Source organism: Cucumis melo, chromosome 7, assembly GCF_025177605.1.
Source record: "Cucumis melo cultivar AY chromosome 7, USDA_Cmelo_AY_1.0, whole genome shotgun sequence".
NCBI classification, from domain to species: Eukaryota; Viridiplantae; Streptophyta; class Magnoliopsida; order Cucurbitales; family Cucurbitaceae; genus Cucumis; species Cucumis melo.
The window spans coordinates 26,330,352-26,608,748 of record NC_066863.1 but is presented as its reverse complement, the minus strand read 5'-3'; the positions used below and the strand labels follow the sequence as shown (position 1 = coordinate 26,608,748).

Here is a 278,397-nt window from a genome sequence, read left to right as displayed (position 1 = left end):
TCTTCCGAAAGATGCATTATTACACTAATAAAAGATTCACAAACGTAATTCTCAAACGTAATTCTAAAAAGATTACTCCTTAAACTATCATTATTAATTCATTCAAATTACACTGAAACGAACTTAACTCAATAGTAGTGACCTGGTCAAAATTTCAATCTAAGTTCCAAATGATATTGTTCAAACAAAAACTAGATAATATGATACAAGTAAAAGATTTATAATTGATTCAATTATCAGTTCAAAATTTTGGTTGCGTTACATCATATTTCTAATTATGCCCTATCGTTGAAGTTGAAGTGATGCCCATAAAACATGACAAAAAGCACAACCAAAGGAATTATATATTGCACTTTCAAAAGGGCAAAGAATCTTAAATAATTGGTTATTTGCATCGTTGCTTCTCCATTATAGAACTCATCCTTCATGAAATCCCCGATGATACTGAATCAATTTAGAGTTCAAATTTGAAAATCAACATTAAAATCACCCAACCTGGATGAAACACGAAGATCGAAAACGAACCAACTACTCCCAACCATAATCAATCGATATTTATATTGACCAAACCGACAAAATCAACCCAGATAGATCGGGTTGGTCTGTTACTTCGGTTTCGAACTTGAACCCCTAAAAAACAACAATGGAATTTCTTTGATTTGTTTAACACCGATTTGCAGCTGGGAAATCTCATACCAAGCAAAATTGGGTGCATGAGACCAAATCTTTTGTATTCTAATTTCATTCTCTGGGAGTTTCCAAATCCAAAGTACACGATATCTCTACATTTTATAAAAAGAAACAATGATAATAAAAATAAATAAATAGACAAAACGGTCCTGTAGCATAGAAATACAACACATAAGACAATGGCAGTGAACAAATACCTTTTCTTTTCACCAATAATCTTGATTTTCAGAGTGGAAATGAATAAATTTGGATTCCTTAGATCAGCTTTTAGGATCTGCAGCTTCACTATGTATTCTTTCAAGAATAATGTTACAACTGTTCATGGAATTTGCATCAAGTAGACCGTGGTTCCACAACTTGATCATAAACAATCTCCAGCACCTGCCAATTACCCCACAAAAGTATGTTCAAACATAAAAGATCACGTCAATGCATCAACGGGTTTGTCAGATATAGAGTTTAAATGAAAACAGGATTTAAGTATCTCAAATTATTCTCCATTTCATACAATAACAGAGGAGGATGTTGTTATAGGATTCACACAATGTCATATGCTCGTATAATAATTTAGTTAGTTGATGGGATTGTGCAATGCACAACATTCTCCTAGCAGGACAGGAGAAAAGGCAGTATGGTAACATCTCTACGCACAGTAACCTTCGTGAATCAGTATTCATGTTCATAAAGGATTTTTTGTATGGAAAGATTGAGAAAGAAGTTGAAGAATTTGTGGTTCACAACACCATAAAGAGATGAGAAACTACCATAGTAGAGCCGGAGTTTTGACAAGGTTTGGTCCATGTAATTGTGAAAATGCCTCACAAGCCCAGGGGATATGGCCATCCGCCAGCACCCTATAAACGGATAACATCATGTTCAGATAACACCATGTTTGAAAATTAGTCAAACAACAGTACTATATATCCACGTATAGCACATAGATCCACCATAGTTCTTAAATATTCCTAGAAAAAAAAACATGAAAAATTATATGTTGCAAGCCTCCTTTCAAATTTTAATGTAGATCTGGAGTCTGAACCTTACTTTTTTTTTTATCTTTTTTAGAAGAAAAGAGACCTCTTCATTGTCAAATGAAAAGAGACTAATGCTCATAGTACAATATTAAGAAACAAGAACAAAACACAAACGCCAACCAAATCCAAAACAGCCAACAAGGACAACCAACAAAATGAAACCAAAAAAAAAAAAAAAAGACAGAAATGAAACAAACATAACAACACATGCAGAAAAAAAAACAAAATAAAAATAACGATAGTAACTGTTATTTTTATTTAAAAATAAAAATATCCTGACAATAAAAGCCGAGAAAAGTGTCCATTGAATTAATCACCTTTGCTTCCTGACAAATGAATTCCACATATGCATCATCCGCTTCTCATCCCTGGTTACGTCGACAAAATCATCGAGCATCTACATGATTGCAAAATCAATTTATGTTTTCTACATATGACTAGGACAAGGAATCAAAATCCATTTTATAATCTCTCCAGAAAGTCAGGAAGAGATCAATGGCAGGGGTCTTGTGAAATTAAAACGGATTTTACTTCTAAAATCAAGCAAGACGACAATAAATGATCCCCCAAAACCGAAAACAACAAAACACACAGGACTACTGCTTCAGACGATCACATTGTCACCCTTGCACTATTGGCCTTGCCCTTCTCCACAACTCCCTCCATATTGACCCACAGCCGGTCTCGAGTTAATTTCAACACGTCCATATAATCTCGACTATCCATTACCAATGAATTAAGGAAACATAAAACACAGCATAAAGGACTTCCCAGGAAAATGTAAGAATCTAGACCATGTACAAATACCCTTGACATCTAGTGTAATACTATCATTGAGTAAAACACTACTAGAATAAAAGAAAGTAATAAAAAAGAGGACCACATGAGAGAGAATCACACCATTACAAGGTAACAAACCCCTCTTAGCTATCAGATATCATCAAAACTTCAAACCTTACCCTCCTATCTTCTAGATCTGCAACATCATCATCAACTTCATCTTCGCTATCTCGATCAGATAACACTTGTTCCAATGCCATCGGCTTCAAGTAGGTCATTAAATATTGGAAAAAAACATAATTAGACAACAAAGACTCAGATATGCATTGAACAATATAACAAAACAAAAGATCTAAAAGAAAAGAATTCCAAATGATTACAACAACACATGACATGCTAACTCATAGAATTAGCAGTACCTACCTCTGCAAGAATCCCATCGACTCATGACTTACTTAAGGAGACTGCAAAAAGTACCAAACTTTTCCGAAACAAGCCAAAATTTACCGAACTAGACAGTAAAGAATGTTATGTAGATATTAAAATCTGGAGATAGGTTATCTAAGGCCTAGATCTGTAATATAACATAGTACCATAAGGTACAATAAATAAAAGAGTGCTAAGGAATTTTTTGTGATTAAAGAATATTGAACAAGTCGTCATGCCAGTCATACCCAGGTGGCATGTGCAATAATGAACAGGACAAAGCTTATAATCCAGAGAAGGTCCGATAGTTCCAATCACTCATCCTCCATTTGAATGGTAGCTTACACTGACACTTGGTTTGCAAGAGGCTAAAATTGCTAAATCATTAGTCAACACAAAGGCCAATGGGTTATGGGTCCTGATACATCTCACCATCCTATGGGATCCAGTAATGCAAAAAATAAGTATGTTGCACTAAAGCCCATCTATTAACCACATTATTCTTAGGAAACCCTTCACTTCTTAAATTCTTCACTATCACCTTATTTCTACTATAAATAACATAAAATAAAATAAATTTGATATTTTTCTTCATATGCGTTTAAAAAAGGGGGAATGCACTGCTTCTTGCTTCAAAAGCAGCTACACACAGAGAACTAGAAATGAATATCTCATGGGTAACCGATTGAACCAAGTGGATAAGATGAACTCTTTCTTATTTTGTTCCCATAATCCTTAGTTTTAGCATATTCAGCCGTGTCTTATTAGCTCAGTAGCCAAGCACCCGGCCCAATAGCACTTGTTCTATGGTCAGCCCTCATTCAAGCATTTTTGGGATACTTTGAGGCAAAAGAAATGATCGCATTTTCAGAGGTACTTTCCCGCTAGATTGTTTTGTGGATAGAATTTTTCTCCAGCATTTTTTCGGTGTAAATATCAACATGTTTATATAAAGATCTAGCTTATTTAATATCAAATTTGGGAGCTCTTTTGTAACGCACCAAGAGGAGTTGTCCTTTGTTTCTTATTCCACAAAAACACGCACACACGCAAGAACAACAAGGATGGATCGCCCAAGCCATGCTAGCACAGAAGACTTCTATTCGAACCCCACAGTCTGACCAAACTTCTCCTCAGATGAAAGGATTGAGGTGAACTCCAATGCAAGTTCAACTTCATTTTTATAATTTCACCGAGCAAACTTGACCATAATAGTCGCTAAAGGATTCAAGAATAAAGTATTTAAGATAAAATAAGGAATAGGCTTCAGATATTCTCTAGGATAATTTCTAGAATTTTTTAAGCGTATCTATCATCAGAATCACAGGTACGAACTAACAAAGGATTGCAAAAAGTGGAGGGAGAAAGTAACACAAAAGACAGATGAACAAATACTTCCCATCTATATGCACCATGAAAATTTTATAGATCGATAAAAAATTAAAAAGGGAATTCACCTGAGCTCTGTGAGAATGAAAGAACTGTCTCTTCCTTAAGAGGGTACAGCTAAAAAACAAAGATAAAAATCATATCAAAGTTGATATCTTATAACTACAGAACAAGTTCTAACAAAATAAGCTAATCAAAATAGTTGTTCTAAACAGAAGTACAATCAATTCCAATCATCAACAACTTCATGGGATAATAATGCTCTTAATAAGCAACAGAAATTGATGTCAGAACTCATGAGAATAAGGGCTGATCAAGAGCAACCTAAATGTCAAGCCAAAAATAAAACTAGAAAGGAAATGGATCAATTATCCTACTTTAAGAGTCATTCAAGCATCTCTACTCAAAGGTCGAGATCTATTATACTACAAATTTTTGTTTCCAGCCAGTATCTCCACTAGGGGATTACTTCTCTTGAGTCATAAGTTCCAATTAATAGTTTACAACACCCAAGGCCCAAGACTTGGAATTCAAATGCAGCAATTGATGGCTCGGGCATTCCCTTGCGACCCGGCTATGTCATCTTTGCTTGTCTTGAATGATCCTTTTTGTTCTTGGGCATACAGAGCAAAGAATTAGCATAATATGGGATGGTTGTACCAATCAGTAAAACTTCTTACTAGCAGGATCTAATGTTTTAACAAAACTGAGTACTATAAATAATAGCATCTCTAACATTGTTCTAGATAGAACAATCCATTCAATCACGTTCATGCACAACACGAGCAATCCCCATGAAGTTCGGTCATCAACAAGTGGCTCCATGATTTTTTTGTCTTGAATGTTTCTAAGAGTGAAAATTGTCCCTAAAAACGAACACCAATCCCTCAGCATGCTTTGTTCTCATTCACATGCTTCCTAGAAAAATTCTCAGGTCACCCAACGTAAGATTGCTCTAAGCTAAGCATGCTTAACTATGAAGTTTTTATGATTGAGCTAGCAAAAAAAGGTTACACTTTGTTGGTATAGGTAGTAACCTAAGTCTTTCTTAACCATACTTTCATATCCTTAAGATTCCTCTCATAAGAATGTGACTCGGTTAATTCATGTCCGCTCCTAAACTCAGGTCATTACATGGTTTTACTGCATTCATTAACAAGATTTTACTACCTTCAAAGAAGATGCACAAAACTAAAAAATCGAGCTAGAGGGTCTATCCCCCACCCACTAATCTTTGGCAAGAAATTGAGCTTGATAAAGAAAGATGAAATATAACAAGAGCACACCCCCCCTCCCCATCTCACAAGGTGGCATTAAACCTCATGACCTCGGGCTCTGATACCTTCTTCACCCAATCTCTCTCGACCTCTTTAAAACCTCTATCATTTCTCTCAATCCAAAAACCCAATAGAACGAAAAGAAACTCGATAAAATAAGTAAATTCCAAATCATTTTAAAATTATACATTCGATTTCATTTCGCAAGATTTCCTCGTTGAATCAAAGTTTAACCTCCCCGTTATATTTCTCTTTATCAACTCTTATCCCCTGGCCGAGTCAAATTTTTGCCTTGATGTGGAGGATGAAAATTTTCAAGGTGAAATTTTTTGTCTAACTGGTTTCCCCATGGTAGGGTTCACCTTTGACACGTTGTCAAGGAAGATGCCTAATTTGATGAGGTCATGGTGTTGCATTTTGTGTAAAATGATTATTAAGTACCTTGATTATATCCTTTGGGGACTAGGCCCATGTTTGTGTTGACTTGTTTGTTTTGATAAGTTTGTGATAGACCACTAATAATTCATCAAATACAGGAGAAGAGAAAAGAATAAGGCGGTGAAGGAGAGTAACTGAAGGGGGGACCATTGGGTAGAGGGAAGATTATAAATAAAAATAAAGGGAGGGAAAGTTAGCTTTTCTGGTAAAATCATTTCTGTTGTATCCTTGAGAGATAGGGTGGCAGATTTGGAGAGTCTTCTTCATCAGATTGAAAGTATCATTCAATTCGATTTTCCTTTCATTGTAATCCCTACATTATTATCATCAATAAAGATTTGAATTCATCTTCATTGTGAATCTGTGTTGGAGATTGGGTTCCAATAATTTGGTATTCATTTGGCTACACATAGTGGTTGTATAGAGATGATCGAGAAGTTCCTCACTCACACTCCCTTTGAGGAAAGGAGTGTTTTTCTTTTCTTTCCGTTTCTTTTTTCTTTTCTCTTTGATTTTGTGGGGTCAAGGAGAGAGGCATAATAGAATCTTTAGAGAGAAGAAGCTTAATCCTTCTGACATTTTGCCCCTCGCTGGATTATATGTTTCTTTGGGGGTCTCTGTTACAAAGTCTTTTTGTAATTATTCTCTTAGTTTAATATTTCTTCATCGGAGACATTTTTTTAGGGGAAAAAAGGTTGTAGGTTATGAAATTTCAACTAAAGTGCACCGGCTAAAAGGGAAGTGATAGTCTATGATGCTTTCACACAATAGAAACTCAACATGAATTCATATGAATCCTAATAGAACTTGCATAAAGACAAAATATCTACAGTGGCAGAAAGAAACATGTAAAGCATACTGTCTCGGGTCTGCACGTTCAATCGATAATTTTCTTGTCTTGGCAAATTGAAGCATAGTTGGTGCGACATTGTGCCCTGATATTGATTGTACGCAGTCAGGATCATAGGATGAATGCAGAGTGGTACTTAAAAAACCTGCAATATTAATGCTATATGTGACATAATCTAGAAACATTAAAACGTGGATACCAGCATTCGATGGTGGCATTCTCACCTGATATTTGAGCCTTTTCACCTTTGCTAGATTGAGCATCTGAAACAAGAAGGTGGTTGCTCAATAATGATATCTGTACAAGAAGGAACTACATAAAATCAAGTGCCAGAGGCGGCCAAGCTAAGAAACTCCCTCCAAAGCCCTTTTTCAATATCATTGGCATCTAAACCAATACAATATATTTCAGACTTGAGATAGAATTGTCAGAGGGTACTATTCGAAAAAAGATCTCAACGACAGTTTCAAACAAAAAGAATTAAGCAATTTATCCTGCCAAGAGAACATCCATTTAGGTATGTGTAAATCTGGTCTCACCATCCTCAAATCAGAACCTTAAAGGAGTTAGATACAAAAGTCAAGGCTCAGGTTTAGTGAGCTCCAAAGATGCATATATATTAGGCTAAGCTCCAGAACATTCTCCATATCTATGTACATCATTTCAATAATACAACTGAACTATAAAAGTTGCATTAATACTGTTGAGCATTCTAACTTTTTTAAAAATACCCTTACTACTAAGTAGGTGGATGGAAAACATTTATCCTTACCCCATCATTTCCCTCTTCTCTTCTCTCTCTCTTCTCTCTCTCATCTGCTTCAAACTATGGTCTAACACTTATACTTCCAATGATTTAACAAAACAAAAATCAACAACGTCAAACTTGTTCCTCATCTAGTTCATTTCCTGATAAGCTCATTGATATAATTCTCACGATTACCTGCATCTCCCCGTTCAACATAGTAATTCCTCTTCTTTTCCAATCCACCAAAGGTGCCTTCAACTTAAATGCCCATAGGAAGTTATTTGTCTCTTTAAAATGAGGTCCGACAGTCATGATCAAGTGCAGATATCTTCCACACAGATAATGCCGTATTTACCCAAAGCCTGCTCCACAATGGAGTTGTCAGTTAATGCTACTCTACGCTTGTTTAGCTTTCCATAACCCCAGTCTCTTAAACTACTTCCATTCTTTTCCAATTTCACTTCCAAAACCCTCGTTCTTATTTCCCTCATGGACTGTAGTCTGGGCTATTCTGGTCCTGTGGTTTGTGAAGATGTGAAGTATTATTAAATTTAGAACTTGGTATACGAATTTGATACCATGGAATGATGAACTAGGTTGTTTTACATGCGAGAACTATATGTTAATAATCTTATTTGTTGGGTATCATGCTAGTGTTGTGTTATCTATAGTCAATGAGATCAACTCACGTTTGTTAGCATGTGAAATTTGAAGTCATTTTTCATTGAAATTTTTGTGTCCGTGGGAAAATAATTTTTTTTATGATGAAACACCGCCTTTAATTGAGAAAAAATGAAAGAATACAAGGGCATACAAAAAAACCCCAGTCCAAAGAAGCAACCCCATTAAAAGAAAGGGAACCAAATAAGTAAAACGTTTCCTATAAAATAATTATAAAATCTCTTTGAAATCAAAGCCCAAAGAGACACCTGAAACCTAACCAAAGATGAAATCTCACCATGTGTCCTCTCCCTAGGGAGAGGACACCCAATCATTCCTCACCCCCCAAATGTCTCACATAATCGCACACACCCAGGCAAACTATCAATCTAATCAGATCTTAAAGTATCTTTTATAAATGGTACACGTTCTGCACATGCATCGACTAATTTTAAATGCAATCTGGAGCCTCTCAATACAGCAGAGGGATTTGGAACTGAAATTGGAAGAGGGGAAGAAGGGATAGCTTTAGAGATTGGAGAATCGAAGAAGAAGATTAAGAGGGTATTCAAGAAGAGAGGGAAAAAATGAAAAAATAGAGAGTTCTAGGCAATGGATTGTAAAAAATGAGAGAGGAAAGTCGGGAAATGGAAGAGGGAAAGAGTTTGATAAACTTTTTCTATCCACATACTAAACGGCAAGCGTATTTTTATTTGTTGAAAGGATGGGGCCATTAATAGGACTTTTTTAAGTTTAAGGGTATTATTGAAATGAGGTACAAAATTCAATAGTATTTTCTATTATTTAGCCTACAAAAAGAATTATTTTCTCTGAATTAAGGTTTTAATAACAGGAAGCAAGGAACTATTTATTGAAACGATGAAAGTAAACAAAAGAGAGTAGCTCAAGAGCCAAGTAAAAACGATAAAACAAAATGTGTGCGGAGTTTCGAGAGGAAGTTACAAAGGTGGCAATCTCCGAAGTTTTTTTCTAAGAAATCCTTGGACAGCCCTGATTACTTCTAACAAAATTTCCTTAAACTATAAACTATCAGCAAAACTCAAGGACGGAGCATCCCCTACCAGGAGACGCTTCAAACAAACGATTTTCCTACCATTTGAAAGACATGGTTGACTAGGGTGATCACTGCTTTTGCATATGAAGATGGCTATTAGGGTAGACAGGATTAAAAGCCAAACCAACTAAGGGAATGTAAAGAGGATTCTGTGCTCCATCACAGAAAGTTTTCTCTTGATGGTAATAGTGTGATTGCAACAAAAATTAAAGACAAGGTAAGTAGGTCATATAACCCACCTTCAATTGGTACAAATAATTGCCAAATCAATTTTACAAAATCGAATATGATGGCTCTGTTAGAATACTTTCTAACAAGAATCGATATTTCAGATATTGAGAAATATATTGAGAGTTAACGAAGAACTACAATATGATCCCAGTTTATGGTACTTGGGACCCCTCTGTTGAGAATACTACTCAAGACCTAACTATTCAGAAACTCCCTCTTTCTTCACTCACCAACCTCCTATTTTGTAACCACTACTCATAGTAACCGCCTAATTATCTAATTACCCGTATACCCCTAACCCTATACTAATCTTGGTATCTAACACTACCCCGCCCTTCAAAGCACCTTGTCCTCAAGTGCTTACAAACATGATCACAAAATTGGGCAACTTTTTTTTCTCTATTAACAATCCCCAGCAGTCTGCTCTTCAATGTTGGAAAAGAAATCCTTCCCTTCAGCTTTGGAAAGCTCTTGGCTCCAATTAGTTCCATTGACTTCAGCCCATAGTCCAGAATCATCTTCCTTCAGCCCATAAAGCAGCCCAATATTCTTGAATCTTCCCTTTTCCAAACACGTCGCCATAGTTAACCCTTTGCATATCCCCAGGTGTTTAATATTCAACCTCTTCTTCTTAATGTGCTAGGCCCATAATCAAATTGTTGTGCCAAACTCCTGTTATTTTGGGCAGCACACCTTTACCCTCCTTAAAAACAGCCATGATCTTCCAACAGTAAAAACCCATAATCAAGCCCAAAATCATATCATTACCGGTTTCATTCCCTAGACCCACCTACAGGCACATTTTTCTTCCCTTCCATTTTTGGAACTCACCATCCTCTTCATCTACAAAATGCTGGGCCTCCAATGTTTTATTTTGAATTATTAAACTGCCAATTCACCAAAAGCTTAAACTCATGGTTGAAGGCAGATTTTAATTATATATCACTAACACTCCCTCTCACTTGTGGGCTTGAAATATTTGAAAGGCCCAACAAGTGGAAATCAATTTTACCTCACTTGTGGGCTGAAATATTTTGAAAGACCCAACAAGTGGAAATTAATTTTAAATGGGGAGGAAACGACAATGCAGGGGCTTGAACACAGGACCTCCTGCTCTGATACCATATTAAACTGCCAATTCACCCAAAAGCTTAAGCTGGTGGTTGAAGGCATATTTTAATTATATATCACCAACAAGAATAAGCTGAAACCCATTCGAAATGGTAAAACCCAAGACTTTAGTGTTTGTTTTTTTGCCCTAACCCTGTTCCGTATAAATTTCTGCCATGTAATTGACTCCATCTCCTGCTTCTCCCACCGGTTTCATTCCCCAGAAGATGCAGAACTCCTCGCCATCCTAACCATTGAACTGCCAACGTCTTCTTTCTCCATCACAACCAGCCATCTTCTGCTTCTTTGAGCAACAACTTTTTCTTCACTCGAGTCTTCATTTCAGACCTCACAAGCAATTGTCGTCGACCTTCCTCTATAGTTTCTTCTCAGCCACTTTTCACCAACCCATTCATCATCTCAGTTGTTGTCACGCTTGGTTTTCTTTTTCATCATATGACAATGCTTGTCTCTTCGTCCACCCAAACTTCAATAAGATCTCGATCTCTCTTCAAATAGTAGAGGCAGTTGAAGAGAGATTGAGATCTTATTGAAGTTGGAGGGACGAAGAGAAGCATTTTCACATGATGAAAAATAGAGGAAGAAAGTTATAAAGAAATATCTAACACCAGCAGAGGAAAAATATCCAAGTTTATGGAACTTGAGAAAAACATCCGCAAATTTGGATCCTATTTTGTAAAGAAGACAATGCTCAGCGGAGAAAAACCAAGCGAGGGTGGAGGGCTCCCAGGTAGTTCCTTTTCATCATGTGAACATGTTTATGGAACTTGAGATCCCACTCTTGAGAATACTACTCAAGACCTAACTACTCAACAACTCCCCCTTTCTTCACTCACCAACCTCCTATCCATAACCACTACTCTTAGTAACCACCTAATTATCTAATTACCCTTATACTCCCTAACCCTATACTAATTTTGGTATCTAACAGGCTCCACCAAGACAGCAATCCAAAAAATTACAGCCCCACAGTCAACCAAAAATAGTGGTACACAGAATAAGCCTACAAATCTCAAAAAGTAGTACAGAAGAAAATATCACGGAGCAGAAAAAATAGTGAAGAAGCACATACCATCCGCCTTGTCTGAATATTCAGACTCTACAACAAAAGGATGTATGTGCTTTGCACTTTGAACTGCGCTCTTAGCTTTTTTGCGTCTGAGAGGCCTTGAGCTGAAAAAACATATTAGACGATAAAAGTTGCTCATTAACATCAAGAGGTTAAGCATCATAACTTACAAATTTATAATGATATCTAAAATTTCAGAGTGCACATGACTTACCAGAAGAAGAATGTTTGCTGCTTTGGATCAATGCCATCTGCGATGATCTGATAGAAAATCAACTACTGTCATTGCCAAGCCAACACCCAAATAACTAGACCTCACTAAATACTAAAGCACCTTCTTTCACACAGTACATTATTTCTTAATCTGAAAGACTGAAACATTCCTCCTGTTATAAAGGTACTCTGTGTCCTTCCAACAATATGTAAGGCTACCTATTATCCGTCAGTATAGGAGGAGGGGCAATAACATAATTAAGGGGGGAAGTTAGTTATGCATGAAAGTGAGGAACGTAAATATTATGTAATGACAAGGGGACCACGAGAGAGGTTAAAGGGTATTTTGGGGAAGGAAGGGTGGTCTAAGTAGCTGAGGTTGTACTCCCATTTTCTTTTAGCTGGGAATTAGTCTGAGACTCTCACAGTGAGAGAGGTTTGTAGCCTTAGGGCTTTTCTTCATATCAATAAGAATTTGTATTGTAAGGGAAACCTTACACAATAGAATACAACTCTTGGGTATTTAGCATCAGATTCAGTTCTATGTGCCTTCTTTGTTAATGAGGAAACAGAAATTTCATTGATAGGATTCAGTTAATGTATTATCCACCGTAAAGATAGAAGTTTTTACTTGAGACAGCAAATACACATTCTTGCACAACATTGTAACCTTACTTTTCCAAATTATCTCAAATCAAGGATTGTAAATGTAGACCACTCTAAAGAAAATGAAGAAAGAAGTAAACAAATCCCGGACCAATAGATGTTATATCGAAGAACTGACGTATGCATGTTGGTAAGAGTACTCAAATAATACATCTGAAACTGTTCCTACCTCAGACCTCCAAACATCAGTCTTCATGGAAACATTTACAGCTTGATACTCTTCGGTTACCTACCAAAAATTGATCAAATCAATGTTTGCGCACCCACAAATAGATGATTAAAAACCATTTGATATTCAAGAAAGTTACTGACCCAAAATTCAAAGTTGAAGAGATCGTGTAATGATAACAAGTGACATCTCAAGCCCTGTAAAAGAGATAGAATGATTTCTTTAACATTTCACATTCACAAGTTTTTTAACATTTTACATTCAAAAAAACTTTAACATTTTACATTCACCAACATGGTTCAGCTATGTACAACCTCAGATTCATAAAAAGAGACAATATTACCTTAAAGCTCGCACATTTGACCAAGCAAAATGGACAGGAAAAGTCTTCAGTTACTGCAAGTAAAAACTCAACGTGAATAAATCAGAGTCAAAACGAGCAACATAAACAGAGGATAGAAAGGAAACAAGTGGTGACAGGCAGAGAAGAAAGAGAATTTTTTTTCTAAAAAAAAGCATCACTAATGGAAGAAATGGTAGTCTATCATTAATTGAAGGAAAATCACAAAAATAAACAGAACAATAATAAGTCACCCCCATAAGTGATAAAAGAAAGTTTCAAGATAATTTTCCAACCCCCTCCCCCCATATCAAAATAAAATAAAAGCACCCAATGTAACGAGAAAATAAAACAAAGCCATCCATTTTGATAAGGCTAACTTGGTACCTGATCATTGGAGGGGGAAAAAACAAAAAATCAGACAATTGTAAGCAAGGGAAATACCACACCTTCAGTTTTCTGCAATCTGTTGTTGTAGTATCTATAATTGAAAATAACATTTCCTGCCCTCAACCTGTAACATAAAAAACAAGAAAGCAAATGTAATGCATACATTATTCCATAAACATACAACCATTTTGAATTATGATTTGATCAGAAGCAAATAAACAATTTTTGGACTAATATTGCAACAGCAAATTTTGTGACATACAAACTAAACTAATTTCCTGATAACCAGAGACAGATATTACAAAGACCCATGTATTTGTTCTCTTTATTATTTTTTTATTTATTTATTTTATATCCGCCAATGTCTAGACCAAATTACAGTCACGTCGACTAATCTTACGAGACAAATCGTCTAACCCTACCACATTTAGGTGTTAAGGAAACTTGTAGGAAATTAATTTTTAGGTAGGTGGCCACCTAAGAAACACCAACCCTCCTAAGATGGCAAAGTATCAATGTCGAGCACGTTTCCGACACCGACATGCCAGTTGGCATGTTGATTTTTTTTTTTAATTTTGAAAACAGCTCCGACACGGGTGGAGAAAAAAAACCATAGAAACAGCCCGTTATCCGGCCCAATGGCAATAATTATTAGGTTTCTTTTTTTCAATTATTAGGTTTCTTCACGCTCTCTTCGATTCTCCCCTCCAGGCCACCAACCCTTCTCTACCCTTGTTATGTTTTATGGCTCTAAACTTGTTATTTCGATGTTTTTAATTGAAATCCTTGTTATATAATATGTTTAAATGCATGACATATATTTAACTTTTTTACTTAAAAATTGATGTGTCTCCGACGTGTCGTGTCCTACTTTTTTGAAAAATGGTGTGTCAACGTGTCGGTGTCGTCGTGTCGCGTATTAGTATGTGTGCTTTCTAGGTGGTAACCGTGGATTAAACTCATGACCTCTTAGTTAGTTATTGAGACTATGTCTCCTTTTTTACCATTAGTCTCACCCATGATGGTTAAGACCAATGCATTCAATCATTAAACTCTCGACTAAATTCCTAGGTGAATTGCTTAGTTGTTGCAGAGGACACTACATTGTGCAGAAAAGTAGGGGTAAATGAACTTGGACAACTCAACATTCCTGATGAAATTTTTAGTTCAATTAGGAGTTCAGTTCTATTTTACTCCCAGATAAATTGTTAGTTTTTTTTAGGAGTTTATATTAGGAGTCTTTAGTGTCTTGAAATCCAAATTTGATAGGGTCCCAAATTCTGATTGGAATTCTAGGTTTGCGTTTTATATATATATATATATACACATACATACATATAATACAAGAGCATCCAAAAAGGCAACCCACGAAAAGAACCCCACTAAAGAAAGGGTTTCCAGCCAGGTAAAATATTTCATATAGAGTATAACTCAAGGACACAGATGTACAACCTATAAACAGATCCTGTTCAAGTAAGGTCATAAAATATTTCCTGTAGTGTAATTACAGAAAGCCTTCGAAGTTGAAGCCCAAAGAGAAACATGAGACCTCACCAAGAACCAAACCTGACAAGGGTCCCTTTCCACACCCCTAAACACTTTATTGATTCAATGGAGGTAATTCTAAGTCTGCATTTAAATCCAATGGGGTTCCAGATAACTTCAGTCTATTTGTTCCAAATTTTTAGTTCGATTTTCCATACAGATAGCCAAAAGATCTGAATGGATCAATAGTGGTGAAACACCCTTCGTCCTCTTTTTGAACCCCAAGAATTTGATACCTTAAGAAACCCCAAGTAACACACTCGGAGGCATAAAAGATAATGACTACTGTCATTGGATTTTGTGGAGTGCCCATTTGCCCATTCTTTGCGGAACAAATGCTTGAATTTGTTTGGGTTATGTTCAGCTCTTGATAGAGAATGTTGCATCATGATTGATGCAGTGCACCTGTGCTCGTAAATCTATAATTCCAAATCATGTTCCTGTTTCTGGAATTTAGTCACGAATTCAAGTGTCTTTTAAGAAAAATAAAATTTATGGCAAAAAAATGGTAAGGCCACAATTCTAGAAAACTAAAAACAAAATTGTTATCAAACAGCCTTAAATTACAATGATGTTCAAAATAAATTGACTGATTGATTTTTTATATTAAAAAAGGAAGAAGGAGGAGGAGGAGGAGAAGGAGAAAAATAACAAACAGAGAGAAAGGGTATTACCGAATCATATGAGATAGTGATGAGGAAGGTATTTCGTTGTACGTGTATGAATCATATGGAGATTTATCCCTAGAACCAAGCTCTTCTGCAGATATTGTGACCTGTACTTGATGTGCTGTATGCTTTTGAGACCCAAAAATTAAAAAGGAAATAAAGAAAAAGAAAAGCAAAGATAAGTGAAGCGCTAAAAGATGAAAGAAAATGATACTTGATATCATGAGTAGAATAAATTAGAATTGAAGTCAAAACAGACCATAGAATCAGAATTATATGGAATTTGAAATCCTACACACTTCTCTCCATCGACGCAACTTGTCTGCAAGACATAAGATAAAAACTAATAACATAGCAAGTAGTGAATACGAGATTTTAGTGTTATCACCAGCTAGAAGTAAGTAAGCAGCAAGCAATGAAATGATATAAGAATAGTTTTTAATGGAAAAAGAAAAAACAAACAAACAGACATTTGATCAAACCTTCACAACACAAGAGCGCATGTCAACGGTTGACATTATCTCAGCCCTCTGTCCAAGACCAAAATTTGATGAATTCTGCCATGAAATGTAAAGTGATTCCAGAGGTATCTTGCCCCATAAGCAGTAACCTGCAACCGTACCTCCAAATAAAAGCAATTGTAAAATTTCAAACCCTTGCACACATCTACAAATTCATTGTATATTTTTTTATAAGAAGCAGGTATATTCAATAAACAAAAAGGAAGGGCCAAAAGGCAAGGGATGAGAGGGCCCTCCGCAAGAAGAACTAACATATAAGGGCCTTCCAATAGTTGAAAATCATAGAAATGGTATAATTACAAAAGTGTTTGGTGTAATTGGTACTCCACCAAGAAGCTGTGTGTTGAATCACAGTCCAAAAAGAATCAAAAGAATTATATTTATCATCAACAATTCTACTATCTCTCATTCCAAATGTTCCATAGAAGAGATCGATTAGCGCATCTCCACAGGATGTTACCCTTTGGACAAAAAGCTTTGCTATTAACCCCATCAAGCATCCAACTATCAATCTTGCTAGGAAGACAGAAATCCAAATTGAAAATTCTGAACCAGAAAGACCAGTCTTTCATTACAAATTCCCAGTGCAAAAATAATCGGTCCAAAGTCTCCTCGTTTTTAAAGCAAAGGCAGCACATAGATGGATTAAGAGTGGCATAATGAAGCTTTCTTTGGAGCTTATCATGAGTATTAAGGCTTCTATAAGCTAGGGACCAGAATTTAACCTTTTTTTGGGACTTTAATCTTCCAAATAGTGCACACCAAGGTAAAGGTGATAGTGGGAGATCTTTTGGTTAAGCTAAGAAAGGTAGACTTCATAGTGAAAATTCCAGAAGCACTGAGCTTCCATTCAAGACTATCGCGCTCACCATTCAGACCCCACCAATGAAGAATTTCCAGAATAAAAGCCACATTCAAATTCACTGTCCGACACATTTCTTCTGAGACCTGAATTCCAGGACTGGCTGACGGTACACCAACAATCAGCAACAAAAGCATCCTTATCCAAAGATGATGAAAAAATATCCAGGAATTTTTGTGAAAGGGGTTCAGCCTTGCACCAGCTATCCTTACAAAATCTAATGTTTTTCCCATCTCCCAACATAAAAGCTGTGAAATTAAAGAACATTACCCTATGCTTCGAAATACCAGCCCACAGTTTATAAGACCTTCCCTTATTCGACAAAGTTTATAAGACCTTCCCTTATTCGACAACTTGGTAGGCCACCCATTCGGCTCCAAGTCATAAATCGCCACAATTATATGCCTCCACAGAGCGTTGTCTTCTTTACAAAACCTCCACAGCCCTTTCGTGAGGAAAGCATTTTTTTTTTTTTTACGAAACGACCCAATTCCAAGACCACCATAACAGATCGGGTAACCAGCTTACAAGACACCCCATTCCAGACAAAATCCCTGACCGTTTTTCCTTCCTATTAATGACACCAACCGAGGCTTGCATAAGAGAGAAAAGATAGCAAGGAAGTTTATTCAAAACCGGCTGATCAAGGGTCAATCTACCACCTTCGGAGAGGGAAATACTTATCCATTTATCGACTTCAAATCTGAACCACTCATCAAGAGAATTCCAAACATCCTTAACATTGCAGGCCCCACCAATAGAGAAGCCTAAGTAGGTGAAAGGGAGGGAATCCACTTTGCATCCAAACTTCTAGCAAAGACATCCAGCTCCACACCGGCAAGGTTAATACCTAAGATAGAGGTTTTGGCCACATTAATGGACAAACCCCACAAGAAATAAGTTAACCACAGTCCACCAAACCTCCAAGTTTCCACCACCCTAAGAAGAAAAGAGAAATGTATCCTACGCATACTGAAGGTGAGTTAATTCAAAGGGCAAGTTCCCAAAGGACTGGAGAACCTTTTGATGGTCCTCTTCTCATTGCAGTAGTGAACAAGGCTACTTAGAGTGTCTCCTACGATCATGAAGAGAAAAGGGGCAAGCAGATCTCCCTGATGAATACCCTTTTTTTTGGCTATGATCTTTCCCCATGGTCTACCATTAACAATTATCGAAAAATTAGTCGACAACAAACAGCCCCAAATCCATCTCCTCCACCTTTTACCAAAACCTTTAAGTTTCAAAGCCATATCAAGAAAAGACCAGTAGACCCAGTCATAGGCTTTCTCAAGGTCAAGTTTCAAGAGGGCTCCTTTGCTGCCTTTTAAAAGCCATTCATCCACGGCCTCCGAGGCAGTCAAGATAGCATCAAGAATTTGCCTTCCTTCCACAAAGGTCATCTGAGTGTCGCTAATTATAGAAGGAAGGACCTTTTCAAGTCTCGTTGCAAGCACCTTAGAAATGATTTTATGAGGAGAAATTATAAGACTAATGGGTCTTAAATCACTAACAGGCTCTTTTATTTTTGGGAATAAGAAAAACATACTTGTTTTCTTTTTGGGAGGCCCCCGATCATTCGCAAGAAAGCAAGAGAGCAATTCAGCTAGGTAAGGGCGTTTGAGGTTATGGGGAACATTGGGTGGTTATATATTTCGGCAAAGGAAATTCTGTGGGGACGACAATGGGAAGTTCAAAGAAGGTTTATAACAGAAGAGATGGGAGTGGAGAAATTTGGCTACAAGGCTGAAGCTAGGAAAGAATTAAAGGCTCTCTCGAATGTGCTTCGCTATTTTATGCTTTCTGTGCTTGTGCATTTTCTACTGTTCCAAGACCATCATTGCCACTTGGACTATAGTGTTCTAATTTCGGAATCGTACATATCAGGAAGGCTAATATTCCCATCTATTTTGGATATAGTTCGGCTTTTTTGTTTAAAGAAGATATAGAAGCCTAACATTTTTTTCTTCTTTTCTTCTTTCTTTTTTCTTTTTTTTCTGTTTCCTTTTTATTTTTAATAAGACAAACTCATATACCTAAACTTGAAAGATCTCTGCCTTGAAAAATATTTCCTTGATTAGAAACAGGATTCCGATTAAGATTAGAGAGATGAAACTGGGGACCACAGCGAATTTTTTAGAATATTTGGAACGGCTTGTATCAAATAAAGTTAAGACCATCATGTGGGGTATTTTTTAACAGCATGAACTCTCATCATAAAGTTCAAGGAAAAGAAAACCTAGAGGCACCTCTCCCCAAGTTGATGTACTTCATGCGAGATCAATGGACAAACTCAGAGCACTGTTTCATTGCTGCTCGATGGCTTCTAGGTTTTGTTTATCCCTTTCCAATGTCTTCAGCTGGCGTAGTATCTTTCCCAGTAATTCCATTAGCCTTCTATATAATTGTTTTGATGTTCATCTCTTCAATGCTGAAGCTAACTTATAAGGATATATCTTATTAGAGCTTTCTTTGGACTTTCAAATTGGAAAGAGACTACAGAACTTTCCTGGAAGCCGAGAGGTTGTTCCTTGCTGTGTGGGAAAATGAAATATATTGCTTTTTTTGGTTTTTGATTATCCAAACAGTCTTGCGACCAAGGGTAATCCCGTATTCTGTGGTTCCAATAGTTCCTCATCACAAAAGTAAAAGCACTTTAAAAGCAAAGAACATACCAAAAGGTTCTTAAGTATCACTTGTGGCAAGGGTAGCATCCCATTTTTATCGTACTCCTTTTTTATATAACTCATTACCAAATTATTTCAACTTTGAGCCCAATAAGAGCCAAAATTTTAGTGCTACCAACAACAATGGATTATATTTTGACATACCAAAATCAAAATAAGATGTGAAGTCATATTGGACAGTAAATTTCATAAAAAAAAAAAGCAACTCAATGGAGGATAAGGTCATAAGGCATACCAGGAACAGATCTCATGTATAAAGGCCCGTCAACTGAATCTACTCCAGACAAAGTATTTGCAGATCCAACTGCAAGAAGTTATAGACCAAATATAAAAAAATTCATTGTATAAACATGGCCACCAGTAAAAAGTAAAATGTGCAGACCTACCACAGCTGACAAATAATATAGCAAGTGAACCAGATTTTGCCTCCACAGCTAGCTTGTTAATTTCAGGAAGGATGAAATTAGCTATAACTTGAGAACTGCATTCCACTCTGTTAATGCCAGTTAAGAGGCAAGCTCGATTGAAGCGATATACACCAGAGAACTATTGGATTAAAAAAGGAATGAAGGAAATTTATAATTAGATACCATAAAAATATAAAACAAACAATAAGATGCACAGTAAGCACACATTCAAAATTCAGGATACCACCTAATAATCAATTTGCAGTCAATGATCAAACAGAGCTGAAATTACCTCAGCAACTGCAATGTCAGAGACTAATCTTCCCAAGATGACATACATAGGAAACAGACTCTGTGTCTGGCCACCTACACTTGAAGTCCTAGAGATTGAAATAGTCATCTGGATCCTAAAGATTCAAGAGATTCAGCACATAATAAATTCAAGACTCAGAATCTGTTCTAAAAAAAATAAAACAAGCACCGGTAATGAAAGAGAAAGAACGTAATTGACAAGAGACAGCCAACAACAGAGGCATTGTGCTTCAAGTGGAAAACCAGCACACCAATCTAAAGAAGGGAGCAAGAAAGACTTCGTGCTAAAATGAATTTTAAACAACGTTCTTCAATGATTTTTGTTCTAAAAAATAAAGCAAAGCCATTAACTACAGCAATTCTAACTTGCCCAACAAAAAAGTCCAAATCTTTTCTTTTTGTGAGGTTTCTCACTCAGACAATTGTCTCCCCTCACTAAAGCCACAACCTAAACAACCCTTACAAGATCCCTCATTCCTTTAATTATCTTAATCTGATACTTCAAAAAACTAAATCTTTAGCATACCAATATTCTTTTTTTTTTTCTCTTCTTTTTTTTTTTTTTTTTTTTTTTTGACATGTGCACCAAACATAACCAAAAAAATATATCAGTGAACACAAAAATAGTGAAAATGATATCCAAGGGACTAAATGATATTGGCCTAACCAGTGCTAAATCTTCCAATGGTTGATGTAGACAACTTTTAGAAATAGAGACAAAATTAACGGCAATTACCTTCTTTTGTGTTTTGTCTCTATTTTGTACCTCAAACATCTTTGAAGAAAGAGTGGCTACATACGAACAAAAAATAAATATTAGTACAAAATGGGCAAAACAATGTAAGTATGCCAATCAAAAGTTATTTTCAGTCAAAAATTTACTTGAGATAAATGAACATGAGACAGATGGAAACACCATTTAAAACTATCTGAACTTTCCATATTGATGGCAAGTTGTTCTTTCAGGTATTGCCACATTATATCCATCATCAATTAACTATTAATTCCATTTGGGGAGAGGAAAGAAAATAGCTAAGAAGTTACATTTCTAATAGCACGGCACTGAAGAATGTTATAGAGTTCAACTGGCTTGCAGTAAAGTAAGAGGCTCTCTTCTGCAGCAATTTCCTCTTCTTCAGATAGATGAACACGAGATTCTACACGGCACATCTGATCTGCGTTTCTGGAACAGCTGGGAGAGCAACAAAAGATTACTAACAAGCAAGCAACAGTGACAAGGTTGGAACAAGAAGAAAGAAGAAGAACAATAGCAGCCACATAAAAAGGTACACAGCCAGAAATCATGGAGAGATGCGAAATTCACACATCTTTCTAAAGCATATAAAACTTAGGCACTGCAGATTCTTTTCCCAAAATTACAACCCTCCCTGACACAATAACTTCTTACACTAGTTCTCCCATATGTGTTAGTGCTTGTACCAGCAAGGAACTATGATTTGAAGCTACGCGGTACATCCGGCCATAAGAAGTTCTAACTTTTACAGCTCATCTGAATTTCGAAGAAGTCAAAATATTTCTCAAATGGTATATCCTTCAAAAAAAAAAATCAAAGCTACAAACAAATCTTTCTTCATTTACATTTCATTAGAGAACTCAAGTTGAAATAATTAGGGGGAAAAAATAGCACATACGAAGTTTCACGAGCCACGAGAGGTATGCCAGGCATTCTTCTCCAGCAATTCCAATTACAATCTCATGGCAACTATAGACTCATAAGGCTTGACGCCCCCAACACATGCCCTTTAAGCTTTTACGCATCAGCGACAGAACACTGCAACATTTTAAACGATAAAAAGAAGAAAAGACAAAGACAAATCCTCAACACTAATTCAAAATATCACTACGCAAAAAACAAACAAAACAAGAACCCCCATATTCGCTTCGCCACTGATTTCCACAAATTTGAGCTCGGATAAACTGATGTGAGCTTCCAAAGCTCAGGCATTTAGAGTGTAGGAGCTTCGATTTAACAAAACGGGGAAAACCCAGTTCTAAAACAATTTTATAAGTTCGAGGTTTGAGGAAGAACACGTTTGAACAGCAAAATCAAAATTACAGACGTAGAATTAAGCTGAAGGTAGAAATGGAGGTGCAAAAATGGGTAGAACGAGTGGAAAATGTTCGAAGTTAAACATCGACGTAGTTCCATTGATAGTAAAAGCTTACCTACTGAAGCTCAGAGTTGTCGATGTTGGTCCTTTGTCGGATAAGCAAAGAGAGTGAAGGAAGGAATCGGCGATTGCAACGAAAGAAATGGATTAAAGTTAGACACTACATTCGCGAAACTGGGCGAAGTAACATTTTGCTTTAATTGCAAGAAAACCCTCGCAGTTTTCGTTTTATGCCAACTAACCCTAATTCCTTTTTGTTATTAAAAATTATTGAATCATAGAGACTTAATGAATTTTGACCCTACGATAATTTTTATTTTATTTACATATTCTCGACGGGCAAAGGAATCAAAGTCACCAAAATTACAACTCTAACTCAAGAAACCATATTCCAAAGTAACTTCGATCGTCTTTCGCCTTTCGAATGGAAAGATTTTAAGGATTTGAAAATATAAGCAAAACATAAAAGAAAAATTACTAAATTAGAAGTTTGTTAGATCCTACTTCAAGTCCTCGTATCACTTACAAGATAGTTATAGTCAAATAAACATAGACCATCTACCATCGATAGTTGGTGTGGTGGCTAACGACACACGACTTAGATAACAATTTGTGTCAAATATAATAATGTGGAGTTTCAAAGTGTACAACGAACAACATGTCGCATAAAAATAGGGGTAAATCCATATTACTTAACTAGTGCTCATCTTCAAACACACGAACATCATGGCTTTGAACTTTAAGCTTAAAGTACTCGTGCAATTAAGGGCAACTCAACTACAATTGGTGTAATATCGAAGAAAATGAAATCAGTAGTTTAAACTTACTCTAAACAACTAATAAAGGAACATAGTTTGATCGATGAATAATAGGAGAAAAACATAATAGTGCAAACAAATGGTTGATGAATTCAAAATACTGAAACAACGTTGTTTATCCTAGCACTTAAAAAATATCTTTAAATTTTTAATAAATTTATAAAAAAAAATGACAAAATAGGTAAAATATTTACTTTCCCCGGTGAAATCAAGAAAGGTTCGTTTTTTGTTATTTATTTATTTTTTTTTTTTTTACCAAATGTGGAGCATTTTGATTTTTTATTAATGTTAAAAAGAAGTCCAATTTCTCACTCTTGGGTGCATTAGACATTAAAGTGGTATTTTAAACATTGATTTCTTTTTAAAAAAAAAAATGAAATTGTAATTGAACTTTTAATTAAATAAAAAACATTTGTTCTCTCGTAAAACAATTAAACTTCACGAGTTTTTAATATTTATAAGATCAGTTAGACATTTTAGGGCATTAAAATTGTTAGATATTTTACAGAGAGTAATAAAATTTGAAAGCTCATGGACTTATTAATCACATTTGAAAAGTTTATGGTACAAATTTACTGTTTAATTTAAACTTCTTACAGATGTGTCGAAGAGATCATTGTTCATTTGATATATGTGTGTGTACATTATGACCAAAATTTACATTGTTTAAATCTTCTAAATATAATTTTGAATGCATTGATATATGATATTTGTATCCAATCAAACTGTCAACGAATCAACTATGATCGACTTAATATTGTTCAAATCGACCTCAATCGTAAAGGAGTACTAGTCGATAGGTTGGTTCAGTTCGATTTTTGTCGATCTATTTGGTTTAGCTTTACCCTTTTTGAATTATTCTTTTATTTGAATTTCTCCCAAACTAATGCTGACTAGACCCTTCCTATTATATCTAGTCGACCAACTTCAATTTTTGTCGATGACTCAAATTTTCACTCTAGTGATGTGTTTTTCATTCAAAAACAATGGCAAATTAATGAGATCTTAATGCTTAATTCTATTACAATATGGAATTTATATCGAACTATAAACAATTAGAATAGACAACTAATCCAAACCAAATACATTTAATTTCATTGCAATATTATTTTTGTCAAATTACAAACAATTAGAATAAACAACTAAACTACCAATGCAAATTGGTGTCCATATTTGAAAACGACCCGAGATGAATGATGTATATATATATATATAAACAAAATAAATAAGAATTCAAACAACAAACTCGATCGTTGCTAAATAAATATTTTACATCACTTAGAACAAGCTCGTTTGGCAGATGCAAATGTATATACAAAGGGAGAATTATTGTAAATTGTAAACTTGTTAAAAAATATACATAACATATAACAATATTTCACAATCTATCAATGATAGACGCTAATAGACTTCTATCAGTGTCTATCAACGTTACTGACATATAATAATAGAAGTTTATGAGCGGTAAATTTAAAATTTTACTATATTTTATAAATAGTTTGATTTAGTTTGTTATACGATGCTCCAACAACCATTGGTAAAAAAAAAACGAAATAGCTCTCAAATTTGAATGATGAGTTTATATATTTTGTAAACAATATTGACGTGAGTGAGTCATATTGTATTTTAAAAACTAATGTCTCTATCTTTAATATACTCTTTGTATTTTAAAATTATATGTAACTGTTAGTACAATGTTTGTTTTTTAATTTGAGAATTTATAGATGGCGAAAGAATTCGCTTTTCGCGATGGATAACATACATTCTAACCAGTTGAGTTAATTAAAATCTCATTAATCGTAAAATTTGTAAAATACACGATAGTAAAAAAGTGAACTCGACTTTTTAAATATTGTTCATGTGTCATGTCATTTTCATAACCGTTCTTCTTATATGGTAACACATTCAATTTGTTTCCTAAAACTCGCCTTTATCGAATAACAAGAGTAAAAGTTTCGTGATATCCATAGTTGTCAAGTTCGAAAACCAGATTTAAAACGTAAGTTTGGCAATGTTAGCTGTAAAGACATTTCGCTAATTCAGTAAATACCAAATACGTGTTTATGAGCATTAACTTTACAACCATAATTTTGTCCATAGGCAAGATTGTTTTCCACTACGACTTAGATTACATACATGCAAACGTCATAAGGGTAGATTTTTACATCTTTTAGAAATATTTTTTGAATATCTAGTACTAGTTTTAATCCACACATTTTAGTATATGATTTTGAACTTGACCTAGCTAGGACATGCTCATGAAATGAAAGTCTTTAATTTTTTTTCTTTATAAACTTGTATTAATACAACAAATTATTTATTTGTAAAAATAAAATAATCACTTTTGCTAAAAAAAAAAAGGTTTGGTTTGAATATAGATGGAAAAAACAGTATGTTTTTGTTATTTTACATAAATACACACACCAACATGAAATGGCAAAAAAAAAAAAAAAAAAAAAAATCCAACTTGATGACAATTAATTTCTGTTTAATCAAAATTAGTTTTATTTAGTTTAATGTTAATTTATTTCTTAATTAGCGAAGACAACATTCTCTTAAGCAAAACTACAATGATGATTAGAGATATTTTAGTTCCCTCTTCTATATTTGATTTTTTTTCTTAAATATGAGATTAATTAATAACTATTATTTTTGTAAAAAAGTAGTTTTTTTTAACAAAAATAAAGAATACGTCTTTCTAAGAAAAGTTTCACAACCAAAAAAATAATAATAAATTTAAAATTTTATGTTTTTATAAATTGAAATAGTTAAAATATTTAATTATGCAATATTATAATTTTCTAAAAATAAATTATTTTTATAATTTGCGTTATTATTTTGATTTCTTGTATCAAACATGAATGAACAATTGACTTCTTAGAAAACCATATAGTTTATATTTATATTTATTTTTGTTTTTTTAAAAAAAAGAAGATCCAATGGAAAACTACAACTCTTATTATCATACTCTCCAAAGGAAAGTAATTAATTATACATATATTGACGAATGTGAAAATTAAACTTTTAAATAGAAATTTCATAATAAAGGAATTTCTAAAGAACACTTAAAAAAATAAATTAATAATTTTATTTTGTTTATGAATCTAAATAATTATTTCTAATAAAATTACTTAAATATTTACAAAATACAGCATATTTTCAAATTTTATAAACGATAAACATCGATAAACTAATTGATCATCGAATGTTAAAATGTCAAATGGATATATAGTAAATTTGTGAATTTCCATCTCACTTGAATTAGAAAAAGGAAAAAAAACAGAAACTAAAAGTGGATAAAACTCATGTACTAAACAAGATTTTATTTGAAAATGAGGTGTTTTTGAGGATAGGATTATCAATATCCAAATAGAGGATAGAGATACGATTAAAATTTAAATTAAAAAACAGATAAAATTTTGGAAAAAATTAATGGATTCACAGATATTTGACGTAAATATCACCTTTCAAATATGGAAAGTTGAACTTTGACCATTTTTATTTTCCGTTTTACTCTTCAAAAAAAAAAATCACTTTTCCATTGGTTATTTTCCAAGAAAATTCAATAAGAAAAAAAAAAAAACTCAATTAAATATCAAAATAAACAAAACAAGAGAAAATTGCAAAACCATCCCTATGATTAATACTAATGACAACTACGTCTCAAACGGTCAAATATCAAACCTTCAAATTTGTAGTCAGGTTAAAATTGATTCTTTGAATTTAAAAGATGTTTAGTTGTGATTTTAAAATTATTAAAAATCATTGTGAAACAAAGAAAATTGATTCAATTCTAAAAAAATTGCAATTTTCATATTATATCAAACTCGATTTTTAACTATTTTAAAAACACTCCGTACATATCTTTATGATAATCATGGAAACTGGATTTCGAGAGGATAAAAATTAAACAGATCATTTTTAAAATTATAAAAGTTTGATAAATTATTTAATATTTATACTAATAAAATCACTAAAAACAAAATTTATTAAGTAAGAAATATTTTGTCAATTTTCTATATTTTTACAAATTTTTAAATTAAATTGTGAGGATATAAGTTTAAGGAATTAGTTTTGAGGTAGAATGGCAAAAACCATAATCTGAGGGTAATTCTTGCAAACTTAATTTCCTTTCCCAATTCACATGAACGTTCAAAATAAGGCAGGAACAAGTACCCAAAAAACTCCAGAAACGTGTAGGATTCTGATTGGTTAAGAAGGACGAAAAGTCACCGACGTTAGAAGAATATATTTTAGGAAGGGGTAAAACGGTAATTAAATGTAGGGAAAATTGGAGGAAATGGTAATATCACCACGTGGTAATGTAGTAAATGGAAACCGAGAGCCTATTTATACGCAAAGACAAACAAAATTCATTTCACAAACAAAAAAGAAAATAATTAGAAGAGAGAGAGGAAAAAAAAGAAATAGAAAAAAAAAAAAGATTATAGATAGAGAGAAGAGAAAGAGAGAGAGAGTTGCGGTTTGGTTAATCAATCGATGAACAAATTGCTTCCGATTCAAATTCTCTTTCTCTTTCTCTGACATTTTTGATCGAGAAAGGTAAAAGGAAGAAGAAGAAAAAAAAAATTAATTCCAGTTTTTTTTAGGGTTTTAATTTTTGTTTTGTTTTGTTTGTTTGGTTTCTCGGGAAAAAAAAATGGTGAGGGAATCGCCGAGAAAATGTTCGCATTGCGGATTAAACGGACATAATTCGCGAACATGTGGTAATTTTTCGAAAGGGAATAATAATTATTATTATTGTGTGAAGTTATTTGGAGTTAATTTAATGGAAAATAGAGATGAATCTATGAGGAAGAGTTTGAGTATGGGGAATTTGAATCTTCACTCATCATGCAATAATGTTCTTGATCTTAATAACAATACCACCGCCGTCAATAATGTTACCGGTGATAATGCCGCCTCCGCCGATGACTCTGGGTATCTCTCCGATGGCCTTATTCATAATAAGAGACGCAAAGCCGCTCATGAGAGGAAGAAAGGTTCGTAATAAACCCAATTTTCCTTTTTATTATTTTTTTTTTTTTCCCGTAGAGATTAATTAATCATTAATTATCGATAATTGTGGTTTACCAATTTATTGTTAGAGAAATTATCTTATTTTCAATGAACTGTATATTTGTTTTTTCTCTTTTTTTAATTCGAGGATTGTCAATGAAAATATGACGTTTGAAATGATAATCAATGATTAACTTATTGTGTTGCATTGGTAACTTTGTTTTAAGAGAATCATGCACAACTTAATTGTTAAAGTACTAATAATCACTTTTCAAAATAGGTTTATATCTTTAATCCAAATATGAACCGTTTGGATTAAGAATTGAGTTTTGTGCAACATGCATGACGACTCAATTGAAAAAACAATTATATATATTTCTTCCAATGTACTCTGTGAATTAATAGAGATATCTTAATTACTAAGTCAAATTCATACATTTATTTTCAAAATCAAATTTAAACATGCTTTCTTTGAAACCTTCAAAATTAAAATCGTTCACAAGTTTATGCACCTAAATCATTAAAAAACGTAACCAATAATTTTGATGATATATACATACGCATGTTTGCATATGTTAAATGATATAAATATTTCATTTATGCAGGAAAGCCATGGAGTGAGGAAGAACATAGAACATTTCTGATAGGTTTGAAGAAGTTAGGGAAAGGGGATTGGAGAGGAATTTCAAAGAATTATGTGACAACAAGAACACCAACTCAAGTAGCAAGTCATGCCCAAAAGTACTTCTTGAGGAAGATGAATGCAAATGATAAGAAGAAACGGAGAGCCAGTCTTTTTGACATACCTGAAATCAAAGTAACAATTTTAATTTATTCCTTTTTTTTTTTTTTCATTTATAGCATAATACTTCTCTTAATCAAACTGATTTTTAATTTAAATTTTCTTTTTATTATTAATGTTTTTTAAACACAGAATAATTATTCTCGAGATTGCCAGGCTTCTAGTGAACTTCCATCTCAAATTTTGCTGTCCAAGAACAATAGTTTGGACAACCAACCCCAGGTAAAATTTTTTTCTAGTAATTTAATTTTTAAGGCATGTTTAGTACTATTTTATTTTTCTGGTTTCATATTTGTTTAGTCCAACTAATTATGTGTTTGGGTTTATTCTTAGATTTTATGCAATCTATAAGTTTTAGAAAATAATATATATACAAATACGCTTTTAGTGTAATTTTCAATTTTGAATTTGAAATTTTAAAATTAAGAATTATATTTAAAATTAAAAACCTTAACCATTAGAGTATTTTAGGGATATATAAACTCAATTCTTTTTTATTGAATTAAAATACTTATTTTATATGATATTACAAAATAGTAACTAGAAAAATCAATCATTTTATATTCGACCTAATACTTGGTAAATAAGTACTATAGAAAAATACTTAAAACAATGATTTGATTACTAATTTTGCAACCAAACACATATCCATGATTATATGAAATAGATAGATACAGACATGTAGAAATTTAAATTTTAAAAAATTGTAAATATAACAAAAACATGTTAAGTTTATTTTTACAATTTTTTTTTTCAAAGATGTTAGCTACACTATATTATTATCTCTAAATAAAACATAATTTTCAAAAACCAAATCGTCTTTTAAACTTTAACTTTTACTTTCGTAAATATGAATAAGAGTGTGTTGGTTGTTTGTTGTAGGTGAATAATTTACAAACACAACTTGTAAATCGATTCCCTCATCTCTGTTTGGATACTCCTCATTTCATTCCTCCGCAAACTAATGGATCATCTTCACCATCGTCGATTCCTTTCGTGGTAACAACTACATCTCTTTAATTTTAAACCTCTCATTTCAATTTTTAATTTTTGTGACTTCTTTAGATCTTTTCACTTCTTTTATTTGTTCGATAATTACTTCGTTTCTCTTGTTTATCAATTCCATCATTCATAAATAATTGTTTGATTTCTTAAAATAAAAATATAAGTGATAAAACAATAAAATTAGATGGTTTGAATTTTTCGTACTTGCATATAACAATAATAAAAACATAATAATATGGTTTAAGCTTTAGTTCTTAAAATTTTTATTTGATAATTATTTGGTTTTTAGTTTTAGAATTTTGAAAATAAAATTTATATAAATACTAGTTCCTCCCGCTATCATGTTTCTATATTTTTTAATGGGATAGTTGCAAATGTAGCAATTATATTCAAAATAATTAAGTATATAGCAACATTTTAAAAAAATTGTAAATATAGCAAAATTTGTCAAAATCTATCAATGATAGGAGTCTATCACCAATAGACCATGTAGCAAATGTTGGTCTATCACTAATAAACCATAGAAGTCTATCAACGATAGAAGTCTATCACCGATAGATTTTGCTATATTTGCAATTTTTTTAAAATGTTGCTAGATAGTTAATAATTATTCTAACGATTGTTATCAATTCTAATTACCTTTTTTAATCTATGTTTTAAAACTGATTTAGAATTTCGTAGTGTTTTTTGAACATATATGAAAACTCATTAAATTGAACAATTAATTAGATTAAAACAAGAATAAAATTTAAAATCAAATAAAATCATTAATCAAACAGGACATAGATAACTTAATTTTTATGTCTCTCGTCCTTGGGTATTGGTGAAATAAACATTTTCTTTAGATCAAAGGAAAAGTGAACCATGCATGAACACATGCATAATGTAAATCGTAAAGCATTTCAATAAATTAATACGATGGTAGGATGATGATCCAAATTTAAAATACGGATGTCAATATATATTTCTAAAAAGTTATACCTTTTTCGACCTTTTGGCTGCAAAGTTACGATTTTTTTTAATAAATATTTCACGATTTTTAAAATAAGTTGACATGTTTATTGCTTATTTTTAATGTTTTACGGTATTTTATACGACACAACATAGAAATGTATGCCTCTTCATCATGTCAAGATTGAATCCTATATGCCTATATAACATGTAAATGAAGTTCTATACCATGGTTGAGATTGAATCATCAACTAACCTTTGATAAAAATCATTATTTATTGAGCTACGTTTCCAATACCTGATTTGTAAATTAAGAAAAAAAGTGCAAATATTGTACTACTCACGACGAAGAGCACATTATAGGGCTAAAAATCATATTTACACGAATATTTTGAAAGATATAGTAAAGTTAGTAAATATAGCTCCCTGTTCGTTGATAAACTCCTCTTAGATACATAATTTATCGCCCATAAATTTCAAAAATTCAATCTAAATTTTGTTACGTCTACAAACATTTTGCATTGTGCTATATTTTGCTAATTATACTTCAAAACGTAATTGTTATAGTTGCAACTACCCGTTTTTATGATATTAATTAACATAATGTATTGATTTTTACCTCGAGTATAGGTGGGAGTTTCCCCCAAGAACAATATTCCATTGGTGAACACTGGAAGATCATCAAGAGGAAGTCCAAATGCAGCAATGGTTGCACATCCATCTGGGATTCCTCCTTCCCCAAGATCTTCACCAACAAGAACTTTATTGATGCAGCAGCCAGCTGCTTCTGCCCTAGCCATGGCTGCTGCAGCCTCTAGTGCTTTTGATCAATCAGATGCCCTTGAGCTCAAAATTGGCCTTCCTCAATCTCCACAGCCCAAAAATTTGTCTTCTCAAACTTCTGGTGCCATTAGGGTTATATGAGAAAAAAGGAAAAAAGAAGAGTTGTGGTATGGTCGATCGTATTTGTTTTCTAAGAAGGTTAATTAATTTAGAAGAAGTTTTAAATTTGCCCTTTTCTCATATCCCTTTTACCTCTATGTAATAGGGTAATAAAATTTTCTTCATGTATAACCATCTTTCAATAGACCAATATACAATGGATAATCTGTTTGGTAATCATTTTTCGACATTCGTAAGTTTCTAAACTAATTTACAATATTTAGGTGTTAAGAAGATTCGTTAGAAATTAGTTTCTAAGTAGATGATTACTATGATAATTAAAAATAATCTTTTTGGTGAGAGGTTTTTTTATATAAAGTTTTGGGTTTGAGCATTTTTTCTCTGTGTTACGAGTCTTACAACATTTATCTATATATATATATATATATATAACTTGATTTGATGCGAGAGGTAAATTGATAATTTGAAGGTTAAAATTGTACATTTGGTTTTAGTCTTAATAGTTTTAAATGTAAGAATTTAGTCTCATGTTTTGATGAAACCTCAAAAAACAGATCATATTGTTTAATAAAATCTCATAAATAGTTTGCCCCACATAGACCACTTACCGTGGTTTGACAAAACTATAGGGGCTATGACTAGATTCTACCCAAAAATCATGGATATTAAATTATAACTTTCTCCGAACTATAGATACCAAAGTTACAATTTAACCTAATTTTAATTTTTACTTGGATTTTTATAGAAATATTTACTTGATCACACACTTATTTGCAGTGACCTTTTTTTCAATGGAAAAAAACTTGGGTGCAACCGAGAGTTAAAAACTTCTATGAAATGAATCCTTTTGAAAACAAATTATTAAATTTTTGTTTCCATACATAGCGAAAGAGAAAGCATGGACTTTAAGTGCAAGCTAGACCTATCTTTTTTATTTTATTTTTAGTATATTGAATTGGAATTTTGGAGCTACATATTGGATAAACCTCATGTTGTTAACAATTTTTTTTTTTTAATATAAGGTAAAAAGGTTGGCTTGGTGAATTCAATTAAAAAAAATTAGAAAAAATATGTGATTAAACCCTTGGACAGATATTGAGATAGACTTGCTAAAAATTGGAATGTTATCAAATATAATAAAATGAATAATAATATTTATAACTATGACAAAATATCATAGTGATAAATATCGATAGACTATTGTCATCTAGATGCGTATATAAGTGTCTATCATCAATAGACTTAATATTTTGTGATATTTGAAAATATTTTCAACAACTTTATCGTTTAAAACTATTTATGTTAGAACTTATGTCATCAAACTCGTACTTTATAGTTTAAAATCACATTCTATTAAGTAAGGATGTTATTAAGAAATTATTAATGAAATTGAATACTATAATTTTGAATATAATAAACTAAAGTTTCGAGATTATTTCAAGTAAATTTGAATTTTATGAAAAGTCAAACTTTGACCGGTTATATATTCGAATGCGTTTTGAATTTTGAAAAATGAATGCAGATTCGAGATGTCGAAATTAGTCAAGATGGAAAAAATGGTTAAAAATAAAAATGTTGACTTTTGACTTGGACTTGAATGGTTAAATGACCATTTAACTCTTTGATTAAAGTTAGTGGATTATGTGGAGTTAGTGGACTATGTGGAGGTTCATGGTGATGACTTAAGAACTAAAGAAATGTTAGGTGTTGGCTTTGGTGGGTTTAGACATTTAATAGTTGCATGCAATTAATATATTTAAAGGTTACTTTTTCAAAAGAAAAAAAATTCTTTTGGCAACTTTTAGTTTATTATTTCTAAAAATTAAAAAGAAACTCACAAAAATTGTTTTCTCTCAACTCTAAGTCCAACCTCTAAATTTCATCTCTCTCAAATCCTGCACTCATCAAGTTCCACAACCCGCTTCTAGTGGAAAGAATAGTGGATTAACACTAGAATTGTGTTTAGGTGGAGATTGACGTGGTACGAGAGCTTCAAAGATCATTAAACATAATTACAATAGTAATGCATGTTAATTTTCTGCTGCTCATGTCTACTGTTTCCATCATTTCCTACCAGATTTACGTTTTTTCCATGTAAATTTAATTTAAATCACATTTTGATCTTAAAGCCTTAACATATATTTCTACACCCAATCAAATCTTCTATTAACACATCTATTTGTCATGGATTCACTTTGCAGAGCATGTTGATATTAAAAACTTGATTTCTCATTTAAAGGAAAGATTTAAAAAAACGTCTTAGAAGGAACTACAATGCAAAGTTTCTCTATGGAGAACTCAATTGAAGTACATATAATTTGACAGTACGTGGCGTGCCCTTAAGGTGGAGAGCATTTTAGGATTTATCGTAGTTATGTTCTCCATCCTCTAAGCCTTCTTCACTCCAAACACACAAACACCCTCTAACTCACGGATCACAAATGGCTAAGTCTCAGTCAGTGTTTCCCAACCCCCTCGATCAAGCACATTCATTTAGACCTCTATTAAAATACTAAACCATACAAGTTTTCGGTTTACGACAACCATGCTCTATTTAACAGGAAGTCTATGCCTTCAAAGCCATTGAACTATAAAATGACCCATGAACACCAAAAAAGGAGACAAATACGAGCATTCTTACGCTCTACTATTCGCCGTCTAAAGATCAGAAACACAATGGATTCAGTCATTTCGAATACAAATATTAATGAGGCAAATAACCTGAGAGATGACTTTGAACTATACTTTTTGAAAGTTCGCTACACATAAACTCAAAACAAGTATTGGAAAAGAAAAAGAAAAAAGGAACACTACTGCTTCAGTAATACAGAAAGGTGTAGAGTAATAGTTCAAGGTCTACTTGAAATGAATGGGATATCAGATATACTTTATAGAGAAAGAGATTCAAATGCAACTTTGATATTTGCGCATAATGCATACAGAATATAAGAAAGAACCAACTAAGAGGAGCAGCATCCACCCTTCTGGTTAACGGGTTGTCCCTGTAGCTGCACCGTCGGTGGCCTCGCATTGTTTGCAGGCTGACTTGCCATCCTGTAAACCCAGGCAAGAAAATTGGTAATTAGGGAAATATCAGTCATCGACATCATAAGCATTTTTGCATACTAGCACACACAGATGGGGGAAGATATACCTATTTTTAATGTCAGCAGTCATGGCCATAAATGCCTGCTCTACATTGGTAGCATCTTTTGCACTTGTCTCCATAAATGGGATCCCGACCTCATCAGCAAAAGCCTACGGAAAACGTCAAAAGAAATTTCGCTCAGCTTCTCATACCTCCGAGGCTTTCAGCACCAATTCTGTCAACAAATGAACAATAGCAGACTATATAACTTTTACCTTTGCTGATTCGTAGGACACTGCTCTATTTGGGAGGTCACACTTATTGCCAACTAGAAGCTTGTTTACGTTTTCACTTGCATAACGGTCAATTTCGTTTAACCATTGCTTGACATTTTCAAAACTTTCCTGGTCTGTGACATCATAAACAATCTTGAACCAACAAGAGAAACAAACTCAGAGTTTTGTGACTAGAGAAAATTTGCTATACTGAGTTAGAGTACATAAAGCTTACAATTATGCCATGTGCCCCACGGTAGTAGCTACTAGTGATGGTCCTAAAACGCTCCTGTCCTGCAGTATCCCACTGAATACTCCAATAATCAGGTAAGAGAACTTACAGATTTGTTAACTTTATCAATAAGAAAGCATATTCATAGAGTAAGAGAGTTTCTCACGATTTGAAGTTTAATGGTCTTTCCATCCTGTTCCACAGTGCGTATTTTCTAGAACATCAAAATCTTTGAGTGATCAGTGCACATGTACATCAGAAAAAATAGAACCGGGTTGAAGTTCTAGGATCATTAAAAAAGCTTACAAAATCAACTCCAATGGTACTAATGTAACTATCCAGGTATGAGTCATCCTGTATATAAGATACAAAAGCAACTAATTAGTTCAGTTTATTATTGATGAAATTTCAAGAAAAAACAACTTTCACAATTTTTGGCAAAATGGAAGAATAAGACAGCAATTTCTTCAGTATCACTACAGTGAATGAGAAATAAATATTAGATACTGAAAAATATTGATTACATGCGATGCCGCTGATACTACAAATGTGTCAAATTGTCAACAGTGATTCCTAACTCTCCATCCTCCATTTGAAAAGAGCTTTTGAAACATTCCAATTCAGACATACATTTCATTTGCTTCGGATTGCTTTGAAGCAACAGGTTTTAAATTGATAGATAACAAGCCAAACATCACGTGTCTACATTCAATAATTCTCAATGTAAGAATCTAGAGGTAGTGGAAAGTAGAATTTAGAGGAGATTAAGTGCCTTATAATGAATGGAAAAAGTGGTAAAATAAGTTGAAATATTTACGGCTTCACGTTGTCACTTCCCTGCTCCAATTCCATCGAATTTAGAGAAAGAAAACAATGAAGGTTATTATTATTATATCTTTTTTAATGAAAAGCAATGAAGGTTATTTGCACATAGACAACTTTATTGATCACCCTTGAGATCAATGAAAGTGAAAGAAAGCATATAAGCTAAGAATTGTAAATGTAGAACTGAAAATGGAACAGTTATGAAACTTACAGCAAATCTCAACAGAAGACATGATTTCCCAACTCCAGAGTCTCCAATAAGCAAGAGTTTGAACAAATAGTCACTACCAGAGAAAACCAGATCGAAAGATTATTAAATAAAAGAAGAAAGAAAAAATCATGAACGTTAAGGCCCATTTGATAACCATCTGTTTTTTTTTTTAAAAAAAAAAATTAACTCATAAACAGTATGTCTGGTTTCTTTGTTTTGTTATTAATTTTATAAACAATTTCAAAACCCGAGTTTTAAAAACTAAATATAGTAATTTTCAAACCAAATGCTCATCAAAGGAGGCCTAAAAAGTCAATTACTTCACACGAAGGGATGTTAGATCAACAACAACAATCAAAAAATACTCATAAACATCCACAGGCTGCAAAGTAAATTTATCCGGGTAACTATTTTGCACGTACTTAGACAGCCAATAAAATTAAAGAAATCAATATACATACACACATAGTTGCAGAATTGAAGGCGATTATTTAAACAAAACATTATACTGCCCTAATTTTATAAATCATCGACTTGAAGAACTAAATGTCAAAGCAAGCAGTGGTCCAAACTCGACGAATAACATTCATAATTAAAATTCTTGAAGGCACTTAGTTGTAAAAAACAATAATAGGTCTGACAAAGTTAATCATATCATCGAGAAACCATAACTTTTCTAAAAATCCTTTTATTATTTCAAAATACAATGCCCAATGCCCTCGAATCCGAGAGAACAAAAATCCATATCAATAGACAAAACAAAGGGAGAGAAAAAAAAAAAAAAGGAAAATAATGCCCAATCCATGTAGGGGGAAAATTTTTCATAGATCATCTCAATTCCAACAAATTTAGCGAAACAAACTGGTTGAAAAACCAACAAACCATTAATTAATTTAAGAAAAAACCAAAAGGACCGCGAAATCGCCCCTTCTTCCTTGGCTGTGAATCGAAGGCTTTGAATTAGAATTGCCAATCAATCCAAAACCAATCAGATTCATCAACCTCAACAACAATTAAAAATATATACAAGAGAATCACAGATCCAAACAAATGAAAAATAAAAATTGAAACCAAAAAGAAGAAGAAGAAGAAGAAGATTATCAGGAACGGGCATTGCTTGAAAACGATTCGATCGATAAAGCGACTTACTACTCGGGATTCATGATTGTTGGCGAAATGTTGATCTAGAATGGGGTTGGGGGGAGCTCAACCGGAGTTGAACCGGTCAAGAGAATTCAGACCGGCGGACGATCCACAGGGCGAGAACGAGAGAGATGAAGGAGGAAGAGAGTAAAGAAGTGAAATATAGGGAGAAGGAAGATGGAAATAAAAGATTGCAAAACTGACGGAAGAACGAGGGAAATTTTATAAAATCACGTTTTTCACCACTGAATTTATTGAAATTGCATATTTGTTCTCGAATTTCGAATATATTCCATAATAAATTACTAAACGCATTCCCCATTATGACGATGATAATAATAACAACAAAAACATCATCATTTATACATTATTATCTTTGGTATCCAAATCTATATTTACTCTAAATATTTTTAACACTTCTGTTCTTAACGATCATTTTTTATTTCAGTTTTTATATGTCTAATTGATAGATTATAATTTTCATATTTTTGATAAACCTTAAATCTAATTCCTAAAAATAAATTTTTTTATTGAAATTGATATAATATCAACAATAATAATGAAAAAAAAACCTAAAAGTTGCGTTTAATCTGTGATCTAAAAATTATTTTAAAAAATAAATAATTTAGTAAAAAACAGAATACAAATTCTTATTTTTCCTTTCAATTTAAAAATTTGAAAATTGAATTTAAAATTCAAAATTTGTGTTTGAATTTGAATTTAAAAATACAATAATGTATCCATGTTCTTAATTTCTAAAAACAAATAAAACAAGTTTTCGAAAATGTGTTATTTTTTGTGTAGTTTTTTTTAAATTGTTTTTAAAAACTAGTATACCAAATATGTTTTAATATTTTTTTGTAATTTTTGTTTTTGAAAATGTAAAAATAAATAAACTAAACACAGTCCGTGTATTATATTTTCAAAATTCTACTATTTGAAAAAAGACTATAATATTTTTTACTTGAGAGAAAAAGGTCAATAAGAAATAAATATAGAAGACTAAATTTAAGATTTAAAAAAAATTTAATATTGAAATATGACTAATAAAAAATATATATACAGTAAAATAGAATAAATTTTAAAGTAAGATAATTTAACCATATTTTGACGTCAGTTTTATTTATTTGTTTATTTTTGCTAATTGAAGATGAGTCGGCAAACATGACTTTATAACAAAAGGTAAGTGAAGAGGTTTGAAGTTTGAATAAAGCCAATTTAATGTTTTTACTTCTACGTTTTAATTCCTTTCTCATATGTAAATTATATTGTAGTTTTAATTCAAAATGGACTCATTGGTTTATTTCTAAGAATGTGATTTTTAGGAATTATTATTTGATAAAATATATTTTGAAGATTTTGAAGATTTAGAATTTAAGAAAAGCCCTAATCTATCTATTAATTTTTTTGGAAATTTTAAATATAAGAAATTATTTATAAAATATAACAATTTCTTTTTATGTTTTATAATTTTGATATAAATAATTTTCAATAATTTTGTTATTTACAATAATTTTTTTAATATTTTTTTAATATTTCTCTTATATTTATTTGTTTATTTATTTTATTTATAAAAAATAACGTTGATTTTTCTCGCATCTAAGAAGCAATCACCGCCCTGACCATACCACCGGCTTCTTTCTCCTCCCTCACTCCCTGCGCCAGCCATCTCGGCCGTTTGCCGCACTACGTCATCGGACAACTCTGTCATTGCCGGTTGCCTGCACGCCTCCGCAGGATCTTTCTCTATTTCTCCGTGGTCACCATCACGGTGAAGACTAGAATTCTTTACAAGGTCAGAAGATTAAAAGACTATGTGGTCTCAAACCTACAAGAAGCTAGAATTGATTGGTTGTGTTTTTTTTTTCTAAAAAAAAACTGTTTGAATTTGTTTTCAGGTTAAAGACATGAAAGACCAACCTGAGTTATTGATACTGTATGCAACTCAAACTGGCAATGCACAAGATGCAGCGGAGAGGCTAGGCCGAGAAGCTGAGCATCGAGGTTGTGTTGTGAGGCTTCTTTCAATGGATGAATACGATGCTGTAAGTTTTCATTTTTATGTTATCCCATTTGTTTTGTCTCTAACAAGATATCGGAATCATGAAATCATAGCCAATTACATGTGCATTTGTTGTTCAAGTGTGGTAAGAAAGTATAATCTCCTCAAATCTTTATTTGTTCACAAAAATTGAAATCATTTTCGTTTAATTTTGTGTACCATTTTATACAACTTTCTTTGTTATATTTTTCTCACATAGGCACAGTCACAAAATATAAAACATTCAAATCAGAAATTTGACGGAGAATTGCTATAAACAAGTTGAATAGGATTTTCAGAATAATTATTGCTACAATTGAGTACTCAAAGTCTATTATTCTCAATATAATGAGTTCGAAATGAAAATTAAATGAACTTTGGGAATATTTTTTTTTTCTTCTGAAAATGCACTTAATTAGCCTCAGGAAGCCCAAGAGAGCCAAAGTCCCCCATCTTCAGGACAGCCACTTATAACACTTATCGGGAGTGAATGTTAAGGGATTGATAGTCGAATTAGTTTCAACTTGTAGGGATACTTAGTTTTCTTCTGGATACCGCATCTACTCTTTTCCTTCTTGTTCTGGTTTAATTCCTTTAAGAACATTAATCCCTCTTTCACTATACTAGGAATTGTCTAGTGTTTGATATAAGCTTATGCATCTAATTGATTTTATACCTTTGTTCAAGGCAATACTTTGCCTGGTCTGGTAATTTTCTTTTTACCATCTTGGTGTGTAAAAGTAATCTGCACTCATTTATTTGTATTTAACATATCAGAGTCATTTACCTCATGAAGATGGTATAATTTTCGTCGTCTCTACCACTGGCCAGGGTGAAACACCAGATTCCATGAGGGTTAGTGAGTTTTTATTTTTTGGGTACAGAAGACATTCTTTCTATTATTTTGTGATACCTTTTATTTTCTGTCCTGTTTTGTTCTTTTTTTTTCCTGTATCAGGTCTTTTGGAAGTTCCTTCTACAAAGAAGTTTAGATCAGTACTGGCTCAAAGGAGTACCTTATGCTGTATTTGGTCTAGGTGATTCCAGTTATCAAAAATATAATGTAATATTTCTTCTGCTTTGCTTTGGAAGTACTTTTCACATTTTTTCTGCACTAGGAAGTTTATTTCACATATGCATCTCAGACATGCTAGGCCTGGAGTCGATGACTAGAAGTTGATTGCATTATGAGTTTGAGGTATTACATGCTAAGGACCTGCTATTGTATGCTACAGTTTGTTGCAAAAAAGCTCGACAAAAGACTCTCTGATTTGGGAGCAACAGCTATTCTCGAAAGAGGCTTAGGTGATGATCAACACCATTCTGGGTAGGCTTCCTTTAATACTAATTTAGTTGAATGATTCTTACTCCTTAGAAAAGCTATTTCTGCTTCTTACTGTTTCATGATCGACCTTCCCCTTAAGAAAATCCAGTCACGATTCTCAAAGCAATTTTAAGTTCCATTTGAAATTGGTTTGATTTTTGGTGACATCATTTACAACTATAATTGCTTGAATGTCTTTTATGTCTTCCTAAGCTAGCGTTTTCCAAAGATAGGAGGTTAAGTGAACTGAAAGGTCAATGCTCTATGACAGGTATGAAGCTGCTCTAGATCCTTGGATGTTATCATTGTGGAGCTCCTTGAATGATATTAATCCAATGTTTTTTTTGAAGGGCACTGATTTTGTGTTTTCTAATGACACAATAATTGATCAACCAAGCGTTCAAGTTGCATATTACAATATGGGGAAGTTGGATTCACCATTAACCTCAGGTTCGCTTGTTTCTTGAATATTCTCAATTGAGGATGGAATGGAATTACAGTCGTTTTTTTATTAAAAGCTCAACTTTTTACCAAAAGAAATAAATGCAATGCAATGGAATGACAAAGGATGAAGGTGTTTTTTCTACTGGTCCTCTAAATGGAGATTTCAAATGTTTACCTTTAGTGGAATTGAATCCAAAGTAAAGAGATCAAAATGGTATTTTACCCTTTGTTTTGAGTCACACAATTTATTGACCAATTGACATTCCAGACATTCCTTGTGTCTCTCAGATTTGAAGTGCACGGAGATACAAATTGAGAGAGCTCGCTTGATGTCCCCTGGAAAATTTTCTCATGGCAAGAAAAAACCTGATTGCTTTCTTAAAATGGTATTAAACCTTTAATCGAGCATATTGTTTCACCTCAAATTCTGATATCACTCAATATACATTGATTTTGTTGTATATGGTTGTGATACAAGTGCGATTGGGTCCAATCATGGGACGGAAGCTTTGATAGACCCCTTTGGTTTACATTGTTATAGAAACCTCTCCCTCTGTTATGCGTTTCTTTATCTATAGCATTTTTCTTCTCTTAAGCATTGTTTTATTTCTGATTGTCTTGCTTGGTTGGGGAGCTCAATTTCTTTTTTGTTCAGCTTTCCTTCGTCAGCCGTCACTAACTGATAGGGAAATGATAGAGGTTGTCTCTCTCATGACTTTGATTGGCGAGTTTGACCTTAGGCTTTGGATGATGAATGCTCTTGTTTGGTGCTCAACTCGCTTGAAGAAAAGAATGCTAGATTGATTCTGATCATCAGGAGGGGTCTTTTTGCATGCATTGTCTTTGTTAGCAAGAAATGAGGCACGGGTGGAGCAAATGCCCCATTTGACAGAAGTAGTACTAGAGACCACATTGCTCAACAGATTAGATGCTGACATTCAAGTGGAAGTGTTGTGCTTTGAACCCCAGGGCTGGGTGCAAATGGTGAATGCAGCCTGGGGGGGCTTGGAAGACATAATAAGGGGGACCTCATTACAGACAAGCCCCCTGAGAACTAATTGACTAATAGACTCTTATTGATAAGCTCTGAACTAATTGAATAACAAGAATTAACAGCATGTGAAACTAAAATACAATATTACCCTAGATCACATTACTTCACAAAGGGCTTAGGGGTGAATTGTTGAACTGATTGACTCAGTATAACTTGACATTAAAAGAATATGACTTGTACTTTTTAAATACTGCTGTATGATTCACTTTTTGTTGCAAAGAATGTTATATCTCAGTTATGGGGAGTAGAAATTTTTATTTTTATCCTGAGAGTTGTGACCAATATTTCCAAATTCTCAATCTGTTTTTCATGTAGATAAAAAATCAGTGCCTGAGTAAAGTAGGCTCTGGAAAGGATGTGCGCCACTTTGAATTTGAATTTGTTTCTTCGGTAAGTTGGTAATTCCCACTTTTTTGTTACTCATTATTATTATCTTTTTTTTGCTGTTTTCATAATATGTTGCAATGACTGCATTTTGAACTAATTTTAGGTAATAGAATATGAAGTTGGTGATGTTCTTGAGGTTCTTCCTAGTCAGAGCTCAGCTGCAGTAAATGCTTTCATACAACGTTGCAATTTGGACCCTGAATCATTTATCACGGTAAGAGTTTGGTTTATCATTTCGTAAATTCTTGAATAATCTTATTTCAGATCTTAGTAAATACTTCTCAAGGCTTCTTTTGTCATTGTGTGTTATGCACATGTGCCTAATATATTAATTAGTTATATTTCATCACTCTCAATTGAGTATGAACGAAGTTCACATAATTTTTTAATCACCCTTTGTACACATCTCTTTCTCGCTCCATTTTTTAGTGATTACAATCATTAATTTCTTATACCCTAAGGAAATAGCATTATGTAATTTCTCACGGCACTAATTGCTCCTTTTGTAATTTCATACCATCAATGAAATTATGATTGAATGTTTCTCATAAAAAAAAAATGCTATTTTGTTGATCTATTCCAGAATTTTCTTCCTTAGTCTTAGTAAGTCTTGAAGGATTTATTTATTTGTTCTTTTATTCATATAACGAGTTCAACAATCTTTAAAGTTCATCTTCATATGAAGCTGTTGCTGTACTAAATCTTCTCCGTACCAATTAACATTTTTTATTTCAGGTTTCTCCTAGAAATAGGCGCAAACAGGATCCTATTCTAGCTGCCGAAATGGGACCTGTCAAATTGAAAACTTTCATTGAACTGACGATGGATATTTCGTCTGCTTCTCCTAGACGCTATTTTTTTGAGGCAAGTCCTTTGAGCCTTTTTTATTCTTTTTCCTTCTCTCATTTTGTTTTTATTGATGACTACTGTTTAGTATTGTTTAACGGAGAAGAGAGTTAAACAGAATGATATTTTTGTTACTCGCGCATTTTGCATGGATCAATACAATAGAGACAGGAGTTAACGGTAAAGAGACTAAATGTGGCTACCAATTTCAAGATTGAGACAGAAAATAATAGTGTCCAAGATTTGCATTCAAGTTAATTATGTTATTTGCACTTGTGTGTGTGTTTTCTCCTTTTAATTCCTGTTTAAACTTAATCTTTTAGGTTATGAGTTACTATGCAACAGCTCCACACGAAAAGGAAAGACTTCAATATTTTGCCTCACCTGAAGGAAGAGACGATTTATATCAGTATAACCAAAAGGAACGAAGAAGCGTCCTTGAGGTAATTTCAAATATTTAAATAAATGCATGCTGCAATCATTGTTATAACTTAAAAGCTTTGATAGGAAAATCAATTTGATAGTCATTTTGCTATTACAGTCCCAAAATATTTTCTGTAGCTTAAAATATACCAAATCGAGAGTTAGAAAGTGAAACTATCCCATTTTCTGACATGACAGGTATTAGAAGATTTCCCTTCTGTCAAAATGCCATTTGATTGGTTGGTGCAGTTGGTTCCTCCATTGAAAACAAGATCATTCTCCATATCCTCTTCCGCTTTAGCTCACCCAAATCAGGTGCACTTAACTGTAAATGTAGTATCTTGGATGACACCATATAAACGGAAACGATCGGGCCTCTGCTCAAGTTGGCTTGCTGGACTTGATCCTGAACAATGTACGTGGAATAGAACTTCTCATCCATTATTGTAGCGCTTATTTTGATTTACTTGATATATTTTGATGTGTTTGATACAGGCGTTCATGTCCCGGTGTGGTTCCACAAGGGTTCGCTTCCTGCTCCGGCCCCATCTCTTCCCTTGATTCTTGTTGGACCCGGAACAGGTTGTGCACCCTTTAGAGGATTTGTAGAGGAAAGGTCCATAGAGAATACCTCTATGGCAACTGCTCCAGTTTTGTTCTTCTTTGGTTGTCGAAATGAGGACAACGACTTCCTATACCGAGATTTCTGGTTATCACATTCGGAAAATCACGGAGTACTATCAGAGGAAAAGGGTGGGGGCTTTTACGTCGCATTTTCCAGAGATCAACCACGGAAGGTTTACGTCCAACACAAGATGCTAGAACAGAGTGAAAAGATATGGAACTTGCTTAGGGAGGGTGCTGCTGTATACGTTGCAGGGTCATCGACAAAAATGCCTGCAGATGTATGGTCAACGTTTGAGGAAATTATATCGAAAGAAACTCAGCTTCCACGGGAATCTGCTGTAAGATGGCTAAGGGCATTGGAGAAGGCAGGTAAATACCATGTCGAAGCATGGTCTTGACCTTACTTGTCTATTGGTTGATAGCTGATAATTCAACTTGGAAGAGAAGGAAAGAAACTTGACAAGAAAAGGGATAATCAGATACCCATTCTTCAATTTGGGTTAAACGCTTTAGACTCTTATGTTGTATATTTAGTGAAAAAAAGAAAGAAAGAAAGAAAGAAAACGAATAATCAGTGCCAGTTTTTAGGTTATTGGTTTATTATTTTCATTATAGACTATGCTTTTCATTGAAAGAAAAAGGAGATGTTTGTGAACAATTTTTAGGTTGATTCATCCCAATTCACATATATTGGATATTGTTATCACGAAAAAAAGCGATATTTGGAAGTTATGTGTAGTGCTTTAGTTTTCTCGAGGAGATTTCGATGCTCTCTTTTACATGATAATACTAATGAAGCTAAAATCAAAATCCTTTAAAAAAAAAAAAAACTACCATCAAATTTATGAAAAATATGGTAAAAGATTTGTCTCACACACCCTAGAGTTTTGGACCAATTAGTTGAGTGGATATAAATGTCCATGGGAGAAATGTTTGATAAGCACTCGATCTGGCATCTAAAGCACAAAGAACTTTAACATCGGTAAAATTACACATAATTATGGCGAGAATTAGAAAAATGTGATTAAATATCTTCATTTAATGATTCTAAAGGAAAATAGTAAACTATCTTTAGATGAGAATTATGACTTTATTGTATGCTTAGCATTGGTGAATTTAACATAAATTTAGGGATTTGAGCTCCTTTCAATTTTATGCTCTTTATATTACATATATATATAGATAGATAAAATTTAAAACTATACCAATTCTAAAAATTAGTCAAATGATAAAACTATCTCTTTTAACCCTTTCTAGACCTAGGTTTAAACCTACTCCTTGTGTACTTAGTTGAACTTGAGAGGCCTACAAACTTTCTTTAGGTTTAGGTTTGTATCTTAACAATTAGAATAGGCAAAATCTAGTAGCTAGAACTATAAGCATGTAAATTTTACATATAAGAGGATAACCTCATCAGATTGAGCAACTAAGAGTTGTTTGATAAGATATGTGTTTGTCAAACAATTTGCATTATCTTTTTTTCTTTCATCAAAGAAAAATAATTTTGGACTATATACTCCAAACAGTATAAATATTGAAAATAACATTTTTGTATTTTTCAGTACAATCAAATTTTGAATTTTCAAATTTAAAATATAGAAGGTTAAAATATCATTTTGGTCTCCATACTTTAGAGTTTATTCAGTTTTACTTTCATTTTTTAAACTAGTTTTAATTCTAAAAAAAACTCAAATGTAAGACGAACAATGCTAACTTTCACTTCTTCTATTTGATTATTTGAGCTGTGAGAAATATATGAATTATAAGAAACCAAAATCAACAACAAGTAAAAGAAAAGAACAAAAAAAAAAAAAGAAAAAAAAGAAAGAATTGTGGCTGCTGGGATTCGAGCCCAGGTCTCCACGGCCACAACGTGGAATTCTCACCACTAAACTACAGCCACATGATTGATTGGGAAACTTGTTTTAGTTAATAAAATACGTACTTAGGTTGTTTTATACAAACACATTGTTATAGAATTTGAAGCCTTTGTCTTATGTCATGAATCATTTTTATTTTTTTATGAAGATAGCACTACCACTAATGGAAGGAGCATATGGGGCTGATTTTACTTTTTGCAAGTGCTGGTTTTCCATTAGGCTAATTGAGCTAACTATAGTATGAGTTTGATAGGATAAGATTGATGAAAAGAAAAAATATATATTTTTTTAAATCATTTTTGTTTAAATCCTTTTTGATAAAACTGTTTAAAACGATGAGAGTATTTAAAAACAATTTTGTATAATTGCTAAATACTGATATTGAGGCATGCGTACAACTCAAAGGACAACTTGTTTGACATTACAACAATCAAAACTTACAAAATACATGTAACTCTCTTATTTTTGTTAATCACGTAACTCTTATTTTGACCATTAGACTAACTCAATTTTCTTCATTACTATATTATTGTCAATTTCTAGTCTCGTAGGGAAGAATCAACAAAGTTAGAAAAAAAATTAAAAACAATTTTGATCATTAAAGGTTTGTTTGGTAAATGATTTCGTGTTTTAAAGCACTCCAAAACATGAGTTTAATAATTTCGAGCATACAAAGTTTTAACATTTTTAAAATTATTGAAGAAAGACCTAAGATCAATTTTGATTAAATAAAAGTATGTTTTATAGAGATTTGATTTTGAATATCACAAAAAATATTTTTAACAATTACTCAAAAAAAAAATGCTAACATCAAACAAGGTCACAATTTTCACATAATAAGGAAGAAGAAATGTTAGATAAGTTGATAGTATATATCAATATCAATAGAAAATACAACAATTTAATTAAGACAAACCATATATGAATCTAATCATCAATATAACCCAAATCAGATCAGATCACATTGATATACGAAGAAGCAAATCTTCTTCAAAAGGCAAATTATACAATAACCACAAGCAGAAGTATACAAGTGATGTTCATTACCGTCTAAAAGCATTGGCTTCAATTTCAGATTTACCCTGTGAATAATATGTCCTACGGCGAATACTCTCCTCGATCGTTGAGCTTCCTCCCTTCTCTGCACCGTACATGCGTTTCTGAGCCGTGTCCAAGAAATTTCGGCTCGAGGGCACTGCATTTTGTTTGGCTTCCAGTGCATCATCCTCAGCTGCCTTCTTCAAACGCTTCCATCGTTGCTCTTCATGTAACTCAGCATCTTGCTGCATTTCACGCAGTCTAGCAGCACGCTCTTCCTCTGAAAGCTTTGTGGTAGGTCTGCGATGCCTGTGGCGAGACTCGTTAGGAGTTTCAGAAGCATGGGATTCATAGTATCTTGGTTCCCCCACTCTTCTGCTGTCCTTATCATTGTTAGCATGAGAATCTCTGTCTCTGTCTCTCTTTGATCTGTCATGATGTCTATCTGCTGCAGAATCACGAGGATTGCTTTTGGATGTCTTTCGATCTGACTGATCATAGCTCGTTCGTGCAGCATATTTTGACCCTCTATCACGATCCCTCTCGTTCTTAGAATCTGCTTTGCTTCTTCTATCTTCTGAATGAGAATGGCCATCATGTCTTGAACTCTTGTCATGATCGTGTTTCCTTCTCTGCCTTTCAGGGCTGGCATCTTCAGAATCATAATCTCTTTCTGGAGAAGAATCTTTATGGCGCTTAGACTTACTATGGCGGTGCTTCTTCCGTTCTCTCTTGTCATCAGGATTTTTATCCTTGTGTTTTTCCACTTCAACCTATGGTTATATTTGAAAAGATAATTTTAAAAAACAAACCCTCAAATCTATTCTTCAAATCAAACAAGAGAGAGCTTTCAACATAATACGATAGTGAATTAAAGAGAGATTCAATCACAGCTCAACAAGAACATTCTTTAACATGGCAGTTCGTCACTTGTCATAGAAATTCTTTAACACAAGCTTCAACTTTTGCCACGAGTGACTAGAAGATATAAGAAAGAAACTTTCTGATCAAAGATTCATCTTTAGCTCCTACCAAAAGGGTGAGAGAAATGCAGAGAAATCCATCACATCAACTCAAAAGGATAACTTAGAATTTAGATAGGCCACCAGATTTCTCAACCACAAAGTAAAGTGTCCATGAACAAACTAACAGTTGAAGTTCAGAAAATCTCTCTACAAAATAATGAAAGGAAGAAAGATGTTTCCAAAAAATTTCCACAGCCCATGTTATAACAATAAAACTTGCTAAGTTTAAAGGGGATAAAGCCATATGAGGAGATTAAAAAACACTTACAGTTTTGCGAATCATAGCCATCTGAATAGGATTGTTTTTTACACGAGCAAGAGCTTGTTGCTCACGCTGTCGGATGATGAGCAAAGGATCAGAATGGAGTTTCCTCCATGCATCATTGGCAGAATGAGGTTTATCCTCAAACAGAGCTCCAGGGGCAGCGGCTTCCTGCATAAACAACACAAGAATCCAACAAACATCATAATTGAGCAATACAAAGAGATAGCCAAAGCACACAAATCAACCAAAAACCGCAACAGTACCTTGGAACTAGATGGTTCAGTGGCAGCCGCTGCAGTAGACGAACTAGGTAGGGTTTCAAGGCTTTTAAATCCATCGGAACTGCTAGCTTTCCCAACTGCCAAACCCGATTCATAAAGAAAATCCAATCTCTCCTGCTTCCTGCATATTGGTCAAATCAATCAAACTAATTAAACCCTAACCATCGCCTTGGCACAAACCCTAATCTACGAAGGTTTCAATCCTCATAAAAATCGAATCAGACTTTGAAATTCACAGAACACGAATCAAACAAAAAGATAGAAGATGAAACGTACGGAACGAGGCCAGCTTGTTCTTGAAGAAGACGAAACTCCTGGCGTTCTTTCTCCTCCAGGATCTGTTTGCGGAGCTCGTCCAACTTCTTCTGCTCGGCCTCATGCTTTTGCTCCGCCTTCCATACGTTCTCTATGTTCCGGAGACTGCCAGTGTGCCATCCTTTTTTGTTCAAGAACTTCAACGCCATGTCTGTAGCAGAGCTTCAGATTAGGGATCGGATGATGGAATTTCAGCAACCGGCGGTGTGGTTTTGTGCGGAAGAATTCGATTTTCAAATCTAAAAACAAAAATATGATACAATATTTTTTCTTCTAATTTAAATTTTAAACAATGGCTTAAAATTAAAATGTGATTAATATTATATTTATAAATCTTTTGAGGTAAATAGTAAAAAAAATCAATATTTTACTAAATATTTACTCTTTATATAAAAATCTAATCTAATAAATATTGTATTTTAATGATTTTATTATAAATAGTTCATTAATTTTTTCTTTTTTTTTTTTAAGAAAATACTAATCTTACAACTAATTTTATTTATAATTTAATATTAGTTCATTAATACAACTAATTTACGAAGGTTAATAATTTATTTATGAACATAACATGTTTAAAAGTGGTATGTTTCTCGCTTTTGCTGTTGAAGTTGTCCATTTTTCTAAATGTTCAAGAATTTGTAATTTAACTAGACACTCGCTGGCTAGGTTGACTATTTTCGATGTTTTGCTTACTTTTTTGGATAATAGTGGGCCTTTTTCGTCGTGTGGATGTTGGAGTGTGGGTTTTTAGGGGATATACATAATGTTTTCTCTTCTGTTCTTGATGAGAGGTTGTAATCTATTGTTGTTGTTGCATTTTTATTATTTAAAAGAAATCGTATATTTATTATTTTGTGATAGTGTTTAATTTAAAAAAACAAGAGAAATCGTAAAAAATAAAAAGTGCAATGGATTTTATTTTTTAATAGTTCTTTCAGAAAAAATCCTTTAAAACAAATTATTCATTATATAACTTTAGTTTAAAAAATGGATAATAGAGATTATAACATGATATATTCATAGGTTCAATCCACTTTCATCTTTATTTAATATACACACACGTACGTATGCATTTTAAAATTTAAAATTCAAAATTTGAATACATTATAAACATAAAATCATTGTTTTAGGTATATTTAAGTGAAGACACATAATTTAAAATCGTTTTTAATTCAAATTGCAAACCAAACCTATTTTAAACAACTCTATCAACGTTAATAATATTTTTTTTTTCTATTAACACTTCATTATTAAAAAAGAAAAACTTTACTATTAACACTCTTGAGAAAGTAGTTATAAAATAAATTGATGTGTGTACGTACTACTATCAAAGTTCTAGAGAGATCCACATAGGTCTTTTTATTTTGTTAGGAAGAGACCTACAAAGCTCGTCGATATCTATTAACCATAGGTTAGTATGTCAAGACAATGATAACATTGTTGAGAGTGAATTATTTTGATTTTCATACTTGTTGTGAAAAGTAACTTAAAACCAATTAGCCGCCTTACTATGTGTTTGTTACATCGAACATGGATAACTAGTAAAATCAATGATACTGCTACTAGAATGTTATATTTTCTTTTACTTAAATGCAAAACAAAAAACTCGTTCAATACAGTTTAATTTACTACCTATCTAAATGTGTTTTCAAGGTTAGTATGATAAGAATACATAGAAAACAACGATTAAAGAAATTAATGCAAAAGAGAACATTTGAACTTTAGTCTATCGAGGATGATGAAAGAAACATGTTCATACCATCGTATTAGATTAGATAGTCATCAAATGACTTTGTTTTTAGAACTAATATAATTAGAAAGAGAATAAAGTTTAGGGGGCTCAAATCCTCGAGGTTACAATAGATTTAACGTCGTATAAATGTTGTAGTTTTGGAAGTTGAGGTATGATGAGGTTCTGAAGAGTGGGACAAAGGTCGATTTAAAGTTGGGGGAGTTTCCTCCTTTTGGGTACTCTCAATCTCTCCCTCAAGTGTCAGCCCCACTATTGTGCTCCTCATTGTTCCTCCTCTCATCTCCACATCTACTTCTGTCCATAAAAAAAAAAAAAAGTAAGAAAGAAAAAGCAACAAAAACAATCTAAGAGAACATTCCCTCCAATAATTCTTTTGAGAAATAATTGCAATAAATGGCTAAGATTTCATTTATCAGCTACGTTTTTAGTCTCAAGGTTTCTGAGTTTTGAACCTGAACATTTTTAGGCTCTAAGTTTATAATAATAGACCTATTTAGTTTTTGAGTTTTCAAAATGTATCTTTTTCAAATTTTACTTACAAGTATTTTAGGTTTGATTTTTTAAAAACAATTGTACGGTATTTAGAAATGATTTTAGAGAGGAGGTTAATTTTAGAAGTAATTCTAAAAAGTCTATTAAAACTAAGTGACCAAACGCATCATCGTATCTCAATATTTATTAATGTTTTTGTTATTCAATTGAAAATGAAAAAGATAGTATATGGTCTATCCAATTTTCATGTCTAAGTTACTTGTAGACATATAATACAAAATTATAAACTTAAAAATTATCCAATAATCCTTTTCGTTGTTTTGTTATAAACATATATATTTTTTTATTTTGTTATTTCGTTATCATATATTCCTTAATAGTTAATACATTTTCCATTTTTTTAGTTTACATTTAACTTTAACCTAATCTTCAAAAGGAAAAAAAAAAAAACACATTTTTATTAAACTTTTTAGTTTTAAAAAATTAGCTTAAAATTTGAAAACGTTTTACAACAATAAGTATGTAATCAAACAAATAAATTTCTTTTATAAATTTACTTACCTTCCTGAAAATTCAAATTTCCAAAAGAGAAAAAAAAAACATCAAACACGATTTTGGAACTAACTCGATACAAACTCTAACATTTAAAAATAAAATAACAATTTAAATATACAAATAACAATTTACAAATATAACAAAATTTTAAATAATTTTATAATTTAAGACAATTATAAAACTTAAATTTATTTATACTATAATCTTAGATTTTATTATTAAAAAAAGAAATTGTAAAGAATAGAATATTTGACAAAATATTTATATTTTATAGAAAAATTTAATTGTAATTTTTTTGTTATTATTTTTTAATAGTTTTGTTGTGTGTAAATAGTTTTATCAAAATTTTCTATTTTTAAAAAAACTTCTAAATGAGTTATTTACGATAAACTTCGAAAAATTAGATCACGTTATTCATTTTTTCTGCTATATATTAAAGATGTGAGAGGATTATCTGTTTTAAATTTCTACTTTATTTGCAATTTAAAAAATATAGTGACACGAACATTGTTATCCTGTTTGCACTGTTGGTATTTTATATATTTTGGTGTTTTTGGGAGAGTTGGAATATATTACACATTTATTCACTTAATTTTCAAGTCATTATTTATTTCTGTGTTATCGGAACTGAAAGTGATGAATTAGTTATTGGATTAAATAATTAAGTTTGAGTTACAAAAATGAGGAAATTTCCTTTCAATTTTCAAGAGAATCAATCATCAATGGCGGGAACAAAAGATTCGAAGAAGCACAATTCGAAAAGATTTACCTTCGTTTCTACCATTACGAATCTTCAGTTTCACTTACCTGGATTGGAGAAGAACCACAGAACAATGCCGCAGATTAGCAAAACGAACGGAATCACATGAACAGCATTTTCCGCAAACTTCACTCGCGCTTTCTCTCGCTTCACCATTTCCGTCACCGGATCGTTCATTGGAAGCTCATTATTCCCCTGATCAAACGACGACGATAGTCGCAATGACTGCCCTGGCTTCGAGGACGGGGCCGAATGCGAGTAGTATTCGTCGGAGAATCGGTTCCAGCTCGCTGATCGGTACATTTTCTTTTTCTGTAAAATTCTCTTTCTCAATGAGGAGATCTGAGGAACAATGGAAGAGGCTGAGGAGTTGATTGTGTGTTGGTGCGTGAGATGTGGTGGTAACTGCAGGGAGAAATTTTTGCCGAAGCAAGAAGAATCGGCTTTTGATTTGCAACTAATCTGTTTGATATATGGCTTGGCTGGAATGAAGAACGTGCACTTCAATTGGTAAATTAACTTGACTTTTCTCTAATCTAACTTTGTATAATTTTTGCATTCATTTACTCATAAAAGAACTATATCAAATCTACACATGTACTGCATTGAGAAGAAATATATGAACACATGTACTGCATTGAGAAGAAATATATGAGAAACATATGGATTGGATTAACTGTTTTTTCGCTTGAGTAAGACTACAAATAGGAGCGAGAGTTGAATGCATGTTTTCATTCGATTGCACTAATAATATAAATTAAGAATATGTTTGAAATGACTTTTAAGTACGTACAAATAATAATTTCTTATTTCTCTTGAAATATTTTAAATACTTAATTATATATTCATTTCGAACATGTTCTAAAGATTTGAATTTGTTCATATAATTTACTTTGTTTGTTCTAGTTAAGTTCAACCATTGATCATTGAGAATATAATAATGGATATGTCTTTTTCACTAAGCTATATTTAGATGGTCATTTATACCTTTTGTTAGACCAAACTTACATTATTTATATTTTTTTATTTCTATAAAGATATTTGTTTTTTTGTTCTTTCAATTTTATTTTTTATTTTTTTGATTTATGTCTTATTTGAGTTGAAGTATATGACATTACATCCTAAGGATAGATGCACATTTACCATCCAAAAATGTTTAGCGTAGATGTCTAACTATTCAAATTATATTTAAATCGATGCCATTTCACACATCCCATTAAGTACACCTTAACATTTTCTACAACAACAATATTTATTTGATATGAAATTAAAAATAGAATAGAAGGAATTGAATAAATCACGTGCAAATGCATGTGAAAAATACACTAGTATTTATATATCATTAAGAAAGAGAGCAAACATTCCTTGCAACATGCGGGGTGAAAACAGAAGCATTAAAAGAAACATCTAACCCTTGAGACAATCCCACTACAAATTTCAGACCCCCATAAAAAGACAGCTTTGTTTGTTGGGCAAACACAATAAAAGGTAGGAAAAGATGTCCAATCCTATCCAACACAATGGCTAAAGTGAAACATTACTATTTCTTTTTCTTTTTCTCTTTTGTCTTAATTTCTACCATATGCAATCTAATTTTATTTTAAATGACTATATATCATCATCTTCATAATAAGATAAACTAATTTCAAACATTAGTCGAAAACCTGAATACTAATCCTGGATCTTAAGTGTGTTAATGAAGCTATTTCCTTCTGCAAGATCATTGCTGGAGAGAAATTTGAGAAAATCATTGAAGCTGCTCTCTTTATACTTTTTAGGATTTTGTTCATTCACAAGTTCTTCCGCAGGTTTCATTTTCTCGTCCATTCCCAAGCTATGCAGACTTGTGATGGAGATTCTTGTTCTCTCTGAATTGACAGTTGCTCTGTGGACAACTCCTTTGTAAAGGCCATTGCTAAGAACTTCCACATGATCGCCCACATGGACCTGCAAAGCACCATCAATCTTTTGGACCATCTTCCATGTCCCATCAGCTGGGTCCATGATTTCAAGGCCTTGGCTGTTTTGAAGAACTGTGGTTATGCAACTGTAGTCTGTATGTGGTGGCAACCCGAGTGCGACTCCTGGCTGTGGACATGGGGGATAGCAATTTACTGCCACTACTTGGACTCCTTCAGCCATTTTGCTGCTGAGGTATGTTGGACTTAAATTCAAGCTTTCAGTTATTGCTTCCATTATCTCTAGGCTCACTTTTCTCACCTCCTTGGTGTATTGTCCCATCTTTTCCCTGAAACGGTTGTACATATATATATATAGTGTGTGTATAAATATACACATACATACATATAATCACAAGGACATATTTCTGAAGAAAATATGCACCTAGGTTCTTATAAGATTTCAACTTATATGTGAATTTTCTTATAGCTTAAGATTAAATAATAGTTTTTTTTTTTTTTTTGGGGGGGGACAGGGGAGGGAGGGGGTCAGTGATATATATTTTTATTTTTTTAGAATATTCGTTGATATTGATATTTTCATTGGAGACGTCGATATTTTTTGTTCGTATGTGCATTCCAGCTCTTGTCTGCAAGTAAAGATTGCTTTAATAAATTGTCATGCTTTGATTGTCATTTAATGGTGTCCGTTAGGACTCCTAATATTTACGGTTCATTGAAGAAGAATCCCTCAATATTTTTTGCGGCGTATGCATTAAAAGAATTCTAACTGTTAGACCATATTAAACGTTAGCATAAACTAGAAAAGCAACATTGGTTAGCTGGAAATCTGGTTCAAAGGCGGCAGCATTTGAATAGCGGTGCTTTCTTTTGGCGGTTCAATAGTTTCATTGTATCTTCGAGTTAAATTTCCTTGAACCGCCTTCTATTGTAGTACTAAATTTTCATATGGTAATCAGGAAGCGAAATAAGTTGGGGAGGAAAATTAAAATATTTGGTTACCTATAATTACGTGGATTGGTGGGCCAGGAGTCTATCCAATCTTCCAATGGATGAGCATAGTGTTTGAGGAATACTCTCCAAAACTTTATTTTATCAATTCCATCTTTCAGGCTTGTCCCATACCTGACTGCTTTGCAAACATCATCTGATTTATATTTCATCTTCTCCGTTAGTGGTAAGTTGAAGAATTCGTTAGCTTGGCTAAGTGCTTCCTCCATCACTGTTTCAGTGATTCCATGATTGATTATCTGAAGAAAAAAAAAAAGATCTAATTAGTTAAGAGAGCTGACTGATCATATAAATCTTTCCAGTTTCCTAGATCAATACGAAGAATTGAACCAACTAAAATTAGTATTAACAATGCCTAAAAGATAACGGTGCATAGGTAGGTCGGTTTGCTTGAAACTTACTTGAAAGAAGCCTAGGCTAATGCAAGCTTTTCTGAGCTCTTCCATCGCAAGGGACCTTTGAACTGAGTCATTTGATCTTAGAGAAGCCATGTCAATGATAGGAACAATGGCAATCTCAGGCGACAAACTCGGGCGGTGTGGGGCAGGAATCACATAAGCATTAGGGACATAGCTTAAACCTTTCTCTTGTGCAGTCTTTCCTGTAGGAAATGTGCCTGAGCCCTCACCATTTAAACCCATTGTTATAAGAGAATGAGTTTTGAAAGAAGTAGGAGAAAAGAAGAAGAATAATGTGGTTTGTGATCACCTAGTTGGGTTTATATAGAAATCATTGCATCTGTTGTTGCTTTGAATGCAGACCAAAAAGGATATTCATTGAAAAGGAGGTCTTCGAAGGTTTGAGCTAAAAACCAAAATATTACTTTTAGCATAAATTGTGTCTACTTGATGCATAGAACCAAAAACAAAAGGGATGGTAGTAATTCTCTTCCTTTAGTCTGTCTATTCACATTTTAATGTTGATTTAAAAATCATAGAATAAAAGATAAAATTTGGTATTGCTGACTCTTTCCTTGGACTACATGGGTATTCATTTAATAGGAGAGAAGTTTAATTTAACCCTTTAATGATGTGCAACAAGGGTTTTAAAGACAATTTTACTTTTTCAAGGTCTCCCTTTAGTTTTTCTGGATATGCTACAAGGGGTTTGGGTCAAGGAGTGGAATAGTAGGGAGTTATAAAGTTTGGAAAGTTGTCAACCCTTAATATCTATAGTTGAAAATGTATAAAATTGATATTTTTTAGTGGTAGGATTCATAAACTTTTCGAATCAAACAAATAGTATAACTCCATACTTCTTTACTCCTACTTCCAAGATCCTTAGAAGCCAAACACACCCAGGAAATTCTTTAGGAGGATTTTCATGTAATCTATGCATAAAAGACGAGTTTCAAATTTATATCCAATTGTTATTATTATGCAAACTAACAAGTATTATGTGGTGCATTATTACACCTTTATTGAATTTTTTTTTTTCTAAAAAATTAGGTTTGACTTTTGAAGGTTGATTTTGTTGTTGGGTTTATACTTTTCATAATTTGACTTTAGGGTACTTATAGAGAAAAGAAAAATTAAACTCATCCAACCAAAAGAAATGTCCACAATGAATTATAAAAATGAAAAATAAAAAAACTATGTTAAGAAGAAAGAAAAAGTATTAATTGAGAAAAAAGTTTGTAAATTGTAAGGGTGGAGTCAAAATATTTAATGACATTGGTAAGTATTTTAGTAATATATGGGAATGAAAACAGAAGAACAATATTGAGAGCGATAGGGAAGTTCGGAATTGTGGTTAAAGATATTAGAGTTAAAGGGAAACATTAACTGAGAACAATTATGTCATAATAATAATATAAGCTGTAAATCTGGGAAGGCACCACTAAGAAAAGAAGCAAGTTGAGAGTAAAAAGAGGAAGGGGAGAGAGAAATAAAGAATTATTAATATGTATATGTATATGTATATGTATATGTAACGCGTAAAAGAAACGGATTTTGATAGGGTGTATGTAAGTTATGTTAAAGCCGAGTCTTTGTGCACCTTGATGCTTGTGTCCAGGTGCGCCTCCAACTATCACCTCTCTTATATTTTCATTTTCTATGTATATGTTTATTGTGGGGGTTGAGAACTGAGAAGTTTCCTTCTTCTACTATATATGTTTATGATTATGAATGTCTTACGGTTAGATCACTGAATTGGTACTTGTGATTTTATTTTGAATTTTTTTGATTTTTCTTTGATTTAATGTGGTCTTCATTGTTGGTGGCATATATTCCATTTTCTTTACCTATTAGTAATTTACAGCTTTTTTCTCTTTAATTTAATACAGCTCACCAAATAAGAACCATTAGTTCATTTTTGTTCTTTTTAAGAAAATGCATTAGTTCGTTGTTTCTTTTAGTACAGGGGCGAGGATTTTAATTATATTATTTCATTGTTATTTAAATAAAAAATAAGTTATGTATTATTTGTGGTGTTTGGTTGGGAAATTTTGTGGGACTAAATTTGTTGTGTGATTTTTGGTTCAAGATGGTTTGATTGTCGAGGGTTCACGTGTAGCTGTAAAAGTAGGATCTTAAACATGTTTAGTTCTTGTTCTTTGTATACATTTCAATGCTTAAGTTAGTACTATACAAGAATGATGTTGAGTCGGGTAGGGTGATATTGCTCGCCTCTTATTGCTAGAGGCGTTCTTCTATTTATACCTTAGTGGTGTCTTATACTGCTCTAATTTCATAGGTGAGTTTTGTTGGTGTTAGCATGGACAATGACTAGATCAATCTTTTAGCTTGGGTTACAATTGAAGTTTACTACCTCTTTGGAGGTTTCTCCTCGGCTCAACTATTAAGCTTTAGGAATTGCCTTTTTCTTTTAGCAACATTCTATTAGGTCACGTGATCAATGCCACTTTGCTTGGTCGATATAACTTAATTGATAATATGTAAGTCCTAAAAGTAAGATTACTTTCTTCTTTTCATTGACACATAGGGTTCATCTTCTCCGGTAGACTTATTTGATTAATTTTGCTTTCATTTTGATCATCATTATTACTAGTATTACTGTTTTATTGTTATTGAAATTGGAATTCTAAAAGAATCTATAAAAAGAAAAGCAATTATCAATATTTGTTTATTTACTTACAAAGCATCTTTAACTAATATAAGTCTTCTCGAATTCTCTCGATTCGAATCAATTAATGTAAGAAGAGAATTGTCCCTCCGGTACTATAATAAATAAGGTGCCGTAAGAAGATATTTTTGTCGAGATGAACACACAAGGTTGCAATAAATGTATTTTTAGATAAGAGACATTTTCATTGAATAAACGAAATAAGGAGAAATCTCTAAATCATATAAAAAGTGATTACAGTAAATTACCAATTGAGAAATAAGATACAAAAGATTGGGAAACTAATACAAAGCTATAGAACCAAAACCACAAAATTTTCAAAAGCAAAAGTATAGAACAATGGATAAGCAAGGATTTGGAACTTCACACCTTTGGCACATGGGACACTAGGCTAGGATGGAGAGACGTTGAAGACGATCAACAATAGTAATTCTCTCAAAAACTACTCAAATAGTAGATGGCTTAATTGTACTCACCAAATGATGTGACATAAGAGATTTCATCGAAAACGATGAATAAAGGTAAATAATCTAAACCTATGAATCAAAAGAGGCAAAACCCAAGAGAAAACAACAATTGAGATAAAGAGATACATTCAACATTTTCAACATCATTAGATTAATTACAATGAGGACACAAATCCGATGTCTTATGATCTTCACAATCTACACATCAACCATTTTGTCACGAAAACAGCAAGTCGAAACAAACTTGGAAAGAGTTTGCAATAAATATGTTAATAGATTTTTATTGAAAGATTATTTGATGAATCAAGTTGAAAAAAGTATTCTCATTTCTGTTTAATTTACATATATTCACATTCTTTAATTGAAAAAGTTATTAGATTAATTTATGATGTAAAACTAGCCACAATGTATGATGCTTTGAAATTATTTTAGCATCCAATAATTACATTAATATTCTAGGATAAAATTAAAAGATCAACTACTACAAGCAAAGGAAATACCTTTTTATTGATATATAAATTATACACCCCAAATATTTAAAGACTAAATAATTAATTCCATTTAGTTAATCATTATATGTGAATAATACATTTCACAAAACTTACTTTATTTATATCTTTGAGTGGTTTCTGGTCTATTTGGATTGACTTAAGAAAAAATTATTTTTTAATAAACTAATTTTTTTGTAAAATTATTTAAAATATATTTAAAAAACTATTTTGAGTGGCTTTCAAACATTCTAATTTTTTTCAAAATACTTTATTTTTTTGAATTAAACACGTTGAAAATGTAATTCAAATACACTATAACTTACCAAATAGGTCAATTAATATTATTAATATGATGTCAGACCTATACTAAACCACTATAATAAAAATAAATAATAAGTAAAAGAAAAGAAAACCCTAAAAATAAAAACACACGAAAACAACCAAAAAGTATATATTATTTTATGTTCCCTAATATATATTATTTTACAAAATAATATATATTATTTCTAAATCTTATCCAACCAAACAATCTTCTTTATGAAAAAGAACTCTTTGTTCACATTGCCTCCATGGACTTGGACATGTTTCTTACAGAAAATTCAAAATGATATTATGCAGAAGAAAAAGAGAAGAAAGGGAAAAGATCAGAAAGTAAAAGTGGAAGTCTTTGCTTTGAATATTCATTGGCTTCACTGCAATGCCCTAATTTCTGCTGTTCTCTTCCCCCTTCCATTTTGACCTTACTTCATTGAATCTTTAACATTAAGTCTGGCACTGAAAACTTTGCTATAATTATTTAATATTATAAATATACATACTCACAAACACGGATTCATCTATGACGAATTATTAAATCATATACTCTTTTATATTAATAATTAGAGTTGACATATCAATAAATATGAATCTGTGTTAATTTATGTATACGGAAAAGTTACAAATAGGTGTACATACATGCAAAGTATTTAGTAAGTACGAACACTCTTTCAAATACTATAATATTAAACCGCTCAATGTTGTTACATCATGAGTTTGCTTTCGTCTGTATTACTATATAGTGCTTGAATTATGCTTATTTGTTCAATCTGAATACTTATCTAATTTATTGTGAATATGATATATATCCACATGAAAAGTAATAAAACCATTGCTCGTATGAGGTATTTAAAATGGCTCTTATATCAACACGTAGAGTTGACACATGTCATTGATGAATATATGTATCTGTATAATTTATGTATACAATTAATTCTACACACATACAAAGCATTTTGATGACGAACTCTTTTAAATATTGTTGTTAGATCGTAGGTTAATTTTGTCTATATTATAATCGATTCAAATGATTGTACACTAACAAATAGTATGTACATATTTATTATGTTGTTCAATTAGTGTACATGTATATGCACACATGAAAAAGTTAATAAAATACCATTTTGATTCATAAACAAAAAATACATCCATCTTTCTATAGCCTTTTGAGTTCTCTATTTTTGCTATATTCGGTGCTTTCCATATATTTCTCAATTTATGTGTTCATAAAATATCTATTGCTTTTAAGAATTTGAAATAAAAATTAGTTTCTTTCAACCAAAATTTTGTTTTTGGTTTTTTATTTTTAACATTTATGATGAATTTTTTCTAACTTTTTAATTAAAAAGCTCGTGAACATGGCCATTTTTTTTTAAATATGTTTGGTTTGTCCTTCCAACCTTTTCATCGACTTTTTCTTTTTCTTTTTTTCAAACGGTTATTTAGTTCAAGACGGTAAAAATATAAAATTTCGATTTTATTTTATTTTTTTTCAAATTGTTATTTGATTGTTCAAGATTGTGTACTAAATATAGAACATCTACCCAAATCTAAACGATCGCTCAATCTAAACGATTGCGTATTAGAAAATTTTTGCAAGAAAATAAACGATTATTAGTCATATCTAATTGATTGTGTACCAAAAGAATTTTGATTAAAATCGTCTAGCCAAATCTAAATCATGTAGCTAAATTTAAATGAATAAATCTAAACGATCGTGTACTAAACAATAGCTAAATCTAAACAATGATGTACCAAATATATTAAGCGTTGTCAATGAGACATTTTTGGTATTTTTCATTTTGGGTTTGTGCGTTTTTCTCGTTTTCGAAATTGTTACTGTAAATATTTTGCCGTATTATTATACTTCGGGGGTTTTCTAATTTTTCAATTATAATTTTCACAAACTTAATTTAAAAAAAAAAATTACTTTATCAAATCTAAAAAAATTGTTCTCGAAAACTTTTTATATTTTTTAATTAGTTTAGAAAACGTGAATGGTTTTTTTTTAAAAAAAGATGATTATTAAAACCTATAAATACTTTTATGAGAGGAGACAGTGTTTGTTCAAAGTCCAAACTCATAAAATATTAAATTTATTTCATTTATTTATAAATTAGTTTTATGTTTTATAATTTGACCACTCATATTTTATGGATAATAAACAAAAATAAGAAAAGAAAAAAAAAAAAGAAAACTGACCAAATGGAGAAATTAAAAGTAGAATATTGATAATAAACAAACAAATATATAACAATTTTTTTTTTTTAAATATGTGGATGGGGTGTGGAAAAATTCAGCACCAACACTATAGTCCATAGGACAAACTTTATATTAGGCCATAACTAAAATTGGTTTGTTGAAGAAAAAAGCTGAAAATTTGAAGAAAATTTGAGAAAAGTAATACAATTTGAAACTCAATATGTAAGAAAAAAACCACGGACTAACAAAATTTAAAACGTTAAACCTAGTTACCATATTGAAACTTAAAATTCAAACTAAAAACGTCGAGAAAAATTAATAGAGAAAAAAATTAAATAAAAAAATCAATTTCTTTTTAATTTTTCATTAAATTCAGGTAAAAAATAGAACAAAACATTTAGAGGAATTGTTGTTTTAATATAAAATGTAAATATGTCGTCAATTTTTCTATTTTTGAAACAAAAACCTTTTATTTAGAGAAATTGTTAAAAATAGCAAATTTGACAAAATATCTACAACATATAGCAAAATCTTAAATTTTATCAACAATATATTAATATGCTCCTATCATTGCATTTATAGACAATGATAGAAGTCTATTAGTTTCTATCATTGATAGAATTCAAAATTTTGCTATAGCTTATACATATTTTAATTTATTTTACTATTTTTGAAAATGTCCATTTTAATTTTATTTAACTATATATCAAAAATTCTTTAAAAATTTTCAAAAAATGAAAAACATAAATAAAAAAAATGCAATTCTTATTGTATTAAAAAAGAATGGTTGAAAAAAGTTTCAAAATAAAAATAATAATCACAAAAACAAATTATAAAAAGTTAAAAAGAAACAACGTCAAATGCGTTTGATATTGCACCATAATTAAATACGAACATATGAACTCATACAGAACAATTATACACCCTTAAATATAGATATTTGAAATCTCTCGAAAGTTGCTTCCTAAACATATAATTTTCAAACCAATGTTAACAACAATTGCATCGTTAATATTTAGACAAAACTCGATAGGTTGTCCTTATAAATTCTTTTATCATTTGTTTGTTTATGTAGTTGTAGTAGTAATCTGAAAATTAATTTCCCTTCCCTTTAGAAAGATAATGAATAAAATAGCAATAAAAACAACAATAATATTCTGCTAATTATTTTTTTCTTTTTTTCTTTTTGGCTTTATTGTGAATTAATTTAGTTAAATTTATATTGTGAAATTATTTTATTGGATAAATTTTAGAGAACATTATTTTTAAACACAAAATATTCCACAATTATTTTTAAATTTTATAACTTTCTATTTAATTACCTCTTAAACTTAATAAAATTTTAATAGCTTTTGCAATTATCAATTTTACAACAAATATATTACTCACCAATTCTACATCTTTTAAAACTAAATTTTATGTTTAACAAATTCGACCCTCTTATAATAAAAAAAAAAATTAAATTAAAATACTAAATAATTATTAAACACAAAATTGAGAGTTCAACGATCTATTTGACATTTTTAAAATATCAAAAGATCTATGTTATATAATATTACGAGAAAGTTAATACACTAAACTTGTAAGTTAAAATGACCTTAATATTCATTAATGTCGTGAGACTGAATTAAATAATGGTAAAATATGTTAAGCTAATATATAGATCTATCAGCGAAGATTAAAAGAAGAGCAAAGTACGAAAAAATCACTCATAAAGTTTACTGGTAGTTGAAATTGAAATTTTTAAAATAAAAAATTAAGCCCTCGAACTTATCCAAATTTCAAAATTGAACCTTTAAACTTACGTAATTATTTAAATTGATATGATTATGTAAGTTTGAAGATTCAATTTTCATCATTTGTGGTCTAATTTTTACGATTATTGTAAACTTGAGGATCTAATTTTAATAATTTAGGAACTCAGTTATTATTATTGAAAGTTTGAAGGTGTAATTGGAACTGCACAATTTTTTAGATGTGTTTTTGAAAGTTACCATAAAAAAACATCATCTAACTATTGATATCTTACGATCCACCGATAACTCTGAAAACATGGATTCGCAAGATAATATGACACCAAAGGAGAGGGTTCCCCAAGAAATATCAACCAAGACAGTAAAAGCTAATTAAAAGGAAAAGGACAAATATCAATATATACAATTATATTTTAGAAGTTGGATCGATTAAAACCTTCAACTAATAACTACATCCGTTTAATTTCTTTTCTTTTGTAAGTGTTTCGATTCACATCATTAAAATTTAATCGATCGATATCATGTGAAACTTCCAATCTTGTTTTTACAAAATGGATTAGTAGAGTAAGCGCATGAACAATTTTCAAAGAAAATTTTCTCTTTAAGACTATGAGTCTAATTTAATCTCGTTCCAAAGAGATCAAACTCTAATTTAATTTTGTACAAGTCTTCGATGATGTTTTTTCAAAAGAAACACAATAAAGAGAGTAAATCGATGCATTTACAAAAATTCATAGTTTAAATTGAATTAATTATACAACTCCTAGAATTTATAATCTTAAATCAATATTTTTCTTGAAAATAATAACAATTTGGTTTTTAGTTTTCAAAATTTTTAATTTACGTTAATTTGCTCCTAATTTATCTATTATATGTTCCATTTATCATTAAAAAGAGAAAACAATTGAATTCCTAAGGATAATTCAACATAAAAACTCATGGATGAAAATTATGTTCATAAATTTATTTTTATAAAAAAAATTCAAACAATTAAATTTATCTATAGATAAAAAGTCTCCTTCCAAATATAACAATGATTACATCTATTAATATCAAAATATTATTAACTAAGGTTTGACGTTTTGTTATATTTATAAATATTTATAGGATTATCGATCTAAAAATATATTGTCCATAATATATATATAATTTTATTTAGAAATGAAAGAAAAAAGAAGGGAAGAAAAAGGAAAGAAAAAGAAGTTCCCTCGAAATGGCAATGGCAATTTACAAGAATTTCTTGAAGAGATTGATCCCTTGAGGAACAAGATTTTATATTCCAACACGTCTTCGTCTCACAATGCTCAAAAACTTAGCCTTACCCTTTTCTTCTTCTTCTTCTTCTTCTTCAACTCTTCCTTCTCTGTTCCTTCCCATTTCCTCCTTTCTCTCAAAACCCACTCCTAATTTCTCCAAACCCTTCTTCCAATCCAATTTTTCAATCAAACCCATCTCTCCTTTCCCCAAAACCCACCGACCCATTTCTTCAAAACCCCCTTCCATGAATCTCTTGAACAAGCTTGGTTTTGGCTCCAAACCCTCGCCGGAGTTGTCCGCCATTGCTCAAGGTCCCGACGATGACATTCCCGCCCCTGGCCAGCAGTTTGCCCAATTTGGGGCTGGTTGTTTTTGGGGCGTCGAATTGGGGTTTCAGAGAGTGCCCGGTGTGACCAAAACGGAGGTCGGGTACACTCAAGGGCATGTTCATAATCCTTCGTATGAAGATGTTTGTACGGGGCAGACCTATCACTCTGAGGTTGTTCGGGTTCAGTATGATCCTAAAGAATGCAGTTATGAGTCTCTGCTTGATGCTTTTTGGGCTCGACATGATCCCACTACTGTTAATCGCCAGGTTAGTTGGTTTTCTTCCTTTTTTTTTAAACCAATTTTTATGATGTGTTATGGTTCTTGCCTCGATTCTGGGTTAGCCTTTGTTTGGGTAGTTTCTTTCGGAATTTTTGAAGTTATTATATTGAAATTTCGCTATCTTTTTTAGAATTGAAACTTGGATGTTTACCAATATCATATTTGAGTTCAATTTCTCTGTCGTGGATTGTTTGTGACTTGGACTGGTCAATCCTCATGTGTTATTTGGTTCAGGACTCGGGAGGAAAGCAAAGCTTATCCATGTTTATGAAATATATAATAGTAACGTAGAGGAAAAATAGTCACTGAGTTAGAAATTCATGAAGGGATGTTTTGTTTCTGTTTATGCCTTGTTACCTACAGTATTGTACTTTCATGGCCATACCGAAAGTTGCGAATTTTTGCTTTGCTACACATGAATGGCTCATGTATTGATATAGTGTTTCCTGGCTTTGAATAATGTGAATGGAGATGAAGGATGGCCATTTTAATAAGTATTTACACATGAGTATATGATTAAGAAATGTTAAGCACCCGCCCGTGGGGGAGAAGAGTCGTTTTCTTTGGCTTGCAGGTGTATGTGCTATTTTGTGGGTTTTGTAGGTTAGGCGGAATAGTAGGGTTTTAGAGGTGTGGAGATGGATCCTGGTGAGGTTTGGTCCCTTGTTTGTTATTATGTTTCTTTGTGGGCTTGGATTTAAAAGGTTTTTTTTTTGTAAGTATTCTGTAGGAGTTATTTTGCATAGTTTGTGTCCCTTTTTATAGTAGGGTGCGTCTTTCTTTTTATGGGTTGGTTTTTTATTTGCCTTATATTATTTCATTTTTTTCCTCAATGAAAGTGGTTATTCTCATAAAAAAAAAGAAGAAAAAAAAAAAAAAAAAAGAACAGAAGAAAATGTTAAGCTTACATAAAGTAGGATGTTTGGCCGTCGTAAGCAGATGCATGCTCAGAGTATCGACTATCGAGTGAAATAAAAACTGTTGATTGTCACCTACATTGGATATGCTAGTCTATGCCTCCATTGCCACACTCGTGTTACATTGTGCTTCTTCAATTGGAACATAAGTTTTGATTGGAGAAATGAAATTGGCAAAGGAGTAACCTCTTAATTTCAATAGAGGGTACTTTGATCTTATATTAACTTTCTCATTCATGTCTGTTTTGGTTTTAAGATTTAAGGGTAGAGCATTTGATGATGGAGTTTTGATGAGGTTGAGAATTTAACTGAGCAGAATGTTACCTCTTTGACTGAGTGGCTGTAGCATTTTTCCTTGAAACATTTTGAGGGTTGTGAATTTATCTGAGAAGATTGTTGCTATTTTGATCGATTGGCTGTAGTATTTTTCCATTGAACTTTTCGAGGGTCGACAATTTAACTAGGAAGAATGTTTTGTTTTTTGACTGAGTGTCTACAGCATTTTTTTTTTGGAATTGATACTTCTTGAAATATACAATTGTTTTTACCAATTGAAAAAAAAAAGTTTCTCTAGTGGTAAAAAAAGGAGACATAGTCTCAATAATTAATGAAGAGTTCATTGGTTCAATTCATGGTGGCCACCTATCTAAGAATTAATTTCTTACGAGTTTTCTTAAACACATAAATGTGATAGGTTCATGCTGTTGTCCCAAAAAATAAAATAAATAAAATAAATAAAAAACGAAATGATTTTTTTAGTAAGGGCATCATTCCAATGGTCGAAGCTCCTATGTGTTTTGAAGGGCACTTCCCTGAATCTTTAGGAAGCTATTTCTCAATGTTTGCTTGTTTTATCATTTATGTAATTATCAGTTGGGGATGCGGCTAGTGTTATTTTAGGATAGTTGATTTGCATGGTTTCCTTCTGTTGCGTTTTCATCTGTTTATTGGGGGTAGGGGTCAAATGTGAAATTCTATACTTTTTCCAAAGGTTTCCCAATTTAGGTCTTGGTCAGAGACTTGTAGTGATGTGTTCATACTGCACGCCCACACACAGAGAGACACATGTGCATGTACACACGGGGGGTGGAGGGGCTTTGTTTCTCATCTGAATGTGATTCTAAAATGGTTAAGACCACTTTTGACATTTTTAAATTCATTCTAAAGCATGCTTTTAATCATATTCTTTTATGATTGGAGATATGAAAGTTTCCAACCTTTTGAATCAGTGATTTCAGGGGATATGGACCCATATTGATTAGCATCACAAATTACTTGCTAATCTTCTTCCAACCAATTGAGGGGAAGAAGTATTTTTCAAGGATTACAATAAGGCTAAATATATATATATATATATATATATATATATTTTGTTTCTTCTCTTTTAAAGACCAATCTTGCAGTTTGTGCTACTTATTTATTTCTTGTACAAAAAGATATATCATACATGATGTTTAGCACCGTCATTGTTTTGCATTTGAGTCTTTTCTGTTCATCCCCTTCCCTAAATGCAAGTAATCGTAATCATAATCTTTTGGATTGACAGGGAAATGATGTGGGAACACAATACAGATCTGGCATATACTTCTACACTCCTGAACAAGAGAAAGCTGCTCGAGAATCAATGGAACGCCACCAGAAGACATTGAACAGAAAGATTGTGACTGAGATTCTTCCTGCCAAGAAGTTCTACCGAGCGGAGGAATATCATCAACAATATCTTGAGAAAGGAGGTCGATTCGGCTTCAAGCAATCTGCTGCTAAAGGCTGTAACGACCCAATTCGCTGCTATGGTTAGTTAAGTCATTAGCTGGTAATGTTGGTTTCAAGCTTCGACATTATAGTATTCTATATGCAATTATGACTAGATTAGACAAGCTCTATCAGACATACTTGTAATAAGAATTCGAATGTGTGTATCTATCTGTAATTGGTTTGGCTTTATCAATAAATGAATACATATTTGCAACTTACAAGGATGCTTTCCCTCAATTTCTTGGTCAAAAAATCTTGTGGAATCTATATGGGTTGGTTCATAGTAGTGCTGGTTCTAGTTTTTTGGTCTTGAAAGTCCGGGTTTAGTCTGTTGAAAGTTAAGTTATTGTTCTTAGAGAGTGGCAATCAATTCTTATTAAATTTAGGAAAAATTGCAATAATCACCATGGGTAGTTGTAATTACATCCTCGTAGTTTTGAAGTTTTGAGTCCTCAAACTTGTACAAGTGTTAAAATTAGATCATCAAACTTATAATAGCGATAATAGTTCTCTAAATTGATCCTCCTTATTTGAGAGTTCAATTTTCTTTTTATTATTTGGAGATCTAATTTAAACATTTGCAAATTTGAAGGTTCAATGTTTTACAATTTGTGGGTGTAATTATCCCATCATATTTTAGGGGTGGATTTTACAAATTGTTCCTAGATTTATTAAAGTATGGGTAAAATAACAAAATGGATAATGAATTTTTGTAAATAGTTTATTTTACTAGCTTTCCCTCTCTCTAATTTTAGCAATATGGAATATGGAGCTTTAAACCTTCGACCTTAATGGAAGAAGTATTTGTCATTGTTGTTAGAAGTTTCTCCATGTTTAGTATAGTAGTATGAAGTAGAAATTCAGAAATAGTATCATTGTTTCATAAGAAGCAAATACGAGTATCTTTTGAGACATTGTTATTGATATCTGCAATTGTTTATTGAACCACTTGCTTCTTATTCTTCAATCATTGGAGGTTTTGTATTTGCTTTATGTTGAAATAGGGTGAAACAGTCAAATATTTTATGACAGTGACAAAAGAATTGTGACAAAGAAAGTATCTGTAAGATGTTTGGTGTGTCAAAATACCCACCACTTAAATGAAGCCAAATTAGTTGTTGTGATGTACACAAGGAAAACTTTAGTCCATATGTTTTCTTTCCCCTTTTTAATTCTTCTGACATGTCCTTTTTTGTTCTTTGGAAATGAAATTGTTTTTGTCTGACTTTAAGCTTTACAGATAAAATTTTTTGTCCTTGATTTTTTAATAAAAAGTAACAATTTAGTGCTTAGATTGTAGTCGTTCACGATTTAGTTATATACTTTCAACAGTTTTGTAACACTATTTAATCCATATCATAAACGATATTAGTACAATTTAGTGAATTTTCTTACACGAGTAGATTGGTAAATCGATCAAATATCAAATTTTATTTATAAAATATAAAGATAAAGTTGTTTCGTAATAAAAGTTGCTTAATTTTTACATTTTTTTTTGTGGTAGGGATTAGTGTTACTTGTTACATTTCAAGAATTCAACTTTTACTCGTCCCTATACTTCTTAGTACAAAAGTAAAATAAAAAATCCTCCTAGTTCTTGTCCTAAAAAGGATTTTCCACCCATTCGACTTAGACCACGTGTGCGGGATAAAGTAAGATCTCTAATATTATAGAATAAGTTCAACAATATTACCTTTATTTGTTAAAAGTTTTATTTGGTGGTGATAAAAATATTGTTCTTATTTCATCGAAACGGCTTGAGCACTTAATTAAGTTTATATTGGTTATTATTTGTCACCATCTTGATTATACTGTACTTGGTTAAAAGTTACACGTGTTACTTTTACCAATATGTTAAAGGTTCAAAACTCTCGTTCTTATATATGTGATATTGTATTATATTATGAATGTCACTCTCAATCAAACATTTTCTTTTGTACAACAATTGGAGAAAGGAGATTCAAACCACATACTCGATGATTACTAATGCACTCTAATATCAGTTGATCTAAGCTTTGATTGACAACAAACGTTTGAAAGTATCCAACGAAACTCTCTTAGCAATACAATCATATCGTCCCTACTACCAATAGTAAAAAGAAAAGAAAAAAAAATACAACAACCCAGTAATTAAAAGCAATAATTACATCCAAATTCAAGTTAGAATTTATCCTCCCTGCATTTCAAGTCTTTTTTCTTTATCCCGAGACAAATCATAATTAATTAGGTATTTTTAGGTGGATTTTGTACCAATAATCGGTGCATTCATGAGATTATCATAACATTTTCATCAAAAGGTTAGAGTTGTTGTCTCACAATTAATGTTTTACTAAGAAAGAAGAAGTATAATAATTAAATTTATAATATGACCTAAATTACTATACATACACACACACACACACACACACACACATATATATGAAAGGATTTAAGAGGAAGAACTGTCGGTGAACAATTAAGTGGAAAAAAATGGAATAAAAAAAAATTGACCAACTATATAATTTAAAATTTTTAATTTTTATGGAATGAAATATTATTATTGAAAATTTGAAAGTAATAGATACATAGGGTAGGGACTTAGAGGGCATCCCCCACACCTTTCCAACATGTGAAGCACAAGTATCGCGGCCGACACGTTGTCGGTTCACTTCCCCTCTTTTCTAATTGTCGCCCTCCACCTATTTCTTTTCCTGATTTTCCTTTTCTCTTTTGAACAAAATTGAGTGCTTTTCAAACACTATACTTTCAAAAGAGGGAGACAACCACCTAGAATTCGATGTTAGGAATTTTATTTTTAATTATTAGTAGGAAAAAAAACATGATTATAATGTTGATGAAAAATTTCATGAATATGTTAGTGTTGTCATATTACTAGAATTATAACAAGAGAAATATATACAATAGTATGCTAACCAAAATATCGAAATATCCTTTCGGTTTTTGTATTACGAGGGTTGTTTAATTTTAGTATTATTACTTTCAATTCTCAACTTCCTAATTTAAAACCTATTATCTTTTACGATTTTCCTTTTAATTATAATAAATCTTAATTTTTAAGTCTTTTAACCTTAATTTTATTAAAATTAATTAAAAAATTTGATAAATTATTTATATTTCATAGAACAAAATTATTAAAAAGATAAAATTTAATAAATTTGATTTTTTCATGAATAGTGAATATTTTATTTCTTTTACGATTAAATTTAAATCATTAATTTTAGTGAAATTAAAAAAAAAAAAAAAAAGAAATTCTATATATCATTGGGAAGAGCAAGAGCAGGTGGCAGTATAAGAGCCGTGCGATTGAGGTAAAGCATGAGATGACCATTCGTGGGCAGTCATGTCAGGGGAACAATCATTCATTGTTCCATTCCCAACCATCCATTTTCTTTTCCTTTATCTTCCAATTTCGTTCTTATATTTTAATTTTACCAAAAAAAAAGAAAACCACAAAAGGAAAAATCACTTTTCATGAAAAAAGAAAAGGAGAAAGATAAAAGTGTTCCATCCCAATTCAAAACTAGATTTGAAAATGAAAAACTTTGGTTAAATTAAATTAGTTTTAGGTTGATTTTGGTAAAATAACCAAATCTTAATGCATACACAACAAAATTACATTTATAGATAACTCAACAAAAATTACAGACAACACATAATTAACCATACGAGAATTAAGATATTAGATGACATCAATGAAAACCTTAACTCGTTAGGATAACAACATTTCATAACCAAGAGTCAAATTCAAGTAAAAGTAAAGAAATTTCTCCTTAATCAAAGAGTTTAAAAATACCTTTAAACATGACAATGACTTCGACAAGCTTTGCGCATCCATCACTGTGATCATCTTTATGGTTTTGTTTTTATAAGTTATTTATGTTTTGAATAAAACTTATGTTTCTTTTATTAGCAGCGTGACTCTCAATATAAATTGTTTGTTTATTAATTAGTTTAATTACATTGTTGTATCAAACAAAAAATAAACTCAACTTTGTTGAGATTAAACCAAGTGAAAGGGCACATTTGGTTTTTCCATGTCTTTAAGAAAGTAAGAAATTAGGGTATGGTTTGGGCAAATCAATCACCTTTTACCAAACTCTACACTTAATTATCTCAATTGATCGTAAATAATAAACAACCTATTATAGAATTATTAAAAATTTTCTTAAGGGAAAAAACGAGAGATTTAAGCCACTAACCTTTTAATTAGAAGTATATATCTTAACAAGTACAATACTAATATGTTAAAATTGTATATTACAATAAAATTGATCTATAGAACAATACAAAACACTTAATTTTATTTTAAATTTTATCATCCTTATTAGTTTCAAACGTAATTGAATATATAACTTTTCATTTATATAAAAAAAGAAATTGACACAAACATATAAGACATTTACTTTTGCTAACCGACAGAGAGATATGTCCTCAATCTTATCTCACATAAATTGTTAGCTCTATGACAAGTGGATACTTAAAGTTAAGCGAAAAGGGATACAGGGGTCTTGTCCCCACTTATTATTTTGTGCGTGTGATTTTTATCGAGGACCCTCATTTGAAAAGTATGTTACTATATATAGTTGCCAAACAATAAAAGGATGCTAAAATGAACATAATTTAACTAATATCAACTATGTTCTATCAACTACGACGCTATAAGAGGATGAACGACGTTTTTTACGAATGAAGTAAATAGAATATATTTAGTAGTGAGAAGGTGGGTTATGCTTTCACCTTTGCTTGTTAGAATAAAAGAAAATGGAGTGATTGGGACACTATAACAAATACTAAAATATTTATAGCACCAATTTTTTCTTTTCTTTTAAAAAATTTATTTTATGATTTAAGAAGAAAAAAGTGATTTTAGAAGAAAGAAAATCCACTAAATTTCTTGATAGAGTGATGTAGATCTAAAGCATATTAAGCAATGTGACATTGCTTCTTAGCTTGGCAAAAATACAGCCTGTAATTTCTTACTTATTATCTCTCTCTCTCTCTCTCTCTTGTTTTGTTTTTCTCTCAATGAATAATGATTATACTTTCAATCATTTGTATTTTATTTCATTAATTACTATAATATTTGTTTTGTTAAAAAGAATTGACTTGATATATAATTAAAACTCATTTTTCAATGGTACGTCTTAATAGAAGTTCGGTTATTTTTTTCTTTTCAAATTTCACGGTCGATCTCTACTACAAATGATTAGAAAGAAGACTACTCCAAAGAGTTCTACAAACAATGTGCTAACGACTCGAAGATAAAAACATATTAGGGCTATTTTGGACAATTCCTCCATTAAAGCAAAGAAAAGAATAAAAAGAAAGAGAGAGTTATTATTTGATCTCCACACCCACAACCAAAATAAAAATGAGAGTGAAAGCACTTTTGAAATAGGTGAAGATGGATTCAGTGGGAGAAAAAGAAGAAATGGTTGGGATTCCCAAAGTCATAAACTATCTATCCTCTGTTCTACAGAGAGTTTCGGAGTCCAATGATCAAGAAGACAGGATGATGAATAATGGTACCAAAAGGAATAATTATTCAGGGTTTGATGGAATATCAAGACCAAGCATTTCCATACAAAGTTATTTGGAGAGGATTTTTAAGTATGCAAATTGTAGCCCAAGTTGCTTTGTTGTTGCTTATGTTTATCTTCATCGCTTTCTTCACAATCATCATCCTTCCAATTTTCACATTGATTCCTTCAATGTTCATAGACTTCTCATTACAAGTGTTCTTGTTTCTGCCAAGTTCTTCGATGATTTGTGAGTATATATAGTTCCCTTCATCTTCTTCCTCTTCTTCTTCTTCGTCTTTCATTTCGGTTTGAGATCTCGTCTTACCATTCTTCTTCTTCTTCTTCTTCTTTCTGCCAACTTTCCTCATTGTCCTGTTCTTATTCTTTCTTTAAATCTATCACGTCTGAATGTTTGTTAATTTATTCCATGAAATCTTGAAGTAGATGAAGTAATTTTTTTGTTTTCAGGTATTACAACAATGCGTACTATGCAAAAGTTGGTGGAATAAGCACCATGGAAATGAACCTTCTTGAATTGGATTTCTTATTTGGTTTGAGATTCCAACTAAATGTGTCACCAAACACATTTCACATTTACTGCTCTTATCTCCAATCAGAAATGCTATTAACAACGCAACCCAAACTCCAAATCCAAACACCTATAAAACAACTTCACTCTTTCACTGAAGATCAAGACGCTTCCCTTCAAAAGCAGTTGACGGTTTGAGCGACGATCTTCGAAATCACTTTTGTTATTTTTAAAAGGGGTTGTTTTTAAATATAAGAAAATGAGTTAAAAATATTTACAAACGTAAGAAAACGTGTTTGTTATATTTTATAAATATTTTCAATATGTTGGTCGTTTTAAAACAACTTCCCTTTTTAAAATCACTATAAACATGTTTTTGTTTAGTTTTACATTTTCAAATTCGATTTTCAAATCATCTAATTTGTTTTGAAGGATTAAAAGCATGTTTTATAGTAATTTTGAATAAAAGTGCTTTTAATCATTTTAAACTACGATTCAAACCTATCGTAAATTATTAGAAAGTGATCGTAATTGTAATAGGAAGTTTCTTCTTCTTTCTAATTTTTTTTTTCTTTTGGGTGAGTTATGAAAGTTATTAGGGGCAAATGTGGGATTTCGTTTCAAAGTTTTTTTTTTTTTGGGCCAAAAGAAGAATGAAAAGTTTATTCCCTAAATGGGTTTTTGATTTTATTACCCAAATTTGCTTTCCTTCTTGTTGTTGGACATTTTTGCCCCTTCTATGTGTATTTGTGTAGAGTTGTATTTTGATGATTTGGAAGATGTTATGAATTATGATTTGTAAGTATAGATATTGTAAGTTGTTTTGATTTAGTCAAATAAATAATTTAAATGTTTGTAAAAGTTCAATGAATTTAAATTTTCTTTTCTTTTGAATTAGATAAATAATTTTAACAATATAAAATTATAAACACCGACAATATTTTCTCTCAAATTCTCAAATTCTGATTACGGTACATAAAGTTATTTATTTTTTCGATTCTAATAATTATTTCACGAATTAAGATAATATATTATTTAAGCTATGTTTAAAGATGGAGGTAAATGTATAAACCAAATTAAATTACTAGACTTCATTTGCAAATATACTCCAAATTCATTTTAATAATATTTTGAGAAAAATGAAAAAGGAAAAAAAAAAAAAAAAACTATTTGTCTTCAAAATTTATTTATTTATTTTGAGGAGAAAGAAAAAGGCAATAATAGCCCATGTTAATGAGGAGTGATTTTATTTGGGCTTAGGGCTCCATTAACCATGGCCCAGTTGACATTGGGCCACTTGGGCTGGTTTGTTGGGTCCATTTTCCAGTATATTTGAATAAAAAATAAAGAAAATTAAATTTTAATATGAAAACTTTCAAAAAATGTAACAAAATAAACAAATATATATATATATATATATATTTTTAAAAAATATTGTAAAATTTCATATTTTATCACTTACCGACGCTATAGATTTTTATTAGTAAATATGGATGACAATGATAGAAACTAATAAAAGTGTATCGATATCTATCTTTAATATAACTTAAATTTTTTCCATATTTCGTAAACGTTTCAATAATTTTGTCATTTACATGATTCTCCTCTTAATTACATCTAATTAACTATCTATTAAATTTTTAGATTTTTACCTCAAAAGCCTTTGGTTAAAGTGGTTTTAGTTCTAATTTTGGACCAATATAATCTTTTAAACCATTGTTTCAAAACTTTATAAATATTTAATTCTTTCTTTACTAACGTCATTTTCTAATTAGGACTTTTTGTCTTTGTTACGTATTAATTTTGGTTAACATTAATATTCATTAAACACAAACACATGATGTTTCAAATTAACGTTTATTTTTTTTCTTTTTTATAAATATACACGACATTTACTATTTGTTTTTCTTAATATAGTTAAAAATATAATGAAATATATGTTAATATGCAGTACGTATAAATTTTGGTGTACGTACAAGACAATATACGATAAAATCGTCTTGTTAATCTACCATCAAACAAACCCTTATTTATTTTTTTGAAACTTCAAATATATCTAATATATTGTGTTGTCTTTGTCAAATATATTTATGTAGGTTTTTTAAAATAATATCATTTTAGAAAGTTACTAATGTTATTACGTTCATCTTTTGGTATTATTATTATTATCATCCAACGCGACTAAAATTTAGACAATTGAATAATTGGGTCTATTTATTTAGATTATATACGTGAGAAAAAACCCTTGAAATTATTTTGAACTTTTCTCGTAAATCCATCGAATTAGTTCTTTTAGTACGATGGAAAAGAGAAAATATCGGTTGACCTTATGAGATTAACCAACCTGAAATAGCTTCTATCACCTACCCATGAATTTACAATCCAAATACCAATAATATTGGTCGATATTCATTTGAGTTGTCTAAGTCAAGCATAGTTTCAACAACCATACGTTAGTGTGTGAATAATTATAAAGTTTGCTGTTTGAATTCTCGAAATAAAATACCTTATAAGTTGTGTATGTATTACGACCTCTAAGAGCATAAATGCACGTTAATGATCCATTTAAATCAACTATATGATTATATTAAATATTTTTTTCGAGTCAACAAAGTAGAATCCATAATGAATTGGTATCTCATCAATTTGTTGTCATTTTACGGTTGTCAAAGTAGTTTGTGAAACCATTAACCCCAAAAGGTTAATTAATTAATCTAACTTGTTGATAAATATGTGTTATATTATGATTTACATTAACCCCAAAAGGGCAAAAAAAAAAAAAAATTATACTGAAATACACAAATTATCCCTACTCACATAATTAATAGTTTCTAAAATACACGAATTCATTAAACAGAGAAATAAATTGTCATTAGTTACATCGATTTATTTTAGTAATTAACAAATGAAAAGATGAGAAATGGAAAATTGGAAAATATATTTTAGTCTCATTATAAAGCTATAAAATACTACACACTATAATATATGATTATAAGGCTGAAGGCTGACTCTCATATATATATGGGCAAACTTTAAACAAAGCTTACAAACCATATATATTATAGTTATAAGCTAGCTAGGGCTAACCATATATATATATATATATTCTCACATTTTTATCATCATATATAACTACAGTTTATAACATATATTCATTCACATACATTTTTTCTACCCTTGCCTGTTTTTGTCCCTCGTAGTCGTAGGCGATCGATACTCGTCACCACTCGGACCGCCATATCCCCCACCGCCACCGCCACCGCCAGAGTTACCGTAGCCACTTCCAGACCCATATCCGCCACCATGAGCACCACCACTCCCACTTCCATACCCATATCCGGACCCGGACCCAGATCCCGATCCAAATCCATATCCATAACCTTTTCCAAACCCAGTTGGGGAGCGGCCCGAACCGGAACCGAAACCCCATCCGCTCCCAGGGCTTGAACCCCAACCCCAATTGTAGTCCCAATTAGGGGCATGGCCAGAGCCATAGGCCCCAGTGGGGTTCCCATTCCCACCACCTCCTCCATTAGGTGAACCCCAAGACATGTCAGGGAAGTTGAGTAGTTTCCGGGGAGTAGCGGCGCCGCTGACGGTGGAGGAAGATGTGAGTACAAAGAGAAGAAAGAAGAGAGATGAGAGATGAAATTTAGATGGTTGTTTCATATTTTTAGTGAGCTTTCTTTTATGCTAAGAGAGAGAGAGAGAAAGAGAGAGAAAGAGAGAGATTTGAAATTATTATTAATTGGTTGAAGGATAGAAGTTGTGTTGTGTAGTGATCATTAAAGTGGGTTTTATAGTGGGGGAGTAGTGTTGGTGGGTTTCATCTTCTTATGAACATGGTTAATTAATTCTTTAATTTAAAATAAAATAAAATAAATAAATATTAAACCTGTGACGACATACTTTTCAACTTTACTAATATTATTAATTATTATACATAGTTTATATTATATAATCATTAGTTATCTATTCTTTCCCCTTGTGAGGTGCACTTACCCCACAAAAACACCAAAACTCCACATAAAAAAGTGATTAGGGAAACAAATTGAAATCCCTATTACGCCGTTACACCATTATAAAGATGCCAAAACAACAAAATAATTTAATTAGGAAAAAAAAAATTATATCAATCAAATCAAGTTGGTCTGATTCATTTATTTGGATAATATATGTAATTAAGTCGGTTTTATAAAATTATTAAATAATCGATTATTTCAAGTTAATCTATAGTTTCGATTTATTGTTTGATACACTTTTTATCGTGAGTAATAAAATATTGATAGATATAAATGAGTTAGAAATAAATATGAAAAGTAATAAAATATCTAAATAAACCCAAACAAACAACTATTCTAAAATAGAATCAAACACTACTTTGACATATCTCTTTTATAATTCTATAGTATATTCATGATAGACCAGCTAGGTGCTAGAAAATAAGCATGCATGCAAACAAATTTAATTTTTTGATAGAAAATAAAGTCAAATATTTCACTTCTATGTTTTATTAATTTGATATATTAATAATAAATTGAATAATACAACGAGGAAGAAAACATCACCAACATAAATCATACGAGAGTTTAAAATATTACCAGGTTTTTAACATATAATATTTCTACATTGATGGATCACAACGATAGATGTTTAAGTGAATATAGAACGTTGTCGTTATCTTTACAATTAATTAACTTAAGTTTGTCATATATGTAAGTGCTTCCTTGTCGAAAGCTAGTTTTTTCGGTTTGCCTTTTTTCTCTTTCCAAAAATGGCTTCGTTACTTATATATATATAATGTATTAATCAAGTTGTATGTGGTGATAAGGTCAATTTTTATGGAAAAAAATATCTATATAGTGGAGGTTTGAGTAAGGTTGACGTAATAAGAACCTTTTCTTTTTTGTCTAAATGTGTTATGTGAACCAAAATCTATTTTATTATGATTAGGTTGTATTATATTTCATGTACCAAAAGTTCAAAAGAAAAAGGAGAAAAATGGAAATGCCACACTATATATATATGTGTGTGTATATATATATTTGTATATATATATATATGTGTATATATATATATATCTCTGAAAAGTGATAGTTAATTAAATTATATTCTCTTTCAACAAATATATGTTATGGTGCAATAGAGATCTTTCTTTCAAAAACTATTCGACTGCAACCATAGCCTTAAATCTAATCGCTATTTGTAATTAATTTCTCGAGCTTCACTCTAGCCCTTGTTCTTCTATCAATAAATTTGTAGCGGTTTGTTCGGTCTTAGGCTTCTTTGTGAAGACCTAGGTTTTTGACTCTCGCTGTTTCTTTTAGAAAAAAGAAATATATGTTATGGAATCTGTGGATTTCAAATTAAAATTAATAGAATTGATAAAAGATGATTAAAAAAAAGAGCAATAAACGAAAATAGTAATTGAGAAATCAAAATGAGATATATAAAGTGAGAAGGGAGAGCAAGAATTCAAAACATTAATGACGTAGATAAATAGTTATAAAAACCCTAGATTTTGCTTTCCCATTTTAGATGAGAAGATGATATGATCATCATTTCCATTTTAAGCTTTTCATATTTTTCTTTTTAATCTTCTAAATACATACAAATTAAAAGATATTTTATGCTTTTTAATTATGTGTTTGGTTTATAGTTTGAGTTTTATACATTCTTTTCCTTTAGATATCCTATTTTGATTCGCTTTCAAATTTTATAATAAAAGCGTATTGCCACAAACTCACCTAGTTTAATTATTCCTTGTTCCCAAATCATTAAAGTAAGTGCGATATAATTATGTAATTATCGAACTTTTTTATACAACGGTATGAATAAAGAGATTTGTGTTTGACTTTAGATTTCAAACTGCAATCAATAAAGTTGATATCGTATTGACTTTAAATTATGTGCATTTAACATTCTTATTTGTTGAGAAATGATTATGTTTTGTCGTTAAATATATTACAATTTGGAGTGCATTATCGTATAAGGTAAAAGTAGAGAGTTGATTAAAAAAGGACCCGGTTCACAAAATAAAGAAGAAAAACGTGAAGATATGAGTCAATGAGATCATCATAACATTCAAAAGAAAAACTTGTAATAATTTTGGTCGGATAAACTTTAAACACTACTTTAGAAAATAGGATTGTTTATTATATTATTACTTTTTAAAATTCACAAATTCTGAAAATTTTAAAATTAAAGAATTTTAGATTTTTATGTTTTAGCACTTTTTTCATAATTGAAATGGTACCTCAAATTTTTTCTTAAGTTATTAAAAAATGTAAAGAAAAAAAAGACAAATATAAATTTTAAAAACTAAAATCTAAAAGCAAAATAGTAATCATATATTCTTAATGATAATAACATTCCAATGTCCAAACATTTTTCTTTTATTTCTGCTCTCTAAGATGCAATTGAAAAAAGTCGGATATTTGACTTTAAAGTCAATAATGCATGGATTTCTATTCGTTGAGATATATTTATTTCATCATCGATAATACTTTTATAACAATTTTACCATTTAACATAATCGTCATTTTATAAAATGCATCTCTTTTTTTTCTTTAATAATGTTTCTAACTTCGGACTGAATGACTTTTGAACGATCTCTCTGTGAGCAAGAAATTTGTGAAATATTTTAGAGATATTAAGTTAACACCTCAATTTCAGTTAACCGACTAAAAAAAAAGGGGTGGTGGTGGGCACCTTTGGACTTTAACAGCCCATTAAAGAAAAGCCACGTGGACAAAAGATGAAATAGAATTGGACCGTGACGGAATTTATTAGGACTTCTTTTGTGGGAAGATAATTTGAGGCGTGAAGTGCTGAGTGGAAAAAGAAAGATAACGACTTTGACTTCCACGTTCTTTGGTTGGACGGTTGTGATTATCTTTTGATATTCAAACTCACACCTTTACTCTCTTGCCACGTGTACTCCACTATTTATTATTATCATTAGATTCACAATTTGTTTATTTTATACCATTTGGATTACACGAAGATCGTTACGTTTATATTTATCGAGTATCTTTATCTTTTTTTTATAGTTGTATTTATTATAACTTTTTTAAATAAGAAGTCGCTAACTCTAGTACTACGATGATGAGTACATGCACCATCGTTTCAACGTTTTTTTTATTAATTAAAATTATAATATTTTAAGAAAATGATAAATTTTTGTTTAATTATAGTTTTCGGTTTAATTTTTATTTGATTTTTAGCGATTCAGACATTATACTTTTTCTTTATAAGTTTTGCTTCTAATCTCAATTCAGTCCTTCAACTGTCGAAACATTAGTATTTTATTGTTGAGGTTTAAGTTTTTGTTTCAATTTGCTTTTAAGGTTTCAAGATTTATAATTTTAAAATAATTATAAAGTGAAATTAATTTATTTTATTAGAAACGGAATAGGGTGGAACGTTTTTTTATAATTATTTTAAGTTAATTAATAAACATTAACAAATGAAAAATCTAAGTTAAGATCATAAAAATCTTCAAACTTAGAGATGCAATTGAAAAAGCTCCTCATTTAATAATAATTAGTTCATTAAGGTATGATAGATACGTAAGAGATAGTTGGGTAATGTTTATCAAAATTGTTCAATCATTCATGTTAAGTTGATATGTTAATTAATTATATTAATTTAGGGGGTTTAGTAGAAAAGTATTTTAGTCCACCGAGAAAATTAATAAAACCAATTTCCAAAGAGTAACAGTTGGAGAGAAACAATTAGTTAAAATAAGAGAAATATGAAGAAAAATTGCATTAAAAAAAAGAGAGAAATTAAAGAGAAAAAAAGGATGATGGCATAGAAATGATGGAAGAGAATTTTGGTCGATATTTCTATGGGATTAGATAAACTGGTAGAGGTGAATTTCACTCGTTTTTTTTTTCAATTCCTGACCTAACAAATCTCTCACCATTACTAGCCCATCAAACGTACAGAAAAGTTAGGGAAATACTCATGAGTGATGTTTTTTCGTCCGTGTCCGTGTCCGTGTCCATGTCCATTTCTTTCTTTCAATCTTTGCAAAATTACTATTCTCCCCTATCTTTTGTTTGGTAAATATCATTGTTTATATAGAATCTAAACCAAATACTCCTCTATATAAACCCTCAATGACACAATACATCGACACAAACGCAAAAAAATTAATTATTTCCTTCTCATATATCTACTTTACAAATCAAATTTTTTCATAACATGACTTACATTGCAAAACTCTTTATTCTTATTTTTCTTTTAGCTATGACTTTCTCATCCACAATAAAAGCAAGTCAAGATGATCCATATGCACACAACAAAAATTCACCTTCACCAATACTCAAGCTGGTAAGAACATCACAAAGTATAAATAGATACGTGTGTGTGTTATTTTATATTTAACTAAACATATAATGTAAACTTGTAAAGTACCTAAATAACTTTTCTTTTTTTAAAAAAAAAAAAAAAGTTTTAATTATAATCAACAACATGGATACAAGGTTTGAAACACAATAATGAAATTTGTAAGATATTTTTTTTTTCTTTCTAAACACTATTCTATTGTAATTTAACTTTATTTGAAAAAGGGAAAAGGTTTGCCTTTTGACTTATTTGGAATGCCCACTAGATTATGTAATGATGAGTTCAACATGTTTTTAGCTTTGATATTTCTCATGTTGTTGGGGACAAATTGTTCTTTTTTTATAGATAATTTGTGGGAGAAAATAATTAAATCTCATTAAATCTCTCTCTCTTAAAAAAAAGAAAATATGACCCTATCGGATTTTTAAAAGAATAAATTATTTTAGAACAATAATGATAAGGATTAAAATCGAAGCTCCATTAATAAAAGAGAGATCGAAAATCCATGTCGATTACTTTAGAATTAGACTCATAGTTTTATGTTAATAATTATTTCAATATACACATGAAAATGAATATTTACGAATTAACTGATTATGTCAACGTCAATCTGAATATCTAACTAATACGATTAATGTTTGGTTGTCCGACTTTATAAGTTGGCATTGAACAAGTCAACTTCAAATAAAAATTAAACTGAATAAAGTGTTTATCAAATAACTTCATCTTACAACTCTACACTCGAACACAAATTTCTCACATTAACTTTCAAACCGGAGAATAAAACCACTGTCAAAATATTTCAACTACGTAAAAAATTATTACAAGTACATAAAAGTTTCTCCTCGACCCAATAACAACAAACTCTCTCCAAACATGCATTATATCACTCAGACAACTAAGCTAGTATCAGACTTAAAATGCTTCAAATTGTGATGATTTGAAACTGACGACATAGACTCTTTTTACAATGCTAGAAGTCTACCACTTCCTTAAACATTACAGATGCTTGACAATTAGTCTGTCCTTAATTTTTTGAAACACAATGTAATTATATGATCTGAACTAGAAATGTCAACTAGCTATGAAAATAAAGGTATAAATCTGATAACCATCCAGGATTGTTTTAGATATGGGAATCCCAAATCTTACCTATTCACATCAACATGAAAGATAATATCATATTATAACAAAATATCTTGTTACACAAAGGCAAAAGGAATAATAGAGCACTAGAAATGTTGAGAATCTAGGGCACAATATTTGCAATTATGGCCAGAGAAAACACATGCCCAAGTCTTGAGTGCCCAATTCAGTTGGTCCCAACTCCCAATTTCCAAGAAATATCTATATGTATGTATGTATGTATGTATGTATTATATAATGTAATGTGATGTTTTTTTAAGGGCTAAATCCATGTGGTGTGGGTGTCCTCTAAATTCATCCACTTGACCCATTTTCCCAAACCCATTAAGTGGGGCCATTACCCTCTATGGCAATTTGCAAATTGAGCACATAATAATTTTGAGCCTTCTTTTTTATTAATGGGCCCAATTCATTTGCATTTCAAACAATAACTTGAGTTCCATTATGGCCCAAATCCATGTGCAACACTATCCTAACTATATATTCTCTTCAATTCTTATGTACATACATGCATAAATATCTTCTTTTTCGTCTCCTATGATTCTTTAGGTCTTTGCGTTTCAAAATGTTAAATTTAACTTTTATTTAAGACAAGTGGAGATAATGGAAATTCGAACCTCTGACTTTAATAATATATATATATGTCATATCTAGTGCGTAAGAGTTGAAATCAGAGTAATATAAATTAGCTTTTACTATTGTGTCGTGATATATCATTTTATAAAAAACGTTTTTTTTTTTGTTAATTTATCTTATGGGCATAAGTGTAGCCATGAAGTCTATAGGAAAAACGTGGGGAACAACAATTTATGATTTTAACCTTTTATGTTTTTTTAGTTCATTAGCTTGAGTGAGATTAATTATGGGTCAAAGGTTTTAATAAATTTCTAATAATCATTAATGTATAGATTTTTTTTTTCTTTTTTGAGAGAGACATTAATTGAAGCTTTTGCAAGTCCATTCCAAATGTTAATAGTACCACTCACAAAAAGGTAAAAGCTTTTGAATTCTCACATTAGACCAAATGTTGTTCAACTAAGAGGCTACATGTCATTTAATAAACATTTCAAATAAATAAATTAAACAGTGGTATGTTTCTTCAATGCCATTACCCTCCTTTTAATTGATTTTTGTTTTTATATACCGTTAAAATTTGATCTTTTGAGCTCAAGAAAAAAAATACATATATCAATTATCGTTAAAACTAATGTTTATTATATGTATTGGGCTTAAATGTAACACTACCGGTTGTTCATGTTGCTTCTTTGATTTTACCGATCTTTTAAATATTTTCATTCTCTCTAAACTAGTTAATTATGAAAGAAAGGGGAGATGATTAAAAAAAAAAAAAGAGTCTAATTTATAGAAATAAAATATACATATATAGAGAGAAAGAGAGAGAAAAAGAAAGAGTTAATTAAATGCCCTTTTGGTTATCTTGTTGATTAGGGCTATTAATTAATTTTCATTTTGGTTGTTTTTGCCATGAAGATTGCCATTGCTTGTCATAGAAGGTGGCTTCTTCAGCTATATTTCTTAAGTTCTCAACATCTTCACTTTGCCTAAACAGCAACACACCAATGACAGTTAAGAAAAGAGCTGTTTTGCATATGAAATTCCCACTTTGTCCAACTATTCCAATTCCTGTTAATGCATCCACTCCATACCCCATGAAGAACCCTATCATGGCTGCCCTACCTTAATCATCATCATCAACAAACAAACACATATATATTAAATGACTGAGAACATATATCAATTCAAAACGTTAGTTTAATTTAGTGGATCATAAGACACTTATCTAATTGTTATTTGTTTTTCAATCATATATATACCATTAAGTAGTTCGGCTTGTGGAAGGTAGGACTTGGTGAGCCATACCCACCAAGGTATAATGGAGCTTCTAAAGAGCACAGGTTCTTCATTTGTAGCTGCTTCTGGATGTAATTCAAGAAACTTCCTCCTCTTTGCTTCTACATATGTACAATTTATAACATTAATCCAAACTTCCTAATTCACTTCATCAATACTCGGTGAGATATACAACAATAGATACAGCTCGAGAGATTTGTTAAATTCTCTTCAAAAGATGTCTCAATTTTATATAAATATAGCGTTAAATTTCTCATGTAAAGACTAAATCATTTGAAATTCACCTTCAATAACTAATTAATTAGAGATATTTACTTTCCGAAACTCAAAATTATACCCTCTACCAAAATGAGATGCACTCACCTTCAACGATGACACCTTCCCAGTCCATCTTACCATTCTTTACAAACATATTGAGATCCCAAGTTCCATTTTTCCATCTCTTATCAGTGAATCTTTCACCATTGTTATTCCAATCATCATTATCTTCCTCTACCTTAACCACAGCTGATGATGCAACATTTCCACGATGATGATGCTGCTGCTGCGCAGCGCCATCGTCTCGGTTCCCGACATCAAGAGTACTAATTACCTTTGGTGTTGGGTTTTTCGTCATTGAGGAATAGGCAGGTTTAGCTAGATGAGCATGTTGTTGTTTTTTCTTCATGGAGACATGATTTGGATTGGCTGCTCTTGGCAATGAGGCAGAGATAGCAATTGAAGCCATATTGTTGCTGTTGAGATTTCTAAGCTTTTATTTATTTATTTATTTATTTATTTCCATTTATCTCATTTTATTTCTTAGTTTTCTTTTTTGGTGTCAATCTTTTTACGGATTGAAATAGTTAACAAAGAGAGAAAGGAAGTTGCCCATGCTGTGAAAATGAGAAAAAGCTTATCTTGTCATAAAGCCCATGTTTGCATTGCAGGTGATTTTATGGGCATTTGCCTCATCCCATGTCTTTCATACCAATAGTTTGATAATAACCAAAACACCTAAGGTTACCTTTTTCTTGATTTTGTATATTGGTTATGAAATAGGAATTAAGTGGAACTGAGAAACTAATCCAATTCGAGGTGAGAGTTGTTTTGCAATCGAGAAATTTGTTTCTACAAGAGCAAGAACAAGTGGTCTATTAAGGTTAGAAAAACAATTTTGGTTCCTAAACTTTCGTAAAAAAAAGAATTTAATCTTGAGCTTTGGTTTGGTTGGTAACGTGTACTTAATTTGTAACATATTTAGTCATTTAACCCTATATTTTACAATAGGTAATGAATTTCTTATTATTAAGATTTAATAAAAATATTTAGACATTTAAATCAATAATTTGGTTATATAATAAACGATAAAGATTAAGCATTTATATAATAAAAGTCTGACATTTAATTATGGGAGTAAATTGTTTCTAAAAGTTTAATTAAATTGTTACCAACTAAAGTTGAGTGACTATATTTTTTACTTCTATAGAAATTTAGTGAACAAAAGTGTTTTTTAGTCTTTTATTAATTACAAATCAAGTTATTTTAGATTAAGGTACCATTTTCTTCTTTGAAGGTCGAAAGTTCGAGTTTTTCATTTGTTAAATAGTTACATGCATTGAGAGTTTGAAAGGAATTGAAGAAAGGTACGAAGATTAAGTGAATCACTAATGAGAATTATTAAATTTTCATTGCTAGAATAATAATGTAACTATAGAATAGAGACATTGTACAAACTACAATCAAAGTTTCAACAACTTATGCTAATCCATCCTCCTCCTATGTATGCTTCATAAGTTGAAGAAAATCAAATAGAACAAAATGCCAAATAAAAGTTAAAATTCCATCTTGAATTGCTTTCTTCCATGGTGACAAATAAGATTCTCCAGCATATGGAAATCATCAATCTATAAATTAAGCTTCCCAACCTCTAAGAAGTGTGGCACGTGCGACACGGTTTACACCCAACGTGAAAGCGCCCATCCGCAGGTTGCAATCATGGGTCTTGCACATGTTCTTTATGTTATGAAATGCTCTAGTCATGTACCTTTGAAGTTCATTGTTTACTTTGTCTTCATCCCACATGAAACCTTGAATGTTCTACAGATTCAAATACAATAATGATATGTTAGTTAAACGTTTTTAGTTTTCTATTTTTGAAAATCATGATTGTTTACTTTCAATCTTCTGGCAAGTTTTACGCGTTTCTTAAAAATACATTTGAATTATAAGTTTTTTAAACTATTGTTAAAATTCCATCGTTGAAAATGTTTTCAAATAGTAGGTAATAGAGCCATAGAGTTAATAAGCTTAATTTTCAAAAACAGAAAACTATTTGGAAAAACAAGTTTTGTTACCTGAACCCACTCGAAGTAGCTTACGGTGACTCCACCGGAGTTCGCATATATATCGGGTAGAATTACGACTCCCTTCTTAGATAGGATCTGCAACAATGGAGAATAAGAGATCAGAAACTAATCTTTGCTGGTTTATGACTTCCCCCATTTGTCACTTTTTTTTTACCTCATCTGCCTCGGGATCTGTGGGGTGATTTGCTGCCTCAACTATGAACTTGGCTTTCACTGAACCAGCATTTTCCCTACAAAAGATCAATGACACATTCATAACTATATAGGTATGAACATTTTAAGATCAATGTTTAAGGATCATCTTTCATGAGATTTTATTAGAAAGAAGAACAGAACAAACCTGTTTAGGACTCCACCTAAGGCACAAGGGATAAGGACATCGCAATCGTGTACAAGTAGCTCATTTGCATCCATACCGTCCGCACCTTGAAAGTTCACTAGGCTTCCAGTACTTTCTTTATGCTTGTAAAGTTCTGGAATGTCGATACCATTTGGATTTGTTACAGCGCCTGTGATATCACTTACAGCAACAACCTTTCCACCTTTCTCATGAATAAGTTTTGATGCCCAATATCCCACATTTCCAAACCCCTACAATTTTTTCAGTTGTGAAAGGTCATTTTTCTGTGCAAAAGAATGCAATATTCAACTAGGAAGACAGGAGTGAAACTGTTTCAAGTACCTGAATTGCAAATGTCATGTTCTTGATCTGTTTTCCATGCTCGGAAAGTAATGCCTCTGTTGCGAAAACAACACCACGCCCGGTTGCAGCTTCTCTACCAAGTGATCCACCCAAATCCTTAAATTTCAAAGGTATAAAGTTAGAGAGAGAGAGCAAAAAAAAGACAATACTTGAAGTTTAGGAATTCGTAGGTTTTTATTATTCTTAGAAACATACTATGGGCTTCCCGGTGACAACGGCCGGGGAGTGACCGTGAAATTTTGAGTATTCATCCAAAATCCATGCCATAGTCTGCAAACATTACCTCAGAATAAGAGCTAAACATAATAGAATTGCGATTACTTCCAAAGCGAATTCAAGGCCATGAATGAGCAAAATTCTGAGAAGTGTGAACCTGTGCATTTGTGCCCATATCTGGAGCTGGTACATCAGTATGAATTCCAATGAGATCATGAATCTTTTGTGTAAAGACACGAGTCAAACGCTCGAGCTCGCTATTGCTTAACTCCCTTGGGTTGCAGCCAATGCCACCCTTTGCACCACCATATGGGATATCAGCAACAGCAGTTTTCCAGGTCATTAATTGAGCCAAAGCATTAACTTCATCAGGATCAACCTGTATATACACAAAAACCATACATCTCAATTAACCAAAAAGAGTAATGAAGTTCAAGTAGACATAATGCTCTTCTTTTCTGGATACAATTATTAGAGGAGAGAGATTCGAAACTTAGAATATTAAAACAATTCAAATTTCTCGATCCATCATCATTAGAGGCTAGGTTACAATCCGTTGGCAAGATTCTTGCTTCATATGTAATTTTAGTAATTAGAATTGTAATTTCAAGAAATCTGCCCATGTAAAATTACATATACAAGCAAGTCACCATGACCCACGATCAAGAGATCCAATGTTCAAATCCACACACCCCCTACCTATTATATATCATAACATTCAACAAAACTGACTAGAGCATTGATGCCGAAGACATATATTGACAACTACAAATTTAATGGCCATTAATTCTGAAGCGTACTTCAATGGCAATTAGCAATAGATTCCAAACGTATAAATTTAACCAACTCTCAAACTATATCAAATATTATCTACATTGTTTTACACTTTTAAAAATATATATATAGTCTATATACGAAATTGACATTAAAATCAGCGCTTTACTTTCCTGTTGAAATCCAAGTTTTTTTTGTATCTTTTTTAATAGACAAAACAAAAGGGTGGACAGAAAAAAACCATATCAGATACATGACATTGACAACATATTCGTAAACATTTGTGAAATCATAATCATCCTTTTTACAAATTGGGTCTATTCTAAACCAAAATGGGCCGGCCCAATCTCACCCCACCAAGTTAGAAATCCATATTTGTTGAAGAATCAAAGAGAAAACAATAGTTCTAAAACCAAAAGTTCTTGCCTTTTTGGCAATCACAGTAGCTACCAATTAACAACATAGGGCTTGTAAGTAAATAAAGTTGAAAGCTAAATCCATCCAGAGCATAAACGATCTATTGTTAATCGAAAGAAAAGGGAAATAAAACCTCAGGATGGTATCTGATCCCTCCTTTCATAGGGCCACGAGCATTGTCATGTTGTACTCTGAACCCAACGTAAGACACCAAGCTTCCATCGTCTTTGGGAATCGTACACTCAACCTAAGAACAATCAAATCCCGAAATAAATCATAGATCGAAGAATGGTTTTTGAAGGAGGAAGAGATTGAAAAAGCACTTACCTTGATCTCACGGAAGGGAATGAGAAGACTCTTCTCGAGTTTGGAGTCTAAGCCGAGAATCCGAGCAGCATGGCGGAAATTTCTGTTGGTAGCTTGAAGAGCATTCATGGGTAGAGAGAGTAGTTAGTAGTAGTAGGGGAAATCTGAAGGAAGAAGAGAGATTGATGGGAAAATTCAAAGGGATGGATTTGTGATTATGGAGAGAAAAATGAAAAGGAATTTTATAGGCTGCGATTTTTGTGAAATCTGAGACGACTCCGATTAGGACAAGGAATCCCAATCCACTAAGTAAAACCCAAAGCTCAATTGCTGGGAATAAATTGGATTTCTCATTAATTTAGGCCCTTTTTCTTAATTTCTTTCTTTCTTTCTTTTTTAATAATAATAATAATAATAATAATAATAATAATAATAATAATAATAATAATAATAATATGATTTTCATTTTGGTTCAATTTTCTTTCTCTATTTATTTTATTTTTTATATTTTTTGGACGTAATTTGGATGTTGGCATTAAAATCTGCAAATTTTCTGGCGCCCAAATCCGGATTTTCGGATTACTTTTCTTTTTTTCTTTTTTCTACACTTCAATTTTTTCTTTTAAGAATTGGAAACTATTTGAAAAAAGGGAGAAAAATAAATTGAATACTTTCAAATAGTAAATTAACGCTTAATAAAATTCATCAAATTTTCTGTTTTCAATTTGAATTTTTGCTGTATTGTATAAATAGTTATATTTTGCATACTATTCATGATAATTCCTCTAAATAAACTATATTAACTACCTTGCTACCGTAAATATTATTTATAAGTTTTTAATTAGAGATCGTAGACATTATTTCAAAATTTTTGATTTAATACACTATTTGTTATTTGCTACAATATTTACTATTTGACATTCATAGGTTTTTTTTTTTAATTTCTTGCTATAGTGTTTACTATTTTCTTATCAAACTAAAAAATCTACACACCACAAACATATATTATTATAACCCAAATTGAAATAATTTACACTACAAATACAAACTATTCTAATCAAACTATAACAACTTAGGACTATAATAACTTACTTATTGCTCCGAACATCCTCTAGGAATTTGATAGGTTTTATTATATATATATATATATATTTTTTTTTTTTTTTTTTTTTTTGTTATATTTGAAAATGTCTCTTCTAACTTTTCATTTTAAATTTTAATTAATCTTGTTTTTAAAAATTAAAAAAATTAGTACTTTGGAGTATCTATTAATTAATTACTTAAATCCCATTTGGGTGTTTGTGTTTTTACTTTATATATGTTTCTTTTAAATTTTAATTATAATTTTCTCGCTTATTGAATAAACACTTGAATTTTTTAAAAAAATAAATAAATTTTCAAAACTTTGTGTAGTTTTTTTTTTATATCGTATTTTATCTCTTAAAAAAACAATTTTTTTTATAAGAATTATATTAGAAGCTAAATTTTAAAAAGTCAAATTGCCATCAAATGAGTCTTGATTTTCTATTTTGACTTTTCTATAGTGTTTTTAAAATTCAAGCTAAAAGCTTGTTTTAGAAGCTTTAATTCTTTTGTTAGCTCAATTTTAATAGTTATTAATGAGAATCTAATGGTTATTATGTATATTTTACATAATAATAATTTCATCACAATTTTAGGTTTGACCATAAATGACTTTTTGTGCATTCACTTGGTTGTGTTTGAATGTTTTTTAGTTGGCATTGAGGTGTTGTTTAGTAAGATTGAATTTAGACTATTTTTAAATTTGATTTTTAAGTATTTGAGTTTTATAGAGTGGATTTTATTAAAAAAAAAAAAAAAAAGAAAAAAAACTTGAGTGGATCTTGAGTTACTACACCATTTTTATATATATTTTTTCTATTGTAATTAAAGAAGATACAACATACATGAAGTTCGGTGTAGTGTCTCGTCGACTTTTATTACCTTTCCGAAAGTATTCATTATAGACCCTTTCAAATGTCGGTTTTATAAAACAAAGTGTTATACTAAATTTACAAACAATTTTGAAAAAAATATTAACTATTACAAATCTAAATTTATTAATTTACGATGACTTAGTGATTTAATTAATACAATCATAAATTTCACCTAACATTTTTTCAGAAAGAATAATAACATAGTGTATAAATTGAATTTTAAATCAAAAGATACTTGATATTTTTTATGACAGCAAAAAAAATTAAACCAAACATAATCATAAAATCTAGTAAAAACAAGTGATTACAAATCAAATCCAAAAAAAGTCAAAGCTTACTATAAATTGAAAATTAAAAAAAAAAAAAAACAAAACAAAATAATTCTCTTCCTTATCCTATAATTTTTCTTGCAAAATTAAAAACATTGTGGATAGTTTTGATTTGTCTTCTAAAACTTTTTTTCCCTTCATTTATTTAATCTATCTTTTAGACTAAATGAAATTCTTCTTCTTATTCTCACTCTTATCTTTTCTTTTTCTTTTTTTTTTTTTCCATTTACAAATTAAACATGCTTTTGAAATAACAATAATAATATATTGATTTTGTAATTATTAATGTCAGGTTGAAATTTATATATTCATAATAATATGTCATGATCTAAAAATTTAATGATAAGATACTTTTGATTTTTAATCTTTCCTAGAATAATATATTGTATTTGATACTCTTGTAGTTATTCAATACACAAGATAAATAAATTTGTCTTGATTAAAAATTTTAATAAGCATGTGAAACTTATATTATTATTATTATTATTATTATTATTATTATTATTATATTTATTAAACATAACACACATTTCAATATTCTAACTTTGTTGAATGTATTAGGAAAGAAAGAGAAGATTGGTTTCATTTTCACTTTTTAAATTTGGAAAGCTGTCCTTTTTCTTTTTCTTTTTTTCCTATTTTATTGTGCATGTAAAGTTGTTGATTAAATATTAATGAAAATTAGCTAACAAAAGTCATTAGGAATCCTTTTATGTTAACCAAAATAAGTATTTTAATTAAGATAAGAGAAAGATTAATACTGTTTTATTTTTTTTTATTAAAAAGGGCTTTGACTTTTCAAAGAGAACAAATCCGTTTGGGAGCCGCCAGGAAAATGGGTAGTGGAAGCCAACCACTGCGTTGCACGTGGCGATGACAAATCACCTTCCTTAGTTATTATCCATAAAAATGCCCAACACGATTTCCAATCACTTTCATAAATCCCGTTTTCAGATCGCTGCATAGAGATGACGTGGCCACACACCGCGTTTGAATAAATAAATCGACAAAACTATTTAGAACAAAATTATTAAAAAAAATAAAAGTTATTATACTCGATCTTTTTACAAAGTATAAATATTTTGTCAACGGTTCTATTTTTTACAATTTTTCTTTTCAATATTATAATTTTAGATTTTTTTAGAATAAAAAAACAACAAACTAACAAAACCACTTATAAAACAAAATTTATTACACTTGATTTTTCTATAAAATTTAAATATTCTATCAAATGTTTTATTTTTGACAATTTTTCTATAATTTTTATAAAAAAATTATTTTAAATAACAAAAATATTTGAAAATAGTTATAATAAAATTTCATACTATATCAGTGTTCGAGTTGCAATAGACTTTCATCACAAATAAAAAGTAAAATTTTATTGTACTTATAAATATTTTGAATCATTTTATTATATTTTAAAAGTGTCTTATTTTATATATTATTTTAAAAGTTTAAAAGTCATTTTCATCGAAGTTAATAGAGTTTAGTCAAATTTGTATGTACTTATAATCTTAAAGTATGATGTTCAAATGCTCGTATTTTTTTTAAGCGTAAAGGAAAACAAGAAAAAAAGAAAAGGAATCAATTGAAATGAATGAAGTTCATTCCCTTAAAAATTAAAATAGCATCTAATTGACAATACATTTACAATTGATGGATGTGTCTCAACATCGAAATCAATTGTTAATGAATTTTGACTTATACATATTACCTTTTGATATCTTGTTGACGTTGTTGAGCTACATTATTTTGAACGACATTAATCACATGTTAGTCGTATGTGTACGCAACAAATTTTGATAGTACAATTAGAAGCCTGTCATGCATTCTATTTGTAAATTTCCTATTTGGACTCCACAGTGAAAGTGTACCGGAATTGGGTTGGCGAGGTTTTCTCGACCAATTTGAAAATTTAGCTGGTTGGCTATCCAGAAAAATCCAATACATAGTCAACGAACCAACGATCCTTAAAATTCGAGATGGATTAGGTTGTTAGTCATTATTATTATTTTTAACTATTTAAAATACTTGAATTTATCTACAACACATAAATAGTAACTAAAATCTCATAAAGATCAAATTTTAAATACCACAAACCTATAATATCTATTACAAGCTTTAAACAATAACGTATATGATAAATTAACAAATATACAATAGTACTAAATGTGTGTTTAGTCCATCAAATTCAAAAGTCGAATTTAAACAAAAGAACCCATTTTTTTCTTCTTTTGGTGGTAATATGTATACATGTTGTAGTTTTTTTATAATTTTTTTTTTCAATATAAATATATTAATATATTTTATTAGGATTTAAACAATGGATAGAGTGTCTCTTTGAGTTTTGAAAAGCTAATTTTTTTTTTCTTTTAAAAAAGATCAAAATCAAAAGCCAATTCCCACACTTCTACCAACAAGAAGAAAAATGTTTGGGATAAAAAAAAAATCAGACACATTATTTCTTCATATGATTTTCTTGTTTTATTACATAGTTTATAGTGTTTTTTTTAAAAAAAAAATTGAAGTAAATTTTGAAAAGAAAAATTAAAGTTAAATTTAATTTTAGCTAAAACTAAATTTTAGGAAATATGGAATTTTTTTTTATATATATAAATGAAATCTTAGGTTTTAAAGACAATACATAGATCTTGAATTTATATCCACACCTACCCATCTTCCATATTGATTAATTTGGTTAAGTAAGACCATATACCATTATTAAAGCTATATATAGTAGGCCATTTTAATTTAAATCGACTTTTCTTTAGCTAATATAATTGCGAGATTGATAGCCAAACTAAAATACTTCATAAACTAAATGAATCGAAATTCAATAACAACAACTTAAAGAAAAAAAATGGGTCAATTTTAATTAAAAGTAAGTCATTCCAATAATTTTCTATTTTAGAATCTTTATTTGTTAGGTAAACGATTAAGTCTACTGAACAAATAAAGATGAACATAATGATCAATATGTATCTTTTTCCTTTTTTTTCTCAAAAGTTCAAATGTGTTAATAACCAAAATTTTGTTCGATTTCATTTTTTTTTTTTTGTTTTTAATTAATATGACTCTACTAGCTATTTGTTTTAGTGATTCAAGTCACTTTTGTCTCGTATGATTTTAATTTTTCATTTTAATTATTCAAGTTCTATTCCCATATTTATTAAAATTCAAGGTGTGTTTTCTCTTTTAAGTTGTGGGTTATACATAGCAAGATTTTACTTCTACTCGTATAATATTAATAGACATGCATACTTGTTCAAGGAAATTTCTTCGGTTTGTTGATTGATCTTTGGGACTTAATTGATATTTAAAACTTTAATTTGTCTTCGATATCAACTTGTTTTGAGAGTTTTACAATCAGTTTGTTCACAATGTTAGTTTATTGAAGGCTTTACAACCTCTTTTTGGTCTCGAAACTATAATTCTTGAACTTCGACGTCACGTACTCTTTAAAATGTTATTAATCTACAAAGACGTGTTTGAATCTTTGAAGAGTTTGGATAATAAGTATGACATTGAGCCAACTTTAACAAATAATGGACAACAACACGTGGGGTTGACGAAGCATAAAAAGCCTGCCTATGCCTAATTATTTTTTATTTGTTTCTTATTCTCTTTTGTTAATACTTAATTAGGTTAGATTATAAATTATGATTTGCTTTATCTAAAATATCATAATATTTCGAATTTGAATATCCCCTGAATTTTACTTCTGACAAAATGTGAAATTAAATATTAACTATTTTCTCTTTTCTTTTTTACTTTTAGCAAAATTTTAAAAACCAAAATATGTTTTTTTAATTTAAAATTATACCCTTCTCAATGATTATTCTATTTGATTTGTTGTTTTAGTTTCGGACGTGGTGTTTGTGTTCTCGAATTTTCTTCGAGGTATGTTTAGATTATCTATAGAAAAAATATTGTTTTTCAAGAATATATATTTTTTAAATACTTTCTTTAAAATAAATTTAAACTTAAACAATTTTCTTAAGGTATGACGAAACATGTTCGATTAGATGATTTTTTTATAAATGATAATTTTGTTTAAAAGCCTATTTTTAAAAGTTTGGTTTTGAGTGGTTTCTTTCAAATCGGTTATTTTTCGATCTCAATTTTTAAAAATATATTTTAAAAAGTTAATAAACACTTCAAATTTTTGTTAAATGGTTTTTAAAATTTAAACACTTTTAAAAGGTAATTCAAATACATATTTTTTTTTGTTTTAGAAATTTGGTTTAGATTTTGAGATCACTCAATAAAATAAAGAAATCAAGAGATAAAAGTAGTTTGTAAACTTAATTTTCAATACCAAATAATTATTAAACAGATCATATTTTTTATAGTTTACAATACTTCGAAAATTGGCATAGGCTTTAAAATTATGCCTAAGACAAAATATTAAGATAAATTCATAGATGGAAATTGTGTTTATAAATTTAATTTTTCATAAATGAAAACAAAAGAATAATGATTTAGCCTTAAATAACTTATATGGGTTACCAACAAATAAAAATAACAATTTTCTTTTTCTTTCTTTGTTTAATTGATTTTATTTTAAAAAAAAAATCACATTTGCATGGATTGACGAAATAAAATAAAAGTAAGACATAAAATCTCTTAACATTCAAGTTCCAATAAAATAAAATAAAACATCATAATTATCATGTGGGTTATATTATTGTTCTAGATAAGAACTTTACAACAAAAAAAATGGTATAGATGGATAGAAACCCCACTTTGCTTAACATGATTTGATCTTTAAATTAAATGGTTTTTTAATTCTAATAAATACCCATTTGATTTCAAAAAGATTTGAGTGTATATATCAAATTCAATAAACAAAAAGAATATTTGATTGCAAACTTATGAGAAATTTGTGTATCACTTCATATTAAACAAGTGCTTGTGGAAATGAAATTCATCTCAAACCCAAACACCTATGGAAAGGCATGAAAAATATGACCATACCAATAGCAAATATATACATACATATATATATATTACCTTTGGGACTTAAATGTGAAATATTAATTTTGTGATGAGATAGTTAATTTGGGCAAAAGTGTTTTAGGGAATTTGATTATGGTTTTAGGAAATACTGATGTGAAAGGTCACACCCTATGCATTGGAAAGAGGTTTCATTTTGGTGGTTTAAGTAAAACACTGTGAATTTCAGTTAGAACAACATATCAATTTTGTCCCCTAAAGTACTTCTCATGTTGTATCTATTTCAATCTTAGAGTGTTAGTAATTTTTTAACTATCAGCTTAAGTTTAGCTGATTCAACTACTAATTTTTACCCCAAAAAAAAAAAAATGAAAATTATTCTTCCAAACACAGAGTTTTGGTTAATATCAACGCACAAAATTAACTATCGGATAACCTTCCTCAAGATTTTGAAACATTTTTTAATAAAAAAATCGGTTTTGTTTTTTACTTATTAAAAAAATTATCGATTTTATATCATAAATGTTTTATAATATATCAAATACATATGCAAAATCCTTTTCAACGAGAGCTTATTAAAGTGTTAAATTTACGTATGTTTTTTAAGTTGATTTTGAGGCTAAGTTTGATACAACATGACAACTATGGTAAAAAAAGTATAATTTTTTTCCTAAATGAGTTTTTCTTCTTTTTGTCTTCCTTGTTTGTTCTTTTTTTTTTTTTTTCTTATTTTTCTCTCTTTTTGGTTTATCTCTCTCATTTTTCAAATTAAAGAAGAAAAAAATAAGTGGTTGTTCCAAAGTTTTGAAATTTAAATCAAAGGTAGTTTATAATTTATTTATTTATCATTACTATGCTTTAGAACAACATTTGAGAACATGAGAATTTTCTTACTTTATGAAAGATGAGAATGCAAGAATGGGAGCATATGACTTAAAAAGGAATGAAATTAGTACTTTATCAATTGCTATTGAATTCATTTCGCTTTGTCAGTGATTCATTTATTCTTTTTAATTACGTGATAAAAATATTTTTAAAATATCGATAAACTACTGTTTTACATAAATTTAATTTGTTGAATGAACTTTGTATTTATATTGATTTTAGTATCGATCTCTAATATTTGATCTTTTGATTTCTTCCCATTAACGTTGAAGGAAGTTTTTCTTTTAAGCCTTCGCTGTGATTTAACTTCCCATAGAGAATTTAAGAGCCTAAGAGAAGTTTTTATTTTCTTGGTTTGGAATCTCCAAGTCTTACATACACCACACTCTTCAAAACTTCTTGAGCTTTAGTCTTCTAGTCTTTGAAGACTTGAAGGAGTTATGTTGAGTTATGTTCTTTACATCTTCGGTGCTTCTATTTGGGATCTTTAATTATTGAGTTTTTATTGATCTTAGAGTAATTATTAGCGGTGACAATTTTAAGAATAATAATTAAGTATATAACAATATTTTAAATAAATTATAAATATAGCAAAGTTTGATGATAGACTTTTATGGTGATCCATCGGTGATAAACATTTACAACAAATTCGATAGACTTCTAAAAATTTTGTTATATTTATAAATTTTTAAAATATTACTATATACTTAATTATTTTAGATATATTTGCTATATTTGTAACAATCCCTTAAACTTACAAAAGCTTAGCGTGAACTCGATTGCTTTTGGTCTCAAAATGGGCTTGGATTTAGTTAGAATCGATCCAATTTACAATTTCAAGCAATACAACTTCTTTTATGTAGGCAAAAAAATTGAACTATGTAAAAGTTAAGTTTTAAAATTTTAAGTTTAGTCCTATGAATCAACTTTTAATCATTTCAAATAGATTTCTAATTCTTTAATTTTTTTTTTTAACTTAAAAGTTCAAAAAAAGGGAAGAGACAGAGAAGATTGGGGTTTAAATTCATTGTTTTTTTAGGGAAAAAAATGAAAACCATACATAACAAACAAAGAAAATAAGCATAAATTTTGAAAACAAAATATTTTTTTAGGTTTCTAGAATAAAAAAATTTACCACAAAAAAATGTATTTTTTTTTCATGTTTTAGCAAAAATTAGAAGATAGAAGGAGAAAAAATCAAGCCAAATATCTCTTACATAAAGATATAATATAAAAGTATCCTAACCATTTCTTAGATGCGGTATAAATTCGATTACTTGTTCTATAGAGTTGATCGAAGTGCACCATAAACTAACTCGAATATCCCAAGTTACCAACACGAATTCCTTTATTGAGAAATCTAGCAAGAAAAGAACTACCACAGTTCATTAGCCATCAACAAAAATAGAGCAAATCAAACTATGCAGAATTGAATTGTTTTACATGATGTTGCATTTGATAATTATAAGCAACCCTAAAACATATTAATCTAACAAAGTACACTCATTTTATGATTCACAGCAACTCTATATTACAATCACCATCTGTTAGGCAAAAACTGAACATACAATCAACCATAATAAGAAAATTGAAACAACTAAACATGAATATCGTTGTCAAATGGAGTCTAAGAGATTGGTGAGACTTCACTTGATCAATATGATCAACTATAACAAAAATGTCCCCAGATATTATGGATTTAATTGCTCTCTTTTACTAACCTTAGCTATAACAAGATTTTAGAAAACTATATGGCATCATATTGTGCACTGCTGAAATTTCCTATCAATTGAAAACAAGCTGTATCAAGAGAGTGTCGTTGAACTCTGTATTTCTAGTAAACACATCACTAACATCATTACCTTCTGCTCTACACCTTCATAATCTTGTAGCCTATTTCTCATTTTGGTTTTAAATTTTATAGAAACATGAAAAAATCATGCTTTTAAATAAAATTTTCATTTCTTTTTCAATACAACAAAGAAAAAGTACGGAAATTTGAACATCCAACTTCAAAGAAGTACACGTCAATTACTGCTCACTTTTGCTAAATTTTTTCCATATATCAACATCTCATTTCTCTTCTTGTCACTCCATTAATTTTCACAGGCAGTTCCCTCCCTACCAACATCCAATCTCTTCTAACTCATCTTCCTAACAAACATCCCTCTCTACTTCTCTGATTCACTACACTTTCACCAACTGTCTCTTTTTTTTTTTTTTTTCTGATTTGTTGGAATTTAACAGATAGTTAACCATAAAGCAACAATCAGCAAATATAACATACCTATAAGTTATAACTTGCAAGATGAAGTAGTGAAACAGCCCAATTAATGTAACCTGCATCCACTGCACTCCTTAAATGGCATACCAGCATCTATCTGAAAGAATTGCCTCCTCAGCAGCAAATTAGTTCACGAACACTCTAAGGACTCTAAGGACACGTTGGTGAGTGGTTTTGAATCGGTTAAAATCACTTCTAATATGTTTAAAATCCCTTTAAAACATATATTCTATCATCCATGTTTTATTTTGCATTTTTAAATGTTATTTTCTCACTAATAAAATTGATTTTGAATGATTAAAAATTGGCAAAAGTGGTCTAAACCGTTTCAAAACTACTCTAGAACAGGTAATAAACATCAATTTGAAGATTGGGACTTAACTATGAACTTGAAATAGTTTACCAAAAAAATTCACCCAAAAAATAATAGTAAAAATGAAGGACTTGTTGGTTAGGGAATGAATGAGCTGTTTCTGAATCCGCTCTGTTATGATATCCTTACAACCACCTTGTTCTTCTTTCCTGCCGATAAAAGTAGAACTTTTCCATCAATAACGTCTACAGCTTCAACTCTTTTACTCTCAGAATCCACTCTACCATTATTCAAATAAAGTCCCCCTTGCTTCAGTAACCGACGGGCAGCCGACTTGCTTTCAAGCAAACCAGTCGTAACTGAGAGATCGACAACCGAAAGGTTCAACACTTGATCATACTCCAACGAGCAGCATGGAACATCCTCAGCAATCCCTTCAATAGTCTTCCAATCCAACTTTGTCTCTGCTCCTGGTTTCAATGCTTCAGTAGCCTTAAGGGCCTCACTTAAACCATTTTCACCATGAACAAACCGAGTAACTTCTTCGGCCAGCCGCCTCTGCACCGTGTTAGGAACATACCCAGGTTTCGTCATTTGGCTTTCCAAGTCCTGAATCTCCTCAATATCCAAAAATGTGAGAATTCTAAGAAACCTCACCACATCAGCATCAGGAACACTGAAGAAATACTGATAAAACTTGTATGGAGATAACATCGATGGCGAAAGCCAAATAGCACCGTCTTCGGATTTACCGAATTTGGTGCCATCACTCTTTAGAAGAAGAGGGAATGTCAAACCATAAACGCCATCAGCTTGAGGCAAACGTTTCCTAATAAGCTCTGTCCCAGCAGTAATATTCCCCCATTGATCACTACCTCCAATCTGAACAGAAACGCCCTCGTTTTGATACAAATGGAGAAAATCATACCCTTGCAATAGCTGATAAGTGAACTCAGTATAACTCATTCCTTGCTCCGATTCCAATCTCCTCCTAACACTCTCCTTAGCAATCATCGATCCCACTCTCGCAAACCGACCCACATCTTTCAAGAAATCTAAAAATCTAAACTCCTTCCACCAATCATAATTATTCAGAATCAAAAAATTAGGGCAAAAATCAGAATCCGACCCCGAATTCCCCAAAATTTTAGTGATAATATTAGTAATTCCCAGGGTATTAGCCTCCAAGGTTTGGAGGTCGAGTTCGGGCCGCTCGAGGCTCTTGCCGGAGGGGTCGCCGATACGGGCAGTGGCACCACCGATAAGAGCGACGGTGGAGTGGCCACATCGGCGGAACCAAGAGAGGACGATTAAACCAAGAAGATTACCTAAATGTAAGCTCTGGGCAGTGGGGTCGAAGCCGCAATAGACCTTGAGAGGGGAGAGAGAAGCGGAGCGGAGATTGTCGCTGGTGATGGAGTCAAGAAGGCCGCGTTGTTCGAGGATTTGGATGACATTGGTGGGAGGAGAAGGGGTTGGTGAGTAGCGGAGAGAAGTTGGGGAGGAAGAAGCGAAGAAACGGGAAGTGGGTTTAAGGAAGAAGGAGGAAGAGGGTTTGGATGAAATGGTGGAGAAGAAGAAGGAACGTTGAGAGAGAAGGAAAGCTTTTGAGGTGTAACAAGAAGGTGAAGAAGAAGCAAGAATGGCCATCACCATGGATTCAGTTCAGTTCTTTCTATCAGAAAGAGAGCTCTTTGGGTATGTCTAATCCAAAAAAGGGAATTTAATCCCCACACAAGAAATGAAAAATCGTCGAAACGAAGGAATTGGACGTCCCTCATTTTTCTTTTTTCTAATAAATTATATAGTAATGCTTTTCTATTCCAATCAGTAGTTTTTATATACAATTTACAAACAAAGAAAAAACATAGTAATATTATTTAATTTTAACATTTCAAAATTGAAGTTATGTAAAAAAATTCAAAATTAACTTTTCTTTGTCAAGGATGTTGAAGTGACTATGTGATATTAAAAACTAGGGGTGAATGGTGGTCACTGAAACCATACAAATCGAACCAAATGCTAAACCGAACCCAACCCAAAATCGAATTTATAAAGGGTTGAGGTATGTTTATGACTAAAAGAAACTATAAGAATGGTTTGGAAAATATCTATAATTAAAGAATATTAGATCAGTGATCAAGTTTGTTGAGTTGTGATGAGTTTAGTTAAAGAATGAAAATTTATAGAATAAGGTTAATGAAAAAATTGCAAGAGAGGCATTGATAATTTGAGTTTTGAACTGTCATTTTTATTACATTGTAAAAAAATCTATTAAAAAAACAAAACAAAACAAACAAAACTGTCACTTTGAAATAGAATAAAATATTTAAATTAAATGTTTTTAGAGATTTATTATATTTATGATCTACGTCAACGTCTAATCAATATTTTTTATGATCTCTATATTTTCGTCAACATTGACATAAACTTGAACTATTAATACATATTCTTACATATCATAATCAATAAAACATAAAAAAAAAAATTTAATAACAAATTGCAAAAGTATTTACAAATATAACAAAATGTCACTATTTATAAACGATATATCTGGCTATATCCACATTACTGCTCACTTCTCACCATGCCTACTCATAGGATTTTACGCTGCTACAAAAAATTGTCTAATATAGATGGAGATAAAAGGATAGTCAAAGGAACTGCTTACCAATGTATAGATAGCCATAACAGCCAAACATATAGATAAACCAAAAATTTTAAGAATTCTTAGCAATACTTTATACGAACGTGGAGGTCATGTCGCTCTGTTCGCGAACATGCGAGAGAGAGATTTTGCACAACCCGAAGTGAAGGATAACTCTTGGAAAGCTTATGCAAGGCATCATCTTTGAACTTTAATTTTCACTGTATGCATATTTACCTCGTGAGCTGCTCCAGCATCCACCCTAGTTTTGACTAATGAAACCAACTACGTCATACTTCTTTCCTGTCAAACACACAAAAGAAGTAAATGAAAATTTGAAGGTTTAAGGAAGAGGTGTGTCTTCTAACCTAATAAGTAGAGTACATCGATAACTTGAGAAAACAAATGATATGTGACACGTTACATGTTTTCTCTTTCGTCGATCAATTCCTGCGCCCTTCATGTCGTTCTTTGGAAGTCCAGGACCAGGTGGAATACCATACTGCATGGGAGAAAGTGCAGCTGTAGCAGGTGAAGCTGCCACAGTGGGGGCTGGGGTTGGGGCCGGTACAGGTGCTTGAGGTGGGGCGGATACTGGGGGTGGTAATGCTGCAGGTTCGGGAAGAGGTCGAGGCAAAATGTGTTTCAATCGATTATTCCTATAGTTCTTCCAGAAGTAAAATTGTTGTCTGTGTGCCAATTCCTAAGAAATTCCAAATGATGCAACTGCGTTAAAATACTAAGAAAAAGGAAAAGGGGAAATATCGCTATCTGCATATGAGCAAACCATTTGGAAAGAAGCAACAGATATCTCTCTTGAATCGATGGACATGGGAGACAGTTTAGATTTTTCTCATCTCAGTATAAACTGAAACGAACATACGAGTCTACTGGGCATTTATCAGAGATGTGCATAGTCGCGAGCACAGAAAAAAATCACTATCCAACTAAATATTTATTCTCCGATCTCGAAAGAGAAGTTGAACAAAAAAGAACAGAAGCTAACCTTGTTGCCAGGATGAGCCATTGCATTTCGGAAGTTTGAATTTTGTAGAAGTTCAAGAAAAAAAAGACAATGGGGGTACCTAGAAACAACATTGAAGTCAATACCAAAAGAACAATCAGTTCTCATTCATCAGTTCAGGGAAAGAACCGACTCACATTATAAACTTGATATACTCTGGCCGTTGCCAATATTGAAGGTACTTCAAGTAACCAATAAAAGCTTCATCCTCGAGGTAACGATTCTGTGCCAGATCTGTATAAAACTAGATGATCAGCAACCAAAACTGAGAGCACAAAAAGCATTTGTTCCAACATTTCAATATCAATTTGCAAATACATCGTTTGTTAAGAAGAAATGTGTACGTGAAGGTGAAGATGACTATCATAAAAAATGTAAGTGCCAACTTCGGAAATGTACTTCAGTAAGATAATGTAGCATATCATCAAAAGGATAAAATTCTAGGAAATTCACTATATGTAAGAATTGTACAACGCCAGCTTTTCTTAACAGGCAGAAAAAGATCAGACGTGCACTGATCTCTGGTAACTTATAAGTTGATTTTGTAGTAGGAACAGTAGGTCGCTGCACCAGCAGTAGTCAGGTGGTTAACATAAAAGAAAAAGTTTCATCTAGGCACTACTCTAACTCAAGAAGATGTCATGCAATAGAATGAACTTTGGTTCTAGATGTCAAAATCTGATCTTTAATTGTGACTTCCTTCTTCACACTGGTCAATAAAAAATCACACCTTCACAGGAAAATGCAACCAAGAAAATCATGTTCAAATTTAAATAAAACACATGGTTCACGTGAGATATTATATGATAAAAATTCAAGCAACCAGTTCTTTTTCTTTCACACCCTGGATGTTCAAGCTAGCTTGTTAGACCTCAACTAATTGAATGGAACAACTATAACAATACTATATTGATATTGATATCAAGAAAACTCATACGGTATTAAATCATTGGTAAATGTTCGTCCTAGCTTGAACTCACTCCAAAGTGATTATTTAATTTTACAATGACATTTATTATACACATAAGTTCAATCCACTTTATCATTAGAAGAAATACGTAGAATTTACTTTCGTATTGGTTGCTTTACATGTAAAGCACACTTTCATGTATAGTTAGCTCATTAGAAATCCAAATTGAATATAAATTCAACTGAAATGGTCCGAAAGCAAATCTTAGGATAAACGCTGAATTTTCGAAACTTCGAACATCCAATAGCTTGGCCTACCCTTCAAGCTGAAGTTTCAAGCATAAGAAATAAGCCTAACCCCTATAAAGAAACCCTAAATTTTACAAAAACTTACAATGAATGTAGGTAGGATTGGCAAGGCATTGAACAAACTCCAATTCGAGCAAGAACCGCTGCCGTCCGTCATCGGGATCTTTGTAAACATTTGTAGGCCTGGTAATAATTGACCAAACAGAAAGGGAAAATTGATCGATTCACGATGAGCCCGATAAATCAATCCCTCAGCAACAGAGCAAAAATGAAGAATTAAAGCGATATACAAAATGAAAGAAGGGTTGGGTAAAGGGAGACGAAGAAGGAGGGAAAATGATAGAACAGGAGAAAGAAAATAAGAAACAAACTTACGATGATGGGTTATCAGCTGCTTCTTCGTTTAATCCATGATTGGACGCCATTGAATCTGGGTGCCAGTCGAAGTTCAAATATCGTGCAATAGAAGTTCAAATTGAACCCAAAAATTAAGAAGAAGTTACGAGATTCGTAGTGGAGCGATATGGAGATATTCTTCAAAGCTCTCAACAAAGGCTATATTCAACTTAGAGCAGCAAGCGATAGAAATCGATGACCCGACGTAGAACAATGAAATATGCCCGCGCTAACAATGCTATCAAAACCTCATAATCCTTTTCAATCGCTTAAAATTAATATCATTTATGTTGAGAAAGGGTCGAAAATAAAACATTTAGCAAAATATTGAATAAAAAAAATTCTTTTCAATAGTCTTGTATACTAATAGCAAATAATTTGTCAAATATTTCTATTTTCAGAAAAACTTCAATATTTTTCATTTTTTTTATATATTTTTTAACTGAAAAATCGTTAAGAATATGCTTGTGAAGTGTCCGATAACAACAAGTAAATTTGATATCGTTATTGTCAAAATATAGCAAAATAAACTAAAATATTTATATATATAATAAAATATCTTTTCATAGATTATCAATATTACTATCTTCTATGACTACTAGATATTAAATGATATCAATAAATGTCTATCATTCGAAAAAACTACATTTACCAAACTATTGATTTGTTTTTTTAAAACTTAGTTCTTTTTTTTCAAAGTAAATTGAGGTGGTTTAATACCTATGACCAATAAAGATTTTTATTTATTAGTGTTATTATTGTTACTAAGCTTATGACAATTTATTATTATTATTATGACTATTCCGTTATTATTATTTTTTCCAACCGATCACTTTCGATATTCAGTTCGATTTTTTGACCTATTATGTTCACCTCTACGAGAGAGGACAATAGTAAAGATAAAGCTGGATAAAGACAAATCCAATTTGCATGCAAAGTTTCCGTATACAATGAAACTAAAATGTGAAAATAAAGAACTTTCACTATCGTATCATAGACAATATTTTTTTAGAAATAGCGAAAAACATGTTTCTCATTGTATTATATTGTACCTCTACTTTATATTAAGATAATCAAATTATACAATCAAGAAGTCTTCAAATAATTACCTAAGTTTTTTTTCCTTAATTAAAATGGGTATAAACCAAACAAGAAATTTCATTGCTAAACCCATCAAACTGGAGAGAAGGCAAAAAATAGGATAGTTCTACATATCATCATATCAACTTATAATTGCTTCTTAAATAACAAAGAATTCTACATCCTGATCAGTTCCAATTCATCATACACAAGAATTCTATGTCCTTTAATCTCCTTAATTTTCTTTCTTCCAAATTCTCTTATGGTTGATGATAACATGGTTTTTTCAGCCCTTCCAGAGCCAACAAATTGTTAACCAGTCCACAAATCTTTTACCCCCTCAAAGCTACAAACTGCTACCAAGTTCATAAGAAACTCAATTGGGACTGTTGAAACATCAATAAAGTACAATGTTTTCCACACCCTCCAAGTTATAGAGATGGTAAAAACACCATTGAGTCGAAGGAACACTAGATCCCAAACAATAATTTTGCGGTAGTACGAGCATTGTATCTCCTAGTAGGGTCTGTACCGCATCGGTCGCCTGAACCTTGGGACCCTTCTGCATAAAGAAAGAAGATAGAAACTCACATTATAAAGCTGGAAGTGAAAGGAATTGAATTTTCAATTAGAAGTGTACAACATTCCACTAATTAATTCCTTCAAATCAGCAAAGAGAGAAGAAAAGAAGTGGACAGTCGACGCTCTAATTCCCCTTCAACAATATGCATTAGAAGTTGATTGCTCTAAAAGAGTGCAATTTGTCTCCCACACCTGAATGATAATCATTTTTTGACAAAAATTTTAAAGAAATGCAGCACAATCATGATTTAAATATCCAAAAGAAGAAATGGCAATATGTATATACATATATATGCAAACTAAACTATTTTGTCAAAATAGTAGAATATTTATGACCAATTGGCTTGTCATTGAAATTTGTTTGTAAATTTTCACATTTGAATCGCATATGTACCATAACAAAACAGGAAACGTTGGGAGAGATTATTTATCCCAACACATGATATTACCAACATGAAAGACTTCTAAGATTACATCCTATGTGGAGCGGGAAGGCAAAGAAACTATGACCTCTAAGAGGGTGTGTTAAGAAAGCTACACAAATACATAAACCTCCAGGCACATACCATGCCTTACGACTTGCATACAAGCATTTCAAATTCTTCGTCATACCATAGAGTGAGAAGCAATATAGTAGTTTAGTGCTTACCCATAACCATATGAAGGATAAGGTGCAGTAGGCGTGAAAGGCCGGCGACCTCGAAAGCCAAAAGGGTTTGGCCTCCTTCCGCGGTATTGCTTCATGCCCGGCACATTTGTCCTTTTAGCAGAGACCTGCAAAATGTACCAATGGACATGGTCAGTGATAGAAGTCAATATTACGTATCAACGAACAGTGTAGAGGCTCGGGGATGTGCAGAAGCTCCTAGTCTCCCAAACCTAGCGAACTCAACTAACCAAAAGCAAATGCTTCTACATATAATTTTCCCCTCTATATACACCTTTCACTCAGAAGTCACAACTTCTCTTATCCCCCAAAGTCTTCCTCCGACATACACACACTATCAGCGTCCTATTAGTGACAATCACTATTGATAGAAAGTTAAAGAGTGTAACTAAGTTCAAAAGACCTTAAGTTGACGACCGTGCAACTCTGACTCATTTAACAGCAAAGCATTCTGGACAGCATCAACCTCCACAAACTCAACATAAGCAAATCCCTTGGGGTGACCAAATTTGTCCGTCAAAATTGTCACTCTATTCACTGTCCCACATGATTGAAAATGCTGTTGGACCTCTTCAGGAGTGCATGCATAGTCGACCTGAAGTGAAAATACCAGGACAGAAATAATAAATCATTTTGTATTGAAATATGATGTTGGAAAGCCATGTAAAATAAGACGAGAGGCAAAAATGCCCAAGGAGAAATGACACTTCAATCTGCCATCGGCCTAGCTAGACTTAACAGGACTAACAGAACTTCAGATTATGATCATGTTAAAAGAATAATATCTTTAGACCTAGAATTTCATTGTGACTCGATACAAATAATATAAAACCTTGAAACAAATATCAGATATTTCACATCTAAAACATGAAATTTTTTTTATTGAAAACCAACCTTACGTTCAGCAAAACTGAAAGGAAACAAAGCCATAAAGAAAGCAACCCCACAAGGAGCCAAACTACCACAAAAAGTATCCAATCAAGCCAATTGAGACCTAACAAATAATTACAAAAATCTTCACATGAAACCTTGCTAACTAAAGCCTAAAAGGGAGGCATGAAACCTTGCCTCGCTCCTACCATTGTCTCTAAAACCATCTAAATATTCGATTGTTCCTTGAGATTTATAAAAGAGTCTGCCCTATGGGGTGGTTAGCATAAATGAAAAATGAAACAACATAAAGGTAGTTTACGAGAGAAAGAAAGATTGGAAATGTGTGTAGCCATGGGTGGGAGTACGCGGCCCAAAACACTGAATAGAAAACTTCACAACAAGTAAAAGTTGCAGGACAGAGATGGTGGGAAAAGCTCCTTTTGGCAGGAAAATACTGCGAATGAACTAAGGAGTGCAAGAAGCTCGCAATGATAGCAGCATCAATTCATGAAGGGTAACAATAAGAAGAAATCAGGATAATTTAGAATCGAATAAACTTTTTGGGATTTCTTTGCTAGATTAATGCAATGCACCCAGGAAGGGAACAATAGTAATTCTTAGGACCATTTGCCAGCAGAGTGCAACAAAGTGAATAGATTATAGAAGACGTTTCCAAATATGACTATAAGACCTGGCTGTTGTTTGCTCTGTATCAAGGCCATTAATTCTCAAATTCCTCTTAAACCGACAATACGCTGAATTCGGTCTCTTCTTCATTCCAACTCCCATAAGGACTTGTGACTTAAGTAACCTGAAAATAATATTAGCTAATTGTTGCATGGCCATGGACTTCAATTTTTATATCAAATAAATTTTAGGAAAATTTTCAATTTGTACCCATAAACTTTGGGGTTTGAATCAATTTAACTCCAAGCTCACAGTTGCATCAATTTATACTCTAAACTTTTACAAGTGTATCAACTTAGACCCTGAACTTTTATAAATGTATCAATTTAAACCTTCCATTATGTTTTACTTGGACACTCTTAGGAAAGTTGAGGGAAATGATACATTTAAGAAAGTTAAGGTTTAACTGATGCATTTATGAAAAGTTAAGGTTTAAATTAATACAATTATTAGTAGTGTTTAAATTGATACAACCCGAAAGTTCAGGGTTTGAATTGATACAATTATTAGTTTAGGATTTAAATTGATACAACTCTCAAAGTTCAAGGGTGTAATTGATATTTGCCCTAAATTTTAAAAAAATATATATGGAGGAAGAGGAGGAAAAGGAGGAGGAGGGGGAGTAGGAAGAGAGAAAGAAAGAGAGCTAAAACACGATGAATCGACACAAAGAATACATTTCTTTGGGGAAAGAAGAAAAAGGACGCTTGTCCATGAGAAGAGAATGGGCTGGGAAGAGGTTCCTGATTTAACTAACAAATAGGTCTTTTTGGCATGGACTTTCTGTTTAACAAGTTGTGGCAATAACGTTATAATTTGCCACAAAAACTTGTAAGAGAACTTAAATAAATTCTTACAATTTGTACTGTGGTATGGTATTTCCTCATGATAATTGTTTTTTTTTTTTTTTTTTGTCTCCTATATTTCTTGTCGGCATCTCCTATATTTCATTTAAAATAGATGACAGTCAAAGTAAAAAAGAAATTAAGAAAAATTTACGCATTTTCTTTATAACCATTTTGCTTTTAGCTTTCTATTTTTGAAATTTACACTTTCCTCATTATTTGTTGGTAAGCTTTTCATCTTACCTAAAAACACCTTTGAATTCAAAACTGAATTTCAAAAACAAAATCAAGTAGTCAAAAGCTACTTTTTAGTTTTCAAAATTTGCCAGGGTCTTTGAAAGCATAACTAAAAAGCATGTGTTCCACTACGTTAGATAGTTAGAGCATAAAAAGTAAAGGTGTAATACTAGACATGTGTACTGTAAAACTTCAATATTAAAATAACACAGTGGCAGGAAAGGGGTGATAAATCTCACATTACCAACATATACAGATCGAGAATCTACTTCCTCCTTTTCAGCCTGTGTTGCAGAGGTACTGGATGAATCTTCTTACATGTTAAAAGGAACACAAGTTAATTACAAACTACATACTGAAAAAAGATGGTTAACCAAACTAGCAAAGTATGAAATAAGACTTCCACTAATTACTATTTTCTCACCACCAAAAAGCGGATAAAATAATGACAAGAAAAGGATTAGTCTATTCGCTATAAAAAAAACATTCTATGAAGTATCTAATCAGCAGACATGCATGCCACATAGAACACATGCATCTTGCATATTCCACAAATACAAGCTGAAAGTTCAAAAGGTTTTGAACAGCTAGAAATGCAATGTGCTTACGACTGGAAAGGACATGAGGGTACATTAAAACAATTGATTAGTTTCATTGATAAGTGAAATATAATAAAAATTTGGCAATATTAAAGTGAAGTAAGTGTTACACCTTTCCGAAATTTACTCAAAATTCAAATATGAGAAAAAAAATTTATTCAAATATAGAAATAGTTGCAACTCTCTGGATGATTGCCAGCAAAAAAACTAATAACGTTTTGCACCTATTTGACATAACAATCATAAATAAAAATTCACAAAGCCTCAGAATTTTCAATATCTAACTATCTTTTGTTTTATTTTATTACGTTTTTATGAGAAACCAAGCTTGAAGTTTGTGGCAGTAGACCAACTACCAAACTTCCCACCAGGGACTCTTAAACCATTAAATAACTTTTCGACAACCTCCGTTAATCACAAAACTCTCCTATTTTCCTCCAACATCCCTTCACTGCAAACCACGCCAAATTCTAGACTCTGAAACTTGAATACCAAAAACCCACCATTGCATCCTTCAAGTACAATACAGCTAACAACGATAAACCCAAACAGCTCTTAGAACTTCACGCAACCTGATTCTAGATTCGGGAAGCTATCCTTCGATATGAAACATGTGATCAGTCTTAAAAGGTTAAAACTAGGTTTTTCCCCCCTTTTTGATCTTTTCCAGTAAAGAAAAACAGCTACAGAGCTAATTCAAGCAACCTAAATTCCCCTCACAAACATCAAGAACAGAATTCAATAACCAACTAACTGAATTACAAAGATGGAACGAAAAGATACCTTGAACAGCACCCATCTCCTTCTCAACTTTAGCCTGCATTTCCCGAAGGGCACCAGCCTCCTCTTCGATCTCCTTAAGCCTCCTCTTCATGTCCTCCAAGTCCTGAATAATTTTTTTTAAAGACAAAATGAAACACAGAATCAGAGACAAGAGTCGATGAAAGAGAAGAGAGAAGAAGTCGAAAAGCGCACCTTGGAGTTAGCGTTACTAGGCTCGGCGTCGTAGCCTTCTTCGTCGGCCCTACCAGAAGACATGTCGAGGTCGGCATCCATCTCGGCGTCGTCGGGAATATCCCCACCGTAGACTTCGTGTTCGTGCTCGTCGTAGTTATAATTGCGCTCCATCTCCGTCTCCGATTCCGACTCCGGTGGCCCCTCGATCGATGGTTGGTAAGTGTTGTGTATTTGGCTCCCAATTGAATCAAGATTAGGTTTCGGATCCTGTCTCCGACTCTTCTTTTCATATTATCTTTTTTTCTTCTTTTTTTCCTTTTTTTATTTATTTTTACTACTAAACATTAATAATATATATATATATATATATATATTCGTTTTCAGGAAATGTGATTTTAATATGGATTAAATTGAAAAAAATAGTATAATTTATTTTTTCAAAATTATAACAAATGAGACCTTAATTAACTATAGTATTTTTTTTTTATTAAATTGATAGACATGACCACTCAAGATGGAAAGTAAGGTTGGTTTGACTCGTCGGTCAAGTTTAAATTTATGTTTGTATTTAGAGTGTAAAATCGTCGGATGATTTTTTTCAATAAATATAAAAAGATAATTACTCAATAAATATGAAATTATAAATATATAAACGATGTGCAATCTGAAAATGTCAATATCTTGAAAATTATGAATTAAATTGAAATCAAACTCAAACACAAAGACGAAAAGTGTAACATTTTGAATAATATAAAACTAGACTAATAAATACTATTTTTCTTTTTTCTTCAATAGGACGTATGGTGTCTGTAAGTGAAGATTCAAATTTAATATTTGTAAAAATTCAACAACCAAAATTTATACCTACTTTTGACAATGGTTCCGAAAGCGAAGGAAAGCACACAACCTAATAATCACGAGGGGCTCTAGCAAGAGTGAGCCCTCCACACCATACCACATGTTTGTTTAACTTGTGCTACTCTCGATGGCTTAATCAAACATGTGACCAACAAATTTTACGATTGAACCTCTCTCCCTAAATCCTAACTATATATAAGTATAAAATAAAATAAATTTTTATATAGTTTTGCAATAATCAAACAAAGTTTGAGATATTTTTAAATATAGCAAAATGAACTAAAACATTTATAAAACATAGTAAAATTTTACATTATACTAGTGGTAGATATTGATAAACTTACGTGGGTGTCTGTAAGTACATTGATAGATATCGATAGAAATTTATTGATGTCTATCATTGATATAATCTAAAATTTTGTAAATATTTTACCAAATTTGTCATTTGCAATAAATTTTTAAAAAATGAGATATTTTTAAATACAGTAAAATAGACTAAATATTTACTGCATACGACAAAATTTGTATCTTCCAAATATATGAGGAAAAGGAGAGCAACACATGGAGAATATTGTCATATCTTAAGCATAATCGGACATCTACTTTAATAATATTTATAATAATTTGGTGTGTATATATGACTTCTTATTGTAAAAATCAAAAAAGAAAAGTTAAAACAAATTGGGCTGGGCCTAGTATACGAAGCCCAGCCCACGATGTTAAGCTTCGGCTTCTTCTTCCATATCCATTGTCCAATAATCAGGAGCAAACGCACAGAGTAAGACTAACTAAGACACGAGCAAAACGGATATGGCGGCATCTATCGCTTTGCCACCTTCCACTAAACTACACCAAAATCATTTTCACCATTCAAGCTTCCGCGGTAGCCCACTGCCACCTTCTGCCTTTCCCTGTAGCTCGATCAAACAGGTTTTCGTTTGCTGTTGATTGTTATTTGCTTAAGCTCCCGTGAAATTTCATTTCGATACATATGCTTGGTTTGATGGTCATTTCTATGAAAATTGTTCGAACAAGTTGATAGGTCTCTGAGTGTTTGTGTGTCTTTATACATGTATCTTTATATTTGTTTGTATGTCTATGTATGTATGTACGAAAAGTGCTAGAATATGTTGCGGGAACTTGAACTCTAATCTCTCGCTCGTTTTAAAATGATTGTGACCCAACAATTGACCAAGGGAGGAGATGAAGTTGATAAATTAGACGATAAGAAGCATGGGAATGGATATGAAACACTGATATAAAAAGATACTATCATGCACGGCACCATATAATTTCATAATAATCTAGGCCAGAAACACAATGAAGACACGTTTATTTAAATTTATATCAATTTTATACCCGAAGAATGTTCGATTTCAAATTTTATTGAATGTGTTTGGATGCTCGGACACAGACGCGGACATGTTACTCAAACTACAGTGTTTGTGCGTCTTAGTAGACTTATTTAATCATTTATGTACGCTATAAACAGGCATATTAAGTTTACATAAGTAATAATTAGTATAGTATCAGAGAGAGAGAGACAAAACTCTTCAATCTATGTTCTCTTTGTTTGGTTTCAGCAGTTTACATGTGACTTCTTGTGCTATTGGGCAGTGTTGTGAAAATATTGTAGAGATTAAATTTAATATTTTGGAACTAGTCTTGAGAAGTTTTGAAATTTTCATCAGCAAACTTTTTGAAGGAATAAATGCAAGTGCGGCTAAATTAAGCTCGAACTTTGTTTTTTGTGTGGGGCAGAAACAACATGGTTCAAAGACTTATCTCACGAAAATCAGTGCGAAGTTTGAACTGAAGCCTCCCCCATATCCTCTGGTATGTCAGCATGTAATATCACTTGGTTCAACTTTTAATGCTCTCTAGTTTTTAGAACACTTAGTAGCTGCAGATGTTTCATGGGTTTTAGCATTATGCTGGGAGTTGCTTCATTGATTATGTTCTTGGGTTTCAGTTGGAGTTTACTTGATTTAACAGCATAATACCCCTATGATGTTCTTGTCGAGTCCTGAGATTTTGGGAAAACTTGATCTTGTTATCAACCACTATTGGATAATTTCCCTAAGCTTGAAATCAAGATTCAGAAGGTGTTCCTAGATTCAACGTATTGTCAGTTCTTACATACAGGATCGCTCCTCGAGGACTCTAGTTAAATATGAAAAACAATACACATGATCATGAATTTGTTATTTGTACCAGTGAACACTACAAGAATTGCATCCAATGTAACTCATCTATTATTTGAAAATAACTCCTATGAATAAAAACATCTGCCATGGTCAAATGAATTAACTTTCTAGTTTGGTATCTTCTCTTGATGTACCACTCGTTGGTTATTTCATTTGCTTCTGTTCACAACAATTGTACAATTAAAAATTCACCATAACCCAAAATCTTTAGCCTTTAGTAGCACAAAATTGGCAACATATAATAACAAACCTTGTGCTACTGTTGAAATTTATAAATGTAACAAAAAAGAAAAAAGAACAAAGAAAGAAAGACGCTTTGAAGATTCATCGCTTTACTTGTTTGCATTATATGTAGTTGTAAATAGGACCACCTCTTTATCCCAAAAGAAAATGGGACTGCCTCTTACTTCTACAAAGTGTGCTTCATAGGATGCTTTGGAACCACATATGAGTCGTTCAACCCTTGAGTATCATTGGGGAAAACATCACAGAGCTTATGTGGACAACCTTAACCGACAGATAGAGGGAACTGAGCTGGAGGAATTATCACTAGAAGATATCATAACTAAAACATACAAAAAAGGCAATATCCTTCAGCAATTCAACAATGCAGCGCAGGTACACGCCTTCCACATAATTACCAACGTTTGTCGCATCGGTTTTTCACGAGATAGTAATCTTATGAGTAAAGAGTGAATTGTGGGTTGGCGATTGATGTTCTCTTATGGTTAAAATAATTTTTTAGTTCGCGAATTTTCATGCGTGTTTTATTTTGGCCTGCCCGTAAACTTTAAAACATTATGTTTTTGTTCGAGAACATTGTATTGACTATTTTGATTTTGGCTCCTTGCTATAGACTTGTATTTTATTTATTTAGCTAATGAGTGGATATCCACAGAAATAAGTGTTTGAAGCTATTTGAAGTAGGTTTGATGTTTAGTTTTCAAATGCATTTATATGTTTTTGTTAAATGCTTTTTGAAAAATTACGGTGAAAGGACAATTGTTTTTCTCTCAAAGTTTAAGGAGCCTATGATAAAGTACGAAAAAAATTCAATCCAAGGAATATCCACATAGAAGTCTATAACATGCCATCATAACTGAAAATTTGTAGATCTGGAACCACGATTTTCTCTGGGAGTCCATGAAACCTGGGGGAGGAGGGAAGCCAACAGGGGAACTCCTAGAACTAATTGAAAGAGACTTCGGTTCTTTTGAAAAGTTTTTAGAAGAATTCAAGTCTGCTGCTGCAACGCAGTTTGGTTCTGGTTGGGCTTGGCTTGCATGTAAGCCATATATTCATACTACTTTTGGTTATTTGGATTGAATTTCTAAGTGCTTCAATAGGTGTTTCTAAGTGCCAATTTTCTTAAGCACTTTAGAAAAGCAATTCAAACAAGTCATTGGTCTATTTGTATGAATCAATTTTGCTTGAAATTATTCTAAGTTGGGCCTCATTTTCTGTTTTCTAGATAAGGACAACACGGTTGACCATCCACGTCCATCAGAGAAGGACAAAAAACTCGTTATTCTAAAGAGTCCTAATGCCGTTAACCCACTCGTTTGGGACTATGCTGTGAGTATTGCATCATCTTTTTATCACATCAACATAGAGAAAAAAAGGTATTAGATGATAAATAGAACAATATAGTATAAACAGAGGAAGCATAGTTTCAGTTTGGTTTTAATTTTGTCCTCTATAGTTCAGAAATTTCATAGTTATCTTCCCTGTGGTTTTATTAAATCTACCAAAAAAGACTTGTTATTAATAGATGCTAACGGTGATCTTACATCTCAAAAGGGACAATGAGTTGACCTCTAATGCTATTTAACTTATTTGAAAGTTAAATTAGCTGATACTATATATACACGCACACAAAATGTTGGCTCACCATTCCATTTTATGCACATCAGCAACTTCTTAACTGCTAGTAGAACCAGTGGAGACACGGATGGTTAATGTCCTGTTTGATAATTATTTGACCTTTTATTTTTTATTTTTAAAATATAAGCTTATTTTACTACTCCTATCTATAAATTTCTTTGTTTTCATATTCATTTTCTATCGTTGTTTTAAAACACCAAGTAAAATTTTTAGAAAATAAAAAGACATAAAAAAGACTTGTTTTTATTTTTGAAATTTGCCTAGAATTCGAAGTTTATGTTTATTAAGAAATTTGAAAACTATGGTAAGAAATTGGGAGCCACCAAGCATAAAAACAGAAAACTAAATGCAAAGTTGTTATTAACATATGGAGGAGTAGTAATTTAAACTTATTTTACTCTTCCATGTTTTGCAGCCACTTCTTACAATCGACGTCTGGGAGGTAATTTATTATATTTACCATTTTATTTCCTTTAACTTTCGCTGTCGGGTTTCTGGTGTGGGATTTAGAGTTATGTTTGCTTTTGAGAAAAACAGGAATGACCTTTCTTCAATACTAATGTTGTGGTTTTTTCCCCCTTCTTTTTTTCTTCTTTCCCTTGGATTTGATCTCAACAGCATGCTTATTACTTAGACTTCCAGGTTAGACTTTATCTCATGTCTTATCACTTGAATTATCTTGTTCTTCGGTTTTCAATCTTGACTTTTCTGTCCTTATAACATTGTTACTCGTTAAAACTGTCCTTGCAGAATCGGCGACCTGATTATATATCAACTTTTGTTTCAAACCTCATATCATGGGAAGCAGCAGACTTGAGGCTGCAGAAAGCCAAGGCTGAAGCTGCTGAAAGAGTTAAGGAAAAAGAAAAGAAAAAGGAGAAGAAAAAGAACGAAGGTAGCGACGAAGAGGTCTACGTCGACAACAGTTCAAGCGAGTCGGATTCGGATTCTGACTAAAATTTGCTTCTCTCTTCTCTGGGTTACGGTGTTCATAAAGGTGCATACCATATTTTATTTCTATGCTCCGCCGAGTCTTGTGGTTTGTTGCTGTGATCAGTTAGTAGACTTTTGAGTCATTGGCTGTAAAGTGAGTATGAAGTGTGTAATTTTGTAGTTTGAGAGAATGCATTATTGTAATAGAACTACCAGAACATAGGGACTTTTACTTCCACTTTATGCATATAGAATGTTATGGTCCTTTTGGGAATAAGTATTGAATAATTAAATTATGTTTTTAGCGTTTAGATTAGATTTCCATGTGTTATATTTTGATCCTTAGCATCTAAATCTTCTATTTTGAGTTAATTTCCTATTTGTTGTTATTCTTAATTAAACAAGGTCTTCGTTTGTATCATAAATATTTAGCTTCTTTTATGCGTTTATCATATTACTTCGATTTTTTATAAAATTATTGTTTGAGTAAAAGTTCGATTAGAATTTGGCATAAAATGAAATTTTGAATCACTTAACTTGTTTTAGATCATTGTCTTATTGGTTCATGCTTGAATTTTTATTATACCTTAAAAGATACGAAATTTTACGTGGTTTCATACTCTTGATTATTGTTAAATAATTTGTGATAATAACCTATGGGTGTACTAAAGTGATCACTACTTAATCAAATAAATATATCTTTTTAAGTCTATATTATATTATATTTGAATGTTTATTCATAAGAACAAAGAACTGAGGTCGATATAATATACCTATATTTCAAACAATCTAAAGGGAAAGGGACAAGAAATTTACTAAACTATTGTACAGTTCTAAATAATAAAGAACACGTTATTGGACTTGTTTTATAAACAATTTGGTCATGTGAAAAACAATGGCAATTACATCCCAAACCTAACTCAACTAATGACGCCACCCACTATATAATAACCAAGAATAATAATAATAACAAAGAGAAGTTGTGTCTTTGTATGACCGATCAGAACTTTTATATGAAAAAAGTATTGATCCAAAACCTCCCTTCACTTTATGCCCAATAGTTAACTCAGTGGTAAATTGTCCTCCAACTTCATTTAGATTGAGGTTTGAGTTCCACATTTTACTTTTCTTTTTTCATATTAGTTTTACTGAATTAATAAAGCTTATGTCAACAAACTTTTTGAATCCACCGTAATATCAGTTTAAGAAATTAGTTTAAGTTGTCTATATATTTGTAGAGACCCAATTCGTACCCTTGTTATACGGAAAATGGGGGAGGTAGGAAGACTTTTATTTGCATAACTACTTTGACTAAACAAGAAGAGGTTATTTTTACAACCCTAACCCCACCTTGACTCCTCTCTCCCACTCATTTAATATGTTGTTGTTATTATCGTTATTATTTCTTATCTTGTTTTAAAAATTTTGCTCTATTTAAAAATCTAAAAATTTTAAAAAAATTTATTCCTTTGGAAGTAAAAGAAAAGAATTAGAAAAATGGTAAGGAATCCTCACAAAATTAAAGAAGAATTTTGTGGGGATGTAAATTAGAATAGGGGTGAGGACGAGGAAAAGCCACCCCCACCCTGTGGACATCTCTCCTTGTACATACGAGAATAGCTCAGTGGTAATTGATTTGCATTAATTTGATAAATATAACAGTACAACAGTATATAATGACATATTCTAATACCATCTTAGATCATTAATCAATTTAAAAGTTTAATGGATGGATGAAGATAAATTTAATATTATATCTAATAAGTTTAAACTTTAATATTGAATATAGTTTTTTCTAATAATACTGTTTTTCTAATAAAAAAAGTATATTACTTCCTGTCATGTGGCAAGGTTTAACTTTCAAATCTTTATGATTTAGTCATTAAAAAAAGAAGATACGTCTTCTTTGTATAGGTAGTAACTATCAATTATTTCAATCCATTTGTAACACTACTTTCACATCCTCAATCACTATCTCATTTAGACATAGTTCATTCAAGTATCCCTCACCAATTCGGGAGTCACATGTATTCCAAAAGTTAGAACAACATCCTCGATTATTTATTGAAATAGAAATCTATTAGATTGTTAAAGAAAATTTGAGACTTAGAAATAATACGATAGTCACCTGAAATAAAAATTGGGGCTCGAACATCGTCACACCCAATTCTATGTTCCAATCCTTATCCAAACTTTAACCGATATCACTTTAATAATAACTTTGAAACATCTTATGAAAGGTTGGTGATATTACTAACTTTTGAAATAATAAATTTAATTTTGAAACAAATGACAAAATTTAAAGGTTTCATAATTCACCTCACCGAAAATTATACAAAACTATCACACTCCTAAACTGTGGTAGTTATATCAATTTAAACTACTAGAACGAGCTTAGCTCAACGCTAATTCATATTTAACCGACCATGTTTCACAAAAACAACTGCAATTTGACACTAAGAGAGGAAAGAGGTTTGATGGTTCTTAAAATATAACGAGTCAAGGTCAACTCTTCCTGTCTCCTCTCTTTTTCCTCCTTCTTCTCTCACCTTCATTCCTCTTTCCCCACCAATCCCATTTCTCTTCTTCCTCTCCTTTTCATTTATAAATTAAATTAATCCAACAATTTCATTCCCACTTCCGGCCGTTTTCCGGCAGCCATTTTCAACACCCACCATGACCCTCATCAACTGTTCCAACTGCCGGACCCCGCTTCAGCTCCCCACGGGCGCCGGCTCCATCCGATGCTCCATCTGCCGCGCCGTCACTGTCGTCGCCGACCCCCGAGGCTTTCCTCCTCCGCCTTCGCCGACGCACCACAATTACTTTCCCTTCCACCACCACCACAACCACCACCACCACCACCCATCTCCGCCACCGACGCAGAGTCACTACCACTCTCCGCCACCGCCGATGTACCCAGGTCCTGCGGGTGGCGGCCGAAGCTCGAAACGGGCGGTGATTTGTGGGATATCGTATAAAAATACACCACGCGAGCTTCAAGGGTGTATTAATGATGCCAAGTGTATGAAGTATTTGCTGGTCAACCGTTTTAACTTCCCGGATTCCTCCATTCTTATGCTTACGGGTAATTTCTTCTTCACATAATTTCTATATATCGATTATATATATATATATAATCATCGTGTTGAAAGCGTACAAGATAGATATTAGATGAAATGGTCTCAATTCATTAGATTAGCCGCCCTACCCATTTCGTTTGTAGTTTTCCCTGTGTGGTGAAAAAATCATGCGCCTTTTCTCCTACATTACTTCTTATGTTTTTCGTTATCTTTAGAAAAAGTTTAATTCTCATTCGAAAGAAAAAACAGAGGAAAGATAAATTATTGTAAATGTAAAAACTATTTATCACTATTTATTATGTTTAAAATACAAAATTTTACTCTAAATATTTGGGTTAATTTTCCTAGAAATATAATTCCTTTTCCATTTTTAAAAATTATGTTCTTTTCCGTAATTTGTTGGCACTTTTTCGTAGTTTTTCAAAGCAAATTTGAAATTCTAAGCAAAAGTGCAAAACCCATATAACTTTTTCACTTTTCTTTTTTAGTTTTTTCAATGTGAAAGTTGGTTTCAATAGTGTGATAATAAATAAATAAAATTATAGTTAGAAGGAGTGAGTGTAAGCATAATTAAAAAAAAAAAAAAAACAAAAGTTTGTTTAATGGAGTGTTAGTTTTCCGACTTTGGAGCAGTACTTTTAAGCTAAGAATGTAGTGTTAGTTTATTAAATATTCTTTTATTAGCAATATAATTTATCGTGGATATATTCGTTTGATCTAAATTGATTGATATACTCGTTTGATCTAAATTGATTGATATACGCGTTTGATCTATATTTACATACTTCTATGTACTTTACCATATTTAAAAATGCATTGAGTTTGCAATTTGCAACGATTTGTTTTTCAAAATATAAGTAAAAATCGACCACGAAATATAGAAAACATATGGATGGAAATGTTTCAAAATGGAAAGTGTTGTTTTTCATTTAGGATAGAGGTTAGAATGTTATTTTCAACCTAATATTCTCTCTTTCTAAGAATAACAACTTGTCCAATAGTTAATGTAATGCTCAGGGACATAAAGACGAACTCTTCCCTTATAAACAATCAAACTAATAAAGCTTGAGTTAAGAGTTATTTGTATTGACTTTTTAAGTGCTCAGAAGTCGATCAAATCAAGTGTATTTAGTTTGGAAGCTAAAAAGAATAGTTTTGACAATTTTTGACACTTGAATTGGGATTATTATCGTAGATGAAGAAACTGATATTTACAAGATTCCAACAAAACAAAACATCAGAATGGCGATGCATTGGCTTGTGCAAGGTGTTCAACCAGGAGACTCTTTGGTGTTCCATTTCTCTGGCCATGGTTTGCAGCAGAGGAACTACACTGGGGATGAGATCGATGGCTTCGATGAATCGCTTTGCCCATTGGATTTTGAAACGGCGGGAACGATCATCGACGATGAGATCAATGCAACCATCGTTAGGCCTCTCCCTTATGGCGCTAAGCTCCATGCTATCATAGATTCATGTCACAGTGGAACTATGTTAGACTTGCCATTCCTATGTCGAATGCACAAGTAAGACTCTATTCGATGACGATTTCATTTTTTTTCAATTTATAGTTCTTTTCCTTCGAATATTTTTTACTGTGTTTAGATTGACATTAGAACTTTTAGGTTTCTTTTTTCTTCCCTTTAATATGGCTTAAAAGCATGAGATTCTAAGTTCAAATTCCTGAATTGTCATTTTCTCTCCAACTAATATTTGATCATTTTCATTTATTGATATATTCTTGAGTTGGTGCAAATACCAAGGGGGAGAGTTAAAGTGTTGTCATAATTAAATTTACTACAAGCCATCATCTTAAGCTCTTGAGTGAATAAGTGATTTAACACTGCATAATACAACACGACGAAGCCAAGTGAACAAAATTTTCATTAAAAACTAGGAATGATTGTTTTATCAAAGTTATATGTCATGCTTGACCAGTTTTCTAGAACAGATGAAAGCATGTTTGTGAGCTAGCGATTCTAAAATGATCAAAATCACATTGAAAGTGCTTATATTTCTTCAAAATATATTTGAATACATCGAAAAATGTGTTTAAACATGTAGAATGAATTAACACATGTTTGATTTTTGAGAGGAGAAATAATGTGTGTTTTGGATTACTTTAAACATGACAAAAGTGATCTTAACAATTTCGAAATTACTCCTAATTAAACCTAAATTAAATTTATTTTGAAAACTTTTGGTAGGAGTGGAAGCTACACATGGGAGGATCATAGACCTCCATCAGGTGTATATAAAGGAACAAATGGTGGAGAAGTGATCTCTTTCAGTGGTTGTGATGATGATCAAACTGCTGCAGACACTCAAGTAAAAACTCTCCAACTCTTTTATACTTTTTCTTCTTTGTTCGTCTCTAATTTTAATAGTTCGAAAAGATACTAAAAACTACTTTTATTATGTTCAAAGTGTTAATCCAAATGGGTTTTTTCTCCTTCTTTCCTTTTGGTTTTGTTTAAATCGGTATGAGTAGGTATATAAATTTCCATATATCATTGTCAGTAAGATGGTATTGAGTATCTATATTATTGATGATGCCGATTCATATATGTATAGTAATCATACATGTTTCGCTCCACTACAAAGTGTTCATATGTAAACAACTTCAATGAAAATTAAATTTACTATTGCAAACTGTATATGTATAAACAGACTTAAAGTTATCTAACAATTGTGTCTCATTACGTTTGAACTAGCTTTGATTATAGAATAGTAAACGTGAGTTTAGTCATTCAAAAATCACTTCTCAAACTAGCTCTCGAAAGAAAATAAACTAAAAGATGAAAGTGTTGATGGGAACAGGCTATGTCAAAGGTTACAACCACAGGAGCCATGACATTTTCTTTCATAAAGGCCATTGAAAGTGGGGAAGCAACTACTTATGGTAATATGTTAAATTCAATGAGATCCACCATTCGTAATACCGACCTTAACCCAGGAGGCGACATCGTTACTAGCCTAATCACTATGCTTTTATCAGGTGGAAGTTTTTTTGGAAGACTCGGACAGGTAATACATATTAATATCATCGTTGAATTATGCATTATATCGAAATATTAGTAAATCAAAAGACGGGACATTGATATTAAGAACCAATGATCGTCTCTAATACATTTTATAAATACAAATAGAAACATTAAAAGAAAAATCATCTATAATCTAAATGTGAGTTTAGAATTTAAAATAACTTTATTGTTCATTTCTTTATCTTCGGTGAACTAATATGAGAGGTTAGGAACTCGAACCTCTTATCTTTGGTTAAAAGTTTATATCTTATGTCTGTTGAGTCATACTCACGTTGATATCAAATATCAAATTGTACTCTTTAACTCTATATATTAAACCATTAATTGTATATATCAATTAAAACCTTAGACTTATATTAGCAATTTCATTTATTAGTCATAGCTATTTTCGCTATCATCTGTTCTCTAATTTATCTCTCGTTCACATTAATCATAAGACTGTAGTTCAACTCTCGTAAAAGTTATATTATCAATTTTGAAGTAAAAAAGGTTGATTTCTCTTTTCACTTGTTGTAAAAAAAAATAATAATACCGTTGTTAATTTGAGATTTAAATCGATACAGTTTCACGTTTCAAAACTGAGGTGTATAACATTGAAATGTAAAATACTTATTTTATTTTATTCGGTGCAGGAGCCACAGCTAACTGCCCATTCAACATTCGATGTGTACAGCAAGCCATTCTCCTTGTAATATTTGTATATTATTGTGTATTTATTACAAGTTTCATCAATCTTTTTTCTTTTTAATTCTTAATTTAAAACAATCTTTTCTTATACTAGAAATTGAGATTATACCAACGTTTTTGTTAATCGAGATTTGAGTTTGGTTTCGATTTAATTTTTAAACTTTAAAAAATGCTATAATTTTACTTTTGAAATCTGAATTTTGTTTCAATTCGATCTCTATATTTCAAGATTAAACTTTTAATCTTAATTTTTCATCTTAGGGTTAACGTCAATTAAGTGATTTTAAATAATTATAATTAGTTAAGTTTTTTTAAATTCTCATTAATTAATGAATGAATATTACTAACGCTAGTAATAGTGAGTTGATAGTTTAAGAATCGTGAAACTTATGGATTAAATTGATACAAAACTAAAAGGATTAAATGTGTAACGTTTTGAAATATTTGAATCATATGAAAACTAATCAAAAACATAAACTTCTTCCCCTAAAATGTAAGTTGGATAATTGATGAATTGGTTAGAATAAAAATAATAATAACTATTATTTGATATATTTTTATTTAAAGGTAAATCATGGAATTGATGATCAATTTTGTTTTATCGACTCTCGTTAAGTTATGCTCGCTTTTGACATCAACTTATTATTACTATTACTACTTTATATGGAGCGTACCTCTATGTTTTAGTTCATAATCATTTTCCGGTATGCATTATTATTTATTATTCTAGGTTTGTAATATGTATCAACGAAGACTAATACACTGTAACAACAACAATAACCATAATCACTTGAATGACTATAGTTACCACGAGACTACCCATGGTTATAATTATTGACAATCCAAACACATGAGAATATAGCCAAAGTCGTCTTTTTTTTTTTTGTGAATTTTCAAATTTAATTTATCTCATAATTAAATCTGGAAAGTGGGAAAGATGAAATTGAAAAAGGTAGCACATTGAATAAAGATAATGATACAATACGATACGACAACACAATATATATACGAGAAATCTAAAAGATAATCTATAGTTTTAAAAAATATATTGAAGATATATACCATCAAGGCGAAATTTTGAGAAAAAAGATCATACTCCCGATATCCAATTTTACTTAGAACCTATTAGGTCACGAATAGTTAAAATATTATTCTTTGGAGAAAAAAAATTTAAACATCACTTCCAAAAAAGAAAATAATATATATTAGAAAAAAGCGAAAATTTTAATACAAAAATAAAGCCCAGCCCAAATAGATATAACTATTGGGCCAGCCCAAATTAGAGTATAAGCTAGGGTTTTTCTACAAATAAATTAGGGTTCCGGCAGAAGAGGATCTAGTGGCTGGAAGTCTGAAAGAGAAAGCTCACTCCGCCGCGTTGTAAGTTTTCACCACCCCTCGAATCTTCCGATTTCTAACCGATTTGCGCTCTTCTGTTGCTTGAATGCTGTGATACCAATGGATTCTCATCATTGCAATTTGGTTACAATTTGCAATCTGAGAAGTTTTGCCCTATATTCGGTTGTCTGTTTATCGAAAGCTTCAATGCAAGCGGATGGTTTTTGTATTGTTCTTTTTCAGCAGTTTAGCTGCAGTGATTGAATCCATTATGCTTCTGTTTTTTGTTTTCAAGCTTTTACTGGAGTTTCTGTTTTAGTTTTAGAAATACTGCTGTTTCTTGATCTGTTATATCTTTGATTGGTTGAAGTAGATAAGGCGGATGGTTCTGTTTATAATACCACGTTTTGTGTAATTGTGATTCATTTGTTCTCTCTTCATAACGAGCAAATGGGTGAATGGTCGGTTTTCTTTTTCCCGCAGTGATTGGATTAAGAATCTTCGGTTTTTGTGTGCTAATGATTTTGGTTTCTAGAAAATGCATTTATAATGAGTTCTATGGGTTTTATACTTGATCTGGATGTTTATTCATAACTGCCAGCCTCCACCTGTTCTTATTTAGCTGTTGAGTTTCTTTGTACCGATGGATATGTTTACTCTAAGCATTAGGAATTTAAAGGAAAACTCATTTTTAAGTTACTTGCAATATTGGTGATATCTGATATTTTGTATGGCTAATCCATTTGGTAATTATTGAGGGAAATTCAATGTCACTCGTTCCATATTTTTTAAATTGTTTATCAATGGATTGGGTTTTGTCACTACTACCTCTAAAACGTCTTATGTTATAGTATTTTTTTCTTCCCAGTTTATTGAGTCAATATATTTGGTGGGATGGAATCACTTATGTTTCTTGTTGTTCTCTTTGTTTTCTTTTAATTAAATCTGTTTACTTCTGGTTTGCTAGAGGTAAAAAATGAAGCACAACAATGTTATCCCTAGCGGCCACTTTAGGAAGCACTGGCAGAACTATGTCAGGACCTGGTTTAACCAACCTGCCCGGAAGACTAGGAGAAGAAACGGTAAGAGCTGTTTTTGTTGTGTTTCTAGTTAGTGTCTTGTTCATCAGTGTAGCTTAGATATGTAACTCTAACTATGGCCATGATGATTCTACAATCAGCTCGTCAGGAGAAAGCTGTGAAGAACTTTCCCCGCCCAACTGCTGGACCACTCCGTCCCGTAGTTCACGGTCAGACATTGAAGTACAACATGAAAGTGAGAGCTGGTAGGGGCTTTTCTCTTGAGGAGTTGAAGGTATCCAGTTTTCTCCCTCTCTATCTTTAGTTTCATGCTTTCTTTCTTAGAGTCTTGGCAGAAGAGTTTTATAGTTGGCATTGCCAATGAAGGTCTATTGGTCCCTAGAGATGTGTATTTTAGTAAGATCACTCACATTATGTTGTTCAGTTTTGTTCTCAGCCTGCATGTATTGAAACTTAAACTTAGCTGAATATTTATGCATCTAGATTTTATGCTAGGTCAGTTTGGAGGTTTCATTATCTTTAAGAACTCCAGGTTATCATCATTTATACGGTATCTTAATTATCCCAGTATCTGCTGCCCAGGCTGCAGGTATTCCCAAGAAACTAGCACCAACAATTGGCATAGCAGTTGACCACCGCCGTAGGAATCGATCTCTTGAAAGTTTACAGGCTAATGTACAGAGGTTGAAGACATACAAGGCGAAGGTGGTTGTCTTCCCAAGACGTGCTCGTAAATTTAAGGTCAGTTCGCCGAAAATAATAGAACTTTAATTGAATGTTATCTACTTTTATGTACTTGAGCTTTCATCTCAACATGTTGGCTGTATGAACAATGTAGGCTGGTGATTCTACTCCCGAGGAGCTTGCAAATGCCACCCAAGTCCAAGGACCTTACCTGCCTATTGGGCGCGAAAAGGCATCGGTTGAGCTTGTGAAGGTCACCGAGGATATGAAATCATTCAAGGCATACGACAAGCTACGTGTTGAGAGGATGAATGCACGACATGTTGGAGCTAGATTGAAGAAGGCAGCAGAGGCAGAGAAGGAAGATAAGAAGTAGATTGCCATAACGACTGCTTAGAGGTGGTTGTATTTTCTGAATTTTGGTATTTATTTTTACAACATTTTGGATTTGACATATCTTCTGGACTTAATTTGGTAGATGAAAGGTCTGAATTCATGGACTCAACCAGTTAATTGACCTTTGTTTTTGGTCTTGTGTAGTATTGGCACTTCGTTGTGGTTTACCGCATCCAAATTAGCTTTTTGCAATCTTTGCATTTGGTTTGATGTTTGTTTTTAAACTCATGTATTCTTTGGCTGTGTTGGAACCTGAACGCTAGAATTGGAAGTAGCTCTAAATCGAACCCAAAATGTTCGTAAAAAATATACATAAAATTTGAGTTTTTCTACATCTGGGTGGTTTTAAATTTTTGAATGATTCTCATTTGTTTCAAACAAGGAAGTCTTTGAAATGATTGTGTCTTAGTTTTGTGTTGAAAATATAAGAAAAGTCGAAGAAATTACTACTGACTTGGTAATTTACTTCTAAATCTTATGAAATGCTTATAACCATTTTTCTTCATAGTAAAACAGGACCTAAAATCACTTATAAAGTACGAAATTAAATTTGATATGAATTGAAATCTTTCGAAATTATGAGGTTGTAAATAAATCTTTGGTTCATGATGGTGAATTATAGGCAAGTTTTCACTTTTGAGAAATTATTTAGTGCATTTGTTTGAAGGTGATGATTATGATATTTTTCACTTCAATATTGTTGAAGTCAAATCAGGGTGATTGAAGTTGTGTCTTGGACTGATTTTGATTTTTAATACGACAATAATTTTTATGCTTTTAATTTCTGTTTAAGGTTTTAAATCTAGTCTTTGGGGACACTTTTGATAGAATTAATTACTTTTGATGCAATTCTTTTACAAATTAATTCTCAAATGTCCATACAAGTAGCGGTAGGTTTGGCCGTTCAACTACAAAAACCAAATTACTTCTTAAACCAAACTGGATCATATACTTGGTTCAGTCTGGTTTAAAGAAATTTGAAATCGAAGCTATTATATGTTTATTTTTATATTTTTGTATTTATATATTAAAAAAAGAGAAATGTCAAATTTAAAATTGAACCACGTAAATACGTTTGATTTTTTTTAATATTACCAAAACCAAATTTGGAACCAAATCAAACCGTTTTCGTCCCTAAGAAGTAGTTTTTTGGTTGCAAGTACTAGAATTGCTCGGGATAAAAGTCAGAGTTTGCTCGGTTTATGCTCTATTATGGTTGGTTGATTGATAGAAAATTGACTGATTTTCACTTAAAGTTGAAACTACTAATTCACTAAACAAGTCTTTGTACGTTATAAACACCTCACAAATAGACCAAACTATAGTTTAATTGACTAATTTACTAATTCGTGGACATAAATTAGGGCAATACAACTCTCAAACTAACCTAAAGTGAAATATTCTTTTTATTTCATAAGTCTCACCGTTATTTTAAATTTTAACTTTGGATACAAAGTATTGAATATTTAAATCCAATTTTAAAAGTTTAGGGATTAAAAAGATAGTTTAAAAAACTTAGAGACTATTTGGAAGAATGATTGAGTTATTGAGGGTTATTGTTATGATAAAAAGTGTTAGAAGAAGGAGAAAGAGAGAAGAAAGGTTATGATAACACTTACTTCGAAGAAGGGTCAATAGTGATAATTTTTGAGCCAAACTGACCCTTACACGTTATCAGGATTTTCTTATTTCTATTTATTTAACGAGGGTAGAAATGTAATTTCAATTTCAAAGTTTTTGTATATTAATATAATTTTCATTATTAATGGGTAAAAAACTAATCTCTTTTAGAGCTACACCTTTTACAATAATCCACAAACCGCCGGCGGGTACTCCCTCACGGAGGCGTCTTATTGCTGCCTCATCAATTTGACATAGCCGCGTTCTCCTCCTCCTTAGACGGACGGGGACTATCCAACAGCAACTCTCGATATCTACTCCGCATATCGACGCCGGCGCCGTCCTCCTCCCACTGGTACCAGTCTAACGCTTCCCTTCCTATACACATTACCGCCACCTCTAGTTTATCCTTTTCCGACAGAGGAATTGGTTTCCAATTTGCTTAGGTCGCAGTACTTTTTTTTTTTTTTTGTTGCAGGTGTGTTACATTGTTTTGGATTCTTGTTACTTTGTTTGAAGTAAAAGAAGCTATTGGTCGCTTTAATTAGCTTGAATGTCTGAGAATTTGTCGAGTGCTTGATGTTTCATTTGGATTAGAAATTCTGGATAATTTCTTTGTCATTTTCAGATTCATCTCCTTTGTTTGCAGCATGAAGATGCAATCTATTTTCTTGCCAAAAGCATTCATCGTATCCTCATTTGGTGGATTTTCTGACCATTTGTTGCATCGAGATTCTAGTAAATTTGACGGAATCTACACGTTTGATGGTGCTATATTGAAGTTTTTTAGGAATAATTTCCTAAATTTGGCCAGTAAAGCAGCGGTAGATGATAATTGTATTGTTAGCTCAAGGTGGCATGGATGTATAGATGAAGAGGAACTATCGAGTGAGTCGTGCAACCGTTTGATTTGTGACTATTGTAAGGTAGGTAATGTTGATTCTGCTATGTCACTTCTTGCTCATATGGAGTCTGTAGGTCTTCACGCCACTATGGCATCTTACACTTATTTGATTGAAGCTCTTGGAAACGTTGGTAGAACTTTGGAAGCCGATATCATATTTCAAGAAATGATTAGTTTTGGCTGTAAGCCAAGAACAATTGTCTGCAATGCACTACTAAGAGGGTTTTTGAGAAAAGGCCTTTTAGATCTTGCGTCTGGGGTTCTTGTATTAATGAGTGATTTAGATATTAAAAAAAATCAAGAAACTTATGAAATTCTCTTGGATTATCATGTCAATGCTGGACGGTTGGAAGATACTTGGTCTATTATTAATGAGATGAAACGAAAAGGTTTTGAGTTGAACTCATTTGTGTATAGTAAGGTTATTGTTATATATCAAAACAATGGCATGTGGAAGAAAGCAGTGGGAATTGTTGATGAAATAAGAAAATCAGGGATTTCTATGGACAAACACATTTACAACAGCATCATAGATACATTTGGGAAATATGGCCAATTGTCTGAGGCCTTAGAAGTGTTCAAAAGAATGCAACAAGATGATGTAGTGCCTGATATAACAACTTGGAATTCATTGATACAATGGAACTGTAAAGCTGGGAACCTTGCTACTGCCCTTGAGTTATTCACTGACATGCAAGAACAGGGGATGCATCCAGATCCTAAGATCTTCATTACTCTAATAAGCTTCTTGAGTGAGCAGGGAAAGTGGGATGTGATAAAGCAGAATCTTGATAGTATGAAGCTCAGAGGGCATAAGAATAGTGTCCTAGTTTATGAAATTTTAGTAGATATTTATGGGCAGTATGGTCAATTTCAGGATGGTGAGAAGTGTATATCTGCTCTGAAGTCTGCAGGGCTTCTACCATCTTCTAGCAATTTTTGCATTATAGCAAATGCTTTTGCTCAACAGGTTTGATGCCCATCTATACAATTTTTTTTTTGAGCTACGAAGATTAACTGAATTGTCATGGCCATGCTTTGTTGTCAGTTCTTTGTTCTCTGTGAAGAGAGGCTGGGTGTTTTAAATAGAAAAAGAAATGACGTTGATCGTGATTACTAATTTATGATTAGAGTTTTTTTTTTGTATTTTGGTAATCCAATACAGGGGTTGTGTGAGGAGACAGTAAAAGTGCTTCAGCTCATGGAAGCAGAAGGAATTGAACCAAATCTTGTAATGCTGAATGTACTGATCAATGCTTTTGCTGTTGCTGGTAGGCATTCGGAGGCGTTAGCCATTTATCATCATATAATTGAAGTCGTAAGTCTTTATGTTCGGGAATGCAAAGCCAGAAAAATTACTTAAAGCCACATGCAATCCAATTTCATCTTTTTTTAGTGTTATCAAGATAATTCTATGATTCATCCTTTTATTTTTTTTATATATTTTTTAATTTTGTCATATTTTTTCTGAGAAGGGTATCAGTCCTGATGTTATAACCTACACCACCCTTATGAAGGCATTTATTCGTGCAAAGAAGTTCTCTAAGGTGCTTATCTCTTGACCGAGTAAATTTTTGAGCTTGATCCAAACTACCAAACCTTTAGTTTACTAGCCATGTGTCCTTATTAACATTGTTTATGTTGAAACGACGTTTTTGTATGAAGTTATTCAATTCTTCTTTGTGAAACCTTGCTGATACTTCTAAGTTCCATATTTGGCTAGGTCCCTGAAATATATAAAGAAATGGAAAGTGCTGGTTGCACGCCAGATAGGAAGGCCAGAGAGATGTTAAAATCCGTAACAGCTGTTCTTGAACAAAGGCATTGTAAGCTTGAACCCTTTTGTACTTGTATTCGTATTTTCTCAGCCAGAGCAGTCCTTGCATGATTGTTGTATAATTCTTCACCCTCTAGGCAATGGTAAATTTAGAATGTCAAGTCATAATTTGAAAAGTTCATACCTGGAGAGTGGTGCATTACGAGTCTGACAGAAAGATCCTCGCAAATATTGCATTGTCAGGCTACAAGTTTTATGACAAGTATACTGCTACCTATTCCATAATCTGTGACTTAGATAATATATGTCATTTGTCAAGTCAAGTTATGCCAACCTGTAAAGACATCCGAATATTTTTCTTGTTGGCGATTATGAAGAAGGATTAACGGAACAAAAGAAGAGGTAAAGGACGGCATATTCCAAATGGTAAATGCTCATTGGAGCCCCGCATCTAAATAGATCCCAAAAAGATGATCTTAGGGACTAGGATCTTTTTGGGGTTGGCTTTCTAATTGTAAAAAAAAAAAATCACTTAAACATACTTTTTAAGCAATTAGTTGGTCATTTCAAACATGGCTAGATCGGTGGTCTTACTACTGAATTAAGTTTTGATGCAGCTGAGTGAACGACCAAAGTGGAAGTAAATCTTCCGGTGCCTTTATTTTGCAAATGATGAATACTGTAATCTACTTTAGATATTACAATAAGAACCAATTGGACACCCAAGGAGAGCATAATATATGGCCTTCACTAGCCCCCTAGTAGTTTATATTATATGCCCTCTCCCAGCCTTCCGATCAACTCGTGGTTTGGGAATAAAACCATTGGTTAAAAACATTGTTTCTTATACCTACGGTCACATTTCTTTGTGTGTGTGGTTTAATTAGAGAAGACAGCAACTGATACTTGCTAGTGTGGAATTCTTGAATGTTTGGATTTTTTCGTTGAAAAACAGACAGATAAAAAGAAATTAGCCGCCTTCTAAAATATTGATTGAGGAAGTGGTACACACCAAGAAAGTAGATCATAATGCCAGGTAAGAACCAACCCTATTGTCTTAGATTTGATGTGAATTTATGGATATTCTGGTGAAGCAGTATTTATTATACGTCTTAGCAGTTTATGACGACATCAATGATAGGCCAACCTTCAATGGATCCTGGGGAACTAAAGGAATAAGGCAGTTTCTTGCAGTAAGTTTGAAGATGAAACGAGGTTGATTTTGCATGTTGTAAATAGTAAAGCAATTCATCCAAAAGCTAATCCAAATCATAGGGCTCTGACACAGTCAAACTCGAACGAACAAAATGTTGAATTGAATCTTACCTGTCTTTACTAGAGGTTATTATTAATTTTTTTTACTTTATTTTATTTTTCAATTATTTCTTCAATTTTTAAATAAAGAAAATTACTAAATAATTGTACAAATATTCTTATCTCATTTGGAAGGATATCATCTAATGACTATCTATGATTGTTTATGTCTGTAGCACAACCACTTGATGAAATGGGGGAAGAAAGTGGGACAAATGGCCAAGACGAAGACGAGTGTAAGGCTTCCTTATTGGATAAATAGGTACTGTAATTGATATTCTACGGTCGGTTTAGTCATCATTACGATGTTGACCATTACGGATTAGTCACAAATATAATACCATATATTCTTTTATTTTTCTTGATGTTATTTTGAGTATGAGAATCTTATTCTCGAAACCTGGGGGAAAATTAGATGCCTACTTAGATAACAATTGAGAAGTAGTCTGTTTATTCCTCAATTTTTCATATCAAGTGAAGTTCATACTTCCTTCAATCATCCTTTTAATTGAAAAAAATAAAAACAGTATTTTATTGATAAACAATAGATTAAAACACAAAGAACAGATTAGGACAAGGGTTGTGCAAAGAAAAAATAGGGGAAATAAAGGAAGAATAATCCAAGTTCACTTTGTTAACATTTCTACTAAGAAAAAAAACAATATTAATAGAATAGGATCAGACTTCTCTTCTTAGAGCTTTTCTGAAATTCCATTGCTTTAGAAATCTCATTAAAGAAGGTTGTGTATGTAACATTAGAAACTCTGATCTTTTCGTTTGCTATAGTTCTTACTTTTGCCTCTTCAAAAAATGATGTCTGAATTTCATGTTTATATATATTTGAGTATGTTTGTGTAGATCAGTATAAAGGTAAAAACAGATCGATACATGTACAATTTCAAAAAAGACTTTGTATATTTGTGGAATTTGTTCTGAAATTGTTAAAACCACTTTTATTGTGTCTTTGAACATTAAAGTATACCCTCTCCCTTTATGTGGAGGGTTTTTTTTTTTGGATTTAATATCAATCAGGTTAGCAATTGATGAATGATTACCAACAAACAACAATCTGTGTAGCCTACATACTTTATTGTGCAGCTGGTGGCACTACGAAAGGTACCAAAACTGTGTCTTACCGTTATGAGAATCTTTTTCTTCAAAAGATTTTTTCCACCTCAATTTCAAAATATTATCTCATAATATTATCTCATACTTTTCGAGAGAAAATTATTCTATACAAATGAAATATAACAAAATTTCAAATTTTATTAATAGTAGACACTAGTAGACTTCTATCCTATTTTATCGATGTTATAAATAAATATCAATAGAAGCGGTGATGTAATCTGAAATTAAATATTTTTGTTCATTTTGATATATTTAAAATATATTTTTGCTTTTAGTCATTCAATTTAATTTAGTAATCAAGTTTTAAAATGCTATAATTTATGTGTAGTTTGAATTTTGTATCAATTTGGTCAACTAGTTTTAGTATTTAGTATTAATGTTTATAACTGCAAGTGTTATAGTTAATTGTTTTTTATTACTATTAAATTTTATTTTAAATTTCCACTAAAAGAAAAATGTAAACTTCAACGTGACAACTTTCTAAAACATAGAACAAATTAAGAAAGTAAAAAAAAAAAACATTTGAAATGTAGTGTGTGTATATATATATATATATTAAATCTAAGATCATTGGACTGTGAAAAATCCTTTTAAAAATGGTCCTTTTCGAAAAAGAAAAAAAAAAGAAGAAAAAGAAGAAGAAAGACTTTAAAAAAATCTCTATAAAGTCTTATATTGGAGGATTATTATATTCCTTTTGGGCTGGAAACTTGGATTACTAATTTCAATGTTCCATTATATCTAAATTTCAAACTTTCTCATCTAAATATCCACTTCACAGTGTTACTCACACTTCTAACCTTAGGGTCAATTTATTTTCTATATCGGTTCGTTTTAGTTTTGTATTTTGAAAAAGTTAGAAAAGTTAAAATAAAAGAATATAAACCAAAACTAAAAATACTCAGGTCGAAGGTAATATTTAACCTAAAATTATCATAATTTAAAAAAGGACATAGAAACTAAAGAGCCGTTAACCTTTAAGTTGGATGAAGAAATATAGAGCTATAAAACCACACTATTTTGCATAGTCAAAGAAGAGCATAAAAACATCCAAACAACGTAATATAGTTTGGTACAACACCATATGACCATATATTGATTCCTCAGCCACATTGCTTTTAAAGCAACACAAACACTGCAAACACTTACTTTAGTATAACCATTAAACAAACAAACAACCCTTCTTTATTTAATAAACGTCAATATAGCTGACTGCTACTTCTTGACTAATGTTTTGTGGCCAAAAGTACCAACTCTATAACCCGTGGGGCTTCTCCGAATCCTCCAGACTTGTTGGTCGGAACCAAGCTTTTTCCTCCTCCGCAGCCGAGTAGTTGCCAACATCTGCTGCACGGTTGGCCGCCGCCACCGCAGCAGGATTGTCTGAGGTCGGTCCAAAAACTCCGGTTTGTGGATGGGGAGCCCAGTATTTGTCAGCTGCTTGAGGTTGAATCACATCATCTGGGACTATGGATGGTCGAACTTGCTCCTCTGGATTCTTGTCATACACTGAGGTGTGAGCTGCCCTCCTATTTCAAAGGTAAAAGCATAAAGTCAATAAGCATAGAAGCGAAGGCAAATAAAGATTAGTTGAAAAACATGAACAATAAACAATCGACACAAAAATTTATTTAGTTCACAATTAACTATAACACTTGCACAATTCAAACTTGTAAGAGAGAACAATTTGGATTGGTTGAAAAACATGGTCAACTTTGGATTGATTTATTGTAAGAGAGAACAATTCAAATTTAAGAACACCAACTTTGGATTGGAAAATTTATATAGTGCGCTATCCTAAACCTTAAGATCAAAATTGTAAATAAGAAAAATATGGTCCATATTGATATCTAATTCAAAGTGTTCCAACAATTTTTAGATCCAAAATTCAATAATTAATTAATCTTGTTTAAACCAGTGTATGGATAATTAGATACGATCTAGGTAAAAGGTCAACTTAAGAAGAATAAAAAGACCAACCCAAAAGCATGCTTGAGAATCAGATAAGCCATCGAGAAAAAATAATCGATTACATGATTGGCTTGCAATAACAACTAACATAAATGATAAGAAAAGTCCCACCACATGCTGCTTTTCATTCTACAAATAATTTAACTTTCTGATTAAAAAATAATAATTTTCTAGAAGTTAATGCCACGAAAATTCCAACTTTTGATCTTGTAATTGATGATATACATTTTAAGCAATTCAGTTCGCTAACTTGACAGCCATTTTTTAATATATCTATATACGTACACTTTATATTATAAAAGAAAAGGTTACGGTTAAATATTTGTATAATAATTCAGTTAAGTTTACAATAAACAATCAAAATAACACGGCTCAACTTACACTATAGTATTTTCTTTTAATGAGAATAGGAAAGTTGATCAACAAATGTTATTAAAGTGGTAAGAATCCAATCTTACCTGCTCCCACAACTAGTTGTTAAAAAAAAAAACATTAATTTCATTTTTAACTTGTGAATCCGATAGTATTAATGGATTTCTTTAATCTAATAGTGGATGATAAATAATTAAAATCAAATAAACATCAACTCCAAGAGAATAGTAGTTAAATAATAATAATAATTAGAAAAAACAATAACTCAAAGAAAATGGTATTTTCGGAACATTATTAAATGAAGGCTTTGATTGAAAACTACTGACACAATTAACTTGGAGATGAGGCCAAGAATAGTAACAATCAGACTCTAATATATAATTCAAGGCACATCACATCACATCACATCACATCATCCCATCCCACTAGACCCAAATAAAGGTTGGATAGAGTTGATGAGATTCAAAGCGAAAATTTATCAAACATAGCTAACGTGAAAGGGAATCATGCTCTTCTCATCCATGGCGCAAAGGCAACGAAAAGATATTTTGAAAGAAAGATACAAAAGAAGATGAATTATTTGAGAAAAATGTCAAAATATGGATTACTTTCTTACAAAAATATATATATATATATATATATATATATATATATATATATATATATATATATATATATTCAATTATATAATTTATGTATTTTAAAACTTTTAATATTTATATTTTAATAAAATCGATCTCAGTTTTTTTAATTTTTAAAAGAAGTATATTATCTATTAATTTTTTTAATTTTTAAAAGAAGTATGTTATCTATTAAATTTTTTAGTTATACATCTTCGAGACAAATTCATTTATTTATAGGTTAATGTAAGATATTTTGTCAATTATAATAAAAATTAATTCTAAAGGATTACATTTAAGATTAATTTAAGTTAAAATAGACTAAGAACGAACCACTAAAACTTATATATAAAGAGATCAAAATTGAACAATTCAAGAAGTAGGAGATGAAAACAATATTTAAACCATAGAAAGGTAATCCACAATGGGGCCGGGGAGAGTCTTGGTGAACAACCAGTTTCCTATTCCAAGTATCTGGCGATCAACAAGTGGATCTTATGGGGAAAATAAGATAAGAGCTTGATAGAAACAAATTTAATTTTACACGTGTTCCACGTTGAATGTCGAGGACTTGTGATAATTTTTGGAAATTTTGAAATTACTTTTTTTTCCAAATTATAGGAAGACTATAATCGAAATTTTAATTTAATATTTTTAGATGTAGTTTTCATAAAATGAAAATCGGTTTTGTTTCTAATATAGGGAAATGAAAGGGAAAATTTTATAAAAATAGTAAATTTTCATTATCTATCAAAAGTAGATAATGAAGGACATCGGCATTCTATTCTATTCCTTAATACTTTTCAAAAAATTTCTAATTTAAAATTATTCCCCTAAAAAATATGTTTAAGAGGGAATTAAAAGTTACTAAAAAGGAAAATTTTCTAAAATAAAAAGTGTGATTTTAACCGTTACTACGCATGTTCTAAAATTTTGTGGGATATTCAAATCAAATAATATAAGAAGAAATGTAATATAAAACTATTCTAGATTTATATTAGGAAACTGTAATACTTAGATATTGTATGAATATAAATGAAAGCAAGGTGCTAGGGGAAAAAACTTCTTTCCATCACTTTTAAAATTTGAAAAACAAAAGAAAACAACTTCAAATATATGAGTTACAATACATTTTAAAATTTGGTTGGATGGTAGTGGTTGCTTTGGTTGGTGTTAAATTTTTATTTGCACGTCAACATGTTCCCAACTTGACATTCTTTTATGGAGATTTCAAGTACATCATAGATAAATCAATGCACTAAGACAAAAATGTTAATAAACTATCACCCATGTGAAATGGCGGCTAATAAACAAAGCTTAAAATTATTTTATAAGGATGGCCATTTTTTTTAATAAACTTGTAGACCTTTTATATTAATAATAATTGAAAAATCTATCAACATAAACATTTAATCAAAATTTATGTTTGATATTTTGATCTAGATCGGTAGTTTAAAGTTCAAACCTTGGAGGGTTAGTAAAGTCTGATTACTAATAACCAAATAAACATTGTTTTTAATTTGACTAAGATGGACATGGGAAATCCCTACTTCGTCACAATCCACGGCCAAAGTAGAGTCGGATTGAGACAGAAAATCAAGGAAACAGTTGAAAAAATAGTGAAATCAAAATGTCAGCTAAAACGCGTGGATGAGCATAGGCCAAATCACATCACTGACGCTCAGCATTAACTGTGGAGTCGCTCACTCCAATTAACCTCTAGGCTTTAGACTTGGGAGTTTCTTTTTTCAGCTTTCATAGCATCAAAATGGGGCACTAAAGATAATTATACCAACACCGTACCCTACTCATCTCTTTATATAGAAAAAGGGCACAGTTTTAGTTTTTGAAGTTTTTATTTCTAAATCTAATTATTTCATTTCTAAATTTCAAAACAACACGCTTTTTTTTTTAATCATTAATCATTATGAATTTTATTTTGTTTAGTCTTTTAAGTTTCAATTTTATTTTAAGGTTTGGATATAGTTCCAATTTAGTCCATAAATTATAAAAGCTTTCTTTATAATCTTCTTAACCTAGATTTTCTATAAACAATAAATATTATAATTTTAAATCTAGAAATTTCTTAAACTCAATTAATTACTATAATTCTTCAAAATCAAACACTAAATATTAATATTAAGAAAAAAAACTGAAATGAAAAGTATAAATCGTAAAAAAATTCAAAATACAAGGACAAATAGCATACTATTTTTAATTATGGATATCGAATTGAAATAATATACAAAACTTAAAAATATAATATTTTTAAATTCATGAACCAATAAGAGATTAGACTTTAACCTTTTAGATAAAAAAATATAATTTAAACTTCTATATATAAATGGTAATGTTGCTCTTTTTTTTTTTTAATAAGAAAAAGCATTTCACTTGCTGACGTTTAATATAAATATTCAAAATAACAATCAATTTCTATATTTATGTTGTTTCACGAGATGGGTCCTTGAAAGAAAAATCCTCTTGCGATGATTATTTGCTTTTCTAGAGAGGTAAAGTTTTTAGAATAGAATAGTGTGGATAACTTGAAATGAGAATTGAGATTCAAATACCACAATTATCCATTAAATTCTTTTTGTGAATTTTCTACTCAATGAACAGTTTTAAAACATTTATTAAGAATCTGTGGAATAGAAATAATTTTAGCGAACTGAAGTCAACTAACCTATATATTTAATTGTTTAACAACTAATCTATATATTCAATATTTTAACACCTAATCAATATATTTATAAGGTCTCTTCTATTCCTTTGGAAGTATATATTTATAAATTTGGTATAATGTGATAAGTTCTTATATTCTACTAAATATTTTGTAAAAAAATTTATGTTCTCATTGATAACTATTTTTTAATATTTTATGTTTTTGAAAAATCCATCTCCCCTCCAATTGAATTCCTAGGCAAATTACAAAAAGGAAAACAATTGTTTAAAAACTGTGTCAACCTTTACATTAGATATTACCTTGGGACCATACTTAATTACAATTAATTAAGTGTTAAAATCTTCATAAATTAGTTTTTCGCTTGATCAGACTAAAATAATTGTAATGCTACAAGTATTAAATACCATAGATATTGCACCAATAAAGTCTTGTCCCCACAAATTTACTATGTCTGACGCCATATGCAATTTCAAGGTTTGCATAAAGTTGAAAAATGCTTGAAGAGGAGATAATTAAGATTAAAATGACTATGTTTAACTCTACTTGGATTATTATCTCAACACAGGTGTAAGTAATGTAGCAAATTAGTAATTCTAAAAATAATACCAGCAAATAAAAATATATAACAGCTCATAATATCCACTTTTTTTTCTTTTGAGAAAGGTATTAACTAATTTTTTTGTTGGAAAAAATTAAGTAATAAATCTTATAATGAATGGCTTATTAATTATATTAAAAGATAAATTAGTTACTTATAAGAAGAAGAAAAAAAGGATAAAGTAGTTATTCAATTTTTATATTCACGACTTTGGATTTTCATTGTTGTTGAAGAGTAACTTTCGAACACCGGATTTACTCCGCCTACGCCCCTTCCCCAAATTTCATCTAAGGTTCAAAGGAATAAGAACTCGCACTCTCTAATTCCGAATCTTCTTCCACACAGCAAGCAAAATCGACAAATGAACAACGTGAACGTAAAAACTAGTCTCACAAATTTGAATAAAAAACGACGAGGAAGAGCGGAGGAAAAAGGCAGAGCGAGGAAAGCATAATTTCCAATTTTCTACGAAAATTAGGCGTAATTTTGCATATGGCGGGAAAATCGAAGGGAAATTAGAATCCAAAAACCTTATTGATAGAAGAAACGACCAAGATTAGAAGGAACCGAGTATCAGAATACGATCAATCGAAGAGAATAGAGCAAAAGTAGAGTCTAGGGAGGACCTAAAAGTTATGTCGTGAAGACGTTCAGTTTAAGTATGCGTCAGTGAGAAGTTGTTATAAAAGGCAATCAGCGTGAAGAAGAAGAAATGCAACAACATTCGGAACAACTTTTCAGAGAAAGTTTCGCAACAAGAATGCAATAAAGCTATTTACCAGAGAATAGCACAAACAAATCAACAGCACTACAACTTAATGAACATTCGCACAAGAAGAAATCGAAGAAAAAAAAGAAGAAGAAGAAGAACCTGAACTTCGGAGCAGAGGAAGAGATCACAGAGTTACGAAGTGAATCGCTGCTGGTCCAGATCTGGTCGGTGATTCGTTTCCCCAAGCCGGCGATCGCTCCTGCGCTCCTCGAATTAGCGGCCATACAATTCAGGCTTAAAGAGAGAGAGATGGAGAAAAAACGAAGAACCAGAAAAGAACTGCGCCTAAGCAGAGAGAGGGAGAGAGATGAAGACGAAGAAAATGGCGATTAATCGCTTCTGATTCCCATATTTATAATCCGCCAAAACGTCGTCGTGTCATATCCACGCCAAAGACGACAAAACTCGAGAACCTTTCTCATCCGCAACGATAATTGCCTTCTCCGTCCGTCCGCACCTATTTTCATTTCGCGTACGGAATTTCCTTTCAAATTTTAATTTTCTATTGGAACACGTCGCCTACATTTTCTTCACGGTCGTCGCATCTTCTTTCTTCGAATTAGCATATTCTGTTTTCTTTATTCCCTTTGCCACAGTGGTTAAGTCATAGGTTTTGCATTTCTTCTTTCCCCAACTACCCCTAACACCGTCAGTTAACGCCTTTTATCCTTTTAATAACATTAAAATAAAGTCACGTGAAGAGATTTGAGACTTTTGAATATCGAATATTTAAGTCACATTATTTTTTGGTATCTACCTATAATATGCTTTTTAAAATAATTGTTCTTTTTTTAATCATTAATTCTCCCAAATTTTCATCTTTCAAAACAAGTACTTTGAATATGAAATTAAATATAGTTGGTCTGTTTATTTAAAAATTTGTCTAGAGTTAGTTTTAAATGTGATCAACTACTCACAATATCTTTCTAATGGGTCGAGTAATATTTGATATATAAGTGGGTGTTATTCAATATCTCAAGGTGTTTGGAGTAAATAATGAGTTATTGTAGTTAGTTATAGTTGTTGGTGATTAGAGGTGTAGATTAATTTAGTTTTAGTTATAATAACACATGTACATGGCGTAGATCATTGTAATTAAAGAAAAAATAGTAAACATGGTAGCAAAAAATAAAAATATCATATATTAAAAATGATAGCATATTGAGAGATTTTGAAGTAGTGTTTTTCGAGTGTGTTTGGATTGATTTTTTAAGTGTTTAATCTAAAATAATTCATTTTAAGCTAAATTGATGTGTTTGACCTTGGTTTGAAATAATTTTTAGAAAAATAAGATTATGAAATAAATCACTTTAGATAAAACACATCCAACCAAATTTCAGAATAAATGTTTATCTAGTGTTTATTGAGAAATCCCCTCCAAATATTTATTTTTTTTCTATGTTTTTTTTATTATTTTTACTATCTATTTTTTAATTCATCATTTTCTTTTGTTTTTTGTTCTTAATTTTTAAATACTTTGAATATTTTGTCAATATGTTTACATATACATTTACATATACGGATTTGCAAATGTTTATCTCTAAGCCAAATATACTTCGCCTTGACATCAATGAAAGAAATCATGACGACGTCAATGAAGAATACGATTGTTCAGTTTGTGAAATAAAGATGAATGAAGAACATGATTGAATTGAACATCTTTTTGCTTAGTTAATATTACATTGTCTCGAAAAAGTTATTAACTTATTTAAATGTTGTTGTTGAAATCAATTATTATTTTTATGGTTATGTATTTATATTTCAAAATATTTGTACTTTTGAAATTGAATTGTAAAAAAAAATAATATACAAAATGAAATTAATGTTTAGTTTGAAGAAACTAAAAAATTAATAATTTCAATATAACGTTGATTTTAAAATATATTTTTGAAAAAAAGATTCAAAATATATATGTTTGTTTATGAAATTAGTTCATAATGTTAAATAGTTTTTAATGATAATTTGACCCAAGTATTAATAGAGTACAAACCAAACATAATTTTGCATATAGACATAGGGGTGTAATTGGGTCGGGTCGGGTCGGGTTTTCTTCAAAACCGACCCGACCCGAAATGTACGGTTGATTCTGAAACCCGACCCGACCCGACCCAACCCACATTCCGGTTGGGCCGATTGGGTCGGGTCGGGTCGGGTCTTTTTTTTTTTTTTTTTTTTTTTTTTTTTTTTTTTTTTTTTTTTTTTTTTTTTTTTTTCTCCTCCTTCCTTAGCACTTATCTAAGAAGTTATATAAGATAGATCCTACAACTGACTGATGTAATAATAAGGGAGTGTCAATATATCCTTCCCCGTTTTGCTGCACTTCCAGTTCTCTTTGATGAGCTGCAGCTATGCTTTGAGCTAGATGAAAAAACTCACCAACCTGAAAGCATAAAATAGTTATAAGCCATCTTCTGCCGACTGCAAATTACTAAGTTCAAGTAATTGCGAACAAATTGACAAAATCCAAGCCGCTTTATTGATCACAGATTATAAGACGACTTCAATGTAGAAGTAAGCAACATTACTAAAGAGTAAAGACTGACAGAATTTTAGTAACTTTTTATCAATAGAAACATTCCACACCTTCTCAAGCACCAGCTTGTATTCCAATAGCTCACTATAATTGCGTTGTAACTTCTCGTTGTTGTCCTTTATCTCTAACAGCTCTACTTCAAATTCTCCAAGTTTAACCTGCCAAAGGCGAGGAAAGGCTACTGGATTTAAATCGTTAGAGAGAGAGAGAGAGAGATAGAAAAATAAAGAAAGAAGAAAAAGAATCCAACTACCTCCAAATTATCCAGATCAAAATCAGGAGTCCCTAAAGAATGGGATGATGGTGATAAACCAGCCCTTGCCATTTGCTCCTTGAAAAATCGTAGCTTCCGAGCCATTTCCCCACATCTTTTAATCTGCTTGGTAAAAGTAGCAGGCAAACAAACACCATCAAACCAAGCATAAGATATTTTGTTTACAAAAACTGCACATAACTGCTGTCAATTAAATATTAACCGAAAATAGGAAACAAGAAATGAGACCAAAAGCACGGATATACCGCACTACACTTGCTACATCAAGGTCGTCTTTACTTATTACAAAGTGAAGGATTAAAAGTTTCATTTCACAGTATAACTGATTAGGGAAGGGAGCTAATTCAGAAAACTGACGGTATGTCTGCTAAAATTTTTGAAGTTCTCTAAGCCATTGGAAAGATCTCCTCAACAGATGAACGTAATGGTACTACATAAAATCTTAAATTAAACTGCCTTCACCTTTATGCCACAGATACAGTTGCAACTACAATACATCAGTAAAGCCCATTATCAACTATGGGATGAAGTCTTGTGTAATTTTTAAGTATAGTAGTATTTAATGGCTTCTCTAGACCATGGAGCTACTAACAGATTAATATATAGTATTTGGATTAACATAGTTTGAGAAGTGGGAAATTAGTTATTATAATTTGGGGGAATTGAGGATTGTGCTGTGTTTATAAAGATGAGAAAGAAAGGAATTGAAAAGGGTTTAATTTGATTCTTGAGTGGAAATGGAAACTGTGGGATGAAGGTGTTTGAATGTTCAAAATTGAAAGGAATGGACGTAGATGCTTCTCAATTTAGCCTTTGCCGTCTTTCCATTTGCTTTCCTTTTCTTTCCTTTAATCACGTTTGTTTACCTTTTCCAGTGCTTCGGTCACTATTTTGTTTTCTTCTTACCTAATTTAATTTCTCTCTTTCTCTTCTTCTCAATCACCAACACTCCAAACCCTATATTTTTTAAATAAAACATTTCCAGTACCGAGCCCTTCTCTCCCTCAAAACCTCCATTACCGCCGACCCCAAATCCAAAATAATACAAGACAAGCTATAATTTAAAAATTAAAGAGATGATAATAAGGAGAAAGGGACAGACAGAAAGATAAAGCAATATATGGGTCAGTGTGGAACTTACAGGCGATGACGATGGAGTGGCGAAGTGATGAAGACGAAGAGATGCCGACGCCGATGAACACGAAGAGATAGATGCCGACGCTGATGCAGACGAAGAGGTAGATGCCGACGCCAAACGATGGAACAAAATGGTTTTTGAACTTTGGAGGAGGAGAGGAAATGCTGAAGACTGAAGAAGAATCGAAGAGGAGAGGAAATGAATATTGACCTAATCGGGTATTTTAAACCCGACCCGACCCGAACCGAATTAAATCGGGTCGGTTCGGTCCAGTAACATTGTTGTTACTAACCGATCCAACCCGAACCGAACCGAATCGGGTCGGGTCGGGTCATCGGGTCGGGTCGGTTTTTTTCACCCCTATATAGACATTTATAAAAAGGTCAAAAGCAAACATTTAAGTGTTTAGATTTTAAACTCATTTTACAAAAAATATTTTTTTAAAAATGTATTCTTGAAAATACATCTTTTTCATGGACAATCTAAACGGACCCTTTATATAGTTAGACGTGATTATTAAGGTATTGTATGATATTCGTCCAAACGAAACGTTTAAGACCATTATAAATATAGCAATCAACATAAAATATGAAAAGATATAACATAGAATAATTACAAATATAACAAATTTTATATCAAAATTTCCATCTTATTAGAAAATTTTTGTTAAAAATTTGATTATTCGCGCCTTAAATTAATACTGGTTGTAATTAAGAGAATATTTACTAAAAACAAGAAGAATAAAATGTCCCAAAGTGGCGTTATAAGTTGGGCTTAAATAAGGGGCAAGGCCCATAATAGCTAATGGGTCGAGAGAATTGCAATTAGGGATGGACATTGTAATTGTAAAAGAAAAAAAAAAGAGAATTGTTATGGACTGATGAGTTGGATAAGTTTTACTATATTTTGTAAATAATTTTAATGGTTTTCTATTTTGAAAATGTCTAAAAACACTTCATAAAAAAGATGTAATTAAAGGGTATTAAACAACTAAACTAATGCTGATATGATAATAGGATAGAGCAAAAAAAAAAAAAAAAGTATTTAAACTAACATGTGATTAATCATTCTAAGCCCTCCAAATATGATATTGTATGAGAAAATAAATATACAATATTCCAATAAATCAGACAACAAATTTGAGTATGATCAACTACACATAATACATATATCTCATAAAAAATAACTATATACCGTGTATTTGCACCCAAGCAAAAGCTAAAACCGTATAATAGCTTCCATGCTAAGGTAAGTGGTTCGAACTATATGGCTTCCGATCTATAATTATTGTATTAGTATGAGATTTCAATCTCATTCCACCTATCTTCTTCTATAACTATAGAAAGATACTCAACTAAGAAATTGTTGAAGAAGATTCAATTGTGTTGAGAAGTCTTTTTTCACAGCAACCAGATGTTAATGATGACAATTAATCTAACAATGTTTTCAAAAAAAATTTCAAAATATATTTCTCAACATAGATATTTGAATCCATGCACGAGTGCTTTTCTAGAAACACTTTACAAACGACTATATTAATGTCTTATTTTAAATAATATAATTTGATGTTTGGGGTTCCCATAATCCGTACTTTTCATTACACGTTTCGAATTTAGGGTTACAATTTCCTAATATAATAAATCTAATACTTTTCTAACTTAATGTTAATAAAAGGAAAAAAAAGAAAAAACGTTTAATACTTTCCGATTCCCCAAAATCTAAGCTGAGTAGTCTTTCTTATTTCTTTCGTAATCTGTCCTTTCCTCTACTCTGTTTTCTCTGAAAAACGAAAATCAAAGCGTTTTTCCGACGTTCCATGGAAGAAAAAAGTAGCCGACAGCGGCAGAGTGGGCTCAAGCGCCACCACCGGCGGTTTCTTGAACCCGAAGAAACTAATAGTTCCTTGCAGTTTTTCAAGATAATTCTCCCCTCTTCCGTTCGTGAAGAAAAGCTGGTAGTGTTCACATATTTACTGCTTCTTTTTTTTTTTTTTTTCTTTCCCATTTTTGGAAGAAATGCTAACAAGAACAAGTTAGACTCTGTTTGTGGATTGCTCTGAAGCATTCTTGTTTTCTTTATACTGAAAACTTGAGAAAGTAAAAGTAAGATCTTGTTGTTAGTTTTCTGTTAGTATGTTTTCTTCCTTCAAAACTTTTGGGCGATAACTATTTCAACTTCGTTCCTTTTGTTTTTTTTCTGTTTCTTAAATTTCGTTTTTTAATTTTTGTTTATTAAAAACAAAAACTTGTAATCGATTTTGTTTTCGGTTTTTAACAAATAAAATGTATTTTTTTAACTGTTTTTTTTCAATTTTTTTCTGGTTAAAAACAATTTATTAATGGGGCATTTTTAAAAAATATTAAAAATCGAAACCATTTACCAATAGAGAGTAAAATTCATAAACTCAAATTTATTAATTTTTTTTTCTATATTTTATAAATGTTTCATTTGTTTTTCTCTCCACCATAATTTTCCTTTATTTATTATTGAAAAAAGTTAGTTGTGGAACACATTTTTTTAAAATTAATTTTAGAAACAAAATGCAAATGACACACTTTTTCTTTAATTAATTTTCAGAAACAAAAAGCATATGAGTTACCAAACTGAACCTCAATTAATAGTTTTTATTTATTTATTTACTTATTAAAGAAGGTTTTTATCTTTGTCAAAAGAAACACTTGAATTACTAATAATGTTCAGAAAACAAACACATATCCTTTTTTTTTATTCTATTTATTATTATTATTTCCTTCAAAAACTTGATTAACTTTTGAAACCAATAGTAGATAAAGAGTATTATAAGCTTAATTACTGTAAACTGAAAACAAAAAATCAAATAATTATTTGCGACTGTATATATATACTCTTGATTTTTCAAAGTAATTTTGAAATAATACAACCACCGTAGTGTAGTATCAATAGTATGCTTAGATTAATATGACTAAGTTATGTTTATTAATATAAATCTCTCTTTTGCTTTACAGAAAATGCCCAGTAAGTTGATTAAGATGCTTGGCAAAGAATTATCTTCTAATGTTTTTCTTACTGTTCCAAACGGTGGTGTTTGGGAAGTGGGATTAGAGAAATCCAATGGCAAAATATGGTTTAATGATAATTGGAACAAGTTTATTGATTATTACTCTATAGATTATGGTTTCTTATTGCTCTTCAAATATGAGGGAAATTCCAGCTTCCATGTTCTTATTTTTGACACAACCACTTTTGAGATTCAATATCCACACCATGATGGAATGAAGCTTGGAAATGAAGTCGAGAAATCTGACTCTGTTATCTCAATCTCTTCCTCTCGTGACTGTTCTGATCGATTCGACGACGACGATGATGAATGCCGATATGAACTGCATACTACGAAGAGAGCTCGTACAAATTTGGGGTTCAATTTGATGAAGTCGCCTAGCGTAGAAGCTCAATGTAAATCCAAAATAAAGTTGGAAAGTTGCGACCGCGAGTTCAAGAGCAAAAGGTGTAAAGTTGAGGACTGTATAGCAGTTGAAGATATTGATGTTGTGAAAAATCATCGAAGGTAAGTTGTTCTATTCACTTACATGTGGCCCCCTGTCACTTTTATCGTGTACAAAATAATTACAAACCACACTTTTAATCGCTCAAAATTAATTTTACAAACTTAATTAATGTCTATTGTCGGGGTTGCGAGTATACAGTTGATCGACGAGAACTATTTTTCTTGATTTACAGAAGAAAGCTGGCTTCAAAAACTCGGTCATCGAGAGGATGGCAGAAGGCGATCCGTCGAGCGAAGAAAATGATGATCAAGACTAAAAATCCATCATTCATGTTGATCATAGAGGAGAGAAACATAAAGAAGCGTTATGCGGTGAAGCTCTATACTCTTTTTACAAGTTGTTTAAGTTAAGAATACATTATAGCAAAAGAAAACTGTCTTACCATCTCCATGGTTGTGTGACAGTACATTCCTTCAAGTTTTGGCAAAAAGTATCTGGGCAGGGAGGATGAAATCATCGAAATTCAAGGAAGTTCTTCGAAGCGGGGAAGATGGGAAATACAGTGCAAAGGTTGGTGGGCGAAGCGAATGGGAGTAGGATGGAGTGTGTTTTGCAAGGAAAGCAATTTGAGAGTTGGAGATGTGGTTGTGTTTGAGCTTGTCAAGAGGAGCAAGAACAGAGTGATGAAATTCACTGTGTTTCCATCAGTTGCAGTTTGAAGCAAAACATGGAAGTGATTATTGAAATTTGAGGTTTTGGGTGTATATACTTCAAAAAATGTAGGGTATGGTTTTGGGAGCTTACTGTCTCAACACATTTGCTCATATTACATATTAGCGTCGTAGAAAATTGTATTTTGACGGAACGCTTCTAGATGCAAGGTGATACGTGAAGGAAGAAGGAAGTGAGAAATTTTTCGATCCTTTTGACTTCAATAGCAAAATTTTAAAACTTTAATTATATTTTAGAATCGTATCTGTTTCTATCGATATCGGTTTCATAATCACAGTTCATTTTGATTAAATTTTAAAACTAAAACAAGTTTTAAATATTATTTTTCATGATTGATCGACAAAGAGACATTAAAACACTAGTCTAACACGTTATAGTTATATAATATTCATATGGATTGGTTGTTAGGTCAATTGGAGTCTATAGTTTGGTCTCCTGTGAATGATGTTCTTCACCCCAATATACCTACGTTGTGACGTATTAGCCTATTAAAACATCATCTGGTTGATTGATTGGTCTTGTGGGCTTTCTAGGAGGGAGGTTTTGACTATGATATGGATGATTTTTTGGTTGGATATGCCAAATTGCTGAGGCGAACACTTACTTTTTGTTAGATAAGCTCATGTGATGGCTTTCGAAGAAGGAAAAAAGGAAGTGGTCAAAATTAATTTATGATCATTAAAAGTCTTCAACGCCAATTGCGCAAAGCCTTCCTTAGTTATAAAGAGAATATTTGAAAATTTGCATAGAAAGCCAATACTAAAAAATACAACTTATTTCATCTTATCTTTCTATAAAAGAAAAGTTTGATTTTACATTATAATTTCAAACTAAAACAATATTAAAACTAAAATAATTTGCATTCCAACTGTTCTAATTAGATCATTATCATAACGTTATTGCTTCCAAATTATTTATTTATTTGGTTTTTTTAGAAACATTAATTTCCATGGCTCTTTTTTTTTCTTTTCTAAAATATTATTCTCCATCACTGTATTTAATCATATTAGGCATGGGAATTAAATATAAAGTTCAAATAAGTACAAACCCCAACACAAAAAAGTACAAAACCAAGACAAGACAAGATTTATACTTCCGATTAGTTTGTTTTGTTTTTTTCGAAATAATTGGATTAGCTTTGTTTGTCAACATCATCTGGGTTTTTAAAATATAATATATTTGCTATACAAAAATGTTAAAACTTTGTAATTTAACAAAAATTAACATCCAAACATTGAGTTTAATATAAGATGATCACCTATTTAATAATTAATTTTTTACTAATTATCTTTTTAACACACAAATATTATAGAATTAGGTGATCGGGTTACTTGAACACTAGTAATTAAATAAGCATTTTTAATACCAACTAAAGACTTATTGAGGAAGGCAAAATTAAATAGCGAAGTACTTCTTCGTTTCTCTTAGTTTGAACTCAAAGGTCAGTTTTCAGTTTCAAGATCTGTAGGCGCAGTGATCAGAGGTAAAACGGCGTCGTTTACTGTCAAACGCCACATCTTCCTCGCTACTACAATCCAAATTCCAAGTACTTTATGTCCTTCATTCATTCATAGTACGCAACGTCAAATTTTCAGCGCCTGTCATTTTCCCCTCAACAAACTTCTTCTACTTTCTTCCTTCTCCTTCCCCGCCATTGAAATACTCGTCCTTAATCCCAAGCTCCACTCAAAACTCTCTTCCTTTCTCTCTCTCTCTTTTTTTTTTTTCTTTTTTCTTCCAGTTAATACTCGCTGGAGATGGAGAGGAAGGCGGCTCTGGTGGTGAAATTTGTGGTTGCTTTTTTAGGGATTGTGATGATCGCCACTGGCTTCGCCGCTGAAGCCACAAGAACTAAGGTGAAGATTCAATTAATTATTACTTTTTGATTGGGGTTTTTTTTCTTCTGGTTGGCTAATGAGATATTCTGTTGGAAGAACAGTTTCGAAGTAGAGTTCGTTTCAAATTTGGTTTTTAATATGGTTGAATTTGATTAGAAATTATATAAAAAGAAGTTGTTGGTGAAATTTAAATACAGTTCGATTTGGATCGGATTTTCTTCTTTTTATCATTACTTGTTTCCCAAGCCCTATTAGAGAAAGGTAATTTGATTAGACTGATTGATTGGGAAAGGTAAATTGATTAACTGATTGATTGGGGCCTGGGGGTGTTATTATATCTAATCATTTCTTCTTTTTTTTTCTCTTCAGTTTTTTGGTTTTTTGTGTGCGCGCGTGTGTGTTTTTTTTTTCTTTTAACTTTTTAGTTTAGTAATAATTGAGAATGATGATTTGAGTCGGCAGATGTGAATGTACTTTTCCTCTAATTTCAAGTAATTTGTAAGAGTCGGTTTGTTAATGGTTTTGTTTTTAATTTTCCATTTTTAGAGTTGACAAAGTTAACGAAAGTTTATTTTGTTGGGTGTTAAAATATAGTTTGTGTCTGAAACTCATATAATGACATAATATCTAATTTGGTTCTTAAAATTTGGAAGAATTTTTCATTTTAATCCCTTGAGTTTTTACAAGTTACCGATTTTGTCCATGATTTCTTTGACGATACATTTGATGAAACAGAGAAAGTACTTGGATTAAGGAAATAATAGTTCAATTGGGGCAGATTAATAATCAACTAATGAAATTAAATCTGATTAGGGCATGCTTGATAGTGATTTTAAAACAACCACACTTTAAATCTTTCAAAATCAGTTTAATGGTTGCTTTCAAACTTTGACCAGGAATTTTCATACAATCAAATTTTAGAAGTACTTTTAAGCATGCCTTTGTTGGTAACAGTTCTTTTGAGACTTATGATTATGAGTCCATACTTTTTTATCACTATAAGAGAATTTTTCACTTGAACTGAAATTTCATCACCATTGGCTTCTTTCTATTTCCCTATATGTATGTTGATTTTGGTAACAGTTCTTTTGAGTTTAATGTGGGATCGAAGCTTTTAAAAGTTTGACACATCAATTTTTTCATTTGACAGGGGAAACAAGTCACTAGAGTTGCTCCTGATGTGTGCAAATATCCCCGAAGTCCTGCGATGGGCCTTGGTTTTACAGCCGCTCTATCGCTTTTGTTTGCTCAAATAACGATAAAGGCTTCGACGGGATGCGTTTGCTGCATTAGAGGTCCTCGGCCTCCTAAATGGAGAACAGCTGTGATCTGCTTTACCGTTTCGTGGTACTTTTCGACCTTTCCTTTCTCATCCTAGTTTGCATTTAGTTTATGGTTTGCAGTGTTTCTGTTACATCATGAGATGAATTCAATTGAAATCAGAAGGGTTCTTGCGTTTTGGTTTTCTCAAGCGTATAAAGAAATTTTGAACTCGATTAGTCAAATTAAAGGTTATTTTATTGTGGTCGATCGATCAATCTTCTGGCCAGGTTCTTGATGGCCCAACTTTATGTGACGATATTGTTTGTGCTAATATGATTTTCTTTATTTATGCTTTAAAAACAGTTCCACGTTCTTGTTATCATCTTTTTGGCTTTTTCTGCCTTGTTAATTCGTTATGGTTTTTGTTACTCTTGTTTTTATCGAACATCTTAACCAAGAGAAGAGACTTTCTGATGTGACCTGATCATGATCATCATAGTGGAAATGATCGATCTATTGTTTTGGGGAAACGTTTTACTTTACCACTAAAAGAACGATCTATGCCTTTAATTCCTAATGAAAATCGAACAAACGTAGATTTTCATTGTACTCTGTTTTACTCCCATCATCACGCCTTTGTCATGTTGTGTTTGTTAACCATCGTGGGCTTAGTTAGTAGTAAACGAAAAACATGAGTTTGAGATATATGATGACCACCTATCTAGAATTTAATATCAGAGTTCTCGACATACAAATATTGTAGGCTCATGTAGGTTTTTTTCGTAAAGTTAGTTGAAGTGCCATAAGCCATAAATAAATTAACAAATATGATGCAAGACCTATTTTGAGCCTCGAATTTTCCTTCCCTTTCTTTGTACCTACATCCTCAGTTCAATATCTTCTGCAGGATTACATATGTGATAGCATTCCTCCTGTTCCTCACCGGTGCTGCACTGAACAACGGACGGGACCAACAACGCAACTACCTCGGTAACTACGAGTGCTATGTTCTAAAACCTGGAGTTTTTTCTTTCGCCACCATCGTAGGTGTTGCAAGTTTAACTCTGGGAATGTCCTACTTCCTCATATTGAACTCTGCAAAGAATGACCCTTCTACTGTGTGGGGCCATCCTTCCGTTCCTCCTCAACCAAACATCGCAATGGCACAACCCCAGTTCCCAAACCCTCCTCCACCTCCACCTCCACAGAGAACTACCGACCCTGTATTCGTTCACGAAGACACGTACATGAGACGACAATTCACGTGATCGGAAAATGTAGGTCGACACCAAATGCGTTTAAGGAACAACCGTGTAACTCATACCACTTTTGATTGATGTTATCTTTTTAAACCAGGGATTGAAGGTGCACAAATATATATTTTGGCTCTAGAAAATAGTTGTTTTGGAGCTGTATAGGCTCTCTTTCATAGAATTGATTTTGTGAAAGGTGTCATTTTATTTCCATTTGATCCATGGGGAGTGAATAAATTGTAATGTAATATAATGTATATCCACTGTTGATTTGTTGTGGGAAGCAGCTGTTTCATACTTTTTTTTTTTTTTTGACTTTGTTTATATAATTTAACTCCCGTCCTTCTCAATAAATATCAATAAATATCAATTGAGCTATGCTTTTTAATCTTATAGTTTTTTTCAATTTTTATTTTTAAAACAATGTATTCTCAAGTTAATTTTATCATGTTAAACTATATACTTTTTCGTTATTAATGCATACTATCATGTTACTTGAGCTTTCCAAATCATTTTAGGAACCATTTTGAAACAATGTATTTTCTAATACTACGTATTAATTAAGAGAAATGATTGTATTATATTGAATCAAACCAATTGATCATATAGGATAAATTAAAAGGGAATTGTTATAGATATCACAAAGGAAAGAACTATTTGCAAAATATCTAAATTAACTAAAGAGGGTTGGATGAATTTTGTAAATAACTCAAAATTTTACTATTTGAAGATGCTCCTAAATCAAAATTTTATGGTAAAGATGGGTTAAATTGAAATTTTGTGCTCCTTACAAATTCTATTTATTTATTTATTCTTTTACCTTTTGCGTGGTGATTTGAACTTATGACTTATTATTTTATTTGGAAAGACCAAATATTTATTTTGATCGAATGATTAATTAATAGTCTTTTTTTGAGAAAAATCCTCCCATTTTTGGGCATATTTTAGGCATTATAATACATTTAAAGTTTTAAACCAAAATACAGAATTCTACAAGTATATATATGGATATTGCTTCTTTCATGCCTATAAGTTTTTTCATTTTTTTGAAAAAATTTCAGACAATAAGTTAATCAAATCTTAATTATACTCTATTAATTTTTCTTTTCTAATCATCTCCCATGTTTCCAAAATTTAAATTCTTAAATAAAATGGTCTTTTTCAAACCCTATAATAAAAAACTTGATTCTTACCAATTTTACCATTTCTCTGCTCTCTATTGACTCACAAAATTCATTCTTTATCTTCATTTATATAGTTCTAATAGTATATTTTGTTATAAGTAATGATTGTATTGCCATTAACAATGGATCTTCAAATATTAATATCATAGGTGTTACTTATGGCTAGACCATGGCATAAGGTAAAAAGGATAATTAATATATAACATAAAAATCATTTTTTTAAATCAAGTCACAAACTTCGATAAACTTTTCTTATAGAAAAAATAGTACTCATTTTCATCCTTCATTCCTTTACACATATACATACATAGATACATACGTACATGTACATACATATATATAATTTTTGTTTATTTGAACATATATAGCATTGAGAGGAGAAGATAAACAATATAATTTAGTTGAAAATATCTACGTGAGCAATTGCTTCTTCGAGGGAGCTCAAAATGGAGCGAGGATCAAGACTTGGGATGATATAATTAGTTTTAAATTAATTTATAATACTATGTTTTATTCAATATACATAAAAAAAAAAAAGTTATATTTTTTTGTTGAACATAATTACAAGTGGACATGCATATGCAAAAAATATCACATTCGAAAATATAACACTCATGAACACCAAAAACTTGATTATTATCAATCAATATTATATCTCATAAGAAAAGATAAATAATTCGTCAACCTATTAATTAATCAACAAAAATAAAGCGATATATTTATATAAGAAGATTATCATAATTTGCCTTATTTTAGCATTTGAATACAAAACCAAAATTTTTAAAAGCAATTGATCCATTTATATATGAGTGTTTGCTTTTATCCATAATTTAACTAAATTCCAATCAAATATTCCATCCAATTTCCCAAATTTCCATTCGTAATTAAATACTTGAAAAAATATGTTGCTTTTTAATTATTAAAAATTAAACATTAATTTCCCATTTTACCTCTTTAATGTTTTCTATATTTAAACAATGCCACACCCCTCCTTTTTAACCATACTTCAAATCTTCTTCTATCTTGTTTTAGTCGTCATTATTCTTTTCTACCTAATTAAGTTAGTCAATTTAGAATAATAATAAATAAAGTATTTTATTTTCAACTTCATTATAACTATAAAAATAAAATAAGGAAATAATTAAAATGTTAAATTTATGATATAGTTATTTTTAACAAAAAGAAATAATCATTAATTATTACTTAAATCTAAAGATTATATTAAATGATCCTAACTAATTCTATGCCTTAAAACACATATTTTCAAACAAAAATTTTCTAAACAATATGATATATATATATATATATATATATATATATATATATATTACTTAAATTCATTCCATTACTCTTAATTAGCATATTGTACTCAGAAAAGAAAAAGAAAAACTTTTTTATGAAACAAATACAACGAAAATAATTAAGGTTTATATTTCTGCCACTAATTTAGACTAAATTAAATGACGTCAATCCCTTACCATATTAAACACAAAACAATTAGTTGAGAAATTATATACTCAATCAAATCACCTAAACTAAATAGTATTAAAAAAATTACCTAAGATAAATTCTCCAAACCATTAAAAAAATTACAAAATGCTAAAGTTTAGGTATTTGTTATTTGTTATCCATAATATGGATCAAGAATTCTTAATTAACTATGGTATATAGTTTCCTTTCCTATTCTTTTCATTGTGTATCTTTTTAATTAAACAATTATTAATTTCTCAAATTTCCCTCTTTGCATTCTCTATCATTCAAAGAATGGTGGATTCAATCATTTTTTACCAACAATAATCTTATGTTTTTGTTGTTGGTGATGATTGCATTGCCATTAACAATTGATCTAATTTGAATATTAATATTCTTTTATATAATATAAAACATCTAATCTTTATCTTTTTTAATCAAATCACATGACAATACTAAATTTTTCATATAAAAAATAGTACTCGTTTCATCCTTCATTCCTTTACCTACATATATACATACGTAGATACATACATACATATAATTTTTGTTTATTTAAATGTTGCATTGGGAGTTTAGGAGAAGATATACAATATAATGTAGTTGAAAATATTTATGTGAGCAATTGTTTCTTCAAGGGGAGTGAGTATCAACACTTGTGAGGTGATATGAATTAGTTTTTAATTAATTTATAATATTATGTTTTATTCAATATACATGACAAAAAGAGTCATATTCTTGTTGAACATAACTACGTGGATATGGATATGTAAAGAATACCACATTCGAAAAAATAATATTCATGGACATCAAAACTCGATTCGATAAATATTATACTTCTTTGACAAGTACATGAAAAAAATAAGATATAACAACAAATCAATTTTTTTTAATCTTATTTCTGTGTATATGTTTATGTATGTATTGATTTATTAATTCCAATTTATTAGGCATTAATCATAGAAGTGAGTGTATCTATTTAATAAATATTTAAACAATATGTATCTATTTCTTTAAACTTAAAAAATGATTTTATTTCGGTATTCAAGGATTAAAATTTAAAAATAAAAGAGTGATCAATAGAAATAATTTAGATATTATACTAAATTATTAAGAAAAAACCATTCAAACAAGACTAATTGAGATCTTATTTTTAATTTTGTTATTAATTATTGACTTGTAAAGGTTGAAATTAAGAAAAAAAAAAAAAAGAAATTTATCTCTACTCTTTAAAAATTTGAGTATATTTTTAAGTTGCCTATTTTATTTAATATATATGAATTACCAATTACGAGATTTATAGTTTTAATTGCTCAACTTTGTATTCCAAGAAAGAAAAGCATGAACTTCTATAAATTTGGACCAAACTTACCTAATTTACATACAATATATATAAGTTTGCACTTCAGTTTAACTATTTAAGAAAAAAAATATTAATTTAGGGACTAAATTGAAGGATGGATTTGATTGCAAACATTTGAAATTTATGATAAAATTCAACATTAGTGACCAAAAAAGGCAATGTCAAAATTAAAAGAAAAAAGAAAAGAAGATAATTTATCCATAAACTAAACAGTATTTAATTTTCATATTATTCATACTAAAGAAAAAAATAGGTCAACTATTCAATTAAAAATTAGCCTATTATAATTAATTGCAAATGTTATTTTCGACATAATCCTTTTTTTAAAACTTACCTTATTACAATTTGTTCATAAATTAGTCATTATTATTTCTTTTACGTAATTAAGCTTGTCAACTTTTAAATAATAATGCCTAAGAAACACAATTTTAATTTTGATTTGAGTTATATTCTAATAATAAAAGAATGCCACTTAGTTAAGTAATTAATAAATCTAAAAGTTTAACTATTGATTAGATAAAATTGAATATTACATAAATTCAAAAATTCTATTTCTAAATCTATACTCTAATCATATACTTTCTAAGCTTGAATTTTAGATATATTATTTTTCGACTCAAATTTTCTAAACATGCCCTCTAAATGTATTACTTTATGGATTATCAATTATACTAAAGAAATTATAATTAGCTTAAAAAAAATTAGTGAACAACATATATACAAAATGCAAAAAAGTAGATTGATTGATTTATATATGCATGGCCGTTTGCTTTATCAAGGCCATAATTTAACCAAATTCCAATAAAATATTTCATCTAATTTCTCAATTTTCCTTTCCTAAATACTTCAAAAATATTTTGATTTTCAATTGTTAAAAAATTAAAAATCAATGTCACATCCCTCATTTTTCACCATCCTTCAAATCAATTTGCATATTATATAATCATATCCAAGAAGTTAGATATTCATTTTAAATGTATATTTCAATTATGACATAGTCATTTTTAAGAATTTTCATTCGTTTTGTATATATGTTATTAGTCATTATTATTCTTTTCTACATAATTAAATTAGTCAATTTAAAACAACAATAAATAAAGTATTTTATTTTCAACTTATAGCTATAAAAGTAAAATAAAGAAATAATTAAAACTTTAAATTTATGACATAATCATTTTTAACAAAAAAGAAACAAACATTAATTAATAATATTAAATCCTAGCTTCTTTAATCTCTACGCTTTAAAACACATATTTTCAAACAAATTTTTTCTAAACGTACAAACTACTAACACAAATATATTATATAAATATTTGATTACTTAAACTCATTCTACTTACTCTTAATTGGCATATTGTACTAAAAAAGAAAAAAAAAATCTCATTCAAGAAACAAATACAACAAAATAAGGTTTGTATTTCTACAATTAGTTTGGACTAAGATAAATTACCTCAATTCCTTACCATATATATATACACACAAACAATTAGTTGAGCAATAATATATAGTAAATCAAATCACCTAAATTAAATAGATTAAAAAAACTACCTAAAATAAATGCAAACGATTAAAAAAAATTACAAAATACTAATATGGATAAAGAATTCTAATTATTAGTTTCCTTTCCTATTCTTTTCATTAATTATTTTTTAATTAAAAAATCATTAATTTCTCAAATTTCCCTCCTTGCATTCTCTATTTAAAGAATGCTGTATTCAGTCATTTCTCACAACATTCAAATTTTGAGTACGGATCTCTCATTTCTCTATCTTTCTACTCTCCAAATTCTTCATTTTTACCATAGAAATGAAGCTTCTTTTAGCTGCAATTCTCACATACTCCATTGCCATTCTAAGCTCACGGACCGTATTGAGTTCATCTGATTTCAATGTTCTTGATTACGGTGCAATTGGAAATGGCAAAACGGATGATTCAAAAGTGAGAATTTAATTTACCTACATTGGGAATTCTATTCATTTTTATAAAAATAATTTCTGTTGTTTAGTTATTATAATTATCAATAATCTTATAATGATTTGGTTTTCTTTGTATTTTTCTTTACGATAAGGCATTTTTGAAAGCTTGGAATGATGTGTGTGGAGCAACACAAGATAGTCCAACATTACATGTACCCGATGGAAAAACTTACCTATTGAGCCCTCTCAAATTTCAGGGTCCTTGCAAGTCCAACCAAGTCATTTTTGATGTAATTTACCTTACTCTACATTTACAATAAATTTGAATAGTACTGATCATATCACTTGTTTTTAGTAATAACTATGTGTGTGTGTTTTTAATATATGTATATAGCTTGGAGGAACCCTAATGGCTCCAACCAAGGATGAATGGCCAAATGATGGTAAAAGTAAATGGGTCCAATTTGTTGACGTAGAAGGATTGAATGTACAAGGAGGTGGAAGATTTGATGGTCAAGGCTCTTGTTGGTGGAAAGGATGTGATCATAAACAATGTAAACGACCAACGGTGTGTTTTTGAAAATCTTGGGTTTGATGGTTTAATATTAATTTATAATATTGATAATAATATAATAACAATTATGATGTGTGTGATTTTTTTAGGCTTTGTTTTTCCACAATTGCAACGGTCTTCAAATGAATGGAATGAAGCATGTCAACAGTGCCAAGAATCATATCTCTATAAATTTATGCAATGATGTTATTTTCTCACACCTTCATATTAGTGCACCCGAGGATAGTCCTAACACGGATGGGATTGATATTTCTCAATCAACAAATATTTTTATCCAAGATTCTTTTATAGGAACAGGTAATATATAATGTCATATTGTTATTATTTGTTGAAATTGATATAGTTTAATCCTTAGCTACACATTAATAATGTAGGTGATGATTGTGTTGCTATTAATAATGGATCTTCCAATATCAATATAAACACTATCACTTGTGGCCCTGGTCATGGCATAAGGTAATCTCTTTATATTTTTCAAAACTTTAATTTTATTAAAGTTTTTTTTACTAATTTTTTATTTCAAATAAAAATATCAATGTAGCATTGGAAGCTTAGGAAAAGATGGTGAGTATAACGTGGTTGAAAATGTGCATGTAAGCAATTGCCTCCTACGCAACACTCAAAATGGAATTAGAATCAAGACTTGGGAGGTGAGATTATTTATTTTTAATTTTACTTGCATACAATATGTAATATAAATGAATAATACTCAATATTTCTTTGGAATGTAATTTCAGGGTGGATACGGATATGCAAAGAACATTACATTCGAAAAAATAACATTGAAGAATTCAAAAAATCCAATCATTATTGATCAATATTATACCTCTTACGCATACTCAAGAAAAATCAAGGTATATATATATTATGTGTGTGTGTGTGTGTAAGAAAATAATTTCTTTTCTCTTTACTTTGTTACATTTTGTTCATATATATATTTTTTAATTTTTAGGGAATGGACATAAAAGTAAGTGATGTGACTTATCGTGAAGTGAATGGAACATCAGCAAATGAAGAAGCAATTACATTTAACTGCTCCCAAGCTCGTTGCTCAAATATTATATTGGACAATGTGAACATAAAAATGACAAATCCGGGAGAAGAAGCCAAAGCTGTTTGTCAAAATGTTGATGGAAAAGTTTTGTCTGCTGTTCCACCAGTGTCTTGCTTATCAAAATCTCATTAAATTTTTTAGATGTATTTTGGTAAAATGATGGGTTGTAATAGGGAAGATAGGATTATTTAGTGTTCCTTCTCCTAGCTACTAAGTCTATCTAGCAATGTTATTTTAAATTTTGAAAGTTTAAGAGTACTCTTTAAATCTTTTTCTTCTATTTTTGTTGCATAATTCTTCCCCACTCTCACTTGAATTCCCAAAAGAAAAAACTAAGGAAATAAACCCTTATAACGTAATCACATAATTTTCATCAATTACTTAAATATTAATTACGAAACTTTACTAATTCCATATTAATCTTATTGCATGTTTTGTATTGAAAAATAAATTAATTTTTTTATTTGATATTAGGTAAATAGTTCTCTTCAAAAAAAAAAAAAAAAAAAAAGAAAAGAAAAATAAATGAACAAGAAATTGTAGTTGAGGATACACCCAATTCTTTTTCTTTAAAATTTGTCATTTTTTTATATATATACACACACATAAAAAAGACATTTTTTTTTCAAACCTATAAACTTCTTTTAAAACATAATAGGTTTTAAATTTATCTATACTATACATATCTTTAAGAAAAAAGCTTTTATCTATTTATATATTTTTAGTTTGTTGGCTTTTATTTTCTTTTGAGTGGAACAATTTGAAATGTTCCTTTGCTTTTTTTTTCTTTCTTTTTTTCTTTTCCAATGGCTAAGTTTCTTTTGTTTGTATTTTATTTTGGCTATTTTATCCTAGTTTTCTTTTTATTTTTAAACCACATCGTTCCACTTATTTTCTTAAAAATGTCTTTTTTTTTCTGAAATTATATATAATTTTATATATATTCCATTTCAACCAAAAAAGTTTCCATTAAAATGTTCCTTAATTAGGGCTAGGATTTCCATGTAGGAGAAAACATATTAGTGAATTAAAAAAGTCTTCTCTCTTGAAAGTCTTCTCTCTTATGTTGACATTTTAGTTAATGCTTTTACGGTAAATATAGACAAAGGCGATTTGAAAAACAACAATTTCCTTATTTAATATTCCATTTTTATTTAAAATTTTGAATAAACAAAAATAATATTAAATTGATCAGAATTGTTTTGTTTTTTTGTCACAATCAATAACCATAACTTTTGCAATTTGGTATCCAGATATTTTTTTATAAAATATTTAAAGATTTATACTTTTAATTTCAAATTTTCACTAAATATTCTCAATTTTTGACATTAATGTCACCTAATCGATTAAGTTTTTTTTTTTCATTATTTTTATATTTAAATTAAAAAATTTCACTTCATATAATGATTAGTTGGTATTGGTATCGAAATTGAAAGTGATTATATATAGTAAAAATATATATAATGAGGTTAAAAGTGTTCTTGAAACCCTAAATTTCAAATTTAAAAAATTTAAATATCTAAAGTATGCAACATTGTAGAACCTAGAGATATTATTAATGGGTCAAGTATCTAACTATTTTGAGATAATAATAATATAGAGTCATCTAAACAACGTAGCCATCTTTACTAACCCATTCACCCAAAACACTGCACATGTATTTATTAAACGTGTTTGAGGGTTATTTTTATTTGTAACACATGACATATCAGTTGCACTTTTGTTCATTTGAATGATATATTAATGTTTTTAATGTTAAAATGTTATATTTGACAAAAAAAAAAATGATTGATATATACACACACACATATATTAACTACTAACACATAATAAAGTTGTTTCTTCTTTCTTTAGTGTGTACAATGGTTAGCAGCAATAAATAGAGTCTTTTTTTACTCATATGTAACGAAGCAAGTGTAAGATGCAACAGATAGAAACTGTTGGGAATATGGGAAAGAAAAAAAAAAGGAGAAAAGGTTTAATTACGGATTGCAAGAATTAATTGTTTTTTCTGAATTCCAAAAATGAATATCAATTAATTCTAAAACAGTTTCTACTTTTAAATCTTCAATTATTTTTCTTTAAATGGTGGTCTTAGTTTTGCTTGAAGGACTGAGATTCTTTTCTTTCTTCCTTTTGCCTCCAAATTCTCTCAAAATACTCATTATTTTAGCATATTTTTATTGGTTTCGTACATTATTTCGATCCAAAATTTCAAATTTTAATAGCATCCGATCCAAATTTTCACATACAGTCTCTAAGGTAATCGGTGATACATATTACAAACTCAACCAATCCGCAAGTTCGGTTAAAATAAACTCAAACAAATACGTTGTATTGATATTTCAAAATGCTAGTGTCCCAACCAAGGCTAGAAGAAAAGACCTAACCAGTAACCACCCAGCAGCGATGTACATTGAAATCAAAGTAAATGAAGTAAACACATGACCCACAACCGGAAATCAACAGATCTGAAGAAAATTAGAGATACAGAGAGGAAATTCAATCACAGGAAAAGACCTGTTGGGGCAATCTCAAAGCCTCAGCTCTGGTGAAGCAGGTATCGTCGATGACATCACTCCGGCACCACCGGCATTTGAGGGTCTGGGAACACTGTGAAGCCGAAACTTTCTCGCCGCAATTAGAGATCTGTTGATCTCTCCTTCTCTGTAAGTTCGATAAGGTACGATAAGAACTAGGAGAGTTGAATTTGCGATCTGGGGATAAGTTAGGCATTACATGAAATGAAGAAGAAGAAGAAGAGGAAAATAGAGACCAGTGATGGAAGATGGGAGCTTCTTCTTTCCATGGAAATTTGAACAAAAGCTATCAAAATTTGGATCCCACGGCTACAACTTTACAGAACTCAAAGTTGGGTGGGTGCTTTAGAGCATCTTCTAATTTCTCCACAAAGTTTTGAGTTTGGCTATTCAATTTTGTTTCTTCCCTTCAACTATAAAAAGTCGGTAAATTTTACGATACTTATTTTTTGAAGTTTTATAGTCTAATCTAGGGTTTAGGGTTTTTGTAGTCTGTTCAAAACTTCTCTCTTTTTTCTTTTTCTTTAGCGTAACTAAATACAGGATGGGTTAAATTACAGATCAAATCTCTAATCTCATACGATTTGGAGACCGAATTAGGCCAATGACTAAGTATCTAAGAAAGAAGACACGGCTCGACTGGGCAAGGGAAAACGGCAGGCAGTAGGGGGGCATGGCTCACGGCCCGGGTAGAAGAGGTGCACGGCTCACGGCTCAGATAAGGAATCGGCGCGGCTCGAGGCTCGGAGACGGAAGGGGCTCGGATGAATGGGCTCGGCGCGGCTCCCGGATCATGTGGGCTCAACTCACGGCTCGGACTGGAATGGCTCGGCTCATGGCTTATATAAATTGACTCGGGTGACGGCTCGAATAAAAGAGGCTCGCCTCACGGCTCGGAGATGGAAGGGAAATTGGCTTACGGCTCACATAAAGAATGGCTCGGCTCACGGCTCGAAACAAAGAGGCTCGGCTCACGGCTCAAATGGGGAATGGCTCGGCTCATGGCTGGGTAACGTAGCTCGGCTCGCGCCTTAGCTCATGGCTCAGGTAAAATGACGCGGCTCATGGCTCCGGTAAAATGGCTCTGCTCGCGGCTGGGCTCATGGGTCAGCTACAATGGCTCGACTCACGGCTCGGTCGGAAGTGGCTGGGCTTACGGCTTGGAGATGGGAGGCTCGGCTCGTGGCTCAGATGAAATGGCTCGGCTCACGGCTCGGGTGGAAGTGGCTCGGCTCGCGGCTTGGCTCATTGTCAGGTAAAATGGCTCGGCTTACGGCTTGGGGATGGGAGGCTCGGCTCACGGCTCAGCTAGGGAATGGCTCGGCTCAAGGCTCAGCTAGAGAATGACTCGGCTCACGGTCGGGTGGAAGTGGCTCGACTTACGGCTCAGTGGGAATGGCTCGGCTCATGGCTAAGGTGAAATGGCTCGGCTCACGGCTCGATTTGAAGTGGCTCGGCTCATGGCTCAGATAAGATGGTTCGGCTCTCGGCTCGAGTGAAGAGGCTCGGCTCACGGCTCATGGCTCAGGTGAAATGGCTCGGCTCACGGCTCGATTTGAAGAGGCTCGGCTCATGGCTCAGATAAGATGGCTCGGCTCATGGCTCGATTGAAGAGGCTCGGCTCACGGCTCAATGGGAATGGCTCGGCTCATGGCTCAGGTGAAATGGCTCGGCTCACGGCTCTATTTGATGAGACTCAGCTCACGGCTCGGCTGGAAGGGCGCGGCTCACGGCTGTGGTGAGGGTGCGCGCGGCTTAGAAGTTCAAATGATAATATGACTTACAAGTTCAAACGATAATTTGACGGTTCTTTTTATAATGGATTCGAATATATATATATATATATATATATATATATTTATTTATTTATTTATTTATTTATTTATTACGATAGATTATGAAATTTGGATATATTTGTAATACTTTTCTAATTATTTTGTGAATTTAAAGAAATTTCCATTTGTAATTCTCGTGACAAAGTTTCTTCGATCTTTCTATTCTCCCAAGTTCTCCCTCTCTGGTCCCTCCGTCAAAATCAAGCTCGGTTTTCAGCTCATCTTCAAATTATACAAACTTTCAAGCATTCTAATGCATACAGCAAATTTGATTTCTCTTTTTCACAATACAATTCAAGTTTGATTCTGCTCTAGATTTTGTGTATGCAATCGTGTAGATGAACTGGACTAGGAGTTTGCGTTTTTGGTCAAATACTGTTCGCAAATGCATCGTAGAAGATTGTTGCGGTAGAACCTCGCTTTGGCCAGTGCACAGGATTGCGCCTGGGTATCGTCATTTCGGAAGAAGGATTCAGAATGATGATAGTCCGCTCATAGATAGGAGCTTCCTGGCGAAGCTATGGGAAGCAGATAGGAAGCTGGAAGGTAGTAGAGAGAAACGGAAACGACACCGGATTGGTAATTATGATCGAAATGGAAATCAGAATCGGATTGGTGGTTATGATCGCAGGGCGTTTGGGAAATCGACATTGGATGCTACTTTTGCAGAAGGGAAACCGTGGAAGCAACCACCTCCAAGTCAATCGGTCTCTGGTTTTCTAGAGCCACATTCTCCCGAAGAGGTTAGCTTAGATTTTAAGTTATATGCTTGTGCTTTGAATCTTTGCTTTGTATTTTCCTCATTAGTTGAATTTTCCTCATTAGTTTTAATTTCATCACTAATTGTTCATTGGCATTCCTGTTTGTCTCATTTCATTATATGAATGATATAGTTTGTTTGTTTTGTTGTATCTTCTGATGTCCTGTACTGTAATTACTTTAGGTTTAGTTGTCTTGCTAAACAGTTTTGGTTCGGTGTAATCTCGTTTCCAGTTGAAGGCTGTTCTACTTCTCGCTCTGAAAACGAGTGAAGAGCTATACTTTGAGTTTTAGTCAAGTAAATCATAGTTCATTTGCTCTGCTGTGTACTCTCTTGAACTTCACTTATTTGTGCTAAGACTAAGAACAATTCTTCTTTCTGCATTGAGATTCCAGTTGAGGGAGTGGATTAGTTGAGGTTTAGAATTAATATTGTCCACCATGGCTTATGGTAAAAAACAATATTACACTTTGAATCAAGATCACGTCAAATTGCTGATGAGCAGAGTATAGTTAGTATTGGGGTTCCAAGCATGACATCGCTTATGCTTACCTCATGACTCATAAGTGAATGTGATTGTTACTTGGAAACGTGTTCTTATCTTCGTGTGAATTTTGTAGTAAAATGCTTGCTTCTTCTGCCATATTTCCACTGAATTACACTGACATGAGTGTTTCCTTCATCTCTCTATACTTTAGGTCCAAGTTGCACCTCTTCTTGCTAGATCTAATTTGCTCATTACCAGGGATATAGAGTGGGCAAATCTGGTTTTTGGGTTTGAGCAGGTAACTCTTTTCCATCCCTTGTTTTCTCCTGGTTAGTTATTCATGTGCAGATTTCTATGTCACGCTGTTTACAGTGTCCACTTATTTAGTATACCTTGAAAATCTAATGAAAATTTTGAAAGGATTAGAATGACACAGTTAAGGTACTTACCGACCAAACCCCTAGCATCATCTTAAGAATGCAATGAGTGCTTGTGTAATTTGATAGATCCTTTTATTGAATTGTGTTTCCAGCCTTTTAACTTTCCTTTTCTAGCAAAAATCATGTCGATGATCTAACACACTTTTCTCATTTAATGGTATCTTGGCAACCCCTCCCCCTTCTTCTTTGCTGTTAGGTTATAATTGGTTTGTTTATACATTCTAGCTACACTTTTTGAGCAATTGTGGTGGAATGTTATGGATCAAATTATGTTTATGGAAGTGTTAAGAACTTGACTGCTTCTTGTGATGTTTGAAGAAACCTTCAATAAGTAGTCACTAACACTTTAATAGGCTTGCAAATATTTTGCTCATTTATCATCAAATTCTTGCTCGTATTCCTGTTTCTTTCATTTTAAATCCTAGGTTATGTTATATCACCACTTTAATTTGGGAAATGCAGGAAAATCGTTATGCTATAGTTGACGTCTGCTATCCCCAGTCAGTAAGCATCCATTTTTGTCTTTCACTCTTATTGTTTTCCTTTTCCCTACTTTTATGTTTACCAGATTCTTCTTTGACCTTACATACTGCAATTTTGTGAAATAGCCAGTTGGGTTTATTCGGGAGCAAAGTAGCATCATTGCTAGACAGGTATAATATAACTTAAAACCTTTTACATTACAATGACCAACTTAACTACAGTAACTATGACAATTCTGATGTGCAAATATGAGACTAAACTTAAACTTCAAATCCTGGTTGATTCTTTTTCTTGCAGTTGCTTCGTCTAAGGCGCCCTTTTGTGGCATATATTACGGATGCAATGGGTAATGAACTTTTCAGGGTAAGCATTTTAATGTTTTCCTTTTCCTTTGCAAGGAACAATCAAATATGACTTTCAGATTAATGTATACTCTTAGGTTCGGCGGCCCTTTTGGTGGCTAACCAGTTCTATATATGCTGAAGTTGATGGTAAGGTATGATGGTTCAGTTATATTTTAGTGCATTCACAAAAAACTCTTTTACCTTGTGGCACTCTGGACATGTTTTCACATTAAAAAAACAACTCTAGGAAATTGGTGTGGTTCATAGACGGTGGCATCTTTGGAGGAGGGTGTATGATCTGTACCTTGGGTAAGTTTAGCACAAACTATTTACATTGATTCATTGTATTGCATCAAACTGACCTTGATCGAAACCTTGTCTAGTCATGCATGTGTTTGTTGAGTAATTATTCGAGGAATTGGCACAATGTAGTTATAATTTCACTGTACATCCAAAGGTTTAGAAGGGGGCCACCACGGTTTGGCAGTCACATGGTTTAATTGTTTGTGTTTGAGGGTTAGATTTCTATTCTTCCTGGTATGGTGTTCCAGGGTCATAATACATCCTTTTTCTCATCTATCTATTGGAGACAGTAAGAGGCTGTTTGGGTATATTTTCTAAAAATTGTTATGATATAACCTTTTAAAACTGTTTTGAATTGTTATCAAGTTTTAGAAAAATTTTGTAAAGATATATTTATTATTGTTGTTTCATTGATTTTTTCCCTGTGGTAATTTTAAATACAACAAATTCAAATCAAACTATACTGAAAAATAACTATTAGCCAGTTCAACAAAACACAAGAATAATTACTTTTTGAGTAGGTTTTATAATTGAAATAATATACATGATATCAGTGTGTCATCCTTGATGCGCTATTTGCTTTTCTCTATCATGTTTGTGGTTATCTTATTTCTATTTAACCATACGAAGTCATGATGGAATCAACTGCCAATTTTGTATCAAACAGTTTCAGTTGTGACTTGTCAAATTTAAATTGTAACTTTCAGGAACAAGCAGTTCGCAGTTGTTGAAAATCCTGGATTTTGGAATTGGACCTTTACATTAAAGGACATTGATGGAAAAGTGCTTGCTGAGGTGGATCGTGATTGGAGAGGTTTTGGCTTTGAGGTCGTTTCTTTTCCCTTCATGCAATAGCTTAGGATAAAGACCAGTATTTCGTACCAACGAGCATTTTCTGTTTAATGAAATGTAAATTGTGGAAATGAAGAGATTTTCATAATCTTCTTCCCTCAGCTTCTCAGTAGCAGTGCTTCCAAATCTGCCATGAAAGGAGATTGGAGGCTAAAGGATAGTTACATGGAAAAAAATTCTAGTTAAAGATGCCCCAAGAGACACATTGATTCTAGCAATGGACCATATCTCACACGAGCTGTCAAACTCATATGAAATTCTTCTATTTATTTTTAACCAGATTGTTATCACGAAAAAAGGTATGAAAGATTACCCTTCCACCATCTGGGACTCTCAGCTTCGTCCCACCTCTCACCAAAGGTCTACAAAAATGCCTAAATCAAATTAACAAAAGGATAACTCCAAGGAATATGATCCAAGTCCGTTGCCACCCCCTACAAAAGTTGTTCCACCACAGCCTAACACGATAGTTGATAGGGAACAAGTAAGAATTCAATTCATTAGGAATCAATTAGATCAAGAATATAAATCAAGACTTGAATGCCGCATGGATCTTCAAGATCAGGAATTTTTCCCCTCAATACAATCAAAATACAGTCAAATACTTGTGGGTCTGCCAGATTGCTTGTGTCTATATAATTGTCCAACTTGCCGGGATACTGATCTTTTGTGGAATCTGCTTTTACAAGTCATTACCTTTTTCCATATATGATTAAACTTTTATCAGCCTCATTGCCTTAATTTTATGTCATAGGCCCCAAAACTCATGCCTACGTGATTTGCATCTTCAGTTTTTCTTGTATACTTGTTATCATTTCTTGTAGACTCTTTTACTCAATTATCTCTTTATAGTCGATGAAATTAGTTCCACGAGGAATATATTTATTGGTTTTTGTTGTCTAAAATATGATGCAGATCTTTACTGATGCGGGTCAGTATGTCATTCGTTTTGGAGCTTCTGATCCGGTCTCAAGGACTGGCCCTGCTAGAGGAGTAAGATTATTTGATTGATGTTAAACTTGATTTTAGTTTTCATATAAAATACTTTTTCAATATTATGTGCTGTTCATGGTGATAGGTTCAAGAGCTGGAAGTCGCCCGACAACTTACTCTTTCAGAGAGAGCCGTAGCCGTTGCTCTTGCTATTTCACTTGATAATGACTATTTCTCAAGACATGGTGGCTGGTAAGTGGTAAACACTTCTTTATAAAGCCTGCACTAAAGGATCATAAGTTGCATCGTGTGTCTCCCTAGAGTTCTACTGCATAAAATTGTAACATCATCGTGTCTTGTTGCATTTGCCCCGGTGAAAGTCCGTAACAACATATAATTACCTCATATCTTTCATTTTCTTCTCCATTCCTTGATTCGGTGAACTGTTATTGAGGTTAGAGAATCCCCATTTATGATCAAAATCTCCGTGAATTAACACTAACAATGTACGACCTTACTTAAACATGACCTGTTCTATAAATTGTGCACAACTGCATTCTTGAGTTCCAAGATTATAACAGTGGTGGTGATTAGTTTGTTCATTTTTTATTTTCAATGTCTTGCGGGGTATCTTTGATGCATAAGAAATTATTAGAGGAGATTGCCGCATTGTGGGCAGTAGTTTTCTAGAAAAACGACAAAACGTAATTCAAATTTATATCTCGTAACTAATAAAGGGCTTTCAAATTCCAACTATATATTCAAGGTTGAGGATGGGATCATGGGTGCATTGTCGCAGTCTAACTCAATAGTTTTCCATCAAAGCAAACACTAATCATTGATTTACATATTCTTCATCAGGGGACTTCCTTTCATTGCCGTTGGTGAGTAGACTTGGTTTGCTGGACTTACTTCTGGATATCCGGAGTTTCTTAGGTGTTTTCGTACACCATATCTTATTATCTTGTGCTTTTCGTATTGATAGAGGTTTTTTTTCCTCCTACTTCAACGGTCCATAGGGCATGAAATTTAAACCCTGACCAAGCAGCATGTAGGGTATGAAATTTAAACCCTAACCTCTTGGTTGAAGATGTACTCTAAATTGAGCTATGCTCATCTTACGTGTTTGATACAAGTTCTATCGATATTAAATTATTAATGAAATCCAAATTGCAGTAAAAATGTGGAAAAACAAAATGGAACAAAGATAAAATTTTAGGCCCCCAAATGTTCATTTTATCATATCGACGATTCAACTGCTCTAAAAGGATGGTTTTGGTTGTGCTACAAAATGGAGGTTTAGGATTGTTTCTCTTGCATCATTGAATGGTAAGTGAAGCAATTTTAATTTCTTTTATGAGAATTTAATCATTGATGTCCCTAGTTGATTATAAATTAAAATTTTACTGCTGATTTTTGTTATTATCGGGAGGAATGTTTATGGAGCTCACCTTATTGAAATTTTGTAGAATCCAGTAGTTAAATTAAATATTGAATTGATTCTGAGTTGGACGTGTATTTTAAATGATTTTGAAACCAAATAAAAGTGATTTCATCCTTTTCAAAAAAAAACCATTTGGGTCGTTTGAATTGGTTTAAGAATTAAAAAAAAAAAATTATTTTTATTTAAACACTTTTAATTAAAATTGTTTTAGACATTTCGAAAGATATTTTAAGTTGCAGTTAAATATATATTTTTTTAAAATGATTTATTTTTTAAAGTAAATACATGAAAATGTATTCTAAACGCATCCAAAATCATATTCATGGATAAAAAAGTTAGTGTGTGCTTATGTGTTCCTTAAGTAAATAAATCTAAACAATCCGAAGAAATAAATTCGAGGGTTATGGTTAACAAGAAAAAATTATGAAAGAAGGATTAGATAACTGAGGACATAAGATTGAGAGGAGAAAAACTATGTTAGGTACGGATCATTGATATGATATATTTTATTTTTTATGTATATATTTAAATGTGTTCACGTAAGTACATACATAATCGAAAAGAATAATAAACCTTGAGTTGGACTAGTGCGTTCAAATCTAGAGCATCAAAAACATTTTTGGCATCTCCTATTCAACCATCCGAAAGTAGAGTGAGTAATCACTAAAAGAATTATCCTATACTAATTTAAGTATCAAAGTGTTGTAGATTTGATCGTACACTAATGTGAAAATCTCTTACACAAGTTAAGATCACGTTCAAACTAGAGAGAAACAAGTTAAGGCCATCCAAACTCCATGACATAACTCTCAAAAGCAAATGAGTTAAAATATCCAACAAATTTAAGAGAGAATAAAAATAAATAGATTTTGTGAGATACTTTAAAATCTTATCTTAAATAACTTTTATTAAAAGATTTAAATAAAATGACATTAAAAAAACAAAACTTTTTTCTATGCTTAATTTAAATTGATTCTAAATTATCAAATAAACTCTAGTTTGCTACATTTTAATTATATGTTCGAACTTTTAATATTTTTATTTTAAGTTTGAAATTTGTTTCAAAACAAAAAAAAAAAAAAAAAAAAAAAAAAAAAAAAAAAAAGAGTTTTTGTCTAAACTTATAAGTAAGAAAATTTATATGTATTTATACGAATAAATTTAAATATACATGAAAGAATAAAGACATTGATCCATAACTGTTGTCGTCTTTTTTTCCTTTCAATCTCACATCCTCTATTTTCTAGTCCTTCCTTTATGATTTGTTTTTATTAACCATAATCCTCAAATTTATTTTTCAAATAACTTAAAAGAAATTTAATTTTAAAAACCAAATAACTATCAAATAAAAAAAAACCCCCAAAAAGTCTTTTTAGTAATTGAAAATTCCTTTCAATTTGTAAATAAAAAATTTAAACTTTTGTAAATAATTTGTTTTTTAAAAAAATAAAGACACGTGTTTTATTTAGAGTCTTTTCAAGAATATAGAAAACCCATCGAAATGTTTAACAATTCAAAAAAAAATTCATACCCAATCTTTTATTTTTTAGTTTACTTTTTTGTTTAATTTTTTTAAAGATTTTTTATAAACGATTTTTTATTTTTATTTTTTTACACGTTTACATTTGTTTATCCAAAATCAATATTTTATTTAAAATTCTTTATATACAATCTTTTAAATTAAAAAAAAAAACCTATGAAAAATTGAAAAATAAAAAAAAGATGAATATGAAAGAAATAAGAGGAGGAGGAAGAAGGTAAACCTAAAAAATGAGTCTTTCTTATAAGCAGTTTGGTTTTTTGTTAGATTTAGTTTCTGTTTTATTTATTATATTCAAGAGCGGATTTTTCGTTAGACCCTAACAAAGCCACTGCCGTATCATGCTCTCAAGGCTCAGGAGGAGACGTGATTTTCGAGAGAAATGAATCGTCGGAGTTTAATCTCAAGGGCGCCGGCAGGTCTCCGGCAGCTCTGTACTTCAGTGGCCGAGTTGACGCGCAGTCCTGCGAATAATCATCGGGGGCTCTACCCGAGGTTGTCGGTCCTGGGTGCTACTGGCGGTAGCGTGGCGCAGACAATAAACCGGTTCATCATGGAGGGAAATATCGTCAAAAAATATGAGCTCGAAAAATGCATAAAGGAGCTCCGGAAGTATCGTAGATATGACCATTCCCTTCAGGTTTGTTCTTTCTCTAGAAGTTATGTTAATGAAGTTGCCATTGATGGAGATGCTATCAAATTTAATTGCATAGGTTTTGTTCGCTGAAATTTGTGTGAGAAACAAAGTGCACTAAATTACTGCTTCTTTCCATGGGTCTTCATTTTCTGTTGCCTTCTGTCAATTTTTCTCTTCGTACAGCCGATTGTTGATTGAATTTTTCCTTGCTATTTTGTTGGGATGACCCATCTTCAGCCCCTTAAGTGATTAATGAACTACCTTTTCCAATGAGAACAATCCTTTTTCTTTCACTTCCATGGTTTATGATATCACCTAACTTCATGGCCTTGCCTATGGAAATTTTCATTTTTCTATCCTCCACCGAAAATGGTGAAATCATAGCAAAGTGTGAGAGAAATGAAGATCGCGATAGACGTGACCAGTGCGTTAGAGCTACAATAGACTTGGTCATCCCTGACAATACCGTTTAAAAGCCCTTAGTGCTTGCTAGTGGTTTTGACGTAAGCTGAAGTTTAGGGGCTGAGAATGGGTCATCCTACAAAATCTCTCTTATTTTGTTTCTGTTGTGTCCCGTATGTCCCCTTAGTTCATATGCAGCGTTGAGTTTATAGTTATAATATATTCAACTCATCTATCATGGAAATAGTCTGATTTCCCTTTGTTGGACCAGCCAAAATTTTTGCTCAAATAACACAAGACGACAAGATATTAGCTCATCCATTGCCTTTGCTTCGGTTGCAGATAATGGAATGGATGGAGATAAGAAAAATTAACTATTCATTCACTGACTATGCCCTGCGTTTAGATCTTATATCAAAAGTTAATGGAATAACTGCTGCGGAGAAATATTTCTATGATCTTCCACCATCTGCGAAGAATCGATGTACTTATGGAGCCCTTTTGAACTGCTATTGCAAGGAAATGATGGAGGAAAAGGCTTCGACTCTTTTTAAGAAGATGGATGAGTTGAAGTTTGTTACTAGTTTGGCCTTTAACAATCTTATGACCATGTACATGAGAATGGATCAGCCTGAGAAAGTACCTCCTCTAATAGGTGAGATGAAGCAGAGAGGCTTTTATCTTACTACGTTCACATACAATGTGTGGATGAACAGTTGTGCTTCCTTGAATGACATTGGAAAAGTTGAAGAAATTCTTGAGGAGATGAAAATGGAAGACAGTAACAAATTGGATTGGACAACATTTTCGAATTTGGCTTCTTTCTATGTCAAGGCAGGGCAGCTTGAGAAAGCTGAATTAGCTCTTAAAAAGGTAGAGGAAGAGATCAAATCCGATAAGAAGGATCGTCTGGCATACCATTGCTTGATAAGCCTCTATGCGTCGACTTCTAATCTGAGTGAGGTGAATAGGATATGGAATCTACTGAAATCAGTTTATCCAACGATGACTAATACAAGCTATCTCGTCATGCTTCAGGCCCTAAGCAAACTAAAGGATATTGAGGGTCTTAAAAAAACTTATAAAGAATGGGAATCAATTTGTCACATATTCGATTTGCGCTTAGTTAATGTTATCATTGGGGCTTACCTACAACAGGACATGTACGAAGATGCTGCAATGATCTTTGAGGATGCCATTAAGAGAAGTAAAGGACCTTTCTCTAGGGCCCGAGAAAAGTTCATGGTTTACTTCTTGAAGTTGAAGCAAGTGGATTCAGCATTCAGTCATTTGGAATCAGCTATATCTGAAAGCAAGGAGAAGGAATGGCATCCATCACTAGCAACGACAAATGCTTTTCTAAATTACTTTGAGGAAGAGAAAGACGTTGAAGGTGCTGAAGATTTTGCTAGGATTTTAAAGAGACTCAAGTGTCTAGACGAAAGTGGATACCATCTATTGCTCAAGACTTATGTAGCTGCAGGAAAATCGGCCCCCGATATGCGACAGAGATTGAAAGAAGACGACATTGGGATAAGTAGTGAGCTTGAGGAGTTACTCGGAACGGTTTGCCCCCAATAAGTACTTGGTCGACAATGATATGTGTTCCACTTATTGAAGTTCTTTCGATTTTACAACCTTATTTGTTTTATAGGTTGTAAAATGTGTACTTCAATATTTGTAATAGATTTCCATTGTTGCAAATGCTATCGAGTTTTAATGGAACCTCATGCATATGCAGATTGTTTTCAAGTGTATTTTTAAATTACAATGATTGATTTATGAAACTTTTCATCATAAAGGCTAAATTGTTTTATTTTTTAAGGTATAAAGACTAATTTCCTGTCTGATAACAATTGTGTTTTTGAAACTTATGTTGTCAAACATTACTCCTACATTTTTATGTCTCTACTTTTACTAATGTCTCAAAAATTAGACAAATAATTTTCAAATTTGTATTTTTGTTTTTAGAATCGAACTAGTTTAGCTAAAAATGAAACTAAAAATAATATTATCAAATAGGACCTAAAAGTATATAGACTAAATTGTAGCTTTCTTAAAAATTCAGGGCTAAAAATATATTTAACCTTAAAATTAATTAATCATCAATTTACGTTTGAGAATGATTTTTAAATAATTAATATCACTCCAAAACATGTCATTAATATTTCAAAATCATTTTTTTTTTATTACAATGAAATCATGTTTACAAGTGTAAGGGAAATACTTGAGTGTATACACTGTCTTTTATGTATCAATTTCCATCACTCACCTCAAATGGACAGATAAAAATATTTAGTTACATGAATAAAAAGAATTTGTCACAAAACAAAATTTGATTGTCCAATTAATTAGGTAGAGTTCACAAAATAGGTGAAACCCAAAACACACGTAACTATATTTAATCAAATACTCAATTGATTTTGAACTATTAAAGAAACATTCCAAAGCCAAAGTAGTTTTACACGTGAGAAAAAGGATCTAAAACAATATCAAAATCACTGTGAACAAACCCCAAAGAGAGGTAAAAGAAAACAAACTTTGATTAAGGATAACTATCTTTAAAAAGTAAAACTATACAGTAGAGATTTAGGGGATAAATTATGAGTACGTATAATAACATACAGATGGGATTTAGGAAGTGAAAGTATAATAAACATAATAAATGATCAAAAGCTACTACAAAGAGAAGAGTTTGTTGAAGGGTTTAGGTCAGGGTGAGTGGTGAGAAATGCTTTGATGTGTTTATACATTTCTTTTGGCTTCTCTGCATTGATGGCATGCCCTGCTTCTTTTACAACTACTAATTCTGCATTTTCCCCTAAGTGCCTGCATCAATCCATCCTTCAATTAATTCTTTATAAATTTTGTGTAATCCCTTGATTTCTTCTTCAAAATTTTGGGTTATAATTCATCCTATAGGTTTAGTATTTTAGAGATTCTATTTAACAAGGTCAAACATCGGAATCCTTCTATTTTCATATGTTAGAACAAAGACACTTTAAAGTTTCGTTTGGTAACAATTTTGTTTTTGGTCTTTTGTTTTTAAAACTTATCCTTGTTTTCTCCGTGATATTTTGTAATGATTTGAGAAAAAGTTTTGAATTCTTAATCAAAATCCAAGGAGAAATTTTTTTTTGAAAACTACTTTGTTTCGTTTTTAAATTTTGTGTAACTTAAAAGGGATATTTTTCCTATATAATATAAAGTATCAAAAATATTTATAAAATATAACAAAATTTTAGATTCTATCAAAACTTTCTGTAATACCAGTATCAATAATCAGCAGTTTTGTTATTTACAATAATTTATAAAACTTTATGCCGCATTAAAAGTTTATAAGTTCAATTTTCACAAATTAAAAAACTAAAACAGAAGGATCCAACAGGTCTAAATTCCTTTACCAGTTTAGTTTATTGTTTTCATTCCTAACAATCAATTCAGGGGATATATTTTACTAACTAGTTTCCAATTCTTAAATCATCTATTTCTAACTTCTAGTTTTAACAAACGAATCACAAGCTATAAATTTGGAATGAAAATACCTTTTCAATCTATGTGCCAACTCCAAAGGAAATACTCGATCCTGTTCTCCCCATACTATCAACGTTTGCTGCAATCGCAATTTCAGATAAATATTGATATAAACATTAGAATACAAGTAATATAACTAAAGGAAATTATCTATTTTACTTTACTAAAGATCCAATTTACCTTTTAAAAACAATAATATATATTTACTTATTAGAAGGTATTTCAAAAAAAAAAGTTCGAATTGAATTACTTTTAGTTTTTGCTTAGAAAATGCAGTTATTCATATTCCATAACATTGAATTAATTTTCTCTGCATAAACTTTCCTACTAAACCATCATAATTTCTTTGTGTTTAACTTTTTAGGTTTTGTTTGGTATTTGATTTTTAAAAGTCTACTAATGAACACCACTTTTGTTAGTCTACATTTTGGGAGCATTTTTCTAGAATTCTAACACTTATCATTGGAATAATTTGCTAGCTCTAAACATATGTGGTTGGTAAATATTAATCATCAACTTTGTCAGTAACACAACATTGAAACCATCTTAAAGATGACTCCATTAACCCTGATTAGTAATGGTTGAACTGAAAAAATGGAACTAAAAAAATGGGGAAAAAATCTAACCTAATCTTATAATGTTGTACAAATTTTGATATAAAATAATTATTCTAGGTCCGGATTATTTAAGACTATAATAACAACTACTTTGCTACGGTAAATACTATTTTCTACTCTCCAATTAGTTACAATCAACACTATTTCAAAAGCTCTAATTTACTATCGTATGTAATAATGTTACAGTTTTTACTATTTTACATTCATCATTTTTTATTCTTTGCTACAATAATTATTATTTCATTCTCAAACTAAAATAGTTTACCCTTCAAATACATATTATTATAATTCTAACTAAAATAATTTATAGTCCAAACATACGTTATTATAATCAAATAATACTAATATGATTATAATAACCAACTTCTCGTCCCAAACACGATAATAATTAACATCGTCAAAGTTTTTAGAATTAAAGTCGGCTGCATTAATTTGATTTCAAAGTTTAGTAAAATGAAATGGAAAGCTTAAGGTTGAAGTTGATGACCTCATTTGTTTACCATTTAATTTTTAATTTTTTTTATTCGTAAAACTAAGCCTATAAATCTTCTTCCAACATTTTTAAAATCAAGAAAAAAATTGTAAATTAAAAAAGAAAATTCCTTTTGTTTTCAAAAATTCAAATATTCTTACATAGAAAAGATACACATCGTAATAAAATTTTTGAAAGGAATATATCCTTTTTTTTTTTTTTTGTTACAAACCTCTCGTTTGTCTAAATTTATTTTTTAAAAAAATAAAAAATATATTTTCAAATATAATCAAATGAATTAAAATATTTAAGAAAATAGTAAACTTTTGAATTTTAGTTCGATAGGATATAAAATTGTGCTATAAAAAAAACATTGAGTAATTATAATATATAGCAGTTTTTAGAATAATTACTAAGTATGTAGCAATATTTTTAAAAAATTACAAATATAGCAAAATCTATTAGTGATAGACTCTTATGGTTTATGAGTGATAGACCAACATTTGCTACATGGTCTATTGATGATAGACTTCTATCTTCTATCGTTGATAGATTTTGACAGATTTTGCTATATTTGCAATTTTGTAAGATGTTGTTATATACTTAATTATTTTGAATATAATTGCTACATTTGCAACTATCTCAAAAACATTACATACCATTTTTAACCTCAAATACTTTGGACAAAAAAAAGCATTTTTTAGAGTAATTAAAAAGAAGGTATAAGTTCCGTAAATGAGAAAAAATATATATATTCAAACCTTATCGATCTTGGGAAGATTTGCTAAGCTCCTGTCCTTGAGTATTTCTTTAATCAACTCTTCTTTTTCTTGCTTGTACTCTGTGCACATCACCTATAGTCAGATACCCAATTGCAAAATCATAAACAAAATTATTAGCAGTCCAATCCAATCCAATCCACCTAAAATGTAGAACACAAGGATCTTTGTATATGAAACTGAATCAAAACAGTTATCAATTTGAAATTCAATGGATGAGTGTTAGTAACTGCATTGTTAATCCGTTTAATTCCATTTTGTGAGCTAGTTTTTCAAGTGTAAAATCATTCCGAAGTTTGAATAAACTACAATCATTGTTCTTGAATAATGTCATCAATTTGTCAAACAGATAGAAATCCAAAGAATTAAACAAGAAAAAGATTCAGAGCCACAAGAATCACTCACATCGATGAAATCGTCGATTATACAAGTTGGCAAAATCCGAGCAGGCTTGACGAAGGTGAGTCGGAGGAGTTCCTTGAGCTTCGCCGGCGTTTGAGGCAGCAAAATACTAGCCGCCTCATCGACGTTCTTCACGACGAACATTCCGTCCGCCATATCTTTCTCTTCCAAGCAAACTCCAGCACAACACAACACCAATTTCTCCAATCGCTCAGGAAATTGAACAGCCATACTATACGATACAAATCCACCGTAGCTAATTCCAACGACATTCACCTTCTGAACACCAAACGAATCCATTAAACGCATCATACAACGAGCTTGAAACGACTCAGACCTCTCCGGACGAGTCGTGTAGGAATTGCCAAAGAAAATTAGGTCAGGAACGTAAACATTAAAAAACCGAATCAACGGCGCTATGAATTCATTCCATTGCCACATTGCGTTGGCTCCAAATCCATGAAGTAGAAGCAAATTAGGTTTTGTCTCTCTTCTAAATTTCGGCGCCCAACAGTGAATGATCGTTCCATCGCCAAGATCGGTGGTGATGGATTTAAGGCCAGCCCTAGAAAATGAGTAACGGAAACAGGAATCCATGGTAGAAGAGAAACTAAAACAAGCCGCCATTATTGGATAGAATTCAAAAACTGGAAATCCGCAATAAAATTGTACGAAGATGGAAGAAATTTACAGATTTAAAAGTGGAAATTGATTTGGAATCCTGAAACAGGAAGACGAAAAGGATTTCTAGTTGCTTCGAGAGAAAAGAAGAGGCAAAATTTCTCCCCCACTCGAGGAGAGGATCTAGGGAAAAAAAAAACCCAGAAAATGGCGAAGCAAAGCAATGAATGTTAAATAATAATTGAAATTTGATGCTCAAACGAGGAGGAGGGCCATGAAAATTTGTTCATTTTCCAACCACAAAGGTGTCCGACTCCGACTGTATAAAAACCGCGCCTCTCAAGAGATGCCATTTGGTTTGTTTTGGGGTTTTGTTATATCTGAAGATTCGTGTCGGGTTGTGGTTATATTTATTGTGGACACCATTTGTTTGTTTGTTTATTTTTAATATAAAGTTGGGTGTAACAATTTCTTTACTTTTAAATGTAACATCTTTTATTTTGCAACAATTTCATATTATATAAAATAGTTTAGGTCAAAAATAAGTTTAGATCTCTCTTAATCTATAAATATTCCATTATAAAGGAATGAGGTTCGAATTCTCCGTTTGTACTAAATAAATTTATAAATAGTTTATGAAATTTTATAAATCAATATTCCATCTAGAACTGTAAATTTAGACTTTCTTTTTTTAAGTAAAAGAAATGATCAATTTTGACTAATAAAATAATCGTACTTTATTAAATTTAAGACTAATTATGAGTTCACGTTTATCTTAAACTAAAATTGAAAACAAAAAATTGGTGAATCTCAATAACACTATGAGTATTCATTACTTACCCTTTTCTAGTTATTGAAGGGGAAAAAATATGGTATCACATGTTGAGGGGTGGATGCTGAATGCATGAATGTATAAATGAAGTTAAGTTTAAAAAACAGGAAAAGTATTAATAGTACATTTAATTGCAGTATTAATAGGACAATCAAAGACGAAGCGTGACAATTGAAATATTAGAAAATTTCTACACAACACTATATATAGATCGCTATAGAAGCATCATCGGTTGTAGTGACAGATATTTTTTTGAAACAAAAATTGAAAATCATAGCAAGTAGACAAAGAAACATAACATACACGAGTGAGGCAACATAGAAATTGCAAAATGAATAGCAATTAGAATGCAAATGGCTATTAAATAGGTTCATGGATGGATCTAAGTCATATTCTTATCGTTAGGTCTATTATCTCAATTGGTGATAAATACAAATAAAAATCAATATATAGTCATAATTGTGAATAGTTTTAAGTTTGTGTTCGATTTATTTTCATTATGTATGCAATTAACCCTAAAATTTTGTTTGCTAAAGATAACATATATACTTATCCAACCTATAATGTTCATTTAGGTTAATGGTCGTGTTGCTCCGATCTCTAGTTTATTGAGGTTAAGTTGGGATAATCCCTTTCGAACAATTCTTTCAAAGTTCTCTTCTAAATCTAAGTTGTTTTAAAAGTATATTCTAAATATAAAATTTATAAATGATATTTAATATACATTTTGGAAACTGTAAATAGTGTACATACTCATGTATTTTTATTTTTATTTTTATTTTTTTGGGATAGTTGCAAATGTAGCAATTATATTCAAAATAATTAAGTATATAGCAACATTTTAAAAAAATTACAAATATAGCAAAATTTGTTAAAATCTATCAATAATAGGAGTCTATCAGATAAACCATGTAACAAATGTTGATCTATTACTGATAACCCATAAGAGTCTATCAACGATAGAAGTCTATCACTGATAGACTTTACTATATTTGCAATTTTTTAAAAATATTACTACATACTTAGTAATTATTCTAAACAATACGACCTATTCTAATGTCTTTTTTTTTCCTTGAAACAAAAGGAAGGAATGAAAATGTACTCTTTTTATTGTTGGGCTTGGACCATGTGTTGATCTAATGGGCCCAAGGATAAAGTATGCAAGCCACCTTGTGGCCCAATCGAAAGATTTATACGTGTCCGAAAAAAATAAGTAAAAATAGAGACAAATAATTTAAACTATAGATCTCTTATTTGGTTATGAAATATACTGATATTAGTTGAATTAAGTTGTTTTTGGTTATTATAATCTTTTGTTAATTATTCTCAGAGGATTCAAAATTAGAATATTGAAATTTGCATAAAGGTATACGTATATAAAAAAGACATATTAAAATCTCGAGAGTCACACGTATTCTTACACTATCGACGTTACAATAGTTCTAAACAGAAAGTTAGAGGATGAGTCTCATAATCATAAATAATCAGATGTTAATGGCTTCAAAGTATATCAACTCTATCTATATATAACTTAATTAAGTATTTCATGTATTAGCTTAAGAATTGATTATACTCGACTCAACTTAACTTCACATCAATAAAATACATATTAAAACCAAAGGAATGACTAAAAGCATGTTTAAGTTTTAGACACCACAAAGTTCAAACATAAGGTAATGGAAATATGAATAAGTTAAGTAAAGGTTTTACCAATTATTTTACTGCCAAAACACTTTGGTATATATTAATATTGATATGAATGGGTGACAACTGAGTTTAGGTTATTGTAACCAACAACCCATTTGAGTTGGTAATCATGTAAATATTGACCATTAATAGTAATGACCATTAAATTTCTAATTCCTTTGATTAAAGTCGGCAGGTATAATGGCACCACTATTATTATTATTATTATTATTATTATTATTATTATTATTATACCTCTTTTACCTCCCCATTCAAAATTATTCTATTCTTTTTTATTTTCACTTTCACTTTCACTTTTTCTCTCATTAAATTATATATATATATATATATATATATATATATATATATATATATATATAATATTTCTATTTTATTTTAAAGGTATCGACATTTTCTCTTTATAAACCCTTTCTTTTATTATTTACTTTGAAAATGAACCATTTTTCTTTTTTAGGTTAGCTAATACAAAAAAGTTAAATTATATAAATTACCATAAAATTTTTTATTTTCATAAAGTTAGGTAATATACCAATCATTTTTCCTACAAGTAGAGGTTGAATAAACTAGGACGAAAAAAAAAATATGGGTTTTTTTTTTTTTGAAAAATAGTTGGATTCCTACCTTCTTAGTTAATGAGTAAATTTATATTTTAAAAACTAAAAATAATATTTAATGATATGGAATTAGAATAAGTTTGAATTCGTTTATCTTGTAAGCCATATCTATTGTTCATGATTTAATATTTGTTTTTCGAATAAAAATATTGTCACGTAGTCACTCCAAGTAATAAGGGTAAAGGAAAAAAAGATCGAAAGAATCCAATCATTGCTAATCTCAAATTAAGGGGTCTTTTTTTTAGATTCTTAGCTTACTATTTAATGTTAACCTTAAAGCATTAAGGAATCACACCATTTTTTAAAAAGAAAAAAAAATCTTACTTTTTTTTTTTTTATGGATATTGGATTTGAAGAAACAAATTCTAACCCTAGAAACATAATCCATTGCTCAATATATTTCATTAGAAAATAGTTTATTGATGATAAATGAAAAGTGTCATTAATACTCTCACTAAAATGTATTAAAATATAGTAAAATATCACAGTTTATCTATAATAAATTTTGATAGATCAAAATGGACTACTGTTGATTTCTATGTGTATCATAATAGACGCACATAGTAGTTCATCTTAGTCGATCGTAGATACTTTGTTATATTTGTAAATATATAATTTTAGAAATTTTATCATTCAAAATAATTTTCTAAAAAAACAATGTATTTTTAATTCATAAAATTAACAATTTAGTTGATATACTTTGCACTGTCTAACGATTTAGTCTCTACTGTATTGAATCTTATCAAAATCAAGTATCAATCAAATAGTCTTAGAGTACAATTTTGGAATACATTTCATTCTTAAGTGTTTAATTAAAAAATTAAGTCATTTAGGAAAGAAAAAAAAATAGTATATAGCAATCACTCGAACAACTTCTGAAATGTATTTCAACAAAAACTGAGTTTAAATAAAAATGACATTTTGTAAACCTTTCTTTTAAGGCCATCCACATGTAAAACAACTTTTATTACTTAGTCGAATTCTCTTACATGATTGATTAAGTCATCAAAAATCGTAAAATTTTAAAATATATAAACCATAAATTATAAGGAAATTACAGTTGAAAGCTAAATAATTACTTTCATCAAAATTCATAAACCAACCATTGATATTTAACCAACTTTTCTCATTTTATATTCTATTATTTGTCATGGAGTTCTCATAAAATTGGTCTTGGGATGAAGTGGGAGCATATGAATTGGTCTATATATATATATATTATTAGATATATAGTTAGGTTAACAATATAATATATTCTTAGATGATTAATTATTTTATGATCAATCTTTGGGACTCTTAACTTTATGCATTTAAATCATGATTTTTGAGCGAGTGAGTGATGAAATATTGTGGACTCTTTCAAGCTCCAACCCTTTCCAACTTGGAACCACTATTTTCGTCCTTTTGTCACATGAATCTCACTAACCATTTAGTTAATTAATTACTTAAATATTATATTTAACTTTTACTTCATTTTAGATTGTGTACTGATAATTTACTTTAGTCAAAAAGTAAAATGGACAATGTTTAATTTGGTTTTAAAGATACATCAATCAAGACGAACTGAAGTTGAATATATCCAAAACGATCACATTGATATTATATGAATTAAAATTAAAAAGAAAAAACAAAAATGACCAAAATACTATATTGATTATTCAAAGTATTTGCTTATATATATATATAAAAAATTATTCAAAGTAGTTGACTTTATAACTATATTTTGGTGCCCAAAGGCATAAACTCCTTAAAGAAAAAGAAGAAAAGAATGGGTTATGTTTATCTCTTTGTGAAATTAACATAATATTAAAAATAGAATGCAAAAAGTGTGTAATAAAAAAACGGTTCAAAAAGAGTTATTGAAATAAAATATGAAAAATGACATAGGATATGATTTATTCGTTCTCACCGCTAATTCTATATTAAAATATATTGTCAAAATTATTTATAAATATAGCAAAATATAACTGATAGATGCTGATAGACACTTATAAATATGTTTATTAGTTCATATTTCAAATAAACTAAGAAATTTTTGTATATTTGTAAATACTTTTAGTAGTTTTACATTTTATGATATTAGGTTTTTATAGATTTTCTAAAAAAACTATCGTACTAAATTTAGGAATATTTGAATTAATTTAATTCAATAGTTACAAAATCTTAATGCTAAAATATTTTCAAATTCTCTTGATTGATGATAATGAGTTTGAAAAAAAGTTTTTAAAATGAAAAATGAGGAGAAAAATAGCATATGGGTAAAAGAAGAGATATAAGATCAAGTACAACCAAAGAGCTATAATTAGTATTAAAAAACAAGGATAATCATGTGTTCATGCGATGCTTTTAAATGCTAATTAAGTGTAAGTAAAGGTTTTGGGAGCAAATGATTGAGGTTTGGCCTTTTTAGTTGGCGTGGAGAATTTGCTAACGAAACTTCTCACTTGGGGCAAAGGGGTGATTGTAATTATATTGTTGGAAATTTGGAATCATGGGATTTGATAGTAACAACACCAATGATAGACCACATTTTTTTCCAAATAAATTAGTTCGATATTATCTAAAATGGATTATAAATTTAAAAGTCGTGTTCATTAATCGAAACTGATTAAATCGACTTTCAAAATAGGTGGTTAGATGGATTGGTTTTTCAATTAATCGGTCCCAATCAACTAACCAATGATCACCACTAAAAAACGTATGTAATGTAATTTACTTGTTTAATCTATTGATTGTTATGTTTATGTATTTATTGTCCTTATCTTTCTGTGTAGTATGATAAATCTTTAAACATTTAAATTTTTTGTTTTGAAAAAATATTCAATATTGAATTCTTTGTTTGACCTATTCGATTTTTTTTGAACATATGCTAACCTACTAGACATATAGTTTTTGTTCTTCAATTTAAACAAGAAAATTGATGGTCGAAAGATATATCCTACACAAAATTAAATATTGACCAACCGTAATATTCAGGGTATTAGAGAAGATGTAAATGAACCAATATCACATCCAAATGAAAGGAACCTTGAGCATGAAATATTTAAAACAATTGAAAGTTATTATTTATACAAACAAAGTGTCATTCAACAATCTTACTCAGGATCCATTTGGATTGACTTAACAAACAATGTTTAGAAATTCATTTTTGTTCAAACTTTTTTTGTGTGAAAATTATTTAAAATATACTTAAAAACTATTTTAAGTTGCTTCCAAACAATCTAATTTTTTTTCAAAATAACTTATTTTTTGAATTAAATACTTAGAAATATAATCTAAACACCCCATTTGTTTGAAACAATTTTACATTAGCCGATCATTCCAATAAATTTTATAAGAAGCATATTAGCCACTTCTTATTGAAACCCATAAATCAAATGGACGCAAAATTGAAAGTCGAAGATAAATGACTTGTCAAAAGGAATAGAATTTTTGCGAGGGCCAAAGTCCAACCCAACTCATATATAAACAACAATTCATAGATCAAAAGTTGTATGATTCAGATCTCAATGCAATATTATTAATAAATTACATTTATAATAAAAAGAATGAGTTTTAGAAAGAGTCAAAAGAAAAAGAATTTTCACTTACCATGGAAGACACGTCAGACGACTCGGATTTAGCCACGTAGGAGCTAAGTTTAGGATAACATAACACATCCGAATAAGAAATTTAGTCAAATTAAAAGAAAAACGAAAAATCAGTCAAACGGCAATAGGTCCACACTCCCTAACGGTGGGGGCCACAGGGCTGCCAGGTCAGCATCTCGCCAACATGAAATGGACTGTAAAAAAAATCCCATTGAAAATTAAAACACAAAAACCCTTATTTTTCAAACATCATAACTTTTATCCAAAAGAAAGAATAAACAAAAACTCCATTAATTAAAAAGAAAGCTAAAGGACAGAAGAAGAAGAAGAAGAAGAAGAAGAAGAAGAAGAAGAAGCTTTAGCAATGGCGGAGAAGATTTTCTGAATGTGCAGTAGCTTCACTCAAAACTAATTGGTTTCCACCTAATATTCTGCTTCTCTGAGCTTCTTCTTCTTTTTCTTTCCTTGTCTCTTCTTTTTAGCTTTTTTTTTTCCTTTTTTTTTTTTTTCAGTTCTTCCGCTGTTGATTTATTATTATAGGTCACGAATCTTCAGGATTATTCTTCTGTCCCTCTAAACAGGTACTTGTTTTGGATCTTCTCTTATTCACCATCTTTTCATTTTTTTTTTCTCTTTATCCTCTGGAGTTTGTTGATCTGTGGTTTGATTTTTTATTATGAGCTGTTTTTCTTTTCTTTCGTGTCTTTTTGGATAAAGCTGCGTTGAGAGTGATTTCGCTTGTGGCAGAGCTAAGTGCTGAACTGATGAGAGATAAGAGTTGGTTGATTGGTTTGATGAGTAGTTGGGCGGTGAGGAATAATTTGCTTTCGAAGTCCAAGGATGCGTTTGGTTTCATATTAGTCTTTGGGATTTGGTTTTGGAGTTTCGGAAGTACTTCATTTAATTTGTTTTCAGAATTAAAAAAATGCGTTTGGTTTGGTTTTGTTTCATTTTAGTCTTCTGGATTTGGTTTCGGAGTTTTAATTCGCAATTTAAATATTGAGAGTAGAAGATTCACTTTATCAAGAATTTTATATAATTCTGGTATAAGTTTTAAATATTTTGAAATATTGGATTTTGAATTCAGTAAAAGGTTTATTATACGGATCAAATTCTTTAATTGTTGACGTAAGCTTTTGTTTATTGAAGTATGAGAAAAAATTAGGATGGCAAGAACTTTGAAATGAAAGCACGATGTACTTCCAAAATGTCTCATGTTTTTCCATGAGATGCTATTTTGAGACATGTGATTGTAATTCTCCGTGTCTCTTATATATGAATTTAGGCTTTCCCCATTTGACTGTAACATTGGCTCGTTCTGGTTACTATTCCGTGATCATAACTTACAGGGATGTTTTCTTTTTTGGGATTTGGTTAGTCTTTTTGCTTCTACTTGATATCCTCTTTCATTGTTTTTTTTTTGTTTTGTTGTAATTATAGACACAAACTAACTCATATTGATACCAATTGGGCCTCTTTCAATATATTTGACTGTCAATGGATGGTTGTCTTTGCAGATAGCATAGCAATGGCTCTATTCATCCTTTTTGCATGGATTTCATAACGTCAACGAATGAAAATGATGTTGGTTAGGATGGGAGAACTCTATCTTCCAATTCTAATACTGGCTTGCTTTAATTATCTTGCCCTCTCTGATTTTCAAGGTATGGATTGCATCTCCAGATGGTGTTATAAAATTGAGACGTCTCTTGTTATACTGCTACTCGTAGAGTTGTTCCTTAAGCATTTAGTTTGTGACGCGGAATTAAAAGTTGCCCATCTCATTGATCCTTACGATGTTTGTAGATTGTTCTAGAGTGGAACAATTTTAGGTAGAGATTAAAATTTTGATTTCTTCTTCTTGATTGGCTTGGACAAATATTGCATATTCAAGTTAAATGAGATTGGCACAGGACATGATTATGTGTAATTGAAGTTTACTTTTCGCAACTGTATACATGTATCGCTTAGAGCTGATAGAAGACATGTATCTTTTTAATTTTTTTTCTCACTTTGTTTTGATATACAACAGATTCATTATTTTTTCTACTTGCTATTGTACAGATGTACTCTACTTGTTTGACTGATTGATGAATGTTGTTCTGCTCTCCTCCAGGTGATGCACTCTTTGCATTGAAGAATGCGTTGAATGCTACAGCAAATCAGCTCACAGATTGGAACCCAAATCAAGTCAATCCATGTACTTGGTCCAATGTTATATGTAGGGGAAACAATGTGATCTCTGTGTAAGATAGACTTAGATATACTCTTTTCCTTAGTTTTCTCTTCGATGTTGTTGTATTCTACTTGTACTTGCCATTATAAAGTTTCTAAGTCTGGTTTTTACTTATATTGTGTCTAACTTCCTCAGATCCTTGTCCACAATGGGATTTACTGGAACCTTGTCTCCGCGAATTGGAAGTATAAAATCACTTTCAACTCTGTGAGTAGTGTGTTAGTATATATAAAACTTGCAGCCCTGAATACTTCATGTTGCTAGATTTAAGCTAAAAGTTTGATTATACTTTTTGGATTTTATCTTGATTTCTACTTCCTTTGTCATATATTTTCCGTGAGTAGTTCTAATTCTTCAAACCAGGTGCTTAGACTTCCTTAAGGTTGATAGAAACTTCTCTTTCTTCGTGAAACAGAATTTTGTATTGCACGTATTTATAGTGTTAAAATTTCATAATTGGAACTTGCTTTTTGGTCTTGAGAGAGATTGGGAGCTGTTGGTAAATGAAACCAAAGCATCATACTATTACCATTAAACCAGTAAAAGTTAATGACTGCTGAAGTGTATTCTTAATATTGAAGGTTATGAAATTCACCAAGCCTAATATGTTACTCTCTAGAAGGTATAATTGCTGGCATCACTTGGTTGGAAAGTTTCTTTTATGTCTAGTTTCAAGAAAGGGTTAGAAATTAGGCATAACTTGTGAAAAGCATATTATGATTTTTTTTTCCTATTAAATTTGTTTCTTTAAACTGGTGTTTGAAGAAAATCTGCTTATTAGCAATGAACAACAAAGCATCTTCATTAATATAGATTTGTCTGCAACAGGATTTTGCAGGGAAATTACATAACTGGGGAGATACCAAAGGATTTTGGAAACCTGACAAATTTGGTTAGTTTGGATTTGGGAAATAACAGCCTAACTGGCCAAATACCATCATCCCTGGGTAATCTTAAGAAACTACAGTTCCTGTAAGTAATTCGCAATGATGTCAAAATTTGAAGATATTTCACGAGTGTCTACAACGATTATGGTTTATTCTTAAGATAATGAGTCATTCCTATCATTCAAACAGAACTCTGAGTCAAAATCATTTAACGGGGACTATTCCTGAGTCACTTTCAACGCTTCCTAGCTTGATTAATCTGTAAGTTTTCCGCTGATCTGAGACTAACTGAAAATCTTCAGTTTCTGTTAACGAAGTGTATTCATTTCTTGACTTCTTGCTTGTGATTCTCCTACAGTCTGCTTGATTCGAATGATCTCAGTGGTCCAATTCCGCAGCAGTTATTTCAAGTTCCAAAATTCAAGTACGTAGAACTTTTGAATATTACCAAGGTAGATTACTAAACACTGTGCACACATCCCACTAATTAGCCCTAGCTTGTGTTGGTCCCTTTTGTTGGGTTGTCCCTTTTTGTGTACTTTTGCGTCATGTCATTTCTTCTCCATTGTTTAACTTTCTCTATTAAAAACAATGCTGCTGTTGATGGGTAACTTTATAGAATTAAGAGTAAGAAGCCTGTAGACTAGCATTGCTAAATTGAACATTCAAAAGTTGCTTTAAAGTCAAAGTCCAGGATGGTATAATTATTCTTTTCGTTGTATTCCTCTTTTCATTATTCTTATTATAATATTTCATTCTCTCTATGAAAGCTTGACCGTTTACCCCAAAAATGGTTCCACTGCCTTTTTCTGGTGGACGATTAGCTTGGTCAGGGAAAAATTGATGATTCGTTCCCTAGGTTGCTCATGCTATTTTCTCATAGGTTGTTCAATTGTTTTGTTTGTAACAGCTTTTCCGCAAACAAGTTAAATTGTGGTGGGAAGTCTCTTCATGCCTGTGCTTCAGACAGTACAAACTCAGGTTATTGGATCACATTTACCTTGGGTTTAGAGAAAAGCTTTTCTATATTTTGATCACATAGTCACCCTATGACTAGAAGCAAAATGGTTTCTCTTCTTGTCAGGTTCTTCAAATAAACCCAAGGTGGGCCTCATAGTTGGCATAATTGCTGGGTTTACTGTTGCTCTTCTTTTGGTTGGAGTATTATTTTTCTTGTCCAAGGGTAGATATAAAAGCTACAAGCGCGAAGTGTTTGTTGACGTTGCAGGTAACTGTTGTGGCTAATTTATTTATACGGATTTTCCAAACATCTCTGGTGAAGGCTAGGGTGCAAGTATATCATATCAATTTAAAGTATGATTTTCTGTTGTATTCTTGCCACAAACTTTTGTAAATATTTTGTGGTATTTTCATGGAATAAGGACATATCTAGAAATTCAACTGTTTTGTTTCTGTTTGCCATTTGAAGCATAGACAATCTCATGAATTATCATATCAATCAAGGATTCATGTTTATATGGGTATTTGAATGTTTCATTGATCAGTTCTCTTGGTTTCTATTTTTGTTTTATATTTTGAAGTAGTTGAAGATTAACTAATAGATCAATTCATTGATAAATGGTATATGATATTTGTATATTACAATTACATACAAAAATAAATTCCATTTTTTTTACTCTAGGTTACATGCCAACAAAATTTTCCAATTAATTTATGTGATATTCTTATGATATTTATATATTTTTTGAGCTATCTCCATGTTGGTATTTAATTCCAATTAATTTATATGATATATTAACCTATACTCAATCACATGAAAATTGAAGTATCGTTATATTGAAACTAAGTGTACTTAGATTGCGAACAAAAGTAAAATTATAGCTCAAATGACATGAGTTCTACAAATGCTTCTTTATCATTGCATACTGACTAACCATCTTCCAGTTTGCACACACAAAAAAGGTAAAAAGGAAGTCTTAAATGAAATACTCCTGTAGTGAACTGGAATTTTTGTTGATACCTATATCTTAGAGTGTTATGTTTTTCCTGAATTTTCCAATTAGGTGAAGTTGATCGAAGAATTGCTTTTGGTCAGTTGAAAAGATTTGCCTGGAGGGAACTACAGCTAGCTACAGAAAACTTCAGTGAAAAAAATGTTTTAGGACAAGGAGGCTTTGGAAAGGTGTACAAAGGGGTGCTTGCAGATGGCACCAAAGTTGCGGTGAAACGGTTGACTGATTATGAGAGTCCAGGGGGAGATGCAGCTTTTCAGCGTGAAGTTGAGATGATTAGTGTAGCTGTCCATAGAAATCTGTTGCGTCTCATCGGATTCTGCACAACTCAGACAGAACGCCTATTGGTGTATCCCTTTATGCAGAACTTGAGTGTTGCCTATCGTCTTCGAGGTATAAGGTGTTTTCGTTATTTTCTGTATTACATTTGCAGTAGTTGCTCTTAACAAAAATAAGCAATGCTATTTGAGAAAAATCACTTCATTGTTTACGTATTACATAACGTTGTTTAGAGCATGTTTTTGGAATATCATGAAATAACGTGCATGATGCTGATACATAAACAAATAGTAGACGCAGGCGCACTCTCACATTCAAGATCCTTTTGTCTACTAACATTTAAGTACACGAGTTGTAGCATGCTAATATCTGTGCTAAAGTATTAATATAATTAGACTTATCTTAATTCATCAGTTTAAGTTTTTAAGTTGATCGGTAATTTAACATAGTAATAAATAAAGATGTCGTGTGTTCAGATTCTTATACTATCATTTATTCATCAGTTAGGTATTTAATTTTCACTTGTTGGATGCTCTACAAATTTTCAAGTTCACAGGGTGTATCCTTATGTGGTTAAGTCTATTTATAATTACTCATTACGTCTAATTTTTCTAAGTGAAGGTTTTTTTTTCTGTTCCTTTGTACTTTTAATTGTGTCACCATTCTATCCTGCTTTCGTTTAGCCAAATGCTATTCTAATTCCATGTCTTATGACGAAAGGGAAGTTGGGTGGCGTAAAGTGAAGATTGAGGGAAGTAGAGAAAAATTGCCTTCAAGGGTATTCCGAAGGTGTAACCTAGGCAACAAAACTGTTAAATAATCGCTGTTTTTCCTCTGATTTCTCCGGTATCTTCAATGCAGAACTAAAGCCCGGAGAAGCTGTTCTAGATTGGCCTACTCGAAAACGGGTGGCATTGGGCACAGCTCGTGGTTTAGAGTATCTTCATGAACATTGCAACCCAAAGATTATTCATCGAGATGTTAAGGCAGCTAATGTATTGCTTGATGAAGATTTTGAAGCAGTTGTTGGCGATTTTGGCTTAGCAAAGTTGGTTGATGTTAGGAAGACTAATGTCACTACTCAAATTCGAGGGACAATGGGTCACATAGCACCGGAGTACTTGTCTACTGGAAAGTCATCCGAAAGGACTGATGTTTTTGGTTATGGTATCATGCTTTTAGAACTTGTTACAGGACAACGTGCAATTGACTTCTCACGCTTAGAAGAAGAGGATGACGTTTTACTACTCGACCATGTAAGTAAATCTTGTCAAATCAATATCTTTAAGGGTTTGTTTGGGACGCTGAATTGGTTATTATAATAATTTGTGTTAAATTAGTTATTATAATAATTTGTGTTTGAAAGGTAAATTATTTTGGTATAGGCTATAATAGTTTGTTTTTTGGTGCAAATTATTCTAATTTAGATAATAAATGTGGAAAGATTGTGATTATACAAGGGTTCTACTATAGCTAAATATGAGTATAATAATGAGGAACTTCAACTATTATAGTGAGAGGGGCCGAAGAGCCAAATATTAAGTGGATTATAATAACCAAATCCACTAAGTGAAGATGAGTGGCCAAATACTCTCAAGAGAATATATTTCCTCCTTCATAATAAATTCAATTCGTGCTTGTGCCATTATTATGGATTAGAAGCACAAACAAAATCAACTACCATGTCTGAATTCTTCTAATTTTTGCCTCATTTGTTATTCCTTTGCTAATTCCCAATTTCACTTGGCTATGAAGGTTAAGAAACTAGAAAGGGAAAAACGACTTGATGCCATTGTCGATCGTAATCTAAATAACTACAACATTCAAGAGGTAGAGATGATGATTCAAGTGGCATTGCTGTGCACACAGCCATGCTCGGATGACCGTCCAGCAATGTCACAAGTCGTTCGGATGCTCGAAGGAGAGGGATTAGCCGAGAGGTGGGAAGAATGGCAGCATTTGGAGGTGACTCGCAGACAAGAATACGAAAGACTGCAGAGAAGATTTGAATGGGGAGAAGATTCAATACATAGACAGGATGCAATCCAATTATCTGGTGGAAGATGAGGCACCAAATTTACCTCCAAATCTCCCCCACCTTTTCATCTCTCTTAGCTATGAAGCCATATGGAGATGGCAGTTATTGTAGTTAGGTCAGTTTTATTGGTGCCGAATGTTCAGAAAGCCTTACCTTTTCATCTCCCAGTTTGTAAATTTCCATTGGCTTTTGCTTTCTTTTCTTGGCTATGCATCTTTTTGTAATCCTGTATTCCCCCAATTTAGCATTTGTTGTGGCTGAACTTTGTAATACAGCCAATTCTACAAAGTCATCATATTCATATTTGGCTTAACATTTGTCATGTTATAGTATTCATTTTTCCCCTCTTTTTGGATTTTAAATATATGTTTTACTTCTATACAGTAATATTCTAAATTTGGTACTTCAACTTTGATTATTAGATTCGTTTAGACATGTTTGATATCCATTAGAATTTCACGTATAAATACCTTTTTTTTTCCTGCATGTGTTGAGTTTTTTGGTTTGTTGTCTACATTTTAGTAGGTGTGTTTTCTATATCCAAATATTGAAAACCGATAAGAAGAATGTTCATTAACGTTATTAATTTCCTTAAATAGTTACTATAATTTATTTCAACATTAGAATTGGTATTGAGTTGTTTATATGATTTATTAATATTTTAGCCTATTAATTTAAAGGTAGGAAACTCACAGTTTCACTCCCTCTAAATAAAAGTTAAATTATTGTAAGTTTTAGTTTTTCAATCCCAAGTTTGTGGTTAATTTTAAACTTTTAATACGGGTTAATAGATTTCTAATATTTTTAATTTTGTATCTAACAAATCTTTCAACCTCAACTTTGTATCTGATAGTCTTTAACAAACTCAAACTTTTAGTATTTAATAGTTCAATACAATTTTAAATTTTACATTCGTCTGAGATTAGGGATTAACGTTGAAGGTTCAAAATTTAAATAGATTATCCAAGTTTATGGACTAAAAGTACAATTTTGACTTATAAATAACCAAAATAATAATTGTAATATGTAAAGTATGGGAATTAGATCAAATCAATCGGTCATAGTTTCACATTAACATCTCTACGATGTAAAAAGATCCAATAAAAGTCTATAAGTAATTATTGAGTATGTTTAATAATCAAATATGTTGATTTAAACACACTAAAAAGTATGTTTACCAAACCCAGCAATCTTTTAAGGTCTCATATGTAATCCACGATCTAAACAGCATAAAAATGTTTGTTTGAAATGTAATTTTTTTTAAAAGTAAATATATTAAATCGAAAATGAACTAGATAATTGAAAGATCCTCAAATAAAAGTGAATAACTTTATCTAAAAGCTCATCACTTCATAGAACTCTTCATGCCCCTCACTAGGAAAAGAGAGAATATACAAAAGGAAAAAATTACGGGGGGACTAGGTCTCATCGTCGCAACGACGTGAATAACCCTATTATAGGCACTGCTAGGAAAAGAAAATGTCAAAACATTCACTTAAAGGGTATGTAAAAAATTACCATCAACAATATTTGAAGCCTTAGATGAATCCAAACAATCATTGTTAAAGAATCTTATGATCTTCAAATAGTCCGATCCAACCTCCAAATGGGACAATAAATCTAAAATTTCGTTTTTCTTTTTCTATGTATCGTAACTTGAAAATCCACTCTAGCTAGGACCATCTTGGATGAATGATGTTTGGGTATAGGACCAAAGCTGTCACATGATAGCAACACTTTTGTACATTTATTAATGTAATCAATAAAATTTTAGGTAAAAACTACACATAACTTTTTTTTTTTTTTTCTTTTTTTGTTTTTGGTTGAAAGGTATAAATTTTGACAAATTTCCTTTCTTGCAAAGCTTTATTTTAATAAAAATTAATGATTTTATGAAAATTCTTACTATTTTTTTTTTAAAATAAGAAAAATCATTTTAGTATAAAAGTTAATGAAATATAGAACATCTTTCAACCCACCACTTTAATCCTATTGATAAGTAAAAATTAATAATAATAATAATAATAATAATAAGAGTTTTATTACCACAATAAATGGTAATATATAATTTATTTAACAAAATTTTATCCTCTAAAATAATTTATCAGAAAAGGTTTGAATCAACACGAAAACAAACTCATCCGACAAACTTAGTCCTCGCGAGACGGCACATTCAAATAAAAACAAAGCACAAGAAAAGGGAAAAAGGAAAAGGTTAAAAATAAACAAATTAGTCAACAACCCCACAAGTCTATATGTCCACAAGGCGTCTCCATCTAACCACCACTATGAGGTGGACTTGTATTGTAAATTTGTAATACACATATTTATTTATTCAACTTTTCACCAAAATCACTTTTATATTTAATTTCACACTTTCAAATATACTTTTTCTAACATCAAATCGATTTTTAAATGATTAATCTAAACATGTTAGTTAGAGGGTTTTTTTTTTTTTTTTTTTTTTTTTGTTTTAATTTAAATTTATGTTATAGTGTATAAGATATATTGTATTTGAAAGGATAAAAAAATATCCTATCAACTATGGGATTTTAATATCCTTTTTAGAAAGAGGTATTTTTTTATACATATTATTTTGAAAAATTAATAGGAAAAAGGAGTGAGAAAAAAAAACTTATTAATAAATGTTTTGGTTCATTTACATTATAGTTACTTTGAAAGGTTTCTGACGATATTTCATAATTAAAGAATTATTGTACACCTTTGGTTACATGTTTTGTATTGGTTAGTGGTTAGGATATATAGTCTTGAGAGTAATGATTGAAGTTTGTAAATGATGTTAGTAATAGATAAATATTAGGATAATTTTCATAAATATATCAAATCACTAAAATATTTACGGTACGTCCAATAAAGTCTATGAAATTAGTCATTTTTTAAAATATTTGTCTTTTTTTTCTTTTTTTCTAAATTGTTATTTGGTTCAAAATCTATCAAATATAAAAGATTTATTTTTTTTTCAAATTTTTATTGGGTTGTTCAAGATTGTCTAAATATAAACGAACGATTATATACTGAAAGAATCTTGAAAAAATTCGTTTAGCCAAATCTAAACTCCCAAATTTTGAAAAAGATATTTAGATTTTACTATTCAAATCTAAAGGACAAAATCTATCAAACAATAACTAAATCTAAACAATCGTGTACTAAATAACACGACGTAGTTGACGATACATTTTTTGTATTTTCCAAGGTGGGCATGTGGATTTTTTATGTTTTCGAAATTGAAATATTTTGCCCCTTTGTTATATTTTTGAAAAGACCGCTAAATATTATATTCACAAAAAAGTCTACAGAAAAAAGAAAAAGAAAAAAAGAAGGTTAAATTTAAAAAAGTAGTTCACTCGATAAAATCATACATAAATGACTAAGACGTCAAAAGATGAAACTCATCACACTTATTAAAATTGTAAGAAAAATACAACTAGACTTAAAAGTTGAAATTGAAAAAAAAAAAATTGAAAAGTGCATTCTTTAGTACACACGACTGCAAGATGTGAGAATGAACCTTCAACCTCTCGGGATGGATGTCGCGCCAATATCACTAAGCTAAGTTTATGAGGAGAAATCAATGTATGTATTTGTTGTTTATTATTAGTAAAATTGAGGTAGAAAGATTTAAAGCACATACCTTGTTGAAATTGACATTCCCATATGTCAATTAAATTACATTCAATTGGATCAAAAGCACATTTTATATTATTACAAAGTTACAAATAATGATTAAATATCAATAGATGGTTGACATAAAATATTGGTGAAATGTCCATAACAATATTTTGATCTCCCAACTCAAGTAGATAGATCGGTTAAAATATAGATTAAGGTGTTAGAAGATCAATCATCAAATATCCCTTTATAAAAGGTTAAAAAAAAAAACTTTTTGATCTCTACACTTTCATGGAAGTAGAAATTTGGTTCCTAAACTTTAATTTGTAACGATTTTATCATTGTACTTTTAATTCGATAACAATTTAATTTATATAATATGTAACAATTTAGTTTTTATATTTTCAAATTTATAACGCCTTTAAGTTAACAAAATCAAAACTAGTTGTTAGTTTCTATTATTTTATGATTTAAACCGTATATTTTGTAAAAAATATTGAGTTACTATTAGTTTATCAATTTATTAGAATACAAAATTTTATTAAATTGATTATTACATAGTAAAATTTAGAGATTAAATTATTATAAGATCGTAAATACAAAGATCAAAGTTGAGGATTAAATCGAAGTTTAGATATAAAAAATAATTTTTAATCTTTGCAAAATTTGAGAAATAAAATAATAAAAGAGTGTTTTCAAATTTCAAAATAGAAAAAAGATAAATATTTTATGGTTTTTTGTATTATCAGTAATTTTTCAATAATAATAAATTTAGATTTGTTTTTTCATAACTGAAAGACACCTCTAAGCCAATAACAAAGGAAGACAATAAATATAAGGAAGCTCTAGCTAGTGGCGGAAGAATGATCTGCTGAATGTGCTGCAGTTCCTCTTCAGGCACCACCACCACTCTCTACAATTCTTCTTCTCTGAGCTTCGTATTCCTTAACCCTTCCCCGGCCTTCTTCCTTTTTCCTATTACTCTTCTTCTTTTTTTTTTTTTTTTTTTTCTTTTCAGGTTTAAGAATCTTGAGGATAATTTTTCTCTTCACTCTGCCCAAAATCTACTTCTCCTACTCCCAGGTACTTATTTTGGTTCTTCTTTAATCTTTCAGTACCCTTTTCGATTTGAATCTCGTTCTCTTCTGGGTTTTGTTGATTACTCGTTTGCTTAATGATTCTTAGCTACTTCTCTCTCTCTCTCTTTTTTTTCTAATCTTGTTTCTCATTTTTTAGGGTGATTTGGTTTGTTGCAGAGCTAAGTGGCAGAGATTTGATAGGAAATTGGAATGTGGAAATAAAAGAAATGGTAATTAATTTATTTACGAAGTCTGAAATTTCTTTTATTTTCCATTTTAGTCTTCTAAAGATTATAAGGATATTGTGATGTTTGAATACTGAATGCAAAAAATTCAAACTTAACATGACTTTTATTTAATTTTATTTTCATTCAAATTTTAAATGTATAAGAAAGTCATTTATATTAATCAATCTCGAAGTTCAACCTGAAGGTCAACTTTAGAACATTTAGGAGAAGTGTGAACAAACTAAAGAATTCAAGCGCCTTCCTCCTTGAGGTATTTTGATGACCAAGCAAATTTGTGGTTTATCTTTTTTTGAGTACTATTCTTCAACCATCAGAGCCCTCTTTTCTAGCTTGGTTTTTTAAGTTGCTTAGATTGATAGAGTAATTTTACTGGTTTGTGTTAGATTGCCACCAAAGTCCCGGTTAGGAAGGGGATAGATGTATAGTACATAGGCTAGGAAAACTATCTTTCAGTGGTGTAAAAAATATTTTGAGCGGAACAAGAAACCATGCCACGAGGGTTATACCCAAAGTGACCACTGCGGAGATATATTTGAGAGTTTGTTGTCCCTAGCAAATATTATCAGAGCCGTATCTCTTACACTTAGTCGTGCATTGTGTCTCGATGACATGGTCATTGTGATATGTGGTTGAGCTTATCAAATAGGGAATGGGCTCTAGTGAGGAGTTATCGGGGTTAAAAGTGATTACCGAGAGTGCTCATGGATTGATGACTATTCGAGGGGATGCCACAAAAGTCTAGTTGTTTATTATTATTATTATTATTATTAAATTCTTAAAAAAATATTTATTTAATTTTAATATGTTTAAAAATTGACCACATATATTCTTGGTTTTCATAAATTATTATATAGATAAAAATCAATGAAATGGTTAATTGTTAATTTTTTTTTCAAGTATGGGTAGAAAATTATGAATAAAAGAAGAAATTTTGAAATAAAATAAAAAATGATATAGTTTTTCCTAATTCTAATATTTTCCCACGAAATTAATAATTTAAGAGCCTTAAAAAGGAAATTCAACGTACACCAATCACTAATTACTCTTTAGATTATATTTTGTTAGATTGGAGGCAATTTTTAAAGGTCGCCTCCCTTTTTTATGTGTTTTTCTTTGAGTTTTGTTATTTAATTTCTTCTCAATGAATGTTTAGGTGTATTCTTTAATTTCTTCTCCATGAAAGTTGGATTCATCATATTCTGATTTTACAAATCAAAATTGGTGTCTATAGCGACTGTTCAAAAGTTCTAGAACTGATATGCTTCTAGTCTGATCTATTCTTTTTAATGTGGCCTTATCTTCTTCAAGGATTTGGTGGTAGACTGTGGATCATTAAATATCTTGTACCAAATAATTTGAGACCTATTACCATGCCAATATATTTGACTGAAAGAATGGTTGGTTTTGCTAATATAGCAATGACTCTATTAACCTTTTTTTGCCCAGGTTTCTTAACATTACGCGATGAAAGTGATTTTTTGCGAAGATGGCAAAACTCTATCTTACTGCTCTAGTTTTTGCTTGCTTTCATTACTTTGCGGTGTCTGATTTTCAAGGTATGAACTGCATCTCAAGGTAGCTTATGAAAATTGAGAACTTACTGTACTGCTGCTCATAGTATTTTCTATAGACCTCTGGTCTGTGACAAAAAGATTGTCTATCTGATTTATCTTCGTGATTGAAATTCTTTTACCATATTTGGGAGTGATTATGAAATAGTTAAAATTAATTTTTTCATTGTGAAAATCACAAAATTGTATTTGAGAGTGTAAAATCAAACAATTAATTTATTTTGAGTGATTAAAATTAACCAAGTGTATTTCGTAATTATTTTGACTGAGAAGAGTAATTTTATCAAAATCACTCCCAAAATGCACTTCTTCATTGCAAAGACAGTATTAATTGTTTCTAGTTCTTCCTTTTTTTATTTATTTTTCACACTATCTTTGGATATGCTACAAGTCTTTTGTCACATGGAAGAAACCTTTTCCATCATTTCCTCTTTTTGCTCATTTCTTGTGAGATGGTAGAAAAGCTAGTCTGAAGTTATCAACAATGTGAAAGCCTTTTTTCCCTTGTAAAGGGATACAAATTTGAAAATTTTGTGAGATTAAATCATTAAATAATGTAGTTTTCTTTTCAATCTCTGATTGCTTCCAGTTGTGCAAATTTACCTGGACTTACTATTATACTGATATCCTCTAATTGCTTGATCACTTGATGAATGTACGTTGTTCTTATCACCTCCAGGTGAGGCACTCTTTGCGTTCAAGAAGGCATTGAATGCAACAAGTAGTCAGCTTGAAGATTGGAACCCAAATCATGTCAATCCATGCAGTAGTTGGTCCAATATTATGTGTAATGGGAACAATGTGACAGCTATGTAAGACAATTAAATTAAATATACACTTTTGTTGATCTTCCTATCCATTTTGCAATAATCTTCTCATTGTGAGTGGTTAGATGCTCTATATAAATGACTTATTTATTTCATTGTATCAAATATTTTACTTGCCAATATAAAAGGTTTCAAGTTTGCCATTGCTTATATTAAATCTAATTTTCTCAGAACCTTGCCAACGATGGGATTTACTGGAACCTTGTCTCCAGGAATTGCTGTCATAAAATCTCTTTCAACTCTGTGAGTATTGTGTTATTTTATGCACGAGAATTTGCACCTCTAAATACTTGATGTTTGTGCAATTTAAACCGGCTTCTTTTATTATATTGTACTCCAAATTCTGGATATTATTGATTATAATATTCATTATTGTCTTAAAAGTAAGTTTTGATTCTTCAAGTCAGGTGTTTGACTTGCTTAAGGTTATCTATTCATGTTGCTCGAGAAAGAGTTCTATTTTGCACATGTATATTTAGTATTAAAATTCCATAACTGGAACTTCCTTTATATTATTTTTTTTCAAAAGATCGTAAATTAGAAGATCACCCAATAATACCAACTGGGATAAACTATTATCAACAAAGAACTAAAATCTGTTTTCTTATGATTGAAGTTCCTGTAATTTACTAAGCGCATGACTTCGTCCTCTTCAAAGATCTAATTTTCTCACATCCCTTGGTCGGATATTTTCTTTTAACCTTCTAGTTTCGTTGGACATTAGACATCCTTATATCTGAGATAACCTTAGCTTTGAAAAGCATATTATGATTATTTGGACACTAAATTTGGTTAACAATACTGGTTTTTGAAATAATCTGCTTATTGGCAATGAGAAACTTAATTATACATTAATCTACTGCAGGAACTTGCAGGGGAATTACATAACTGGAGGGATACCAGAAGAGTTTGGAAACTTGACAAATTTGGTCACTTTGGATCTCGGAAATAACAGCCTAATTGGTCAAATACCATCTTCCCTGGGTAACCTTAAGAATCTACGGTTCCTGTAAGTAATGGGTTTCAAATTACTCAATGAGCATTTGGAATACACCTGGTTTTTAGTTGAGATAACGACTATTGACTCCTTATTCTCATTGAAGCAGAACTCTGAGTCAAAATCACTTAACTGGGACTATTCCTGAGACATTGTCAACCCTTCCTAGCTTGATCAATCTGTATGCTTTCTATTATGCATAAGACTATTAATGGAGATTTTCAGATTCGGGGATCTGTGTTCTGTTCTCAATCTCTTGATTTTTATTCTCCTACAGTTTTCTTGATTCGAATAATCTCAGTGGCCAGATTCCGGAGCAATTATTTCTAGTTTCAAAATTCAAGTACGTGGAAATTTTGAATACTATCAAGGTAGATATTATCATACCTATATATCTGCTATAACATGGCATTAGGAAACCAACACCAATTCCTAAAATTAGTGATATTAGGAAACACTTATATCTGATATTTATGGCACGAGCATATAGCTTAACAGTTAAAGCATCTACTTTCTTCTGAGATTGAAGGTTTGATTTTTTACAATTTGTAGGTATTAATGAAAGAAAAAAGACAATAATTAACTTAAATTTTTTAAGGTAAAGTTCAAAATCTAAAGCATCACTGATCGATAAATGAAAAGGAAATACTATATGTTGCTTAGACATGACAAATCTCATCTCCAAAATTGATTTGGTCAAAAGAAAGTAACCAAGACAATAATTAACTTATAATTTTTGAAGCTAACAGTCAAAATCTAAAGCATCATTGATTGATAAATGAGAAGGAAATACTGTATGTTGCTTAGACATGACAAATCTCATCTCCATAATTGATTTGGTGAAAAGAAAGTAACCAAAATTATAAAATTTAAACACTTTTGCTGTTGAGGAAAACTTCCTATTACTAATGTCAGGAGAAAGCAGCTAATAATGGAGAACTTAAAAGAAAGCAATAAAGATTGGAAATATAAGAATTCACGTGAATAACTCTAAAACTGAAAGAAAAACCGCGACCTATCAAAAAGAAATTCACAAGAAAATTATTACAAACACACAGAATTCTCTTGCTGATTCCAACTACAACAATACTCTCTGAAAAACTTTATGCTACTCACACCCTTTTCTTTACTTTCAAACTAGGAAACACAAAATGTGAACTTAACTAGAATTAGGACACCAGTGTTTCTAATAGTAAGAAACTAAAATCATAGGCTTCTTTTAGAGTGTTTGGAGCTCATTACTTTCAAAACTTGTTTGAGGTAGAATTCTTCTCATTTAATACCTTGTCAAGAACCCTACAATCATAATCTCTATTTTTCAATAGATCTTACAGTGCAATGTAATTGCTATATTCTTTGTCATCCCTTTATTTATTTTCACCTTCCAAATAATTTGAATTCCTTTGTTTTTTTCACAGCTTTTCGGGAAATAAGTTGGATTGCGATAACAATTCACGTTGGTCCTGTGATTCGGACAGTACAAATTCAGGTTATTGGATCGGATTTGCCTTAGGTCCTTAGGCTTGTGGAAAATCTTTTCCTCCGTTTTGATAACTTAGGCACCCCTTAGCAGAAAGAGAAATGTGAAAGTTTCGTCATTTTCTCAGGTGCTTCAAATAAGTCGAAGGTTGGGCTCATAGCTGGACCTATTTCTGGGTTAATAGTTGCTCTTCTTTTGGTCGGATTACTATTTTTGTTGTGCAAGCATAGATATAAAGGCTACAAGGGTGAAGTCTTCGAAGATGTTCCCGGTAATTGTTGTGACTATCATTGAATTTTCAAAATGGATTATGCAAGCATCATTATGGTGACTAGGTTTCATGGATATCGATATCAATGTAATTATAATTGTTTTCTCGGTGCGAACTTTTATGCCAACTCTTAGTAGCGTTTGTACGTATTAGCACCCTTCTAGAAATACAACTATGTTGTATTTGTGTTTTTTGTCTGATATAAACATTGAAGCATAGACTATCTAGATGCTACTTATCTAGAGAATTATTCTTTAAAGTCTGGTCCTCTACTAGCATATTGAATTGCTCGAGATAATTATCTATGTGATTCGTAGTTGCATATCAAAAATATTTTATCAACTGAATTCATGAAGAACTTATAGAAATAGTTTCTCATGTTTCTAACTCTTTGATGTAAGTTTTTGTGTATTACTTATCGAGTTAACCATGTTATGTCTTACATAAAATTATTGGATATTTTCAGGAGTAATTATAATGGATAGCAATTTTAGGAATAATAATTAAGTATACAGCAATATTTTTAAAAAATTGCAAATATAGTAAAGTTTATTAGTTATAAACTTTTATTGTTGATAGACTTTTATGTGATAGACCAATATTTACAATATGGTAATAGGCTTGGGCAGATTTTGCTATATTTGCATTTTTTTTAATTTTGCTATATACTTAATTATTTCAAATCTAATTACTATATTTGTAACTATCACTACTTTACTTTCGGTGATTCGTTAGTAGTTTTATGAAACATGCACTAATTTCAAATTTAATCAAGTCACAAGCTAGAAAAGGGAATCAAAATTCCATATGCCTCCACCCCATCTCAACCCCACCAGAACTGAATCTTTTGTTCACAGAAGGGTCTCTAAATGATTTTCCCTAATCTCTCAATTAGGTGAAATTGATCGAAAAATTGCATTTGGTCAGCTGAAAAGATTTGCATGGAGGGAGCTACAGCTAGCTACAGAAAATTTTAGTGAAGAAAATGTTATAGGACAAGGAGGCTTTGGAAAGGTTTACAAAGGAGTGCTTGCAGATGGCACCAAGGTTGCAGTGAAACAGTCAACTAATTATGAACGCCTTGGGGGAGATGCTTCTTTTTTGCGTGAAGTTGAGATGATTAGTGTAGCTGTTCATAGAAACCTATTGCGGCTGATTGGGTTTTGTACAACTCAGACTGAACGCTTATTGGTGTATCCCTATATGCAGAACTTGAGTGTTGCCAACCGTCTTCGAGGTATTAAGTCAATTGCTTGTTTTGGATATGAAATTTGAAAAAAAATAAATCTCACAATTTCTTTTTCGTTTGAGCAGAAATATTTCAACGTTTGCATATTACATCATGTACTAATAATCTGTAGATCCTGTTTTGGGCAGAGGAAAATGAGAGAGTAACGAAGAGAACTTTAAAACTAAGGTCTAAGAGATCAATTGAGTGTCAGGTGCTTGAGTAGATCCTGGTTTGGGGGGCCTTGGGCAGAGGGAAATATTGGCCATAGGCTATTTCTTTCCTGAATCTACTTCTTTCGTAGTACTATTTCAACCTTGAAATATTTTGATTACCGTCAGCTTTTAAGTCTAAAAAGAATAAACATGAAGGCATTGTGCCCCTGTCGTGTCCTTGGAAGTAGCATCGTTGTCTTAGTCCAGAGAACAACAAAATGTTCTACTCATTTGTATTTAGTACTGAATAAAGGAGTCCTCCAGCCTCTATAGGGGCCACTAGTTGGAAAATGACTTTTTGTGAGAGGGCGTGGTGGGTGCGGATTATCACATTATATTCTTGAACTGGAAGGTGGTCTCAATATCTTGCTTGGGGAGGGCTGCGGATAGGTGAAAGTTGGGTAATTTAGCTAACTGGTTGCAACTTTCACATTACAACTTGAAGCATCATAGAATATGATTGTTGTCAGTACGTATGAACATCATTTTAATGAGTGAGTTTCAACTATCATTGTTGCATAGATAGAAACAACCTTGATAAGTCTTTCGATGGTTGTCATTTTCCCGTTAACTCCTTGCTCGATTGCTCTGTTCATCACCTTCCTGCTCTCCTCATTTTATCAGTTAGTCTTTTCCTTTGTCATTTTTACTTTTACTCTTCTCAATGAAAGCTTATGTAAAATAGTCTTGCAGGATACTAAATACAAGTTACTCATTTAATTCACGAGATGAACTTTGGCCTATTGTTATTGTATTGCCTGACTGATAAATAATGACTACTCTCTTTAGCTGATTTCTTTTGTAATCTCCTATGTCAGAACTTAAGCCTGGGGAACCTATTTTAGATTGGCCTACTCGAAAACGTGTGGCATTGGGCACAGCTCGTGGTTTAGGGTATCTTCATGAACATTGCAATCCAAAGATTATTCACCGAGATGTTAAGGCTGCTAATGTCTTGCTTGATGAGGATTTTGAAGCAGTTGTTGGTGATTTTGGCCTCGCCAAGTTGGTTGATGTTAAGAAGACTTGCGTCACAACTCAAGTTCGGGGGACAGCTGGCCACATAGCACCGGAGTACTTATCCACTGGGAAATCGTCAGAAAAGACAGATGTTTTTGGTTATGGCATTATGCTTTTAGAGCTTATTACAGGACAACGTGCGATTGACTTCTCACGCTTCGATGGAGATGATGATGTTTTACTGCTAGACCATGTGAGAAAATTATATCAAAATCAGCATATCTCCATTTGAACGTATTCCATCTTTATGCCAACTTCAATTAGTTCTACTACCATAAATTTTGGCTTATTCATCTCTGTTTCTTAAAGGTCAAGAAATTGGAAAGGGAGAAGCAACTGAATATTATTGTGGACGAAAACCTGACTAACTACGATATTAGAGAGGTGGAGACAATGGCTCAAGTTGCGCTACTGTGTACGCAGCAATCTTCGGCTAGTCGGCCAACAATGTCACAAGTCATTCGGATGCTGGAAGGTGAGGGACTCGGAGAGAGGTGGGAGGAATGGCAGCATTTAGAGGTGAGTCGCAGACAAGATTACGAGAGAATGCAAAGAAGATTTGAATTAGGGAATGATTCCATTTATAAACAGGAAGCTATTGAGCTATCTGGTGGAAGATAAGGTACCAATTGCCAAGCTTTGACCCTCATCTATATGTCAGTCATTTCTGTTAGGTTAGTTTGATTTGGGGATCATCCTAAGGCATTTTCTTAACCAATTATGAAATCCTTGCCTTCTCATATCCTAGTTTTGTACCTTTCATTGACTTTTGTTTGTATTTTATTGGCTGTGTTCTTTGTGTAATCTTAATTTCCTCAATTTAACATATGCTGTGGCTGAAGTTTGTAATACAACTGAGTGAATAGAGTCAGTTATATTTTCATACTTTGGCATTGCATTTGCCAACATTGTAATTATCGAATAATTACTATATGAGGTTAAATTACAAGTTTAGTTCTTCAAAGTTGAAGTATGAATAGGTTTCTAAATTGTGTCATGTGTTTAATGAGTATTTAAGCTTTTAATCTTGTATCTAATATTTTTCTAATTTTACTTTTTTTTTTTAAAAAAAAGTTAAATCGATTTATTTGATATAATTTTGAATTTTCTACCTCTTTCAAACTTAAAAATTCACGAATTGATTTTGTAATTTTGAAAATTAGGAAATTAAATAGACAAAAGTCTCAATTTAGAGATTAAATATATAACTTACTATTTATTTATTTTTTTTAAACTATAATTATTTTTATTTATTATTATTTTTTAAATAATTTGTGTAAGTTTCAATTTATGGGTTTTTTAAAAAATAAATTGCTTTTACAAACTATCTAGACTCTATAGGACAAAATTATTAAAAAAACAGAATTTATTTAACTCAATATTTTTTATGAAGTGTAATTATTTTGTTAAGTATTTTATTTTTGACAAATTTTCATAAAAATTAACATTATAAAAAAAAGAAATAATGACTAAATGAAAATAGTGTTATATTAAAAATAAAAATCTTATGATATTTTCCAAAGGCTCACGTGATTTTCCGTCAAACATTTTGCATTGACCGTTCAAATTCGTCAAATTTGGGTTACTGAAAGCTAACACTTTTTTCCTTTTTCTTTTAATTTCATTGCATTTTAAAACAATTATGAACACAACATCCCTTTTGACCTAATTTCCACATTTAGAATTAAAAAAAAAAAGTTAAAGTAAATATTTGATTGAAGTAGTGTGAAATTATTTTCAATGATAAATCTTTTAAAAAGAATTAAATATATATTAAAATATTAAATTTTATTTAATAGATTACGATAGACAACCACTATATGTATTTAATATGATAAAAATAATTTACTTTATTTATAAAAATAATATTTTGGGTATGTTTGAGTATGAGCTTACAAATTAATAAAATATTGAGTTTACAAGTGAAAAATTAATGTAATTTTTTTTTACATGCATAGTGTGTGCCAAATAATTTACCTACTTTGGTGAATATATAATATCGAGAAGAGCATACATACATATAAAATATAAATAATGAGTAAAATTATGAGTTTAAATTCACCTTTTGATTTTTTTAAAGTAAATTTATTTAAAAATATAGTAAAATTTTATTTTCTATCTGTCATCTATTGTAATAAACTTAGACAATATTGATTACTTTAATGATAAAAACCAATATTAGATGCCTATTTAAATTTATTGCAGTGATCTATCACCGATAGAAAATAATGTTTTATTATATTTAGAAATATTCTCAACTATTTTATGGCGGGATTTAAAACAATTTTCTATATATAGTATTTAAATTAAGTAACAATAAGTTGTTAATGGTTTAGTGATACTTTAAATTATTCCGAACAATTTTAGTCTTCAAACTTTTAATAAATAACATAACAAAAACTTCCCACTTAATTTTGATAATACTTTTAACTTTATAAAATTACAATTTTAAAAATTCACTTCATGATAAAATCGAAAAATTATTCCAAATTAAAAACTACTAACATATTTACAAAATATGGCTATATTTTATGAATATTTCTATTCATTTTATTATATTTAAAAACTAATTAACCCTAGAATTTAACTAAAAACATTATGGAATATCTTTTCTAAAAAATAATAATTCTAAACGAACCAATATACAAACAACCCTAACAACCCTAGGTTGGTAACATTAGATAATCAACAAAACATCCTTTGATTTGTTGTTGGTCATGGACTCATGCATGGTAACAACATTTACATACATACATATACATACATACATATACATACATACATACATACATACATACATACATACATACATACATACATACATACACATATATATATATATACACACATTATATATGAAGATATTTATTTTATTTTATTCTAAAAAAGGAGAGAATAAATTAAAGTTAATGTTCCGAAAAATAAGGAAGAATTTGTGTATTTGAAAGGTAAAAAGGGCAAAGTTCACGTGAGATATTGAATGTTTTTTGTGTCCCAAAGTTCCTTTTTAATTATAATTTGCACAAAAGAAGCAAATTTGGAAGATTTCATACATATGATTGCATGCATGACGAAATTAATTTCTTCTATTTTTTTTCTCTTTTAACCTATAGTCAAACTAATTGTATACATCTTTTTATTGATATTGGATATTTACTAAATTAATTAAATGCAAAAGTTTACTCCATTTTTTATTTAATTTATTATATTATTATATATCTTCAACTTCAACCTACCACACCTTCACTATTTAGTCAAACTGCAAATAAATTATAGTGTTATAGATTTGTTTATTAATGTTATTGTAATGGATATAACAATATTTTAAGAAAATTAAAAATATAGTAAAACTTATCAACTATAAGTTTTTATTGTTGATAGGTTGTTATGGTCTATATTATCGGTGATCATAAACTTCTATCATTAATACTTAAAAAAGAAAAGGAATTAAAGGTGGGTATATATGCTAATAGTTTAAATTTAATTGTTATATTTACGACTGTCACAGGATGTAAAGTTTTGAATCACATACATCTTGATCGGTAGTAATGCATATACCTTAACTAATTGAGTTGGACGCATGCAGAAAACACTATGGCCTCGACTTCGATATCATCTGGCGTTATAAATCATTGATATAACCCATGTTTCTCATCTTTATTAAATGGTCTCATTTATATATATCTTCATCTATGTTTGAGAGTGGTTTTTTTAAATCACATTTTTCATATTCAAAATTAATTTAATATTTGATTTTATACCTTTTAGAAACTATTTTTCATATCATCAAAATTAATTTTGAATGACTAGAAAAATGATTTAGAGTGATTTTAAAAAGAAACAAAGTGACTTTAACCATTTTTTATCACTTCCAAACTTGTCTTTCATGGTTAAAAATGACTTCAACATAGTGTGATGAGGCATCTCTACACTCACATCCCCTCTATCGACATCCTAGAGAATATTCATAGACATTTCTATGCTCACCTCACTTCGCTGACATTCTAAAGACAAATATTTTGTATGCCCATAGAAAAACTAAGAACATGTTTAAGAGTGATTTTAAAATGAATAAAATCACCCTAATTTGTTATTTTGAAAATCACTCTGAAACATCTTTTAATATCATCCAACATAAAATTTGATGATATCAAATATGAAAATGATCTACAAATATAAAATATTAATTTTGATCTATTGAAAGCATAAGATGAAATATTAAATTAATTTCAAGTTATTGAAAATATATTACACTAATTATATATAAGACATTTTCAAATATAGTAAAATAAACTAAAATGTTTACATGCTATATTAAAATTTTGAATTCTATCAATTATAAAAAACGAACTTTACTATACGTCCATTAATATCACTAATAGGAGCATATCTTATCGATATCTATTATTGATAGAATTTAAAATTTTATTATAAATATTTTGTCAAATTTACTATTTTTCCACCGTTCTCCTTATTTAACTATTTAAAATAATTCCAATACACTCACAAATAAAAATGACATCATCCATGTTGTCATACTTTATTGCGCAATAATTAATGACATTAAATAACTTAAAAAAAGGGCTATCCAAAAGATGTAGCAAATCAAGTTATCCTCTCCCATTGGTTCAACTTAAACAGACACATACGCATCATTAGCCAATTAAAGCAGAATCCATCTCAAAATCAATTGACAATTAATAAAAGAATTACCTCATATCATCTATTTACATTTTTTTCAATTTGAGATATTCATTGTATTTCTTTAAGATGATGTGCCTCTTTTGGTTTTTTATTTTTTCGACCGAATTTCCGCCTTTGTCTTCGTGAGAACACTAATACCATTGAGAGGTCGGTGGTTTAATCCACCACCTCGCCTCGTAGTTGTTGCACTAAAAAAAGTACAAAAAAATAGAACTATGTGTTTTTTAAAAGTTGTGAAGTCTCTAACTGTCAAATTTTCAACTTGGAACCTCTTCAAACGTTCCACTAAGTAAGACGTAATCATCGTCGTCATATAAAATAAATAATTAAAAAGAAAAAAAAAAAAGATCACTCACGTGAACATCATACCCTTAAATTATAACTTACCATTCAAAACCCTAAATGAGTTCCCAATTTTGAACAACCTTTTTCAATGTTTGATTCTTATGGAGCCCGTGAGTCCTTATATTCATCATCTGCCTTCAAATTCTTATCTATAAATATCCCAACATCATCACTTTCCAAATCTTCATCAAACCCCAAATCAACTAACCTCAGCTCTCTACAAAAATTCCCAAAAAAACATATCTATATATCTATCTTTGTTAACAAAGTACACACTTCTGTACTATAGGGGTTTTCCATGTCGGTTTCTTTGGAAGCTTTGGCAATGGCTGGGATTGATTCCAATGAGTGGGGTATGGACGCTCAAGAATGGGAAAGAAACGAGATCGACGTTGTTCCACCACATTTATTAGCCGATGAAGAAGATGACGAGGATGGTGAATATGTAACGAGTACTATTAGTAACTATTGCTTTCGCGTTGATGGGTCCTTCGGGGGATGGCGTCGGAGAGATTGGAAAGCTGATGGCGCCCATCGCATTTTGGGGATTTTTTATAGTCTAAGCAAAGTCATAGAGAAAAGGGCTTCTAATGGGATGAATTCAGTGAGAATAATAGTTAGAACTATTTTAGGGTTTTTGATGGTGATGACCAATGAAGATAATTAGTGCACAAAGATCCAAGATGTAGCAAATTTGGTGGATATTTTGCTTCCAATTTTACTGTATTCATTGTTTGATTATTAGTGAGTTGAAGAAAAAGTTGATATGTTGTTTTTATTTACATTCTTTTAGAATATAGAATTAAGGATGTTAATTACGAAAGTTGAAGTGTATATGTTATGTTTGTTGAGAATAATAAGAAAAGATTTGTTGAAATATACTTCAAGTTTCTTTTTTCTATTATTGTAAGTGTTTATTAAGGATGTTAATTACGAAAGTTTAAGCTTAGGCAATAAATTAATTGTAATTAACCTGAATAAAAATATAATAATTTAACCAAAATATAAGCTAGATCTACAATAATGTGATTGATTCATAATAAACGTTCGATTGGATAGTATATCTTTGTAGGAGCATTTGTGACTTTGGATATTTTTCTACGATCATATTGATCTCGTTAATTAAATCCAAATCAGGGCATGCATTCTTTGTCACAAAACAAATTAATAATCCATCTTTTCTGTGCACGTATGTTTCTTTTCTCTATAAAGACGATATCTACTCTCTGTCTCTTTGAAATTAAAAGAACGATAATCATACTTTTAAGTACACCAGCAATATTAGTCATTTTAAAATTAAAACTACTAATTCTTTTTTTCTTTTTTTGGATTGAACTCATTTATTATTCTTTTTTTTTATTTTATTTTATTTTATTTTCATTTGCTCAAAAAATAAACTTAAAGATAATTACAATGTATAATACTTTTAGAGCTAATAATTAAGTACATTGTAACGTTTTTAATGAATTACAAATATAACAAAATTTATTTGTGATTGGCTCTCTCATTTGGTAGATAACTTCTATAAATCTAAGAAAACTACATCTAAAATTTGTTGCATTATGCTATATGGCATGATTGCTATATTTGAATTTGCATACAAAATGATCGATATAAATCGAAGATACTTCTAACACACATATACATCCGACGATGAAAAATCAGAAGGCATTGAACAATTTCTCGAATAACCCTAAGAATGTCATTCATGCATGTAAACCATCCTAAATGATCCTCCCATATTGTCACTTCGAACTGACGACTTTATAATAAGTTTATTTTTCAAGATTGGCGTACCAAAACACCATTTTAATTGTTTACCAAGCCAAGACCATTCAAACCCTAAATTTGTGTTCTCAAATTTGAATTAACTTTTTCCAATATTTCGATTCTTATGAAACTCGTGAACTTAATTATTCAACCTTTTTCACAAAAACCCACATCCTCTAGCTCTTCAGATTTCATGTTTATATATATGTTTGTATATTTATCATTCATCACATTCAAGAAATCAACCCAATTAATCTCTCAATATTATTCCCAAATCATCAAACCTCCGATTTCTTATTAACCATGACGGTTTCTTTAGAAGCTTTGGCAATGGCGGGGATTGATTCCAATGAGTGGGCTGTGGATGCTTGAAGAATGGAAAACAAGTACTCATCAAATGGAGAATGAACATTCCACCGCATTTATTAGCCGACGAAGACGAAGAAAATATAGCAAGTACAGCAGCCAAGGAATTATGCGTTTCCGGTCACCGAAAAGATAACGGTGAATGTAGAAGATAGAGAGGGATCGACAGAGTGCATCGTAAGAGAGTTTATATGTGTATGAATTACTTGCAAAAATTTAGGTAGAGTTCGATCGTAAGTTGTCATGGTCATGTTTTGTAATAAAAGAAACAAGTTTATCATCTTCTTCAAGAGTCCAAGGACCTATTTTGAGGCCAATTTCATCACAAGAAGAAGAAGAAGAAGATGATGATGATGATGATGATGATGATGATGGAGACCTTCCCATATTCTACTTTTCTTTCTCTCTATGTTTTGTTTTTTCTTCCCACTTTCTTCAAGAACTCAAAATTTAAGTTCATATAGAGGAAGTCTACTTAGATGTTTTATTTTATTTTACTAATTTTTCAAAAAAATTAAAGGAAGAAAATGGTGGCTTCCCACTTGGAAACAGAAATGTTTTTGTTTTTTGTTTATCTAAATTGCCAATGTCCCTTTTTATCCAACTTTCCACAATACCAATTGCATTTCTATTTTGGTTGAGTTGTTTTTTCTTCTTCTTTTAAGTTGGACCTTAAATGTGTTTGGATACTCTTTCTGAGCTAATAAATGAAAATTATTGCATTAAAAATTCATTTGGTTTTGTAATGTAGATTCAAGATATTGTTTGACACTTTTTCTTCACATGTTTTATCTTTTGCATCTTTGTCTACATATTTTATTGTCGATTCAACTTTGATTGGTTTGGTTTGTTGATTGAGTTCATGAGTAAATTTCCTAATTTATGTTTTGAGTTCTTAGGAGTATATTATTTTTATCAATTATGTAATGCTAATTATTAAATAAAAGGAAAGGGAAAGGGAAAGGGACGAAAGGGAAAAAAATCCTAAATTTTTTTATTAATTTGTTTTCAATAAAATACCCCAATTTGTTCTTTTTGTTAAAAATAATAATAATAATAAGACTTGAAATTAGGAAATTTAATCTATACAAATGGATTGTACTTGTTAGGGCTATTAGGAAATTCTTTTCCTAAAAGAAAAAGAATGAGATGATGTCACTCTAACCATGCTTTTTATTTTGTTATTTTTTGAATTCAAGAACTGTGGGGGGACGAGGGACAGATGTGATACCAATATAACTAAACTAAACTCATTTTGACTAGTTAGTTGCTTGCATTGCTAGGTTTCTACTCAACAAGGCTCGACCTAGATATAAAACAAGTTTCGTTTTAGAAATGGAAGAAACTCAAATTTGTAATTTGTCCTTATTTTAATGCTCAAATAATATTGTTTATATATCCATCAAGTTCACTCAAAACTCTCGCATGACAAATACTTCACCAAAAAATTTAAGATTAGGTACAAAACTTACTTCAGAGATAGTACCAAAACTTTATAGAATGTGTATATCAATAAAAAGAATAATAGAATATTTAACATTTCAACTCAAATTTACATCATAAGTAACAACATGAATTGTGTGAAGTAAGTGGTGGACGTTGATGACGACTGTAAAGCGATGATCGCCATTTGAGGCATACGTTTCCTTATTTTTTAGGCAGGATGGCATACCGATGGATACTTGTTAGCAAACGAATAAGCCGACAAATGAATATGTTGCTTTATACAATATTTTGAGGGTTGCACCAAAGCTTTGGCTCAAATTTGGAATCCGATCACGAAAGCTATGGTAAGAATTGTTGAGGATAAACCTAAAGGAGGCTTCCATTGGGGGGCATGGAGGATCAAGCGAGGCTACTGCCTTTTGGTGAACTTCCTTCATCAACTAAAATATGATGAACCTGAACCTCATTGGCTCTATAGTCAAGGATGCTGCTAAAGCATCATTTGAGACTATTTCTTGCCACTAAAATGTGCATTGTCCTTTGCATCTTGGTTTTGGTTCTCTTTGGTAAACTTTGGGCTGGTCGGTGTCGCTTTCTATATCCATAATCTATCTATGATCTTCTGGCATCTTGAAGAGAACGAAATGACAACATTTTCAAGAATGTTTCCTCTTCTTTATAGCTCATCTTTCTTCATTTTCAATCAAACTTCATCATAACTTACATATGAGGTACTTGAAGTTTTTACTCCCTTCTTTCATTTATCATTGAAATTGTTGCTCTCTTTTATAAAAGAAAAAAGGCAACTTATCCAATTGCAAATCTAGTAGCTAAGCTAAGCATTAAATGGCTAGGTAGATATCAATGTTCTAAGACATGCAATTCTAGCTTCTTTTTTATAACTGTGAGCGTCCGAACGAGCTTGCGTGCATCTTAACTAATCTCAAGTGGCAACTTGCTTGACCCTATAACATTTAGATGTCAACGAAACTTATAGAAAATTAATTCTTAAGTAGCTGACCACCATGAATTGAACTCATGACTCTTAGTTATCGAAAATCTATCTCCTTTTTTACTACTAGATCAACTCACGATGGTTGACATGCAATTCTAGCTTCAAATTCAAGAACAAAACATGACATCTAATTTGTTCGATGCAATTACCAAATCTTCCATAAGCATTCATTAGATGAAAACTCTCGGGACATATATCAGTTGTGCTTATGATCAACCCTTTAAAGAACTCTCTCCAATACTTTTACTCATCATAGTACATCAAAATTTGAGACTAAGCATACACACAGGAGCAGAAAGCCTACGAATCATGTTTCCAGAACTAATATTCAATTTTGAGACAATGTTTCATTCATAACCATACTAGTCTAAATCTTCATGGTATGAAAAAAAAATGACAATAATATTCCTCAAGTCATAGTTATCAAGCGGCTATAGCAACTCCCGAAAAGGCAGCAAGAAAAACAGCCAACCCAAGAAATATTTTTTGAAAAATCACCAATTGAAAGGGAGAGAATTTACTAGGATTCCCAGTTTTGTACACACACAATCACAGCAAAATCAACTATTTGAAATTCTCTATGATGCATCCTACTGCTCTATTAACCAAACAAAACCTTGAAAGAAAACTTGGGATTTATCAAAAGTAGAGATGAAAAACTTAACTTTCAAAGGCTCAACCTTCTGTGAGTGAGATTTTGATGGTGTCAATCCGCTCATCCTCCGGCAAAATCGACCAGTTCGGGGACGGCACGGCTCGCAACCAAAGAAAATCATCTACATTCTCCCAATTTCCTGTCTCCACGCCAAGGCTTGCATCTGTGAGATCTTCTTCAATTCCTTCGTAGCTCACACGATACGGAGCGAATCGCACGCTGCTACTATCTTCAATGATCGGCCTACTCCTGACTCTGAGATAGAAATCGCTGTTCTTAGCGTTGTGAATCCGGATTTGATGGGAGGCCATTGCAAATGTACATTCCTGAACATCATCAATTAGAATTGAACCCATTACAGGTCCCGTATAAACTTTGCAGTTTCTTAGTTTGTGAATAAATAATGCCCTAACAGTACCGATCAACTTGACCTCACAAGAACTAAGACCCGAGATAGTGAATTCCCCAATATCTGATCCCTTGAAATTCTTTACCAGAATCTCTCCATCCTTGTCTCTGATTCCTGGAGAATCCCGCGCGTTATAACTCGCTTGCTGTTGCTTGTTCGTTAACATAGAATCGGCATTTCCAAGCCCTGGATCTTTCGACTCTGATTTTTGGTCTTTCTTCGTGGCTTTGTTTTTGAATGAGAATTTCTTCTTAGGTAGCAACTCAGAATTTAAATTATCGAGGGCTTGTTTCAATTCCGAAATGGATTTGAGTGAAGCTCGTACCTCGTATGAGGGCAAGGAGTAAGAGGATTCGGCAACGAGCTTCTCGAGGTCGGAGATTGAGGTGGATATCCCATCGAGGTGAGATCTGAGTTGAGCGGGGTCCGGCGGTGTGAGGCGGCATTGGGCGAGTGCCGACTCGATGGCGCGCTTGGAGTCGGAAAAGCGGACGAGAAAGGAAGAAGTGGAAGAGGTAGAGGAATCGGATTCTGATCTGCGAGTTATAGAATTCTCTAAGCGAGTTTGATTGCGAATGGCTAGGCGTTCGATGACTGAAGCGTGCTTCTTTTGGAGATTCGCGTCTGAAGGATCAGAAGGAATAGAATTAGGGATCGACGAAGCTCCATCAGCGTCCGCCATTAATGGGTGCTTCAGTTGCGGCCGCGGTTACAATTCCCCGAATCTGCACAAGTTTTTTTAATTTAACGATGACGGAAAATAGGTTGGGTTATACTTCAAATTTCAAACCAACCTTATAGTTGGAAGCCTCAAATTTATATAAATCATGTCTTAAAATTACAAAAAGCGGTTTTACTTATTTTTCGAAATTACAACTTTAAAATTGTATGGTTATTTTGATATAAAATTCGTAGGTGAGATTCTTCCATTTTGAAAAACAATAATTTTGTTATTTTGAAATTTAATTAAGGTTATCTTAAAAGAAAATCTATTGATAGAGATTATTCGAGATGGAAATTAATAATTTAGTTATTTTGAAATTAATAAGATTGAACAAAGTTGAATCAATTCGATATATATTAGAAAGAGTTTATGATATGGTTTACTATATCTTTACCACGTTAAAAATAATTAAAGATTTGTAAATGCAGATTAATTATCCTATATAGATGAAATAACTATAGTTCAAAAATGTAGGTATTTTGGTATTTTATAAAATATCATGCTAATAAAAAAAATGTCATTTGCTAAAAATCAAAAGAGAACAGTTTTGCCATTTTTCAAAATGTGATATCTCTTATTATTCTTTTCTAAACTACATAGTAGACCTATTTGAATAAAAAGTAAATACTTAGGTGCATTCCGAACATTATCCATATTTATATATCCTTTCTTACCACTCATATAAAGAAAAAAAATTCAAAAAAAGAATGCATAAAGATTAGTAGAACCAACAATCTCCTATTTAGGAAGACTAAGGTTACATCTCCTTTTATGTTTGAATATTTGACATAACAGATGCTCGAAACGACTCCTCATCTCGTATCAAAGGTGGGATACTCCACGATCCAAACCGATGCGCTGACACCTTACCACCTGATTACATGTCAAAATAAATATGCCTTTCATATTTCAGGAATTTGTTCTTTAAAATGTTGAACCAGTTACCTTCTTTAGTGGCCTCTTCACATCTCCTTTGGTAAAGTGAGGATAAATGAGGATCCAAAGCTTTTAATAGTTTGTCATACTTTTCCTCAGCCTCGCTCACATATTTTGCCTGAAAATGGTTACCGCACGAACTTAGTATTAAGAATCAAAGATGCGGTACAACCCGTATTATATATGCCGGTTACCATGAGTAATCTGTTGAAAAGGATTATGTTTGGTTCAATTACAAATTTAATCTTTGAAATTTGATCTTGGTGTTTATTTAATCTTTGAATTTTAAGCGTTTGATAAGTGATTTGAACCGATCAAACATCAAATCTCTTCTATGTAATTTGGAGCTGCTTCAGAAATCAAATGAAATTAAAGCTACCTCAAGCACTCACCAGCGCTGTTGGAGCTGAAGCTCCATACATCCGGACAAACATCCGCAGAATATTGAAATTATTCTCCAGTACATCATCCTACATGAAGATCATAGCTTTTAATTGCAGCTAAATGGGTCAGAAAATGAATTAGAGAACCGGTAAATTCACCTCATAATCAAACCTAACAGAAGGTCAACGAGTGAACCCAGCATCAAGGGAAACCAGTGTTGTGCTTGCCAAATGATATATTCAAATTAATTATTAGTAGACATCAATTCAGGAGACGAGCAAAGCTATTAGCAGAACTCAAAATGGGCGATTGGTCAGAGTGCTTGGAAGCAGGAGGAGAGAGGGCAGAATACTTACAAATCGTCAGCTATCTCAACTAGCAATTCTGAGATTGATAGAAATTCCATGTGCAAGTCATTAACCTTCACAAAAACTTCAGCACGACACAATCAGACTAACAAAGTAAGGTGGATAACAGACCAAAAACAAATTGCAACGCTAACACATCAGTTAACAACTTGACACAAGAAAAAATAGTAACAAACTGTTAGATCAGAATATTGACAAAAGTACTAAAGAACACAAGAACAAAATCCATATTAGGTTTATAATTCAACCACTTGAATCCCCCAGATATTTTCGGTAGGACTAGTACATATGGTAATGTATCATCTTTAGCAAGTACTTCTCGAAAAGTTAGATTATTAAGCTTCTAAAATGAAATATTGGGCGGTAAAGCCCACTCCAATACTCCATAGCAACCCCCCAAGAGCTTAGCTTAGCAGTAATTGACATGACTTGTCCTAGAGGTGGAAGGTTCTATCCCCTATCTCTATTATTCTTGTGCTAAAAAAATGAAATATTAAATGAGAAAGAATTACCTTCTGTCCTCTCAACTGATACAAAAGAAGGTTCAACACTCTATAATCAAAAGATTTCAGATGAATAGCCCGCATTACATCTTCAATAGAGACCTAAACAAAATAGTTGGGATCAGCAATAGCACAAGGAGTCCCTATATGAAATAAATAAAAATAAATTAAGACTACAACAACTACCTTCCCATTGCTCGCCAATGCACCACATAGGTCCCTTTCCAAGGCCCAATACTCCTCTCCACTTCTTAGTTCATGGACCAATCTAGGCATTGGAACAAACAAAAAAGTCAATATTGCCATTCAAAGTAAGTCCCCAACTTCTCAAGTGGAAAAGAACATGGTTTGGAGCAAATCATCAGACCTGTCTGTCAATAAGCCATGTGATTTAAAGAGATTAATAAGAGGTCGAAGTGGATCAGATTTGATAGCACTTAGAATCTTAGTGCTCTTTTCATTTGTTTCCTAAATCTCAGTGGAAGTATCATATGAAAGTTTGTCAGCTAAATGCAAAAGTTCTTAATTGCCATGTTTCATCTTATCCAGTATTCTATTAACACCTGAGATTCTCCAAAAGCAAAGCCTCCCAAAACTATCTTCTCATTCAAAGTGTCCAGCTGCAGCACGAAGATAAATTCAATAAGCACAAACAAAACAGAACCCAAGGTCACTGAGACCATTGTAAAGACATGATTGGGTTATAGAAGTGGGCATGAGCATTAAAAAAAGAAAAAGCAAGCCATCCGATTGAAACCAACAGAACCAGCTTCAGTAAGTCGACTTAATGATACATTTCGATTTGGGTCAGTTGGTAAAGCCACCGAATATATGATTTTTAAAAAAAGAATAAACATAAACAAATAAATAAATGTGTGTTGTGTGGCAATGTGTTGCTGCGGCTCCTTAGGAATAACTTCTTTCCTATTCTCGTGTCTCCTTTCTCCACCTTTATTTTCTTCTTCTCCTTTCTTCTTCTTTTCTTTTTTCTTTTTTCTCCTCTTATCTTTCTTCTCTTCTCTTTCTTGTTTCATCTCTTCTTTCTTCTGTTCCTCTTCCTTCTCTTCTCCCTTTCTTCTTTTCTTCTCCCTCTCTTCTTTTTAATCTTCTCCTTTCAGTACTTCTTTCGTTCAATTCACCAAACATGGAACCTCTTCAAAACTAGTTAGCACCAATTTGAACCCAAAACTGACACCAACTGATCAATGATCTCCTCTATATAGATGTACTACTTCAAGAAATGTGTATTTATATTCACACCACACTCAGATGAAGTTTCTTCATTCAGCCAAAGTTCATTTTAGCAAAAGATCTTCAAATGTACTCCACCCACTAATTTCTATACTTGTTTAAGTTGAGACCGAAGCAAAATTCAAATTCATTTCTTCTTACTTTCTTTCTTTCTTTGTGTTTTTCTTAATAAGAAACAATTGATGTAACATCCTCCAACATTCGTATTAATCATTGAATAGTTTTTTCTCTTCTGCCCCTCTCTTTCTCTTTTATTTATTTATTTTTTTTCCTTAACTGCAACATTATCCTTGAACCTTTCCACATCTAATTTTCCACCAAAGACAACTAAAGAAAAGAGTAGGACATAACCTGATATATGTAACTTTCCGTAAATGACAGAATGGGAAAGTATTTGAATACAGATTGAGGTTTGTTTGCATCCATTCCGTGAAACATGAAATAAGATCTGAACTGCAAAATGAATTATAATGTCAGCTTGTTATATGGCAGAACTGTCATAGCCTAGGTTCACTAATCCAAAAGATTCTAGATATAAAAGAATTATTTTAAAGGAAAAAGGCCTAAAATCCAAAAAGAAAATCATGACAGTAATTGTATGCCTTGAGACCTGAATTAAAACAAGAACCGAGGTTACAAAATGGGGAGGGGTGATAAGACATCTAACAAGCCCATGATATGGTTGTTAAGAGCGGTAAAGTAAGTAGACACTGAGTTACGTGGAAACCCGATTACCAGGAGATAAATCACAATTGACTTTTTTATTAATTTCTCATATTAACAAAAGATACAAGAGAGAAGATAAAAGGCAACATGCTTATGACAAAAAAGGAAAGGAAATTAGGGTAAATCCTTCATTGGGCCAAGGCCATTAATTCTAACAATGACTTACAACAGCACGTAAATAAATAAATAAATAAAACCTTCCCAGTTTAGACCAGAAGAAGAGGAAAAAATCAATAAAAAGAAAGTTCCTCAATTGAACAAATTAACCTCTTTGAAGACAATGTTTTTAAATCTAACCGATTCCAACTTCAATTTTGACACTTTGTACCACTTCTCAATTTTCACTCCATGTAACCACCTTCTAAACTAAGAAGCATGGATACGAATACAACATGCACATAGGACACGACACAAAACATCATGACACTTCATTTTTTAAAAGTCTAGGAAAGCATTATAAAATATACATTGTTAAAAATATATACCATTTTTATATAAGGAAATACAAAGTTAAAAAGTTGATGCATTTATATGCTTAAAAAATGAATTTGATGCATTTTGCTCCCAAAATTTATTCAAAGTTAAGTGTTCTAGACATGTCTAACAATGTTGGACCTTTATGGAATTTGTATAACTAGTAAGTAGTAACTAACCCACTCACTGCAATAACAAGTGTCCAATATACATGTCCAGCAAGTATCAGAGTGTACAAGTGTCTAAAGCATGTCAAACACGGACACCCTAGCCAAATCAAGTGTCTCCTTCTTACTTCTAAACCTGAGATTCCAATGTGTTGGAGAGGAAATACCAGCAGTCTGTCACAAAATCAGCGAAATTGAATTCGTCGGTGAGCACCTCCAAGTTCCTCAGTAGGACCCATTAACCTAAAACCTTAGCTTTTCTCCATCAACTGATTTACTAGTGGAATATTGCTACAAAAGACTCCTGCACCCAGCTAATTTGAAACCCCTTACTTTGGAACAAAGAGGGGACAGCAAGGATGAACTGAACCAACCCAACCCAGCCCATCTACAGTTCTGAACCATATATGCTGCCGATACTAACCATATGCCATCAGAGGTATTTGTCAATTGAAGCCCCCAAATTTTTAATATTCAATCAAAAATTCAAAACAAAAATAAAAATTCCATTCCATCCACTTACAAAATCTTCAAGTGTGGAATTTGCACGCTGCATTGCATCCAAGCCAACCATAGCCATTTCCCCACAATAGTTCTGGGAAAAACCAAAATCCAGCTTATCGTCACAATAAGGCTGTAAAGTGTTTTCCATCTCCTTTCCCCTGTAGTCTGAAACAAATTAAACCATAGCAACCAATCAATAGTAAGGCAGCCTCCGCAACAAACATATAAAATTTCTCTCCAAGATTAATCATCAATGTATACCCTAACAAACACCAATAAACAAAATCATTCCACAACTTTCCTTAGTTTATTGATCAACGTCTACATTTCAGTTGGATCATAAGAATATATATCAAAGCAATCTTAGCTCAGTTGTATTTGACATAAACTTCCATCCTAGAGGTGGGAGGTCCAAATCCCCAATCCCCAATTGTTGTACTTTGAAAAGAAAATCATGAGAATATAGTACCTCCATCGCCAAGCAGCAATGATACATCGCCAAGAAACTCTTCTGAAAACTGTAGAACAAAAGAAAAGTTGATGACCACGAGTCATATCAATCAAAGTCATCAATGGTTTAGCTTGCACTCACCTTCGGCATGTATTCAGAAACCAAATCGAATTTATCGTCAAAGTCAAGCTCTCCACATGGTTGCACCTAACATACAAACACAATTCAATTATCAAAAAAACTCACATAAGTACAACGATTCATAAACACCTTTAAATCAAGCTACAATCAAGAAACATAATATTTTACTTGGGGAACTGGAGGAATTGAAATGTTCAAAATTCAAATTGGATGAGGAATTTAGATCGTCAAGCAGAGATTAAGTTAAGTGAGAAAGTACCAAAAGGAGAACGAAATTGGCAATGAATCGATTGGAGGAAGATGAAGAAGTCATGGAGATTCCGCGGGACTCCATTAATGTAATGAGTGAATGTACTTGTTCTAGTTTCCTTAGTTCTTCCATTGCCTTCGCTTTCTTCTCGTTCTCACCCAGAAATTGATGGCTCGCTACTAACTCGTCTTTTAAATTTGTGCTTTTGAAACCTGAATGAAAAATATATATATACTCCTCACTTTCTGCCCACCTTGAATTTAATTTCCTACTCTTGATTTAACTAACTCATTTTCTTTTGTGAAAAAAACTATATTTTATAACCCAATAATTTTTTTTTTAAATTAAACACTCCAACATATAACAAAAACATATCATTAACTTATTAAAGACTAATTTATTGAATCAATAGTCTTTTTAAATTCTAAGATATTAGTAGGATTATTTAAAAAAAAATTTGGAGTGTATTGACTGATAAATGTTCGAAGAAAATTGAATTTTTATTTAAATAATGATTAAAATGTGTTAATTATATTTAACGACCAAATATTATTAATTTATTTATAATATGATTTGTGTTAAAATTTTATATAATTTATAGTACAAATAAGTTATATTTTTTTTAAGAAATGGAATTTATAATTTGAGGTATTATGTTTCTAAATGATTCAATTTTTGTTTAATATATTCTTGTATTTTAATTTTAAATTTTAAATTTCGAATGTAATGAAAATATGAAAGATATTTTTTATGTATTTGCAGAGTTTGAATCATAAAATTCGGAAACAATTTTTGAAAACACATTTCATTTTACTGTGATATTTGTTGAAGTGAAGTATAATTGGAATATTTTCATTCCTTTTAGATTTTTCATTTAGAGAAATGTAGAAGATTGCGTATTCTAAAATGAGTTTGTTGAAGAAAACATATTGAAATCCTTTAAAGGTGAAAAATCATAGTCAAATAATATAGTTAAACTAACGTTGTACTATCAATCTAGACTATATAAAAAATCATAAATAACTTTTTTTTAGGTCCAATGTCTAAACTATTGCTTTTTTTTTTTTCGTCAATGTTATTTATTATACTTCATATTGATCCAAACAATTTCGAGTTAGTCTCATCATTAGTTCAACGATCAATGTTGACCAATCCGAATCATTGTGCTCTTTTACAAATTGGTTTGGATATGGATCTATTATTTCTTTAATTAAATAGTCCAAATTAGAGCCACTCATTTCAACCATATTTCGATTGGCCAATTGAACAAACTCCAAAAATCCAACCTAATATAACAATCCATTCTTAGACTATAATAGTTGGATATAAATTTTGTTATATATGAAAATCTTGCATTATATTATACATGTTAATAGTTTAGAAACGTTGTCATATTTTGTAAATAGTCCATACTTTTATATATAATTATTTTAATTCTAAAGATAAATTGCTCTCTCTATTTGTGTGTAGACATAACTAACGTGTTATTAGTGAACGACGTAACTCTAGCATGGATTCTTTATTGTTATTGTTTATCAAATGCGTGTTTAGGAGTGATTTTAATTTTTTTTTTTTAAATCACTTTTGTCATAAATCAAAATTACTCGGGATCACAACTTTTAAGTTTTAATTTTATCTTTTAAATATAATAATTTTTATATCATGAAATTGATTTAAAATAATTAAAAGCTTATGGTAGAACCCTTCTGGAAATAACTACTTCCAAAATCACACTCTGAAGCATCTCCTAAATTTGGTTGTCATTCATCTCTAAATAACTAAACTTTTACAATATATACTTCTCCTATACTAATAGTAACACATCTCATCGACTTAAATCAAACCTGTGGGAACAAACTTTTAACATACACCAAAGAAAAAAAAAAACCCTTTGTTTATATGATCACAGATTGGCCATTCGCTACCCGACAGTTCCTTCTCACTTCCCCCGGCCGGCCAGATTGCAAGTCACCCATCTTCAACATACCTTCTACAAAAGCCTTAAAAAATGCACTTTGATCTTTGCTAAACCACCTCACGTACCTTCTAGTTTCATAAAATGTGTAAAGAGTTTCATCAGAATTCAACAACCCCCTCCCACCAACCAAGTCCTTGAAGTACTGATTGTCAAAAATATAAGGTGTAGAATCAAGGTTGAGTGTGACATTTTCATCCACGCCATGAGGGCATTGCTTGAAGAGCTCTTCTCTAAACCTAGGCTCGATTGCTGGGTCCGGCCGTCCCGTACCGGATTGATTGTAGAGTCGAAACATGATGGAGAAACATCGGCCTTTGCCAATTGAGTGCGAACCTGAAAGAGATACCAAATCTTTGACGGAGAGGTTGTATTTGCTGAAAAGGTCAATGAGAGAAGTTGCATTCGCTCTTGGACTTGGCATGATTTGGTCTGCGTCCTCTTGGCTTGCTGTTAAACTGTCCAGCCGCCCCAGTCGCACTATCCAATCAGGGCCGCCTGTCTGAATAGATACAAGAAATTATGTCATTAGAAAAGAAAAATATAAATTTTATCTCAGCAATTAGAGAAATACATCATGCCCTCATCCTATTATCTTATATGGAGGGTGAGATATTTGATTTTTCCACCTCAATTAGATCCCAATTTTTGTTTTGGATCGAATATCCATTCATATAATGAGTTTTTTTTTATGACATATAAACTGGAGAGGTCGAACGTTTGACTTCGAGATTAATGGTATAAATATGGGTCAGTTAATATTATGTTCATCTTAACTCAATGAATTTAGATACGATGGGGTTAGGTATATTTCGATTGCAATCGAAAATGAGAGTTGACATCTTTAGATTTTTTTCAATGTGGATTCTTGACAAGAGGATGACATTTGGAAAGGTAGCTGGGGAGGGACCAGTTTGTTATGAATTTTTGGCAGGATTGTTGGTGGAGCTTTTAAACCATTGAAGTTACTTGCTTATGCAAGGGTTACTGTCCAACTCTGCTTTACTAACAAGCTACCACTATTATTGGGTACGTTACTAATTCAGTAAAAGGTATCTATCCCTATTAATTCTCTTGAAACAACTTATGAACCATACAAATATTATAAACACAGCTTGGACACTTTTCTAATCACTTAGACCTTATTTGATTACCGTTTGAATTTTAATTTTTTAAAATTAAGCTTATAAACATAGTTTCTTATCGGTTGTTTAGGATGTTTGGTTGTCTAGATTTTAGAAGTGTCTTCAAAATGAAAGGACAAAATTTAAAACCTAAAAAAAATATAGTTTATAAAACTTTGTTTTTGTTTTTTTTTTTTTAACTAAGAATTCAAATATTTATATAAGAATATTATGAACAAGAGATTAAGGGAGAACGAACACAAAATTTGAAAATGAAACAAGTAAAAGTGTTACAGTAAATTGACTTTAAACCAAGATGTGTTGCTCGAACATGGTAATACTACCAAATCTTGATTGACCGAATTAGGAAACATGCAAATTTGATTACTCTCTTTAGAAGAAACAAATATCACATTCTTTTAATAATGTTCTCTCATGTGGTTTAGGTTGAAAAATTGGTTCACATCATGTATTTTCTATATCACATACAATTTCTTTTGTGGTTGGGTAAAAAAAAGTAAGAAAATCTTAAAAAAAAACAGAGCATTTGATCAAATATTTTCATTGTAATAAATTTTATTAATGATTGTCAATTTTTTTTTTTAAGAAAACCGTAAAATTATAACAATATATCAATTTTTAAAATACATACACCCCTTGTTTGTCTCCATCGAAAAATTTGCTAGTCCCACAGGCTAAAAAATCAAAATTGTACCTTATTGACCTCTTACACTGTAGGCTCCAAGCTTCAGAACTCTCTGATTTTATAAATCCTTACCTTTCAATATTCTACCCCTTATCCCAAACATTTCCCAAATATTTTTCTTTAAATTAAAATCCAACGATTATCACGAAGTATTCAAATTGTGTCAACTTGATTGAAAACAAATTCCATATTGAATCGTTTTTAAAAATGAAGTTCACCCAAATTTCGGTTGTTCTTTGTTTGGAAACAAACTAATTAGCAAAAGATTTCAAACAAATAAATGGAATAACGGAACTGAAATGTTAAATTTCAGGACAAACATTATAATTGAAGGTCAGTGTTGGTTGATCGTTCCTCTTTTATTTCATTATGATCATCTATCTTCTGTTTTCGGAATTTCGATTTGTGGATTTTAGCAGAAGGATCGAGAGTGAAAAACGAAGCAAAGAAGATAAACATCAAGAAAAACAAATCTCAGGCACCTATAAGAATTTCATAACATAAAAAACAGAGCTAGAAGAAACGAGAGTACTCACCAAAGCAACAGCGTCTCTGGATGCCATAATTATGATATCTGCACAAGAAACGATGCCAGGACAAACCTTCTCCAAAGCCTCTTTCACTTCATCAACGACTTCGTAAGATCTAAGCGAATTAATGTTAGAAAGAGAGAGTTTCTCTCCAAGCATCGTCGGCGTATCATCTAGCAACATGGAAGCATCACAGCCCTGAATCACACAAAGGAAACGCCGATTCAGAAGCCAAACAGGTAAAGAAAAAACCAAAATCCAAAAGAAAAACGAACAGTTGGATATCAATTACATTAACGAAGCAATCGTGAAACTGGAAACGCATAACGGAGGCGACACTACGAGGTTCTCTGATGAGAGCTTTGTGCATCACAGAACGGACGATGGATTCGGCCTGAGGGCATGAGTTGGAGTAGAAATCAGGCCGGAGTTTGGCCGGAGAAAGGGATGGAAAGTGGAAGAAGAGGAAGAAGAGGAAGAGAGGGAAGATGCTATTGGCCATTGGTTGCGCTCTGGGAATAGAATTCATTCAGTTTTCACTAAAAAGGTTTTTTAGGTTCGGAAGCTTTTTATAGCAGAGCACAACGGCAGTGGCAGTGGCAATGGCAAGTAGTAGACGACAAGGCTATATGGGCTAAGGATGGCCAATAATTGCCATTTCTTTGGTCCTTGCCTCCTTCCACGAGTTAGTGTTATGAGCTTTGGATTTAGCTTTTATTTCATTCCTAAATTTTATGTTAGGATTTGATTTTAATTTAGTTTCTAATAAGTTTAAAATAATACATCACATTTGTATTTTATTCGAATTGAGTTCTTACATTTTAATATTTTTTATTCTTAACCTCAATTTTGTATTAAATACATATTTTGTTTTTAGAATTTAAGTAGATTAATAAATTTAAAATAATTAGAAGTAATTAAACTTCACTATTTTCTATTATATTCGTAATCCCTTCGACTTAATAAATAAATAAAGACATTTATTTGAAAGTGAGTAAGGATAAATTGAGATTAAAAATGTAAAATCTTGAAATCTATGGACCAAATTGAAATAAAAATCAAATCTTAAGAATAAAACCGAAACATTTTAATATTTCAAGGACTAAATTAAAACCAAAACCAGGTATAATATTTTGAAACCTAAGGACAAAATAAAATCGAGACCCAAAATTTAAGGAACAAAGAAGATATTTTTCTCCAAAACTCTAGTGGTAAGGTAGTACAATATTTTCATTTACTATTTGACACATTATAATTAATAGAATTTTTTTTCACAATACCACATTCTACTTATTGTATGCGGGTAATTATAATGAATAACAATTTTTAGAATAATATTTTAGTATGTAGCACTATTTTAAAAAAAAAAAAAAAACCAACATTTTCTACTTGATAAATTTTGTTCTATTTACCATTTTCAATAGTATTTAAATTTGCTATAAATTTTCTAATACTTATATAAAACAGTAGTATAAACTAATAATCAACACGTGTCAAATTATGAGTGGTGAATGGGTGTTAAGTAGTACTACAAAATCTTTTTTTTTTTCTTTACTTTTCATTTTTAATAGAAATATATATATATATATATATACATATATATACTTTGTGTAGATGAATACTAAAATTGAGATTCCATTTACTTTTCTACAATTGTAATTATGGGATTGATTATATAAGTTTGTGGGGGCTCTCCCTCCAACTATATTATAAATGTTAAATTGATGATATTTTTGTAACGGAAATGGAAGGTGGGGCCCACAAGTTTAGGTTTACATAATTATTCCAAATGTTGACAAAGTGAAGTAAGTAATAGTTAGAAACTTCAAATAGGCTTCCTCCCTCCTCCAATGAATGAAGGTCCTAAATGTGGTTTTTGTTGGAAAATGGGTTTAACCATTTTGGTCAAGTTAGGTTTGTCGAGAAAATCGATTTTATTGTGGTTAAAAATTCTTCTCTATGTGTCATTCTCCCCTCCCTTCCCATTTTTGGGTAATTTTTGCTAAAGCTCACTCTTTGCAAAATAGTTTAGGTGTCGTGGGGTTGAGTTATGTTGTAATAAGGTGGCCCATAATTTGGCCTAATATACCTTTTCATATTTTGATTATCGTTCTTTGGATTTTGGAATTGCTTCTTAGCTTTTGGAATCCACTAATTTGTTTTTTTAAAAAATAACAATTTTTTATATAAAAAAGGTCTAATTTATTTATCTTTGGGTATAGTATTCAACTTTAGGTATAATAAATCCTCATGGTCGTTTTATTTTGCTTTCAAACTTAGTTTTGAATCAAAATGCATCATACTAATAGAGATATTTGTCATCATTTATATCCTCCCGATTATGTTCTCAATACATGAGATGCACGTTAAACAGATTTTCATTCTTAAATTTATCAAAGAGTAAAAATTGTTGACATTAATTTGAAAATTTAAGTTTTAATTTGATAGAATTATAAGTCGTATATTTGTTTGAGTTAAAAGTGATATATGTATGTATATATTACATAAATCTATAGAGTTTAGTTTAAAAGTTCAAGAAGAAAGTGAAGTTTCAAGCAGAGCCAACCAACTGGGAAGAAGTAAACCATAATAATTCACACTTACAATGCACTCATATTTCTTCTGGCATATCCTTTAATTTCATAGGTGAGCAAATAGTACCCTATTAGATTAGAAAGTATGGTCTTTATGACAAAAGAAAAAAGACATGCCAAATTTTTTTTGTATGATAATTGATGAATGGAAGTCTTATGAAAAGTGGCTCACACAATCTAGTACACCCTCTTAGAAAGTATGGTTTTCATGACAAAAGAATGGTTGACTTGAACTAATCTTGAATAGTTAAGAAAGGGTCATAGGTTAAAGTTTCTTTCATCCCACTTTGCATTGTAAAATGAACATGAAATTTCCTTAGTCCATAAATTACAAACCTCTAAGAGAAAAGCACTAAGAAATTAAATGCATATTTCATTTTATGATTTTATCATTACAATTATCGTTCAAAATATATATATATATATATATATATATATATATAAAGAAAGTAATTGGTTTCATGCAATTTCAAACGTAATTGGATTGATCATTCTCAGCACAATCAAATTACGTTTGAATTTAATTATGGATCCCACATTTTATTATGACTATATAACATAAGTAAACGATAACAAACTTAATCGTCTTCTAAAAAATAGCCGATGTAATCAAATTAGGATGGTTTCTCGTATTATCATGATAAAATTTTTCAATGAAATAAATGACGTTGGTGTTTACTATTTAGATTAATTTGTAATTGACTGCAATATTGTACTAATTTTCCACCATCGTTATTAGGGTGATCATTGGTCGGGTGGGATCAATTTTATACAAAAATCGAGATAGAAAACCAACCTAGTTTGTTTATACCAAGAGAAACCGGATCGATTTTTTTTAAAACATTTTAATTAAACCGACCATCGAAGGCGGCTTTCAATCGTTCGAATAGGTTTTTTTAGTGGTAGATGCTCACGTTTGATATTCATTGCGCCTAAGTGGGCCGATGAACGATGTTGGGCCCCGAAGTGAAGTAACTTTTTTAAGGGCCCAACAATTCCGATTCTATGCAGTTCTACGCATCGAACGAGGAGATTTCTAGAAACCGAAGCGAAATTGCGAGCGAACGAGATATGGAGGAAGAAGAGCACGAGGTATACGGTGGAGAGATCCCAGTTGAAGGGGAGATGGAAGGGGACGTCGACATGTCCGCCGGCGACGACGACGCTGTCAAGGTTGCCATTTGTTCTTTTTCTTTATGTTTCTCGTGCTTTAGAGAGAATCAGAAGAATTACAATTGTGATCGTTTATGTGTTACAGGAGCTTGACGAGATGAAAAAGCGCTTGAAGGAGATGGAGGAAGAAGCAGCTGCTCTTCGAGAAATGCAGGCCAAGGTTGAAAAAGAAATGGGAGCTGTGCAAGGTTGTTTTCTTATGATTACGCATTGTTGTTTTCGTTTAGAAACATTTAGTTATGGAATTTCTTGAATTTGAATTGTGATATTGTAACCAATGATTTGGGGCTTGATTTTTTTTTGATGTGTTGTTGTGATATATTTGCTAGTATTTCTACATATCTGTTTTGTTTCTTGCATACAACAGATGCAGATATAGTTAGTGACTTGACATTATGGTTCATAATTGTTAAATTAAATTTTAGAATATGTTTATGCTTGGAAGTTTAGTTTTATGTAACCTAGGGGAGCAATAATCCTATGTGATTATGGTTTTAGACAAACCAATATTGAATTATTCGATCATGCTGGTTGAAAGTTTCTTAAACTGGGTGAATTTCATAGTATGCTATTATACTTAGTTTCTTCCTATAATTATTCTCCTATTTGACCTATTTTATTTATACCTATTACTGTTATGTTGATGTAGATCCTGCTGGTACATCAGCTGGTCAAGCAGGCAAGGAGGAGACTGATTCACGATCAGTATTTGTTGGCAATGTGAGAAGAAAAATGTCCCTACTGATGTCCTTTAGATTTGAGAAAAACTTTTTAGTTATTTGATCTGTGGAAAAATGTTATTGAAATGGGGAATTTCTACAAAAATTCAAAAAGAAAAAAAAAAAAAAAGGAAGGAAGAAGAAAAGAAAAAAGAAAGAAGAAAACTGTGAACGATGGTTGAAATACTGGTATAATGGGAAAAAATCATTGAGAAAAAGAAAGAAAGAAAGAAAGAAAAAAATCTGAAACGTCAAAAACCATTAGTGAATTGTTGCATTTAGAACAAAGGGACTGTTGCGAGTAGAACTTATGTTGCTGTAAGACATGCGCTTTGGAGGCTGAGACCGTTAAATGTGGAATAAAGATGTCGATGACTCAACTCTAGGTGACAACTCAAATGTCTCCGAGGAAGCAGAGGCGAGCCAAGTGCATGCAATTTTAGTTGCAGAGCCTTGTCAATGCTCGCAGTATTGTCGTTTGTCTCACAAATGAGCCGTAAAGAAGGAGGCGAGGGTGTAAGATAATCGCTTTTTTGTGGAATTATTTTTCTAGTTTGTGCTTCATTTGACCCAGTTAGACCAACTATTAGATTTTAATGCATTCATTTCACCTTAACCAAGTGATCTTTGAAAGAACTATGAGTCCTTTTCTTCATACTAGAAGAATTTACTAGATTTATTTATTAATCTAGACTTTTCCTTTTAGTTAGAAACTCAACCTGTCATCTTCCTGCAGAGAGTCTTCTAGTTTCAGTGTGGTAATTTTATTTCAAAACTATGTGAACTAAGATAAATGTGAGAAATCCTCTATGTTGAAGAATAAACACTTCATTCCCAATCATATCTAAAGTGGAACTGTTTCTACTAATTATAATTGATCTCTTAGCAGAGGGAGGCATGCTTGGACATGCATCTGCCATGTGAATCTCATGCCTCTGATTGACTGCTACTTCTAAATATGTTCATTGAACATGAGTTGGATTTTCGTGGTGATTCGGTGATTTTGGTTATAGTTAATAATTTCTGATTCTCTTCCCATCCCATTGGAAGTTTATTACTTCTCAATGTTGCTCTGGTGTATTTATCCCCAAACCTTGTTGATTACATGTGATGAAGTTTGCTTTATTTTATTTTATTTTATTTATTTATTTATTTTTTTTTTGTACAAAGCTTCTTGGCGTAAAACTTTATTAAGAAACCAACAATTAAGTCATATCGAAAATGTAAGTAGTGTTTATATTTATATTAAAAGCTAAACAACAATCATAGGACCTTTTTTTTAAAGATAACGACATACTAAATCTTTGCTGTTTGATGTGTTCGAGAACACATAGAGCTTTGTATTCACTTTTTATGGAACTTAACTATTTTATGCTCAAAGCTCTACTTCAACAATCAACATCCTTGTTTTGAAGGTTGACTATGCATGCACACCCGAAGAAGTGCAACAGCATTTCCAATCCTGTGGTACTGTCAACAGAGTGACTATTTTAACTGATAAATTTGGTCAGCCGAAGGGCTTTGCCTATGTAGAGTTTCTTGAAGCTGAAGCTGTTCAAGAGGCTCTCGTTCTGAATGAATCTGAGCTACATGGGCGGCAACTGAAGGTGAGTCCTTCATTTTCTCGGTTTTCCATAAAAAAAGAAATGGTTTTTCGTCCACAAAAGAAGAAAAAAAAGGAAAAAAAGAAATTTCTGGAAGGAGAAACCTTTCTTGTTCACTGGTTTGGTGTGAATATAGATATAGGTTAAATTTTAAATTTGGTTGTAGAGTTTGAGTTAGAATTTAGTCTTGATGGTTCATAATTAATATTTAGTCCCTAGGGTTTCATAAATAATTCACAGATGGGTTCAACGCTAAGGACATTTATGAGAATTTTATCAAATAATAGGGACTATTTATGAGGTTTTGTCAAAACTGTAGAGACTAAATTCTATCTTTAAAAATATATGGATTAAACTCTAACTCTTCAGTTTGACAAACCCTAGGAACAAATTTGTAATTCAACCAGATAGATATTATGCAATGCTTGGGAACTTCAATATCACTCTGACCAATATTGACCTTATTATTTTTGCTTCGTTACACCATTCCAGGTTTTGCCCAAGAGAACAAATGTTCCTGGTATGAAGCAATATCGTGCACGTCGCTATAACCCGTATGTGGGATTTAGGAGACCTTATGCACCACCATATTTCTATTCACCTTACGGATATGGGTACAGTTTCTAGTTTCCTAATATTGCATTGTCATGAAATTGTTGATTCTGCCAATTTCTTGATCCTTCAATATCCCACCAATGCAGGAAGATGCCCCGGTTTCGAAGGTCCATGAGGTACATGCCTTATTATTAGATGATGCCATATCATTGTTCAGGTTTAATAAGTTTGTCCTGAAAGAGTTGGCAGTTGCTTTTGATCCTCGAGAGAATAGAGAAAGGATACATGTCTATATTCATGTTATATTGTTATCTGCCTATTGCTTTTGTTATCTTGGATATAAATTACTTTGCCGTTTCAATAAGTACATATATATATATATATATATATATTTTTTGCCTAATTACCCGTTCATAATACACTGTGACACCATGTCCAGTTTTAAGGATGCGTCTTTTTGACTTTCTTGTGTTTATATGTGAAGAAAAAAATGTTTATAAAGGCTAAAAAAATTGTTATAAACACTAAAAAGTCAATTCAAATGGGTGCTTGACGTTTGAGAATGATTCTTCTCAATAATTTGGTTATTGTTGCTTCTACTAAATTGCATATCCTTCTCTATGCTGAAGTAAATTTGGAAGTTGAACCATTCAACAAGTTTTACCTTTTTAATTATATCATAATTCGGATAAATAGCTAATAGGTTAAGAGTTCAATTTTAGGTAATCACCTATTGAATAATTTATTTTTTATGAGTTTTCTTTGACTCTTAAATATTGTGAAATAAATTGTTTTACAAATTGTTTCATGTATAAGCTAACCAGGAAATTATCAACTATATACAGTTTTATGATCCATATCTGTAACATGGGTCACAAATATATTCAGGTAATCAAGATTTCAATTTTAATTTAAAAAGAAATGAGAATGACATAAGATAAAAAAAAAAAAAAAAATGTTTACTACATAACTAAATCTAAATTTGATAAGAAAAATCAAGATTTGATTAACTTTTTATTTTTACTAGCGGCAAATTTGGGTTATCTTCTCTATTTTTTTTCTCTCGTCCTTTCCTCCCTTTCTTTTCTCACAAATCATCGCTCAATCTTATTTGACAATACAAACTGAACACGAGGGAGTTTAAAAAGAAGAAGTTTGTAAAAGTTGGTCGTATGGTCTTGTGGGAACATGAGGTAGAAATTACTGGAGGAAGACGTATAAAGGCATAAGGTAAAATTTGAACAAATTCTTAAGCTCACAACCCAATTGACGAAGCTGAAGATGGGGAAAATTGATATAACTTGAAGTTACTCCAATTAAGAATTACAAGACTTTCTTGGGAAAAATTAATGACATTTTGTTGATCATGCAACTTTAATATATAGATTTTGATAATATGTCGGACGAAAGATGAAACACTTTGCTTCAAAGTCGATAGAATCATGCTCATTTTAGCATAGTTTAGTCTTTCAAATAGATAATCTGATGATAGGTTTGATATTCTCGTTTTCTCAGATTCTTGAAAATTGTTACCGAGTTTTGCTATAAGCGCTTGAATCACCAAAATTCTCCATTGATGGTAACGATGCTCTAATCTATTTTTGTTCTTCAGAAGAAGCATTGAAATCTCTTCAACAAACTCAAATCCTCCCCTCTATTTCTCTACAAATGTTACTACCTTCTCAAAATCTCTTCAGATGTTCCAGCCGTTTGAAGTTTTGTTCCTTCACCAACTCCCTTCCCAGAAGCAACAATCACTTCTCTCCCTCAATTTCATCTTCATCCCTCCAAAGCCTCAATCAATTCCACTTTCATGCACATAAGTTACTGACCACTCATAACAATTCAACTTCCCGCCACCGGATTTATTGCCATTGCGGCATTGGAGTTTACGAATCCGAAGACGCTGCACGGAGTGGCGATTTCAATTTAGAATCGGTTCTTTTGCTTTCTGAATCTATTTTTCTCTTCTCTTCTGCTGTTTTCTTGGTTGTTTTTGTTTTGAATTTCGTGGGTTCTAGTTCGAAAAAGGGGATTTGGATGTTGATGTGTGATAGGGGTTTAGTGTGGGGGTTTCCTCTGCTAGTGGCTACGGTTGTTCTTAACTCGTGGATTCGAAGGTTGCAATGGAGACGAATATGTTGGGGGAAAACAAGTGGTGGGTTGAAGGTGAATTTGTTGGATAGGTTTGAGAAATTGGAGGAGGATTTAAGGAGCTTGATGATTGTGATCCGGGGTTTGTCTCGGAAGCTTGAGAAGTTGGGCATAAGGTATAGGGTTACACGAAAAACACTGAAGGATCCAATTGCCGAGGTATTATTATCTCTCCTTTTTTGTTCATGATCTGTTTTGATACTTGCAACATGTTCATGGAAGATGAATTGAATTGGTTTTTTTCTTCTTCGGGTTTAAACCTCTTCAATCCAGTCTCCTTGAAGAGAATATGATGTGTATAGCCATTTTTTGTTTGTTTAAACCTGAAATGCATTCAGCATTTCCATAATCATGCTGAATTTCTGTGGCTTGTAAGTAGAATTCGAGAAACTGGGTAAACATTCAACTAATGCGAGGTAACAAGCCTACTACAAAGAAACAAGTCTTTTAAGATGATTAATTGTGGGTATATGTAGCCAACATGAGCATAGTTCACTTGTTAACACTTGCTCTTCCCTTGGGGTTGGGGTTCAAACCCCCAAACTTCACATTGTTGTAGGCAATATAGAACAAATGTGGGTTGATGTATATTGATACATGGGATGGGAATTATTGTATGGTTTAGATTTTTCATTGTGCCCCTTAAAAATAGTAGGGTTTCTTTGTTGTGTTTGATGCAATTATGTGAACAAGAAAACAAAGATAGTTTAAAAGAAAGTGGTGAATTAAATTTGTAGTATGTTGAAAATTTTTAGTACAAGTGACTTCGTTTCCTCTCATTTCTCAAGTAAGTTTTATTTGATTATTCTGTTCACATGCTTCCAACAGTCGCTGTGTTCAACTTCTATGAAACTTTGAGCGGATGTTTTGTTTTACTTTTGTTTTTGTGTGTTCATTTCTTTAAGATCGAGTGTGAAATCTGACTTTTAACCCACTATTTTCCACAAACCTCTAATCATTTGCATGCTAATGCTATTAAAGACTGCAGCTTTAGCTCAAAGAAATTCTGAGGACGCTCAAACTTTGGCTGTGCAAGAAGATATTCTTGAAAAAGAACTCCTTGAGATGCAAAAAGTCTTGCTAGCCATGCAGGTAAAATTAAAAATGATTATTATAACTGATGAACAAAACTCTGTATTTAATTTCAAATTAATACCCTTTATGTGCTGTTTATTGGATCGATGTTTGAGAGAGGATGAAGGCTGGTTTCACAATTTATAGGCAATTGTAGACATGCGTTTATACTTTGAGGAATTCTTGATTTTGTTTAACTTGTTTGATTACAGAATCTTCTGATACATCTTTATGCTCTTGTGGTAGTCTTTTTTTCTTTTTTCCCTTCTTGTGATCCTGAAGTTAGCTTTATATGAAAAGACGGTGATTTTGTTAAGATTTCATTGTTTGTTAAAAACTGATGGGACTTTCTGTAATGAGTTCATGTGTAGGAACAGCAACAAAAGCAACTGGAACTGATTGTTGCTATGGGAGAAAAAAGGAAACTCATGGAAAGCAAACAAACGCGGGATCAAGAACGGACAAGAATTGATAGACAAAATTCCGCCAATGAGGAATTGAAAGAACTGGAAGCTTATGAAATCTGAGTTAGGATCTTCATTAAAAAATTTCCATTCATTAATTATTCACTGTTTCTTCTTGTGATTTGAGCTAAAACCTGACCCTTCCTTAAATTTATAATGAAAGAAGTAAATAATTAATTAATATAAAGGCAAGGAGCATTCAAAACTTATTAGGCTTAAGCTTTCACTAAAACCGAAGTAGACAAATTTTAACGGAATTGTGGCACTTCACGGCTGGTGGTTATGGTATTGGTCATGTAGCTTTCACTGGTAAACAAGTATTCTAACAGGGATAATATATGAGAAGTTAGGAAGTAGTGTATATATACTTCTCACATAAGGGATTTCTTTCGGGTTGGTTAAGAAAAGGGTCGTGGATTCACTTTAAAAATAGAAGGGTTTGATATATGCTGCCAACCTCTGGTAGGGACGATTCTTAGTTTGAACGAATAATGCCATATTTCCTTATTTTGCTTGCTGACTAGATTTTAGATATGTACAAACTCATATTTGGATGATTGGATCTAGAAAGCACTAGATATTCTTAGAGCAATAAGCACAACAATAATATAATAAATTCTTGACATAACTTTTATGATATAGGTGCCTCACAAAGGATTTTGTTGATGAAACGAGACTGAAGTGGAATTTCTACGCAGTAAGGTGGGTTGTTTCTGTACTTGTGATCTTGATTCTTGTGGCTGCTGTTTTCAAATTTTTGATTTGGTAGTTATATGAGAATGCTGAAGAGGATTTGAGCCTTTTTCAGCAATGGTATGTATGGAATTTTGGAATATTCATAGCATAATGAAGAATTTGAATTGTCTGACGGTCACAGTGTAGATTTAGGCGAATTTAGAGTCAAGTTTTGGTTGATTATGAAATGAAGGATGTAGACAACCACCTATATTGGAAGTGACGGAACCAAAACGCAGGAACCAATGATAAAAGAGGAAAGAACAGTTTCAGAAGCCAATTCTGAGCCTAGTTTAATTAGTTTTAACACAATTACCCGATCAAAGGGTCAAAGATTTGATTTGTCACCCCTACTTGTTGAACTAGAAAAACAATTGAGGTTGGGACGAATTGGAAATACAATAGACTTGTTAGATGACTCCTCTAATTTTTGGCAATGATAAACTTCTATAAATGAACGTAATTGTACCACTAGTCTTAGACCGATGCTTGACGTCTTTATGGTTGAATTAGTCATTGAAAACGTAGCTTTATAATTTGAAATTAACTCATTTTCATATATGGGAGTGTCGTTAAATAGATAGGTTTATCAAACTAGAGAACTAGCAATGAATAAATATAGTTGTTTATGGATAAAGTAAAGTTTAATTTAACGAAAATTGATATAATATTTTTCTCTAGAGATCGGAAGTTCGACCATCATGGTTTTGAATGAAAAATATCAGCAATGTATAGGTTTGGAATAATAATTATGTGGTATGCGTTTAGATTAATCTTCTTTAGATTAATCTTCTTTGACAATTTTTCAACTAAAAATATCGACTAAAAAGCATTTAGAATATTTTTTTTAATGCTTAGACACTTTTTTTTATTCAAACTTTGTAATTTAAACTTTGATCTTGTTTGCCACATTGGAGTATATATTATCTGCTTGATTTTATATATATATATATATATATATATATATATATATATATATATATATATATATATATGTTTTACTTTCATTTTCCTAGACATACATTTATGTTTTTATGTGGTATTTATCAATTCTTTATGTGCATAGGAGTACGTGTGGGTCCCTATGTACAAAATTTGTTCAATGCCAACTTTATTTATAAATTTTAATTCCAATATGAACATAAATGAGTAGTTGTGGTACAAAGAGATCATTTGATCTTTGAAATTTAAGTATATAAATACTATTTTTATAGAAAAATGTTAAACGAAAAAGAGAAACTGCCATCTCTCTTTATGTTAAAAATTTAAATCTATTATCACATTTATTGTGTTTTATTGGTTTCATTTAATATTTTATTTTTAAAAGTTTATTAATTTTATTTGGAGATTTTTAAAAAAGAGATAAAATCGATAAATTATTTACACTATATTAAATAAAATCATTAAAAGACAAAATTTCTTATGCTCGATTATTTTTACAATTTCTCTTTTCTTCTTTAATTATAAATTTTAATTAAAACTAGATTTGTTGATTGAACCAACGAGTTTAGTTGAGTTGCATATTATAAGTTCATTAAGGTCGCATTTACATAGCTAATCTAAATTTTATTTGTCGATACAATGAAGTTAAGATGCTCGAAGTGGTAGTTATTTGTAAAGGTTTCATTGTATTAACTCTATTAATATTCAACTTGTTAAATGATGTCACTTTAGAATTCACTACAGTTTCTTTTTTCATTAACGAAATGTAACGTCCATTACAATTGAGTTAGGTGATGTTGACATTATTTCAAAAATGTTCTAACACACTCTTTGACGTAGAAAGTATTAGGTGATTCTCTTCTCAACTCTCCTTATCTTGAATGGTATGTTTCTCATATTTAATATGATTTTTTAGTTTGATTTTTTTGTTGTATGATTCCTTTAATACTAAAAGAAGCATAAGGCATAATATTTTGATGCATTTATAATTTATTCCTCTTTAAGGCATAATATTTTGATGCATTTATAATTTATTCCTCTTACATTCCACATCAAATAGTTTCATGAGCTTAGATTTTATTTCCCTCCTTATTTTACCTATAGCCTATACACCACTCTTTTTAAACATGTGCTTAATAGTACAACAAGACATTAAATATGTTCAAAAAAATCTTGTGGTCATAAGAAACCAATCCGTCCGATCTATCGGTATGGTTGAGATTGAGTTATCAATTTATTTGGATTAGGTTAGATTCAAATAAACAAAAAGAATTTATTATTAACTTTAAAATGACATATATACATACACATACACCACATACATATACATATATACATATGTATATTTTATTAATACTTTTTAAAAATTTATTCTCCAACAACTCCTAAATATTAGTTTTTTAACCATTTGAAAATAAATTAATTTATATGCATTATCTTTTCTTTTTAGAACTGAAATATAGATAAATAAACAAGTAATTCGAACCAACCAAATTCAAAATTTTTATGGTTGAATCGGGTTTAACCAAATTTTGCAACTTAAATAATTAAGAAGTCTTCCCACCCATGAACACTGTTTCTAACACATATATACCAAAATCAATACACAACACCTCTAGGCTCTACTACACATATTATATCATTTGATGGTGGATACCAAATTAAAATGAGTGGGACGACAAATTTTTTAGGTAATACGTGGAGTTAAAAGATATATGGAACCTTTAGGATGGATTAGGTGTCTAGAATTTACTTATGCTTTAGTAAAAGAAAAGGAATCCCTTTTACAAAATATAATTTCTTTTTAGCCTAAGCTTTTGGTAGTAACCATTGTTAGGATAAAGAGAGAGTCGGTCAGGTTTCATTTCCCACGTTGTTCCTCTGCACATCGGAAATTAAAACTTCAATTTAATTTCTGTCTTTTCTTTAAAAAACCTCATTCGCGTGTCTACGGAAATAAAATAATTAAATTATTGTTTTTATTATTATAAAAGCGCGTGTTTCACAGTTGCCATCCAAACCCACCGTTTATGCTCTGCCCAACCGCCATTGATTCCCTTCAACACCATCGCTCCAAAAACACAACTCAATTCTCTCTTCCCTCTCCCTCCCCAGATTTCATTTCATTTCCTTCTTACAGAAAATGTCTTCTCTCCTGGAGCTCGCTTCATCTCAGGAAGATCGAGAAGGAGGTGGTGGTGGAGGAGGAATCCAGATTCCACCCAATTGCAATACCATTCTTCTTCCTTCTCAAACCTTTCTCTCTGCAGCTGTCTCTTTGAAGAATCAGGTTTGTTTTCCTTTTTACTCTTCCCTTCTTTTTCTTTCCCTCTCTCTCTTTCTCCGGTCATGGAGCTCCCCGGCGTTCATGGAAACGGTGTTGAAATTTTGTTAGGTTGTGGAGCTTACTTGGAAAAAGAGAGGTAACGCGGATATTGGAGTTGATCCGACGGTGTATAACGGCCTACTTGGGACGGCTGTAACTTGCCTGAGATCGTACGAGGTCACCGGAAACCACCAGGACTTGGTATTGTGTTCTGATATTGTAGATAAATGTACGGTTGCAGCACGTGCCTCTCATAGGTGATCACGTGACTTTTACTTTCCCTTTCTCTATCTAATGATATGATTTATTAGGTTTGTTGTTTTGTGTCTATTCAAATTAAATTGTCACTTTTACAATCATAAAATTAAATCGTGAAGTTGATAAAATAAAGTAGAGGTCGAAAATAGAAGTTTTAGTATAAAGTTTTACTTTTACCCAAATTTAAGTTTTAAAATGAATTTGGAAATGGTTTTTTTTTTTTTTTTTTTTTATTTCAAAGTAATTTTAAGTCCATTTTTACTTCAAAAAATTCTGATTAGAATACTCAGATTTTGCAGTATTTTATAGAATTTGAATATTATTACTTAGTTAACTTTCTCAATTTCTAATTTTTAATTATCATTATTTTAGTAATTTTTAAATTGTCTTTTTTTTTTTTTTCTTTTTGGTTAATCATGCAAACACAAAATTATGAATACATTTGTTTTGAAAATTTCTTATTTGGATCAGAGTTTAAATTATTGGTAGATTGAACCCTACAACGTATGAATGTTATTAGTTTACATTTTTTCTGATTATTTTTATAGAGTCCTTCCATAAAATTGCTAGATCTACCATGGACTATTGAACTTTTTTATTTTTTAGTACAAGGGTTAGTTTTTGTGGTACAAATTTGGCTCCGATTTATCATGGAGTGGCTCTTGCATTTCTACACCTGGGCAAACCATGGATTGTCATGTGTCAAAGCATTATCTTCTAGTTTTCCATCAAGCGATGACACCTCTTGGCTAGCGATTAGAATTGAGTTTTTCCGATAAAGTAAAATCATTTTCTTTAAAATTCTCCCCGTTTGTACTAACTAATAAAATTGTTCCATATATATATATATATATATATATATATATATATATATATAATGAAGTAATTAAAAAAAGATAGATATTCTCTCAAGATTAGCAACAGAATATGTGATTAGATATAACAATTGTTTTAATATTTCCACAAAGCTTCTGGACCCAGTTAGGCCTGCTTGTGATTAAAATAATAGTAATCATCATATAATAGAATAAAGCAAAAAAACGAGAGCCACAAATATTGAGTTTTCAGAAATAATTTCAAAAAAAGACGTACTTCTTTTGTCATATAAAAAATATCTCATGACCAGGCCGCTGGAATTATTTTTCCACTTTATTTTAAATTATCTGCTCCTCAAACCCCCTTTGAAAAGCAGAAAGTGTACTAAAAAGCAATCCTTTTTTTTTTTTTTTCTCACGACTTCTTTCTGTTTTTGGTGAAATTTTGTTAAATGATTAAGGAGTAAAATAAAATCTTATTTTCAGACATGATATTATATAGGTTGGGCCAGTTCTTATGAGTTTTGTTTTTATAATCTTTCTTTCTTAAAAAATTATCGTCGAAATCTATAGTATTAACATTCCGGTTAAGTTCTTAATTTAGTTCATAAGCTTTCTAAAGTATTGAATATCTATTTGAAATTTTTAATTTCGAGTATAATAAGTCCTCTTGACTTTAAACTTGTTACTAACAGTTCTTAAGATTTTAATTTTGTATTTAATACATCTATACTTTTATTCAAATTTGTTTTGAAACTTAAATTGATCATTGGTCTATTATATTTACCTTTGGATTTTATTTCTAATGGAACCTAAAATTTCATGTTTTCAGAGGTATAAGGACCTACAATACAAAATCAATGAAATTGTACGCATAATTTTTCATGAAGATATTATCTTCCCGACATCTTAAAGATGATGTCACAGCCTTCGCAGTACATTTGTTAAGATGGGTAATTAGGAACTGTTTTGCTAAAAGAAAATAGGTATTGGAAATTTGGAATAGAAGTTAATGGTTCTTTATTATTATTATTGTTTTTCTTTTTTTTTTTCTGGAAAAAAAAAGAGGATAAGTTAATGGTTTTAAGCATATGTTCTTTTTAATTGATATATCACTTGGAAAGAATGTGGACCATATAGTTCTCGGAAGACTTTGATGTGAAATAATTAAATATTTTGTTATTTTGGTATGGGCAGGCACTTGACTTTTCTTTGTGGTAGAGGAGGAGTTTATGCTCTTGGCGCCGTGGTATCTCATTACATGAGAGACCCTCAAAAGCTTGACTTCTTCTTCAATCTTTTTCTTCAGGTCTAGTCTCCTCTTTTGCTGGTTTAATTATATGTTAAAATTATAAAATCACATTTTTCTCTCATAAAAATAAATAAATAAAGTTATATTTCTCAGTATGCAGGCTTAGGTTTAGATTTGGTTGCATTTTGGATCATTAGTTTTTTGTCTCAATTAGTTCTTGTAGTTGACTTACTAAACATATTTTCTTTTCAAGTACTATAGGTGGGGTATTCGAACCACAAATTTTGTGGTTGCTAATATATATATAGTATGTCAATTGAGCCATGCTCCCTTCCCTTGGGTTAATATTGGTTAAATATTTTTTTAAGGTCCGTTAGGAAAGATATATCAATTACTATTCTTTTAAAATTGGAAATGTTTATTTTTTTTGGTATATTTTTTTTTCCTTTTTCTCTCTTCACTCTCCTTCACACTGCCTGTCTTTTTCTTCTTCTTCTTCTCCTTTCCTTTCGTTTTTCCTTATCCAAACTTCTCCATTCTCTGGTCCTCTTTGAGCATTGTCACGTAGGAGACATGTTTCAGATATGGAGTTTCATATCTGGAACATTGTGCTGTTTTAGATCTTGCATGTCTCATCGGCGAGATACCAACAAGATGAAACCATTTAGTTCAAATCTCAAACTTCTTGGTCGAGGATATAATAATGCCCAAGTATATTAAGCTACTTTAATTCCCTAACATGAATAGGTAATATCTTAAAATTTAGCACCACTCACTGGACGTTGGCACTGCGTTAAATTGACATGTTTTGGTTATAATCAGTGGATATTAGTTGGACACCTGAAAATTGCCAGTTCAGTTCGGTTTTGACAATTATTTAGGTTTGGTCGGTTTTCGTGTTCACCCCTAGTAAAAATCTTTTAAAAAACCTCCCATATGTCACCTATTAACACAGTTGTGCTGAGCCACAACAAATCGGTGAAGGGGTAATTTATCATTCTTGGCAAGTTTCCAGCTTGTAAATGATGTTATCCAGAAATTACGTGTAACTGATTTCTCAAACAGCTCTGTAAGCTTTAAGAATTCAAGAAGTACGAACAAGAAACTAAGCTGAACAGAGAATGAAAATACAAATTTCAAACAGACGAGGGATATGTAGAAGTGTTTGAACTCTAAAGATAAAAGCTAAAAATCTTAAAAAGGTACCACTAAGAATTTGATTAAAACTAAGAAACACTTCACAATTATTATTATTATTATTCTTTAAGAAGCCTAAGCATAAAATGGCAATCCAGTGGAATCTCAGTTTCTTATTTACTGTTTATGATGTTTCAAAACAAGTGCTCTTCGGTGGTTTGCGTATATGCATATCAAAATTAAAGCTGAAGAAGACAATTACTCTTGATATTTTATTTTATATTTCATGTGAAACTTCGGAGTACAAGAAAGAAGAGTGTAGCTAAATGCATGCTTATAACTAAAAGGAGAGAGAGAAACAAATATAAGCTACGAGAGTGTCTTAAAATGTCCTATAACCTTTTATAATAGGCTGCAGAAGAGAAAGCACTCCCTAGTGGACCTGAAGAAGGAGGTTTTGGAATGTCATATGATCTCCTGTATGGGCGAGCTGGGTTCCTATGGGCTGCCTTATTCATCAATAAGCATCTTGGAGAGCAGAGATTACCTCATGATCTTCTCATGTCTGTAATTGATGCTGTTTTAGCGGGGGGCAGGGCGGGTGCATCCGACAACCCAGACTGCCCTTTGATGTTCAGATGGCATGGGACGAGATATTATGGTGCAGCCAACGGCCTGGCTGGTATCTTGCAAGTACTTTTGCATTTCCCACTTTCAAAAGAGGACGCTGATGATGTTAAGGGGACATTGAGATATTTGATGAGCAAAAGGTTTCCGCACAGCGGTAACTATCCTTCAAGTGAAGGCAACCCAAGGGACAAATTAGTGCAATGGTCTCATGGGGCAACTGGCATTGGCATTACCCTCTGCAAGGCTTCACAGGTTGGTTCATTCTTTCATGTCTAACTTCTTAATGTGGCTCTAACTTTTTAATGTGGCTCAATGCTCATCTTTCAACTTCAACTTCAATATTGCCCTTCTATTAGGCATGGAGGTTCTGGTGCCTTTTTGTTGTTCAGTGTAGGGTGTGAGGCAGGTTTTTTAGTCTTGTTTATCCGGTGGAATACATATAAAAAATAAATCATGTTTACGAGAAAAGAAGTTCTTGGCCTTGATGTTTTAAGAAATTTTCAAATTTCTTGTCAACCATAGACGACTACGATTAAGGTTAAGCTTCACTGGAAAGGGTTGGATTAATTTAGTAACTTCAATATGGGATCTTCAATTTTCTATCATAAACTGCATAGTAAAGACTTATGTTCCTGAATGAAATACGTAAGGTGGTTACTGGAGTTCTGATTTTATTCGAATTTCAGGTTTTCCATGAAGACAGGGAGTTCAGGGATGCCGCAATTGAAGCAGGGGAAGTAGTATGGAAAAATGGATTGGTAAAGGAAGTTGGACTTGCTGACGGTGTTTCTGGTAATGCATATGCCTTTCTTTCCCTTTATCGCCTTACTGGAGAGAGTGTCTATGAAGAAAGAGCCAGAGCATTTGGAACCTACTTGTATCATAATGCTAGCAAGCTTGTTGCTAACCAAAACCAGGTTGGAGGCGACCGTCTTTTCTCTCTTTTCCATGGACTAGCTGGAACTGCTTGCCTTTGGTTCGATTTGCTTGAACCTGAGAAGTCAAGGTTCCCTGGTTATGAATTATAGTTGAAGCTCAACTCATGTGGTGAAGGCAGCAAAAGCATCCCCCTTGGAGTATGAAATTGTGTATATTATTCCACTGATGTCTTTGATGTTTGGATGTTTTGGTGTGATGGACTTGATAGCAACGTTAATAATCAATTGTACAGTGCGTAGGATGTGTTACGGCAACACACCAATTGAAGTTTTAGAATTGGGTTTTCAAGAATGAAAACAATTCAAGGCAGGGGTGCTAGATTTCTTGGCCTCAGAAATTTGAAATCACTTTTCACGTGCTTTAATAAAAAAGAATTAATTGATTAAAGAAAACTAACTGTTAATTCACTGACGTGGTGCTCTGAATGACTTAGCACGGAATCTCGCTATTAGCACTTCTGTGATTTGTATTATCTAATATTTTCTCTCTCAATTTGTGGATGCAGTCTGCAAATCGTTGGTGAACTTAAATCTTTGTATCAGTCTTCATTGTTTAGAAAGTGGCAACATTTGATACGTGGGAACTATTGGGAATGAATGCAGCCATGTCTTGTTAGAAAAGCCTATTGATTCTCACATTTTTGTTGAAAGAGCCAAATGAACAATCATGTGGCTAAAAGAACGCACATGTATGAGATTTCTGTATTTGGCATGCTTTCTCCTGAAGTCCATGTGGATTCTCACAATTTTTTTCAAGGAAGGCTTGGAACGTTTTAGAAATCGGGAAATCTCGAAACTAACTAAAACAAATTATTCTAATCTGATCGAAGAATAAGACATCTTTAGGCAAAAAAAAAAAAAAAAAACAAAGAAGACCACATAAATACACAATGTAAACTACTTGTAGGAATTTACAGTTTTACAAAAAGATCAAAAGAAAAAATCAAAACTGCATTAAAGTCACAAAAGACTTCACTCAGGTGATTGTTCCTTCTTCTGTTGAAAGCTCCTCCTCCTCATCAAAAGATCCCCAAATCTCCTCATCAATGCCTTCTTCTTCCTTGAATTCCTATCTCCTTCTAACTCATCCAAATTCCCTTCTTCCAACTGATCCAGATCCTCACCCTCATAATGCATCAGCTCCCCATCTTCACTATACTGAGACAATGATGGCCTCCTCTCGTGCAGCCTTGCCGAACCAGGTGAATCAACATTCTCGTCAAAAATCGACCCTTTAAGCGTCTCCTCCATTTCAAGCTCTTCATCCTCTGCTTCTTCTTCCACCTCCTTCTTCTGTGGTGCGACTCTCAACTCCAAGAAACTAAAACTGAAAGCCTTCCCGAACCTTTTCCCAAATGTATCCTCCTTCTCGGCTGGACTCGGACTTGGATTCTGATTTGGACATGGACTCAACGGCGGTTTTGATTTCGTTATCTCCACTTGCTCTTTTCCTTCTTCTTTGCTCTTGCTTTCCTCTTTGCTCTTGCTCTCCTCTTTAATGTTCTCTTCTTTCTTGGTTGCTTCTTCTAGCAATTGCTTCAACTCTTTAATCTCCTCTAAAGCTGAAGCTTGGCTGACTTTTAGAGTCTCATTCTCACTGCTAACAAAATCCAATGCATTTTCCTTTTCAGCTAAACAATCTTTTAGCTGTGAATTCTCCTCTATTGCAATCCCTGCAGCTTCCTTGGCCACAGTAGCTTCATTTAAGGCTTGTTTTAGAATGTCTCTTAATTTCTTGATCTCTTCTTTTGATGTCATGTTCTTGAGCTCGGCTAGCCTCAGCGAATCCGTTAAGCGGCGATTCTCTTGTTGCGCGTTGTATCTGTCATCTTCAGCTCTTCTTATACAATCCACTAAGCTTGTTTCTCTTCCACTCCATGCTAATAGAGATTCTTCTGCTTCTAATCTCAGCCTGTCTACGGTACTTTTGTATAAATCTGCCTCTTTTCTTGCCTCTTGTAATAGAGTTTTGTTCTTTTCTTCTATGTTTTTCAATGTTGTTCTCAAATTCTCTGATTCTTCCTTTGTTTTCTTTAATTCCTCTTCACTTATGCTGTATTTTCCTTTCAAATGATTGGCTTCTGTTGCTACTTCTTTTAATGCCATTGCTAGATCATCCATGGCTTTCTTGTTGTTCTCCTCTGCTTCTGTGGCTAACTTTAGCTCGTTCTTAAGCAGAGCCAGATTTTTTTTTGTCGATTCGAGCTCGATTTTTAGGCTTCCGAATTCATGGTTTCCTGGAATGTTGTGGTTGTAATTATTGGTGTTGGAAGAATATTTTTGGAGCTTTTCATGAAGGGATTGGATTTCTAGCTTTGACTCTTCAAGGGAAATCTTTGCTTGTTCTAGCTGTTTTGTTTGTGCTAATAACAAATCCTTTGTTTTCTCTTCTGATTCTTTGGAAATTCGATACTTCTTTTCGAGTTCTTCGATTCTTGATTCTGTTTGTGATTCAGAATTTTTCGAAACAGAGAGCTTCTCTGTTTTCTCTGCCAATTGAAGCTCTAATCCCTCAGCCTTTTCCATGGCGGACTCTTTGTTTCTCTTCACAGATTCCAAGCTCTCAGCCTTTTCCACGGTGGACTCTTTGTTTCTTTTCACAGATTCCAAACCCTCGGCCTTTTCCACGGCGAATTCTTTGTTTCTCTTCACCGATTCCAACTCAGAATTAAGCTTTGTATTGATCTCATTCGCCATTTTCTTCACATCTTTGAACTTTGGAAGCTCAGTTGAATCATTTTCTTCCACATTGAATTTCATATCTATCTTCTCCATTTGTTGATGCATTTCATGAACTATGATCAAATCCTCTGTTTTTTAAGGGAAAACACAGCCAACCCCAAAAACAAAAACGAAAACGTAAACAAAACAAAACAAAACAAAACAAAACCCAGTTTGTATAACAATCAAAGCATTGTTTTAATATAACAAAAAGAAAGAAAAATTGAAGAAGAAGAAGAAGAAGAAGAAGAAGATGAACGAGAAAAGGTCAATTAGAAAGGAAAGAGAAAGGGAAACTTACAGAATCAGAGTAAGTTGAAAGGACACGCAATTCCATTGAAAAGAAAAAAAAAACTAAATCAAGTGTTTATAATTTTTGGTCTTTGGAGAAGAAAGAAAAGATCAGTAGAATTTGGAAGGAGAAGATGAATTTAGAGAGAGAAGAAAGAAGAGAGGTTTGAGAATGAAGGAAAGTCCGAAGATGGCGGATGTTCCATTAAAGGAATCGATGGGTTTCATTCAATCTTTGTCGATTTCATGAAATGTTTAAAATATGTTAATCAATTAGCCATTGGATTTGACGATGTCGATTTTGCTTTTTTGTTTTATTACTTTTTTAACTATAACTACCTATTTAGTTGGATGGATTAAGGTTTTAAAATTCCAAAATCTTTATTACATCAAACCTTCATATTTTATCCTAATATACGACATCGATACAAATTCTCTCGAAACAATCTATAATTTTGTTATGATAAAGATGTTTACGAAAATTTAATGTGTGATTGGAATCAATGAGAATTTTAATCATATGTTCGTCTCATTCTTTATTTTTCATAAAAGAAACGTAGAGAATTATGTGTAATTTTGTGAATAATTAACACATTGTTTATTGAAATTCAATACAAAAATCAAATTCAACGTAGACTAGGGTGGATTAGACTTCCAAATAAACACACACATCAAAATAAAATTTTAAAAAATTATTGATAGTGGTTCGATAATATATAAAGAATTCGGAAGTTTGACAAAGAAGGAAGAGAAAAAATAATTGAATGTTTTGATGGGTAACTATGTGTATGATTTAAATGACCAACACTTTTTTTTGTTACCACCAAATTGCGGAATTGTCATATGTCGTTAGGTCACCATTACAAGCCTTTGTATCGAGAAAATTGGGATGAAAATAAGTTATCGTAATATATATATACATATAAATATTTGGGTGGAAGCAGCCGGCAGAGAGTGTTGGTTGGATGGCAACATCTAACGGCCGTTTAACTAATTTTGCTTTTCTAATTTTCTTTTCTAATTTTCTTTTCTTTTCTTTATTTGAGCCAATTGTATATATATATATATATATATATATATATATATATATAAAATTAGAGTTAAAAAGAAACTAAAAATTATTTATCATTTATGAATAAAAATCTTTTAATTTGTGAATATTTTCAACATATTTAAACAGTTACAAATATAGAAATTAGATTCAAAACGTTGACATATATAATAATATTTGTAAAAACTTATAAATATATGTGAAAGTTTGTAAGAGTTATGGCAGGAGTCTATCATTGTAAATATTGATTTATCATCATCGATAAATCATAAGAATATATTGTTAAATTTTTTTACTAAATTTATATTTAAGAAAAAAAACGTCGGTATACTCTTAATAATCATCTCTAAAATTATACAAATAGAAAATTGAGTAATCAATAACTAAGGGGAAAAGAGAAATAATTTAAATTTTAGCGTTTGAAATTTCTAAATAGGATTATAGGTTTTCTTCTCCCTAATTAGTTTTCTGAAAGCAAATAATTAAGGGATATTAAAAATAAATTTAACAAATTAAGTGTGGAATATTATATATATTTTAATCATATAATACCATCTAGAAATTTTTGACTCGATGTATTCTTTAATTTTCTTTTAAAGTTTGAATAATATCTTTAAATTTTGAAAAGGAATATACTAACAACAACCAAAGGATATTTTAAAGAATGTTTTTCAAAATTTGATAAATTGACAAACTATTTACACAAATTCATTACACTTTATTTTTTATAAAGTGTAAATATTTTTTTTGACAATTTTCCTATTTTAAAACTATTGTATGGTTACCTAAATTGTTCAACTTTTGAAAAATCAAACTAGATATTTTTTTAATTACTAATTGTTTTCGGGCGTTTTCAAATATAGAACAATTAACCAAATATTTACAAAGTTTTGTCATTCACGATAATTTTCCTTTTATCTTCGTTCATATGCAAACGATCGGAGATATCTTTACAACACTATTTTCTAGTTAAAAAGTATGGTTGAAATTTTTAAAAGTTGAACATTTTCAATGATTATACCGAAAGCAAAAACCACAACTTTATATATGAATTTATAGGTGAACGAACTATCAACAAGTCAAAACGTAGTCTAAATCAAAGGTTCAAATTTCTCACTTCTACTTATAGTTTGAACCTTAATTACAAATTAAATTAAAGGATTGTTTAGAAGAAAAAAGTTTCAAGTTGGGCTGCAAAGAATGGAATTGTTAAGTAGGGAGAAAATTATTATCTTTTATTTATATAATCAAATGGGAGGAAGAACTTTTCAAGGCTGCAATATGGAATTTTCTTCTTTCAATGGAACCATCTTAATGACCAAACGTTTATTCGATTTATCAGTTTTCAATTTCTTAATTTGTTGCTGTTGTTTTCTTTTTCTTCAGGGTAGGATTAACTAGAAGTTTGTATTGGTGCGGTTTAATTCAACGGTCTTGTTGTAAAGTGACATTTAGAGTTCGTTTATGATTCAACCATTTAAATAATATAGGTATACATGTAATAAATGTTGTCAATATAGACTCATTCTTCTCAACTGTTTGACCTAAGAAAAGAAGAAAACAACTCAAAGTTTTTTCCTTTTCTTCTTTTTCCAATGGCAACGTAATTCAAGCCACTAAAACATTACTGGATCGTGAGGATAAAAGTTAAAATCTTTACATGAATTAAATGAATATATATATAATTTTGACCCATTAGATACAATTAAAAGAGGGGCTTGAAAATGCTTTCGCCAAATGTTTTAGTGCTCTCTTTAGATCTAATGATCTCATGGGAGGATTATTTAGTTGAACTTAAGATCAGTGAAGGTATGGATGAGATTGTTGTGAGAGATTACTCTGAGATGGGGATTAAGAATGCACTATCCTAAATAAACCCTCTCTATAAACTTCAATGTAGTGCAGAGGAGACAGAAAATAATGAGGATGTTGTTCGTAAGAATGAGGGAATGCTCGACTATGTTATGTTCTCGTCCAAAGTCATTTTCGACAGATGAAATGGAGGCAATATGTCCCTGTTGGATTAGTTAAAGCTGGGTGGGGAATTTGGCTGTTAATCTTTCGGTTTAGGCAGTACGGTGCCCTTAATATTTTTTAAACGTGTAAGTTTGGATGAAGCTAAAAAATCTTGACGACAGGAGTCAAGATGGTTGGGCTTATCTTTTCTCATAGGCTTTTTCTAACAGATCGAACTATAATTTGTTGTACCATTCTCCAATTTTTATTGACGTTTGATCAAGGGTGAAAAGGTGGAGCTACTTCATTTGATTTGATATTTTTAGGAGTGACATTACGAAGAATAGTGAATTAGGCTTAGAGCGGCTTTAGAGATTGAAGAAGGGTTTAGCAAAGAATAATAGAAGCTTCACCTAAAGAAGGTGATATCATTATCGGTGGTTAGGCTATCATATCAAAATGAAGAGAGCAGTTGTGGGTTCTAAATGGATTCATGTTAGGCAATCATAAAAGCTAGTAAATCAGCATATCTGCTGTTAAAAAGATCGACGCCCTTCACTCTACATCACTGTATCATCATGAACACAGCACAAATGTACAGCAGATGATTTAGAAGTCGAGGATAGTAACCAAAGGATGTGATAGAACTATTGAATTATAGATGCACAGGTAGTAACCTCACTATATCAAATTGGAGCAAGAACCACCTTTAATAAAAGAACATAAACACGAAACCCACACACATAACGAGGTGAAAATTTTGATGAACTAAGACAAATCTGAACTAAATTAGATATGATAGGTTTAGGTTATCCAACAAATATTAGTTTGGCTGCATACCCCAGAAACACAATTCATCAATGGAAATACAGAATTAAGCTCCTCCATCCTTTTTTAAAAGAACAAAAAACAAAATCATCCACAACTAAACATTAACATGCACAACCAAAAGCATTATGCCTTTTTATCATATTCACTACAAGTTTTTCTAGTATAAAACTATCTACTAACCCTTGCTAAAAACAAAAATAAGAACCACCCCCATCATCATCCTTCATCATCATCAATTAGGTCTTTTGATCACCTCCTTGCAGCCAATACCATTCACCAAACAACAATACATCTTCTAAGCACGTTCACCTCTGATTCTCCGAGCCAACTGGATATCTTTGGGCATTATGGTGACCCGCTTGGCGTGGATTGCACAGAGATTGGTGTCCTCGAACAATCCAACAAGGTAAGCCTCCGCTGCCTCTTGCAATGCAAGAACAGCATGGCTCTGGAAACGCAGATCAGTCTGCACACAAAGCAATTTTATACATCAGCTTTGATTTTATCATCAAACTCAAGAATATATCGCAGAGCAGATAGTGAAAGAGATTGCAACGAACCTTAAAGTCCTGGGCAATTTCACGAACCAGCCTCTGGAAGGGCAACTTCCTGATCAAAAGCTCAGTACTCTTCTGATACTTACGGATTTCACTGCACGGATCAACAAGGAACCAGGAAGTTATGATCTTTGTTGAAAGCAATTAAACAAATCACACCAACTAAAGCGGAAAATTCAAGGAATTAAACCGTGTAAGCCTACCGAAGAGCAACAGTTCCAGGACGGTATCTGTGTGGCTTCTTCACTCCTCCTGTGGTTGGGGCGGACTTACGAGCAGCCTACATAATCCAAATACAAAAAATGCATAAATAAATAGAAAGCTCATGAAAAATCAAATCAATTCATCCACGAAATTTCAAGCAAAAAACTTGAACAAACCTTTGTAGCCAACTGTTTCCTTGGAGCCTTCCCTCCAGTGGATTTACGGGCAGTTTGCTTGGTACGAGCCATCTAAAGAAAAACAAACCCCAACATCAAATCAACCACAATTCGACGTTATCCGGCACAAATTTTCATTCCAGAAGTCTTCACAAAAACGCCTATATGAGATAACAGAAAGTCGAACAGCACTACCATATTATTCCTCCTATCTAATTGATATCCAATTCTATTTCCTTATCGCATGCACTCATAAACTGAAAAACATACAGAACAAAACCACTAAACACGTTCAAACGGGAGAAATTTGAGAAAGCATGCGAACCATGTAACCAAGGGAGATCCAGAAAGCCCTAAAATCTCTCCTAAACCTAAGCTCAGAAACAAAATTGAGAGCGGAGAAGGACGACAGCGGAATAACCTATAGAAGAAAATAGAAAGATCTGGAAACAAATACACTACTCGAAAGAGAATTCAAAATCAATCTAAAACCCTGACGGAATTTCAGAATAATGATGAAAGAAGAAAAGAAGGAAGAATTAAGACAAACCTGATGTCGCTTCGGCGGTTCTTCTCTCTCGACCAGATCCCTTCTCTTCGTCAAAGAAGCCAAAAGTTCAACGATAAGTGCAGTTAGAGCATATATATAGCGTCATAAAAGAAGAAAGAATCTGAAGATCGGACGGTTAAAAGAGCACATCCGTGTGTTTTTTAGGTGTACGAATCTAACGGTAAATGAGGGCTTGAGTTGTGTTTTCTCGAGTACAGTGAACGGCCACGATGTGATAGTGAAAGGGTAGACGAGGATCGTGAGAATACAATACTCGTTTCCTATTGGTTGGAATCGCAAGAAATCTGTGGCAATTCTTTCTTTTTGGGTTATTGGGGGATTAGAGAATGAAACGTGAGATGATTACCCTTTTGCAGGGCAGTTTAGATTTTGAATTTGTCAACAAAAGGTTTCGTTTTTTCTTTTTTTTTTCTTTTTTTTTTTGTTTTTCCATTGGTGGACTATAAATTTGACCAATCAAATCATGCCATGTAGGATTTATCCATTTTTAGGAGTTGGGATTACAATATTTTTCTTGGAAAAGAATTGCAAAAATTTCTAAAAGAATTGTCATTATTTTCTTTATTTTTGTCTATATTACAAAGAATATTACTGTTGACCTAACATTAGTGATTGAAAAATTGTGAAATGTTTGTTTCTTTTATATGTTTGGTGGGAGATCAAACCCATTTGAACTCTTAATTGTAAATACTTTCATAAATAGACTAATAGAGTGCTACCTTCAGTTATTTTATCAATGTTTTGTTCAAATATATAAATTTTAGGAGTATAACTTTGTAGCTTTCATAAGTAAATTAGTTATAAATCTCAATTAGCATTGTTTCTAACTTCTAAGACCCGTCCATTTTGTTGATTGAAGAAATTATATATATCTAAGAAGTGTTGCAATGAGTTCGAGATCAAACAAAGTTTGAGAAGAACAACTTCATGAACTTAGAAAGGGTTTAATAATTGATAATTCAAAATCGAACAAACTCAAAGTTACAAAGTAAAGCTCCTCAAGATTTGTCACTTTAGTATAAAGAGAGAGTTCTACAAAGAAACCGATTTTACAATCCCGATGTGCCACCATTTCCAGATAAATTGAAAAGATGTTGATTTTGCCGGGTTTGGGAGAGGGAGATGAGTTTCGTTTCTTTTCATATAAATTTCAATTCCAAATCTTTTCCCTTCCCTTTTTTTTTTTCTTTTTACAGTAATAAGCAAAAAGAAAGGAAAAAAAAAAGAATCTTAAAAGCTTAATAAGAAACCTACAATAAATTATCACACTCTCAGCTAAACTAAACACTAAACCCACCTTCAAACTTAAGAAACCAATAGATGCCGACCACCGTATCACACTACCAGTGATTCATAAGTTTAGGGTCAAAACCAACACCAACTTGTGAAATTGTGATTATACTTCGACTCTCGAGAGACCAATGGTATGGTGTTATGTTTGATTGTGGACTGACCTTGAGAAGGCAGACTTTGAACACGAATCCAGATGGGTGAGCGGCATTCACAATATCTAAGACCGTGATTACACTTCGTGGAAGTTAAATAAGTCAGCGACGTTAAGGTGCTTTGCGAGACGGCGAATTGCTGAGCTGACAACTCCAGAATTTGAAGAGACGGAGTCGGGAAGACAAGGCAGGCAAAAAGGAAGGTCGTCGTCTTCTTTAATGTTGAAGAACGATAGCACGGCTCGGCAGAATATAAATCTGCAGATTATGGAACAAAATAAAGAGAAATGTTATTACATTAACAATGGCTAGAACATACATAAGTTTCTGTACGTATAGCATTGCATAAGTAACGCGAGCAGCGGGAAATACCTGAGAATGAGACGGCGTAAAAAATGATCAGACAAAACTTGGGCCCAAACGATATTTAAGCTAGTTGATGTACAAAGAATTATTTCCCAATCGGAAAATGCAGAGGACAGGATGGTATCGGCATCGTTGTAAACATCCTATAAATGAGAACAAGTTGAGGATTAAATGGAAGTCCCGAGCATATTTGAAGGGCAAGTTTTGAGTCTTATAATTAACTTACTATATCCAAATTGGCCGAGGACAGGCCAACCATTTCGCAAAATGCCGGTAGAGGTGCAGTCAAGAAAAAAGTAAACTGACTTCCTGATTGAATAGTATCAACATTTAAGGGATTCTTGAATGCAGGCCTCAATGGTGAAAGAAGTATGGCGGCAGTTTCTCCTCTCTCTGCCCCATGTAGTACCTGAAAATAATATAAATTGACAAATTGAAATGTCTTCTTCTTGGAGGAGTGCATAGATTAAGACCATATTAAATTTTAACCGAGACCAAACAGGTCCATCGACAAGAAACTATCAGATACTGCCGAGCTAGCTTTTGTTGTCTAAATGAAAAATTTCATAGTGAAAGTGCAGCAAGAAAGTTCAACGCAATATTCTCCCTCAAACGCTGTTATTTTGTATGAGAAAAACAAATCAATCGAATGCATCGAATGGCCTTATCTATGTCATCTCATTCTCAAGGCCAAGTAATCACATATGAATCTGATGATACTCTGACAAAAAAATGAGAAATATCCACCTATTAAATGGAAACTTAATTTCCAATATAGCAGAATGAAGCAAACCATTATGACCTGGCAACACTTGTAAAAGTTTTGACAAACCTGCCTTGAATGCATGGCTGTTGTTACTGTCAACTATCAAGAAAACAGGTCTACGTGTAAAAGGTATTATATCACCAGGGTATAAAACGTTTGGACCTGAAAATTAAAGGAAAAAAGAGGTCCATGTCATCAGTGAAATTGGAAACAACAAAGAGTTGGAATGAGTAAGTATCCACATCGTTCAATAGCAAAGACCATTGAGAGAGGGTATGAGAGAACTCTGTACCTCCATTACCCCTATGCCCAAACCACAAATACTCATCATAAAGGTCACTTGATCCTGGCTTCTCAAGCTTACAAGATTCCGCAAAAGCATTACAATTTTCTCGTGAATTCTGGGCTGTGACTTTATTTTTCAAGGATTTTCTTGATTCCCCAAAACTCATTTGATTGACACTGTTTTGACAGCACTTCCCTACACCAGTTATCATTGAATGTCAATAAAGAATATTAAAAATGCGAATGAAAAACTAAAATCACTTTCACTTTGTTGTAGAAGGACATTAACCTGCTGCAGATAGATAAATCAGCATGATACTATCTGGAAGGAGCTCCTCACAAACTGTCGCCATGACCTGCTCACGAACCAAGAAGATCAATTATAAGTTCTTCCAATTTTGAAAGCCACACCAAGCACCTATTTTGCACATATAGAAGCTGATGGAGAGTAGAACATGATTGGTTGGGCCTTGGCAGAAAAATTTCGGAAGGAGTGGTTTTACCAAGCCAACAGAAACACAGGACTTCGAGGGTATTTTTTCACAGTATAAATTCTTTGCAAGTGTGGAAGTTAGTGCTATCATTTCAACTTGTTATGTCAAGCATTACAACACTGAGGTCAGAAAGGGATAAAGTAGTATGGCTAGCAAAGACTTTTATACCCAAATATAAGAAGTGCTTTCTATCTCATGCTATGGATACCTTCAAGTCACAATGGCCAGTCAGAAGATATTGGGCGTATCCAAGTTATGTAGGCAAATGATAAAAGTATCCTTATGTACCGTGTATAAATAGCCACTGAAGTCAATGGCCACAATTATCATTGAACGTCATCTAAGCTCATAGATGATGCCTAGAGGACAAGGTAATACCCAAGTAGCAGGTGGTGATAGGCATTGGAAGTTATAAACCAGTAACCACTAGGTCAATCCATAGTGGTTGGTAGTTTTTAGTGTTTGTTAGAGGAGATTGTTAATAGCCAGACGGAACCACACACAAAGGAAGAAAAGTGACTAGATAGGTAAATATTTGAAAACAGAACTACTGGAGAAAGATCCCTCTCTACATGCTATCAACCTTTGTATTCTCCTTCACTCTAGTAGCATACATCGGTTCTTATCATTATAGGATCACATGCAAAGCTATTCAAAGCGAAAAGTGCAATCAGACTCAATACAAAACTTCAGGGCACTCTATCACATGCAACTAATTCAGACAAGTAGTAAAGCAATATCTGGAAACTAGAAAATCCAAAGAAATAAAATGCCAAAATTGTCCAATTAAAAAAATAATAATTAAAACACAAATACTCACTAAAAGAGGGAGAAAAGGCTGCAAATTGAATAAATCAAAAACTTTTCTATGCAACTGAAACAGAAAGAATGTCGTGAATAAATTTTAAACTTACAGCTATCAAATGAGTCACAGAAGGTCGATAGAGGATGGCTTTCTTTGGATTTGGAGGTAAAGATGGATCGGTAACATCGGTGGCTAGGTTGATATCAATTATTCCAGATGCCCCAGAATGATCAATGCCAGCTCCATTTTCATTTGGTTCAACTGGATGCTTTTGGTAGAAGAAACCAGGCTCCCATTCTAAACATTGCAGCATTCTATACGTGTCCAAAGTAATTTCCGCAAATTTAACCTGAAAGTAATGGTACATGTAGTCAGACAAATTTATTATCAATCATGATTAATAGCAATAGATGGGGAAAAATTGATAATTAATTCACCTCATTTCTGTGGTAACTAGTCAAAACAGCATCTCGGAATTTAAGAACCCTCTTTGCATGGAAACGTCCAACAAATGGAAGGGATGGTGGATGAGAATCAAATGCAGTAGAGTACCGTAAAGGTCTGACATTCGTCGAGGCTGTTGCTACATTCATGAAGCAGAAAATTTCTTGTACAACTAGCCTCCACTCCTTAAAGTCAGTAGCCTAGAAGCGAGAGTTAAAATGCCTCAGTTATGCAAGTGAAAAGTTGTATTAATATACTCAAGTCTTAATACTTTTCTAGCAAAGAAGATTTCTAGGCTTTCTAACAAGATAAAGTAAAATAAAAGATAGTACTAATAATGGGACCCAAGAAGGGGCATTAAATCATTCTCATTCTTCAAAGAATACACATGAAACTCTGTGAAATATGAACGTAACCCATGTTTAAAGCAGGAGATCCGGAAAAATCTTAAATGCAGCCAATCAATTATGATTCTAAAAATCATCTCGGGATATCTCATAATGATCTCAGGAGTCATAAAAGAAATCTTTTAAGTCTCATATATTGCTAAGTTGAATTCCAAAGCCACCCACAAAGCAGCCAACATAACTGAAGATGAAAGAAAAAATTCCCCTTCACTGTTCCAATTTGTTGTGAGCGTGAGTAAATTCCTTTTCTTTTTTTCTTTCGTTTTTTCGTTTTTTTTTTTTTTTTTTTTTTTTTGGATAAGAAACAATGTGAGTAAATTTGTTAATACAACCCTTTCAAATATAAATTATCTCAAGCACATAAAGTGACAAACAGTGTAAGTAAATCATAAATGTTTCTCTGCTGTGATGAGTTTGGCAGCTGAGAAGAAACCTAATGAAAAGGGAACATATAAAATTGTTCTTCAATTCAACGGAAGACAATCGAGTTTTTAAATGTCGTGAAGAATTATGATAAATAACGAAAAGCAAACAAACAATCATAAGTTATAAGAGGTCGGCACAGCATTCATTCAGAAGCCAAACAAAGAAGGAAAAAATACTAGGGATCGTGAAATTTATAGAAAAAATCTTCAAAAATAAATAAGCCGTCAAGAAGGTCAATCAGCAAACTGAAAATATTCAACAGAATCCGAAAATTCAGTTATAATCATGGAAGAAATGGGAAAATACCCGAAAAGTGGCCTTGCTATCGTCGACCAGAGCCTTCAATCGTTCGGCAAGAACCTGAACAGTATCCGTACGATTCAATAACAATGAAACCAGCAAAAACCTCGCGTAAAACCTCAGTTCCTTGAACCTCGCTCCCAGATCCTTCCTCGAATTCTTCGATCCCTCAAAATAGCTTCGATTGAGAATCGCTTCGTAGAACACATAGGCTTCAATCAAGAACCTAGCCTCACTAGTTCTCATATAATGCCCAAAGTAAAGCTGACCGATCCGGCTAGCGATCTCGCCAATTTCCCAGCGGTTGAGACCAGATTCAACAAGCTTGGCGCGAAATTCCTGCTGATACTTCCAAAGACGCATATAAGCCTTGAAAACCTTATGAAAATAGTGATGGTTGTCCACACGCCCATAGGCCGGGACGTCTTGGACCCTAGCGAACTTCCGGTTGGCATTCTCCACCATAGCTCGGAAGGTTTTCGCTTCAGAGTCGTTGTCGGTCATTCCGGAAGTCTCAATTCCCAGACCGGCAGTAACAATCTCCGGCTCTCATCGAACAAAAAGAAAAAAAGAAAAACCAGAAAATTCGAAACTGCAAATAAGTTAAACTATGAGTGAGCTCAGAGTGGGCAGCGCTCGAGTAGTTCTTCTACAAGCTCATACGATTCAGAGAAACACAGAGAAAGAGAAGGGTGCTTGCGTTGGACTTATTTGCTTGGGGACTCGTGTGGAGTTTGGTTCTATTGTAGTAGCGTCATAAATCAACAAACAAACCACTTTTTCTCTTTCATCCTTCTTCTTCCTCCTCCTCCTCCTCGAATCTCCCCCTTCGCTTTTACTTTGTCGTATGAAAGTGAATTTAGATTTGAAATCCGGCAAAAGGAGAGGTGGTTGCAGTGGCGGCGGAGATAGGGGCTGGAAATGGCAGGAATTTTGGCGGCTATGCCGGAGAAAGGAGAAAGGTGAGAGAGAAGAAGAAGTGAGGAGGGAGGAGAGTGGAGGGGAGGTGTGTTGTTTTTTTGCTTATATTATTATGTCATCTAAAATCACGACCGTTGATTTATGCCACAGGTTATGATCCAAGGGTCAGTTACTATTTCCCACGACCTTGTTTCTTTCCCCTATTCGGTCAATTTCATTACAATGGGGTCACCATTTTTCTCTCTCTTTTTTCTTTTTCGGTTTTTTATTATTTTCTTCTAAATAAATATAACGGTTCCTTTTTTTTTATTATTATTATTCTATTAAATACATACTTACACTAAGATATAAGTTAGTGGTTGAATTTTGGTGGGTACTTCCCATATTGTAAAAACAGAAAAAAAAAAAAAAAAAAAATACATGTATGAATTGTTTCTAATTTTCAAATATAATATAATTTCATCGATAAACACTGAAATTTTTTTAGTATTTATGTATGTATAGATAAACATTGAAAAAGCATAGGACAAAATAGATGACATGAGACCATAGCAAAAGAGAGGCAACATAAAGTCTATTTTTGTATACTATATAAATTTTAATATTTTAAATGTGAAATAAATATAAATCTGAAAATTGAGAAGAAAAAACGATACTCTTCTATATAGTATAGTATCGAAATATAATCTTTCGGTTGGAGAAATTTGAAACCTTTATACCATGAAATTGAAAATTTTGTATTTTCGAACTCAAAATTTGAAAATTTGTTAAAGCATTAAACATTGGATTAGAATATTTATGAAGATTGTTTTGTTTCTTAATGTGCGGAGTTTGGTTTAATTAATAGAAAATACGGAAGAAAGTGGAGCATATTTTAATGAGAAATAATAAAGTGGGAAGTGAGAATGGGGAGATTAAATATTAAATTAATGGGATTTTAGTAATAATGTATAGACTAAACAAGTCGTATTAAATTTAAATTTGATGTTAACATTCTTTTGATGCGGGAATGAGTATGATTAAGAAATTATTTCCACGAGATTAGGAAACCCAATTTCAGGAGATGTATTCTTTATTTTTATAAGTTTTTTTATTTTATTTTATTGGTTTTATTATGTATAATTAATCTCATTTAAATATTTAATATTTTATATGGAGTTAGTGTCCAACTCATGAATGAAAAATAGCTTTCGTATATATTTCTTTAATTCAAATGAGTTTTATTGAAACAAAAATAGTTATTTAATGTGACCCTTGGTTTTCTTTTTCTAAATACTAAAGTTAATTTACTTCCTTTTAAGATTTATCGTATGTTTGGAAAAAAGATCTGTTTCTTTTTGTAAAAAGATAAATTTTATTTTATTGAAAATTCCAACGTGAGAAGTCAAACGTAAATTTTAAAAAAAATAATTAAAATTTTATTAGATAATTATTTGATTTTTTTTCTTCTTCTTTTTTTTCTTTCTAAGATTGCACTTGCTCTCCAATAATTTTCTCGTGGTTGACAAAGATTTAAAAACCAATTTTAATTAAAAGTGATATCAATAAATGGTTTTTTTTTTTGACATTTTTAAATATAGCAAAACGAGTCATGTAGTAAAATCTTATATTTTATATACGTATTTATGGTTAATAAAATTTGAAATTTTGTTATATTCTATATTATGTAAATATTTTAAGTTAATTTATCATTTACGATGATTTTTCAAAAAAATCATAAGTAAAAATAACAATAATAATATTAATTATAAAAAACCAAATCGTCAAAGAGCCAAAACTATATATACTTAGCCAATGAAGCTTAAAGTTTCAACAGAGTTAACTACTAGAACGATAACTTTTAATATTCACAATGTGTTTGAAAATGATTTTAAAAAGGGTAAAAATCACTTTTATTATTCGAATTATGTTTATATTCTTTATAAATATATTTTGATTAAATAACTAATTTTTAAACATGATATAACTGTGAATTAATTATAAAATCCACATTGATATGTATATATTTTTTGTCACTAGACAACAATTACCTCTAGTGGATGACGTGACTTATAAAAGTATGTTTGTATATAATTGTTAGGTAGGGTGGATATTTTAGATGCAACAAAATATTTGACTACTAGTGAAGTGATTTCTCTTAGTTGTTTTCATTTATTTTTCGTAATAATCCATCAAATAGTAATTTAAAAGTGCACTCATATGATTAAATTTGTTGTTGTTTATGATTTGTGTTTCGCAATCGTAATGAAACATGGGTTTGTAGTCAAATTTTTAATCAACTAACACACAATTTGATTGGAAAGCTTAGATGATCGATCCAATTGCGTTTGAAAAATTACATGGAATGGACACTAACATTTTAGGAAAATATCAATTTAAACTTTAGACTTTGAGAATCGTATTAATTTAAACTATAAATTAATAATTGTATCAATTTTAAACTTGGAACTTTGAAGTTGAACAATTTAAACAACAAAATAATAGTTATATCAAAGTAACCCTTGAATTTTGATAAGTGTATCAATCTAAATCTTTAGCTTTTATAATTGTATCAATTTAAATCCTCCAAATACAAAGGAACGTGAGAAAAACAAGAAAAACCCAAAGAAGAAGCAAAGAGGAAAAAAGAAAAAAAAAAAAAAACAAAACAAATCCTTCATTTATGTTTTATTCTGACAAACTTATAAAAGTTAAGGGTTTAAATTGATATAATTATTAGTCGTAAGGTTTAAATTGATACAAAGTTTAAGGTTCTTAATTCATGCGTCCTTTCTTTTATATACTTTCGAACAATTTTCAAAATTTTGTCATAAGATACCATTAGCATTGTCGTTCACAAATTATGTTACTATAAGTACAATAGGAGAATTATGAAAAAAATAGTGAGACCAAGCTAATTTGGAACTAATCCTTCTTTATGATAATATGAGACAACAAACACTACACATAATTTACTCGGTCTTTAAATTTTGTACGATTGGATCCATTCTATTCCTAAACAAATTTTTTGAATTCATTAGAGCATTAAAGAACATAAGTTAGTTAAAAAGTTTTCATAGAGGCAACTCTAACACTTCAACTATCACATGATACTAATTAAAGAGTATTTTATCATTAATTACTTTTCTTGTGATTAGTTAAGATATCAATACATGACCTTAATTACAACAAATCACACATTATTGAGTTTATTCTAAAACTTCTTTTCACACATTTTTTTCCTCCAAATTTTTTTTAAAAGGGCCTATAGTAGTTTTGCACAAAGTGTTTTCATTATATGTATACGTTTGGAATACAAAAATAAAATAGAATTGAAAATAATGTTTCTTTTCTAAACTGTAATTTTGTCTTTTTATATTTAAAGTCCAAATGAAACATATAGAAATGAATGCTTAGATCAATTAATGTGAATTAAAAGGACTTGGATTCTTTGCAGCTGGCAGAGGTAGACATTCCTATGGTTAGGGCAGAAATTAATGCTACCAAAAAAGACAAATCTTAATTATTTTGAGAATTGGGCCATTTTTGTTGATTTCAATTTATTAAATGTAACTCAAATAATTAAAAAAGGTGGTTATATGCAACCACTAGAAGATATTGCAATTACCTTAAGAGTATGGTTGATGGTAAGTTTCTATTATCGTGAAAATTTTCTAAATATAGAAATATATTAACAATCCGCTCTTAGATATTATGATTTGCTTCTAAAGTGTCCTAATTTGATAAAATTCTTGGATACCTATTAACTACGATACATTAGCTCTAGAGATAAGTACCATCAAAACATATGTCAAGCATTATCATGTCTCTCATCTAGAATATATTGAACTGTAAACTCGATCTTCATTACATTGGTGTCGAGCTTGAAAGAGTTTGATTGGAGTTTTCCACCGGGGGAACCGATTGAAGTTGCAATACTAGTGGAAGACCTCAACATTATTTCATTGCATCACCTTCTTTTCAACCAGCTTCAAGGCTCGTTGAAGGGGTATTTTAATTGATGAACTTTGTTATGAAAATATACAGTGGTTGCACTATCTCCATATACCTAACGTTGTGTGTTACGGACGACCTTAAGATTAAGAAAATTTAACACCATAATCAACGCCTTTTCAAAAAAGAAAAATATCATAGAAGTTGTAAATAGAGGACAAGAGCTTTGTAGATCTTTTTACTTTACTTATAATTTCATATTACATGAGTCTCCTATATTCAATTCTACACTGCGTTCTTGCACAATAAAAACTTAAAACTTCCAATGATCTATATTGAGTTGGACTTAGAAGCTCCCGAACATGTTTACAATATGAATACTTTGATTTGCATTAGATATTTGGACTTCAAAGATTCTTCTACATCGCATTACTCTGATCTCATGACTTGAAGATAAAAACTCCCTACAATATTCAATAGATTATGCCAATTTACAACCACTTTCAACATATTACATGCCTCTATTACCGTAATACCAATATGTATATCAAATCTCAAATTATATCAAAAGCTTAAGAAACTAATAGGTGACGGTAAATCCAATTTTAAGTTATCAAATAAGAACAAAAGAGTACGATTCTCACTGTCGTAACTCTTGACATTCTCCCAAATGTATTGTTTTAAAAGATATGTTTTGTTATATTGCAATGATATCCTCTAACTTTTAATAATAATAATAATAATAATAATAAATTATGGAGCAATTAGTTCGCGACTTTACGCAGTTGTCAATGATCACATTTCTCGTCTAAAAACAGTGCAAATAGATTAATTAAAGTAAGAAGAAAAGTTGACCAAACATATGCATGCCGTAAGCGTTATAGCAATAACAACGTCGTGTTGTTTTCTTTCAAATTACATATCATTCAAAGAACCAAATCGAATTAAATACATATTTATACAACAAATATGATACGAAAGCATCTTGGATGTACAAAATAATGAAATATACAATACATTATGATATATACATAATATATTATATATTATGATATGAGTGGTTGATTGTGGCGTCGTGGGTTGACAGCAAATTTGAAATTATGAAAAAAATAAATAAACTGATTGGTCGGCATATGGTACAAAACAGTTCGGTATAGTTGTTGACGAGAATACAATAATTGAGAGAGAGGAGAAATAAAGGAAATAGAAGGAAAAATGAAGTGTTCGTGTTAGGGTAAAGTTGAGCAATAATTATTATATACTTTTATAAACAAATGATAAATATTGGGTAGTTTTGAACAAATTAATTTAATAATGTAAGAAAAATAAATTCAATTAATGACAGATTTGGGGTAATTTTGATTTGATTAATGAAAGAATTCATCTACATAAGCCTTTGACATTAACTTTTTATATATATATATATGTATGTTTGTCGTTAGTGTGTGACGAGGTGTATGCATTTTAAAGTATTTGTCAATATTTTGATGGGCTATAAGTATTTTTGTTGATGATATCGACTAAAGTTTGATATGGATTTTTTTGTTTGGATTCCTTAACGTGAGTATTCATGAGAAGTTGGAATCAAGTTATCATTGATTATGTGAAGATCTTGGTCGTCTACATGTGCATGTGGTTTAATGTTAGAGTATTTTTAGCATGTTGTCATTGATATTTACAATGGTTCATATCCAACGTTATGTTATATATTCAGTTATTTATAGTTTGAAATCAATATTAATGTTTGTTTTTATATGAAAAGTATAAATTATAATTACTTGATTTATGCATAAATCAATCAAATAAATCATATTCGAGGTTGAATGATCTAACATGTTGGTCGACGGTTCATAGTTAATGAATAGAATAATTACACTGATAGTCCAAATTAAAATATTGAACTAAAACAACATTTAACGAACTTTTCTAAAATCGAAGATTTTTATTCTTCATCCTGTTTATGTCATGTATTTAGGTAAAAATATCAAATGAAACATCATACGAACTCATAATCTCCTCTTGCTCTCGCTGTTAGCTCGCTAATTTTACTCTCTCACAACGGCAAATCTAACACTCAATTCATCTTGATTTTGTTGTTAAAATTAGTAATGATTATGTTAGGTTTGACTTTTTGATGAAGGCAAAAGGGAGAGGTTGTTTTAGGCACATTCATCACTAATCCCCATTAAGATACCACCAACAAAGTTCATCTCATCCTTCCAATGTGAAGCCAAAGGTAGGTCATGAATTAATTCCCACCACCATTTTCAACTTTATTCTTCTTCTTCTTCTTCTTCTTTTTATTATTTTTGCTTTTTATAAAAAACAAAACTTAATATTGATATTTCTAATCTTTTCTATCAATGTCTCAAATAGTATTTTTATCATTTTATTAAATTTCAATGTAAATTTTAAAAATAAAATAGAAAAATAATCATCCTTATAGAATTTTGAACACCGGATGTATCGTATAATTTAATAGTTTAATTGTTCATATATATATACTTATATATGAATATAAATTTAAAGGTTTACGTATATTTGAGCAAATAATGTAACAAGCTCAATTAAAACATTAAATAATTTTATAATATTCTTTTAAAGTTTACGTAAAAGTAAAAAAGATACAATAACATGATGTTAATTTAAAATGTCAATATTGATGAAAATATCGATATTTTGATTTTATAAAATGTTAACAAAAAAATATTATTAAAATATTGATTTCAATGGATTTTTTTAATAAAAATTATAAATTGTAATAGCAAACCATTCGAAAAAATTAAATTAGTAAATAAACAATTTATAATTCGTAAATAAAATCTAACATTTTTTATTATTATATTTATATTAATAACAATTCATTGCAATTTTTTATGTTTTGTTGACTTTTTTTACGATGTAATATAAATGTCGATTCACCCTTTATGTCGATGTCAAAATTATAGAAATACAAAAACATTGAGGTATCAACAGAAATTTAGGTCATGTGTGACACCTTAGTTTCTATTGAAAATAAATAAATGATAATTTTAAAAGTAGATCACATTGTTTGACACATTTAATGTTATCGTTACCGTTATAGTTTGAGTGATGGTTAACTATAACAATAACATTAAATTTGACAAAATTCATAATTTTAGTTAAACGAGATCAAAATCAATTGAATTGATTTATGAATAGAATTTGATTGAAAATAAGTAAATAGATTTGAATAATATAAAAACAAAAGAAATGGTCCATGAGGTTTTGGAAATTGATGGAGGGGTCATTTTCTTTGCACTTTATTAGGTGGAAGCTTTTTCTCTACTCTCCCAATTTTGTTACCATTTTGTGGGACATCTCTTAATTAAATCATAATCAACTCTCTCTATTTCACATTCTTAATTACACCAATAATATTATTCCCTTCTATGCTTAATAAAACATTTCAATTCTTTCAATCATCCTTTACCTAATTCCTAATTCCTAATTCCATTTTATTGTTTAATTAAGTTTCCAATTATGTTTTCTTTTATTTTCCTTAATAAAAATAATTTCACTTTTTAAACGATTCACGAAGGCATATACTCTCTCATCATGATTTCGAATATTTTGTTTTGCAAAAATTTAGTGGTAAAAATTTAAATGAATTTTTTAGGTCGGATTTGATAACCATCGTAGTTTCTAGTTTTTGTTTTTTTTTTTCCTTCTGCTTTCTAAAGTCTCTTTTTAATTTTAATCGTCTATGTTGGATAACTAATTCACAAATAAAGCATTTTTTTTTCTTTTTCAGTTTTCTTTCGTAATTTTAAAAACAAACTTCTTGTTTTAAAAACAAATAAGTGAATTAGCTACCAAATACACAGCTTATTTTTAAAAAACTAAAAAACAAAAACTAGGTTACCAAATAAGCCCTAAATAAATCGTTTTTGAAATATAGTAAAATGAACTAAAATATTTACGAATGTAGCAATAGACTATTGTAATGTCATGATTGACACATATAGTAATTTATCGCATATTTGTAGTCTATCATAATTTATCACAGATAGATTATTATATTTTGGTATATTTGTATTTATTTTTAGCATAGTACTACTTATCATTTAAAATAATTTTCCTTTTTAATCAAAATTTCTAGGTCTAAAATAGATTATTTACTTTTTCTTTTTTATATTCGTCAAGGTTAACTTTCGTTTTTTTTTACACGAAGGTTTAAAGATCAAAACTAAGTTTGGAATATGCATATGGGAGAGATTTATTTATTTTATTTTATTTTAAAAGAGAAGACTTCCTTGAATCACATACGTATTAATGTTATTGTTAATATCAATTTTAAACTAAAAATACTATTATGATGTATTGCATTTATATTCTTTTTTGTCGTGGTGAGGGTGCTAAAAATAATCTTTTAATAGATATGTTTAGAAACACGTGAGACTTGAAGGATTAAAACCTACTATCATCTTTTTGTCAAGATATATATCTTAAAGTCTTAATCAAATATCGAGTTATTCAATCAATAAAAAAACAATCAATTGAGTTAATATTAAATTGGCTAAATTTGTGCATTCACTTGGTAAAATAACATTGTGTGAGTTTATGGTGTGCCTATTTGCTTGTTTCATCGGATATTTTTAAACTTTGAAAACATTCGTTTTTGTTTTTAGAAATTAAGTTTTTTAGAGATAAAAATGAGCTTGCGTCGTGAAAAATTGAAGCCATGTTTGGTAATTATTTCATTTAAAAAAATTAAATCTATAAACATCTCTTTTATATATCTCGAGTTTTATCCTACGTTTTACGACATTTAAAAATAATTAAAAGAAATTATTGTTTTTTTTTTTTTATAAAAATTGTTGAGAATGTAACTATTATACAAACTACAATAGAAAAAAATAAAAGAAAATAGGTTTAATTTGCAAAAATAAAAAATGAAATGATACTAAACCACACCTAAGACATTAATTACAAACCCAAAAGAGACTACAATAAATAGTAAAACCAAAATTTTATTGATATCAAACATTGCTAAAATACAAGACTGAAATTTTTATACATTATTTTAGAACATTTGATAAATAATATAGTTTGAAAAAAAGAAAATATATTAAATGGGTCTTTAGGTTCTAAAATTTGATTAGTAAAACTCGAATTGCTAATAGATTTTAAATAAATATGAAAAATATGAATTATAGATTATGAAGAATTGAAATTGAAATGAGGATCCAAGATTTGAAATATAAATTAGAAAATACCAATCTATATAGGAAATTAAAGAAGAATTTTCAAAAATATATTTACATAAAAAAAACTAAAATCATGAACTGAGTTCATGACTTTGGTTTTGATTTTGACCAATCCCACCACAAGCTAACGCTTGGTGGCCATGTACCGACCACATTGGGTTGTGACTGGGATTAAGAAAAATCGTACATCGAATATACGATTTTGGTTCATTTATTCTTTTTGTATTTTATTTCTTCCCCCACTATATTTTTTAAATATATCTTTCCTATGTATCATATTTTGTCATTATTTTGAAAAATTAAACACAGTATTTATTGGACTTTATCCTTGAAATTCGTTGTTATTCTCTTTTAATTACTTCCAACTTTTAGATTACTGAGAAAGAAAAAAACAGAAATATTTTATTGGACGAGACATTAGTTATTACATTAACCATTTAACAAAGGTCTTAAGCTAATTTTGATAAATTAATTACATTTAATCTTAAGCTTGATATACAAATTAAATTGTTGTGTGAATTTACATGGTATAATGCTTTGAGAGATTTTTTTTTTTAATATAAAAATATTAGGGTTAGAAAGAGATCTATGTAATGGTAGTTAATGATTTTTCATAAAATGAACTATTTATGATCCGAGATATTTTTCTTCGATTTTGAGTTTTTTCACATTAAATCTCGTGTACCCAATATTTTATCCTTTTCTTTTAATTTTTCTGCTTTATTTTTGTTGCAGTATACATATATTTATATATACATGTGATCCATGTTAGATTCATGTGGATTAGGAAGGACTAACTTTGGGACTATATATAAAAATTGTTAATTAACAAATAAAAACATCGTAAAAAAGTGTACTTATTTAATACAAATAATTAAGATCATAAATTCAAATCTCTCATAACTTTAAACAAAAGATATATAAATACTATCAAATTAAGTTTATCGTAAGCATAAAAGGTAAAGAGCGTTTATTACGATAAGAAAATGACATAAAAACATAGCTTTAGCAAATGCTTAAATAAAGAAGTTGGTAAAGTGGAGGAAGATGAAGTTGAAGCCACGTGTGGCATAATGATTGTGTGAAAGAGAAACAAAAGAAGAGGAGCTTAAAGAGTTGAACTTTGGAAAAGAAAATAGTGGATGAGAGCCAAAAAGCAGTGATCAGATGCCAAAACGAAAGGATCCTATGGGCTTTCACAAAGAGGAAAGTGGAAATAATGGAAGCCATTGATTCTCATTTGAGGTTGAGAATCTTCTAAATTCCCATATCTTTTACTCTCTTTTTTTTTTTTTTTTTTTTTTTTTATCCAATTTGAGAGTCAAAAGAGTATGAAAATTTTGAAGCCTTCCTTCCTCCCACACACTCTAAAAGAATGAAGAGGGCCTTATCTAATCATAACTATGTTGAACAAACAACCTTCTATGCACTTCTATATATGTATGCCCCATTTGGATGTTTGTTTTGAGCTACTTTTGGAAGGTGGGTTACGGGCAAAAAAAAAAGTTGTCAAGCAACATATATATGTCTAAAATAAACTTTTTGAAAGAGTTTGATCATATATATGTTTAGACTTATTGAAGATAGTTGTCGATACAAAAGAAAATGTTGCTAAAGAATAGAAAATAGTTTGGTAGATGGGAGTGTTGTCTTGTGTTGTGAATGGTAAGTATACACGAGAATTATCCCTTTGATAATCTGATTCCTATCTCCAAAATTGTCCCACATCATTGATCCCCCAGAATTCTCCCTTCATGGTACAACCCTCTAGTTAATAAGAATCCACAAGGCATAACATTATTTACACGGTATAATGCGGCCTTAAGATAATATTGATCACTACGTTCACAAACTTCCTTGCATGAGAATATCTACAAAAACATTAAGTTGCACTTGTATCAAGACGTCACTCTCTTGAATATTTGACTTTATTTAATATAATTCTCGTAAATTCTTGACTATATTGAATATTTATGAATATATATATATATATGGTTATATACATATTTTAAAATTGCTTGTGAAAGAAACCTAGTAAACCCAAAGTCCAAAGCTGACATGTGAAGGGAAAATCCTTGATGTTGTTGAAGAGGATCTCATAACTTGGAGTTGTTGGAGTAAGTAAAAAAAAATATATCCATTATTAGATTGGGTCCATATTGGTGGCTTCCATTACCAATGACTAATTATTTTGTTATCAATTCCAATAATTTGGACTCCCCGTATTAATATATTAATCTAAAAGTACTTTTTAATGAAGAGATAGTTGGGCTTATGATGAACCATTGGGCTAACCATAAGAACACTTGTGCTTTGAAGGGGCCTCATAGATTGACCACTTAAGATTTCTATCATGAAGTATAAGTTAAAGTTGTTTATAGTCATAAGAAAGGAAGATAAGATAAGACAATTTCCCCTTTTCAATGGACATGTTTGAAGATTTTAAAATTTACTAACATTTGGTTGTTCTTTACTCCATATCTTCCTCACCCTTATCTTTAATGTATGACTATTTTGTTCTTACATCTTCAAATCATTCTTTATTATTATAACTATTTAGTGTACTTTTTGTATATGGATGTGATTTAAACCATCACGATCTAATAGTAAAATCAGCCACCTATTTGAATGCTATCGAGATATCTTAACTTTTGAATTTGGCTAACTTAATTATAATGTTGAAGTCAACTCTTCATAATCTTCAATTCATTTATAATCGCACACCATTAACATCTTTCAATCCATCATTATCTTGTGATTCCCACGTTTATAAAGAACACTCAAAAC

The 278,397-nt window shown here is 31.5% G+C and overlaps 39 protein-coding genes and 1 non-coding gene across 94 annotated transcripts; 19 read left to right on the top strand and 21 right to left on the bottom strand.

The window, feature by feature from the left end:
• Positions 1-316: 316 nt before the first annotated feature.
• LOC103494459 (polycomb group protein EMBRYONIC FLOWER 2) lies at positions 317-22,928 on the bottom strand. Of its 21 annotated transcripts, none has more exons than XR_007822235.1 (24): positions 22,763-22,928; positions 22,228-22,367; positions 21,620-21,767; positions 21,312-21,367; positions 20,556-20,670; positions 20,243-20,402; positions 20,092-20,160; positions 16,272-16,411; positions 16,049-16,111; positions 15,796-15,917; positions 13,636-13,700; positions 13,190-13,242; positions 12,990-13,043; positions 12,847-12,906; positions 12,013-12,059; positions 11,802-11,902; positions 7,109-7,147; positions 6,894-7,029; positions 4,388-4,436; positions 2,684-2,767; positions 2,042-2,121; positions 1,455-1,544; positions 888-1,071; positions 317-782 (listed from the first exon to the last, which is right to left on the bottom strand). XR_007822235.1 is itself a non-coding variant. In XM_051087279.1 (23 exons), exons 2-23 carry the CDS (start codon positions 22,260-22,262, stop codon positions 951-953), a joined length of 1,875 nt encoding a protein of 624 aa, XP_050943236.1. In that variant the 5' UTR covers positions 22,263-22,367; positions 22,763-22,928; the 3' UTR covers positions 317-950. The 21 variants fall into 21 exon arrangements, 4 of the variants coding, with proteins under 4 accessions (XP_050943236.1, XP_050943235.1, XP_050943237.1 ...); XR_007822244.1 differs by having other exon boundaries at positions 6,894-6,969; XR_007822237.1 differs by having other exon boundaries at positions 16,272-16,399.
• Positions 22,929-27,915: 4,987 nt separating this feature from the next.
• On the top strand, positions 27,916-32,578 carry LOC103494457 (probable transcription factor At5g61620). 2 transcript variants are annotated; one of them, XM_008455632.3, is made up of 5 exons: positions 27,916-28,528; positions 29,150-29,361; positions 29,479-29,568; positions 30,229-30,345; positions 31,933-32,484. In XM_008455632.3, the coding sequence occupies exons 1-5, from the start codon at positions 28,186-28,188 to the stop codon at positions 32,224-32,226; spliced, it is 1,056 nt and encodes a 351-aa protein (XP_008453854.1). In that variant the 5' UTR covers positions 27,916-28,185; the 3' UTR covers positions 32,227-32,484. The 2 variants fall into 2 exon arrangements, with proteins under 2 accessions (XP_008453854.1, XP_050943234.1); XM_051087277.1 differs by having other exon boundaries at positions 27,925-28,528; positions 29,503-29,568; positions 31,933-32,578.
• Positions 32,579-34,913: 2,335 nt separating this feature from the next.
• On the bottom strand, positions 34,914-38,200 carry LOC103494456 (ras-related protein RABD2a-like). Its single transcript, XM_008455631.3, has 8 exons — positions 37,986-38,200; positions 36,837-36,909; positions 36,107-36,154; positions 35,967-36,014; positions 35,804-35,875; positions 35,569-35,721; positions 35,360-35,463; positions 34,914-35,259 (listed from the first exon to the last, which is right to left on the bottom strand). Exons 1-8 carry the CDS (start codon positions 37,997-37,999, stop codon positions 35,166-35,168), a joined length of 606 nt encoding a protein of 201 aa, XP_008453853.1. The 5' UTR covers positions 38,000-38,200; the 3' UTR covers positions 34,914-35,165.
• A 1,370-nt stretch (positions 38,201-39,570) lies between these two features.
• LOC103494455 (NADPH-dependent diflavin oxidoreductase 1) lies at positions 39,571-45,857 on the top strand. 5 transcript variants are annotated; one of them, XM_008455630.3, is made up of 13 exons: positions 39,571-39,774; positions 39,878-40,024; positions 40,798-40,875; positions 40,979-41,083; positions 41,256-41,347; positions 41,616-41,794; positions 42,077-42,174; positions 43,158-43,232; positions 43,333-43,443; positions 43,965-44,093; positions 44,399-44,518; positions 44,697-44,913; positions 44,994-45,857. In XM_008455630.3, exons 2-13 carry the CDS (start codon positions 39,887-39,889, stop codon positions 45,521-45,523), a joined length of 1,872 nt encoding a protein of 623 aa, XP_008453852.1. In that variant the 5' UTR covers positions 39,571-39,774; positions 39,878-39,886; the 3' UTR covers positions 45,524-45,857. The 5 variants fall into 5 exon arrangements, with proteins under 5 accessions (XP_008453852.1, XP_050943232.1, XP_050943233.1 ...); XM_051087275.1 differs by lacking the exons at positions 39,571-39,774; positions 39,878-40,024; positions 40,798-40,875 and having other exon boundaries at positions 41,026-41,083; positions 41,558-41,794; XM_051087276.1 differs by lacking the exons at positions 39,571-39,774; positions 39,878-40,024; positions 40,798-40,875; positions 40,979-41,083 and adding an exon at positions 41,558-41,615 and having other exon boundaries at positions 41,695-41,794.
• Positions 45,858-46,956: 1,099 nt separating this feature from the next.
• On the bottom strand, positions 46,957-47,028 carry TRNAH-GUG (transfer RNA histidin (anticodon GUG)). Its single transcript has one exon. It is a non-coding gene; the product is annotated as a tRNA-His (tRNA).
• An 830-nt stretch (positions 47,029-47,858) lies between these two features.
• LOC103494454 (uncharacterized) lies at positions 47,859-50,228 on the bottom strand. The gene is made up of 4 exons (XM_008455629.3): positions 49,891-50,228; positions 49,597-49,735; positions 49,337-49,501; positions 47,859-48,816 (listed from the first exon to the last, which is right to left on the bottom strand). Exons 1-4 carry the CDS (start codon positions 50,076-50,078, stop codon positions 48,049-48,051), a joined length of 1,260 nt encoding a protein of 419 aa, XP_008453851.1. The 5' UTR covers positions 50,079-50,228; the 3' UTR covers positions 47,859-48,048.
• Positions 50,229-51,615: 1,387 nt separating this feature from the next.
• Positions 51,616-53,989, bottom strand: LOC103494452 (uncharacterized). Its single transcript, XM_017045986.2, has 2 exons — positions 53,537-53,989; positions 51,616-51,976 (listed from the first exon to the last, which is right to left on the bottom strand). Exons 1-2 carry the CDS (start codon positions 53,790-53,792, stop codon positions 51,795-51,797), a joined length of 438 nt encoding a protein of 145 aa, XP_016901475.1. The 5' UTR covers positions 53,793-53,989; the 3' UTR covers positions 51,616-51,794.
• Positions 53,990-54,797: 808 nt separating this feature from the next.
• On the bottom strand, positions 54,798-57,083 carry LOC103494453 (flavanone 3-dioxygenase 3). Its single transcript, XM_008455628.3, has 3 exons — positions 56,821-57,083; positions 56,411-56,658; positions 54,798-55,737 (listed from the first exon to the last, which is right to left on the bottom strand). Exons 1-3 carry the CDS (start codon positions 57,058-57,060, stop codon positions 55,161-55,163), a joined length of 1,065 nt encoding a protein of 354 aa, XP_008453850.1. The 5' UTR covers positions 57,061-57,083; the 3' UTR covers positions 54,798-55,160.
• Positions 57,084-65,902: 8,819 nt separating this feature from the next.
• LOC103494451 (peptide methionine sulfoxide reductase A3-like) lies at positions 65,903-69,494 on the top strand. The gene is made up of 2 exons (XM_008455625.3): positions 65,903-66,587; positions 69,065-69,494. The coding sequence occupies exons 1-2, from the start codon at positions 66,036-66,038 to the stop codon at positions 69,314-69,316; spliced, it is 804 nt and encodes a 267-aa protein (XP_008453847.1). The 5' UTR covers positions 65,903-66,035; the 3' UTR covers positions 69,317-69,494.
• Positions 69,495-74,612: 5,118 nt separating this feature from the next.
• On the top strand, positions 74,613-76,276 carry LOC103494450 (cyclin-U4-1-like). The gene is made up of 2 exons (XM_008455624.3): positions 74,613-75,042; positions 75,264-76,276. The coding sequence occupies exons 1-2, from the start codon at positions 74,678-74,680 to the stop codon at positions 75,520-75,522; spliced, it is 624 nt and encodes a 207-aa protein (XP_008453846.1). The 5' UTR covers positions 74,613-74,677; the 3' UTR covers positions 75,523-76,276.
• A 1,969-nt stretch (positions 76,277-78,245) lies between these two features.
• LOC103494444 (glycine-rich cell wall structural protein 2) lies at positions 78,246-79,123 on the bottom strand. The gene has a single exon (XM_017045999.2). It carries the CDS (start codon positions 78,991-78,993, stop codon positions 78,496-78,498), a length of 498 nt encoding a protein of 165 aa, XP_016901488.1. The 5' UTR covers positions 78,994-79,123; the 3' UTR covers positions 78,246-78,495.
• A 7,046-nt stretch (positions 79,124-86,169) lies between these two features.
• On the bottom strand, positions 86,170-87,535 carry LOC103494445 (light-harvesting complex-like protein 3 isotype 1, chloroplastic). Its single transcript, XM_008455620.3, has 3 exons — positions 87,061-87,535; positions 86,661-86,798; positions 86,170-86,523 (listed from the first exon to the last, which is right to left on the bottom strand). Exons 1-3 carry the CDS (start codon positions 87,422-87,424, stop codon positions 86,291-86,293), a joined length of 735 nt encoding a protein of 244 aa, XP_008453842.1. The 5' UTR covers positions 87,425-87,535; the 3' UTR covers positions 86,170-86,290.
• An 801-nt stretch (positions 87,536-88,336) lies between these two features.
• On the bottom strand, positions 88,337-91,846 carry LOC103494446 (glutamate dehydrogenase 2). The gene is made up of 9 exons (XM_008455621.3): positions 91,483-91,846; positions 91,289-91,402; positions 90,122-90,343; positions 89,944-90,018; positions 89,728-89,844; positions 89,386-89,636; positions 89,200-89,275; positions 89,034-89,120; positions 88,337-88,776 (listed from the first exon to the last, which is right to left on the bottom strand). The coding sequence occupies exons 1-9, from the start codon at positions 91,588-91,590 to the stop codon at positions 88,591-88,593; spliced, it is 1,236 nt and encodes a 411-aa protein (XP_008453843.1). The 5' UTR covers positions 91,591-91,846; the 3' UTR covers positions 88,337-88,590.
• Positions 91,847-101,600: 9,754 nt separating this feature from the next.
• LOC103494447 (tyrosine--tRNA ligase, chloroplastic/mitochondrial) lies at positions 101,601-104,007 on the bottom strand. The gene has a single exon (XM_017046094.2). The coding sequence runs from the start codon at positions 103,840-103,842 to the stop codon at positions 102,361-102,363; it is 1,482 nt and encodes a 493-aa protein (XP_016901583.1). The 5' UTR covers positions 103,843-104,007; the 3' UTR covers positions 101,601-102,360.
• Positions 104,008-104,697: 690 nt separating this feature from the next.
• LOC103494449 (mediator of RNA polymerase II transcription subunit 31) lies at positions 104,698-107,722 on the bottom strand. The gene is made up of 6 exons (XM_008455623.3): positions 107,451-107,722; positions 107,161-107,258; positions 105,995-106,091; positions 105,840-105,918; positions 105,258-105,536; positions 104,698-105,136 (listed from the first exon to the last, which is right to left on the bottom strand). The coding sequence occupies exons 1-6, from the start codon at positions 107,498-107,500 to the stop codon at positions 105,119-105,121; spliced, it is 621 nt and encodes a 206-aa protein (XP_008453845.1). The 5' UTR covers positions 107,501-107,722; the 3' UTR covers positions 104,698-105,118.
• A 951-nt stretch (positions 107,723-108,673) lies between these two features.
• LOC103494443 (polyadenylate-binding protein 1) lies at positions 108,674-114,308 on the bottom strand. Of its 4 annotated transcripts, none has more exons than XM_008455617.3 (6): positions 114,017-114,308; positions 113,825-113,927; positions 112,682-112,755; positions 110,204-110,395; positions 109,783-109,907; positions 108,674-109,113 (listed from the first exon to the last, which is right to left on the bottom strand). In XM_008455617.3, the coding sequence occupies exons 1-6, from the start codon at positions 114,167-114,169 to the stop codon at positions 109,068-109,070; spliced, it is 693 nt and encodes a 230-aa protein (XP_008453839.1). In that variant the 5' UTR covers positions 114,170-114,308; the 3' UTR covers positions 108,674-109,067. The 4 variants fall into 4 exon arrangements, with proteins under 4 accessions (XP_008453839.1, XP_008453840.1, XP_050943231.1 ...); XM_008455618.3 differs by having other exon boundaries at positions 112,682-112,752; positions 114,017-114,306; XM_051087274.1 differs by lacking the exon at positions 114,017-114,308 and having other exon boundaries at positions 112,687-112,752; positions 113,825-113,908.
• Positions 114,309-115,612: 1,304 nt separating this feature from the next.
• Positions 115,613-120,196, top strand: LOC103494442 (superoxide dismutase [Fe], chloroplastic-like). The gene is made up of 8 exons (XM_008455616.3): positions 115,613-115,786; positions 116,618-116,692; positions 117,493-117,681; positions 118,177-118,348; positions 118,535-118,638; positions 119,363-119,389; positions 119,566-119,589; positions 119,698-120,196. The coding sequence occupies exons 1-8, from the start codon at positions 115,667-115,669 to the stop codon at positions 119,902-119,904; spliced, it is 918 nt and encodes a 305-aa protein (XP_008453838.1). The 5' UTR covers positions 115,613-115,666; the 3' UTR covers positions 119,905-120,196.
• A 1,967-nt stretch (positions 120,197-122,163) lies between these two features.
• On the top strand, positions 122,164-126,818 carry LOC103494440 (metacaspase-1-like). Of its 2 annotated transcripts, XM_008455615.3 has the most exons (6): positions 122,164-122,968; positions 124,159-124,489; positions 125,171-125,291; positions 125,784-125,865; positions 125,962-125,990; positions 126,640-126,818. In XM_008455615.3, exons 1-6 carry the CDS (start codon positions 122,557-122,559, stop codon positions 126,697-126,699), a joined length of 1,035 nt encoding a protein of 344 aa, XP_008453837.1. In that variant the 5' UTR covers positions 122,164-122,556; the 3' UTR covers positions 126,700-126,818. The 2 variants fall into 2 exon arrangements, with proteins under 2 accessions (XP_008453837.1, XP_008453836.1); XM_008455614.3 differs by having other exon boundaries at positions 125,784-125,990.
• Positions 126,819-127,934: 1,116 nt separating this feature from the next.
• On the top strand, positions 127,935-130,344 carry LOC103494439 (60S ribosomal protein L13-3). Its single transcript, XM_008455613.2, has 5 exons — positions 127,935-128,074; positions 129,000-129,114; positions 129,213-129,346; positions 129,655-129,813; positions 129,911-130,344. The coding sequence occupies exons 2-5, from the start codon at positions 129,009-129,011 to the stop codon at positions 130,130-130,132; spliced, it is 621 nt and encodes a 206-aa protein (XP_008453835.1). The 5' UTR covers positions 127,935-128,074; positions 129,000-129,008; the 3' UTR covers positions 130,133-130,344.
• A 1,576-nt stretch (positions 130,345-131,920) lies between these two features.
• LOC103494438 (pentatricopeptide repeat-containing protein At5g42310, chloroplastic-like) lies at positions 131,921-136,132 on the top strand. Of its 7 annotated transcripts, none has more exons than XM_051087267.1 (8): positions 131,922-132,127; positions 132,422-133,646; positions 133,842-133,994; positions 134,152-134,223; positions 134,400-135,489; positions 135,573-135,646; positions 135,729-135,794; positions 135,944-136,132. In XM_051087267.1, exons 2-5 carry the CDS (start codon positions 132,423-132,425, stop codon positions 134,562-134,564), a joined length of 1,614 nt encoding a protein of 537 aa, XP_050943224.1. In that variant the 5' UTR covers positions 131,922-132,127; position 132,422; the 3' UTR covers positions 134,565-135,489; positions 135,573-135,646; positions 135,729-135,794; positions 135,944-136,132. The 7 variants fall into 7 exon arrangements, with proteins under 7 accessions (XP_050943223.1, XP_050943227.1, XP_050943224.1 ...); XM_051087268.1 differs by having other exon boundaries at positions 131,924-132,127; positions 134,400-134,502; positions 135,409-135,489; positions 135,573-135,794; XM_051087269.1 differs by having other exon boundaries at positions 131,924-132,127; positions 132,251-133,646; positions 134,400-134,502; positions 135,409-135,489; positions 135,573-135,794.
• A 1,760-nt stretch (positions 136,133-137,892) lies between these two features.
• On the bottom strand, positions 137,893-144,326 carry LOC103494437 (late embryogenesis abundant protein At5g17165). Of its 3 annotated transcripts, none has more exons than XM_008455607.3 (2): positions 144,011-144,326; positions 137,893-138,424 (listed from the first exon to the last, which is right to left on the bottom strand). In XM_008455607.3, exons 1-2 carry the CDS (start codon positions 144,133-144,135, stop codon positions 138,151-138,153), a joined length of 399 nt encoding a protein of 132 aa, XP_008453829.1. In that variant the 5' UTR covers positions 144,136-144,326; the 3' UTR covers positions 137,893-138,150. The 3 variants fall into 3 exon arrangements, with proteins under 3 accessions (XP_008453829.1, XP_050943228.1, XP_050943229.1); XM_051087271.1 differs by having other exon boundaries at positions 137,893-138,421; positions 144,011-144,315; XM_051087272.1 differs by having other exon boundaries at positions 144,017-144,244.
• A 1,563-nt stretch (positions 144,327-145,889) lies between these two features.
• On the bottom strand, positions 145,890-148,209 carry LOC127150188 (V-type proton ATPase subunit a2-like). Of its 2 annotated transcripts, none has more exons than XR_007822228.1 (4): positions 147,860-148,209; positions 146,698-146,820; positions 146,495-146,625; positions 145,890-146,291 (listed from the first exon to the last, which is right to left on the bottom strand). XR_007822228.1 is itself a non-coding variant. In XM_051087263.1 (4 exons), exons 2-4 carry the CDS (start codon positions 146,800-146,802, stop codon positions 146,136-146,138), a joined length of 369 nt encoding a protein of 122 aa, XP_050943220.1. In that variant the 5' UTR covers positions 146,803-146,820; positions 147,860-148,194; the 3' UTR covers positions 145,890-146,135. The 2 variants fall into 2 exon arrangements, 1 of the variants encoding a protein (XP_050943220.1); XM_051087263.1 differs by having other exon boundaries at positions 146,495-146,602; positions 147,860-148,194.
• Positions 148,210-149,677: 1,468 nt separating this feature from the next.
• LOC103494436 (B3 domain-containing transcription factor VRN1-like) lies at positions 149,678-152,330 on the top strand. The gene is made up of 4 exons (XM_008455604.3): positions 149,678-149,810; positions 150,841-151,400; positions 151,574-151,712; positions 151,806-152,330. Exons 2-4 carry the CDS (start codon positions 150,844-150,846, stop codon positions 152,058-152,060), a joined length of 951 nt encoding a protein of 316 aa, XP_008453826.2. The 5' UTR covers positions 149,678-149,810; positions 150,841-150,843; the 3' UTR covers positions 152,061-152,330.
• A 1,176-nt stretch (positions 152,331-153,506) lies between these two features.
• Positions 153,507-156,733, top strand: LOC103494435 (uncharacterized). Its single transcript, XM_008455603.3, has 3 exons — positions 153,507-153,929; positions 155,062-155,258; positions 156,082-156,733. Exons 1-3 carry the CDS (start codon positions 153,831-153,833, stop codon positions 156,440-156,442), a joined length of 657 nt encoding a protein of 218 aa, XP_008453825.1. The 5' UTR covers positions 153,507-153,830; the 3' UTR covers positions 156,443-156,733.
• A 5,517-nt stretch (positions 156,734-162,250) lies between these two features.
• LOC103494869 (probable polygalacturonase At3g15720) lies at positions 162,251-164,120 on the top strand. The gene is made up of 8 exons (XM_051088129.1): positions 162,251-162,382; positions 162,513-162,650; positions 162,755-162,928; positions 163,024-163,231; positions 163,309-163,390; positions 163,476-163,584; positions 163,672-163,788; positions 163,887-164,120. The coding sequence occupies exons 1-8, from the start codon at positions 162,251-162,253 to the stop codon at positions 164,118-164,120; spliced, it is 1,194 nt and encodes a 397-aa protein (XP_050944086.1).
• Positions 164,121-168,481: 4,361 nt separating this feature from the next.
• LOC103494434 (altered inheritance rate of mitochondria protein 25) lies at positions 168,482-174,147 on the top strand. Its single transcript, XM_008455602.2, has 11 exons — positions 168,482-169,106; positions 169,822-169,908; positions 170,513-170,554; positions 170,659-170,703; positions 170,831-170,896; positions 170,973-171,029; positions 171,125-171,186; positions 171,888-172,008; positions 172,948-173,025; positions 173,111-173,217; positions 173,827-174,147. Exons 1-11 carry the CDS (start codon positions 168,702-168,704, stop codon positions 173,855-173,857), a joined length of 1,101 nt encoding a protein of 366 aa, XP_008453824.1. The 5' UTR covers positions 168,482-168,701; the 3' UTR covers positions 173,858-174,147.
• A 2,048-nt stretch (positions 174,148-176,195) lies between these two features.
• Positions 176,196-178,789, top strand: LOC103494433 (pentatricopeptide repeat-containing protein At1g02370, mitochondrial-like). Of its 2 annotated transcripts, none has more exons than XM_008455600.3 (2): positions 176,196-176,589; positions 177,331-178,789. In XM_008455600.3, the coding sequence occupies exons 1-2, from the start codon at positions 176,332-176,334 to the stop codon at positions 178,567-178,569; spliced, it is 1,497 nt and encodes a 498-aa protein (XP_008453822.1). In that variant the 5' UTR covers positions 176,196-176,331; the 3' UTR covers positions 178,570-178,789. The 2 variants fall into 2 exon arrangements, with proteins under 2 accessions (XP_008453822.1, XP_008453823.1); XM_008455601.3 differs by having other exon boundaries at positions 176,440-176,589; positions 177,260-178,789.
• A 724-nt stretch (positions 178,790-179,513) lies between these two features.
• Positions 179,514-183,774, bottom strand: LOC103494432 (uncharacterized). Its single transcript, XM_008455599.3, has 4 exons — positions 182,796-183,774; positions 182,373-182,465; positions 180,534-180,601; positions 179,514-179,817 (listed from the first exon to the last, which is right to left on the bottom strand). Exons 1-4 carry the CDS (start codon positions 183,417-183,419, stop codon positions 179,658-179,660), a joined length of 945 nt encoding a protein of 314 aa, XP_008453821.1. The 5' UTR covers positions 183,420-183,774; the 3' UTR covers positions 179,514-179,657.
• Positions 183,775-190,393: 6,619 nt separating this feature from the next.
• On the top strand, positions 190,394-197,931 carry LOC103494431 (probable LRR receptor-like serine/threonine-protein kinase At5g10290). Of its 8 annotated transcripts, none has more exons than XM_008455597.3 (13): positions 190,394-190,543; positions 190,669-190,737; positions 191,674-191,820; positions 192,273-192,402; positions 192,528-192,599; positions 193,221-193,364; positions 193,469-193,540; positions 193,638-193,703; positions 194,190-194,260; positions 194,364-194,507; positions 195,304-195,645; positions 196,393-196,787; positions 197,287-197,931. In XM_008455597.3, exons 3-13 carry the CDS (start codon positions 191,730-191,732, stop codon positions 197,596-197,598), a joined length of 1,839 nt encoding a protein of 612 aa, XP_008453819.1. In that variant the 5' UTR covers positions 190,394-190,543; positions 190,669-190,737; positions 191,674-191,729; the 3' UTR covers positions 197,599-197,931. The 8 variants fall into 8 exon arrangements, with proteins under 8 accessions (XP_008453819.1, XP_050943214.1, XP_008453818.1 ...); XM_051087257.1 differs by having other exon boundaries at positions 194,337-194,507; XM_008455596.3 differs by having other exon boundaries at positions 190,403-190,571.
• A 4,088-nt stretch (positions 197,932-202,019) lies between these two features.
• LOC103494430 (probable LRR receptor-like serine/threonine-protein kinase At5g10290) lies at positions 202,020-211,099 on the top strand. Of its 2 annotated transcripts, none has more exons than XM_008455595.3 (13): positions 202,020-202,282; positions 202,456-202,508; positions 203,973-204,082; positions 204,777-204,909; positions 205,096-205,167; positions 205,790-205,933; positions 206,031-206,102; positions 206,199-206,264; positions 207,340-207,410; positions 207,529-207,672; positions 208,568-208,909; positions 209,934-210,328; positions 210,445-211,099. In XM_008455595.3, the coding sequence occupies exons 3-13, from the start codon at positions 204,013-204,015 to the stop codon at positions 210,754-210,756; spliced, it is 1,821 nt and encodes a 606-aa protein (XP_008453817.2). In that variant the 5' UTR covers positions 202,020-202,282; positions 202,456-202,508; positions 203,973-204,012; the 3' UTR covers positions 210,757-211,099. The 2 variants fall into 2 exon arrangements, with proteins under 2 accessions (XP_008453817.2, XP_008453816.2); XM_008455594.3 differs by having other exon boundaries at positions 202,436-202,508.
• Positions 211,100-215,387: 4,288 nt separating this feature from the next.
• Positions 215,388-216,008, top strand: LOC127150187 (uncharacterized). The gene has a single exon (XM_051087255.1). The coding sequence runs from the start codon at positions 215,483-215,485 to the stop codon at positions 215,849-215,851; it is 369 nt and encodes a 122-aa protein (XP_050943212.1). The 5' UTR covers positions 215,388-215,482; the 3' UTR covers positions 215,852-216,008.
• Positions 216,009-218,792: 2,784 nt separating this feature from the next.
• On the bottom strand, positions 218,793-221,673 carry LOC103494429 (tubulin-folding cofactor C). Its single transcript, XM_008455593.3, has one exon. The coding sequence runs from the start codon at positions 221,525-221,527 to the stop codon at positions 220,457-220,459; it is 1,071 nt and encodes a 356-aa protein (XP_008453815.2). The 5' UTR covers positions 221,528-221,673; the 3' UTR covers positions 218,793-220,456.
• A 504-nt stretch (positions 221,674-222,177) lies between these two features.
• Positions 222,178-227,931, bottom strand: LOC103494428 (uncharacterized). Of its 3 annotated transcripts, none has more exons than XM_051087251.1 (14): positions 227,734-227,931; positions 227,475-227,540; positions 227,352-227,400; positions 226,902-227,047; positions 225,363-225,464; positions 224,324-224,380; positions 224,128-224,228; positions 223,947-224,028; positions 223,770-223,862; positions 223,246-223,310; positions 223,048-223,111; positions 222,898-222,975; positions 222,515-222,623; positions 222,178-222,442 (listed from the first exon to the last, which is right to left on the bottom strand). In XM_051087251.1, the coding sequence occupies exons 1-11, from the start codon at positions 227,854-227,856 to the stop codon at positions 223,072-223,074; spliced, it is 924 nt and encodes a 307-aa protein (XP_050943208.1). In that variant the 5' UTR covers positions 227,857-227,931; the 3' UTR covers positions 222,178-222,442; positions 222,515-222,623; positions 222,898-222,975; positions 223,048-223,071. The 3 variants fall into 3 exon arrangements, with proteins under 3 accessions (XP_050943208.1, XP_050943210.1, XP_050943209.1); XM_051087253.1 differs by having other exon boundaries at positions 223,246-223,321; positions 227,734-227,930; XM_051087252.1 differs by having other exon boundaries at positions 223,048-223,321; positions 227,734-227,930.
• Positions 227,932-229,467: 1,536 nt separating this feature from the next.
• LOC103494427 (peroxidase 17) lies at positions 229,468-232,742 on the bottom strand. Its single transcript, XM_008455591.3, has 3 exons — positions 232,352-232,742; positions 232,066-232,257; positions 229,468-230,201 (listed from the first exon to the last, which is right to left on the bottom strand). Exons 1-3 carry the CDS (start codon positions 232,586-232,588, stop codon positions 229,620-229,622), a joined length of 1,011 nt encoding a protein of 336 aa, XP_008453813.2. The 5' UTR covers positions 232,589-232,742; the 3' UTR covers positions 229,468-229,619.
• Positions 232,743-235,666: 2,924 nt separating this feature from the next.
• Positions 235,667-239,107, top strand: LOC103494425 (polyadenylate-binding protein 2). Of its 2 annotated transcripts, XM_008455587.3 has the most exons (6): positions 235,667-235,826; positions 235,912-236,014; positions 236,476-236,546; positions 237,961-238,152; positions 238,642-238,763; positions 238,851-239,107. In XM_008455587.3, the coding sequence occupies exons 1-6, from the start codon at positions 235,725-235,727 to the stop codon at positions 238,897-238,899; spliced, it is 639 nt and encodes a 212-aa protein (XP_008453809.3). In that variant the 5' UTR covers positions 235,667-235,724; the 3' UTR covers positions 238,900-239,107. The 2 variants fall into 2 exon arrangements, with proteins under 2 accessions (XP_008453809.3, XP_008453810.1); XM_008455588.3 differs by lacking the exons at positions 235,667-235,826; positions 235,912-236,014; positions 236,476-236,546 and adding an exon at positions 236,608-237,061.
• A 929-nt stretch (positions 239,108-240,036) lies between these two features.
• LOC103494426 (uncharacterized) lies at positions 240,037-243,264 on the top strand. The gene is made up of 4 exons (XM_008455589.3): positions 240,037-241,017; positions 241,840-241,950; positions 242,304-242,459; positions 243,039-243,264. Exons 1-3 carry the CDS (start codon positions 240,373-240,375, stop codon positions 242,457-242,459), a joined length of 912 nt encoding a protein of 303 aa, XP_008453811.2. The 5' UTR covers positions 240,037-240,372; the 3' UTR covers positions 243,039-243,264.
• Positions 243,040-251,822, top strand: LOC103494424 (lanC-like protein GCL1). Of its 3 annotated transcripts, XM_051087249.1 has the most exons (6): positions 243,040-243,098; positions 246,214-246,363; positions 246,469-246,656; positions 248,670-248,781; positions 250,273-250,743; positions 251,178-251,822. In XM_051087249.1, exons 2-6 carry the CDS (start codon positions 246,217-246,219, stop codon positions 251,517-251,519), a joined length of 1,260 nt encoding a protein of 419 aa, XP_050943206.1. In that variant the 5' UTR covers positions 243,040-243,098; positions 246,214-246,216; the 3' UTR covers positions 251,520-251,822. The 3 variants fall into 3 exon arrangements, with proteins under 3 accessions (XP_050943206.1, XP_008453808.1, XP_050943207.1); XM_008455586.3 differs by lacking the exon at positions 243,040-243,098 and having other exon boundaries at positions 245,846-246,363; XM_051087250.1 differs by lacking the exons at positions 243,040-243,098; positions 246,214-246,363; positions 246,469-246,656 and adding an exon at positions 247,811-247,974.
• Positions 251,823-252,226: 404 nt separating this feature from the next.
• LOC103494423 (WEB family protein At5g16730, chloroplastic) lies at positions 252,227-254,651 on the bottom strand. Its single transcript, XM_008455585.3, has 2 exons — positions 254,452-254,651; positions 252,227-254,239 (listed from the first exon to the last, which is right to left on the bottom strand). The coding sequence occupies exon 2, from the start codon at positions 254,214-254,216 to the stop codon at positions 252,402-252,404; it is 1,815 nt and encodes a 604-aa protein (XP_008453807.1). The 5' UTR covers positions 254,217-254,239; positions 254,452-254,651; the 3' UTR covers positions 252,227-252,401.
• A 3,577-nt stretch (positions 254,652-258,228) lies between these two features.
• On the bottom strand, positions 258,229-260,079 carry LOC103494422 (histone H3.3). 2 transcript variants are annotated; one of them, XM_008455584.3, is made up of 5 exons: positions 259,767-260,079; positions 259,217-259,288; positions 259,040-259,116; positions 258,840-258,930; positions 258,229-258,745 (listed from the first exon to the last, which is right to left on the bottom strand). In XM_008455584.3, exons 2-5 carry the CDS (start codon positions 259,286-259,288, stop codon positions 258,575-258,577), a joined length of 411 nt encoding a protein of 136 aa, XP_008453806.1. In that variant the 5' UTR covers positions 259,767-260,079; the 3' UTR covers positions 258,229-258,574. The 2 variants fall into 2 exon arrangements, with proteins under 2 accessions (XP_008453806.1, XP_050943204.1); XM_051087247.1 differs by having other exon boundaries at positions 259,217-259,377; positions 259,767-259,830.
• Positions 260,080-260,768: 689 nt separating this feature from the next.
• On the bottom strand, positions 260,769-266,535 carry LOC103494421 (uncharacterized). 2 transcript variants are annotated; one of them, XM_008455581.3, is made up of 9 exons: positions 265,532-266,534; positions 264,386-264,592; positions 264,058-264,297; positions 262,939-263,005; positions 262,657-262,845; positions 262,435-262,526; positions 261,825-262,007; positions 261,605-261,741; positions 260,769-261,490 (listed from the first exon to the last, which is right to left on the bottom strand). In XM_008455581.3, exons 1-9 carry the CDS (start codon positions 266,027-266,029, stop codon positions 261,310-261,312), a joined length of 1,794 nt encoding a protein of 597 aa, XP_008453803.2. In that variant the 5' UTR covers positions 266,030-266,534; the 3' UTR covers positions 260,769-261,309. The 2 variants fall into 2 exon arrangements, 1 of the variants encoding a protein (XP_008453803.2); XR_007822226.1 differs by lacking the exon at positions 260,769-261,490 and having other exon boundaries at positions 262,431-262,526; positions 265,532-266,535.
• Between the last annotated feature and the right edge of the window lie 11,862 nt (positions 266,536-278,397).

Excerpts from the sequence above, each read along its gene's own strand:
- LOC103494459 (XM_051087278.1), bottom strand. The coding sequence starts at position 22,051 with ATGTACCGCGTAGCTTCAAATCATAGTTCCTTGCTGGTACAAGCACTA. Across the intron at positions 20,403-20,555 it reads CTGACATTGCAGTTGCTGAG|TTCTCTGGTGTATATCGCTT; the intron begins GTAATTTCAGCT and ends TTAATCCAATAG. Across the intron at positions 13,243-13,635 it reads CAGATTGCAGAAAACTGAAG|TAACTGAAGACTTTTCCTGT; the intron begins GTGTGGTATTTC and ends TTTTACTTGCAG.
- LOC103494457 (XM_008455632.3), top strand. The coding sequence starts at position 28,186 with ATGGTGAGGGAATCGCCGAGAAAATGTTCGCATTGCGGATTAAACGGA. Across the intron at positions 28,529-29,149 it reads CGCTCATGAGAGGAAGAAAG|GAAAGCCATGGAGTGAGGAA; the intron begins GTTCGTAATAAA and ends TCATTTATGCAG. Across the intron at positions 29,362-29,478 it reads TTGACATACCTGAAATCAAA|AATAATTATTCTCGAGATTG; the intron begins GTAACAATTTTA and ends TTTTAAACACAG.
- LOC103494456 (XM_008455631.3), bottom strand. Across the intron at positions 35,876-35,966 it reads AGACCATTAAACTTCAAATC|TGGGATACTGCAGGACAGGA; the intron begins GTGAGAAACTCT and ends TGGAGTATTCAG. Across the intron at positions 35,722-35,803 it reads GTGGGGCACATGGCATAATT|ATTGTTTATGATGTCACAGA; the intron begins GTAAGCTTTATG and ends TGTTGGTTCAAG.
- LOC103494455 (XM_008455630.3), top strand. The coding sequence starts at position 39,887 with ATGAAAGACCAACCTGAGTTATTGATACTGTATGCAACTCAAACTGGC. Across the intron at positions 40,876-40,978 it reads AAACACCAGATTCCATGAGG|GTCTTTTGGAAGTTCCTTCT; the intron begins GTTAGTGAGTTT and ends TTCCTGTATCAG. Across the intron at positions 44,519-44,696 it reads AACGAAGAAGCGTCCTTGAG|GTATTAGAAGATTTCCCTTC; the intron begins GTAATTTCAAAT and ends CTGACATGACAG.
- LOC103494454 (XM_008455629.3), bottom strand. The coding sequence starts at position 50,078 with ATGGCGTTGAAGTTCTTGAACAAAAAAGGATGGCACACTGGCAGTCTC. Across the intron at positions 49,736-49,890 it reads GAACAAGCTGGCCTCGTTCC|GAAGCAGGAGAGATTGGATT; the intron begins GTACGTTTCATC and ends ACCAATATGCAG. Across the intron at positions 48,817-49,336 it reads TGGCTATGATTCGCAAAACT|GTTGAAGTGGAAAAACACAA; the intron begins GTAAGTGTTTTT and ends ATATAACCATAG.
- LOC103494452 (XM_017045986.2), bottom strand. The coding sequence starts at position 53,792 with ATGTACCGATCAGCGAGCTGGAACCGATTCTCCGACGAATACTACTCG. Across the intron at positions 51,977-53,536 it reads GTGGTTCTTCTCCAATCCAG|AAGTAGATGTGGAGATGAGA; the intron begins GTAAGTGAAACT and ends TTTTATGGACAG.
- LOC103494453 (XM_008455628.3), bottom strand. The coding sequence starts at position 57,060 with ATGGGTTTAAATGGTGAGGGCTCAGGCACATTTCCTACAGGAAAGACT. Across the intron at positions 56,659-56,820 it reads TTAGCCTAGGCTTCTTTCAA|ATAATCAATCATGGAATCAC; the intron begins GTAAGTTTCAAG and ends TTTTTTCTTCAG. Across the intron at positions 55,738-56,410 it reads ACCAATCCACGTAATTATAG|GGAAAAGATGGGACAATACA; the intron begins GTAACCAAATAT and ends CAACCGTTTCAG.
- LOC103494451 (XM_008455625.3), top strand. The coding sequence starts at position 66,036 with ATGCTCAAAAACTTAGCCTTACCCTTTTCTTCTTCTTCTTCTTCTTCT. Across the intron at positions 66,588-69,064 it reads CCACTACTGTTAATCGCCAG|GGAAATGATGTGGGAACACA; the intron begins GTTAGTTGGTTT and ends TTGGATTGACAG.
- LOC103494450 (XM_008455624.3), top strand. The coding sequence starts at position 74,678 with ATGGATTCAGTGGGAGAAAAAGAAGAAATGGTTGGGATTCCCAAAGTC. Across the intron at positions 75,043-75,263 it reads GCCAAGTTCTTCGATGATTT|GTATTACAACAATGCGTACT; the intron begins GTGAGTATATAT and ends TTTTGTTTTCAG.
- LOC103494444 (XM_017045999.2), bottom strand. The coding sequence starts at position 78,993 with ATGAAACAACCATCTAAATTTCATCTCTCATCTCTCTTCTTTCTTCTC.
- LOC103494445 (XM_008455620.3), bottom strand. The coding sequence starts at position 87,424 with ATGGCTTCAATTGCTATCTCTGCCTCATTGCCAAGAGCAGCCAATCCA. Across the intron at positions 86,799-87,060 it reads GGAAGGTGTCATCGTTGAAG|AAGCAAAGAGGAGGAAGTTT; the intron begins GTGAGTGCATCT and ends GTACATATGTAG. Across the intron at positions 86,524-86,660 it reads ACAAGCCGAACTACTTAATG|GTAGGGCAGCCATGATAGGG; the intron begins GTATATATATGA and ends ATGATGATTAAG.
- LOC103494446 (XM_008455621.3), bottom strand. The coding sequence starts at position 91,590 with ATGAATGCTCTTCAAGCTACCAACAGAAATTTCCGCCATGCTGCTCGG. Across the intron at positions 89,637-89,727 it reads ACATGACATTTGCAATTCAG|GGGTTTGGAAATGTGGGATA; the intron begins GTACTTGAAACA and ends AAAAAATTGTAG. Across the intron at positions 88,777-89,033 it reads GCTACTTCGAGTGGGTTCAG|AACATTCAAGGTTTCATGTG; the intron begins GTAACAAAACTT and ends TTGAATCTGTAG.
- LOC103494447 (XM_017046094.2), bottom strand. The coding sequence starts at position 103,842 with ATGGTGATGGCCATTCTTGCTTCTTCTTCACCTTCTTGTTACACCTCA.
- LOC103494449 (XM_008455623.3), bottom strand. The coding sequence starts at position 107,500 with ATGGCGTCCAATCATGGATTAAACGAAGAAGCAGCTGATAACCCATCA. Across the intron at positions 106,092-107,160 it reads CAATCCTACCTACATTCATT|ATCTGGCACAGAATCGTTAC; the intron begins GTAAGTTTTTGT and ends AGTTTTATACAG. Across the intron at positions 105,919-105,994 it reads GAGTATATCAAGTTTATAAT|GTACCCCCATTGTCTTTTTT; the intron begins GTGAGTCGGTTC and ends TGTTGTTTCTAG.
- LOC103494443 (XM_008455617.3), bottom strand. The coding sequence starts at position 114,169 with ATGGAGCGCAATTATAACTACGACGAGCACGAACACGAAGTCTACGGT. Across the intron at positions 112,756-113,824 it reads GGAGATGGGTGCTGTTCAAG|AAGATTCATCCAGTACCTCT; the intron begins GTATCTTTTCGT and ends TTAACATGTAAG. Across the intron at positions 109,114-109,782 it reads TATCCTTCATATGGTTATGG|AAGGGTCCCAAGGTTCAGGC; the intron begins GTAAGCACTAAA and ends TTCTTTATGCAG.
- LOC103494442 (XM_008455616.3), top strand. The coding sequence starts at position 115,667 with ATGGCGGCATCTATCGCTTTGCCACCTTCCACTAAACTACACCAAAAT. Across the intron at positions 118,349-118,534 it reads TGGTTGGGCTTGGCTTGCAT|ATAAGGACAACACGGTTGAC; the intron begins GTAAGCCATATA and ends TCTGTTTTCTAG. Across the intron at positions 119,590-119,697 it reads CTTATTACTTAGACTTCCAG|AATCGGCGACCTGATTATAT; the intron begins GTTAGACTTTAT and ends CTGTCCTTGCAG.
- LOC103494440 (XM_008455614.3), top strand. The coding sequence starts at position 122,557 with ATGACCCTCATCAACTGTTCCAACTGCCGGACCCCGCTTCAGCTCCCC. Across the intron at positions 124,490-125,170 it reads TTCCTATGTCGAATGCACAA|GAGTGGAAGCTACACATGGG; the intron begins GTAAGACTCTAT and ends AACTTTTGGTAG. Across the intron at positions 125,292-125,783 it reads AAACTGCTGCAGACACTCAA|GCTATGTCAAAGGTTACAAC; the intron begins GTAAAAACTCTC and ends TGATGGGAACAG.
- LOC103494439 (XM_008455613.2), top strand. The coding sequence starts at position 129,009 with ATGAAGCACAACAATGTTATCCCTAGCGGCCACTTTAGGAAGCACTGG. Across the intron at positions 129,115-129,212 it reads GAAGACTAGGAGAAGAAACG|CTCGTCAGGAGAAAGCTGTG; the intron begins GTAAGAGCTGTT and ends TTCTACAATCAG. Across the intron at positions 129,814-129,910 it reads GACGTGCTCGTAAATTTAAG|GCTGGTGATTCTACTCCCGA; the intron begins GTCAGTTCGCCG and ends TGAACAATGTAG.
- LOC103494438 (XM_051087266.1), top strand. The coding sequence starts at position 132,423 with ATGAAGATGCAATCTATTTTCTTGCCAAAAGCATTCATCGTATCCTCA. Across the intron at positions 133,647-133,841 it reads CAAATGCTTTTGCTCAACAG|GGGTTGTGTGAGGAGACAGT; the intron begins GTTTGATGCCCA and ends AATCCAATACAG. Across the intron at positions 133,995-134,151 it reads ATCATCATATAATTGAAGTC|GGTATCAGTCCTGATGTTAT; the intron begins GTAAGTCTTTAT and ends TTTTCTGAGAAG.
- LOC103494437 (XM_008455607.3), bottom strand. The coding sequence starts at position 144,135 with ATGGCCGCTAATTCGAGGAGCGCAGGAGCGATCGCCGGCTTGGGGAAA. Across the intron at positions 138,425-144,010 it reads TCCTCTGCTCCGAAGTTCAG|GAGGGCAGCTCACACCTCAG; the intron begins GTTCTTCTTCTT and ends CCTTTGAAATAG.
- LOC127150188 (XM_051087263.1), bottom strand. The coding sequence starts at position 146,802 with ATGGCTCGGAAGCTACGATTTTTCAAGGAGCAAATGGCAAGGGCTGGT. Across the intron at positions 146,603-146,697 it reads TTGATCTGGATAATTTGGAG|GTTAAACTTGGAGAATTTGA; the intron begins GTAGTTGGATTC and ends CGCCTTTGGCAG. Across the intron at positions 146,292-146,494 it reads ACAAGCTGGTGCTTGAGAAG|GTTGGTGAGTTTTTTCATCT; the intron begins GTGTGGAATGTT and ends TTATGCTTTCAG.
- LOC103494436 (XM_008455604.3), top strand. The coding sequence starts at position 150,844 with ATGCCCAGTAAGTTGATTAAGATGCTTGGCAAAGAATTATCTTCTAAT. Across the intron at positions 151,401-151,573 it reads GTTGTGAAAAATCATCGAAG|AAGAAAGCTGGCTTCAAAAA; the intron begins GTAAGTTGTTCT and ends CTTGATTTACAG. Across the intron at positions 151,713-151,805 it reads ACATAAAGAAGCGTTATGCG|TACATTCCTTCAAGTTTTGG; the intron begins GTGAAGCTCTAT and ends GTTGTGTGACAG.
- LOC103494435 (XM_008455603.3), top strand. The coding sequence starts at position 153,831 with ATGGAGAGGAAGGCGGCTCTGGTGGTGAAATTTGTGGTTGCTTTTTTA. Across the intron at positions 153,930-155,061 it reads CTGAAGCCACAAGAACTAAG|GGGAAACAAGTCACTAGAGT; the intron begins GTGAAGATTCAA and ends TTCATTTGACAG. Across the intron at positions 155,259-156,081 it reads ATCTGCTTTACCGTTTCGTG|GATTACATATGTGATAGCAT; the intron begins GTACTTTTCGAC and ends TATCTTCTGCAG.
- LOC103494869 (XM_051088129.1), top strand. The coding sequence starts at position 162,251 with ATGAAGCTTCTTTTAGCTGCAATTCTCACATACTCCATTGCCATTCTA. Across the intron at positions 163,232-163,308 it reads AGATTCTTTTATAGGAACAG|GTGATGATTGTGTTGCTATT; the intron begins GTAATATATAAT and ends TTAATAATGTAG. Across the intron at positions 163,789-163,886 it reads CATACTCAAGAAAAATCAAG|GGAATGGACATAAAAGTAAG; the intron begins GTATATATATAT and ends TTTAATTTTTAG.
- LOC103494434 (XM_008455602.2), top strand. The coding sequence starts at position 168,702 with ATGAACTGGACTAGGAGTTTGCGTTTTTGGTCAAATACTGTTCGCAAA. Across the intron at positions 170,555-170,658 it reads ACGTCTGCTATCCCCAGTCA|CCAGTTGGGTTTATTCGGGA; the intron begins GTAAGCATCCAT and ends TTTGTGAAATAG. Across the intron at positions 170,704-170,830 it reads GTAGCATCATTGCTAGACAG|TTGCTTCGTCTAAGGCGCCC; the intron begins GTATAATATAAC and ends TTTTTCTTGCAG.
- LOC103494433 (XM_008455600.3), top strand. The coding sequence starts at position 176,332 with ATGAATCGTCGGAGTTTAATCTCAAGGGCGCCGGCAGGTCTCCGGCAG. Across the intron at positions 176,590-177,330 it reads GATATGACCATTCCCTTCAG|ATAATGGAATGGATGGAGAT; the intron begins GTTTGTTCTTTC and ends CTTCGGTTGCAG.
- LOC103494432 (XM_008455599.3), bottom strand. The coding sequence starts at position 183,419 with ATGGCGGCTTGTTTTAGTTTCTCTTCTACCATGGATTCCTGTTTCCGT. Across the intron at positions 182,466-182,795 it reads TAATCGACGATTTCATCGAT|GTGATGTGCACAGAGTACAA; the intron begins GTGAGTGATTCT and ends ATCTGACTATAG. Across the intron at positions 179,818-180,533 it reads TTGGCACATAGATTGAAAAG|GCACTTAGGGGAAAATGCAG; the intron begins GTATTTTCATTC and ends GGATTGATGCAG.
- LOC103494431 (XM_051087257.1), top strand. The coding sequence starts at position 191,730 with ATGAAAATGATGTTGGTTAGGATGGGAGAACTCTATCTTCCAATTCTA. Across the intron at positions 191,821-192,272 it reads TGCCCTCTCTGATTTTCAAG|GTGATGCACTCTTTGCATTG; the intron begins GTATGGATTGCA and ends GCTCTCCTCCAG. Across the intron at positions 193,704-194,189 it reads TTTCAAGTTCCAAAATTCAA|CTTTTCCGCAAACAAGTTAA; the intron begins GTACGTAGAACT and ends TGTTTGTAACAG.
- LOC103494430 (XM_008455595.3), top strand. The coding sequence starts at position 204,013 with ATGGCAAAACTCTATCTTACTGCTCTAGTTTTTGCTTGCTTTCATTAC. Across the intron at positions 205,168-205,789 it reads ATAAAATCTCTTTCAACTCT|GAACTTGCAGGGGAATTACA; the intron begins GTGAGTATTGTG and ends AATCTACTGCAG. Across the intron at positions 207,673-208,567 it reads AGTCTTCGAAGATGTTCCCG|GTGAAATTGATCGAAAAATT; the intron begins GTAATTGTTGTG and ends TCTCTCAATTAG.
- LOC127150187 (XM_051087255.1), top strand. The coding sequence starts at position 215,483 with ATGTCGGTTTCTTTGGAAGCTTTGGCAATGGCTGGGATTGATTCCAAT.
- LOC103494429 (XM_008455593.3), bottom strand. The coding sequence starts at position 221,527 with ATGGCGGACGCTGATGGAGCTTCGTCGATCCCTAATTCTATTCCTTCT.
- LOC103494428 (XM_051087251.1), bottom strand. The coding sequence starts at position 227,856 with ATGGAAGAACTAAGGAAACTAGAACAAGTACATTCACTCATTACATTA. Across the intron at positions 227,048-227,351 it reads ATTGCTGCTTGGCGATGGAG|ACTACAGGGGAAAGGAGATG; the intron begins GTACTATATTCT and ends AATTTGTTTCAG. Across the intron at positions 224,029-224,127 it reads CATGGCTTATTGACAGACAG|ATTGGTCCATGAACTAAGAA; the intron begins GTCTGATGATTT and ends TCCAATGCCTAG.
- LOC103494427 (XM_008455591.3), bottom strand. The coding sequence starts at position 232,588 with ATGAATTCTATTCCCAGAGCGCAACCAATGGCCAATAGCATCTTCCCT. Across the intron at positions 232,258-232,351 it reads TTCACGATTGCTTCGTTAAT|GGCTGTGATGCTTCCATGTT; the intron begins GTAATTGATATC and ends TGTGTGATTCAG. Across the intron at positions 230,202-232,065 it reads CCAGAGACGCTGTTGCTTTG|ACAGGCGGCCCTGATTGGAT; the intron begins GTGAGTACTCTC and ends GTATCTATTCAG.
- LOC103494425 (XM_008455587.3), top strand. The coding sequence starts at position 235,725 with ATGGAGGAAGAAGAGCACGAGGTATACGGTGGAGAGATCCCAGTTGAA. Across the intron at positions 236,015-236,475 it reads AGAAATGGGAGCTGTGCAAG|ATCCTGCTGGTACATCAGCT; the intron begins GTTGTTTTCTTA and ends ATGTTGATGTAG. Across the intron at positions 238,153-238,641 it reads TACATGGGCGGCAACTGAAG|GTTTTGCCCAAGAGAACAAA; the intron begins GTGAGTCCTTCA and ends ACACCATTCCAG.
- LOC103494426 (XM_008455589.3), top strand. The coding sequence starts at position 240,373 with ATGTTACTACCTTCTCAAAATCTCTTCAGATGTTCCAGCCGTTTGAAG. Across the intron at positions 241,018-241,839 it reads TGAAGGATCCAATTGCCGAG|ACTGCAGCTTTAGCTCAAAG; the intron begins GTATTATTATCT and ends ATGCTATTAAAG. Across the intron at positions 241,951-242,303 it reads AAGTCTTGCTAGCCATGCAG|GAACAGCAACAAAAGCAACT; the intron begins GTAAAATTAAAA and ends GTTCATGTGTAG.
- LOC103494424 (XM_051087249.1), top strand. The coding sequence starts at position 246,217 with ATGTCTTCTCTCCTGGAGCTCGCTTCATCTCAGGAAGATCGAGAAGGA. Across the intron at positions 246,364-246,468 it reads CTGTCTCTTTGAAGAATCAG|GTTGTGGAGCTTACTTGGAA; the intron begins GTTTGTTTTCCT and ends AAATTTTGTTAG. Across the intron at positions 248,782-250,272 it reads TCTTCAATCTTTTTCTTCAG|GCTGCAGAAGAGAAAGCACT; the intron begins GTCTAGTCTCCT and ends CTTTTATAATAG.
- LOC103494423 (XM_008455585.3), bottom strand. The coding sequence starts at position 254,216 with ATGCATCAACAAATGGAGAAGATAGATATGAAATTCAATGTGGAAGAA.
- LOC103494422 (XM_008455584.3), bottom strand. The coding sequence starts at position 259,288 with ATGGCTCGTACCAAGCAAACTGCCCGTAAATCCACTGGAGGGAAGGCT. Across the intron at positions 259,117-259,216 it reads GGAAACAGTTGGCTACAAAG|GCTGCTCGTAAGTCCGCCCC; the intron begins GTTTGTTCAAGT and ends TGGATTATGTAG. Across the intron at positions 258,746-258,839 it reads AAATTGCCCAGGACTTTAAG|ACTGATCTGCGTTTCCAGAG; the intron begins GTTCGTTGCAAT and ends CTTTGTGTGCAG.
- LOC103494421 (XM_008455581.3), bottom strand. The coding sequence starts at position 266,029 with ATGACCGACAACGACTCTGAAGCGAAAACCTTCCGAGCTATGGTGGAG. Across the intron at positions 262,846-262,938 it reads GATTTATCTATCTGCAGCAG|GGAAGTGCTGTCAAAACAGT; the intron begins GTTAATGTCCTT and ends TAACTGGTGTAG. Across the intron at positions 262,008-262,434 it reads ACAACAGCCATGCATTCAAG|GTACTACATGGGGCAGAGAG; the intron begins GCAGGTTTGTCA and ends TATTATTTTCAG.